At 45.8% G+C, this 263,665-nt stretch overlaps 72 protein-coding genes and 1 non-coding gene across 73 annotated transcripts; 36 read left to right on the forward strand and 37 right to left on the reverse strand.

Moving 5' to 3' along the window:
* Positions 1-296: 296 nt before the first annotated feature.
* On the forward strand, positions 297-857 carry F5147DRAFT_774944 (uncharacterized protein; the record flags this gene model as incomplete). Its single annotated transcript, XM_041441647.1, has 1 exon — positions 297-857. One exon carries the CDS (start codon positions 297-299, stop codon positions 855-857), a length of 561 nt encoding a protein of 186 aa, XP_041291443.1.
* An 8,570-nt stretch (positions 858-9,427) lies between these two features.
* On the reverse strand, positions 9,428-10,045 carry F5147DRAFT_579063 (uncharacterized protein; the record flags this gene model as incomplete). The annotated part of the gene is made up of 2 exons (XM_041431468.1): positions 9,428-9,643; positions 9,668-10,045. 2 exons carry the CDS (start codon positions 10,043-10,045, stop codon positions 9,428-9,430), a joined length of 594 nt encoding a protein of 197 aa, XP_041291444.1.
* A 6,401-nt stretch (positions 10,046-16,446) lies between these two features.
* Positions 16,447-16,644, forward strand: F5147DRAFT_578976 (uncharacterized protein; the record flags this gene model as incomplete). The annotated part of the gene is made up of 1 exon (XM_041431464.1): positions 16,447-16,644. A coding segment is annotated over one exon (198 nt), but the record flags the coding sequence as incomplete, so codon positions are not given.
* Positions 16,645-18,894: 2,250 nt separating this feature from the next.
* On the forward strand, positions 18,895-20,944 carry F5147DRAFT_804777 (transmembrane amino acid transporter protein-domain-containing protein; the record flags this gene model as incomplete). The annotated part of the gene is made up of 7 exons (XM_041443335.1): positions 18,895-19,057; positions 19,110-19,204; positions 19,257-19,528; positions 19,584-19,728; positions 19,779-20,064; positions 20,120-20,266; positions 20,322-20,944. 7 exons carry the CDS (start codon positions 18,895-18,897, stop codon positions 20,495-20,497), a joined length of 1,284 nt encoding a protein of 427 aa, XP_041291446.1. The 3' UTR covers positions 20,498-20,944.
* Positions 20,635-24,158, reverse strand: F5147DRAFT_761731 (atromentin synthetase). Its single transcript, XM_041440540.1, has 8 exons — positions 24,029-24,158; positions 23,304-23,963; positions 23,117-23,253; positions 22,825-23,063; positions 21,937-22,770; positions 21,128-21,882; positions 20,788-21,071; positions 20,635-20,730 (listed from the first exon to the last, which is right to left on the reverse strand). The coding sequence occupies exons 2-7, from the start codon at positions 23,770-23,772 to the stop codon at positions 20,866-20,868; spliced, it is 2,640 nt and encodes an 879-aa protein (XP_041291447.1). The 5' UTR covers positions 23,773-23,963; positions 24,029-24,158; the 3' UTR covers positions 20,635-20,730; positions 20,788-20,865.
* Positions 24,159-24,612: 454 nt separating this feature from the next.
* F5147DRAFT_232051 (uncharacterized protein) lies at positions 24,613-25,930 on the forward strand. The gene is made up of 2 exons (XM_041428737.1): positions 24,613-25,083; positions 25,237-25,930. The coding sequence occupies exons 1-2, from the start codon at positions 25,035-25,037 to the stop codon at positions 25,854-25,856; spliced, it is 669 nt and encodes a 222-aa protein (XP_041291448.1). The 5' UTR covers positions 24,613-25,034; the 3' UTR covers positions 25,857-25,930.
* Positions 25,931-26,626: 696 nt separating this feature from the next.
* F5147DRAFT_837884 (Alpha/Beta hydrolase protein) lies at positions 26,627-29,594 on the reverse strand (the record flags this gene model as incomplete). The annotated part of the gene is made up of 6 exons (XM_041444107.1): positions 26,627-26,759; positions 26,817-26,977; positions 27,025-27,809; positions 27,842-28,234; positions 29,331-29,505; positions 29,557-29,594. The coding sequence occupies 6 exons, from the start codon at positions 29,592-29,594 to the stop codon at positions 26,653-26,655; spliced, it is 1,659 nt and encodes a 552-aa protein (XP_041291449.1). The 3' UTR covers positions 26,627-26,652.
* A 900-nt stretch (positions 29,595-30,494) lies between these two features.
* F5147DRAFT_774951 (uncharacterized protein) lies at positions 30,495-31,009 on the reverse strand (the record flags this gene model as incomplete). Its single annotated transcript, XM_041441648.1, has 3 exons — positions 30,495-30,628; positions 30,678-30,793; positions 30,849-31,009. The coding sequence occupies 3 exons, from the start codon at positions 31,007-31,009 to the stop codon at positions 30,495-30,497; spliced, it is 411 nt and encodes a 136-aa protein (XP_041291450.1).
* Positions 31,010-31,227: 218 nt separating this feature from the next.
* On the reverse strand, positions 31,228-32,951 carry F5147DRAFT_653902 (uncharacterized protein; the record flags this gene model as incomplete). Its single annotated transcript, XM_041433819.1, has 5 exons — positions 31,228-31,566; positions 31,615-32,399; positions 32,451-32,641; positions 32,699-32,883; positions 32,928-32,951. 5 exons carry the CDS (start codon positions 32,949-32,951, stop codon positions 31,228-31,230), a joined length of 1,524 nt encoding a protein of 507 aa, XP_041291451.1.
* Positions 32,952-33,869: 918 nt separating this feature from the next.
* On the reverse strand, positions 33,870-37,713 carry F5147DRAFT_804785 (uncharacterized protein; the record flags this gene model as incomplete). The annotated part of the gene is made up of 13 exons (XM_041443336.1): positions 33,870-34,563; positions 34,611-34,659; positions 34,853-35,141; positions 35,198-35,417; positions 35,466-35,839; positions 35,893-36,230; positions 36,276-36,431; positions 36,478-36,683; positions 36,733-36,923; positions 36,975-37,258; positions 37,334-37,382; positions 37,432-37,565; positions 37,621-37,713. 13 exons carry the CDS (start codon positions 37,711-37,713, stop codon positions 33,932-33,934), a joined length of 3,015 nt encoding a protein of 1,004 aa, XP_041291452.1. The 3' UTR covers positions 33,870-33,931.
* A 403-nt stretch (positions 37,714-38,116) lies between these two features.
* Positions 38,117-38,477, forward strand: F5147DRAFT_774954 (uncharacterized protein; the record flags this gene model as incomplete). Its single annotated transcript, XM_041441649.1, has 2 exons — positions 38,117-38,315; positions 38,380-38,477. 2 exons carry the CDS (start codon positions 38,117-38,119, stop codon positions 38,475-38,477), a joined length of 297 nt encoding a protein of 98 aa, XP_041291453.1.
* A 2,262-nt stretch (positions 38,478-40,739) lies between these two features.
* On the forward strand, positions 40,740-41,878 carry F5147DRAFT_653904 (uncharacterized protein; the record flags this gene model as incomplete). Its single annotated transcript, XM_041433820.1, has 5 exons — positions 40,740-40,956; positions 41,015-41,223; positions 41,279-41,449; positions 41,500-41,667; positions 41,705-41,878. The coding sequence occupies 5 exons, from the start codon at positions 40,740-40,742 to the stop codon at positions 41,876-41,878; spliced, it is 939 nt and encodes a 312-aa protein (XP_041291454.1).
* Positions 41,879-47,445: 5,567 nt separating this feature from the next.
* F5147DRAFT_774957 (uncharacterized protein) lies at positions 47,446-50,009 on the reverse strand (the record flags this gene model as incomplete). Its single annotated transcript, XM_041441650.1, has 9 exons — positions 47,446-47,649; positions 47,708-47,715; positions 47,773-47,989; positions 48,044-48,507; positions 48,563-48,887; positions 48,946-49,272; positions 49,374-49,606; positions 49,658-49,741; positions 49,796-50,009. The coding sequence occupies 9 exons, from the start codon at positions 50,007-50,009 to the stop codon at positions 47,446-47,448; spliced, it is 2,076 nt and encodes a 691-aa protein (XP_041291455.1).
* A 576-nt stretch (positions 50,010-50,585) lies between these two features.
* Positions 50,586-52,589, forward strand: F5147DRAFT_804791 (uncharacterized protein; the record flags this gene model as incomplete). Its single annotated transcript, XM_041443337.1, has 9 exons — positions 50,586-50,610; positions 50,661-50,775; positions 50,827-51,003; positions 51,063-51,334; positions 51,389-51,641; positions 51,692-51,800; positions 51,849-51,917; positions 51,977-52,316; positions 52,365-52,589. The coding sequence occupies 9 exons, from the start codon at positions 50,586-50,588 to the stop codon at positions 52,523-52,525; spliced, it is 1,521 nt and encodes a 506-aa protein (XP_041291456.1). The 3' UTR covers positions 52,526-52,589.
* A 1,096-nt stretch (positions 52,590-53,685) lies between these two features.
* F5147DRAFT_804799 (major facilitator superfamily domain-containing protein) lies at positions 53,686-55,765 on the reverse strand. Its single transcript, XM_041443338.1, has 7 exons — positions 55,688-55,765; positions 55,549-55,631; positions 55,363-55,494; positions 55,205-55,303; positions 54,954-55,152; positions 54,370-54,904; positions 53,686-54,317 (listed from the first exon to the last, which is right to left on the reverse strand). Exons 1-7 carry the CDS (start codon positions 55,733-55,735, stop codon positions 54,061-54,063), a joined length of 1,353 nt encoding a protein of 450 aa, XP_041291457.1. The 5' UTR covers positions 55,736-55,765; the 3' UTR covers positions 53,686-54,060.
* Positions 55,766-56,336: 571 nt separating this feature from the next.
* Positions 56,337-56,997, reverse strand: F5147DRAFT_701169 (uncharacterized protein). The gene has a single exon (XM_041437715.1). The coding sequence runs from the start codon at positions 56,843-56,845 to the stop codon at positions 56,567-56,569; it is 279 nt and encodes a 92-aa protein (XP_041291458.1). The 5' UTR covers positions 56,846-56,997; the 3' UTR covers positions 56,337-56,566.
* A 9,595-nt stretch (positions 56,998-66,592) lies between these two features.
* On the reverse strand, positions 66,593-69,736 carry F5147DRAFT_774962 (atromentin synthetase; the record flags this gene model as incomplete). The annotated part of the gene is made up of 6 exons (XM_041441651.1): positions 66,593-66,798; positions 66,856-67,610; positions 67,665-68,794; positions 68,850-68,986; positions 69,039-69,545; positions 69,598-69,736. The coding sequence occupies 6 exons, from the start codon at positions 69,734-69,736 to the stop codon at positions 66,593-66,595; spliced, it is 2,874 nt and encodes a 957-aa protein (XP_041291459.1).
* Positions 69,737-72,947: 3,211 nt separating this feature from the next.
* F5147DRAFT_701197 (uncharacterized protein) lies at positions 72,948-73,458 on the forward strand. Its single transcript, XM_041437716.1, has one exon. The coding sequence runs from the start codon at positions 72,983-72,985 to the stop codon at positions 73,199-73,201; it is 219 nt and encodes a 72-aa protein (XP_041291460.1). The 5' UTR covers positions 72,948-72,982; the 3' UTR covers positions 73,202-73,458.
* A 1,146-nt stretch (positions 73,459-74,604) lies between these two features.
* Positions 74,605-78,294, reverse strand: F5147DRAFT_232249 (atromentin synthetase). The gene is made up of 7 exons (XM_041428738.1): positions 78,080-78,294; positions 77,250-78,025; positions 77,061-77,197; positions 76,769-77,007; positions 75,881-76,714; positions 75,070-75,824; positions 74,605-75,012 (listed from the first exon to the last, which is right to left on the reverse strand). The coding sequence occupies exons 2-7, from the start codon at positions 77,944-77,946 to the stop codon at positions 74,807-74,809; spliced, it is 2,868 nt and encodes a 955-aa protein (XP_041291461.1). The 5' UTR covers positions 77,947-78,025; positions 78,080-78,294; the 3' UTR covers positions 74,605-74,806.
* Positions 78,295-79,825: 1,531 nt separating this feature from the next.
* Positions 79,826-81,410, forward strand: F5147DRAFT_701210 (chaperonin 10-like protein). The gene is made up of 4 exons (XM_041437717.1): positions 79,826-80,285; positions 80,342-80,529; positions 80,583-80,734; positions 80,788-81,410. The coding sequence occupies exons 1-4, from the start codon at positions 80,163-80,165 to the stop codon at positions 81,330-81,332; spliced, it is 1,008 nt and encodes a 335-aa protein (XP_041291462.1). The 5' UTR covers positions 79,826-80,162; the 3' UTR covers positions 81,333-81,410.
* Positions 81,411-81,700: 290 nt separating this feature from the next.
* F5147DRAFT_837889 (pyridoxal phosphate-dependent transferase) lies at positions 81,701-84,134 on the reverse strand. Its single transcript, XM_041444108.1, has 6 exons — positions 84,087-84,134; positions 83,498-84,028; positions 82,948-83,449; positions 82,654-82,893; positions 82,095-82,596; positions 81,701-82,044 (listed from the first exon to the last, which is right to left on the reverse strand). Exons 2-6 carry the CDS (start codon positions 83,673-83,675, stop codon positions 81,946-81,948), a joined length of 1,521 nt encoding a protein of 506 aa, XP_041291463.1. The 5' UTR covers positions 83,676-84,028; positions 84,087-84,134; the 3' UTR covers positions 81,701-81,945.
* Positions 84,135-86,530: 2,396 nt separating this feature from the next.
* F5147DRAFT_232371 (uncharacterized protein) lies at positions 86,531-88,012 on the reverse strand. Its single transcript, XM_041428741.1, has 9 exons — positions 87,587-88,012; positions 87,531-87,539; positions 87,441-87,480; positions 87,357-87,385; positions 87,302-87,305; positions 87,128-87,249; positions 86,977-87,073; positions 86,663-86,925; positions 86,531-86,595 (listed from the first exon to the last, which is right to left on the reverse strand). The coding sequence occupies exons 1-8, from the start codon at positions 87,839-87,841 to the stop codon at positions 86,741-86,743; spliced, it is 741 nt and encodes a 246-aa protein (XP_041291464.1). The 5' UTR covers positions 87,842-88,012; the 3' UTR covers positions 86,531-86,595; positions 86,663-86,740.
* Positions 88,013-88,475: 463 nt separating this feature from the next.
* On the forward strand, positions 88,476-89,689 carry F5147DRAFT_232305 (uncharacterized protein). Its single transcript, XM_041428739.1, has 8 exons — positions 88,476-88,505; positions 88,550-88,632; positions 88,690-88,825; positions 88,882-88,929; positions 88,978-89,190; positions 89,241-89,345; positions 89,408-89,434; positions 89,486-89,689. The coding sequence occupies exons 3-6, from the start codon at positions 88,761-88,763 to the stop codon at positions 89,275-89,277; spliced, it is 363 nt and encodes a 120-aa protein (XP_041291465.1). The 5' UTR covers positions 88,476-88,505; positions 88,550-88,632; positions 88,690-88,760; the 3' UTR covers positions 89,278-89,345; positions 89,408-89,434; positions 89,486-89,689.
* Positions 89,280-89,557, forward strand: F5147DRAFT_774967 (uncharacterized protein; the record flags this gene model as incomplete). The annotated part of the gene is made up of 3 exons (XM_041441652.1): positions 89,280-89,345; positions 89,408-89,434; positions 89,486-89,557. 3 exons carry the CDS (start codon positions 89,280-89,282, stop codon positions 89,555-89,557), a joined length of 165 nt encoding a protein of 54 aa, XP_041291466.1.
* A 2,266-nt stretch (positions 89,690-91,955) lies between the features above and the next one.
* Positions 91,956-92,996, reverse strand: F5147DRAFT_701245 (uncharacterized protein). Its single transcript, XM_041437718.1, has 4 exons — positions 92,623-92,996; positions 92,496-92,573; positions 92,378-92,437; positions 91,956-92,325 (listed from the first exon to the last, which is right to left on the reverse strand). The coding sequence occupies exons 1-4, from the start codon at positions 92,963-92,965 to the stop codon at positions 92,267-92,269; spliced, it is 540 nt and encodes a 179-aa protein (XP_041291467.1). The 5' UTR covers positions 92,966-92,996; the 3' UTR covers positions 91,956-92,266.
* Positions 92,997-93,330: 334 nt separating this feature from the next.
* F5147DRAFT_837892 (NADP-dependent oxidoreductase domain-containing protein) lies at positions 93,331-96,325 on the reverse strand (the record flags this gene model as incomplete). The annotated part of the gene is made up of 10 exons (XM_041444109.1): positions 93,331-93,524; positions 93,585-93,637; positions 93,692-93,817; positions 93,868-93,962; positions 94,016-94,097; positions 94,150-94,262; positions 94,310-94,458; positions 95,904-95,943; positions 95,994-96,002; positions 96,050-96,325. The coding sequence occupies 10 exons, from the start codon at positions 96,323-96,325 to the stop codon at positions 93,331-93,333; spliced, it is 1,137 nt and encodes a 378-aa protein (XP_041291468.1).
* A 1,266-nt stretch (positions 96,326-97,591) lies between these two features.
* On the reverse strand, positions 97,592-99,273 carry F5147DRAFT_701251 (NADP-dependent oxidoreductase domain-containing protein). The gene is made up of 10 exons (XM_041437719.1): positions 99,231-99,273; positions 99,063-99,172; positions 98,903-99,007; positions 98,706-98,854; positions 98,539-98,651; positions 98,404-98,485; positions 98,245-98,339; positions 98,070-98,195; positions 97,962-98,014; positions 97,592-97,904 (listed from the first exon to the last, which is right to left on the reverse strand). Exons 2-10 carry the CDS (start codon positions 99,091-99,093, stop codon positions 97,714-97,716), a joined length of 945 nt encoding a protein of 314 aa, XP_041291469.1. The 5' UTR covers positions 99,094-99,172; positions 99,231-99,273; the 3' UTR covers positions 97,592-97,713.
* A 99-nt stretch (positions 99,274-99,372) lies between these two features.
* On the reverse strand, positions 99,373-100,721 carry F5147DRAFT_837894 (Aldo/keto reductase; the record flags this gene model as incomplete). Its single annotated transcript, XM_041444110.1, has 9 exons — positions 99,373-99,525; positions 99,578-99,630; positions 99,684-99,809; positions 99,865-99,959; positions 100,017-100,098; positions 100,150-100,262; positions 100,318-100,466; positions 100,532-100,636; positions 100,691-100,721. The coding sequence occupies 9 exons, from the start codon at positions 100,719-100,721 to the stop codon at positions 99,464-99,466; spliced, it is 816 nt and encodes a 271-aa protein (XP_041291470.1). The 3' UTR covers positions 99,373-99,463.
* Positions 100,722-100,870: 149 nt separating this feature from the next.
* On the reverse strand, positions 100,871-102,620 carry F5147DRAFT_753881 (NADP-dependent oxidoreductase domain-containing protein). Its single transcript, XM_041440263.1, has 9 exons — positions 102,387-102,620; positions 102,225-102,329; positions 102,020-102,168; positions 101,850-101,962; positions 101,717-101,798; positions 101,573-101,667; positions 101,393-101,518; positions 101,288-101,340; positions 100,871-101,235 (listed from the first exon to the last, which is right to left on the reverse strand). Exons 1-9 carry the CDS (start codon positions 102,415-102,417, stop codon positions 101,141-101,143), a joined length of 849 nt encoding a protein of 282 aa, XP_041291471.1. The 5' UTR covers positions 102,418-102,620; the 3' UTR covers positions 100,871-101,140.
* Positions 102,621-102,741: 121 nt separating this feature from the next.
* Positions 102,742-104,602, reverse strand: F5147DRAFT_701254 (uncharacterized protein). The gene has a single exon (XM_041437720.1). The coding sequence runs from the start codon at positions 104,533-104,535 to the stop codon at positions 102,874-102,876; it is 1,662 nt and encodes a 553-aa protein (XP_041291472.1). The 5' UTR covers positions 104,536-104,602; the 3' UTR covers positions 102,742-102,873.
* A 497-nt stretch (positions 104,603-105,099) lies between these two features.
* F5147DRAFT_551663 (uncharacterized protein) lies at positions 105,100-105,650 on the forward strand (the record flags this gene model as incomplete). The annotated part of the gene is made up of 4 exons (XM_041430417.1): positions 105,100-105,197; positions 105,242-105,364; positions 105,416-105,541; positions 105,596-105,650. Coding segments are annotated over 4 exons (402 nt in total), but the record flags the coding sequence as incomplete, so codon positions are not given.
* A 3,000-nt stretch (positions 105,651-108,650) lies between these two features.
* On the forward strand, positions 108,651-112,640 carry F5147DRAFT_701272 (uncharacterized protein). The gene is given in 27 exon segments (XM_041437721.1): positions 108,651-108,779; positions 108,832-108,849; positions 108,905-109,016; positions 109,065-109,140; positions 109,197-109,228; positions 109,288-109,384; positions 109,440-109,478; positions 109,536-109,602; positions 109,653-109,684; positions 109,736-109,885; positions 110,030-110,120; positions 110,194-110,297; positions 110,348-110,537; positions 110,590-110,635; positions 110,765-110,864; positions 110,939-110,972; positions 110,996-111,068; positions 111,126-111,184; positions 111,239-111,242; positions 111,262-111,427; positions 111,484-111,633; positions 111,863-111,910; positions 111,969-111,987; positions 112,038-112,106; positions 112,133-112,284; positions 112,340-112,447; positions 112,496-112,640. The coding sequence occupies 27 exon segments, from the start codon at positions 108,701-108,703 to the stop codon at positions 112,574-112,576; spliced, it is 2,196 nt and encodes a 731-aa protein (XP_041291474.1). The 5' UTR covers positions 108,651-108,700; the 3' UTR covers positions 112,577-112,640.
* A 953-nt stretch (positions 112,641-113,593) lies between these two features.
* F5147DRAFT_701285 (uncharacterized protein) lies at positions 113,594-118,446 on the forward strand. Its single transcript, XM_041437722.1, is given in 20 exon segments — positions 113,594-113,935; positions 113,988-114,052; positions 114,104-114,424; positions 114,515-114,776; positions 114,835-115,089; positions 115,138-115,413; positions 115,460-115,495; positions 115,548-115,583; positions 115,633-115,847; positions 115,896-116,159; positions 116,212-116,357; positions 116,412-116,797; positions 116,844-117,185; positions 117,240-117,318; positions 117,367-117,662; positions 117,715-117,829; positions 117,885-117,938; positions 117,992-118,107; positions 118,126-118,187; positions 118,199-118,446. The coding sequence occupies 18 exon segments, from the start codon at positions 113,636-113,638 to the stop codon at positions 118,105-118,107; spliced, it is 3,564 nt and encodes a 1,187-aa protein (XP_041291475.1). The 5' UTR covers positions 113,594-113,635; the 3' UTR covers positions 118,126-118,187; positions 118,199-118,446.
* Positions 118,447-118,510: 64 nt separating this feature from the next.
* Positions 118,511-119,772, forward strand: F5147DRAFT_701294 (uncharacterized protein). Its single transcript, XM_041437723.1, has one exon. The coding sequence runs from the start codon at positions 118,555-118,557 to the stop codon at positions 119,701-119,703; it is 1,149 nt and encodes a 382-aa protein (XP_041291476.1). The 5' UTR covers positions 118,511-118,554; the 3' UTR covers positions 119,704-119,772.
* A 243-nt stretch (positions 119,773-120,015) lies between these two features.
* On the reverse strand, positions 120,016-121,333 carry F5147DRAFT_701296 (uncharacterized protein). The gene is made up of 4 exons (XM_041437724.1): positions 120,904-121,333; positions 120,734-120,846; positions 120,527-120,682; positions 120,016-120,465 (listed from the first exon to the last, which is right to left on the reverse strand). The coding sequence occupies exons 1-4, from the start codon at positions 120,953-120,955 to the stop codon at positions 120,286-120,288; spliced, it is 501 nt and encodes a 166-aa protein (XP_041291477.1). The 5' UTR covers positions 120,956-121,333; the 3' UTR covers positions 120,016-120,285.
* Positions 121,334-121,997: 664 nt separating this feature from the next.
* On the forward strand, positions 121,998-123,832 carry F5147DRAFT_701302 (mitochondrial carrier). The gene is made up of 7 exons (XM_041437725.1): positions 121,998-122,430; positions 122,489-122,546; positions 122,601-122,629; positions 122,679-123,020; positions 123,068-123,145; positions 123,195-123,505; positions 123,565-123,832. The coding sequence occupies exons 1-7, from the start codon at positions 122,173-122,175 to the stop codon at positions 123,584-123,586; spliced, it is 1,098 nt and encodes a 365-aa protein (XP_041291478.1). The 5' UTR covers positions 121,998-122,172; the 3' UTR covers positions 123,587-123,832.
* Positions 123,833-133,383: 9,551 nt separating this feature from the next.
* On the reverse strand, positions 133,384-133,596 carry F5147DRAFT_543231 (uncharacterized protein; the record flags this gene model as incomplete). Its single annotated transcript, XM_041430283.1, has 1 exon — positions 133,384-133,596. A coding segment is annotated over one exon (213 nt), but the record flags the coding sequence as incomplete, so codon positions are not given.
* Positions 133,597-153,273: 19,677 nt separating this feature from the next.
* On the forward strand, positions 153,274-154,637 carry F5147DRAFT_653926 (uncharacterized protein; the record flags this gene model as incomplete). Its single annotated transcript, XM_041433821.1, has 5 exons — positions 153,274-153,341; positions 153,401-153,495; positions 153,575-153,943; positions 154,229-154,338; positions 154,392-154,637. 5 exons carry the CDS (start codon positions 153,274-153,276, stop codon positions 154,635-154,637), a joined length of 888 nt encoding a protein of 295 aa, XP_041291480.1.
* Positions 154,638-157,177: 2,540 nt separating this feature from the next.
* On the forward strand, positions 157,178-157,444 carry F5147DRAFT_531672 (heat shock protein 70 cognate; the record flags this gene model as incomplete). The annotated part of the gene is made up of 1 exon (XM_041430093.1): positions 157,178-157,444. A coding segment is annotated over one exon (267 nt), but the record flags the coding sequence as incomplete, so codon positions are not given.
* A 5,044-nt stretch (positions 157,445-162,488) lies between these two features.
* Positions 162,489-165,920, reverse strand: F5147DRAFT_746322 (uncharacterized protein; the record flags this gene model as incomplete). Its single annotated transcript, XM_041439835.1, has 12 exons — positions 162,489-162,844; positions 162,899-162,945; positions 163,195-163,366; positions 163,419-163,875; positions 163,923-163,966; positions 163,994-164,019; positions 164,144-164,244; positions 164,294-164,423; positions 164,483-164,703; positions 164,794-164,961; positions 165,013-165,527; positions 165,587-165,920. The coding sequence occupies 12 exons, from the start codon at positions 165,918-165,920 to the stop codon at positions 162,489-162,491; spliced, it is 2,571 nt and encodes an 856-aa protein (XP_041291482.1).
* A 214-nt stretch (positions 165,921-166,134) lies between these two features.
* On the forward strand, positions 166,135-169,657 carry F5147DRAFT_653929 (uncharacterized protein; the record flags this gene model as incomplete). Its single annotated transcript, XM_041433822.1, has 7 exons — positions 166,135-166,676; positions 166,755-167,073; positions 167,125-167,466; positions 167,512-167,877; positions 167,925-168,239; positions 168,285-168,609; positions 169,590-169,657. 7 exons carry the CDS (start codon positions 166,135-166,137, stop codon positions 169,655-169,657), a joined length of 2,277 nt encoding a protein of 758 aa, XP_041291483.1.
* Positions 169,658-170,175: 518 nt separating this feature from the next.
* F5147DRAFT_614444 (WD40-repeat-containing domain protein) lies at positions 170,176-171,935 on the reverse strand. The gene is made up of 6 exons (XM_041432502.1): positions 171,766-171,935; positions 171,234-171,714; positions 170,920-171,179; positions 170,634-170,866; positions 170,402-170,571; positions 170,176-170,349 (listed from the first exon to the last, which is right to left on the reverse strand). Exons 1-6 carry the CDS (start codon positions 171,879-171,881, stop codon positions 170,326-170,328), a joined length of 1,284 nt encoding a protein of 427 aa, XP_041291484.1. The 5' UTR covers positions 171,882-171,935; the 3' UTR covers positions 170,176-170,325.
* An 83-nt stretch (positions 171,936-172,018) lies between these two features.
* F5147DRAFT_701308 (transcription factor S-II, central domain-containing protein) lies at positions 172,019-173,688 on the forward strand. The gene is made up of 10 exons (XM_041437726.1): positions 172,019-172,188; positions 172,249-172,311; positions 172,370-172,535; positions 172,607-172,786; positions 172,844-173,040; positions 173,087-173,212; positions 173,261-173,314; positions 173,369-173,379; positions 173,439-173,459; positions 173,509-173,688. Exons 1-10 carry the CDS (start codon positions 172,123-172,125, stop codon positions 173,522-173,524), a joined length of 900 nt encoding a protein of 299 aa, XP_041291485.1. The 5' UTR covers positions 172,019-172,122; the 3' UTR covers positions 173,525-173,688.
* A 292-nt stretch (positions 173,689-173,980) lies between these two features.
* On the forward strand, positions 173,981-174,549 carry F5147DRAFT_774989 (ubiquitin-related domain-containing protein; the record flags this gene model as incomplete). The annotated part of the gene is made up of 6 exons (XM_041441653.1): positions 173,981-174,044; positions 174,104-174,162; positions 174,224-174,245; positions 174,306-174,364; positions 174,424-174,468; positions 174,523-174,549. 6 exons carry the CDS (start codon positions 173,981-173,983, stop codon positions 174,547-174,549), a joined length of 276 nt encoding a protein of 91 aa, XP_041291486.1.
* An 835-nt stretch (positions 174,550-175,384) lies between these two features.
* F5147DRAFT_701312 (autophagy-related protein 22-like protein) lies at positions 175,385-177,446 on the forward strand (the record flags this gene model as incomplete). Its single annotated transcript, XM_041437727.1, has 8 exons — positions 175,385-175,443; positions 175,495-175,686; positions 175,740-175,813; positions 175,863-176,600; positions 176,652-176,954; positions 177,010-177,088; positions 177,142-177,169; positions 177,222-177,446. 8 exons carry the CDS (start codon positions 175,388-175,390, stop codon positions 177,387-177,389), a joined length of 1,638 nt encoding a protein of 545 aa, XP_041291487.1. The 3' UTR covers positions 177,390-177,446.
* Positions 177,447-179,312, reverse strand: F5147DRAFT_701315 (peptidase family M48-domain-containing protein). The gene is made up of 8 exons (XM_041437728.1): positions 179,155-179,312; positions 178,857-179,097; positions 178,549-178,802; positions 178,289-178,496; positions 178,171-178,240; positions 177,933-178,120; positions 177,679-177,881; positions 177,447-177,624 (listed from the first exon to the last, which is right to left on the reverse strand). The coding sequence occupies exons 1-8, from the start codon at positions 179,283-179,285 to the stop codon at positions 177,522-177,524; spliced, it is 1,398 nt and encodes a 465-aa protein (XP_041291488.1). The 5' UTR covers positions 179,286-179,312; the 3' UTR covers positions 177,447-177,521.
* A 157-nt stretch (positions 179,313-179,469) lies between these two features.
* On the reverse strand, positions 179,470-181,647 carry F5147DRAFT_701317 (uncharacterized protein). The gene is made up of 3 exons (XM_041437729.1): positions 181,288-181,647; positions 181,178-181,231; positions 179,470-181,125 (listed from the first exon to the last, which is right to left on the reverse strand). The coding sequence occupies exons 2-3, from the start codon at positions 181,207-181,209 to the stop codon at positions 179,571-179,573; spliced, it is 1,587 nt and encodes a 528-aa protein (XP_041291489.1). The 5' UTR covers positions 181,210-181,231; positions 181,288-181,647; the 3' UTR covers positions 179,470-179,570.
* A 119-nt stretch (positions 181,648-181,766) lies between these two features.
* On the reverse strand, positions 181,767-183,199 carry F5147DRAFT_701321 (uncharacterized protein). Its single transcript, XM_041437730.1, has 3 exons — positions 182,806-183,199; positions 182,334-182,598; positions 181,767-182,268 (listed from the first exon to the last, which is right to left on the reverse strand). Exons 1-3 carry the CDS (start codon positions 183,117-183,119, stop codon positions 181,780-181,782), a joined length of 1,068 nt encoding a protein of 355 aa, XP_041291490.1. The 5' UTR covers positions 183,120-183,199; the 3' UTR covers positions 181,767-181,779.
* Positions 183,200-184,107: 908 nt separating this feature from the next.
* On the forward strand, positions 184,108-186,599 carry F5147DRAFT_804854 (glycoside hydrolase family 18 protein). Its single transcript, XM_041443339.1, has 12 exons — positions 184,108-184,351; positions 184,414-184,671; positions 184,722-184,833; positions 184,886-184,898; positions 184,946-185,030; positions 185,087-185,096; positions 185,144-185,356; positions 185,413-185,435; positions 185,487-185,672; positions 185,723-185,751; positions 185,801-185,850; positions 186,349-186,599. The coding sequence occupies exons 1-12, from the start codon at positions 184,148-184,150 to the stop codon at positions 186,453-186,455; spliced, it is 1,290 nt and encodes a 429-aa protein (XP_041291491.1). The 5' UTR covers positions 184,108-184,147; the 3' UTR covers positions 186,456-186,599.
* A 4,384-nt stretch (positions 186,600-190,983) lies between these two features.
* Positions 190,984-191,361, reverse strand: F5147DRAFT_527039 (uncharacterized protein; the record flags this gene model as incomplete). Its single annotated transcript, XM_041430011.1, has 1 exon — positions 190,984-191,361. A coding segment is annotated over one exon (378 nt), but the record flags the coding sequence as incomplete, so codon positions are not given.
* Positions 191,362-192,674: 1,313 nt separating this feature from the next.
* Positions 192,675-195,791, reverse strand: F5147DRAFT_746330 (uncharacterized protein; the record flags this gene model as incomplete). Its single annotated transcript, XM_041439836.1, has 8 exons — positions 192,675-192,798; positions 192,851-192,996; positions 193,048-193,176; positions 193,226-193,358; positions 193,413-193,603; positions 193,651-193,677; positions 194,278-194,281; positions 195,526-195,791. The coding sequence occupies 8 exons, from the start codon at positions 195,789-195,791 to the stop codon at positions 192,675-192,677; spliced, it is 1,020 nt and encodes a 339-aa protein (XP_041291493.1).
* A 306-nt stretch (positions 195,792-196,097) lies between these two features.
* Positions 196,098-196,702, forward strand: F5147DRAFT_774997 (uncharacterized protein; the record flags this gene model as incomplete). The annotated part of the gene is made up of 4 exons (XM_041441654.1): positions 196,098-196,159; positions 196,232-196,291; positions 196,340-196,614; positions 196,665-196,702. 4 exons carry the CDS (start codon positions 196,098-196,100, stop codon positions 196,700-196,702), a joined length of 435 nt encoding a protein of 144 aa, XP_041291494.1.
* Positions 196,703-197,053: 351 nt separating this feature from the next.
* Positions 197,054-199,938, reverse strand: F5147DRAFT_653941 (uncharacterized protein; the record flags this gene model as incomplete). The annotated part of the gene is made up of 9 exons (XM_041433823.1): positions 197,054-197,479; positions 197,531-197,700; positions 197,851-198,115; positions 198,605-198,654; positions 198,805-198,867; positions 199,401-199,460; positions 199,512-199,525; positions 199,567-199,625; positions 199,795-199,938. 9 exons carry the CDS (start codon positions 199,936-199,938, stop codon positions 197,054-197,056), a joined length of 1,251 nt encoding a protein of 416 aa, XP_041291495.1.
* A 508-nt stretch (positions 199,939-200,446) lies between these two features.
* On the forward strand, positions 200,447-204,435 carry F5147DRAFT_774999 (uncharacterized protein; the record flags this gene model as incomplete). The annotated part of the gene is made up of 13 exons (XM_041441655.1): positions 200,447-200,553; positions 200,614-201,042; positions 201,106-201,595; positions 201,647-201,876; positions 201,925-202,171; positions 202,221-202,307; positions 202,362-202,387; positions 202,450-202,555; positions 202,606-203,115; positions 203,176-203,181; positions 203,235-203,426; positions 204,026-204,045; positions 204,099-204,435. The coding sequence occupies 13 exons, from the start codon at positions 200,447-200,449 to the stop codon at positions 204,433-204,435; spliced, it is 2,787 nt and encodes a 928-aa protein (XP_041291496.1).
* A 450-nt stretch (positions 204,436-204,885) lies between these two features.
* F5147DRAFT_775000 (uncharacterized protein) lies at positions 204,886-206,462 on the forward strand (the record flags this gene model as incomplete). Its single annotated transcript, XM_041441656.1, has 10 exons — positions 204,886-204,898; positions 204,956-205,026; positions 205,079-205,087; positions 205,138-205,218; positions 205,264-205,374; positions 205,424-205,507; positions 205,604-205,759; positions 205,808-205,999; positions 206,051-206,208; positions 206,264-206,462. 10 exons carry the CDS (start codon positions 204,886-204,888, stop codon positions 206,460-206,462), a joined length of 1,074 nt encoding a protein of 357 aa, XP_041291497.1.
* Positions 206,463-207,045: 583 nt separating this feature from the next.
* F5147DRAFT_775001 (uncharacterized protein) lies at positions 207,046-207,333 on the reverse strand (the record flags this gene model as incomplete). The annotated part of the gene is made up of 2 exons (XM_041441657.1): positions 207,046-207,057; positions 207,103-207,333. The coding sequence occupies 2 exons, from the start codon at positions 207,331-207,333 to the stop codon at positions 207,046-207,048; spliced, it is 243 nt and encodes an 80-aa protein (XP_041291498.1).
* A 2,295-nt stretch (positions 207,334-209,628) lies between these two features.
* Positions 209,629-210,743, forward strand: F5147DRAFT_775002 (uncharacterized protein; the record flags this gene model as incomplete). Its single annotated transcript, XM_041441658.1, has 8 exons — positions 209,629-209,703; positions 209,757-209,810; positions 209,862-209,878; positions 209,928-209,989; positions 210,045-210,178; positions 210,230-210,400; positions 210,459-210,532; positions 210,584-210,743. The coding sequence occupies 8 exons, from the start codon at positions 209,629-209,631 to the stop codon at positions 210,741-210,743; spliced, it is 747 nt and encodes a 248-aa protein (XP_041291499.1).
* A 2,983-nt stretch (positions 210,744-213,726) lies between these two features.
* Positions 213,727-214,859, reverse strand: F5147DRAFT_761758 (uncharacterized protein; the record flags this gene model as incomplete). The annotated part of the gene is made up of 2 exons (XM_041440541.1): positions 214,064-214,859; positions 213,727-214,006 (listed from the first exon to the last, which is right to left on the reverse strand). Coding segments are annotated over exons 1-2 (915 nt in total), but the record flags the coding sequence as incomplete, so codon positions are not given.
* Positions 214,860-217,070: 2,211 nt separating this feature from the next.
* F5147DRAFT_232893 (glycoside hydrolase family 18 protein) lies at positions 217,071-219,185 on the forward strand. Its single transcript, XM_041428742.1, has 13 exons — positions 217,071-217,140; positions 217,190-217,477; positions 217,540-217,797; positions 217,848-217,959; positions 218,012-218,024; positions 218,072-218,156; positions 218,213-218,222; positions 218,270-218,482; positions 218,539-218,561; positions 218,613-218,834; positions 218,886-218,914; positions 218,964-219,013; positions 219,064-219,185. Exons 2-13 carry the CDS (start codon positions 217,274-217,276, stop codon positions 219,168-219,170), a joined length of 1,326 nt encoding a protein of 441 aa, XP_041291501.1. The 5' UTR covers positions 217,071-217,140; positions 217,190-217,273; the 3' UTR covers positions 219,171-219,185.
* A 1,251-nt stretch (positions 219,186-220,436) lies between these two features.
* Positions 220,437-220,510, reverse strand: F5147DRAFT_t89. Its single transcript has one exon. It is a non-coding gene; the product is annotated as a tRNA-Val (tRNA).
* A 1,221-nt stretch (positions 220,511-221,731) lies between these two features.
* On the reverse strand, positions 221,732-222,401 carry F5147DRAFT_548874 (uncharacterized protein; the record flags this gene model as incomplete). The annotated part of the gene is made up of 4 exons (XM_041430371.1): positions 221,732-221,827; positions 221,883-221,961; positions 222,028-222,115; positions 222,173-222,401. Coding segments are annotated over 4 exons (492 nt in total), but the record flags the coding sequence as incomplete, so codon positions are not given.
* A 128-nt stretch (positions 222,402-222,529) lies between these two features.
* F5147DRAFT_701346 (uncharacterized protein) lies at positions 222,530-224,298 on the forward strand. Its single transcript, XM_041437731.1, has 3 exons — positions 222,530-223,779; positions 223,832-223,927; positions 223,987-224,298. Exons 1-3 carry the CDS (start codon positions 222,544-222,546, stop codon positions 224,233-224,235), a joined length of 1,581 nt encoding a protein of 526 aa, XP_041291503.1. The 5' UTR covers positions 222,530-222,543; the 3' UTR covers positions 224,236-224,298.
* Positions 224,299-224,475: 177 nt separating this feature from the next.
* On the forward strand, positions 224,476-227,810 carry F5147DRAFT_701348 (Piwi domain-containing protein). The gene is made up of 9 exons (XM_041437732.1): positions 224,476-224,780; positions 224,830-225,224; positions 225,278-225,380; positions 225,416-225,746; positions 225,796-226,541; positions 226,567-226,842; positions 226,893-227,000; positions 227,056-227,267; positions 227,325-227,810. The coding sequence occupies exons 1-9, from the start codon at positions 224,610-224,612 to the stop codon at positions 227,719-227,721; spliced, it is 2,739 nt and encodes a 912-aa protein (XP_041291504.1). The 5' UTR covers positions 224,476-224,609; the 3' UTR covers positions 227,722-227,810.
* Positions 227,811-229,040: 1,230 nt separating this feature from the next.
* Positions 229,041-230,497, forward strand: F5147DRAFT_775008 (uncharacterized protein; the record flags this gene model as incomplete). The annotated part of the gene is made up of 13 exons (XM_041441659.1): positions 229,041-229,055; positions 229,109-229,141; positions 229,192-229,288; positions 229,345-229,373; positions 229,432-229,462; positions 229,526-229,558; positions 229,611-229,687; positions 229,736-229,790; positions 229,855-229,953; positions 230,007-230,117; positions 230,193-230,221; positions 230,279-230,304; positions 230,359-230,497. 13 exons carry the CDS (start codon positions 229,041-229,043, stop codon positions 230,495-230,497), a joined length of 774 nt encoding a protein of 257 aa, XP_041291505.1.
* A 442-nt stretch (positions 230,498-230,939) lies between these two features.
* Positions 230,940-231,727, reverse strand: F5147DRAFT_653950 (uncharacterized protein; the record flags this gene model as incomplete). Its single annotated transcript, XM_041433824.1, has 4 exons — positions 230,940-231,004; positions 231,140-231,341; positions 231,490-231,515; positions 231,583-231,727. 4 exons carry the CDS (start codon positions 231,725-231,727, stop codon positions 230,940-230,942), a joined length of 438 nt encoding a protein of 145 aa, XP_041291506.1.
* F5147DRAFT_233079 (uncharacterized protein) lies at positions 231,615-232,952 on the reverse strand. The gene is made up of 11 exons (XM_041428743.1): positions 232,782-232,952; positions 232,716-232,725; positions 232,649-232,668; positions 232,566-232,598; positions 232,410-232,506; positions 232,331-232,359; positions 232,242-232,272; positions 232,146-232,178; positions 232,019-232,095; positions 231,748-231,846; positions 231,615-231,693 (listed from the first exon to the last, which is right to left on the reverse strand). Exons 1-10 carry the CDS (start codon positions 232,833-232,835, stop codon positions 231,841-231,843), a joined length of 390 nt encoding a protein of 129 aa, XP_041291507.1. The 5' UTR covers positions 232,836-232,952; the 3' UTR covers positions 231,615-231,693; positions 231,748-231,840.
* Positions 232,953-240,862: 7,910 nt separating this feature from the next.
* Positions 240,863-244,133, forward strand: F5147DRAFT_701372 (Piwi-domain-containing protein). The gene is made up of 6 exons (XM_041437733.1): positions 240,863-241,496; positions 241,548-242,026; positions 242,084-243,105; positions 243,163-243,270; positions 243,329-243,558; positions 243,615-244,133. Exons 1-6 carry the CDS (start codon positions 240,883-240,885, stop codon positions 244,027-244,029), a joined length of 2,868 nt encoding a protein of 955 aa, XP_041291508.1. The 5' UTR covers positions 240,863-240,882; the 3' UTR covers positions 244,030-244,133.
* Positions 244,134-244,163: 30 nt separating this feature from the next.
* On the forward strand, positions 244,164-245,396 carry F5147DRAFT_701376 (uncharacterized protein). The gene is made up of 5 exons (XM_041437734.1): positions 244,164-244,560; positions 244,614-245,107; positions 245,162-245,168; positions 245,234-245,326; positions 245,378-245,396. The coding sequence occupies exons 1-2, from the start codon at positions 244,351-244,353 to the stop codon at positions 245,091-245,093; spliced, it is 690 nt and encodes a 229-aa protein (XP_041291509.1). The 5' UTR covers positions 244,164-244,350; the 3' UTR covers positions 245,094-245,107; positions 245,162-245,168; positions 245,234-245,326; positions 245,378-245,396.
* Positions 245,397-246,339: 943 nt separating this feature from the next.
* Positions 246,340-246,975, forward strand: F5147DRAFT_701382 (uncharacterized protein). The gene is made up of 4 exons (XM_041437735.1): positions 246,340-246,546; positions 246,593-246,636; positions 246,685-246,784; positions 246,821-246,975. The coding sequence occupies exons 1-4, from the start codon at positions 246,363-246,365 to the stop codon at positions 246,889-246,891; spliced, it is 399 nt and encodes a 132-aa protein (XP_041291510.1). The 5' UTR covers positions 246,340-246,362; the 3' UTR covers positions 246,892-246,975.
* A 1,243-nt stretch (positions 246,976-248,218) lies between these two features.
* F5147DRAFT_233197 (cytochrome P450) lies at positions 248,219-250,730 on the reverse strand. The gene is made up of 12 exons (XM_041428744.1): positions 250,490-250,730; positions 250,248-250,433; positions 250,094-250,190; positions 249,783-250,045; positions 249,480-249,729; positions 249,304-249,426; positions 249,154-249,256; positions 249,019-249,105; positions 248,936-248,970; positions 248,833-248,879; positions 248,656-248,781; positions 248,219-248,593 (listed from the first exon to the last, which is right to left on the reverse strand). The coding sequence occupies exons 2-12, from the start codon at positions 250,418-250,420 to the stop codon at positions 248,509-248,511; spliced, it is 1,389 nt and encodes a 462-aa protein (XP_041291511.1). The 5' UTR covers positions 250,421-250,433; positions 250,490-250,730; the 3' UTR covers positions 248,219-248,508.
* A 2,197-nt stretch (positions 250,731-252,927) lies between these two features.
* On the forward strand, positions 252,928-254,393 carry F5147DRAFT_775015 (uncharacterized protein; the record flags this gene model as incomplete). The annotated part of the gene is made up of 8 exons (XM_041441660.1): positions 252,928-252,983; positions 253,039-253,445; positions 253,502-253,554; positions 253,603-253,644; positions 253,701-253,741; positions 253,796-254,165; positions 254,215-254,304; positions 254,355-254,393. The coding sequence occupies 8 exons, from the start codon at positions 252,928-252,930 to the stop codon at positions 254,391-254,393; spliced, it is 1,098 nt and encodes a 365-aa protein (XP_041291512.1).
* A 1,053-nt stretch (positions 254,394-255,446) lies between these two features.
* Positions 255,447-258,122, reverse strand: F5147DRAFT_653956 (uncharacterized protein; the record flags this gene model as incomplete). Its single annotated transcript, XM_041433825.1, has 8 exons — positions 255,447-255,669; positions 255,721-255,763; positions 255,822-256,556; positions 256,608-256,950; positions 257,002-257,328; positions 257,381-257,550; positions 257,613-257,747; positions 257,798-258,122. The coding sequence occupies 8 exons, from the start codon at positions 258,120-258,122 to the stop codon at positions 255,447-255,449; spliced, it is 2,301 nt and encodes a 766-aa protein (XP_041291513.1).
* An 878-nt stretch (positions 258,123-259,000) lies between these two features.
* Positions 259,001-261,803, forward strand: F5147DRAFT_804884 (uncharacterized protein; the record flags this gene model as incomplete). The annotated part of the gene is made up of 8 exons (XM_041443340.1): positions 259,001-259,068; positions 259,921-260,097; positions 260,152-260,423; positions 260,476-260,728; positions 260,785-260,884; positions 260,945-261,013; positions 261,071-261,404; positions 261,454-261,803. Coding segments are annotated over 8 exons (1,428 nt in total), but the record flags the coding sequence as incomplete, so codon positions are not given.
* Positions 261,804-263,665: the final 1,862 nt, after the last annotated feature.

Here is a 263,665-nt window from a genome sequence, read left to right on the forward strand (position 1 = left end):
AAGTTTGGCTGTCGCGATGGGCTTGGATTCATGGTAGGAAAGGACAGGTATAAAATGCATCTGGCAGAGGCTGCTGACACAGTGGAAAAATCAAGCTGCAACAACCACCGGGCAGTAAATCAAGCTAATGCTGCTCAGCACAAGCTGGAGTCCACCGGTATTGGGGGAGTTGCCTGTGCCCAGCACGGTTGATTTGTCCCTCACTCTATGGTGGATTTTCAGAAAGGTGAAAGGCAAGCCACATCCACCATTCCACATTCACGAGTTAACCATGAGTCACTTGCAGACAAATGAACATGGACTACGCCCTTTGTGAGGCTTCCCGGCACAACATGGAAGGCATCACCAGGGCCGTCACCTTCTATGATATCAACTGTCAATACAACAAACACTTTCGGGTTTGGGTGGATCGAGGTCGATTTCTAGAAATGGCACCGCAACTAACCATCATTCCTGGAATTGGGTTGTGGCACGTTCATGGCCATCAGGACAGCTGCTATGTCCGATATGCATCTAACTTTATTGAAGGCATTGGTCGGATCGATGGAGAGATCATGGAGACGCTATGGGCACAGCTCAATCTGATTTCCCCTGCTGCTCAGGGAATGTCATCTCCGCACCAAAAGGAATGCCTTGATTATCAGATGAATGACTCCAATTTCTGCAAGATGATTCGCATGAAAAGGACTCTATGCTGGAAATACAAGCTGGCGAGGAATGGCATCTCGGAAAGTGGAAAGGCATTCGACAGACTCGATGAAGCAGCACCGGCACATTTGAAGACAGAATGGTTAGCCAGGGAGAGGATAGCTCAGTCAAGCAGATTGAATGATCCTTCAGCGGAGCCCCTTCAGTGACAAATTCCGTATTATACAGGCCAGCAGATTATGGGCCCATGTTGTGTATATTCTCGATGATGACAGATGGGCCGGGAAACATATTATTTCTGATGGAGACAGGTGGGCCCATGTATGCCAATGATATATATATCCTTGATGTTGACGGATGGGCCGGGGAATATGATCATTCATGGAGATGGGTGGGCCCATCTGGGTAATATGTAGAGTAGGATATTATAGACAGCTGGGCTGAAGAGATGTAAGGCAAATATTGTTATATAGACGGGCGGGCCGATGGGGGTGTATTACATATATGGGTGGGCCAAGGTAGGGGAATATTACATAGATGGGTGGGCTGATGTGGGTGTATTACATATACAGGTGGGCCGATGAAAGAGATATCAAATAGATGGGTGGGCCGAGGGTGCGATAAAATATTTATTACATAGACAGGTGGGCCAACATAGGATGTATTACATAGACGGGTGGGCCGATGTGGGGGATAATACATAGATGGGTGGGCTGACGTGGGGGAATTGTACATAGATGGGTACAATATGGGTGAGCCTAGATATGTTTCATCAAGACATACAGCTGATGTAGCCACCAGCAAATCAAACATGTACACTATGAGTGCATATACCTACCATCGACCACCAAATCTAAACCCCTAAGCACGAAAACATGAATCGACCATGTGTGGCATTGACCAATAATTGAGGACTGAAGTGGAAAACCCCAAACCGAGATTTACCAAGCCCCGAACCCTGAAATTGTGGACTGCCGGGTCTTGGGGGTCGGGGGTGGGCACTCGGGACTTGGGAAATTTGGGGAGATCAATAAAATTTGATTTACAACTGAGTTGATTGACAAACACATTGACTTACCCATTTTTGAAATATATTTTTTTGTCTCACATACCGAGTTCCGAGTTCCGGGACCCCCGAACCCTGAAACCCGGCAGTCCACAATTTCGGGGTTCGGGGCTTGGTAAATGTGTATGGATATATGAAGGGTTGATTTAAACATTTTTAAAAGATGTCTCATATCAAATGTCAAGTCCCAAGTTTCGATTTCCGGGTTTCGGGAGTGCCGAGTCCCAAAGCCTGGAGTCCTGAAACCTGGAGTCCCAAAACCTGGAAATCAAAACTCAGGACTTGACATTTGATATGAGACATCTTTCAAAAATGTTTAAATCAACCTTTCATATATCCATACACATTTTACCAACCCCCGAACCCTGAAATTGGGACTGCTGGGTTTCAGGGTTTGGGGGTCTCGGAACTCGGAACTCGGTATGTAAGACAACAAAAATCTTTCGGGGTTCAGGGGTTAGTGAAATGTTTATAGATATACATAGGTTAATTCAAACATGTCTGAAAAATTTCATTCATCTCAAATGTCAAATCCTGAGTTCCGGGTTTCGGGACTTGGCACCCGGCACCCGGCACTCAGGGTTCAGCACTGAAAATTTGACATTCGGGTGTTTGGTGTGTGTGAGGAATGATAGCTAGATGAGAGGGGTGAAAGGGGGAGAAAGGGTGAAGTGGGGTAAAACCAAATAGACCTCTGGACGCGAGTATAGATTCGGCCCAAGGGGATTGCTACTGAGAATGATTCCTCTAGTAAAAATATGGAGGGGAAACTTTTGAACTGGTAAGAGTAAGTGAGAATGGAAGAGTGCGTGACATTGCGCTTGAAGTGATGCGAGCGTGAGCGAGCCGCCGAAGGCGTGATACGATGTGCAACGGAACAGCCGAAAGTTGACGGGGCACGGAGATGCGAAGAAAAGCCGACGGTTTATATGAACGCATGACTAATGAATATGCAAAGGAGATGCAAAGCGACGATTGTGAGGGAAGAGAGTTCTGACTATGGATGCGATGAGCGATGTGTGGGCGATAGCGCGACCGTTAAACAGCGCACGATGTAGTCAGCCGAAGGTTTCTGACTTAGAGTCTGAGAGATGTGTGCAAACGGATGATAATTTTGATAGCGGGAAAAGAAGATACATGAAAAATCATAAGTCTAAGGTATATATGATAGCGTGCGTAGCGCTGTTCGGAGCCGAGAATAACGGTAATACGTATTAAGGGTCTATAATGCAAGTAACAAGATACGCGATATCACCTTCGGGATATAATCAGTCTAACGTGAATGAGATAAAATACGCACCAATGGACAAGCGGAGGACAGGATAGGACGGAGGAAGGACGCACGATGGAACCGACGAAAAGCGGATGTGAACCGAAGCGCGCGCATGAGCCACGGCCGTCGGCCAATGATAGGAAGGATGCGCGCCATGGTAGTGATAGCGCGTGCTGCAGTAGGACCTGAGGGATACTGCAAAAATAGCCTCTACGAGGCTACAAGGACTATAAGTCCTACATCAGGTTTCGGGTGATATCTAAATCACAACAGCTTTGAGTTCTGCCAAAGCGTGAAACTTGAAACCCAGTGTGCAACATGTTGATTTTTCATTTATATCACACAAATCATCGAGTTCCGAGTGCCCAGTGCCGAGACCGAAGCCCGAGACCCGAAAATATTACACAACATGTCCATTTTTCACTCACTGCACAAATCACCAGTTTCAGTGCCAAAGCGTGAAACTTGAAACCCAGTGTGCAACATGTTGATTTTTCATTTATATCACACAAATAACCAAGTGCCAAGTGCCAAGTGCCGAAGCCCGAAGCCTGAGACCCGAAAATATGTATATAACATTTCCATTTTTCACTTGTTGCACAAATCACTGAGTTTCAAGTGCCGAAACCCGAAACTCGAAACCTGGTGTGCAACATGTTCATTGTTCATTTACATTACACAGATCATCGAGTTCCGAGTGCCGAGGGCCAAAACCCGAAGCCCGAGACCCGAAAATATGTACACAACATGTCCATTTTTCACTTACTGCACAAATCACCGAGTTTCGAGTGCCAAAGCATGAAACTTGAAACCCAGTGTGCAACATGTCCATTTTTTATGTACATTACACAATTCATTGAGTTCCGAGGGCCGAGGGCCGAAAATATGTATGCAACATTTCCATTTTTCACTTGTTGCACAAATCACCGAGTTTCAAGTGCCGAAACTCGAAACCCGTGTGCAACATGTTCATTGTTCATTTACATTACACAGATCATTGAGTGCCAAGGGCCGAATACTGAAACCGAAGCCCGAAAACATGTATGCCACATGCCCATCTACTCATTGCACAAATCACCAAGTGTCGAGTGCCGAAACCCGAAACGTGGTACTTCAAATGGACATGAATTCTGTCTTTGTATGTATTATCCATTGGTGTAGGGTTGAAATAACTTGGGAATTGTATTTGTCAGTGCTCGGTAGTTGGTAGTTGGTAGTTGGTAGTGGTGGTTGGTAGTCAATATAGGCAAATGATAATGAAAAATGAAAGTTGTTATTACGCTTAACTTCCTTACCAAGGTTGTAGTCCGAGTCTAGGGGAGTGTATTGGTAGTCTTTTCTTGTCCATCAGTTATCATTTAACCGAGATATAAGCTAAAGAAATCTGAAACATCGGCGATAATGAAAATGAAAGTTATTATTATGTTTAAGTTCCTGAACAAAAGTTGTAGTCCGAGCCAAGGTGAGTGTATTGGTAGTTTTTTCTTGTCAATTGGTTATCTCGTTACTTGGTACTTGGTACAGGAATCAGTACTCGGACTTTAATGCTGGGTCAACTCATATTTTCACTATATCCCTTCTACCCACCCCCTACCCTCAGGGCAGTAGGCAGTATGGGTTCCTTGGGTAGTTTACGATCTATCCTACATATTTGTAATGATATTTTCGGCCTGAATCATATATAAATGTGACTTTGTATAAAAGATGTCTATTGTCACTCTCCACACATATGTCATTTTGCCTATCATTACATCAATCCTTCATGAATCTTTCTAGGCTTTTAAGCTATTATAATGGATGTATATGGGTGTTATTCCAGGTCTCTCATCACATCACAGGCTTGTTATGTTGGATATCTCGACATAATGTGCAAGTCTCGCTATTAATATTCATTCTTTTATCTTTACACTCACTTACTGCACACATGTATTTCATTTGTCATTATTGATGTTTCGGATTTCTTTAGCTTATATCTCGGTCACATGGTAACCAATGGATGAGAAAAGACTACAAATAAACTCACCTAGACTCGGACTACAACCTTCATTAAGCTGACTACTGATTCCCGGGTACCGAGTATCAAAACCAAATACTGAGTACCAATTACCATGTACCAAGTACTGCATAATGAGTAACAAGATAACCAATTGACAAGAAAAGACTACCACTACACTCACCTGGACTTGGACTACAACCTTCGGTAAGGAAGTTAAGCATAATAACAACTTTCATTTTTTCATTATTGCTGATGTTTTGCCGAATGACAAGGAAAGACTACCAAGACACTCACCTTGACGTGGACTACAACTGTCATTTTTCATTATCATTTGCCTATATTGACTACCGAGTCTCAAGTACCGACCACTGACCACCGATCACCGAGTACCAAGTACCAAGTACTGACAAATACAATTACCAAGTTATTTGAACCCTACACCAATGGATAATACATACAAATACAATTCATGTCCATGTGAAGTACTGGGTTTCAGGTTTCGACACTCGACACTTGGTGATTTGTGCAACAAGTGAAAAATGGACATGTTGTGTACATGATTTTGGGTTTCGGGCTTTGGGTCTCGGCCCTCGGCACTCGGAACTTGATGATCCATGTAATGTGAATGAAAAATGGACATGTTGCACACTGGGGATTGAGTTTCTGGTTTTGGCACTCGAAACTTGGTGATTTGTGCAGTGAGTGAAAAATGGACATGTTGTGCACATATTTTTGGGGTTCGGGTTTCGGCCCTCGGAACTCGGAACTTGATGACTTGTGTAATATAATTGAACAATGGACATGTTGCATACCTGGTTTTGAGTTTCAGGTTTCGGCACTTGAAACTCAGTGATTTGTGCAACAAGTGAAAAATGGAAATGTTGCATACATATTTTCGGGTCTTGGGCTTCGGGTCTCGGCCCCTGGCACTCGGAACTCGATGATTTGTGTAATATAAATGAAAAATGGACATGTTGCATGCCGGGTTTCAAGTTTCAGGTTTTGGCACTCAAAACTCAGTGATTTGTGCAATGGGTGAAAAATGGACATGTTGCGCACATATTTTCGGGGTTCGGGTCTCGGCCCTCAGCACTCGGAAGTCGATGATCTGTGTAATGTAAATGAAAAATGGACATGTTGCACGCCGGGTTTTGAGTTTCGGGTTTCAGCACTCAAAACTCGGTGATTTGTGCAATGGGTGAAAAATGGACATGTTGTGTACATATTTTCGGGTCTCAGGCTTTGGGTTTCGGCCCTCGGCACTCGGAACTCGATGATCTGTGTAATATAAATGAAAAATCAACATGTTGCATGCCGGGTTTCGAGTTTCAGGTTTTGGCACTCAAAACTCGGTGATTTGTGCAGTGAGTGAAAAATGGACATGTTGTGCACATATTTTCGGGGTTCGGGGTTCGGGTTTTGGCCCTCGGAACTCGGAACTCGATGACTTGTGTAATATAATTGAACAATGGACATGTTGCACACCCGGTTTTGAGTTTCAGGTTTCGGCACTTGAAACTCGGTGATTTGTGCAACAAGTGAAAAATGGAAATGTTGCATACATATTTTCGGGTCTCGGGCTTCGGGTTTCGGCACTTGGCACTTGGCACTTGGTTATTTGTGTGATATAAATGAAAAATCAACATGTTGCACACTGGGTTTCAAGTTTCATGCTTTGGCACTCGAAACTCGGTGATTTGTGCAGTGAGTGAAAAATGGACATGTTGCGCACATATTTTCGGGGTTCGGATTTTGGCTCTCAGAACTCGGAACTCGATGACTTGTGTAATATAATTGAACAATGGACATGATGCACACTGGGTTTCGAGTTTCAGGTTTCAGCACTCGAAACTCAGTGATATGTGCAATGAGTAAGAAATGGACATGTTCCATACATATTTTCGGGTTTTGGGCTTCGGGTTTCAGCACTCAGCACTCGGAACTCGATGATCTGTGTAATGTAAATGAACAATCGACGTGTTGCACACTGGGTTTCGAGTTTTGGGTTTCGGCACTTGAAACTCAGTGATTTGTGCAGTGAGTGAAAAATGGACATGTTGAACAATGGGTTTCAGGGTCTCGGGTTTGAAAAATAGCATAATAACAACTTTCATGTTTTCATTATCATTTGCCTATATTGACTACCGAGTCTGATAAGGGACCCCTTGGATGATCCATTGCTCAATAAAATACCACCTGATTGGAAGTGTGCTGGTTATCAGATATTCATTTGTCAACTCCCAGGTCCCGGAACTCAGAAGTCGGTATGGTTGACCCAAATTTGGGTGGTTGGAACTTGGCATCTCATAGGGCAACACAAGCTTCGCACCCCGGATTCCAAATTCTGCAAGACAACCTGTGCACCATCAAAGGCCATGTCAGGAGATCATCTGCTGCTCCGGGAACTCGGTAACTTTGATTTATTACCTCCTCTGAGTACGGTTGACCCAAAGGTTGATAATCGGAACTTGGCTTCTCATAGGGCAACACAAGCTTTGCACCCTGGATTCCAAATTTTGCAAGACAACCTGTGCACCATCAAAGGCCATGTCAGGAGATCACCTGCTGCTCCAGGAACTTGGTAATTTTGATTTATTACCTCCTCTGATTTGGTTGATGTACAACTACCTCAGCTCCATCATGTCTACAATTATGATACACATGGGCCCACCCATCTATATTTTATACCACCCTCGGCCCACCCGTCTAATACAACATCCCATACAACACCCTCAGCCCACCCGTCTAATTAATATGTGTCTGGGCCCACCCGTCTAATACAATATTTTATAATACCCTCGGCCCACCCGTCTTATTTAATATGTGTCTGGGCCCACCCGTTAATGTGATAACAAGTACCTACCCATCTATCTCATACACATCTACCTTAATACACCCATCTGCATAATATCCAACTACCTCGGCCCACCTGTCTACCTAATATTCATGTACATCGGCCCACTCATCTACTCTATATATTCCCTGCATGGGCCCACCTGCCTCCATCGGGAATAATTTGCCTCCTGGCCCATCCATCATAGTCGAGGATATTTTTATCATGGGCCCATGGTCTGCTGGCCCGTATCATACGGGATATTATGCACGTCCATTCCCTCGTATTATACGGAGATAGGTCACTGTAATATGTGCCTGCGCTGTCTGTGGGCTGCCAGCTCACAGCATATTATGCGAGCTCGCTGCCTTATTTACTGAAAATGTCACTCGATGCTCGAGTTAGACTGGATGTCTGCTTGACTTATATCAGTGTTACATTCGCCCATGCCTCTGCCATTCATTTTAAAGTGAGTATCACTTTGTATTATGTCAATTGGTTACTGAGCTCAGTGATTCTCAGGTGCATCCCTGATGTTATTGATGTACTTAGCGCAGAGAACTGGTCCCAGGTGTATATCTACGCTTTCCTGGCTTTCCTGTTCACGTTGTTAAAGGTATGCATCTAAGTCATTCACTTGGGAACTATTATTCATGTCGCATTAGGCAGAACCCGATATTCAACACCTGTGGTTCGGACGGCAAGTGGCGACAAGGATGTGATTGTCAATCTGATGGTTGTCAGTCATGTTTGTCCTCCCTTGTCTGATAATTGGTTTTATCACTGTTGATAGCTCCATTCGAGACCACCATCGCCACGACCTTCCTTTACAAGTAAGGATCATTTGTGTCAATTAATTCATGCATCTCACCCTCTATTTTCAGTCTTCTGGGTCTATCTGTATTTTCGGACTTTATCATTCTTCTCACCGGCTGGCCTCTGAACAGCGTTGTCACTGAACACAGTGTTCGCATTCAGAAGGGTGTCTGCCTCGCGAGACAAATGCGTGGCTGTGACTAATGCGCCATTTCACTAGCTCGGATCACCTCAGTGTTGTTTTCCCTGATCTGGACCTCCGCTTTTATTTTGATGACACTCACATTGTTCTTCACTTTCATGTACTGAGGCAACCAGTGTTAGTTGGTTAGCTCGGTGATCGTGGAAACCAGGTCAGATTGCTGATGCAGTTTTTCAGTCCATCGCGCTTTTCAGCATGATTCAGTAAGTGGTGAGCAGTTGGGTATTAAGTTGTATCTGATGGTGAACTTTCAGACTGGCGTTGCATTAAAACATATTGAGAAATACCTCGAGGAGGATGAAGTCAATACGTGGGAGCTTGCTTGTGCTGTGTGTGCTCGCAGAAAGTATGTCCTGTTGGATGATCCATCAAGTGCTGTCATGAGTGTTACTGCCCAATTCTGGTATGGAAGACTCTTCCGCGGACCGTTGATGGCAAACCATACGGTGGTGTGTCAATCTGTTTGCAGATCTTAGTCGCTCACCACGTAGAGCTTGTGCTCCTGGCACTTATGATGGAAGTATGAGTTTGTGTAGTAGACACCACTAACTTCAGAGTAAAGATGAACATATTGCGATGATGATTAAGTACAGTTACAATTCGTCATGAATATCTTTTCCATGAACACGCACTCTGTATAAGCAAGTCCCTGTTGCACCCCAATTCTCCCGTATCTCGACAACGATCAGTCCAAAATCAAAACCCGACTGAAGAATGTCCTGGTAGACAGGAAATGTTTGGACCGACGACTCGTGATCAAAGGGGCTGTATTCCACATGTACAAGCTTGATGAAAGAGCCACTGGGATTCTGCCTTCAGGATGCTTCAATGACCTCATGGGGAGGTCCGTTGTCCACACCTAGATTAACAGGTCTGTAACGCTGAAGATTCTCAGCGTGTTCAACGAAGCCCCAAATAACAATGTCCCAGGGTGCATCCAGCAGGGAACTGCTAGACTGAGTAAGATGTTCAATTAAAACATGAGTAATGATCACAGGGCTCTTAAACCCAATTCCTAGATGACTCCTCAATTGGGGTAGTCTCCAACAGCTTCCTGGAAGATCCGCAGTCAATGCTAGGTTGGGGGAATTGCTTTTGTGCTGGTCTGCTGCCTGACGCCGTACATGCCAGGATGATGGGGTAGTGTCAAACTTGGAAGTAAGAAGTGGTATATAGAAGGCTCCAGAGCTGACCAGTGCGAAGTCCTGCATCAAAACCCAATTGACAGATGATACACCACCAGGAATTTGATTGCATGCAGCCGTTTGAAGATATTCCAGTCAAGCAAGGATCACATCATGGTCTGCATCACTGCTCCTGGCGCCAAAGAGACTGCTGTTCCAGTTGAACGATACAACAAGCAGGCCCAGTGTTATGGCCTTGAGAAGCTGAGAGATAAAAAATTCCGCGATGTATTGCATAGCTGAAGTCATTGGAAAAGATGGACGCCTGTGACACAGGGTGATGATTTAGATTATACATTTGACATTAATAAGACTCAACTCACCCTTGCTCAGTTATCGAGCCAGATGCTCCTTTCTCTAATTGTTGCATTTCCTCGAAGCCTGTCAATTGATGTGGTGGTCACGGCTCATTCCCTTGCAGGTAATTGCCTTACTTACTGGCATTGAACCAGGGACTCCCTTCTTCCACGAATGATTGTTCTTCAAGACGGCTCTTGGCTTCTAAAGGCTTGAGTTTGCGTCCAAATTTCAGGTGCATGATAATAGTTATGGAATAACAGGCTGTCTGTAGGTTCGTAGCATTTATACCTAGGATTTTTTGTTTTCTTTGATAGTGACAAAGAACAATGCCTGCGATTATTGCAAAGGTAGTCGGCCAGTAATATCGACTCCGACCCACAGCAAAAAAGGTCAGTCGGCGTGCTAGCGGAGAGCTAATTCATAGTGTGATAAATACAAACACAATTCCGACAGTGAATGATACTACTAGGTACGCCGATGTAACAGCCTAATTCTCCACTAGAATTCATGGCATCTAAAGCAGGTACATTTCCCCTTCAAACTCCACCGCCCCCAAGTTGTACAGACTATGCGGTGGCATTGATGTCTGTCACAGCTTGCCTGTGGTGTGAACAGTGCGGGAGAGGCTGCCGAGCTCCATAATAACAGGTATTCATGACTTTATTGTCCGTGATGCGTTTCGTCCTGATAAATATAAGGGCTGATCTGATCAGCTTTACACAGTTCTCAAAGTCGCTGCAGAATTCGACAATCTGCTGGATGTTGTGGTAGACAGTGAGCTCCACTGAGATGCGACCTTGCATATCTGGAGCTCAAAATCCATCCTTGTCATGAATTTGAGGACCGTTGGGAGCGCCACTAAGGATGGCAGTATTACGAATGCGAGAGCTCGGACTATGTATATGCAAGGAGCGCCTGCTCCTGTGCCTGTCACTGAATTTGACCCACTTGCCAATCACCCAGCAGCATCCAAAGTAGCGAAAATCATTTCCCATCCTCAGGGTTGATCTGTCTCCTCTGTGCAGGTGATGGCCCAGCGATAACTGAGCCGGAAGCCAAGCTCGACCTTCCAGCCTCGCGAGCGGGAGATCATTGGTACCACATACACTTGGAGTAGTCTGAACAGTGAATTCAACCAAAGCAAGGCAAGCCTGGTGTGCGTCTTTTCTACTTGTTCTCTTTGACAATGGTCTGATCAACACTTCGGAATGCATTCGAAGGACCCATTCGAAGGACCCATTCGCAGATTCGGGCCCGCATGCTCTGGGCTACCATCTCTACCCCCTTCAAACAGCCTGCTGACCTTGCATCGCCCATTGTTCATGAGTATGTGCTGTATTTTCTGTACTAGCTTTAAAATAATGATCATGTTAGTGCTCTTGACCCCCGATCATCATGGGATGAATGCATGATAACTCCTGCTGATGTTTGAACCAGTGACGGTACCACTATCTGCCCTGCATGAAGCCATGCTTATCCAGTGAGTTGTGTGTCAATCTTTCTCAACGTATCTTAATCCTTGATCATCAGCTCCGTCCGGCAAGTCTCTTTAGGCTACACCTCGAGCGACAGGGCCAGGACTGGGTGCATCCAGGGCAGAGACATACCCATCGAAACGAAGTTTGTCCAGATCAGTATTGGCATGAAGTCCTACATCTAACTTAATAACTTAACCTTACAGCGAGCGTCTCCCCTTGATCACTCACCCAACTTGCCCTTCTACACCTCCCCATCGCCACCACATTTTCGCAGCCCAGCCCAGAAACACAATCTTATCATCCACATGCCTTTGGTGTCAGCCACCCCACTCCACAGCAAACCCAGCCTGCTCACCTCGATGGCAATGGATCCGCACATACTTATTCGTATGGGTCAGTGTCAAGACTGTATGCTGGAGGTAACAACAAGTGTCTGAAGGAGAGATTCCATGCTGAAAACGTGTCGTGAGATTTTTGACGTTCTGGGCAGAGAGTGTTGGTGTTTGGTGTGCTCTGGACTTCGAAGCATGAGACCCCACACTCACTTAGCACGAGTAGAGCTTTTCCTGGTGGATCAGCGCAGCCATAGATGGGAGCAAAGCCTGTGGGTCTTCATGTTCTTTCCTGCCATACTGACTCAGAGTCACTTGTCCCCTGACGCAGATTTGTTTCCTACTACTCACCATTCAGAAGTACTGTCATGCCTGAGGGACCGCGTACCGGTACTACTTGCTTAGGATACTCTCCCGACCATATATCTATTTCCCTGGTTTGTTGGGGTCGGACTACAACATTTATATCCAGCTAGACACAGACTTGGTCAAGCTTTACGGTCAGTAGAATAATTTGAAATCAAGTCTTTAAGCTTAAATCATCTTCGTTTGCTCTTCCAACAATAACATACTCCAAATCACCAAGATGGTACGTATGGTATGTCTTTTAGCGCTTTGTATTTACACTGCGTTTCTCCTACACTACCCATAGCAAGAGATGGATGTCATCAATTTCAATGACGAAGACGCGATGAATATGGATGAAGACAAACCCCAAATTAACATGGTGCGTTTCATATGATATGTCTTAAAGTCACGCTACACTCCTTCTAAACTAATATAGGGAGAGATGGATGTCGTTGACCTTAATGACGACGATGCAATGAATATTGACGAACGTGAAGACATAGATGATCGGATGGTGCCTATAATATTTCTTATGGTGCCTTGTATTAACACTATTTTCAACTAATGTAGGGAGCCATATACGTCATCAGTCTCGACAGCGCTGCAGCAATGGATGTTGATGAAGATGAAGACCAATAGATCATGATGGTGTGTATATTAGTATGTTTCACAATTTTTTTTTCTATTTACACTATGTTCCTCTCTCGGGTGCTTCGCTAATGTAGGGAGCCATATATGTCATCAGTCTCGACAGCACTGCGGCAATGGATGTTTATGAAGACGAAGACCAACAGATCATGATGGTGCGTATATTAGTATGTTTCATGATTTTTTCTATTTACACTATGTTTCATGATTTTTTCTATTTACACTATGTTCCTCTTTCGGATGCTTCGCTAACCATTAGGGAGACATGACTCGGATGATTGATATCAGTCTCGACAACAACGATCGTATGGATATCGATGAGGATGACTTGGACATTATATTTTGGAAGTGATCGGTCTCAATCTGCAGCTTTGTTTACTAGGGAATATGATCTATATTTTTGATTGTGGATAAATGTACTACTAGCGCTATATCATGCAGGACCCTTCTGGTTTTACTTCTACGCGGAAATTGATAACAGTTCGACCTTTCAGTTCTCCGCACGTCATCTCCGCTGGATGAGCATGTAGATGAGGGAGCAAACTATTAAAGTTGATCCGGTCCACAAGCCTCCCAATCATAGTGCTAGCCGGCATCAGTTGGCTAAAGACATAGTTTTACAGGTACAATTTTATTTTATGACCTCAAAACTGTAGTATTGATCATTTCTCCTGCAGCGTGAAGTCCATGAGCATGCCATGCATATGCTAGAGCATGAGACAAAGAACGATACTCTCAAGAGGTACTTCAGTAAGCTCCTTTTCCTTCAGTTTTGATTATCAAAGTGTACTGTAGGATTGAAGAAAGATATGCTCTAGTTATATCGTTCTGGGAATGCAATATTATGACAGAATGCATTCACTTCAGCTTCAACATCCTTCGAGAGTCAAAATTTGACTACTTGTTTAATGTCCTGTGCTAGGCCATGCAGCAGCCTCATCCCCTCCAGTTCGGACCTGCAGCCAGATAAGTGCCCAATCGTCCTTGAACTCAACTGGCACTGCACCAATTATCTGCTGTATCTCAGATGTTCTTTGTAAGTGTTGATATCTCTGTTGCTCAATCATTTCACCACTCAAAACTTTGATGTTACAAGTTACAACTTTGGCATCGATTCCTTACTTATCGGCATCGTATGTCATCCCTTCCGATATACCCATCACCATCACCATTTCTAATAACACCATCGAACTTAACCAGTGCTTCCCCGACTTATCTCGCATTCTATCATCAACCTTTGCCTATGCGCGACCAGAATCAATGTCAATATCTCCTTCCCGTATCATCCCTCTGGCTCTCTGACCCGACTGATAGTCCCCAGCGAGCTTCTAGCAATGGCCTAAGGAACTTGGGAGAAGCTGTCCCAGGTCGCTGTCCTGGGTGCTGATCACGATGTCTTCTTAGATAGATGATCTATAGATAAACACCTACAAAATCAAAAATCTCCACGGTCAGTGATTCAGACAAATACCAATGACTGATAATGTGGTTGTTCGTGGGTGGCTGTTTACACTTTACTAAGCTATGTTCAGACAAAAGTACTTCCTGTGAGGTCAGTAGCAATACCAGTTAATCCAACAGTATGGATGTAATAAAAAAATAAACAGAATGTAGTCAGCCCAACGGTATGGTGATGACAAAAAGAAAATGAATCACTCCAACGGTATGGCAGTGATTAGAGAACAAAGAAAAGTCAGCCCAACAGTACGGTACTGATAAAAAAAAGAAATAGATTGATGATAGAAACCCTTCCTTCAGTAACAATGCTTCTCGTAATAAATTTACTACAGAAAAATTGTGCAAAGTTATAACAATCACCCCCTCAGCACAAACAGGTAGAATCAAAGGTCAGGACTAATCAGTGATCAGTAGAACTCTTAGTTCACTATTGAACCTGCTGCCAAGGAACTCATGATGAGTATTTAAACAGAATCAGGAACGGACGTCCTTGGATTTCAGTACCAAGTCCCCTATTCAACAACTAAAGTCTAGCAGACAAAGAAAACCCTGGCTCAGTATCACTACTCAGACAAGTGAGGTCAAGCGTCACTATCAACTTCTGAAGTCTTCCCACTAAGCCGGTGCTTAGATGGATGTAAAGACAACACAAAGATCTTGAAACAAATTCAGACAATAACACTAAGACGTGAACGAACTGAACAAAAAAAGAGACAAATGAAAAGAAAAGAAAGAAACAAAGAAAGAAACAGAAAAAGAAAGAGAGAAAGAAGAATGAAAAGAAAAGAAAGAGACTAGAGGTTCACCAGTAGAAAATCAAAGAAAAAGTTTGCTCACTGTTGAGCACAGTGAGCTCAAGATATTTCACAGTTGTTGACGATGAGCTAAAGGTATTGCTGGATGTTGCTTACAATGACCTCTCAGTTAGTTGCTTAACAGCTCTTGTCACTGTTGTTGATACTGATCACACTTCACACTCAAATTTATTTTGTGGGGCTTAAAAGTTCCCTATATGCATACTTTTATTGGCAAAAAGTGGGGTCTTATATAGATAAATTAGGGTGGCTGTGCTACTATTTCCCACGTTCTAAGGGAAATAGGCTTAGTCAGATTGTACCAATACTATTGTACTGTTAGTCATGTGCTTTATAATTTGTGTCATCAAGCTTTAGTCATCTCAAAAGGTTGCTTTGTCATGATTTGGTTTAGGATCATAGGTCACCTGACTGTTAGAGTCATATGACTTAGTATCATGTGACAAATATTAAGTAACAGACTGATTATGTTATTTGTTGGTGTCTTGTTATGATGTTACTTTATTGACCGTAGAAATGACGCGAGCTGTGTATTTAGGGTTTTAAGAAAGTTCCCACAAGGCAACTTATGCAAGAACTATTTTTCACTGTTTACTTGACATGTGTGGGATTCAGTCTGAGTCATTGTTGCTGCTGACTAAGCAGAATTTTACCGCAAAATTAAATATACAAAAATACTCAGCCTATCTGAGTCTATCTGAGAAATGAAATGAAAATACTATCTGAACTGCAGTCTGAACCATAAAGTAAAGGAAGATTGTTCATAATGATTTCTAGGGTATCGGGCTCGTGGGAGAGCATTAGTCATCCATGCACCAAACCAGTTTGGTGCAGGTCAACGACTCCCCCGAATGCCACCCCCATCCAAAATGTTTGGAAGGGACTCAAGTGGACATTCTCAAATTCATCCACGAAAGTAAGAGAAGAGTCAAATCGTTTGGCTGCATGGCATGGCAGGTCTGCCTTGACATTCACCGTGGTCGAGAGGATGAAAGGTCTGAAAATGACAGAGGAGACAAAAATTGAAACAAGGCTTGCGGGAACATTCTTTTTCGCACAAGCACACAAAACGTAGCACGACCAGATGCTTCTTTGTGACCCTTGCCTACCAGCTCATGGGCAATTTTCCCAGCATCCAGAAGGATGTGAACAGAGCTATCTGCGAGGATCCTGTGGTTCTAGAGTCCAGTAAGTCTCTTCACGATCAAATGAAGGCCTTATTTCGCCAGCCTCTCTGGCACCTGTAATTCAAGCTGCGGGAGTGTCCGCCTCTGGTGTTCGTTGTCGATGCCCTCAATTAATGCCAGCCTGTAATGGTCACCGATCTGATCCACCTCCTTGGGGAAGCTCTTCATGATCCTGAACTTCCCGTGATTCACATTTTGCTTACGAGTCGCTTGAAGAAGCATATTCATCAAGCCATTCAGAAGAAGAGATGGGCACGCTGGTGTACGAGATAATGGTGAACACTTTTGGGGAGGGTGCTGCTGGCACTGTGAGGGGCTAGTGGGGCTGGATGCAGAGGGCGGGCGAGTGGTTGAACACCATGGGCTGGCGAGTATGGCTGGACACAGAGGGCGAATCTGGCTAGACACGTTGGGCAGCTAGATGCGCTTGAAAACCTTCCAACGTATTTCATTGATCCTTTAGATGTATCCCAGTACTGGAACACTGTAGACTGCTGGGGCCAGGGGGAGCACAGTCAGAAAATTGTTGGGATTGCCATCCGCATAGTTGGGATTGCCATCCACACAGGTGTGGATCGACATCCGAGATTAGTAAAATTTGTATCCACTGTGTTAGGATTGCCTTCCGCACAAATGTGGATCTGAATGATTGAATCTACTGATTCCCGCTATGGCAGTATACATAACTCGGAAAAGCAGGCTCTGCTGTGAGCGGCCTTGCGTGTTATTCATATCATTTTAAATCCTTCTCCTGACCACACTTAAAATACTAATAAGCTTTAACTGATGTTATGACACAAAATTCTCTCTTGAAAGCATTTTAAATCCAAACAAACTTTTGATTCACAGTAAGATTAATATATGTAACTGCAAGAAAGTTAATGGATTCTACTGCTTGGCATATAAAATAATAGTGTCATAAGAAGTCTACTTGAATCTTGAACAAAGGTAAACAAAAGTGAGGGACAAAATGATGATCTAAGCTTGATTACTACATTGAATATTGTCTGAAGTATAATAAAAACTTCATTCAAGATATCTAGGCAACAAAAACATTAGCAAAAGGGTAAAAAAAACATCAACTTTTACAGTTCAACAAATGTTGACAAAAGTTATTCAAAACTTCATTCGCTATCACACCACAAAGTCAAAGCTTTGTCTAGATTTGTACTGGAGCAAAATTGTTCAAATTGTTAAACTATGTGTTGAGACAATATTGTCGATGAACAGTGACTTAAGATTTAACTAAGATCAACTCTTTGCATCACGCAAAAGTAGATAGAAAGTTCAAATTTTGACCAGCATTTTGCAGGCAACACAATCATGAAATTTATTTAAACCTTTTTTAGGATTTTTTCAATATTTTTCATGCTGAAAAAGTCTTTCATGCTTCCAGTGTGGAAAGCTTGTGGATTTCGAAGCACAAATGCTAAAAAAAATGTCACTAAAGTGTGTTAGTGTCACATCACATGATCAATTTCACACATTATAATTTGCAACTGGCAGGAATTGAACCTAACATATTAGGTAATTATAAGTGCAGCATTATTACCACTAGGCCACAAGACCATTTGTATATCCTCACAATAATAAAAATATATACCAATGTCACATGACAAAATGCGAAAATTCCACTAAGTCAGTCCATTCAATTATCACACCACAACACCACCATTCTATTTACTGCTACATAAATTCTCGTACAGTGGCTTGATATAATTGTAATTGAATGATAAACTGCTTTATTTAATATATCTACATGTCCTATTTCACTCAGAGCCAATAGATTTTGTACAATAGATATTAATATGTATCTCATCCACTTTCCGAACACTTTGTTAGCTTTATATCACCAATTATGAAGAAAAATCAGGGCTTTAATATGAACCAACATTCATCAAATTTGGTCCACAGGATCAAGAGATATTGCAATTTTAGTATTTAAAAGAGGTTCAATCAAGTCAAATAGCACATATCACAACTATATTACAACAATATATAGTAGACTGAGGATAGTAGATAATAAGGTTAGAAAACTAGTAATTTCAGTAAGTCTTTGTACAGCTTGTACAGATTGTACAAGGTGTACAAGGTGTACAAGCTTAGTCAGATCATGATTAGCAAAAGATAGGGATACTTGTTAAAATTCACATATTTATGTTGGTTTGTACTATCTATAGACATTATTAGCATTGGTGATGTGATATTTTATTATATGTCTGTGAAGTTTGTGAGACCTGTGGTGCCTTGTGGCACCTTGTGGAACCTTGTGTGGTTTGTGACACCTGTGACGAAATCAATAGTTTGCTGATGACATTTGCTGATGTAGCTTGTTTCTTCGTCTTCGGCATTTTGGCTGCATATGGTGGCTTCATTCTATGGAGGCTCTTCTTGAAACTGGACTCGGAAAGGTATCCCGTCAAGTCTTTCGGAGAACTAGGGCAACGCATCTATGGCCGTTGGTTCGGGAATCGTACGCAAACACTCATCGATGTAGAAAATCGATTGATCACGTGCATCTACAGTCTGTAACATTTTGCAAAGTTTGCAGCTCGTGTTCAATGTTGGGATCATTATTCTTCAAAATGGCCAAGGTCTTTCGCAGATGGCAAAGTTTAGGGTGACCTTGTCATGTTTTGGCGCATATTGACATCTAACTTGCCCTTCTATAGCTATGCTTCAGCGGCTGCAACGTCGTCTGGACCCTAGCTGGAATGTTTCTTGGTCAAATTCGGACTCTTCAGAAGTTTGGCTCGATCGCCAATATCGCTATCTGGCTGAATATCACTGTCTTGATTATGACGATGGCCTTTGCGGCTAACTCACCACCTAACTATACTGCAGTCGCCTACTCTGGCCCTGTGATCACTCAGGCTATCAACGTACAGGCTTTCGAGAACCAGCTCAATGGTATCATGCAGATTGTGTTCTCATACGGTGGAGCGTAAGTCATCATGACTCATAAAAACAATCATGTGCAAATGAACAAATTCTTTTAGCATGATTTTTGTGGAGTTTATGGCTGAAATGCGGCGCCCAATGGATTTCTGGAAGGCTATGGCGTATTCCCAGATCTTCATCTTCATCGTATACATGTTCTTCGGTCTCTTCGTTTATTCATACCAAGGCCAATATGTTGTTAACGTCCGTCCTTTCTCTCTTAACTTGAAATCCTAATGACGATGCTCTTGCAGCCGGCTAATCAGGGAATTTCGACTTATGGCCTACAGACTGCGGGGAACGCCATTTCTTTGACCGCTGGTATCATTGCCGCCGCATTATATGGCAATATTGGTGTCAAAATCATCTATAACAACATCTTCGTGGCGATCTTTGATTTCCCAGTGTTGACTGCGACTCGGGGTAAATACTACTTTGCCATCTTTGTCATAGTGTATTGGGCCATTGCCTTCGTTATTGCATCCGCCATCCCGCAATTCAGCGCCCTCTCGTCGCTGATTGCTGCCGTTTGCATCTTCCGTGAGTATTCAATTTTTTTCTGGTTGCTCTCATAACGACTTAAATCACCCTTCAGAGTTTACATATACCTTCCCGCCATTTATGATCATGGGTTACTTCTTGCAAGTAGATGCCGCAAAAGACGACGGGGAATTTGACATCAATAACCCCTACGCCCACCGTATTGACTCATGGACAGATATCTCGCGTTGGAAACGTGCAGGTACGTACTATCTTCTACACAGAGTTCCCTTGCGCAAATCTAACCCTTGCGCCAGTCTTCTATAACATTTGGCACTTCCTCTTCGCCGCGTGGAACTTCCTTCTCACACTCGCATGCTTGGCTTGTGCTATTCTGAGCGCGTACTCGGCCGTCAACACGATCGTGACCGCGTTTCAAAGCTCGAGTTCTGCGGCGTTTAGCTGCCACTCGCCATTGGACGTCAGCAGTTGAGGCACCAAATGGTAATACATCTTTGAACGTGCGTTTTTGTTTAATTGAATGCCGTGGGATGTAATGAACTTTGGTATGATATAGTACTTCGACTCTCTTACGCTTAACCTTATGTTACCTAATGTACCACTGGGAAGAATACAACACCTGTTATCTCGCAGCGCGCAACAGGTGCACAAGGTTCCGTACCACCTCAGTGGGTGCTCGACGTTATCGTTCAGGATTCGCCAAACGTACGTGTCTGGTCTACGGCACGTCAAGACTCAAGATGTATAACAAATTAAGTACAGAACAAATGGACTCCCACTATATAGTTTAATCGGACATCGACGCAAAACAAGATATGATCGGAATACGCAACCCAACATCTACATCCCATGGGCCTCGAGACGACTCCGGAAAATCTTCTGGAACTGCGGGACATGCTCCAAGTCCATCAGCGTGTGATGTTCCCCAGGCACATCAGTATATGATGCCTCGCCACGGCTAAAGGCGGACCATGGCTTGAGCTGGTTGTTGAGCCAGTCAATCTTGGTTCCGGAAAGGGGAATGGCATAGAAAACTTCGAGTGCAGCTAAGGGGTTGGCATATGAGCAAGCGCTTCTAAAGTGACAAAGTAAACAGACATACCGACTGAGCCTGATGGGCTGTAATCTAATCCGCAATCAATGATAGACGCGAAGAGGTCCGCCCATTTATTAAGCTTCTCGAGCGTCAGCTGGAGCTCGACAATTCGTTCAGGAGGTGACATATTCCACACGAACTGGAGCTGCTCCTGCCTCGTGAGCGGTTTCAGTGGAGAAGCCAAATTATTAGCATCATCTTTCGACATGAGACCAAGGAGGGCCGACAATTGAAGCATGCCGGTCGTCCAATCAATCTCATTCATGCGAGGGGCAATATCAGGGGGGATGTTGACGAGACCGACGAACTTAACTTCGTCGCCCATCGCCTCGAGCCGCTTTGCGACTTCAAATGCGACAACACCGCCGTAACTGTAACCTGCGATGGCATATGGTCCCGTCGCCTGAGTCTTCTTAACTGCTGCGGTATAACAGGAAACCATCTCGTCCATGGAGGTGAAGTAAGGGTGGCCGGCATCGAAGCCACGAGCACGGAAAGCATAGAAGGGACGCTCATTATGGAAGTATTTGGCGAGATTGACAAAAACAAGCACCTCGCCGATACCGGGGTGAACGAAGAAAATGGGCAACTTGCTTCCACTGAGTTGGAGGGGAACGATGGGATCGTACTCCTCAGTCTGGGTGCCCTGGGAAAGTAAGGAGTTGATGTAGTTCGCCAGGCTCGAGAGAACAGGGTGCTTGAGGATTTTGATGGCAGAGATCTCAGGCAGGTTGAAATATTCCTCTCCTTCGCGCTTGAGCCTGGAGATTATGTGTCAGTAACGGTCGTTTGAAGGCGGAAACAGGTATATTCACCGGATAATATCAATGGAAGTACCACCGATCTCGAAGAAGTTGTCGCTGGCTGACACTTCGTCAACTGCCAGGTTAAATATGCCAGCGTATATCCTGGCAAGCGCCTTCTCCGTCTCCGTGGACGGCGCGACGAACGTAGCGTCACGTGCCTCGCTCAGAAGCTCCTCCGAGCGAGCGATGTGCTTCGCGAGCTGGCCTTGCTTGAACAGACTGATCAAGTACGCACGAGACAGTTTACCGAGAGTGGTCTTCTCCATTTGGTTCACAGGGATGGGAACGACGAACTGAGGCGGCAGCCCAATCATTTTCACGCAGATATCCCGAAGGGCCCGGTGAGTAGCACAAAGCTTTGCGGAAGCGTCTGCTCCATCGAGATCAAAGGTTGGCGAGTAGAAAATGATGAGCCCTTCAGTCTCCTGACCAGGAGCACGATACGGAGCTACACCTAGGAACGAGTGAGTCACTCCTTCTACGGTCTGGAGGTGGGTCTCGAGCTCAGGGATGCCGTGCGAGACACCATGGATGATGACGGTGTCCTTGATACGACCGCTGAGGCGCATGATCCCATTCTCGATGATGCCGACGTCGCCGGTGCGGTACCAGCCCCCATCGACGAAGCTGGAGGACGTAGCCTCTGCGTTGTTGTAGTAGCGTACAAATACCATCGGTCCGCGAACCTGGAGCTCGCCGCTCTTTCCGTCAGGGCGCAGGGTCGAGCCGTCTGCGGGGTCAACGATGCGCATCTCGCAACCATCGATGGGTCTCCCGAGATCAAGGAACTCACGAGCAGTCTCGGTTGCGAGCACATCCGTGAGATGGTAAATGCATCCGGCACTGCAGCATCCTCATCAATTTTTCTAGATACCCGTATGGTTTAATTAGTCTTACCATGTTTCTGTCATTCCAAACCCAGGAGAGAGGATGAACGATACAGTGGAGGGGTTCTTGCTAAGCTGCTTCATGGTAGCAACAAACGCTTGGGCGGTCTTGAGAACAACAGCTTCACCTCCACTGATGATCCGCTTGATGGAGGATAAGTCGAAGCATCCGAAGAGCTCGGTGCGCTTTTCCAGATCACGAGTGAGCTTGGAGAGCAGGAAATTCGGGGCAAAAGTGATTTCGATTGACTATAAATAGAATGATAAGAGACACATCAAGCTATGGTCGAATTTTGGCATGCCTTTTCGTCGATCAGACGGAGCAGCCGAAGGGGGTCAGCAAGGATAGCAGATACGTGCACATGGAGTTGCGAGGCGCCACATAGTAGAGGCGTGATGTGCATTTCCAATGATCCTCCGACGTGATCAAATCCGACCCCTGAAAGTCATGATCAATTTAAGAATAAAGTTAAGCAACGTGTGTCTTACAGTTCAAATATCGAGATTTGGATGTCAAGCCGAGGCTTTGGCCTTTCGCACGGCATGCAGCAATAATTGTGCGGTGCGTGTGCACGACCGCCTTCGAGAATCCAGTCGACCCTGAGGTCGAGAACAGGATCGCCTCGTCGTCTGCCTTGGCCTCGTATGCAACCCAGTCAGCTGAGACGTTGAATGTCTCCGCCGACGCCTTTAATTCGGAGAGCAGGTGCACCTCCAGACCAGAAATGGTGCTGATCTGCTCGGCCCCAAGTTCGTCGGTCAACCAAATAGCAGACCCAAACAAATTCTTGATGTGGGCGACATGGCCCTCCTTGTGGGCCTGGTGCGCGCTAAGTGCAGGCTGGAAGAAGGGCACATAGCCGGCCAACAAACACGCCCATACAACTGCCATATTGTCTTCGTGCTCCGTCAGGTACACGACGACGACTGAACGTGTGGGTTTGCCCCACTCTAGCATGGCACGTGCAAGATTGCGAACATAATGGTTGAACACTCTGAAGGTCTTCGTCTGAATGGAGGAGTCATGTGCTGAGGAAGTTATGAAACCAAGCTCGTGGGACGGATAACGGTCAACAGCTTGAGTGATGACGTCGTGGAGAGTATTAGGTTGTGGAGAGGTAACAAAGGACTTGAAGGTGGTGGGGGAGGCTGCGACGGGTGTCATTGCAAGGTAAATTCTAAAGCAGTGATACTCTAGGACGTTGAGCACTCACTAGCTTTCTTATATATGCACAGGTGCTAACATATGCTTTGCTTGTACGCAAATGCTCAATTGTGTATCGGAAGGGTCTGGAATTCGCGCGATACTCAGGAAAGCCCATATGCATAGTACAGTGTCGGTGTAAAGACGATCCTCAAGTTATGTAATCATTGATCGTTTTCGAATTGTTAATCAAGTATCCTCCATTACACCGTCGACTGCCAAAAACCTATTGGAGAGCCCAAAAATGGTCAAGGTGTCAATGAGCCCTATATAATTTTCTCCCCATCTGTGTGAGAGATTTGGTTTCGAGCTATTCGAGAGCTGGGAAGCAGCCTATACAAGATATATACCACGTTCTGAAAAAGTAAACAAAAATTTAAAATGAAATACGGCAGGTTCGAACCCATGCATTCGGCTTGGAGCGTTGTAAGTTCACAACAAAGCTATACCCATTAAGCTATCTATATCAGTCCTTATATAAATCTATTTATGTACCATATCTATATCCAACCTCGGGTGTTGTAAATAGTTTTCTCAGTATATCGCTACGGCCTAAAGCGGCAGCTCAGGTGGTGTAGGCCTACCACCAACCACACCGTACTTACCGTGGTACTAACACTCTGAGAGCGGGCACTGGTACCTGGCCACCGTAAACCATGCAGCCTTATTCCTATCAGTGTTGTGGGCAGAAATTCAAATGTCAGCTGGTTTGGCAGAACTAGTTCTGCCCGCAGCCGCATGGCAGAATTTTGTAGGCAGAATCTGGCAGAATCATTATCAAACTACTCCAGGGGTTCACCGTGACAGCGAAAGATGACCTTTTCACTGCAACCACCCTCTTATGAACTGTTGCTTACGCCGCTGACGTTGAATGCCTTTTTTTGGATGTGGGCAACATTCAGTCTGCAATCTCTTGGCATCGGACACGCTTGAACCAATCACTGGCAAAATTCGAGCAAATCTTCGTTGCCAATAGTAGGTCGTTGCCAAGGGAAAGCCAATTCGTCGACACCCGAATGTCTACATGCACGTCTTCCACCGAAATCTGTTGGCGAGATAATGGTAGTGCCAATCAGAGAATCTGTGAGAAGAAGATATCGTAATATATAGGAAAGGTTTTCGTCACATTGGAATATAATGCAATATATGACTATGTAAAAGCACCATAGTCAGCATAATCCCCACCAAGAACTCGCCGGTTTACTGATGGGCCACTAGTTGATAACACCTCACACGACGGACACAATTCTGCCGGTTGTGCCAGCACGATTCCTCATAAAAAATTCTGCCACCAGCCAGCACTACTATCCCGACAACGGAAGTCTGAAAGTGCAAACAAGGTTATATCTATGCTAGAAGACAGCACTACTTCTGCGTTTGAGGAAGGATGTGAGATGAATTCGTCCGAATTTCCTCGGTATCGCGACCATAGGGAGTCCGACTCGCAAACATGCGAGCGCATTCATGAATTGGATTCAACTCATCATAATACCTGTCTTGAGGTCGAGTTGAAGCTTTTGTCCACCCGCGTGCTAGTGCGCAGAGTCCATGATTCGTCGGCTACACCTGGTGAGTACATCCTGCATATGAAGAGCTATTGCTCTAACATTGCTAAATATGACTATCCACAATTATTCTGTTCATGGCACAGCCCTGACCCATTTGTTTGTGTTACCCGGTACCCCATAACTTGGACGTTGTTTACGGGCACTGTCCTGCAGAAAAATTTGTCGTCAGAGCTGCTAAACCATCTGGACTATCACGAGTTACATTATTTTCCACTCAAAAGGGACTGGGTTTTTTATGCAATCGCAAAGCACTTGTGTTATCAGCATTAACGTGAGCAAGCACGTCACCGTGCACTGGAGACGCACCAGAGGTATTTTTCGCGGTAAAAATGATTACCGCTCAGCGCAAAATAAAATCTAACTACCAGCGGCCCTGAAACAAATGTCTTACTAGTCAGTCGTATCTTCGCCAGCCTGTTGATCGTATGTACTCTGTAGGAGCCGGGGAGCGTCCGGGTCTATCATAGAAGTGCACAGTAAGCCTGAACAACCAAAATTCACAATAAGTCACCGTGTTGGTGGTAGATGGTCACGGTGTATCGTATTTGGCAACGCCTCCTGAAATAAATCAAGTACCTCGATGGCCGAAGTGCAACAAAAAACACAAATCAAGTGATATAGGACACGATCGCAAACTGTCTGGCAAAGTAGTGAGAAGAATTCAAGCAAACACTTGATGGCGTGACCAAGGCACATTAACCGCAATTGTCGTAGAATGTTAATCGTGTTTTCATGTGTTGCTCTAAAAACGGTGGGCTCAGAACACCAGATATCATGAGAAGATGCAAAGAATCATTTCTATTATGCTATGATCGATTTTTGTTATAAGACAACGATAGATGCATGACGACGTAATTAGTCAAGTGAATTACTAGGTATGAAACACATCCTGATATACTCCGAGTGTAAGTAGTTGAATAGATACTGGCGAAAGACAGATATAAACATGATACGCCAATCTAAATTTTTACAGGCCACAGGCCTCGAGACGACCCCGGAAGATCTTCTGGAACTGTGGTACGTGGTCAAAGTCCATCAACGTGTAGTGTTGCCCTGGCACGTCCGCTTATGATGGCTCGCCACGACTGAACCCAGACCATGACTTGAGCTGGTTGTTGAGCCAGTCTGACTTGCTGCCGCGCAGAGGAATGGCGTAGAAAACGTCCGTAGCAGCTGAAGAGACACGCCATATGAGCAAGCGACAATGAAGTCAGAGAAGAAAAGACATACAAACTGAGCCTGATGGGTTGTAGTCCTTCCCGCACTCGATCAGGGACCCGGCGATGTCCACCCAGTGGTCCAGCTTCTCAGGAGTCAGCTGGAGCTCGACGAGACGGTCAGGAGGAGACAGCTTCCACACAACCTCGAGCTGCTCCTTCCTCGTCATCGGCCTCAGAGCGGGCGCGAGATCATTAGCATCATGAGACCGAGGAAGTACGACAAGTTGAGCATGCCGCCCGTCCAGTCGATCTCGTGCATGCGGTCCGCGATATGAGGAGGGATGTTGATCAGACCAACAAATTTGACTTCCTCGTCCATCGCCTCGAGTCGCTTGGCAACCTCGAACGCGACGACACCGCCGTAACTGTAGCCCGCGATGGCGTATGGCCCAGTCGCCTGGGTCCTCTTGACTGCTGCGGCGTAGCACGACACCATCTCGTCCATAGAGGTGAAGAAGGGGTGGCCGGGCTCGAAGCCACGAGCACGGAGAGCGTAGAACGGACGCTCGTTCTGGAAGTATTTCGCGAGGTTGACGAAAATCAGGACCTCTCCGACACCGGGGTGAACGAAGAAGATCGGAGTTTTGTTTCCGGTCAGCTGAAGGGGAACGATAGGGTCGTACTCTTCAGTCTGACTGTCCTTGGAGAGCAGGGAGTCGACATAGTTGGCGAGGCTCGAGATCACGGGGTGCTTAAGGACCTGGATGGTGGGGATCTCAGGAAGGTCGAAATGTGCCTCTCCCTCGCGCTTAAGTCTGAAGATGATATGCATTAGTGAGAGCCGTTTTAGGGCGGGAAGTCTATACTGACCTGATGACATCAATGGAGGTACCGCCGAGTTCGAAGAAGTTGTCGCTACATCTCGCTTTCCGCGAGGTTGAAGATCCCAGCATATATCTTGGAAAGCGCCTTCTCCGTCTCCGTGGACGGCGCGACGAACGTAGCGCCACGTGCCTCGCTCAGAAGCTCCTCCGAGCGAGCGATGTGCTTCGAGCTGGCCTTGCTTGAACAGACTGATCAAACGCGCACAAGTACCGAGGTAGTCTTCTCCATCTGGTTCACAGGGATGGGAACGACGAACTGAGGCGGCAGCGTGATCATTTTCAAGCAGATGTCCCGAAGGGCCCGGTGAGTGGCGAACAGCTTTGACGAAGCGTCTACTCCATCGAGGTCGAAGGTTGGCGAGTAGAAAATGATGAACCCTTCAGTCTCCTGACCAGGAGCACGGTACAGAGCTGCACCGAGGAACGAGTGAGTCACTCCTTCTACGGTCTGGAGGTGAGTCTCGAGCTCAGGGATGCCGTACGAGACACCGTGGACGATGACGGTGTCCTTGATGCGACCGCTGAGGCGCATGATCCCATTCTCGATGATGCCGACGTCTCCGGTGCGGTACCAGCCGCAAATAAGTGACGCTTCTTGAGGCTCCTGTTCATTTCGATCTCCGCATTTTCCTTTCGCGGCTTCTGAAGCTTAAGCTTTAAGTTCTGCGCACCTGTGTGTCACCATAAACGTCCCTTATTAGTAAGAAACATGTGATGTGATGTCTGTTACTAACTAGGGGGGAAATCCTATGCTGCAGTACTTCAGCGATTTCCGCAGCACTCAGCACTGACTTTGGAGAAGTTTTGCTAAATAACATACAATATAATCAGTAGATATGATAAGAGCTTATGTCAGGTACCTGTAACATGACGGCGCTACTTTCCCGAGCTTCCTCCTTGTTTCCCACGACGACCAAACCTTTGTGCTCGTCATTGCACACGATGACCACGAAATATACCTCAAATTTCATTATTTTAGAGCGCTCTTTTTTGTTTCCTTGTATATACCATCCCTACATACTTATTAGACATATTTTTACCTACATACAATCCACAAACTTATACAAAATGATATGTTTAAGTACCAATCCATTCACAAAAACAAAAGATCTAAAACTACTGTGCACTACTAATCCGAATCACTAGAGCTCGAGCTTCCATCAGAGGACATAACCATGTCTGTGCCACCGTTCTCAAGGAGGCTGTATTCTTTCTCTTCCTCGCCACATAAACAGGTTCTCCTCTGGCCGCACATGCCCTATTATCCTTCATTCATGCATATAGTTCTGTGTCAGTTAACTTTACCCAGTGACAGCTTCCCTGATGAAGCACCCTCAACAAACTTTCTACCCCAGATTTTCCACCAACCTTGGAGGGATTTCGAACTGGCCCACCTAATGGCCAGCCAACAAGCGCAAAGCTGCGGCATTCGACTATGTTCTGCTTGTAGTTAGTATAATTCATCTTGATAGAACTCTTGATGTTGTTTTCGAGGGCAATTGAATCTAAGGAGTAGGAGATGAGTGTGTTTAATGAATTGAGCTGAAAAAACTGCACCTGAGTTCTTCCTGGATCATGGTGCGGCAATCACTGATCAGTTTGTTCAAAGGACTGTTGACTGAGGAGCAGCATGTTGATCTGCATGAGACATTAGCTTGAGGATTGACAAAACAAAATTAAGACTTATTAAGGCCACTCACAATGAAAGACTTGAGTTTCAAGCCTAGATGACGTGGCTCCACATTGAGGATATCCTTCGCGAACTTTTCAGCCTTCTGAGTAAAAAAGACCTTGGGTTCTGAAAGATCTTCAATACTATCTCGAACCGCTACATAGAAACCCTCTATGCCCAGTACGAGCACAAAGAGCCATCCACTATAAGGTAACAAAATCAGCTTTGTAGATAGTCAAAGTGTGAAAACTTACTTCGCAATCCATGGAAGCAAAGGATGCATTGACAGCATGACTAGTAGCCTTGGGATTCACACGTGCAATTTGGTTTGTCTGCTGACGGTGTAGAGACTCATGCCTCTCCTTGTGCAATATTGCAGTTTTCACCAAGGAGTATGCTGCACGAACTTGTAGTATCACTCTGTATGCTATCCACAGCTATTCCTATACGAGGCGCAGCTTTCCTGCACAACACGCAACTCGCGCACGTGCCTTTCCCGCGCTTCACTGATGTATATGCGCGCGCACTTTCCCGCACTTGAGCGCCCTATAGCGCCAGCCATCCAGAAGCATCCATCCACTGTCCACCAAGTTCCCTAGTGCGTATATTTCCATTTCTCACATTTGCTTATCGTTCCATCTTTATTTTTATCATGGACCCTTACTTACATATACCTTTACATACCTTACTCGGTAGCGCTTCGGCTCCACATGACAGCTGCTTAGGCGCCATACTTAAGCACCAGCAGTACATACTATTACTGAACTTACTCACCCACCAGAAACGAACCACAACGATACCCATTTACTACCTAGCGGAGTATAGTTGAAATCTATTCCTTGGCACCTCGCATATAACATCTCTCAGCTTGCATCTCTCACCTCTTGTCTAGTGTCTTATCATCACTTAAGCAAACTTGCTCATACCCTCTCTTGTTTCTGCATACATGCGCCCGCATTCCTGCGCTTCGCGCATTCCCGCGCCTCGCGCGCACCTGCGCTTTCCCACGCTTCGCATTCACCAACCAGTAGCGCCTTTGGCACCTACTACTAGATCCTTGCTGCACTCGCTTCCCCTTTAGGGTCGAACGCACTTGTTGTCTCAAGTATAGCAGACTAGGCAACGCGTGACCTTACAACATTTATAGATACAGTCAGGAGCATTGTTCATCCCTTGCTGTATCGTTGAACCTTCAACGGGCTTCAAGGACTTGCATATTGTAAACTCGTTTTTCTGCAAATGTAAGCTTTGAATGGGCATCAACGAGCTTGGTCTTGTTGTCTGCGATGAACTGAGTGAGCTGGATTCGTTCACCCTTTTCAAGGTCTAGATGTTGGTTAGTAATAGCTCAGTAGAAAATAAATAAAACTCGTACCTTCATTTGCTTCTTTGTGCTTGGCTCTAACAAAGGCGTTCCAAGAATTAACTCCACGTTGTTGACATAGCATACAGCTTCTCAGAAACAATTGATTGTGTGTCCATTTGAGAGACCTAAAAAAAGACTGTTAGCTTGAATAAACCAAAGAGAAAGAGAGAAAATATGCACCGTCCATGTGTCTCTGAAATGTGAGCGGCTTCCTGGGCATATGCTGACTTGGCAGTGTTGATAGTGTCAGTTAACGCTTCCTGCCGCTTGCATCGTTCTGCTTTTTGTGTAGCCGTGAGCTTTGCGCGTGAGCACTGAGGGCGACCTTGAACTTGGACCATGGTGGGGAACACTGACAAACTAATAAAATGTTATATAAATGGGAGAATCAGGGAAGTCACAAAATTAAGTTCAGTCAAAGTTGATGAGTGAAAGATGCACTGCAAATTTTAACAAAACTACAAACAAAATAGTAAAGTATAATTATTCAACTAAGAAAGATATCGTTAGCGGTGGCCACACTAGAAAAAAGCAACGTAAACATGTACTGAGTTGGCGGTCATTTGTTGCACGTGCCATCACATGAAGCAATGGCCTGACACAGCTCTGGAATATCTAACTTCATAAGGATGGCCTGCCAACACAAGGGACCATAGCCATCAACTTGGTGAATGCACCTCCATATCTCATTCATCGCAGTGTGATGAAGAGGAACATTCTGAAGGACCTGCATGATGTTGTCAGAAATTTGAACAGCTCCCACATCACGGGGAATTGGAAGGTGCATTTCAGCTGTCATCAAATAAATATTGTTAGTAATTGAGATGTTATTTTCCCCCCCTTTCAACAATGTCTGTATCTGCATGGGATTTGAGCATTGTTTTTTCATATTAAGTCCCTAAGTCCAATTAGTATAGCATCAGAAAAAAAATTAGGCATGACTCACACGGTGACTAGATGGTACATGGGGATCCAAAGAACTATTGACTCCATGTGGTATGCTAGGCGATAGTTGGAAATCAGGAGGCAGTGCTCTAGAGGGCACAGACACAGCCTTGAATTCTGGGATAGAGTGGCCTGAAGACATCTTTTTCTTCGAAGGAGACTGGCGTTGTGGAGAGCGTGATGTAAGTGATGGCAGAGGACACAAAGATACAGCATATTTCAATGGAGGTGAGTTGGGTGAGATTATGAATGGTGGAGGGCTAGGAAGCCTTGATGGATATTTCAATGGAGGCGAGCGAGGTGAGATTATGAAGGGCGGAGGGCTAGGAAGCCTTGGTGGAATAGTGGGTGAGGCAACCAATGGCGTAGGCTTTGGTGCTTTGCCTGACACTTTGTCTTTCGAGGGGTACTTGTGCTGAGTAGGGCCAGTGAGTGGTGAAGGGCTAGGGATGCGAACTGGCTTTAGAATGCGAATATTGTGTGTGCCACGTGCAACTGGCTCAGATAAAAGAGTGAGCTCGGCTGTGTTGTTATCGTTGTCATCATCATTGTCGTCAGAGAGCGAATGTAAAGAGGAACGAGTAGTGCTAGCAAATGTCATAGTAGAGAGATGTGTTGACAGGCCATCGGATGTGATGGAATCACGCCAGTCTTCATACTGGGTGGAGAGATGCATGGAGGAGTCATTAGAGTTGTGAGTAGAGTTTAAAGCATTGGGGAAGATATATGAGGAGTCGGTCAGATCTTTGGCTGAGGGCTTGTCAACGAGTTCGGTTTTATCTAAAGCTGCATTATGTACTGTCATTAGCATACAATGAAGAAAATTGATGGCCTTACATTCAAGCATGGACTTGGGAAGATGCATTCTCTCCCAGTTGAACTTGCGCTGACAAACCATGTGCACAAATGACTGCGAGAATATAGAATATATTGCTTTAATGACTTGTTTCTTGTCCTCATTCTTGATGGGCTCTGATACATCAAGTGCCGTTGTGAAAGTACAAGTTGGATTGAACATGCCAGGACACCTAACAAACTTGAATCCAGTGGTCATTTTGACATCCATAAAGTTGTTCTGGACTCACAAAGCATTAGCAATGTCCAACATGCATGCGGGCCATCTTACAGCTTGTGTGTGCAAGTCCAAGTAGTCAAGATGAGCAATGTTGTTGCGAATTTCTGACTGTGCCATTCCTAGATACAGGAACAAAGTGTATGGGAGCTCGATACCCAAGAGTAATGAGTTCAACACGTTATGTAAGGTGTAAAACTGATGAGAAAGTACTAGTAAGCGATTAGAATTTCATTACGCACAGCAATTATGAGATCCTGCTCCATCCTGCTGAATTGCTGAGTATAAGTGCAATGTTGTCAGTGAGTGCCAGACTCTCAGTAGGTTCTTAAGTGATTTTGAAAATGAAATTCGGTGAAAGACATCACAAGTAATATCATAAGCTGGATCTGCACTGACTTCTCAATGCAGTCAAATCACTTTCAATCAACTATACTATGCTTATTGTATGTATGAATGGTAGCTACTCATCAATTCACAGTAAAGTAGATTGAAAAATATCAGTACATAATAACGGCGCTGTCGAAAATACAGTGCAGTGTAGTAAATAATTTTGGATCAGTATCATAGGTTTTGAAGGCACAGTACATAATAATGGTGCCATCAAAAATACAGTGCGGTGTAAACAATTGGTTTTGAAGGCGCTTGAAGATCTCAATCCAATTGCCCACTAAACTATCCAAATATCATCAGTATGATCCTTTGATCCAACTTGAATGCTGATGATGTTTGGATAGTTTAGTGGGCAATTGGATTGAGATCTTCAAGCACCTTCAAAACCATACTGATCCAAAATTGTTATACCGCACTGTATTTCAATTTTGGATCAGTATGGTTTTGAAGGCACTTGAAGATCTCAATCTGATCGCCCACTAAACTATCCAAACATCATCAGCATTCAAGTTGGATCAAAGGTAATAACCTCATCCCATACATTTGATCCAACTTGAATGCTAATGATGTTTGGATAGTTTAGTGGGCGATCAGATTGAGATCTTCAAGCACCTTCAAAACCATACTGACCCCAAATTGTTTACACCACACTGTATTTTTGATGGCGCCAGTTATTATGTACTGGCATTTTTCAATCTACTTTACTGTAAATTGACAAGTAGCTACCATTCATACATCCAATAAGCATATAGTTGATTGAAATTAATTTGATGGCGCTGCATAATTGATTCATGTCACAGTGAGATCTTGATCCAATGTCCATTCTTCTGCGCAACAGATACATCAATGGTCCCTACACTATGATATGAGCCATAGCATCTGCGAGTCTTGTAGCCTCTTCATGCACCTCATCACTATATCCCTCTTCTTCCTCCTCCTCCTCCTCCTCCTCCTCCTCCTCCTCCGGCTCTGTCAATTCCTGCAATAAAAGTGTTGAATGCAGCGCACCAGTATAACCATCCAACAGACAAATTTTCTGTAAACGAGTACGGTGAATATTGTTAACACAGCGCCGTGCAGCATATTGCCTCTGCAACTCAGATGCTAGGAGGGGCGAGGCTTCATCGTTCAGTGCAACTATTGCAGAGGCCATGCTTTTCTCCTCAAACTCCATCCAAGCATGAAGTCTGCCCATCTCAACATTCAACTGTGTGATCTCTTCATGTGAGCGTAGCAGTTTAAAAAACTTAGCTGCCATCTCATGATTCTCCAGTATAGCCCATGGTTTCATAAGTAGATCATGATGTGAATGCTTCAGGAGCATGAATTCCCCTAAGGCCGCATACCCTACGACCTCAGCATACTCAAGGATTGGTTGAGGTGGGACTTGCAGAGGTGCCAGCTTGTTGTATCTGTTGAGTGCCGTACAAATTGCAGAAGATTGTTGCACAATTGCTTTTGATATGTACTTGTGCATCTTGTATCCTGACCACAGGTCATGAGTTTGAATCAAAATAGAAAAATTATTGTACCTGTGCCAGAAAGATTTGCCTTCGATAACTCAAACATCAACAAAAGAGCCTGAAACATGTATGTCAATATATGCTGCCCAAAGTATATATGTTGAATATCAGGGCTTGTATCAAAATTTAATGCCTTATATGCACCTTATATGTACCTTGTAAGCTGGTCAACAGACTTGTGTACTCATGTAAGCTTCACAAGGCCTTATATGCTTTCGGGCTCTTTTGTTGATGAACAAGCATTGAACAACTAATGCTTCTAGTTCCTCGACTACACGAATGAAGCACCATTGACCAGAGTATTCTAGTGCTTGCACATAATGAGGGTCTAACAGCATCCAGCGCTTGCTGATTCCATGACGACGCTCAAAGTCTTCGACGACATTCATTTGCAATTGAAGTCGTCGTAATGTTGAGGTCCGCTCAGCTTCTGTGGCCTTAGAATGTTCCCGTGTTGACACATTGAGGCCAGATGATGCTGTGAAGTTTGCTGGGGTGTACATAAGGAAAGGGACACTCGTAATGCTGCCATACCATGCCCTGGAATCAGGTAGCACATTAGCAAGAACACAAGTAAGTGAATTGAGAAAACAAACTCAATAGATTGGAGTTTTTTGAGTTCTTCCACATATGTAGCTGCAAACACGTCGGCTGGTGGCTCGTGGGCAAGGTTAGCGAGGAACTTTGATTCCTCATGCTTCCATTGAACGAAGTCTTCATCTGTTAATGATTGGTGTAATTTGAAGTCGTCCAGTAGTGGGGTGAAATCATTGATCATGCGAAGTGCTTGAATATAGTTATTATGCAGGAAATGACCTAGATTCTAAGTCAGAAGAAAGAGGCATTTAGACAAGAAAAACGCACTTAGCTCCAGGTACTTGTCCTCATCCCACTGGTCAAAGTGAAGGTCGAGGAATTGGACCCAATGGAAATACGATGCGTGGCAGATGAGCGAAGCAGCACTGTTGGAACTTGAGAAAATCTGTTCACAGGTCTCTAAGTCCTCAATTCCAAAGCCGTCCAGATACAATGGATGATTTTCGAGTTGACATGGGCGATTGTGAGCATACCCATGGAATGCATTGACTGCAATGATAAGGTTGTACTCATCTGCCTTAGCACCAATAGAACTAGCGGCAACTGTCTTGCGTGATGAACAGCCGATGTCATGGCCAAGAGCTTGGTTTTTCCCACAGACATCAAGCATCTGATTGATTGCAGCAAGGCCATACTTCGCACTGACGTGATGTTTTGTTAAATTAAAAAATGACCTGAATACACAATTACTTACAGCTCACCACTGCGCTTCATCTCAATGATACATTCCACAAAACCATGGCGACAGGACATGAGAAATATACTGGTTTGCTCGAACACAGAGATCTTGTCCTCTTCATGAGTCTTTGCAGCAGTCCAGTTTTCTGTGCAGCTGGGATTTGGGTTAGTGCCTTGTTCACCGGGGCGATTCTCAACATCATCCCTGAATTGCTCAACCACATCATTGGGAATGAAATAATTGCTCCGAAAAATTTGGAGATCTGTTGAGCCAGAGCCATCAATGCACTTCGCGGAGTGATTCCCATCCATGCTATGTAATCGCCGTGGGACAAGCTTGGGTTCATTTGGTTGCTGAGAATGATTAGCATGTGAAAGACTGTTGTAAGGGATACATACCTTGAATGCACAGCATGGACATACTCCATTCATGTGCCAGTCTGCTGGATTCCTATGAAGCCTGTTGTTGATGCATTGTTGAATAGAACACTGAATTTGAATATAGATGTCAAACATGATAGTAAACTGACTCCGAAATGTAGGGCTATATGTTACCTACAGGCAGTTGTAAATGACATAAAAAATCAGGTAATTAGCTTACATTGTGAAGTGTACACAAAACTCTGGTGATGGACTGGATGCTGAATGAGGACTGGCGCTGGTGAATTTGATGGTAGAGCTCTAAACACTCAAGGTGTATTGCAACTGTTGGTTGGATGGGTGAACAACCAAGGAGACTGTGGCGCAGGAGCGCAGCATTCCCCAGTTCATCAACCCATTGGTGAATCATTACATTATTTAAAAGGTCTACTCACAATTTGTCAGTAAGTAAAATTACAAAGAGACTGATTCATACCCATGATACCAACACTGCGGACACTGAATGAATGCTTAGAATGATGGTCGAGATCTTGTGAGTCTGGCCCATACTTCCAGTGTAGATAGGCATCAGTGAGGGCAGGCATCTGCTCCGTCCACGCAATGTGGGCGTGGAGATTGCGCTGTGTTCGTGTTCGTTTGTCATGTCGTTGGCGGTTGGTAGCCCCCCTGGTTACAAAGGCAATAAGAGAGTGCATAAAAACATTTGTTCAGACATACCTTTGTGCAGAGCAAGTGTGATAAAATTCAGAGAACAGCGGCCCACTCATAGTATCCTCTTCAGTTGCCTCAGCATCCATGCTGTTGTCCTCAGAACCAAAGGAAGCAAAGTCATACTGTGTGCTGTCATGGTGGTCTGGTCCAGCCTCAATCTGGGCCTCAGCTAAGAGAGCACGTGCTCGTTGTGTATTTTCTGGAGTGCTATGAGGATAAAAACGAAGGAAAGAAAATAAAATCGACTCATGTCTTATGGATTCTGCTCGCCGTCGCTCCTCATCCAGTCGCTCATGTCAGATTCGAGTCAAGGAAGCAGTAGTTGTGTGAATGGAATGTGAGTTTTTGATGACTGACATCCTCACTCTGGAGGACGTCGACATTCGTTTGTTAGAGCGTCGTCCCATACTACTTCTGCAAGGCGGTGAGTGTCAAACAAAGGACTCAGGGCATGTTTGCTTACGTGTTCAGCTCCCTCCACTCATCAATCAGCTCGCCAACAGTTGTTGTCCAGACAGATGCTTTCATCAGGCCAGGGTCGGCCCGTTCTACTCGCATCTGAATAAGTGGCACCTGTTGTGCAGGAGTGATGAAGGCCTAAGTGTTTGCATTAGTCATCCAAGTATGTATTTTAGCACGAAAAAAGACTTACTAGGTCGCTTTTGCTTGAGATGAAGGGAATAGAACGAGGAAACAAAAAAGAGTGCTCTAAAATAATGAAATTTGAGGTATATTTCGTGGTCATCATGTGCAACGACGAGCACAAAGGTTTGGTCGTCGTGGGAAACAAGGAGGAAGCTCGGGAAAGTAGCAGCCGTCATGTTACAGGTACCTGACATAAGCTCTTATCATATCTACTGATTATATTGTATGTTATTTAGCACAACTTCTCCAAAGTCAGTGCTGAGTGCTGCAGGAAATCGCTGAAGTACTGCAGCATAGGATTTCCCCCCTAGTTAGTAACAGACATCACATCACATGTTTCTTACTAATAAGGGACATTTATGGTGACACACAGGTGGTGTAACAGTAAGTAATGACACCACATACTGACATCGAGCACATGTAGTAGTACCCACAGCATAGGTAAATAAAGCCTACCACATCAAACCGCGAACTCTGAATCTCCATTCCTCACTCCCACCACAATGGCATTTACTATCGAAGCCAGCGTGGACCCTCAAGTTTATGTCTCAGAGAAGGAAGAGCAGAATGTGTATGTTCCTGAGAACTACCATATCCCTGATGGCACTACCCCCAATCTCGAGACATACATGTACTATGCCAAGATTCAACGTGATAAGGAGGCCCTATCTGCAAAGAATGATACTGAAGGTGGCCTTTGGAGTGGCCTGTTCTCAAGAAAATCACAACGATTGTCAGGAATCTAACAAGTGTTCGGTTGCATCAGCCAACTCTGATGGGAAGAACGTAACTCCTCCCTCAGATGAGGGGGGCAGCCGCTCTAGTCACCGCAGACGAGTACTGTGCTGCTTTGGGGGCTCTTAGAACAGCCACATGGGGAAGCAGTGTTCTATCTTATTACAACTGGTAAGCGAATTGTCAATTTTCATGGGTTCTATCTGAGTATCAGGTGCCCTGTTCCAACTCGGAGCCTTGATCGGTTCGAAAATGAGGTAACATTCAAGTCGGAACATCCGTAGCACCAACCCCCCGTACACCATCAGCTTAGTATACAAAACAAATGATTATAAAACTACCTGCTTATGACATAACATATTGATATCAGTAACATAGCTCAAAGACAAGGAATCTTCGAAGTTTGCATTGCCTGCAATTTATTGGCCAATGAGTCTCATACCCATTGCAATATGGAAGGCATCACCAATGACTACAAATGTGAATGAGCAAGCACACCGCAACATCAATTGTGAATCAACTTAACATTGCTTGCAGGAATCATGCACATGCGTGGATACCAATACAATGTCCATGCCACATCTAGCATTGACTTCCACATTATACATGGGATCAACACTTGCGATAACGAATCAACACATCTATACTGGGCGAAGCGCACTCATGAGTCAACAAAGTAGGCACAAACTGAACATTTTTAACAGTATATACTGACATTAATGATAGTTTGATCCCAGAAACAACAAATCAAATCTCATACTAATTATCAAAGCAATTACCTTCAACTGCCCTTCACTCCAGACCCACTCACCTGCAAGATCAACCAAGACCGCTTCGCACAGAGGTCAGATGCAGACAATAGAGATATGCTGCTGTCAACATACAGCACACTAACATATGCATTGACACCAGGTGCCGGTATCGTTGACTATCGTATCTCGAGACATCCGACATTGAGAAAAGAACCTGGAAGTCAGACATGAGCTTGTATTAGCATGTACAGCAGTCTAAGCAGGGTATTGGGGCATTCTTGAGTAGTGGAATAGATGGACCAATGTACGCAACTTACCAATTTGCATAACTCATCTATTTTTTCTTGGCGGAGAGCAAGAATCGAATGTGAGGATATATCAATTTGTGTAACTCGTCCATTTTTTCTTGATGGAGAGAACGAGGATTAGGTGCAAGAATATAATAATTTGCATACCTCGTCAATTTTTTCTTGGTGGAGAGAATGAGGATTGAGTGCAGGGACAACATAGATGATGAGGCAAATGGGAGGAACGATGCACGCGGGGGCTCACAGGCAAGGAGTATATAAACACAGTATTTTTAATAAAGGAGTACAAAGGAAATGGTGTAGACAGACCTGGTTCCGAACGTTGCTGGGGTCTCTCAGTGGTACTCTGCTAGTAACTGAGAGCTATTAAGCGAAAAAGCCCCTGAGTTGGAACAGGTAACACAACACCAGTTCTATCTATGACGTCCTTCACAAGATATTTTGGGTCCTTATTCTACCCTGTGGGCATTCCAACCACATATTACAGTGACCTATCTCCGTATAATATGAGGGAACGGACGTGCATAATATCCCGTATGATACGGGCCAGCAGACCATGGGCCCATGATAAAAATATCCTCGACTGTGACGGATGGGCCGGGAGGCAAATTATTCCCGATGGAGGTGGGTGGGCCCATGCAGGGAATATATAGAGTAGATGAGTGGGCCGATGTACATGAATATTAGGTAGACGGGTGGGCCGAGGTAGTTGGATATTATGCAGATGGGTGTATTAAGGTAGATGTGTATGAGATAGATGGGTAGGTACTTGTTATCACATTCATGGGTGGGCCCAGACACATATTAAATTAGACGGGTGGGCCGAGGGTGTTGTATGGGATGTTGTATTAGACGGGTGGGCCCAGACACATATTAATTAGACGGGTGGGCCGAGGATGGTATAAAATATAGATGGGTGGGCCCATGTGTATCATAATTGTAGACATGATGGAGCTGAGGTAGTTGTACATCAACCAAATCAGAGGAGGTAATAGATCAAAGTTACCAAGTTCCCAGAGCAGCAGGTGATCTCCTGACATGGCGGTGCGAAGCTTGTGTTGCCCTATGAGACGCCAAGTTCCGACCACCCAAATTTGGGTCAACCGTACCGACTTCCGAGTTCCGGGACACGGAAGTCGACAAATGAATATCTGATGACCAGCACACTTCCAATCAGGTAGTATTTCATTGAGCAATGGATAATAATACATCTTTGACAGCCAAAATTATCCCAGGCTCCCTTATCTGATCCTCTCTATCTCCACCCCCTTTAACACCAAAGTCTGGACATCCAGCATTCAGCGTCTGATTTCCCAAGATTAACATCCAGCATGAACGGTTCTTCCCCTTCCACTCCTGATAGCATAAACATCTGGCGCACTTGGGCCCTGACTGTGACTTATGAAGCAGGGGAATATACCAAACAGAAATTCAAGGCAGAGAAGACTGGAGGAGGCCCAGTCATACCTTCCCCCAACCTAGACACTGATCTGGTGATGGCATGCAATCACTTGGCTGATGTACTCATAAAGGCATATAAAAATCCCAGTGGGTCTTCTTGCAGATTTGGAAAATTTGTTTTATCATTCAAATTCCTGCATGACAGTTCAGATGCAGATGGATATTGCAAGATATAGCAAATTGATCTCCCCGAAGGACACCGGGCATAATGAACAAAGAGAGGTGAGGTTGCTTGAGAGGTGTCCTCCTGGCCATGAAGGCAAAAGGTTGGTCGACGAACCTGCCACAATTCTTGATGCATCCGGTGCCATCATCGCATGGTACCTCCCAGACGCCCTGACCGACACCACCCAGGTGTGTAATATACATTGTTACTCAATGGATATTGAATATCAAATGGAACCTACAGAAGGAAATCAGGGAGGCCACCGATTTGCTCGCTCCAAGCCTCGAAAAAAGTGTAAGGGCTGATGGCATTTGGCAAACTAATCAAAAGTGGTTCAAACAGGGCTCGGACGATGTTGGTGCAACTCCCGGATGTATCAATTTATCTCCGGCATGGTTTCAACAGGGACACGAGGTAGGATCCCATGAGATGGTGACCGGCAGTCATACTCACCAATCCCAAAGACTATGTCCGATCCGGAGGTATCTGCATCATTGAAGGGACCTTCCTGCGAGAATATCCTGAAAGCCATTGCAAGGCCAGCAGCCATCACGTCTGCGGCACTCAGGGTCATGCATCCTGAGCAGTACTGGGCAGAGTTGCGAACCTTGTCCAACCTCGGACATATAGCAGTAAGCAAGGATCTGCCACAGATGCCGGATGTTACAGGGATCTGTAACACCTGCTAGAGCCCCAGCTCTCCCTACGCCTGCCCCCGCTCTGCTAGACTCCCCGCGCAGCGGTGCGCCGCCTGCGCCTAGAAAGACAGCGGTCTGGACCGCTATGACTCTGCCTCATGGCGCTATGACCCCGCCTGATGCTATGACCCCGCCCCTGGCCTAGACAGCCTTGTGCCTGTTCCATGGAGGCTGTACGCCTCATGGACACCCTAGATCAGCGCATGTATACAGCATGTCGCTTCATGAAGATCCGGAGCGCCCTAGGCGCCTCATGTATGAAGACCCGGAGCGCTTGGCGCTTCCTGTACCTATGCGCAGCAGCCCTTGGCGCCGCATGTATGATCAGAGGCTAAGCCTCATGTACTTTATCTAACCTCATGTCTGGTTATCTTAGATGTACGATATACTATAGATTACAGACTGAGCTTGAACACCTACATACACTATGTATAAGTAGGCACATTGTTGTAGATTATACTTCACTTTAATCTACTAGGTTCTATCAAGAACTTGCTCATCTAAGCTTAACTGCTTCCTTGTGTGAGAACGCACTTCAGAGTCGCTCCCATACGCCTCTGCATGTATCCGCTAGCCCTGCATCTCGACGAGCGCCGTCTTACCGAGATCGCCGGAGGAATCCTTGACGTTCCGTCAAGGCCAGACCACGCTCAGCTTCAGTAGACTCACTCGAGTCGTCGCTGAGAAGACCTATCCTAGTTCGCACACGCCGACCTACAGTCAACGTAACACCGGAGGCCCTGCAGTACTGGGCATCCGTGTTTAACACCCTCTCTATCATTTCCAATCGGGAAACCCCCAATCATCGAGACCATTTGTCTATTGCTGAATGCTTCGACATTCTCACCACTGTGGGGAACTATTCTGATGCTCGGATGACAATGCCAAGCCTTCAGCTGGAGTTCAAGTACAATTCCGGCTGTATGATTGCGTTTTCCGGAAGGATTGTGAGACATGGAGTTTATGATGTGGAAGGGGATTGGATTGCTTGGGCATGGTATATGAGGGATTCTGTTCACATTTATGCTGGTGTTCCATCATGTGGATGGGCTAGTGTGGATGGTCCATACAGCGTGTGAAAGATCAAACAAAGAGCAAGCATTGTGACCTATATACATTCCAACAAATGAATACCATGTACCAATAGTTATCCGGACCTCAATACTCAATTTTGAGCATTTGTGAAGTGATATATGGGACTGAATAATTTGGATGCCAGCCTCGGTATTTGATAATTGGAACTCGGGACTTGACATATGGGAGTCCCGAGTGCCGGGGTACTGAGTCCCGAAACCTGGAACTCCTCACTTGATATTTGAGACTGGGAGAAGATGTATAAATATGCTCGAATTAACATTTGTAATTGCCGTACACATTTGACAGAACCCTGAACCACGACATTGTAGACTCGGGACTCGACACTGTTCTGAATACTGAGTCCCAGAAGCCCAGGTCCCGAGTCCCGAATTTTGGAGTTCGGGGTTCGGTGACCTGGAGCTCGGCAACTGTGTTGGGTGTCAGGGTATCGGGAGCATTGGAAATCACATTTGTAAGTATTTTGCGTTTCATGGTTCATGTTTGGTGATTATGGAATCGGGCGTCAGGGACTCGGTATTCAGAACAGTGTGGAGTCCCAGGTCACAAGCTCTGAGTCCCGAGTCCCGAAACCCAGGTCCCGAGTCCCGAATTTCGGAGTTCAGTACCTGGACTCTTCTATCGCCGCCCATTAGAAGTCATCAAAACGGCTCTTCGTGAAGCTTCAGCTGAACAGTTTCATCTCACGCCATTTGAAACCTCCTTCCAAGCATTGCCCAATGAACCTGTGGAGTGTGTATACTCAGAACTGTACATGTCCCCAGCCATGATCAACGAGCATTGCAAGATTGCATCTACACCTAAAGTTGATGGCTGTACCCTCGAGACGGTAGTCGCCTCGATTATGCTATGGTCGGATTCAACACACCTCGCTAGTTTTGGCACTGCATTGTTGTGGCCCATATATATGTATTTTGGGAATCAGTCAAAATATGTTCGGGGCAAGCCATCGTGCTTTGCTGTGCACCATCTTGCCTATATTCCTAAAGTGAGTTTATTGTGAGATGCCGTGCATTTCCCACTGATAACCTTTTAATAGCTTACAGATACGATTCAGGATTTTTATCAGCAAGCATTTGACAAACCTGCAACTGCTGAGGTACTGATGCACTGCCGACATGAGGTTATGCAAGCCATCTGGCTACTCCTCATGGACGATGACTTCATGCATGCATACGAGTTTGGAATTGTCATTGAATTTCTCGATGGTATCTGTTGGCGAGTCTTTCCCCGGTTTTTTACTTATTCTGCAGACTACCCCGAAAAGTGAGTCACAGAATCTTCACCAGCTCGAATTTCATATTGACTTCACACACTCTGCAGAACACTTCTGGCCTGTATCAAGTTTCTGGTGAAATGTCCTTGCCCTCGATGTTTAGTTCCAAAGGACAAGATCAGAGCTCTTGGCACTCACACTGATAGGCACCGTCGCAATCGAGATGCACGCCAAGATAGTCATGGCCTACGATCAACAATCAAGAGGGTTCGTAACTGGCTGTACGTGAAGGGTACCAACATTACTAGTATTTTTGTCAAGCGTCTACTTGGCCCAGAATCTCTTATTGCTACTGTGGTTTGTCATTCTCACACAATTGCATTATGATCACCAGTAACAGATTAATAGAGTGCATTTTCGACTCGACTTGCTCAATTTGGATTCAATTTTTATTCACTTTTCGTACCTGACCTACTCCATGAGTTCGAGCTCGGAGTCTGGAAGGCCATCTTCACTCATCTTCTTCGGATTTTGTACTCATATGGGAACGATACAATTCAGGATTTAAATGAACGGTTTGCTTATTTTCTATCTTACACCATCCTCATATTAAGACTGAATTTACAGGTATCGACAAGTACCAACGTTTGGATGGGGTACAATATGTCGATTCAGTAACAATGCCTCAGGTATGAAGTGTCTCACAGCGAGGGACTTTGAAGACTTGCTGCAGGTAACCATCGTGCAATGTGGAGTTACCGCTTGGAGCTAACATTGACAAAACAGTGTGCTATACCTGTTTTTGAGTTGCTGCTTCCATCTCGGTGGAATGAACCTTTGCTAGATCTGCTATTTGAACTTGCAACATGGCAAGGCCTTGCAAAACTGCGAATGCATACTGACACGACACTTGGCTTTCTCGACACATCCACGACACGTCTTGGAAGGTTTCTCAGGCACTTTGTCAAGGAGACTGAGGAAGAGTTCGAGACACAAGATCTACCAAGCGAGGAGGCTGCTCGTGGACGCCAAAAGGCTCGACAGGCAGCAAAACAAGGGCCTTCACAGTCTGCAGCACCGACTTCAAGGCGAGGTACAGATGGGCCGAAGATCCGACACTTCAACTTTGAGACATACAAGCTCCATGCCCTCAGTGACTATGTAGATGCTATTTGTCAGTTTGGAACAACAGACAACTTTACAACTCAACCAGTGTGCTCTAGAAGCGATTTTGGTTTATTTTGCCACTGAATCAATATATTCCAGGGCAAGCTTGAACATCGTCGTGTCAAACGATTCTATCCGCGAGTCAGCAAAGCAAAGTTCACATCTGGAATTGCGAAACAGGAACATCGTTAACGGATTCTGTTCAAAATGGCTCAGGCAGAGCACAACAATTCAAAATCGGAGAAAGGCAAGTCTACAACAGTCCATAGACCTGGTCATACAACGACGGCAGGTGAAGATGCACCCTTTCACATACCCTTTGAAGCATCGGAGCCTTTGGCTTACTCAGACCCAATGTCACACTACCACATCTCCAATGGCACGAGGTACCACTTGAATCTCCCCCGATGGCTCATCAAACATGCAAACGATCCTGCGTTAAATGTAAGCTGTCAGTTTCTTTGAGTTAGCAGTGCTCATGATTATAATTCCTAAAGGACTTCCTTCCTTGGCTGAAAGATCACCTCCTTTCTTGCATACTTGGTCATGAATACGATGGTGACGAGACAGAGTTCTCTTCAGCCGAGTGTGCCCAAGTCCTGTTCGTCAATGACCGCATATTCCAGCACAAGGTCATTCGTGTCAATTACACGACATATGATCTGCGTCTCTCTCAAGATTCTCTTAATCCCCACACGCATGCAGATGTATCAGACATGAAGATGATGACACACATCCATACTGGTATGCACGTATCCTGGGCGTGTTTCACGCAAACATCATCCATAGAGGTGGGGATGCACCCTCATTTGAACCCCGGCAGATGGATTTCTTGTGGGTTCGGTGGTTTGGTCGTGATCCTAATAATTATTGGTCTGGATGGAAGGCAAAGCGTCTTCATAGGCTTGGGTTCATTCCTGCTGATGTACCAGGAGCATTTGGCTTTCTTGATCCACAGCAGATTATTCGAGGCATTCACTTGATACCTGCATTTGCCCATGGTCGCACTAGTCTATTACTGCCACCCTCAATTGCTCGTCCGCTACACGACAAAGACAAAGACTGGAAATTTTTCTATGTTAATATGTATGCTATTTTTGTACTCCTGACATCTGTCAGTGACTGTCACTGACCTTCGTGATTCAGATTCGTCGACAGAGACATGATGATGAGGTTCCACGGTGGTGGGGTTGGCCACAAGTCTACTCGCGAGTCGACTCAGAAATCACTCGAGATGACAGCGAGGAAGACTTTGAAGACTTGGAAAGTGGCATCAATCAGGGGGCACAGCTCAGTGCCGGGTCTGCTAGTACTACTGCACAAAATCAAGCTACTGGCGATGAAGACGAAGATGATATCGAGTCCGAGATGGATGAGTATGGGTATGGGGGCCTTGACGAGGAAGAAGAGGTGACCGACGAAGAAGATGAAGAACAAGGGGATGGTCTTGAGGAGGCTAATGACGAGGTCGGACCGGAGGATGGTGAAGACGATGCTATGGATGAGTACGAAGGGTATGCAGAGCTCTAGCAACTGATTGTCATGTACAACACTGAAATTCAAGTGAGAGTCGACGAACATGATTTTAGACTTGGCCTTGCGGCAGTAATGAATGTAAACCCACGAAAGTCTTTTAATTATCATACAGGTAACCATCAGCCTGTTGCCGGCCATGCAAGTCACCACCAGTCTGCCCACATCCATGCAAGTCTCCATAACACTGGCTTGATATTACAAGAAATTCACCTGTCTGCTACACTCATACAATATCGCTGCAAGGCCATATAATATGGTAAACAGACGTGCGTGGTAATGTAAGCTTCACAAGACCATATATGATCATATACGCTATGTGTTGTTTTGTTGATGGCTACCTTGAAATCTACGGAAAGCCGGACGCGCGCGCTCCGTTACACGATGTGACATGCACCAAATGAGGTAGTCACACGATTGGGACACCGGACACCTCACACACAAGAAAATTATATATATCCCTGACACTGAGTAGTCACATGATACAAGCCACATGGCACTTTTTCCTTGAGTGCTGACATCACTCAAGGAAAAAGTGCCACATTTTCTTGGTCATGTGACAGCATAGGGCCTGCCAGTGATGTTTTTCAAGTGCCATTACAATATTATATCGAGTACATGTCGCACATCAATGTAATTATCTAACACTTTGAATGCAAGAAAATAGTATAGTACCATGTATCAGTCCAACGAGCATCAATCTAATTTTCTACAACTACTTCATCGTCATTCGCAGCTGCTTCATCGTCGTTCGCTTCCTTCACAAATATCTCCAGCCCAAACCATTCACAGTACTCGTTGCAGGCATGCTGGTCTTCGAATTTGCTGACAGATGCCTCGATATTTCCCTCACCAAAAATATCACATCCATTGCTGACCGACCTATCCCAACATCGGTATTGAGTCTGAACAAATGAAAAAGACATATGGATGAGTCAGGATCTGAGGATCTGTGAGTAGTACTGTACTACCTGAATACATTGGGTCATTCAGCGCTGAGGATTGAATGTATTGAAAATCAGACATACCCTGATAGTCGGACATGAAAGCTAGCTTGCCAGTCTTGACATACTGGACATGCTGCGTGAAAACAAAGAATTCGGCCATGTCATAGCCATAGTCCAATTCATCGAGCAATGGATTGGCATCCATATTGTGGATGAATTTGACAAACATATCATCACCACCCTCAATGAGCTCTTCAAGGAGAAAGACAGCCTGTGTTGACCCTGTCTTCGCTCCAGGCTTGCTACCACCTTGGTTGTGGCACAATGCAAGGCCAGCTTCTACAAATCAAACATGTGGGACAGCAAATGGCGGGGGTTCAGGTGAGGACGCAATGGAATGATCAATAAAGTCGTATGTGAGCTTTAATAAAGACTTGGACCAGTATAAGATGTTGGCCTCTCTGAATAGCTTCTGTAGCTCGTCGACAAGTGAATACCGGCTGACTTTATAAGCTCCAACCTTCATAGCAGTCAGAAATACTTTTTCGAATGGCCGTTTGACCACGACCTTATGACGAGCCACTGATCCAAGACCAGTCTTGGGAGGAGCTGTGAGTGTGAGCCATCCAGCGTTCACAGTCTTGAAGCCACCAATTCCAATGAAGCCATCTGTCGATGTATCAATAGTCAGCTGTCCAATGGAAGATTCAGCTGTGTCCACCGAAAATGAATGATGCTGTTTGTGTAGCAAGAGGTTGGTGATATCGCGGGTAGGGATTGGGTGGAATTGCACACTTTCGCTATGTAGTCCAAAGACTATAAAATACTAGTAAGCGCTGATGCAATTTGAGAAATTGATGAACGAGCATACCTTGCTTTACATTTAAGTTGGCACCTCCGCCGATCTTCAAGACTTCTTTGAGCAGATCACGATCAGGTGAATGAAAAGCTGCGGGAGGTGGATTCTTCTTTCGAGGTGGAGATGAAGTACCACTGAGACTGCTAGAGCTTTCAGCACGCTGGTGGGCTCTCTTGGTAGAGACCGTCACAGAATTGTTGGTGGTCATGGATGGTAAGAAAAGCTTGTTTTCAGCGAGTGAAGTTGTTGCTGATGAGGGCACATTGAAACCGACAGCTGTGTGAGCAGTAGCACGTTCGCTAGACTGAGTGCAGCTCGTTCGGATAGCTTCAGCTTCCTGGACCGCAAAACTAAGGTTAGGGCACTAGTAAATAGACAACATAAAAAATATGTACCATTTCTGCACGAAGTTCCAACCAATTCTTGTATTCATTCCACTGAGCCTCTGGGACAATGACCATCAGCGCAAATTGTTTAGATTTGAAGGTCGATTTGGTGCCTTTGCGAGATGGCTGCAGGCATTGATCATAGAAATAGGGAACCGATTGCGGGTCATTGGATAGGTCCACCCATGCAGCATCTCGGATTACGAACTCCTCAACACGCCAGACAAATTCTCCATTGAATTTGCGTAACTTTGGGATGACAGTCTCCAAAGCTAGCTTGATGAGCCCAGACGCGTCAATTCGAGCATCAACGTCCTTCTTACCCTCACATATGTTCTAGTAAGCTGAAGTGTAAGTAAGTCACAGCACGTTTTAAGATGTAAACATACTCCAATAACAACACCTCATTTTTTGCGTGCTCCGGCACCTTCGTGAACCACAGTAATTTCAAGCAAAATGGTCTCTGCTAGAGACGAAGCATATGCCATTTTCCCCCAGCAGTCACGCTCAGCAGCATAAAGTGTGTGTTGCGATGAATACCCAATGGCACCTTGTTGTGACGAATGCTGGATGGACGATGAACCTTGCCACGATGTAGGGATTCTAATATCTGGCCCTCTAGCACGAGAACCACCAGGTATGGCAACGACAGGAGGCGGATTAGGTGTCGCTGTGATAAATAAGATCATAAACCTCCACAGTAACACACATCTTGACTTACATCTTCGTTGTGCCGCATTCACCAATTGTTGTATTGTACGTGGATCAGGAGGGGCGCGGCCTTGTGATTGTAAGGTTCGACTACCTGAGTCAGTAGTCTGTAAGCCAGCAACTCGTCAATTAGATGGTGATCGCATACCTGTAGGTCTCACTGAAGTAGCTCGTTTATTCTCGTAATGCAAGTGGCAGGATTCACACACATAGCGCCCACGTTGACCTGGCTCGATGGTCGCAACATAAAAACATGGCTCTCCAGTCCTAATGTTGGCCATGCAAGACGGACGGTCGCAAATTCGATCTTCTTTGGCATAGGCATCCTCAGTGTACTGGGTGAGAAGTTCATAGTCTGACATGGCGCTCTGAAGGTAGCCTGCCAAGTGCATGCTAGACAGCTTAAATATCTCATGACCCAGAGATTTATGATGTGGTGCATTGGGTGGTGACGAGCACTTGAGGAAAGTCTGTATCATCATGAGGAACTGGCGCCTCCAGAGACACTAAGGAGAAGTTTGAAAGAGTTAGATAGAGAATCATGAATCATATGCAACCGGCACCTCAAAAGACACTATGGAACAATCTGAAAGAGTTGAATCTGAAATGCACAGCCCAAGAATGCTTTGGACCGCAGACAACATTTCTTAGTTCAATTAGTGGTAGTTGCAAGCCCTGACTCACTGAGAATCGGAACATTTGGAACATCCAGCCCAAGTAGTTACTGAACTTGACTTAGGAAGATGTGAGGCATGAGGAGGGCATTAGTGGGACGAGCGGGGCATGAGTGGCACAAGGCCAGGCATGAATTCCACGAATTCCCATGTTGCCACAGCACGAACTTCTTCGAGTCAGGGGCCACTGAACTAGGTAAGTCCAAAGGAAATCACCATTAATATAAAGTGTGACCCTGCAAGCCTCAGAGTGAGCACGTTGCAATGCCCAACCAGAACAAACCTACACGTATGTACCTTTCAAGTCACTCCCACTAGGCATCTGAACACTCTAAGCAGCCCCGCTGGATGAAATCACACCTCATATCCTTCGCCTCTGGAAGGCCCGCCAGACCAATCGGCAGATTGTCCAGGAATTGCAAAAATGCATCGACACGACTCGCTATGGTATCGGGTGAGTAGTGTTTAAATCTAGTTATTTAGGTGTTAAATAATTATCCACTAGGCTTACCACGCTTTTGAAGGTTCGAAAGACGATGGGTCTTCAATGTACCCGTCAACAGCGTCACACAGTCAAAACCATTCGTGATGCGATGCTCGATTTACGTGCTACATATCCAAATGCTGGTGCGCGTGAAATGGTGAGTTTACTATACCATGAACGGGAAATGAGTGTTGCTAGGTGAGTTATCTTTACATTGTGAGGACCGGTTTTACTGACCTATGAGTTTTGCATCCTAGGAGGGTTGTGACAGAGTACTTTGCTTTGTACGAACCAGAACTTGTTCATCAGCGCAAGGCTTGTCACCTTCGAAGGAGACACTTCTGGGCAGCTGGCATGAATGATCTATTTGCAGTCGATCAGCATGACAAGTGGCTCAGATTTGGTCTTGGGCTGCATACCGGCATTGAGCCTTTCTCTGGTTGTATAATGTGGATTCGGGTCTGGCATTCCAACCAAAATCCGCAGCTCATTCTGAGTTACTACCTTAACACAATTGAGGCTCTCGGTCGTAAGTGTTTCACATTTTAAAGCACAAACATACTAAGTTCGACTTAAATTTTAGATATGCCAATGGTCACTCAAAGTGACCCGGGGTCCGAAAACTATGGGATTGCAAACGCGCATACCATGCTGCGACAGTATCACGACAAAGCTTTACATGGTACGCTCCAGCATTGTTGGATGCGAACAAAGAAGAATGTTATGCCAGAGATCGCATGGTCTCAACTGCGCCGGTGGTTCACACCTGGATTTGAGAATCTTCTTGATCATGGTGTCAATTCTGGTTGGTATGATTCGAATAATACCCTTCAAGTGTGCATCATTTTTCTCCTGTTCGAGTGTTAGTTGTAATATTTGTTTGCAGGATGGTTTTCCATTGGGTTTTCATACCATGGCTTCAGCAGGAGCTCGATGCATATCAGGATCGTATTAACAATACTGCCAAGCGGCGTGACCACAACAAGTACGTGCCTGTGGTTTTACTCTCAATAAGTATGGTTTTACATTGATGCGCCATCCAGATTCTTCCTCATGGAGTACCCAATCTTATCTACCATTCAGCTGAAGATTTTGGAGCATTGGATTTCAAGGTACGTGCTACATCAACTTGGTTGTTGTCAATAGTACTCTAATATTGGTACTATCATAGATTCAAATCGAACCCAAGGCCCTAGACTTTGTCCGAAGTCTCTACATCAAGCCCTCTCATTGCGTGTTTGACCTGGTCCCAGAGGGTTTCGGCAAATGCATCCAGCATTGCTACAATGATCTCGGTCACCCAGTTATCACACGGCAATCAGTCTGGGACACGTATCGGCTTCTGCTAGATGCCCTCCAGCTCGCTGATGAGTTACCAGGCGAAATTCAGCTGCAGGATGATGAAGATGAAGATTTTGTTCCACTTTTAGATGACCATCAAGACTTACCTTCTCGTGAGGATCCCAATGGTGCCTATTATATGGGTGGTGTGGGTGGAGGACTTGGCCTTGGTTTGTCATCTCTGATCCTGACAGTCTAAATGCTGATGTATTTGCTAGACACTGAACACTGTCATCAACTAGATGTTCTTTCACACAGTGATGAGCTGGATATCACAACAGGGATTGATGAAAGCTTGGTCGGTCTTGATCATGCTGGTTTGGTGGTTTGGGAGTTCTCGGATTGCGAAAGTGACGATGAAATGGTAGATGGATGGTGATTTTTCTTCGTCGTGTATATATCTAGTTACCTACACCTCTTGTTCTTGGACAATTTAAACTTGGAGTACACAGGGTCCTACTGCCTGTTATGGATGTGTGACGCTTAATAATGAGCACGCGCGTCCGGCTTTCCATAGAAATCTTATATCATACTGTGTACGTTTGGAAGGCTAAGCAATCGGTGTTGTGCTAATCGACCATCTGTCATAATCAGCCTGAACATACTGATTATGTCTCCTCAGTACATGCACTGTCTTCGCTTCTGCTGACCAATGGCATACAGCGGGTGTTCCGACCATCTCGCTGACAGATACAGCGAGTCTTCTGTATAGATGCCTGCTATTCCTCTCCGATTCATCATGGTGCCCTGTAGGAATGCATGTAGTTCTTTGCTAACTTGTTGGTTCACTAATAACTGTCACGCTATAGCCTATAATGCCACAGATGTGGGTCTTTGGTGTGTGCTACCCAAGGCCGATCACTGACCGGATTCGTCAGGCTGGATCGTATGGAATTGGACCGGTGTTCTACTATTTGTGATTCTGTCGGGTGAGTAGGCTTGGCACTCGTGAGACCTCAGTGATATCGACTTGACTGACACATGCTGCAAGTCATCATCATCACCCGGTTGCATGCCATGTATCAGCGATCCAGCAAGATCCTGATATTTCTCATTGCCACCTTCCTGGCTATCAACACCTTCGATGGAGTATCTACCGTGATTGCAACGATGCATAGTATGCTTGATTGTGGATAAAAGCAAACGTGCATGAGGCCCACTGATGAATACCAGAGGAATTCCTTCTCTCTGACAGCTATCCGTGTTCAACTGACTCTGCAAAAGATAACCAACCTCTGGTTTCCACTGTGTCTCGCAATCTGAATTGCAGTAAAACACTTCCGTGAATTGTGACAACATTCGGCAGAAGGAATCATCGGGGACTGTTTCATGATGTTGATGAAAACTTACGTGGTTTACTCTGCGAGGTAAGTTCGTATTGTGCTTATGGTTCCTTTTTTTTCTACTGAAGGGTCGGACGTGGTAGCGTTCTTGCTATTTCTTGCTTCCAGCTCATTGTTAATTTCTCTCCAACACTCATAGCGGTACGTCAATCTTTCACTGACCTCTACATGCGACCATGATTCATCATTTCTATAGGACTTAAATTCTCTAGAAGTTCTGACTTTTTTTTGGCTTGGTTCGCATTTTGGAGGTCGTGCAGATGTGTGTGCCAGCCTTTGAGTGGCAAAGGAATCTGTTTGCGTTTCACTGTCCAACAGGAGCAGTAAGGATGAGAATAAAACGTGATTCGTGGAATACAGTGGTTCTTGAGCAGTTGAACTTTGGCGAATCGACGATGTAGAGCGGCGTACTCGTGGTAGTCCGAGTCGCCAGCTAGTGTTTATAATGTTATCGTTAAATTCGTCGCAAGATAGGTTTTGTGACAATATTTAGTCATAAATATTGGCATCTGCAATGCAATTCCATGCCTCCTACACTAGATCATAATGTACAGGGTCATTCGCGATAACATTATTGGGAACTTTCCCATACACTAGGATCACGGGGAAGCAATAGAGCAGTACCTACAGCGAGAAATGCAATTGCGATCATGAAGTAGTATATCGACCATGCATCATGCCCTTCCTGCAATGAATAAGAGAAGACTGAAGCTGCAGATGCCGGGCCGAGGATCCTTGCTACTGCGACAGCTACCATGACGATTCCATTGGTTGCTCCGAGCGAGGCGCGATTGGGAGCAGCTGCTCTGGTGAATAATACCATGCAGGCTACGAGTTCTTCTTAGTTCAACAGAACGCAGGAAGTGCTGGATTAACATACGGAAGCACATGATCAGGCTAGTCTTCAGCGTAAGCTGGACGACAACACGCAGCCACACCGCCATGCCTATTCCATAGGCTTGAGCCAGAGCATTCGTCACTGGGAATAAAATGATCATGGGTATGCCGGAGTTAACACCGGTGATATGCATAGCTCTTGCACCGAAGCGATCATGTAAATGAGCATAGAAAAGTAGCTGAAATATTCCATGTATGATACCTGATGCCGCAAGTAAAGCACCGATGCGAGGAGGGTCAAGGGAAAGACCACCAAGTTCAATCGGTGTCGCATAGAAAACAGATAAGACCAGATTGAACCCCATTTGAAACAGGCCTGTGGTGGCATAACAAGCTGTCACACTCAACACCTTCGAGGTTAGCAAGGCGCGCAGCGGAAGCGGCTTTGATTGGACTTCTCCAGGACTCCCATCCCCAGGATCAACTAACGATGGCTGGGGAGGCTTCGAGTATGATTGTCCGAAGAATCTTCCTTTAATTAGCTCCCAGAGCGGTGTTTTGCCAGTCGTAGAGACGCTCTTGTAACCACACTTAGTGTGATCCAAAGATGGGTTTTCAGGCGCTCACCTCTCTAAGACGGATATACGCGACTAGCCAAATTATCGATATAAAAAATGCTGAGATAGAGCATGGCAGGAGATATGGGTAGGTTTTCAGGAGTTCTGATCGTCCGAAGATATCACGGAATTTGTTTGCTGGTCGGGAGAGAAATCCCCCAATGAGTGGTCTAGTAGATGCCGTGAACCTCAGTGCGAGATAAAATGTACTGTATGCCTACCCAGTTGTGATTCCGATCATCAAAGGAATTGGTATATAACTGTATGCCTTGGGCGGGCATATTGGTTGCGTCAGTGATGTCCATCAGCATGCTCTTGACCATACTATCACTCGTATGAAATGCTCCATAGACAATACGACTGTGGTCAAGTAATTAACGATCACAACTACTATTTGATATTTAACTGAGCACACTGACCTTACCAGCAGACCAAGGAATGTCTTCGACAGCCCAAACGAAAACATCGAAATAACGATTGCTAAAAGAGCTGTCAGTACAACAGGCTTCCTCCCGATGTGGTCGGACAGTTGGCTCCAATGAAAAATTGAGCTGCATAGTACGATGATTGCTGGAGAGTATCATGAACGAAGGAAAGGGCAAAACGATGAAGACATGCTTACAAGGATGCCGGTGTAGTGTCCAACCTGGGATTCGTCTCCGTGAGTGACTCTGATGTCTCTGATGAGCTTGAAAAAGTTTCAGTTGGGATCAGATATAAGTTCAGCGAAGGGAATATATTCACTTGGGGAATAAATGGCGCAAGGGTCCCAGAAGAAAGAAAATTTGGCATCTCCAAGAGCAGTAGAATCCAAAATTGACCCAGGGAAGAGGTGTCTCCTCGTCATTCTGCGGCGCAATCATGGTGGTGCGAGGGAATGACTCGGATGAAAGATGGAGGGCATCTTAGCGCATCTAAGAATTTGAATTTCCGGGTCCGTCCGTCCGTCCGTTCGTCCGTCCGGGTCTGTCCGGATATGCAACATTGATACGAGCAGGTGACGCTTCTTCTCCATTTCGATCTCCGCATTTTCCTTTCGCAGCTTCTGAAGCTTAAGTTCTGCGATAGCGTCGTTTGCATTCCAAATGCTACACCTTATGTGCTCGAATCCAAAAAGAGATTCTGGAAGATGGATGGGTTTGTGCCGATTTCTGTGGAATCAGAAGACTCTGTCGGCGTCTCTGTCATCCGTTCACGCTCCCTCGTCTAAGTCTACTTAAAAAAAATAACTTCTACTTTTGTCCCGCTTTGCATCATCTCGCTATGATGCGAAAAGTTGGATATATATAAGTGAGTAAAAGTTAAACTCGAGATTTCCTGATGCTACTCAGCAATGGGAGAAGGCGATATGGACACAGATAGAACACACGCTACCGTGCATGGTGCGCGCGTTTCATATAAATCGTTACTGATGTGGCCAATGCGGCTTTTTTATATAGTCCAATTCTGCCATTCGCACTGTCTGCCACTGTCGCAATGCTTCAACGTGAAATAAGCACTACGTCACAGGGCATCCCGCTCTTTCAAAGCCCATTTGATGAAATTGCACGGTGGCTCGACAACCTGTTTACATCACATCCAGATTTATCTATGGTAAGTATCTCGTCCCGTCCCTTCCCAATTTTAGTTCGCGAAGCAAGCCCATAGAAAACCGGCTCTGTACGATCTGCATATTATCCAGCTACGCCACGCAAAAAAACAAGATCTACCACGTCGGTAAGTTGTGTAGATAGATCCAGGACGCAAACCACTCATACTCACACACTTCCATGGGGTATCCGAGTAGAAGTAATAGCACGGTGCGCATTGGCTAGTATGTGTGCAAAAAACAGGACAGTGCTCATTGGCAGATATTGATGCGGTCAAAGCAACAACAGTGGCGAGGACAAAGGCGAGACGCATTTTTTATGAGGACGTGGTATGGGATAAAATCGATCTGAAGGAGAGAGTAGGAAGACGCCTTGCTTTTATGCGCTGAGTATTGATCTTCATGACATAATCTTATCTACCTGAAATTTCATTTCGAACATGTGACGTCTGCAATGCCAGCAGATCGCCACCTATGATCTACCCTAGTAAGGAGCAAGGTCTGTTGGCAATCTTGCATAGAACGAGACACCACCTTGCAAAGCAAGTCCAATAATGCCAGCTCGCAAGGACTGATCAGTTTGTTTCTTGGATGACGAAGCTGATAAAGATGCAGGTTCAGAATTAGGGGACAAGTGCACGAAGGACTTGAAGGAGGATGAAGATGACGGTGATAGCCATAGCGAGGTTGATCATGAGACGGAGAAGGTGCTACAGAATTCTGACGGCTAGTACAGAGAGTATTAAAACACATCATGACAGTCCTATTTTCTTAGCACAATATCACCCCTCGTCGACGATATATGATATTGTACAGTAGCAATTCATGATCAGTATCAGCACAGACTCATCACCAGTCTTACTGTGAAGATGTTGATTAAGTACTTAGTAGCGTCTAACGAAGTCGCGTGGAAGGCGTTTGAAATCTGCCACATGTCAGTCGCGTTGCTTTGGATAATCGTACAGCGGTCTACAACACAACGTTCTTCGTTTACATCGTGCAAAGTCCTCATCGGAAATCACCCAGTTCCTTTTTGTTCCTTAGGTTACTTACATAAATGGGTACCGGCGACTACTACGCGCCAAAAATACCGAGTCCCTTTTAGGGACATTAATCAGGCGTTCATCGCGCGCCCAGTGAAAAGTCCTTCGAGCTGGAGCGACGGCTACGGCAGTAGTAGTGGGTTTTGTTGTATCATCGTCGAAAAAACCTCATCTTTCAATTTTTGGCAGGCTGTCTCGCCTGCGCGAATCGTTCTGATCTGTTAGTCTTTGGCACCCAATTTGCCACTCACCTCGCCCAACTCCATTAGACACCTTCTTCTTTTTAGGCGAGAACCGCTCTTTGATCACATCTGCACCAAGCAATAGTGAGGCACGCAAGACTACTGACCACTACCATTCTTACCTGCAGTGAATCTCACATCCGTGTCTACTAAAAGGCCATTAACAAACCGCTATGTATCACACGAGGCAGGAGCGACATACTCTCAGCGAGAACTCAGGCACGGTGTCAGTTATCACATGAAACAGGTGGCGGTCAAGGGATGCGATCAAGAAACGGGTTACGGTACTAGTGCCCTAGGGTATATATGCGTAGGCTAGGGACTCGGGGATGACATGATGAACTACTAGGAGGTTAAATCCACCGACGCTTCTTGAGGCTCCTGTTCATTTCGATCTCCGCATTTTCCTTTCGCACCTCAATGGCTTCTGCGTGCTCTTGTAATGTCGTCGCTGGCATTCAAAATGCTACACCTTATGTGCTCGAATCCAAAAAGAGATTCTGGATGGGTTTGTGCCGATTTCTGAGACTCTGTCGGCGTCTCTGTCGTCTGTTCACGCTCCCTCGTTTAAGTATATAGAGCGATCTACTTAAAAAAAAAGTTGGTAACTTCTACTTTTTTCCCGCTTTACATCATCTCGCTACCATTTGATGCGAAAAGTTGGATAAAAGTGAGTAAAAGTTAAACTCGAGATTTCCTGATGACTGCTCAGCAATGGGAGAAGGCGATACGGACACAGATAGAAACACACGCTACCGTGCATGGTGCGCGCGTTTCATATGAATTGTTACTGATGTAGCTAATGCGGCTTTTTTATATAGTCCAATTCTGCCATTCGCACTGTCTGCCACTGTGTCGCAATGCTTCAACGTGAAATAAGCACTACGTCACAGGGCATCCCGCTCATTCAAAGCCCATTTGATGAAATTGCACGGTGGCTCGACAACCTGTTTACATCACATCCAGATTTATGTATGGTAAGTATCTCGTCCCGTCCCTTCCCGATTTTAGTTCACGAAGCAAGCCCATAGAAAACCGGCTCCGTACGATCTGCATATCATCCAGCTACTTAGAGCTTCAAGCATACAAACATGACCTGCCATGTCGGTAAGTTGTGCAGATAGATCCAGGACGCAAACCACTCATACTCACACACTTGTATATGTCAGGGTAGACATTGCACGGTGTACATTGCCTAGTATGTTTGCAAAAGGCAGGACAGTCACTCCCACTGTCAGCGTTGACAGATATTGATGCGGTCAAAGCAACAACAGTGGCGAGGACAAAGGAGGGACGCATTTTTATGAGGACGTAGTATGGGATCAAATTGATCTGAGGGAGAGTAGGAAGACGCCTTACTTTTATACACTAAATATTAATCTTCATGGCATACTAGATAGTCCCACGAGTTCGCGCGTCCCTAAAGTTCGCGCATTGGCTCTAGCACACGCAATTCTGCACGGAATCCTTATGTATGTTGTATATAGGTTCCTCCCAACATAATACACATGACCATGTAATTTTTTTGGCAAGAAATGAAGTGGATCTCGTGCCATGGTCGAGTTATAGGTGTTCGAGGCTCATTTTGTGCATAGATGACTCCCTCTGAAGGTCAGATCACCACGGAAAAATCTGGGATGTGATATGATGGTTATACATGATTATAGAATGCTAAAATAAATTTCTCCGGGGCTACATGCTTGTCAGAATCATCTGCTGTGAATGAAATACAGCCCAGACGTGACAGTCTATCCAAAGCGTTACAATGAGACTACACACATCTAAACTCCGCTGTGCCGAAATGCGGCACAAAAACACCAATGTCACTTTCGAACGGTGCGGAATGTGAAACGGCACCGCGGCAGACGTGTGACATGGTGTGACGAAATGCGCGAACTCTAGGGAAAACCGCACTTTTTTGCGCGGCAAGTCTCCGCTGGACTCAACACGTCTATTTTAAAAGAAAAAACTAGCGGGCCTTGTACTTTCGATGTCAGGCTATCCATCCGTCAGAACATTATATTTTTATGTGGATGTGTTGTAGAGTTATAGATGTTTTCCCAAAAATGCGCGAACTCTAGTGGACATCTAGTAATCTTATCTACCTGAAATTTCATTTCGAACATGTGACGTCTGCAATGCCAGCAGATCGCCACCTATGATCTACCCTAGTAAGGAGCAAGGTCTGTTGGCAATCTTGCATAGAATGAGACACCACCTTGCAAAGCAAGTCCAATAATGCCAGCTTGCAAGGACTGATCAGTTTGTTTCTTGGATGATGAAGCTGATAAAGATGCAGGTTCAGAATTAGGGGACAAGTGCACGAAGCATTTGAAGGAGGATGAAGATGACGGCGATAGGGTTGGTCATGAGCTACTTCTGCGTTTGAGGAATGATGTGAGATGAATCCGTCCAAATTTCCTTGGTATCGCATCCATAGGGTGTTAAGACTTGTTCTCCTGTAAGCCAACAATGTATTTCTTTCATCTTTGGGAAATTCATCACTCTACCAAGCAGGCCAAGACCGTGACCGAAGCCCATCTGTCGTCAATCTGTGATGCTAGCGTTAACTTCACGATACAGCCTCCTGAAATAAATTAAGTACCTCGATAGCCGAAGTGCAAAAAAAACACAAAGCAAGTGACACAGGAAACGATCGCAAACTGAGAAGAATTCAAGCAAACGCCTTACAGCACGTGATAGCGTGACCCAAGGCACATTAAGACCATTCTTTGAGATTCATGTTAGAAGCTTAGTGTTTGGGTCGCAAAATTTTAATTTCTACTACGACGGACAAAGACCTAAGCTGTAAGAATACGATAGAGCTATCTGGGCGAAAGCGCGCAGCGCTTCCCGGTCCTGATCTGCATGCCTGTAAGAGACGAGTGAGCTGCGAGGGTGGGAAGGGCAAATCCTTGCAGGTCTCTGATGAGGCTTGGACGCAGTCTGGACCACTGGAGGAATGCGAGGGACAATGTCGTTGCTGAACGGCATTGTGAAGAGGGTGTGGAGGGCGGGGAAAACAAAGGAGGATGGAGAGAACGTCGACAACGACTACTAGGGAATGACAGTCGCGGTACGAGAAGAAGAGTTTGTGCCGCTTCTGTTGTTCTCACAAAGACTAAACTCTGTTCCTTCGCTCATGCCTCGTTACGTAACAGAGCTGCAATCTTTGAGATTCACGTTAGAAGCTTAGTGTTTGGGTCGCAAAATTTTAATTTATACTATGACGGACAAAGACCTAAGCTGTCAGAATACGATAGAGCTATCTGGGCGAAAGCGCGCAGCGCTTCCCGGTCCCGATCTGCATGCCTGTAAGAGACGAGTGAGCTGCGAATCCCACACTAGTAGGAGTCCAGCGACGCATAGAGCGAAACTCGTATTCCCAAGGTAGTAGGAGCGGATGAACTAGGTGCTTACTTTGACGAAAGCCTTAGCGGACACGTGGCATTGTGTATCACAGATACTCATCATGAAGTGCAGGGGTGGCTTGCAGGTATGGTGCGAGGATCTGTGCGTGTTTTCGAAGGTAGAGTTGAAAGGCGTCGCTAGCCCAGCATCCCATGGTTTTGACTACGTCAAATGGGATGTTGCGAAGAAGATATTCCAATGTAGTGCCTATTCTGATTCCATGACCCTGCAGAGGGACCAGGCCTGCATCTGTCGCGGCTTGTGCGAGGCACGCAATGAATTTTGACTTTGTGAGGACGCGATGGCCTTTCCCATGCTTGTAGGAAAAGAGGGCTATATTTCCGGGAGGGTCGTTAATGCGGTAATGATTCTCTAGAGCTGCTACGGGGTCGGAGACACCATGCTGGTGCGCGCATGAAACATCTTCACCTGTGGGGGAAGATTTTGTGCGCGGTAAGTGGAACACGGTCGTTTGCAAACCGTTTCGGTCTGTTTCGCGTTGGACGTCTGAGCGGGTGATGTGCAAGGATGGGTCAAACCCGTTAATGCTGGGCACTGTAAATTCACCTGCTCGAGCCATGGTGTAGAAGGTGACGGTGAGGCATGCGCGTACTGCAGCGGTGAGTGGATTGTCGGCGTCAAGTTTTCCCAGGAGCGCTTCGACGAAGCTGATTGTGTATGGTTGTCGTTTCTTCTTCTTGGAAGTGGCGGGGGTAAGGTTGTTCGCCGCTTTGAGCAGCGTGACAATTTGGTCATCGTCGATGGTCCAGGGTTGACTGTGCAAGATATGCCATGCGCGCACACCATGTACATAGTTGGATACTGTTTTTCCAGAATATAGACCCGCCATGGTGGCAATGAATGAGGCGATGAGGTCGGAAGATGCTGGGGACCGTTGTGCTTCTGCAATCGACTTCGTGTCGCAGAATACATGAAAGGCGAGGATTCCACTGCCATACAGTTCTTGAGTGCTGCGGGCCCAAGCGTGTATCATTACGTTTTGTATGCGCTGGACGTCGAGATTCGGGTGCGTCAGCAGTGAGTTAGAGCTCGTCGGGGACCAGAGACGTAGATGGTCTCTGGCTGCGCAATGTGGGCGTAATGGGGATGGGAGCAGAGCGGGGTTAGCAGGATAGGCTGTAGGGGAAGAAGCCTTCAATGGCTGTTTGATAGTTTTCGTGGGTGGCAAAGACTTACTATGTTTGTGACGCTTCGAAGAGAGCCTCCCCCTCGCGTCTGAGGATGTCGTTGAGGTTGTGGGGATGATGGTTGACGTCACGGCGAGGCTGAGCGGGTGTGGCAGTTCGGCGCCGCGTCGTTTCAGCGAGACGTTCAGCAGGGAGAGTGGGAGCGTCAAAGTCAACGAGGAACTCTTGGATTTCTGCAGGAATGTGCACTGGAGGGAGAAGGAGGTTGGCTGGTGGGTATTTCCCCCTTGAAGGCTCGTCTGCGGGGTTGTGCGCGCTGGGAATGTAACGAGTGAGGAAGGTGCAGTTGGTTGTGGCTGACAGCTTATGGATGCATTTGAATACTTCATTGGTGGCGCGGTTCCGGCTGCGGCCCTTCCACCATCCTTCGACGACGCCACGGTTATCCCCGTAAATCTTGAGGCATGAGTTTTCTGGGCAGTTAGCAGCGAGCGTGCGAGCAAGGAGTTCCATTCCGACTGCTTCGGCCCAGCCAATGTCTCGATTGTCTCTGTCCCACCCTGGAATAAGGCGCCAAGCTCGCCACCAGCCCTTGATCCAGATCGCAACGCCAACGCCTGAGCTAGCGTCTGAGTAAGCTTCAGGTTCGATGACGTCGACGGGTCCTGGGATGGTGCGGGAGACGTTGGGTTGTGCGAGAGTGCTTTTCCACCAGCGGAGGTTGTTTGGAGTGTCTTTTGGGGGGGTGCGAGGCATGTGAGGACGGTTACTACAGATGGATAGCATGGCTTCAAGGGAAACCAGGTATGCTCTCCCGGCAGGGAGAACGAAAGACGCGTGAAGGAGTTTTCCGTGGAGCTGTTGCGTTTCGTGCAGGGTGTGTGCGGGTTGCTTCTCCCACTCACGGATGGCCTCCAGGTATTTCTCCTTCTTCTGTTCTGGGATGGAGACCCTGCGGGTCTCCAGATCCCATAGGAACCCGATGAACGGGGCGCATGTGGAGAAGAGTATGTCCTTGGCGAGTTCCCACGGGATGCCCAGAAAGCGAGAGAGTCTGTTGATATCGTCGAAGCAGTAGGTGAAGCGTGCGTCTTCTGGGGAGCGGGGAGAAGCAGAAGAAAGGTCAATGATTGGAAAGGTGAAGTCTTCGTCGAACTCCTCAATTCGGTCATCGGGCGTTGAGGATCCTTGATACCAGCGACGACCTCCCTCCACAAGACGACTGCCGTTCTTGGCGACGATGAGTGCTCTTGCTGCCCGCAGCCGGTTGTATTCGTTGAGGTATTTGCGCAGGATGCGGATGAAGAAGTGGTCGTCGACCCATTTGGACACAGGGCCGATGCCTTGTGAGCGCATGACATCGGTGCCCGCATCCGCCATTTCTCCGTATGATCCTGCGGCTGATGAACAACCGAAGCAGAAGCTCGTGTCGATGGCGAAGCTGTTGGTGTCTGTGCGAACCACCAATCCCGGCCATTGGGAAGGGTGTAAAGGTACGGTTCGGTAAGCTTCGGCCACGTCTCGGACAGCTGCTTGGGATCCTGGTGGAAGGTGCCAGATGAGGGTGCAGATGGTAGCGGCGGTGCCCCACGTGCAAGGGTAGAGGTTGGAATCGATGGATGAGTTGATGGATGAGATTGGGGGGGAAGGTGATGAAGGAAAGGATAGGTTTTGGACAATGCGGAATCTCCCTGGTTTACCCGGCTTGGGTATGATGGACAAGGGAGCCGTTTGGAATGGACCAATGAGGGTTTCCGTCTCAGTTCTGGTGAGCGGGCCCATATATCTGCCGGTAGCATATTCACATTCAATAATTGCAGTAAAAGCGTCGCGATGTTCAAGAATGGATGGATTATTAGCTGGGGTGTAGGTAGAGGTGATGGGGCGTATACTACCGGTGAAACCCGTGCGCAGACTGTTAGGTATATGTTTGTATCTATGTATAAGTTTGGAACTCGTGAGAATGTGGTGCCAGGCTTCTGCGTGGTATGGGGTGAGGGCGTTAGAGTGTCTCGCTGAGAGAACATCCTTGAGCGCCGTGTTCCTTGCTTCCACACCCTGAGCACTCGTGTACGTGGGAACGGGAGGTGTTGATGCAGCCGTTGGGTCTTTGCCAGTCGTAGCATAGCTCGCGTCCTTCGGGGTTGACCAGGTGCCCCGCTGAATTGCGGGTGCAGCGGGTTTTGGTGCGTCCATCCCACAAGAGCTCGGTGACGCACTTGTGGATGTTGTGACGGAAACGGCCCAAGCAAAGGGCACAGGCGGAGGAGCCAGTTTTGCCTGCGCCCGCTGGAAAAAGCTGGTTGGCGTTGGGTTGTTTCCCTTGCTGGTTTCCCGAGGGACGGCGGTATGGGTGGAAGCGTTCTTCAGACTGAGTGACCCCCGCAGGTTCTTGTTTCCCGCGAGATGGGGCATTTTCCCGAGTTCATACTTTCGACTGTGAAGATGAGAGGGCGACAGAGTTTTGGAGCTGGGTTGGGAAGGTAGGGTAACGCGGCGAGCAGTTTGGTAGCATGGGTGCGGGAAGTGGTTGAGCGGAGTTCATCCAAGTGTTGGTAGCGGGTGAGGGAAGCGAATTGTGGGTGGAGTTGGAACGTTGTGCAGGAAGCAGGTGATGGGAGGTGGGAAGCGGGAAGCATGGGTGCAGCCGTGGTTGAGGCAGGTTTGGTAGCATGGGTTGGTAGCAGGTTGGAGGCGAAGAGGGGAGCGTGTAGCAGGAAGCGGGCAGCAAAGGGAGCATGAGCGAGTTGGGGAAAGCATATTCAAATGTTGTGTAAGTAGGTAGTGAGTTCGCGAGAGGGTGAAGTGAATCAAGTGTGTGTTAGGGTTGGTCAATGTTTGTATGGGGGAAGATGCGTACCATTTTCATCCCTTCATCTCATTCTTCTTCCCAGACGTCATCTGACAGGCTGTTATATAGCGCATTGTTGAATAATCCGATGTTGAAACCTTGATTTAGGGTAAGACGGTCGTGCCAATCTCTGCGAACCATGCTTGCGTAGTGGAGAAGAGTCTTTTCCCCCCACAGGCACATTCTGTGTTCGTGGTTTGTGATGAGCGTGAAGAAAAGTGCAAGCGCCATCTGGTGCTTGTCAGGCCAACCAGCCTTCTCAATATGGACAAGGAAGCTGGTTTTGGCCATGTCAAACTGCCTCCAGGAAAGATCATGATCCTGTAAGGCTTTGTTAGAGGCTTTGAAGGAAGAAAAGGATTTCAAGGCAACGATGCCATCAATCTTTTCGAGACCTAGAGTGTCGTCCACGGAGGACTTGTTCCAGTCTCGAGCCTCACGACAGCCGTCAGGGCTGAAGTATCAGAGTTCAACGAACTCCATGTTCTTGACCTTTTGGAGCGCGAATTGCGAGGGACGCGGGATGATGACATCTGATACCAGTAGGTCGACGTTAAAGTCGTTGATCTTCGGTTTCTTTTTCTCGGTTTCGCGACGTTCTTCTGCTTCTGCGGCTTCTCTTTCTTCGCGCTCGCGATCTGCGGCTTCTTGGATGGCGTGTGCGTCTTCGTCGAGCTGTTGCTGCCAGAGGACGATGCGTTCTTGGCGTTCTTGGGTCCAACCATTGACAAGCTGGGCGAGGGCGGCTTCTGCGGTGAGTCCTGAGCCTATGAGGGCGGCAGTACATGCTGCAAAAGCAGGTGATTCGAAGTTCGGCTGAACTTCGAGCGACGGATCAGAGTTTATGCGAGGTACGATTACTTCCACCATGGTAGAACGACGGTGCCGGGCGTGGGTTTCGATATTAAATGAGAAAGGATGAAAGAATTGTGGGTGTTGGTTTACTTGTAGGTACTTGTGTGAAAGAAAGAAAACAAAGGAGGATGGAGAGAACGTCGACAACGACTACTAGGGAATGACAGTCGCGGTACGAGAAGAAGAGTTCGTGCCGCTTCTGTTGTTCTCACAAAGACTAAACTCTGTTCCTTCGCTCGTGCCTCGTTACGTAACAGAGCCGCAAGTAATTGTGTTTTCATGTGTTGCTCCAAAAGCGGTGGGCTCAGAGCACCAGATATCATGAGAAAATGCAAAGAATCATTTCTATTATGATAGGCTTTTTGTTATAAGACAACGATAGATGCATGACGACATAATTAGTCAAGTGAATTACTAGGTATGAAACACATCCTGATGTACTCCGAGTGTAAGTAGTTGAATAGATACTGGCGAAAGACAGATATAGATATGATGCGCCAATCTAAAATTTTTACAGGCCACGGGCCTCGAGACGACCACGGAAGATCTTCTGGAATTGTGGGACATGGTCAAAGTCCATCAGCGTGTAGTGTTGCCCTGGCACATCCGTATATGACGGCTCGCCACGACTGAACCCAGACCATGGCTTGAGCTGGTTGTTGAGCCAGTCTGACTTGCTGCCGCGCAGAGGAATAGCATAGAAAACGTCTGTAGCAGCTGAAGAGATACGGCATATGAGCAAGCGATAATGAAGTCAGAAAAGAAAAGACATACAAACTGAGCCTGATGGGTTGTAGTCCTTCCCGCACTCGATCAGGGACCCCGCGATGTCAACCCAGTGGTCCAGCTTCTCAGGAGTAAGCTGGAGCTCAACGAGACGGTCAGGAGGAGACAGCTTCCACACAACCTCCAGCTGCTCCTTCCTCGTCATCGGCCTCAGAGCGGGTGCGAGATCATTGGCATCATGCTTCGACACGAGACCGAGGAAGTACGACAAGTTGAGCATGCCGCCCGTCCAGTCGATCTCGTGCATGCGGTCCGCGATATGAGGAGGGATGTTGATCAGACCAACAAATTTCACTTCCTCGCCCATTGCCTCGAGTCGCTTGGCAACTTCGAACGCGACGACACCGCCGTAACTGTAGCCCGCGATGGCGTATGGCCCAGTTGCCTGGGTCCTCTTGACTGCCGTAGCGTAGCATGACACCATCTCGTCCATAGAGGTGAAGAAGGGGTGGCCGGGCTCGAAGCCACGAGCACGGAGAGCGTAGAACGGACGCTCGTTCTGGAAGTATTTCGCGAGGTTGACGAAAATCAGGACCTCTCCGACACCGGGGTGAACGAAGAAGATCGGGGTTTTGTTTCCGGTCAGCTGAAGGGGAACGATGGGGTCGTACTCTTCAGTCTGGCTGTCCTTGGAGAGCAGGGAGTCGACATAGTTGGCGAGGCTCGAGATCACGGGGTGCTTAAGGATCTGGATGGTGGGGATTTCAGGAAGGTCGAAGTGTGCCTCTCCCTCGCGCTTAAGTCTGAAGATGATATGATTAGTGAGAGTCATTTTAGAGCGGGAAGTATGTACTGACCTGATGACATCAATGGAAGTACCGCCGAGTTCGAAGAAGTTGTCGCTGGCCGACATCTCGCTTTCTGCGAGGTTGAAGATCCCAGCATATATCTTGGAAAGCGCTTTCTCCGTCTCCGTTGACGGCGCGACGAACGTAGCCCCACGGGCCTCGCTCAGAAGCTCCTCCGAGCGAGCGATGTGCTTGGCGAGCTGGCCTTGCTTGAACAGACTGATCAAACGCGCACGAGATAGTTTACCGAGAGTGGTCTTCTCCATCTGGTTCACAGGGATAGGAACGATCAACTGAGGCGGCAGCGTGATCATTTTCACGCAGATGTCCCGAAGGGCACGGTGAGTGGCGAACAGCTTTGACGAAGCGTCTGCTCCATCGAGGTCGAAGGTTGGCGAGTAGAAGATGATGAACCCTTCCGTCTCCTGACCAGGAGCACGGTACGGAGCTGCGCCGAGGAACGAGTGAGTCACTCCTTCTACGGTCTGGAGGTGAGTCTCGAGCTCAGGGATGCCGTACGAGACACCGTGGACGATGACGGTGTCCTTGATGCGACCGCTGAGGCGCATGATCCCATTCTCGATGATGCCGACGTCGCCGGTGCGGTACCAGCCGCCCTCGACGAAGCTGGACGACGTAGCCTCTGCGTTGTTGTAGTAGCGTACGAAGACCATCGGTCCGCGAACCTGGAGCTCGCCGCTCTCCCCGTCGGGGCGCAGGGTCAAGCCATCTGCGGGGTCAACGATGCGCATCTCGCAACCATCGATGGGTCTCCCGAGATCAAGGAATTCATGAGCAGGCTCGCTTGTGAGCACATCTACGGGATGGTAAATGCATCCAGCGCTGCAGAATCCCCAGTCAGTTTCTTTATATACCCTATATGGTTTCATGAGTCTTACCAAGTTTCTGTCATTCCGAATCCAGGAGAGATGTCGAACGATACAGCAGGACGGGTTCTTGCTGAGCTGCTTCATGGTGGCAGAGAACGCTTTCGCCGTCTTGGAAACGACAGCTTCGCCTCCGCTGTTGATCCGCTTGATGGATGACAGGTCGAAAGTTCCGAAAAGGTCGGTGCGCTTCTCCAGATCGCGCGTGAGCTTGGATAGCAAGAAGTTCGGGGCGAAACTCAGTTCGATCGACTAATGATTGAATCATCAGAGATAGCTTTTGGCCTATGATTCAATACGGACATACCTTTTCGTCGATCAATCGGAGCAGCCGAAGAGGATCAGCAAGGATAGCAGATGCGTGCACGTGGAGTTGCGAGGCGCCATATAGTAGAGGCGTGATGTGCATTTCCAATGATCCTGCAACGTGATCAAATCCGACCCCTGAAAGTCATGATCAATTTAAGAATAAAGTTTAAGCAACTATCAAGCTTACAGTTCAAGACTCGAGAGTCAGAAGTCAGGCCGTAGCTTTTGCCCTTAGCACGGCATGCAGCAATAATAGTGCGGTGCGTGTGCACGACTGCCTTGGAGAATCCGGTCGACCCTGACGTCAAGAACAGGATCGCCTCGTCGTCTGCCTTGGCCTCGTATGCAACCCAATCAGCTGAGACGTTGAATGTCTCCGCCGACGCCTTTAATTCGGAGAGTAGGTGCACCTCCAGACCAGAAATGGTGCTGATCTGCTCGGCCCCAAGTTCGTTGGTCAGCCAGATAGCAGATCCAAACAAGTTCTTGATGTGGGCGACATGGCCCTCCTTGTGGGCCTGTTGCGCGCTAAGTGCAGGCTGCAAGCAAGGCACATAGCCAGCCAGCAGACATGCCCATACAGCTGCCATATTGTCTTCGTGCTCCGTCAGATACACGACGACGATTGAGCCGGTGGGCTTGCCCCACTCGAGCATGGCAGCGTGCGAGGTTGCGAACATATTGGTTGAAGGTGCTGAAGGTCTTCGTCTGAATGGAGGAGTCATGTGCTGAGGAGGTTATGAAACCAAGCTCGTGGGACGGATAACGGTCGACAGCTTGAGCGATGACGTCGTGGAGAGTATTAGGTTGTGGAGAGACTATGGATGTCTTGAGGTTGGTGAAGAATTCAGTGGTTGTGGTAGAAGCGACTGCGACGGATGCCATTGCGAGATATCTAAATTCTAAATTCTAAAACAGAAAGATGATCGTGAAAGGAGTCTAGGATGTTGTAGTTTTGAGTGCCAACTTCCTTGGACTTATATACCTCTATGTCAGAAAGCAGCGCTGCGGTGAGATTACGGCATCTTGCACTAGTTGATGGCGGTGATAGGGCGACACACCGCAAGTCATGTCTATTGCAAGTCAGGTCGGAGCAACCAATAGTGCGAAACGCATACCTGCATGCTAGCGCGGGGGCTATGCTGTAGCTTTTGCACTAGTAAGGTCATAACTTCCGTACTAGTCGATCCGGTCACTATTGTGACTATGAGCGCACTGGTCGGATATTAGTCCAAAATGTTTCATATCAGGCATTGCAATGCTGATTTGCGTGCGAGCATTGAATTACCGTTTCCCTATTCCGTGGATTCAGGATCCATGTGATATACGTGCAATGTCCCCCGGATTCCACCATGATCGGGACTGAAAGCCTTCAAGCTGTGCTTCAATCATGCACATCTCCGCTTGTCTACTAGGTTTGAGCGGAATTAACTTAGCGTCGTTGCGAAGTCACTGCTTGAGTACGGCTCTACTGGAAGTCCGTGTGGCCAATGTACCAGAAAATCATGCCCGGAAGGAGCTCCATGCAGTGCTCAGGCAACGGAGCTCGAATTCAAAATGGTAAAGGTTTGACTATCGTATTGCAAGAGTTCAGGGATCCTGATGCGTGAACTTATAACTGGGCGACTGATCGCATCAAACTGTAATCGATTTCCCGTGGAAAACGAGGCGCCTGCCGAAGATTGAGGATGTTGGTATGTCATGTTATAGGGCTCCGCTGATGTGGAGACTGGTGTACAGATAATTCGATGATAGGCTCGGGCGAGGCCAACGATAGACCGGAGGATAACACCATGCCGATGTCACGCTCGGGTTGTGGGATGGATGAAACCAAGAAGAAACCGAGTTTATATGGCATAAGAGTAAGGCTTGACCAATCGATTCTATATGACTCTGGGAGGGATCGTACACAGAGACTGACTTGTGTGTCGGTTTAAGAAATGAAAGCAAGAACACAAGTACGACGCACCTTGCAGCAACTCGGAGTAACTTAAACAAGAAGAACTCCAGTTCCAGTAAAACTGTAAAAGGATTCCTACTATTAGAGTTGTAGCAAGTACCAGGACGTCTGGCGATCAGCCGCAGCGAGTAAAACTTTGTCTATCATAATCATTGAACTATATTGGTTCATGGATGTCCAACTAGTGACTGTCCACTCTTCGAATAAAACACATCTGTCGTTGGTGCGTGGTGTGTGGCTTGGGCTTTTACGTTTTACATAACACAACCAGAGCGTTCTGTCGGAAAAAACCTAATATAAATTTAATAAGGCCCGTCATTAAATAATGCCCATCAGCGCCTTGAAAAAGATTATCATGATACCCCATCCAAATATTGCCCATTCAAATAACAAGTTGGCCCTTAAAATGTATCAAGCCCGGAAAATTTTTCGACAATTATTCACGAACATCAATTGGTAAACTTGGCAGTAATGGGAAGACCTGGCTTTTGTCGGATCCAAACGTTCAGGCACCTCGGACTATACGCCAATCGATGTGCAGTGGGAACTGTACAGTTAACGAATGTACGATAGCGATGGATCCATGTAGTCTTTGTCATCTCCACAGCGAAGAAGCTTTTGTAGTACGTCCTCTCTATTTCTCTCGGTATCCTTATATGCATGCACAACTCTTGTGTGCATTCCACGTCAGGACGACAATCAAGTCGCCGTGTCTATTGTCTTGGGTCCAGTGTCACTCGTTGCGGCGACGTTGCACCGTGTGTGTCTTGACTCTTGAGCCTCTTGCCTCAGGGTGGCTGAACCTGAAAGGTGTGTTAGATGCCCGTCTGCACGCTTAAGGGAGAGCTTGAGAAGAGAATTGACCTGCATTCGTTGTTTATGTGATCGCCGATCACCAAATTCAATGGACTCGGAGATGAGCCCTGAACTCGAAATAAGCGGGCAGGTGCTGATTGGCAGGAAGTGCATGAATGATTTGAGTTTGGGATGGCTCACATGAGCGTGAGCTGGTTTGAATCATCTATATATTCTGGTTGTATGCACATGGGGACGTCCCTAAACCCATTATAGTTCATCAATCCTGACCGTAGCGAGGTATGTGATACGAGTCAAGCTTGCAGTAGTACTGACTTGCAGTGTCCTTGACAGTATTAGCATGAGTGCTGTGCTGTGTTGTCGCGGTACTGATTTCAAATTATATCATTCTTGTATCTGTCAGTGTATCTGCTATACGATCACTTTGAGGGGATCTTTTATTGGACCTGTAGTACCAGGGTATCGATAAAAGAGGCGATAGGCAAGGTTTGGTGAGTATGCATCCATACCTTTCTACAATTGCTAGGGTGTGGTATTAATACGCTTACTAGGGTGACAAGATATCTACACTCAAACTCCATGGTCTGCATTTTATTATTTTAACCGTATGGAGATTATGATCGCAGTTCATGAAAGACCCTGTGCTCGGATGCCTCCGTGACTCTGTTCATCTCAGGAGATCACAAACACCATGGGGACGACTAAGAGCTTCATTTTCGAAATCTGACATTATGTCCGCGTGCGTACTCGGCGCTCAAAGGTCAACCTAGCAGAACCTGGCTTGGTTATCAGCGCAGCCTATTTGCTGATAGGGGCAGATACACATTTTGATATATACGATGCCGGGACACTGCATCATATCCGCCGCTAATGACGTGGTACATGTTGCTCAGCATGTTCCGTTAGCTTGATCCCCATTTACCCCTCGCCAACTCACATAGGATTCTGTACTTCATTGATCGCAATATACAACGTCGATCCTCCAACTCAGCGTAACCACAGGCACTCACGCACTTTCTTGTGTATTTAGTACAATCTCTTGCACCTATCTTTTCTGCGAGACAGAGGTATATATTAGTCGCGGCTGAGTATCTTTTCTAGTAAGATTCCTTATCTCCCGCGCAACAAACACGCCACTGAAGTCAAGATATGGCACGCGAACACAATCCTTGCGTTTTCAGCCAAGTTCTATACAGAGTGAATAGGCGACCGTGGAACATTGCGTTAACACTCAAACGATCCATAATTGGCGCCACCTGCATGACAAAGGAGGGATTATTATTCCTTTGATATGCAGAGACTATGCCATTCATAGAAAGTGCCCTCCACATCGGTAAGCTAAACGTCAACAAAGTATGAGTCTAGCCTATATTCTTGCATACAGCCTCGTCCCTCTCTCCCCATTAATGCATCTGTATAGCCCAGTGACCAATACCTCCAAATTCGTATTGGCTATGCCATTCTTTGAAGGACGTCTCGACTCCTATTGTTATCTATCAGTACCTATCAAGGCTTATCACGGACTCCGGGTACAACTCAGGTGGGGTTTGGTTGGCGGTGGAGCCAGTTACTGACATCCATACTGAGGACGATTAAGGGTACCTGAGATCCAGAGGGAGAACAGTCATCTATTGCTTAATAGATGCCTGCTCCACAGAGAATTTCAAGTATAACGGAGAGCCCGCTCGTAGGACCAATGTGGGATCATAGTATCGAGAATCTAGAGTCTGCAGCACCGCATAGACGGGGTCGTTAGTAATGTTTGGGATTTGTGACAAGGTGTCTCATGGTCGCAGCCCAACTAGCGAACAACTTCAAGATACCAACGTATGGAACGAAAAGGTTGCCATTACTTGAACCCCGCCGATTACGTTCAGATACGAATTACAAGTAGCAATTGAGGTATGGTTGTGGTAGACCTGGCTGGACATTCATGTGATGCCCATGCATGCATGCCACTGCTTCGGAAGTAAGATGACAGAGTCCACGGCGGCTGCATAATCAAACTTGGATCGAGTGGACCTCACGGAATCGATAGCAATACAGATTTCTCTGCAAAGCTAGAGGCTATATCAGTCACCGACGACTAACAAACAAATAAGACATCTCACTGAAACGGGTGATAACACGACGCCATACTGTTTGAAGATGCTATCGGATTTGCAGCACAGGGGTGCCAAAGTGCATAGCACATTGTAAGCTGTGTTATACATATAAATTACCCTCGAGCACCAATTCTGTCCACCTTACTATTGATCCCATCTGGAGATGCCGCTCTTGCACTAGAAACACAAGAAGTACCCTTGATATCTGAAAAGCAAAACGCTGAATTTTCACTGAAAAAGGCTCATCAGAACCACGCCAACAGAAAGACAATAGGAGAGGATTCTACTAAACAAATGTGGGAATGTGACATGAAAGTCGCAACTTCAACTTACACGAGTCTCGAAACGAATCTCTTCATGATCGGTACCTTCCTCCTCTGAACCTAGTACACATCTAGAACCTGTTTGAGAATGAACAGGCTTACTCAAGAAATGAGATGTATTAGCCGATCAGGGACGTCGGAACTTTGTTGTATCATCGCACTGCCAATTCTCGGCGGCAAGTTTGAATATGAGGACCTGACCATCATAAAGGCATTCCAGTCGCTATAATTATTCGGCCCTGAGGAAAGGATAATTTCTTGTTCAGCTAGTCTTAAAGTGAACATTGCTTGTGGTGGTAAAGGAGTAGTGGTGGATCCAGAATCGTGACGGGCACGGCATGTTTGGCAATGCCTTCTGAAACAAACAACGCCACGTGACACTGCACAGCTACAGACATGCTAACTTCAAGGCTGGGACACAGGTGTTCCCCTCTCCTATTCAGTAGTGGCCGGCATATGGGATATCACCCCACAGATAGAATGTTTACCGCAAAAGAAAGGCCACATGAACTTGAAGGATGCAGGTCAACTTCAACGTTCGTGGAGTCATTCAAACCAAACAAATGATGGACTTCAACTTTTAACATAACATAACAAAAGTTACAAAACAACAAGGTCACAAACAATGATATAAGTACTTGTATGCATATCGACGAAGTAATTTAAGGAATTAAGCACGTGCACTCCGAGTATAGTCGAATAGATACTGGCGAAAAGACAGATACATACATAATACAACTCTCGGAATCTTTTACAGGCCACGAGCCTCGAGACGACCACGGAAGATCTTTTGGAATTGTGGCACGTGGTCAAAGTCCATCAGCGTGTAGTGTTGTCCTGGCACGTCGGTATATGACGGCTCGCCACGGCTGAAACCAGACCATGGCTTGAGCTGGTTGTTGAGCCAGTCTGACTTGCTGCCGCGCAGAGGAATAGCGTAGAAAACGTCCGTAGCAGCTGAAGAGACACGCCATATGAGCAAGTGATAATGAAGTCAGAAAAGAAAAGACATACAAACTGAGCCTGATGGGTTGTAGTCCTTCCCGCACTCGATCAGGGACCCGGCGATGTCTACCCAGTGGTCCAGCTTCTCAGGAGTCAACTGGAGCTCAACGAGACGGTCGGGAGGAGACAGCTTCCACACAACCTCGAGCTGCTCCTTCCTCGTCATCGGCCTCAGAGCAGGTGCGAGATCATTGGCATCATGCTTCGACACGAGACCGAGGAAGTACGACAAGTTGAGCATGCCGCCCGTCCAGTCGATCTCGTGCATGCGGTCTGCGATATGAGGAGGAATGTTGATGAGACCAACAAATTTGACTTCCTCACCCATCGCCTCGAGTCGCTTGGCAACTTCGAACGCGACGACACCGCCGTAACTGTAGCCCGCGATGGCGTATGGCCCAGTCGCCTGGGTCCTCTTGACTGCCGTAGCATAGCACGACACCATCTCGTCCATAGAGGTGAAGAAGGGGTGGCCGGGCTCGAAGCCACGAGCACGGAGAGCGTAGAACGGACGCTCGTTCTGGAAGTATTTCGCGAGGTTGACGAAAATCAGGACCTCTCCGACACCGGGGTGAACGAAGAAGATCGGGGTTTTGTTTCCGGTCAGCTGGAGGGGAACGATAGGGTCGTACTCTTCAGTCTGACTGTCTTTGGAGAGCAGGGAGTCGACATAGTTGGCGAGGCTCGAGATCACGGGGTGCTTAAGGATCTGGATGGTGGGGATCTCAGGAAGGTCGAAGTGTGCCTCTCCCTCGCGCTTAAGTCTGAAGATGATATGCATTAGTGAAAGTCATTTTTAGGGCGGGAAGTCTATACTGACCTGATGACATCAATGGAGGTACCGCCGAGTTCGAAGAAGTTGTCGCTGGCCGACATCTCGCTTTCCGCGAGGTTGAAGATCCCAGCATATATCTTGGAAAGCGCTTTCTCCGTCTCTGTTGACGGCGCGACGAACGTAGCCCCACGTGCCTCGCTCAGAAGCTCCTCCGAGCGAGCGATGTGCTTCGCGAGCTGGCCTTGCTTGAACAGACTGATCAAACGCGCGCGGGACAGTTTACCGAGAGTGGTCTTCTCCATCTGGTTCACAGGGATAGGAACGATTAACTGAGGCGGCAGCGTGATCATTTTCACGCAGATGTCCCGAAGGGCACGGTGAGTGGCGAACAGCTTTGACGAAGCGTCTGCTCCATCGAGGTCGAAGGTTGGTGAGTAGAAGATGATGAACCCTTCCGTCTCCTGACCAGGAGCACGGTACGGAGCTGCACCGAGGAACGAGTGAGTCACTCCTTCTACGGTCTGGAGGTGAGTCTCGAGCTCAGGAATGCCGTACGAGACACCGTGGACGATGACGGTGTCCTTGATGCGACCGCTGAGGCGCATGATCCCATTCTCGACGATGCCGACGTCGCCGGTGCGGTACCAGCCGCCCTCGACGAAGCTGGACGACGTGGCCTCTGCGTTGTTGTAGTAGCGTACGAAGACCATCGGTCCGCGAACCTGGAGCTCGCCGCTCTCCCCGTCGGGGCGCAGGGTCAAGCCATCTGCGGGGTCAACGATGCGCATCTCGCAACCATCGATGGGTCTCCCGAGATCAAGGAATTCATGAGCAGGCTCGCTTGTGAGCACATCCACGGGATGGTAAATGCATCCGGCGCTGCAGAATCCCCGTCAGTTTCTTTATACACCCATATGGTTTCATGAGTCTTACCAAGTTTCTGTCATTCCGAATCCAGGAGAGATGTCGAACGATACAGCGGACGGGTTCTTGCTGAGCTGCTTCATGGTGGCAGAGAACGCTTTCGCCGTCTTGGAAACGACAGCTTCGCCTCCGCTGTTGATCCGCTTGATGGATGACAGGTCGAAAGTTCCGAAAAGGTCGGTGCGCTTCTCCAAATCGCGCGTGAGCTTGGATAGCAAGAAGTTCGGGGCGAAACTCAGTTCGATCGACTAATGATTAAATCATCAGAGATGCGTTTGGCTATGATTTCATACGGACATACCTTTTCGTCGATCAATCGGAGCAGCCGAAGAGGATCAGCAAGGATAGCAGATGCGTGCACGTGGAGTTGCGAGGCGCCATATAGTAGAGGCGTGATGTGCATCTCCAATGATCCCGCAACGTGATCAAATCCGACCCCTGAAAGTCATGATCAATTTAAGAATAAAGTTTAAGCAACTATCAAGCTTACAGTTCAAGACTCGAGAGTCGGAAGTCAGGCCGTAGCTTTTGCCCTTAGCACGGCATGCAGCAATAATAGTGCGGTGCGTGTGCACGACTGCCTTGGAGAATCCGGTCGACCCTGACGTCAAGAACAGGATCGCCTCGTCGTCTGCCTTGGCCTCGTATGCAACCCAGTCAGCTGGTACGTTGAATGTCTCCGCCGACGCCTTTAATTCGGAGAGTAGGTGCACCTCCAGACCAGAAATGGTGCTGATCTGCTCGGCCCCAAGTTCGTTGGTCAGCCAGATAGCAGATCCAAACAAGTTCTTGATGTGGGCGACATGGCCCTCCTTGTGGGCCTGTTGCGCGCTAAGTGCAGGCTGCAAGCAAGGCACATAGCCAGCAAGCAGACACGCCCATACAGCAGACATATTATCTTCGTGCTCCGTCAGGTACACGACGACGACTGAGCCGGTGGGCTTGCCCCACTCGAGCATGGCGCGTGCGAGGTTGCGAACATATTGGTTGAAGGTGCTGAAGGTCTTTGTCTGAATGGAGGAATCATGTGCTGAGGAAGTTATGAAACCAAGCTCGTGGGACGGATAACGGTCGACAGCTTGAGCGATGACGTCGTGGAGAGTATTAGGTTGTGCAGACACAATGGAAGTCTTGAGGTTGGTGAAGAAATCAGTGGTTGTGGTTGAAGCGACTGCGATGGGTGCCATTGCGAGATGAGTCTAAGTTTGTAAGAGGATAAGATAAAGTGTCTAGGATATTGAATGCGGATCTCCTTGGAGGTCCGGGCTTATATAGTACGAAGTCAGGACCCATAATTGAGCAGCACTGCGGTGAGCTTACGCGATAACGTAATACTGTAGTAGCTAGGCTCAGATATGTCGTCGCAGCATGCACCGGCTCAGATCACTGGATGGGAGTATTTTGAAGTGAATAATGGCTGGTGGAGTCCTACAATGTGTTAGCATATGTCAGCACAGGACTAGCTTGTAGCAACATGAAAAGTCACCGAGGAGCCTGGGAGAGCCGAGAAGTCGGATATCAATGTGCTCCATTCGCAAATATCCATGAGACAGACCGATCGGGAGTTACTAGTGAGCTTAGACTAGTACTGGAGTGTACATAACTGAATGGCCTTGGCTCATCGATCGATATGATGATCGGATCTGCACAGCGTGGTGCATATATCCAGCGTATCACCGCTACTGACATGGACACCACTAGTTTAGGAACAAGTTCAATTAGCTGCGTCGTAAAGTCACTGCACCAAGGCCACTCCACCTTTCAAAGGAAAGGCTCCCTAAAGCCAATCTGATCCCCGACGACGCTATATGCAGCTTTCATGAAAGCCGGTGAGGTGTTATCGCTACTCCGCGACCCCCCTCACAGGTGGTAACCACATGCTTCTTTTGCATGGATCTTTGTGGCGATAATCATATGGCACTACCGACGATATCTTACCCTTTGCCTCGACCAGTTCTTCGTAGATTTTGCCAGTACAGTTGCCTGATATTCTTGAAAGAAAGACTAGCCAACCTTTTCCGATTGGTCACGAATTCTCCGCGAATAGTCAATCACAGTAGGCGATGATCGATGATCCGTTGGAATTGGAGGCCGTCTGCGACCATATCAGGCCCTGTGTTTCACAACATCTGTGTCCGGTTAACCTAGCCTATCCTGTCAAACTTACTACTAGGACTTACTGGTATGTCTCGATTCACTCAGTCTTATCTATAGCGCGTAGCGGCCAAGTTATGATCGCGAATCAAGATTTTCATTTCAGGGCCTGTACATGTGGGTGGGATGAGACCATGAATCCGGAGATTTTTTTTAGCGATCAAAGTCGATTATTAATTGTTATGTAATACTATACTCATTCCCAGGGATATCTATGATGTCTTCTCGGTCACGCCTTGTCACGCCTCGGCGCGGCACTGACTTTCACCCTTAAAACTGTACATTGTTGCCGCACAAAATTTAGAATTGAATGATTTGAAATCTTAACTTAATCTCCGTAGGATTATACTACTTGTTGTCAACGTCAGACTCAGAGAGCAACCTTTTTCTGACATCCGTAAAAGGTATTTGTTAATTCTATATACTCCATACTTTAGCAGGATTTTTGTGATTTGTGGTTGCAAATTACCACTGTTTAAGCTGGAACATTATTTATATTCTAGTTGGGACTCTGCATATGCCTCAACGCACGTTGACCACGGTGTTATGAGCTTTTAGAAACGGTTGTCATATTCCAGGGAACGGTAGTAACATACTCGTGCACGGCCCTCGGTGCAAGCACCAGTCACCATGCTTCAAATTTCAACTTGTGACGGTGAGAGTCACTGACCGAAGGCCTGTACTATCCATTCCGGTGCAATGGGCGGCCCGCTCTGCGCAGAAGTCGACAGTCACGCAAATGTCACACATGCTGTGGCCGGTTTCAACATTTGGCGCAAGTACAGTAGATATCTACTTAACTACGAGGGTAGGGACTTGCCCAAGTCATGTATGGATAAGATCGTTTATGTAAGGGGAGATCGGTCATTCGAGGCCGGTCCGAACTAATTTCCGGATTATAGTTAGTATATAGTTGCGTCGAGAGCGTAACAGCATCAACTCTTGGCATTTGAAAGTGGTGAAGCGGTGTGTTGAAACGCAACGCTAGTCTAAACTGCTCCATATAGAGCTCCATAGACCCTGTATCACCGGAGGCAATGTTATTATCGTTGCGCTGATGACTTATCAACTCCAGCGGTTCACGAACCGCATCATATCTCGTCTTATCAATCCCTCCGTGTCTTCCGAGTCAAGGCGTATTGGTTATTGCCTCCAGTGAGTTGGTTGCGCTCGGCTTGCTTTTCAACTGCTGCTTTAATCATTTCTTGTTTAACGTTTACTTCTTTCCGGATCTAGTCGTAAATTCACAATGCAAGCTCTCAAGTTCGAGAAGACTGGCTCCTTGGATGGATTGTCTCTGGTTAACATTGATAAACCCATATTACGTCCCGGCGAGGCTCTCGTACGTGTCAGAGCTGCCGGTATCAACGGGGTAAGCCTACAACTTGGGTCGCATCATACTGCAACAGTATTCTGATCCATCATCAGTCCGATGCTGCAGGCATCCTAGGCATGCTTCCTTTTGTGACCACCCCCCGCATTCCTGGCAGAGATTTCTCGGGGGAAGTCGTTGAAGCGCTGGACGCGTCTGGGGCCTCCAGTCAAGAATGGATTGGAGCAGAGGTGTGGGGAACAGGAAGCGAGAGGGGCTTCACTTCAGATGGAACGTTTTCGCAGTATGTGTTCTACATGCATTTGTCTCTTGTTTTCCTGACATACTCTTCTTCAGATATGTTACTGTCCCTGTCGCTGCATTGAGCCGGAAGCCAACATCTCTCGACCACTCCAGGGCTGGCAGCATGACTCTACCGTGGTTATGTGCCTGGATTACAGTTGACACTCTTGCACACGTCAAGGAAGGAGACAATGTTATTATCATCGGTACATACATCACTTGATATACTCTATTCATCATCCCTAACCAAATCCTCTAGGTGCTCGAGGCGGCATTGGCTCCGCAGCAGCCCAGCTCTGCAACGAGCGCGGGGCACGCATATTCGGCACGTACACCTCGCTCGCCAAAGTGACTCCCCCATCATACATCACGCCCATCGAAATAGGCTCTAAAAACGCCATCCGCGAAGCCATCGCCAAAGCAGGACTGCAGAACAAAATCGACGTTTTACTAGACTGCGCCGGCTACGACCAGCCATTCAACGACGCGCTTTTCACGATGACTCCGAATGGCACCGGTCGTGTTGTGGTTATGGCTGTCCATGCAAAGGACGGATTGTTCCCGATCAGCATGCGGACGTTTTATACAAAGGCCCTTACGTTAAAGGGCATGCTGTCGAGTATTCTTGGCCCGTTGGAGGTTAAGGAGGTATTGGACGAACTTGCGAAGAAAATTGATAGTGGGCTGCTAGAGGGACCGAAGGAGGTCAACGAAGTTGATATGAAGGACATGGGCACTGTGAAGGGTGCTCTGCAGGAGATTTTAACTCGAGCTTCTCATGTTCGTTCAGTGATTATTCCCTGAACATAGTATTACCAGTAGCTGTGTGCTGCTACTTCGATGTTATGGATATTTAATCTATCAAGCGTATTCACGATTTCATCACTAAACCGAGATGTAAACCAGAAGACTTCAATAAGATGATCCAGGCGGCAATTGAGGGGAACGGCATCTAAAACGAGCAAGAACATTCCTCCAGTGTGCTATGACGTTTCAGAAGTCTACAACTACCCCACGAGCCTCAGCGAAGTCACGACGCGTGGCACACGAACTTGCGAAGTTTAATAGAAATGCCAATCCGCAGAACCTTGTTGGAAGTGACTCGTCTTATTGGTCATGGCACACGCGATACCTGGGCCTGAGATCCGTACCAGAAGCTTCAGAACATTTGCCAACAAAGTCGCGACGCTATTCACCATCAAGCTGCTATGCGAAATTCCACAGAAGTCACATAAATAATAGGCGCAAGTAGGGTGTACTAGTAGTACATATGTAGTAATTAATGCGATACACACAATGTACATATCAATGCATAACATGCAATAGATTAGGATAAATGACAATAGCGAGTAGAGTCAAGCACTTTATACATGCAACCTAAAACGGAACAAGTGGCTTGGCGTCGACGGTATAAGATCTAGAGGAAGAATTCCTCCAGTGTGCGGCCAAATGTCGTAAGACCATTACGAATCGTTTCATCTGTGCCAACAAACGTTGCTCTGAAGAAGTTCACTCGCTACATGGTTTCTTGAGTGTGCATTCGACGCGCATGATGCGAGAACTTACGTCATTAATGTGGCTTCCCATCATCCCCGTGCGATCAGCGATGGCAAATGTCGATGCTGGCATCATGACCAAGCCGTTGTTTAGTAGCTTCCGGAACAGCTCGTCCATGAGGTCCGCGGTGTTTGTCGTCGGACCGCCTGGGACCGTCGGGGTCTGAGATGCCGAGAACCGTGCGTGATGCTCAAGGTTGATTTTGATCCAAACAAACATCCCAGATTGTGGTACTTCCGCAGTGGCGAAGCCGGAAGTGGCAACCTTCTGCCGGAAGACATCCATGAAGAGATCCCTCCGACGTTGATATTCGTTGCATAGCGATAAGATCCACTTCATAAAGCCATCGACGCCCCAACCATTACTGCCAAGCAACTCGGCAACGAAAGCTTGGCCCATGCCATGTGGATGTTGCGAGGACGAGTCCGTCAGCATGTCAAGTTTATCTGCGAAGTAGCTGTTGCTCGTGACCCAGCCGAGCCGCATTCCGGGGGCAACGATTTTACTGAAACTGTACTCAGAGTCATATTAGAGTTGTGACTCTAGTGAAAAAAGGAAATGGTCTTACCTATCCAGGCGCATTACGCGTCCATCATAATCCATGGACAGGAATGACCGAGGGAGAACTTCCGCCATGGCACGTGTGTGTCCATACTGTTGTATCGTACTCTGGCTCACGCCAAGATCGTACTGGAGGAAAAAGTAGGGATCATCCTCAAGGATGATGATATCCCAATCGTGTGCAATTTGATATATCTGTTGCCTTCTTTCCAATGAAAGGGTGCTTCCTGTCGGGTTCTGCGAGCACCTGGATATGCATTGTGAGCTGTACGGAATAAATTGAGAGCTGGCGATGACGTACGGGATCGTGTAAAGCACATGGGGTCGTTTACCTTGTTTTCCTTCATCCCAGTTGGATAAAATTCGTTCCAAATCTGAAGGAACGAGTCCATTGTTATCCATCCGAATCGGGACCCATTCAATGCCTAGGGGCAGAGCAGCATTGGTCATAGCAGAAAAGGTGAATTCTTCGCAGAGGAAAGAGTCGCCTGGGTCACCGAGAAGACGGAAGCATTTTGTCAGCGCGTCTGCATTGCCAAGGCTAAGCGAGACGGTGTGATTGGGAGGAGAGTGGATCCTGTCGTTGAGGTCTGCAAGGGCATCGCGGACATCCTTGAGACCAGCACCAGCACCATACGCAAAGGCGGTACGAAGGCTCAGAGCGCAGGGCTCGTCCTTATATGAAGCAATGATATTTTGCTCTCCAGTGCCAGACCTCCATGATTGCACGGGGTCATGCTCGTCAATGGAAGGAACGACAAAATTCACCTCGGATATGGGATACAACGTATGATGCGGATCACCTGCACTAAATTAGCCAGTGTGTTCGTCCTCGATGACAACTCACAAACCGTTTCCCATATTGATGGTGCCAGGTTTGACCTGAGCAGCTTTCCAGATGGACTTAATTGGATTAGGGAGCCTGGAACGGGCTTCCGCTGATAGATAGCGAGAATAGTCGACATGGCTACGCTTGAGACTGACATCGACTGCTGAAGCAGCAGAGGCAGTTGAAGGTAAGAAGACCATTATGTGCACAAGGTAAGAGGCTGAAATTCGAAGGACAGATATGCTAAATTGCGGGGTTTTCCCGTCCTCTCCCGTCTGCTTTTGAAGGATACAGGCGTGACGCGCTGGCACTGCTAGGTATTACTTCTCGATCAGGACGAATCCAAGATTGCAATGCCAGTCGTCACGTCAAGACAATTGCAGCGCCCCTGACTTTGGCTAGTCCTCAGCCTCCTTGAGTCACTTGAACTCAATTCGCATTATTGGGAATCCAAATGAACGCAGAGCGGGTGGAAATCGCCCTTTGCGGCTCTTGTCGACGAGTATAGCATTTGGAGAAACTATGCGACCAGTCGGAAATGATACTTAGTTAGCTAAATAGTTTGTTTCATCAAATTTTGCAGTACATTTAGTCTGCAATTGGTCGCTCACCTGTCGGAGGTGGGTAACCGGTAACGCACTGCGCAACTATAGTATTAGTAGTGTGAACCGGGGTGAACTTGCATGAACCAGTCCATATTTTAATTTAAACTCCGCAAACATCGCGTCGAGTCCAATTGGAGTCTGGTGCGATCCACAGCGATCCACTGGCGCCGTGGCATCGATGATCGGGCTACCATGCTAACGCTATGCTTCATCGATCCTCACCACATGCTCTCGATTCCAACAAATGTACTAACGGCCTGGGTGCTACTATAGGTTGCTACAACTCCGTAGTCCTTCTGGCACCTGGCGACGGTCTATGTAGCAAGCAGCAAAACCTTCAGGAACTCAGTGCGCTCGTCCAAATGCTTCCGGTGGTTACGGATCTGCGACTAGCTTCGGGGCTTGTAACGACAGTCAGGGAGGCTAGGAAATATATCTCAAAGATAGGAAGCCTAAGGAGCAGGAGGTGCTCATACAGATAATCGTCAGTGCGATTACGGTGTTCATTAACGCTGACCAAGGTAGGAGGTTGATGATTCAAAGTAATATTATTCTGACAAATAATGAGTCAACAGTGACGGATCGAGGGCGACACAACCATTCCATTTTGACTTCTGTCCAAAAAAAAATTTCCCCTGTAAAGATTTGTATGCCACGTCTGCAAAATTGTAGGACTGATCAGATCGTTATCCGGAGCATCGCGTTCCCTTGATGCTGTCCGACATCGCACCTCACACGCACGTGTCGTAATCAACTTTTACCTCTAGTACACCATCCAAACCAACTAGACGTCAAAGCACAAGGGCGGCAACAGGGTGGGCTTATCAATCTGAATGTAGCTGACATTTCCTAGAAGGTCTGATGGGGCTAGGGACAATTGGTTTGTCCACCCCATCTCTGGAAACTCGCACGGAGTCGCAGGTACTACGGCACAGTGCGTACTGAGAATATGTGCATCATAATCAAAGTTCGAGAGATGGACCTAGTCGGCACTTAGCCACTAATGGCATGCAGCTTCCACTCTTACTCCTATAATTTAGGCTTCAGGTTCATGTGCTCAACCACTTCCACACTAAATTTATACCATGGCGGTCCCACCACAGGCTTAGACGTTGGCAGCTGCTTGGGATAGCATAGCTCCAATCCATATTCCCTGATGAGTGATAGTACCATTTATTATCATATTCCGCATTGTCTCATCATCTGCGCCACGTTCAGTCCTTGTCGCTGGGGTTTTCAGTCTCCCAAAGTCTTGGGCCATTCGCGGTGATCTCCGTCGACGCCGCACGTTCATCCATTCTGTGAGAACAAGCCTTACACCCCTGTGTAGACCCGGCTCTTTCACAATGTGCATTTGAATCGTCTTACTGGCTTAGTGTTAAAACTATCTCGTAATATCCATTTGGTCATCTTGTGCACATTCGCCAATTATCAATTGGAACAATAACGCCTGCCTTAGTAATGGCTTGCGGCGCACAAAGTCCCTCTGCGGCACAAGTCATTTGCTTATAGCAGCGTAGGATTTTTAACATTACAACTGGCCTGCAAGGTACGCATAGTTCACTTCGCAGTATACGTCAACTAGCTGATTCTGCATGTCTGATAACCATCTGGCACATTCAACGAATTGGCTTTGTAACTGTTTGGGGAGCAATACATGTACAACAATAGTATGTAAATGCCATACGGAGCTCAGAGCTGAATTGCATGATAGACTAGTAAGAATCTCTACCTCCTGTTGGCCTGTCTTCGTGTAGTTACATCTTTATGTCATTGGGTCAAGATCAATCGAGTACAGACACGCCGTGAGAAGGATATTTGGGCATTTTGAAACGTCACATTCGCAAGAGCCTGTCCTGATGGTAACAAAACGGTCTCGGGGAGCTCATGAAGTAATATTCCCATGTCGCATATCACGGAGACTACACCAAACGAATAAAGGGGTGATATCCTCGAAGCCCTAATGCATTTACTATAGCTACTAGCAGTGCCGGAAAACGTGTATGAGAACATCAGACAACGGAACGTGCACAACGTAATAGATAACTTTCAACGATGATGGTGTGGCGCTCTAAGAAATGGAATAGAGATCTTCGATCATACAGATGGGCCACAGGTACGTGGGTCCAATCGTAACCCCGGGCCAGTTTCTGCAATCAAAATGACCAGTCACTATTGATCTCTGGGGACGGTGCTAGTGGTTATATAAGGACGCCTCACACTGGTACTATCTCCGAATCATCCTCAGAGCCTCGGCTCACAGGGAGGCCATATGTAAATGAAGTGATGCGTATGTGCACGTGGTGATATAGTAACAAGGAACGCAGCTGCTAGCGCCTCAGATCTAGGAGAAACGACAAAGTACTAGTACAAGTTCAACAGAGCACCAAAATTACAAGCAACATAACAGAGAGACTCATTGACAGTAATAGTTTCCTTCCATATTATCAGGGTGATCCCCTACACGAGCTCCCCTCGCCGAGGCTTGATGCGGCTGCCCGAGTACTCTATTTCTCTATCATGACGATTCATCAGTACTTAACTTTGTGTTTTAATGAAGATAGGGTTAACGGGGCACATACCTGTGAAAGACCACGCTATCACCCCTTGGCTCAGAGCTGGGCCGATCATGACTATCTGCAGGATCTGGATCGTGCATGCTACTGAGATATAGCACCCAAATCATTTTTTGTCTGGTAAGCAACATGTAACAGCACGCACTCAACCCAAGGAGCGCTGAATACATATATAGCGAGCACAGCGAGAAAAACCAATGTTAAATATGTTATTGCAGTCAGAATTTTCACAAAGAGCTTGTCGGAAGTGAAACCAGCTATAAAGACAGCTGAAAGTATTTTTGATATTACAGACTTCAGATGAGTACGTGCGCACAAACCTGTCAGTAAAGCCAGTGTTGAGACTGCTAAAGCCAGGGAAGGATAGGCCATCAATATAAGGGAGCATACGAGGCGCAGGCGGGATCGCTTTAACGACTGGTGGTTGTTATTACTCGAGCATGAAGAGTGTATGAAAGGCAAATGACACACTTTCAATATCCGTTTCATATCTGCATTTCCATAACAAGTATCATAGATGATGAGGACAGAAGTTCCAGTCATCAAACTGATCAACGCAGCTACAAAAGATGAAACTTGAAGGATATACGACCCTGAGCATATGTCAACCCAACGAAGTTTGAAGAAGAGGATCCGGAAGTTCACCATGCTGAAAAAATTGTTAGCTTTCAAATCCCGGGGAAATAGAACAGGTGCATACGCTTGCGTAGGGCATAAGAGGTTGAAATGCTAAGAATAGTAGATTAGAATTTTGTAGACTTCGTACAAGACAAAGAGTACTTACGAGGTTGAGTAGATATAAAAACAGCACTTGTGGTCAAAACCTATTCAATGAAGTCAACCACGTTCCTTAAGCCTTTCATGATATCAGTACCAGACCCGCCTGCAAATAAGTTTCAATGACTGACGGAACATACTACTGATACTTACCGTGACGTTCATGTTTCCTAATCGATCTGTCACCATTTTCTTATGTTCTACCCATTCCTCCTTTTTCTGACCATTTATGAGGTCATCCCAGTGGTCGACCGATGGCTTCGATATAGCGATCATACACAACGCCTTAAAGCACAGACACCAAAAGGGATGTCGTGGTGGATCATACCATAACGGCTGAGTCTTATCCGACTCAGGACTTCGAGATGGAACAGGTGCCGCACTTGGGGATACAGTGGCGTCTGTCATAGAATGAGTGGAATCGTGGAGAATAGTATCTACGTTACACGTATGAGTACTTCAAGAGCATGGGGGACACGCGGAAGCCAGCAAACAGTAAGCAGAACAGGGAGTGCCGGTAACTTTCTTTGCCGGCTTCGATTACGGGAGGTTCACATACTAGTAGGTGACTTCCCGTAATATCTGTGAAAGTTTTGGTCGGATAAGTATTTGGACAAAATCTGTAAACCACCGGGTCCATAAAACACTTGTAATTACGTACCCACCCTGATGCCCAGTGAAAATCGGTCGGACGCCCTCGCACGGAGATCGACGGATTTGTAAGTTTGGAGTAGTCGGTAGACCTAGATCGATGGAAATCCAACTTGTGCACACAAACGTTGAACAACATGTGTACGATTTGAGCAGTACATGCTCAATGCTGCAAGAAATCCCTCGTACAGTTCAGCATGTTCAACTCAAAGTGCACATCTTGTCGAGCAGTGTTCCGCAGCAAATGGTCCGTGCGCGAAATCCAACTTCAATGTTTCAACTCGCTCGTATATACTCATGTCTTGTGACTTGGAGTTTCAACGAAACTCTTCTCCTCTCCCATCACTGCTAGTATCATCTCACTCGCGGTAACACAGCACGCCCGCTCTTCTGGCATTTTTCTGCCAATGTCTCCAGCCTGGTGGGTGTCAGTGTCTTACTTTTCGAATTCACTACAATCGACAGCCATCTCAACACAATCTCGCTTTTTCTACTACACCACAGCCGCAGATCTCCTGGACAAACAGAGATTTTTCTTGTCAAATGATGTGAGTTCGTTGCCTTGGTTGTGTTGTACTCCGCAAAGATAAATACATTCAAAACAGAGCGCATATAATCATTCATTCAACCCAATCCTCTAGTAACAAGCTCGAAATGAACAGCTAATGGTCTTGACATGTCTCGTGCCATACTAGTGCATTTTTTCACCCTAACGACACCGCATACTAGTACCACGGCCAGGCAAGTGAATTCATTGTATTCTAGTCACTCCTACTCACTCATTTATATGTCGAAAGGTCTGTCATCATTCCCGCAGCACATTCTATAACTTTCGAAGATCCATTGCAAGTCTACTAGTTACGAACTTTTTGCCTTCGCTAACCAGTTTGCAGCAAAGGCGCCATGAAACTTTTGAAGCAGAAACGTGAAGACTCCATGAAACGGCCCCAAACATCGAATCGTAGATCTACCACCACGATGGCAATGCTATCACCTCCGATTCATGACACCACTTCGACTTCTTCAGCGCCTGCCATTCGTGCTGTCGTCGCCGCACCTATAAATACCAAGAGATTCCGTCCGGCTGCCACCAAGAACGGCCTGAGGTGAGTGTAGCACCTTGTTCTGTTTTCCGATAACGCAACATTTTCCTTAGAAATCTTTGCGCTCATCGCTGGCTGAAGCAGCTATAGTAATGCCGAACGGATCCTCGCAAGACTTCAAGGTATATTGGGACTCGCTCGAGAAGACCCGTCAAGCGGTATCTTTTTTCATTCTTCTTATCGTGTTCTAGTCTACTAATTGTAATACCTACTACTGCAGAGCTACGACATCGAGGCTTCGAATCTGGTAAGTACCGATCCTATTTCTGCTGTGCACTTATTCGTGTCTTTTGTTTAGGTTGCCGACAGTGTGTGGACTGCGAACACAGTCGACGTTCTCGCGAAATTATCTGGTGGCACGTTGCATTAGCTAGGCGCTGGGTATCGTGAGCAGGGGTGGGTAGTAGGACGGAGGAGCTGGTGCGAATGGGCGGGCGGGTAGCCTATTTTTATAGTGTTTTCTCGTTGTTTTGTTGCAGTCTAAATGCATTGTTTTCCGTCATTTTGCGTCGATACAATCTGAGAAGCAACATCCATTCAAATCTACGGAAATATAACTACTCGATGTTTTGTATACTGGCGTCAATCAGCGTCGCTACCGGTCGTCTGAGTATCGACGGAACACGCCATTTGTCGATGCTCATATACGGACATCCAGCTGTTCAGGTTCCGTCGATTTCCGTTGTTCTCCGTGCGAGGGCGTCCGATCGATTTTCACTGGGCCTGATGATCCAGGTTGAACGTTGAACGTTGATCATCGCGCATTGAAATATTGATGGCCCGTGTGTTTATCATTCCACGTAATTTTCAGCAAGCTCCTCAACCACATCACAGGAGGAACTCATTGTAATTTAGCAGCGTTGTCGCTGTTATCAAGACGGCACCTGCGAGAGCGGGTAGGGCTGAATAAATCTCGTACCGTGGATTTTTCTCGAGGTTAGGGTCATGATCATTGTCAAAAGGCTGCAGAATCTATTATGATATAGGTTGGCTTGAAACCTGCAAGAAAAGGCCACAAAACGGCCATGATCACGCTTTCAAGATTAATTTGTTTACCAAAATATTCTCCTGCGCTATCCATAACCTTCGACCAGAGTTTTATACAACTTCAAATGCACACTGGCAGGGTCTATATCAGCTTTGAAGTTCTCGCCGGGTGGTGCTGTATTTCCGGGCGTTCAATAGGATAGCTTCATTAGTACATTGCGTCATCCTCACCAGTAAATAGAGTGATAAGCATGATGCTGTGGTGATATAACTGATATTATGGCAACAGTAAATGTAGCCTACTATGACCGCCGTGTGCTCAGGCTATGTCAAGACTGACGTCATAGTAGGCCGGCATTAATGTAGATTCACTTCACTAGACTCTGGGTGACTATCGTAGCGAACAGAAACTATCAACCCATTATGATAAGAGTGATAGAAATGGTGGTTCGCGATCAACAAAATACTGTGTCGCAGCTACTGGATACAACTGTCCCCGCGCACTGCAAAGTGTATGAATTTCTCGAGTAGTAGACAATGCGAGGCGCTGGTAAAATCAACAACATAACAAATGAGCCATCAACAGCAACGTGACCATCTATACTGCTAGCTAATGAGGTGATCCTTCTTCTAGACTGGCAGCTTGCCAGTGCCTCAGGCTTGCTCCTAGGCTGGCATGGCATCGGCATTGCTATGGGCAGCACTAATAGGGCCCAAATTAATTTCTGGTTGTTAGGTGATATCTGAGAGCACATACTTTTTCATGTGAGCTATGAATACGTATATTGCGAGGATTATAAGGAGAAGGACCGTTCCACAGATTGCTGCAATCAGGGATTTCACGAAGACTTTGTCAGATGCGAAGCCTGCAATAAATATGGCTGAACAGGTTTTGAGAAAGGCGACTTGAAACCAAACGCGGACACACAAACCTATCATTAAAGTCGCTGTCGAGAGTACCAGAGCCAGTGAAGGAAACGCCATCACTACAAGGCAGCATATAAGGCGCGTGCGGGATTTCTTGAACGACTGATAGTTGCTATTACTCAAGCCTGAAGCTGTATGAAGGAAGGCAAATGACGCACTCCCAATATGTCTTCGTGTGCATAGCAAGGGTCGTAGATGATGACGACAAAAGTACCAACGATCAAACTGATCAACGCAGCTACAAAAGAGAAAATCTCGAGGGTATATGACCCTGGGCACACGTTAGCACAACGAAGTGGTCAGGGGAGGAACTCTACCATGCTGAAAAACTTGTCAGTTTCGACATACGGGCATGATAAGAAAGGAGATATGCTTACATTTTCGTAGGGAAGAGATTGGATTGCTGAAAAATATAGGTAGGTTAGATTTTCGTAGTCTTCCTACAAGACAAGAATGACTTGCGAGGAGGGGTGGATATAAAAACAGCACTTGACGTTAAGACCTATGCAACGAAGTCAGCCACAATCCTCCAGCACCTTATTCACAGTTTTTTTTACCAGACCAGCCTGTATACAAGTTTGGGTAACGGAAGGGACATACGACGGACGCTTACTGTGATGTTCATGTTTTCAAACCGCTTCAACACCATTTTTTTATGCTTCTCCCATTTCTCGTCTGTAGGATTTTTTCTGAGCTCTTCCCAGTGTTCGACTGACGACTTCGATATAGCGACTATACACAACGCCTTAAAGCAGAGACGACCAACAGCATTTCTTGGCAAAGCACACCATTTGGAGTCATGGAGAAGGTTAGTGGTGGAGGCTGTCGTCGAATACGTAGACATGGGCAGATACTGAGAATATTGCAGCATAGTGTTGCATGCATATGTATATAGCACTGACATATAGGCAGTTCTATAGGGACTGATAGACGCGGCAGGAAGTAGGCTGCGAGTAGAGCAGCAGAGTACACGAAGCAATCTTCATTAGCGGCTTCAGTTACTAGAATGTCACATACATTGTTCCTTAAACGGAAGCTCGCCAATGATGAGATACGAGAAGTATGGAAGTATACACAGAACATTAATTTGTCCATTATGAGCCCGCAGGATCACAACCACAAAGTCCAGGGTTCAAATCGCTGGACAGGTTAGCGTGGCGTCTAATCATAGCGCTTCATCGATACCAGCTGCGCAGAGGCCACAGCCAATACACTCCAAACATGCTGGTAACACAAGTCAGGGTTGTTGCAATGGAAGTGGAATAGTTCTGCTTACCGAGCCCACCACAACATGCACACAAGTAGCACGGGCAACATAGGGGATTCTCAAAGGCGCCTACGTAATAAACATGAGGCAATAAGCGCTTTGAAGAGTGTTCAAACTTCAAGCCAACCTTTGCAGCACCAGAAACTGAGCATTACGGCGGCTAGCAGGACGAGGACAAGGCCGACGAAAATAATAATTAGGTACACTGAAGTGAGTGTCAGAAAGAACAATGAGCGAAGACATTGTTGCCCTACATTTTTTGCTCGTGAAGCTACTAGTGGTTTGGCGCTTGTCCAAAACGCCACTGACATGTCCGTGATTAAGTCCAAGGGCTTCTAACAGATCACCAATCTCCGAGCAATGGGAAATGATCAGAAAGGCGCCTATGGAGAGAAGGGAAAGCGCTATAGGAAGGATAATACGTCGCAGCCTCGATTTGTGGCAGGCACGATGTGATGCTGAAGGGCATTCACACGGATAATTTAGATTGTGGTCGTTGTGTTGACATGTAAGACTTCTCTTCTCGTGAGTTGTAGGAGGACCATACATGTCCATAGTGCTTGTATTGGGCTGGCTGGAGATCAACTTGAAAGACATAATGGTTGCTGGCAAGGTGCGCTACTGCGGCAATTTGATGCTACACAACATAGCCACTCTGGATCAACAACTATGCCGAATTCGGACATTCAATATCAATATTCACTGGCAATGTTCATTGAAGTTGCATGCAAACTTTACGGTGCCGACTCCATGACCACATGCGCACGCATCATGCAAGTAAGTGTGTCGCACATCACAGAGTGTGGCTGTGGCAGTCCATGTCAATCTGGAAAATTCCGGAAAGCGTCTATGTATCTTTTGATGAAATGTACGTTCAGATCATCGCGCTCACAATGCATCTGCTAGCCTTTCAGTGCTCAACTCATTAGCAGGACTAGTCTGTGTGGAAAAGATAAAATGTCCTAGCGAGCGAGCGATCGAACATAATAGTATATCAATTTATCAATCCTGATTCTAAAATAACTGCAAAGGCCCAACACCGCAACCGCAACTAGAACCGCAACACCAAACTTCCGCAGCCCTATTCTAACGGTGATTCGCTTTTCGCCCAACGCTCCAGCAGCATCAATTGCAGCAATATCCTCTTTTGAAAGCTCTGCCATGTAAACATGTAAGGTCACTGACTTACCAAATCACTCCTCAAAATGGCACTCACCAATATCGCCTGCATCTTGATAGCCTTCTAAACGTGTCTTCTTGGAGCTGGTTCTAGAAGAGCATTAAGATTTGATGATCGACATTGGAAAACGAAGTGGAACCTACGTGACGATAACGGCGCCTTTAGCCTTTGTCCAAGCGAGAAGCACCTGATCTGTAGTTGCCCCAAGTCGAGTGGCGATCTCGTTCAGTGGAGCGTCTAACGGGCCACTGGGTTCCTTGGTGAGTGGTCTGCATCCTCACATCAGTCGCGTGTGCGTGATGCAATACAAATTTCCCACCGGAGGGCGCTGTACGCCTCAATGACAATGTCATGTTCAGCAGCATACTCCACTATAGGCGCCTGTTGCAAGTAAACATAGGGATGGAGAAGGATCTTTCTCGAAGGTCAGAACCCTGCGATCAAATTGCATCGTGTTGTTCTCTTACCTGGTTCACAGCAGGTTTGATTTTCGCAGACTCCAACAGAATTTCCAAATCTTGTACACCAAAGTTACTTACACCAATACTCCTATGTTCATTAGCGGTGAGCCAAAATAGCAAATAAGGTTGTTGCAACATACTTTGCCAGTCCATCCTCCACCACCTTCTCCATTTCCGCCCACGCTGTTGGGATGGCCGGTACCGCGAGGCGTGGGTTATGAATCAGGTATAGGTCTACGTAAGGTGTTCCGATCTGGTACCATTAGCATCTAGACTAACCGGTCGTGCTGAGTCACTCACGTTGTTGACGCTGTTTCTGATCGCAGTAGGAATATCCAGCCCGTCGAAGCCAGAGTATTTAGTCGTTATGAATACATCTCCGCGCGACAGACCACTTTCATGAAGAGCGATGCCCACCTCACCCTCATTTCTGTACCCCTGAGCGGTGTCTACAAGATTCTCAGACTTTCATACAACTGCAATGCTCAGTGATGCTTGCCAATGTGGTAGTATTGCGCGTCGAAAGCTTGCGCGATCTGGTCGATGGGACCCTGCCCGTTCCCAAGGGTCCATGTACCATAAGCAATGCTCGGCATAACGTAACCTGATGCCATTGAGTGAACAGGAATTATTCCACCTCATTTGAACTTACCGGAATTCAGCGTGACAAGATCCCAAGTCATAGTTGCAATACCGCTAATCAGGCTTGGGTAGGATGGTTGCCAACTAAGAGGCTGTATGTGAGACGACTGTATCGCAAAGGCCCAGCCTCCACCCATTTGGGTGAGAAGAGGAGGATATGAATAGATACACTTGAGGCTAATCTTAGTATCTCATTCGTATCATATATGATGCATTGATGGTCAATGCTTTCTTTCCAGCACTACTGTACACAATTCCGGGCTGGTCAGATATAACACTTGCCGAGTACATAAAACAATGCAAAGCACTAGTTCAAAGCAACACAAACATCTTAACAAATAAGACATCGACGGCAACATATCCGTTCATACCACCAGCTAATGGCACAACCCTCCCCCTAGACCTGACGGCTGCCCGAATGCTCTGGTTTTCTGTGATCATTAACACTCAAATTAGTTTTCGAATCAAGCAAGATGAATGGGAGGCACGTGCTCGTGAGAAATTCCGCTATCACGGATATCTGTGGTATGATTATTTTCTTCTTCGTGTGAAGCAATCCTGATAGCACAACACCCAGATTAATTTCTAGCCAGTGAGTGACATGTAAAATCACGTACTCCTTTATACGGTCGCTGAATACATATACCGCGAGTGCGCCGAGGAAAATCAGTGACAAATAGGTTGTTGCAGTCATAATTTTTACGAAGAGTTTGTCGGATGTGAAACCAGCTATAAAGAAGGCTAAAAGGGTGTTGGTATTAACAACTCAAAACTGGGACGTGCATACAAATTTACCTGTCATCAAAGTCAAGGTCGAAACTGCCAGAGCCAGGGACGGATACGCCATCAGTATAAGGCAACATATGCGACGCGAGCGAGAATCCATTAACGACTGGCAATTACTGTTACTCAATTCTGAAAGGCATATGAAGGTAAAAGACGCACTTTCAATACCCGCTCATTTGCATAGCAAGTGTCATAGATGATGAGGACAGAAGTACCAATCATCAAACTGATCAACGAAGCTACAAACGAGCACAGTTGAAGGATATACGATCCTATGCACACTTCAACATAACGAAGTCTCACGAAGAGAAAATGTACCGTGCTTGAAGAACTTATGAGTTTCCAAGTGCCGACGGAAGGCAAACAAAAGGTACTCACACTTGCATAGGGCATAAGAGGGTCAAATGCTAAGAATAACCGGCAGATTAGGATTTTGTAGGCTTCCAACAAGATAAAAATGACTTACGAGGTGTAGTAGATACAAAAACAGCAGTTGTAGTCAATACCTATTCAATGAGGTCAGCCACGTTCCTCGAGCAGCTTTTCAAAAATTTACCAGACCCGCCTGTAAACAAGTTTCAATGACTGAAGGAGCATACCGCCTATACTTACCGTGATGTTCATGTTTTCAAACCGATTTACCACCATTTCCTTGTGTGCGATCCATTCTTTCTTTATCGGACGCTCTATGAGGTAATGCCAGTGATCAACCGTCGACTTTGATACAGCGATCAAGCACAACGCCTTATAGCAGAGGCGCAGAATAGTATTTTCTGGTAGAACATCGTGCCATGGTTCGCCATTGTTCATGCTTGGGCGCGCAAGGGACGTGGGACGAGATTCAGGGGGTGAGGTACTAGATGATCTAGTGGGGGTTGTCGTAGCCATGGGTAGAATGACCAAGAATAGTATACCAGCGTTGGATGTATATATACTTCGGCAGCATGTGAGATGGTCCTACCAGGATCTGATACAATCGCGGAAGCGAGAGCAGAACAGCCGCGAGGAGAACGCAAAGATTGCGGGTAATCTTCGTTGACAGCCTCGGACGCTGGAATGATATATACATACGCAGTGTTCTATAAAATAAAAGCTCACATTGTGAATACTAGATGTATGAAAGTCTTATCCATTTCAAGACAGTTAAGTTCACAGAACCATAACCACAGTGCTCAAATCGCTTGAGGCTAGGTTGCAGATAAAGGCTGATCCCCATTACGCAGAGGCCGCAGCTAGGGCACTCTAAACATGCTGGCAACATAAGTTAGGGTCGCGTAAGATAGAAGTGGTATAATTTTGCTCACCGAGGCCACCATAACACGCACGCAAGTGCAAGGGCAACACGACATGTAGAGATTCTCAAAGGCGCCTGTGTAGAAACATGAGGCAAAAAGTGCTTTCAAGAGTGCTGGATCAAAGGCCTTTCCAGCACCAGACTCGATCGATCATTGTAGCATAATGACTCGCGACCGTGACCAAGTACAAGTGCTCTCAATAAATCACCGACTTGTGAGTAGTGGAAAATAACCAGGAAGGCGCCTATGGAGAGAAGGAAAAATACTAGTCACCAGGAAAGATTATCGGCGCCGCACTTTGTTGCAGGCAGTGTCTGTCGCTGAAGGAAAATCACATGGGCAGTGATTCAAATTGTGATCACCGTACGTGTTTACATTAAGGTTGCATTGAGGATTTCTCTTCTTGTTGCGAAAGGACTATGCATGTACGGCTGCGCTGGATCATATGTGACCGTCTCAGTCAGGGCCCTGAGAGCCATTTCCGAATCTGAATCCGAATTAACCAAAATTTTAACATTTTCGCTAAGGTTAACTTCAAATTGAACGCTACTGACATCAAACTGACATGCACTGGCAGTCTGGCAAGTACTTATTATGTGCAGCACATTGCACTAGCCTGAAGCTAAAACAGCAAATGAGGTTTGTCGTAATATGCTTAAAGTTAACAGTCACTCCTTCACCACTTTCACCAATTCTGCCCACGGGCGTCAGGATGTCCGGTACCGAGGGGCTGTTTCTGATCGGATTCGCAGTAGGGATGTGGAGAACAGAGTAATTTGTTGCTTCTGTGAAGAGCAACATTCACCTCGATCATTTCCGTACCCTTGAACGGTGTCTACAAAACACTTGAACCTTGAGGGTTCATACAATGGCCGTCATCGCGATCGCGATGCTTATTGCAGCGGAGGGGATCCGAAGGCGACCTTCATCGGGTAGGAGAAAAGACATAAATATATACTGATCTTACATATATCATGATGGTCAATTTCTCTCCAGCACCTCTACAACGTTGCTCCGCTTGCCTCGACCTTTGAAATAGCTGCAGGCAACCAAGATCAGAATCCCAAACAAAACGCCCACCCCGAGTTTACGCAGCCCATGTCTGACCGTGATTCCTTTCTCACCGATAGCGCCCGCAATATCAATTCTCTTGACGTCCTCTGCAGATAGTTCTGTCGTAATGCATCAGACCTGCAACATGGTCTGTCATTTGCAATAAAGTAACTCGCCAAGATTTCCAGCGGAGAGGTAACTTAGAAGACGCGCTTTTTTAGAGCTGGTACTGCCGGGTTTCGACGTCAACAACGTCACTCCTCAACCGATTCATAAAGACACACGTCACCACGACTGCACCTTTTGCCTTGATCCATGCAAGGAGCACCTGGTCAGTAGTAGCTCTAAGCCTCGTAGCGATCTCGTTTAAAGGGGCGTCCACTGGACCTCCTGGCTCGCTTGTGACAGGCCTTCAAATATCATGAATAGGCTTTCAAATAATCTTGGAAATCATCGCACGTTAAAGCACCGTATGCCTCGATCACGATATCGTATGTAGCGGCGTACTCCAAAGTGGGAGATTGTTGCTGGTAATTGTAGGGATGCAGGTAAATCTACATAATGGAGCGGCCGCGCCTTGAATTTTGGTAACTGCTCGTAATCGGTCCATTTACTTACTTGATTAGCAGCTGGCTTGATCTTTGCGGACGACAGCAGAATCTCTAGCTGCTTCTCATTGAAGTTGCTCACGCCAATGCTCCTGCGGTCGGTGTCAGCTTCCGAATTCGATGAATTGCAAGCACAGATAACTACCTGGCGAGACCTGCTTCTTGGACTTTTTCCATTTGAGACCAAACAGTTGGTATGTCTGGCACAGCTATATCCGGGTTATGAATGAGGTACAGATCGACGTAAGAAGTGTTCAACTGTGATTGTTAATCGACGTCTTCCCACACATACAATACATGACTGCTACGCACGTATTCCAGACTATTTCGAATTGAAGTCGGGATATCGAGTCCATTGGAGCCAGAGAACTTTGTTGTGATGAATACGTCGGAGCGCTCTAGCCCAAGTTGGCCGATGGTGATGCCAACCTCGGCCTCATTTCCGTAAAGCTGAGCGGTATCTGCTTGCTATTGGCAGGGATGCGACGGTCAGTTTCTGTTGTGCTCACCAATATGATAGAATCCTGTATCGAAGGCCTGTGTGAGCTGATCTATTGGCCACTGGCCACTTCCTAGCGTTCCAGTCCCATATGCGAGGCTCGGAATGCTATATCCTGCTCAATGATATTGAGTGACTTTATGTGAGCGTCACTGTATCGTTGAACACACCGGAGTTCAAGGGGATCAAGTCCCAAGGCATTATTAACGTGTTCTCGTATTGACTAACCTTGCAGGATATTACTCTGAGTCGCTTGTCCGTTGTCACCTGTGAGAAGGCACTGGGACCGTGACAGGGCTTGTGCCCATTGACGAAAACATAATGCAGACATTACTCACATGACCTATTCTCACTTAGCTCCACGCGAAGGATCTGAGAAATGGTTCTATTTGAGTCGCTGATCCGCAGCCTGAGACATTTTTGCTGAATTAGAAGCACAACTTGAAGGTGAGCCAGGACTTGCGACATGTGACCACTTGCCGAACGCCAAACGATAACTGTGTATCATGCAGGTACCGAAGAATTTACATATATCATAGGAAACCCTTCTTGATTAACATGGTCTCTACATTTACTTTTCCTCGCCCAAGGCACCCGCAGCGTCGATGGTAGCAATATCCTCCGAAGACAAAGCTACAGCATGTCGTTTAGAATTACTTCAAGTAGTTGATCCAATGAAACTCACTTATATCACCTGCCGCGATGTAACCTTGCAGGCGCGTCTTCTTTGAACTTGAGCTGAACGGAACACCGTCAATGGGAAACTTGCAAGATACTACATGTAAACTCACGTGACGACGACGGCCCCCTTGGCTTTGGTCCACGCCATGAGGATCTGTTCGGTCGTTGCACCAAACTTTGCGGCTATTTCGTTCAATGGTTTGTCCAAAGGACCACCAGGTGACTTTGTGATGGGGCTAGGGATGATAATCAGCACGAACGTATGTGTTAGGGAGTCTGAAATTAACTAACATCAGCGCGCTGTAAGCCTCGATGATAATTCCATTCTTCGCGGCATACTCAAGGATAGGTTTTTGTCGCTCATAGACATATGGATGAAGGAGAATCTATGCCAAATTTTCACTAAAGTTCAATTCAGCTTTGGACCATTCGATGTTGCATACCTGATTGACCGTAGGTTTAATTCGCGCAGATGCTACCAAAGTCTCCATGTCTTTGACGCCAAAGTTACTGATACCAATGCTCCTGCGATAACAAGTCAGATTGTCATACAGCTCCACTTCGCAAGTCATTCACTTAGCAAGACCGTCATCCTGGACCTTTTCCATTTGCGCCCAACATGTGGGGATATCAGGTACTGCCAGGCGTGGGGCGTGGACCAGATAGAGGTCAACGTCCGATAGCCCAAGCTATGTGACCGTAAATGTCATAAAAGCACTGGTTCCAAGCTAAAACAAAACATACGTTGCTCAAACTGTTCTTGATGGAAGTCGGGATATCAAGACCGTTTGTACCGGAGTACTTGGTTGTCACAAAGACATCTGAACGAGAAAGTCCGGTCTCCTTCAAAGCAACACCGGTTTCTTCTTCATTCTTGTAGGCCTGCGCTGTGTCTGCACGATAGGATTGGTGTCGTCAGAAGCTGTCGCTCGGAGACACCTAGGGATCGAGGGCTCACCAATGTGGTTGTATCCACTTCCCAGAGCTTGTTTAACCTGGTCGACAGGTCCTTGGCCATTACCTGTCTTCCAAGTACCGAATGCGATACTTGGCATGTAATGTCCTGACATATTCCCCTAGTCAGTACTGGTTCGGAGGTGATGAAAGAAACACCGACCAGAATTCAGCTTGATCGGCTCCCAAGGCATCGCGACAAATGATAGAGGATTACTTTGAAGGACTTGGAAAAGAGGATGGGTTTATGTGCGTGAACGAACAGTTGATTAATATTCAATTTGGCATCCAATGGGCACATGCTTATCATGCACATGAGTCCTAGCGATATGAATAGACCCAGCATGCTCTGACATAGATTGGTGGATCATGGGGTTTGTCTATCTGGAATAAATGATTGTGAACAAGTGTGGTTCAGACATAACGATGGGAAACTTCTGAAAATGGTTTTATTTGACTAGTCATGCAGCATGCGGTATTTTTGCTGGACTGGCTGAATGATGAACAAGTACTAGAGACATTTGAGCAGTTATCAAAGGCTAACAATCACTTTACATCATGCTAATGCCGAAGAAGTTGCATGCACCAAAGACTGCGGTGCAAGCAATCGCTCCTACGACAACCCTTTTAATACAGTCTTCATGTTTACTTTTTTCTCGCCCAAAGCGCCTGCAGCGTCAATGGCAGCGATATCCTCCGCAGACAAAGCTAACGCAGATTGTTGAGAAGCAGTTACAACAGTTGAACCAATTGAACCCACCTATATCACCTGCCGCGAGGTAGCCTTGCAGACGCGTCTTCTTTGAACTTGTGCTAGATAGGCTTCTGTCAATGGGAAACTCTAAGATACCACATATAGACTCACGTGACGACAACGGCCCCCTTGGCTTTGGTCCACGCCAGAAGGACTTGTTCAGTCGTTGCACCGAACTTCGCTGCGATTTCGTTCAACGGTTTGTCCAAAGGACCGCCGGGTAACTTTGTAATGGGGCTAGGGATGGTAATCAACACAAACAGTATATCAGAGAGCCTGAAGATAACTAACATCAACGCGCTGTAGGCCTCGATGATGATCCCATTCTCCGCAGCATATTCAAGGATGGGTTTCTGTCGTTGATAGACATATGGATGAAGGAGAATCTATGTCCAGTTATGAGGAAAAGTCTTGGACAATTTTGATGCTACACACCTGATTGACCGCAGGCTTGATTTTCGCAGATCCTAACAAAATCTCCATGTCTTGGACGCCAAAGTTGCTGATACCAATGCTCCTGTGGTCGCAAGTCAGACTACCATACGGCACTATCTCGTAAATCATTTACTTAGCAAGTCCGTCCTCCTTGACCTTTTCCATTTGTGCCCAACATGTTGGGATGTCAGGTACTGCCAGGCGCGGGGAATGGACCAGATAAAGATCAACATACGATACCCCAAGCTATTTAGCAGTAACTTAGTCATGAGAGCACTGACTCCAAGCTAGGACAGAACATACGCTGCTGACGCTGTTCTTGATAGAAGTTGGGATGTCAAGACCGTTTGTACCGGAGTACTTGGTTGTCACAAAGACGTCTGAACGAGCAAGTCCGCTTTCTTTCAAAGCAACGCCAGTCTCTCCTTCATTCCTGTAGGATTGCGCAGTGTCTACGGGATAAGATTGACGTTAACATAAGCTGCAGCTGTGAGGTGCCTGGACTCGCCGATATGGTTGTACCCATTTTCCAGAGCTTGTTCAACTTGGTCGACAGGTCCTTGGCCATTACCTAGCGTCCAAGTACCGAATCCGATACTTGGGATGTAATATCCTAACATATGAGCCACCTTGTCAACGCCGGTTCTGAGGCAATGAAACAAACACCCACCAGAATTCAGCTTGATCGACTCCCAAGGCATTGCGACGAATGATAGAGGGTCACTTGGGACAGCTGGAAAAACAGTGGGTTTATGTGGTGAATGGACGGCTGGCTATTCAAATTGGTGTCCCATGGACACACGTCTACCGTACACGCGAGGCCTAGCCTATGATATGAATAGACCCAACCTGCTGACACAGGAATTGATAGCATCATGTGGTTCGGATATTGAGTTCAGGAAGGAAGGATGGGAAACTTTGGAGGACGGTCCGACTGGAGTCCGGGATACATTGCTTCCGATTACCTCACTGGTGGACATGGTTCACTCCAGTGGAAGTTCTCATATTGACGTGCTTATTGCAATGAAGATAATTCCAAGTTTACTCATTCTCTAGGATAATTTGTCGGGAGTGGTAATAGATATGTTTATAGCGTTATTTGTATCCCACTGGTGTGAACACCGAAGCACATGTGACCCTATACCGTGAGGCACGATCTACGTTTCTTCAAATTCAAGAATCTCTCGCGACCAATACACACCCTCTCTCCACCAACGGCATCCTCCCATCTCGACCTCGCGCAGTGTTGGATACCTACTATGCAAGCAACGAACAAGTTTCCGTTGCTTGACGCCTTCAGCACACTGTATGTCCTCGTTTCCCGTCAAACTATGTGATAGCCGAAGTGTCACCAGCTTGGGCGGAAGTGGGGCACGACCCTCCGCCAGCCAACTCAGAAGACCCTGAAAGGATTTTCGTTGGAGCATGGCCTTATCTGCGATTCGACGTACCTGCATGGTGTCCACAGTATCAAGTGGTTCACTAGTATAGTCGAGGCCGAACTCAGAACTTGACTCGGAAAGGGTGATGATTTCTTCCTGTGGAGATAGCGACGCATGAACGAAATTACACAGTATGAAGGCAAATATCACACTGACGGGTGTGAGCGGTGGGGGCCCTGAGATAAGACCTAAGTCCAGGCGATGAAGATCCGGAAGATGCTTCGCGATGGCGGCGAGGTTATCTAAAGTGGGCAGAAAGTACTCGATTGCTAGTTTCCTGACTGGAACTGTGGAACGTGAGATGTCGCGCACGGTCGAGACCAGCTCGGTATGGATAGCATAATCTGGTTGATCGTCATCCGTAGTGACCATCATGAGCACGAGGCAAACACAATCGACCGGTCGTCCAGGCACGATGTATGAAAGTAGGTTTGGATAACCATCGTAAGACCGAAGGGAAGACAGGGGTGGCAACGGGTGCGGGGGCGTAATGTTTGCAGACCAGGGGAAAATCCTCAATGTCGCTAGGGCAGGTGTTGCTGCAAGGAATCTGAAGAAATGGTCGCGGCTCGGGGATGTAACAAATATGCTTAGATATGTGAGGTGGGGAAAGGGCGCCATGGACGAAAGGACCGCTAGTACAGTATGGGTGACAAGAAAATCGATAAGAGTAAGTTTTTGTAGATAGGTTGGGTTACAGAGCACAGAAACCAAGCGTTCTTCGATTGAACGAGGACCGAAGTTGTCTCCAGCGATTGCAAGTTCCTTTAGCTTCAGCGGGCGCTCCAAATGAGATGAAGGCGGGAAGAGGCATGAGATGAGTCTGAGGGTGTCCAGAGCAGGCAGGCATTCGATGATAATCCATTGTTGCCTTCCAAGATTCACGCGGACAAGTTCAAGAGAACGAAGATTACGACTGCACGTCAGAAACGGAAAGATGGCATCGACCGATCTCGAGGCCAAATTCTTCTCCTGCGAGCGCGCAAAGAAGAACATGCTGTTCCTGATCGCGGGTGCAGTCGAGACCGTCCAGTCCTGAACCATGTCCCAGAGTTCACCAGCACTTGGATCTGAATAGAAACTTGTAATTCGGGTAGCAGCACGCTCGAGCATCTTAGGAGCTTTGTTCGTTGAACGGCGGACCAGGTTCTGGTTCAAGGGGAGGACCGCCAGAGATGGCAGGGTGACATTGAGCGACTGAAATATCCTAGATCTCGAGGTATACCAGAATACGCGGGACACGCCGGACACTTGGAAAAGATCCCGTCGTCTGAGATAACTCCAGCAATGATCAAGAATTTCGGAAGGCAGCCTCAGAATCGGTGGGTTCTCCAAGTTGGAGTTAAGTTTGGAGTGCTCCGTATCGAAGTTGAACATCGACCAGCGATGATAAAATACAGGTATACCACGAAAGAGAGGGGCGGACTAGTTTGATGTAGGGAGTGGTTGCGAGCAAAGTTACCTTCGCAAGACCGGGAATTTCCCCGGGAATATTCGTTTGCGTTTGTGTATGTTTGCTTATAATTAACATTCGGTCGGCATCCGGGTAACAAGAACGCTAGCAGGACACCAGGAACTCCGAGACGAATTCGAACGTTGCATGTCAAGAGTCGACAATCACCGGTGAAGACATTGTATGCAAGAGGGAGACGGCCGTAGCCTGGTTCGCCTATGACCGGGTCACAATCGGAAAGTACTTAATCGTCCTTAGGTTTTTTCCGACAATTTGGGCTCAAGGTTCTGGGAGCATTGGTCGCCCTCGTTCTGGCAGGCGATGTTCTCTACACTAAAATACATCAAGGTTACGCTTGCCTCTTCCTCCAGGACCTCCCGGATATTGTCTATTCGGAAATCCTTTACCAGGAATCGAGTGAGAACAGGAATAGAGCACTCTTTGGGTCTGTGTGGACCCTAACAGGAAACGTATCACAGCAATCTCAGCAGTTTGCTGAATATATCAACTCCTACGGGCCCATCATCTTGCTTCGGGTCGGGCATAGCAAAGTCAAGGTCATCACTGGCAGACATCAGGTAAGACAGTTCTAATACTGGTTACCACGTGCTTTCATACTCACTTGCGCAGGAATCGAAGAGGTGGTCTGCCAGCGAACCGCCCTCGCATGGTTGCAGCAGGAGAAATCTTGTCTTGTGGGCTGCGCATAACCCTTGCACTCACAGGAGAGCATTTCTGGAGACTTGGCAAGTTGTGTTGATATTTTCGCTTGGCGAATTGTTTTGCTGAAGTCGTCTCATCCAGGGCAGTGCACACTCATTTTTGGGGGAAGGTTGTAGACTCATATGCGCCGATCCAGACGGACACCACCCGTGATGTCATCCTTGACATCCTTGAAAATCATCAAGGACATCAAGCAGCTGCAAATCGGTGTGTGACACTTCGTGACTTCTTCTATAACCACTTTAACGCATTCGACACAAGATATGCCGCCTCTGTCATCCTGCGGGTCACATATAGAAAGTCCACCCCCACCACCCGAGATCATCGTCATCCACAAAATGTTCAAGCACTTCCAGATGCTCATACGGCCTAGGGCGTGGACTCCCAGTTGTTTGTAGACGAGCGGCAAAGCCGGTCCTTCGTTTACTGGGTACCTTCTTGAGAACGTTTTCGCACGAAGAAATGGCCTATGGATTACTCCAGCTCAGACACGACTGCTGTGGCGATCATGTATGTCATCATGGCTTCCGCATGTTATCCTGAGGCGCAGGAGAAAGTGTAACAGCTACTGGATATCGTCGTTGGTCGTGAAAAAGGTATGCTGAAGCTCATATTAGTGAACAAATTTCAACTCTTGGATTGCTCACTGTGCTTCGGCCGATATCATTTATAATAATATACGTTTCCACTGCTCTGGCACGATCTTCTGATTCTTATGACTGCTCGAGCAAAAAAGCATCATATTGTTTCGTGATTCGCCAGTCTCATCCAAGCATCAGTTCGCTGACTTCCTTCTTGCTTCCATCCCCCAGTACTTCTCGACGCGTGCAACACCCGACCTTCCGAGCGCAGTGGCAAAAACGGAACTGACTTCACCTGAATCGATCGGGTCAACTCTTACGTTGTCAGGTTACCTACACAGACCCCTCGACACCCAATTTATCCACATCTGCATGGGCTAAAATTCGAAGTTCGAAACCTCATCGCGGAGCAGCCTCGTTGTAAACGAGACATGATGTTAAACGAGATCTCCTACATAGAAGGCAAGTACGTGCATGAGCTGTGGTAGTACATAACGCCAAGAAGTTGTGACATATTGTCTTTCGGGTATGCATATCCGGTCCTCATGCCGCTCCTTGCGTTGCAGATGCCATCAATGATTGATGAGAGGGCCGCAACATGATGCAGGACGCCACTGATCTTCTCCCGGCCGTTACAGTTTCCGAACCGGTCAAGGCACGGTGGTCCGATTTAGATCTAGCCATTGGTCGTAAGTTCGCACAACCACCAGGGCTTGTGGACAACAGGCCGATTCAGTATATGTTGGTGATCACCATCACCAATCTCTACTGAATGGCCTGCTGAGAGTGTCTCTTTGTCGGTGCGTTTATGTAATTAGGATGCTCAAACCTTGAGCTTGAGGTATGAGGCAGGAGTGGATTGAAGCATTTCTGACGTTCGACCAGCTCAACTACCTTTATATCCGCGGAAACGTCTGAATCCTTGTACTCGTCGTGGGCCGAACGAAGTATTACAGACTGGACAATAAACCTCACCACCCTCCTCGATTCCTACGCAGGCATCTCCTAAGAAGAATCTACATGCGCGGAACCGTCTGCAGGATGGAATGCCGTAAGTGAACTCAACTTGCTGCTGGATCTTTTCTCAAGGGGACTGCAAATTTGGTGCGCACAAAACGTTCATCTCCGCACATTGCCTTCTCGTATACTCTGTTTTAATACTTAATAGTAACAAAGCAAACCTGCATGAAGCTGCCGCAACTGCAAATCCAGGTGCTACAATACTTGGGCAGAAATTTCCAAAAAAAAAAATATCGTTATGCGGGCTCCAGTGAAAGAGTTGGATCCTGACGTCGTGAACAGAGGTAATGGTCGATTAATGATGAGCAGTCAATGACACAGCGAGTCCAATTGTGACCTACGGAAGCATTCATCACGATAAGTTGTAGATTGGATGAAGCGGTCGAAAAGCACATTAATCATGGAAGACTACTGGTATCCACGATTTGCTATTGTTTCGGGGCTATTGGGTAAGTCAAGCCTCGGGTACCTGTCTTATCAAATGAGAAATATGGCATTGATCTGGGGATGTCAAAGGATGGCAGGGAAGCTCCCAAGTTAAAAGCTATGAAAATTGACATGTGCACGAGCTGACAGGCTTGAATTGGCCCTTGATCAACCCTGGATGTCTCGATCTAACCGTTTGTATGCATTGCAGGCTACTCCTCGAAAATCGAGCTCTGCGGCAACTGTCATTTCGTGGCGTTTGCTAGGTAAAACAATGCCATAATGATATCTTCGGGCACCAGGAAGGTCTTACTCACAAACAACTTATGGACTTCAGCATGACTGGAAGATGGTGGGGGACATGGATAGGCGGAGAGAGGAGGAGGAGGAAAGATATTGTAATCAATACATCTATGTTAATCGCAGGCCGCCAATCGGCTATAGTTCGTGCTATACTTACATCCCCCCATACCACTACAATATTAATATCTCCCGAGGGCATCGCGTCTTAACTTGTAGCGGTATGCAAATACAGAAATTCTCTTTCGGTCTTAGACTTGAAAGTTTGAAGTTTGAAGATGCCATATGATAGCTATACCCCAGATCTAGGCAGTCTGACTATCTAGGAAAGTCTTGGGCGTGTCGTGGAGTGACAGAACGTATGTAGATGGCCTAGGGCTTCAGTCAAGGCCGGGCCGGGGCACCCTTTTCGTGAGCTAACGCGTATTCGGCAGACTACATCTCCGAGCTTACTAGTAGTAGTACGGCCCAGCTTATTCTTCAATGTAGTACCGGCAGTTCTTGGACAGAAATTGAAAATGAAGAGCTTTTCAGCATTATCTCTCGAGTTAGATGACTTGGTCGATGCGACCGGAGGCCTGCGGAATGCTTTACCAATTATTGATTAATGCTGTGCCAACAGGTGACGAAAGCTGGCTTGGAAAGGGATAGATCAAATTCTCTATAGTGCGGCATATGTAACGTTCCCTGCCTTCATGGACACTAGCGCGCTGCACTGCGCTTGCTCCTGCCAGTGAGAGCGGGAAAATGTAGTAATGGCGTTTCAGCATCTGCTCGAACATAGACAAACCCGTGTCTTTCGGGTTCAATAATATGCCGAGAAGGAAGGATCAAATATGCGCGTTTTTTTTCCTGTCAGTGGAAGTCACTCACCAGTGCACCATGTCTTGTGTCAATCCATGGCTGTCCTGTCCAGCGCTGCGCGCAGTAAATATTCGCACGGTGGTCGTATATAAGGTTGCCTTTATACTTATCCGATAGTGAAAGGTGTTTAGGTGGTTACAACAATTCACTAACTTGAGCTTGAACGGTTTTTATCATGTCTTTCCTTGACAAAGTCTTAGACTACGCAGAGCGACTCCCAGAGGGCATTGAAAGGACAAGAGATCAGATCATTGGTACGTTGAAATTACTCCTGAGGCCCAACCCTCATGATCATTATTACCCCAGGAATCATCAATCCTGATAGTGAGCACGACACGCGCATCATTTGGTTTTCACCGTATCTTATTTGGCTGGTCAGGACGTCACGATAAACCAGAGGAGAAACTAGACGATGAGATTCGAGCCCAGATCAATGCCAGTCATCGTTTTGATAGCTTCGCGGATCAGAGGTTGGACAATTCTATCAAATGGTATGTTTTCATCCATATGGCCAATTCGGATGTTCAGATACTTTTCAGGCATATTGATGGTCATGACTATATGTATGCATTGTCTGAGATACTCGACAGTGCAAAAGAATGTATCTTTATATTGGTATGTATCTTCAAGACTATTGCCATTGCTAGCTCGAGACCAATGCGCTGTCACAGGACTGGTGGCTCACACCCGAGTTATACCTTCGGTCAGTATTTGATTGACGGTTGTGGCGCGTGAATACCAGCTGAAGGTGTTTATGCCCAGACGACCACCCGCAGATCATCCGGAATGGAGACTCGACCGATTGCTTCAACGCAAGGCTCGACAAGGAGTAAGAATATATGTTGTTGTCTATAAAGAGGTACCGTTTTATCGAGGGTCATTCAATCCTTATTAAGCGCTTGCGCACAATTCAGGTCACTCAAACCATGTCCATGAACTCGAAGCACACAAAGGTCTGCATTTTTTCTTTTCGCGTTTACTCTTGAGGATATTTATTCTAAGTCATGCAGGCCGCGTTAGAGGCCTTACACCCCAACATCGCTTGTATGCGACACCCTGACCACATTGGAAGTAAAGGTAAGAACAAGTTGTGATCGACAACACATATACATAACCTTGAGTCGCAGATACCGTAGAATTCTGGTCTCACCACGAGAAGGTATGCACATTACCTTCTGTTTACTGTGAACCTCATACTTATTTCCAACAGCTTGTGGTTGTCGACAACCACCGTGGATGTGTTGGAGGACTTGACATTTGCTTTGGTCGCTGGGATACACACAATCACCCTCTTGCAGATGTACACCCGACAGATTGGTCACGCACTCTCTTTCCTGGACAGGATTATAACAACGCCCGTGTCCCTTGACTTTCAGAATGTTGACAATTATGTTAGCAATGCTGTTTCGATCATGGAAACACCCAGAATGCCATGGCATGATGTAAGTTTCAAGTCATTTTCAGCCCCTATACCACATTGTGTGACCCTTATTTGATATATCAGGTTCATATGACGATATGTGGTTCTGTTTGTTTAGATCTTTCTCAGCATTTCATTGAGAGATGGAACGAGGTGAAACGTAGGAAGGTACGTGGTCAAATGGTCTGATAGACGCTTAAAGTCTGATGTCAATACCACGTTCTCAAAGTACCGTAATGACGAGTAAGTCCAACATTTCAAACGAAATATACAATCTTACCACTCACTCCACAGCCGATTTGACTGGCTTGCACTTCCTCATAACGTGGCGCTTTCTCCAAACGAAGCTGTCGTCCGTACGTGGATGGTTGCTAGTAACCCTATTTGATACTAATCATTCAGGCCATCCCCATCGTGAGAAAATGGCATCAGATGGGTCGTCGTTTCAGAACACGCTTCCACCTCGAACAAGATGACGAAGTTGAGCCGCCTTATACTCCTCCCCCGCACGGAGCTTGCCGCGTGCAGGCCGTGCGGAGTGTTTGCGACTGGAGTCAGGGTGTGCTTACCGAACACAGCATTCAAAATGCTTGTACGTCCTCCCCATGCACAAGCTGCATGCTTTCTCTGAAACTTTGGTACAGACATTCAATTGATCAACGAGGCTAATCATTTCATCTATATTGGTAAGTTCTGATGCCTACTGGTTTATCCCGATGAAATATTTACGTTTGTGATTGATCTAAAGAAAAACCAATTCTTGTGAGTACGGAAGCAATGTACACGACCCTGTGATCTGATCCCCTTTGCTATATTTAGCATCTCCAACACACGCGAAGAAGGCCCTGTGAAGAACCAAATAGCAAAGGCACTTGTCGAGCGGATCATTAAAGCAGCCAAGGATGATCGAAAGTTCAAGGTCTGTGATGTCCTTTTCTGCTATTCGCTTGACCGTTGAGGGATAAAACTAGGTGATCGTTGGTTATACCCGAGCTCCCTGGCTTCGCCGGAGATGTCAAGAATGATAGTGCTCTGAAGATCATCATGCAGCACAGTACCGTACGATGAATCGTGGCGGTCATAGTATTAACGAAGAGATCCGAAAGCTGGTTTTGAGCCGTAAGTTATGGTCGTTGCGACGGTTATTTTTTTTGTTAACAATCGTTTTATCGGATATTAGGATGGACTACATTCGTTTCTACCACTTACGTTCCTATGACAGGATCAATGCTCCGCAGAGTAAGATATCTCTTTGATGATACTGCAGGTTATTCTCAACCGTGGCCATAACAGAAACGTTGATATCCCAAATGGAGGCAAACTCGGGGGTCTCATTCTACGAAGCCCAGGTCGCTCTTGCGCGGTCAATGGGAAGGTCCCCGCACCACTACGGGCGACGCTCCCAAGGAAATGTTATTCAAAGTACCTCAGCCTGCGCAGGAAGGAATGGTTTTGAGCGAGACCAAGATGAAGCCGGTGAAGGTATCTCTACCGGCCTCGTACGATGAAGCGTAGTGAACATTGTCAGGACATTCGAGAAAGGTTCAGATGACATCAGAGGCGACGAAGGATGTATCCGATACCGTATCGCAGCACAGACTGCTGGACCGAACACGCTGAGTGATGAGATTTGGTATGGTTCTGAGGCAGAGGAACGGGATGCGTATGTCTATTGTTGCATCTCACTGGTGCATACAGCTAATTTCATCGAAAAGATACGTATCGGAGCTTCTCTATATTCACACAAAGGTTATGATCGTGGACGATAGACGCGTCATCGTAAGTACTTCCAGAATTGGCCTGTATTTTTGGTGATTGACGATCCGGGCTAGTTGGGTTCTGCGAATTTGAATGACAGAAGTCAAAAGGTAAGTCGACTACTACTGAGCAGGTAATCTGACAACCCTCGACTTCTAGGGAGATGGCGATTCTGAAATCGCGCTTGTTGTCGAAGACGGTGACATGGTACGCTCGACGATGGACGGACATCCATACATGGCCGCACGCTTTGCTACTACTCTAGCGTCGCAAGCTCTTCCGAGGTGAGGATCACGCAAGACTTACTCGAATGTTGGTTCACTTATACACACAGAGCACCTTGGCCTTATCGAGCCTCAGAACGTCTTGCATTCCACTGAGAAGGTCACCTCGTTCATGCGATGTGCACCAGAGCCTAACGACAACGAGATCGGGATGCGGAAGACACTGCCGTAGCGGATCCGCTTGCAGACAGTACCCTGGAACTATGGAATCATACAGCAAGAGTAAATCGCGAGATTTTCACGGAGGTCTTCCGCCCTGTGCCCACCAACCTTGTTCGTTCCTGGTCTGCGTACGAGGCAAGCAATGATGCCTATGAGTTTCATCGGAACATGTCTGACGGTTACTATGCAGAGCTATTTGCCAAAGGTTAAGACTGGTCACGTTGTACCAGGAATACCGCTGCAACGTATCAAGGAACGCCTTTCTCAGGTCAGGGGTTCATTGGTCGAGTGCCCTCTGGTGGGTCCAGATGTTCTATGGGAGATTAGCGCTGACATGTCACCCCAGGATTTCTTGATCGATGACAAGGAGTTCGTTGAGGGTGTGGACTGGCTAGGATTGAATCCGACTCTTCCGATTTACATATGATCAAAGTGTCATCATAGGACTTGTATACTGTTATCTATGATTATGTATGGTTGTGAAGTTCTGAGTTCTGGACTATTCAAGTATACCATTTCAAACATCAAAACCGCGGCGAAGTGCATGGATGAACGCATGCGCTGGTCAGGAGGACACGGGAGAACATGAGGCTTTAATTTCAATGAATCGTGGGCAAGATTAATGCCCGAATCGCTTGAAGAGTTCAAGCTCCACTTGTGAAGAAGACTAAAGCAGCATATTCAAAATAAGGGTTGCTGTGGCAGAATTCGCCGCAGAACGGGGATAATAATAAGATCACAACAACTGGAATAGTCTCAGAAGCGCTTCCGACTCCATTGTGTTTCCCTTCCCAATTGACCCTTACTTTTCGCCGTCACTGCTCGTCGTACTCAACGATGAGTACAATGTCTGACTCTCAGCGGCAGAGTCTTTCACATCCATTTATTTCTCATCTCATCGCTCTCCTGTCAACTTATGAACTATGTCCTATGTCAACACCATCTCCACAATATAACGGGCCTGCAGATTGGCAAACAGACACCATCCTTCGCTCTCTAGGGGCGGTTTGCACGTAGAATGTACACTGCGGAAGAGACCCTGGCTTCAATCAAAGCTTCTGAGTGTTGGCAAACAAATGGGCCAGAGACAAAGAAAAGACGCAGTGTAGGCGACACTCCCATGTCCTCATCTTCATCTTCTCAGAAAGAGACCAACCCATCTTCTTCCCTCATGCAGTCCAGCACCAATGCCAATGCTTTTGCTATGTCTTCCAGTTCACCAGGATCAACTTCTTGTTTTCAGAACAACTCCTCAAACCTCACGCCTACTATAGAATCAGTTGATGTCGACATGCAGGACGCCGATAGCACGAATGCTGTAGCCAATAGCGATCGCACACCAGTCGCCAAACCACACTCCGCTCGTGCAGGTTCGATGTCCTTATCACTCGACGGACTTCCAAGTCATATTGATGCCGCGACACTCCTTCGGTCATTCTCAAACGGAAGCTCAAGCTCGGCACCTCCCACATCGCACATCGAACACATGGCCTGCCCAACGTGCGGGAAGGCTATCACCGACACTTTGATGATGAGCCGAATTAATAGCAGCAGCTTTGATGGCTCCCCCAACGGATCTCCTCTCGTCGTCCCCCCTGGTCCTCTTGCTGCTGCGGCATTCGAAAGCGGCATGAGCGCCGTCGAAGAACTAAGATTACTCAAGGCTCAGGTTCAAGATGTCGCTCGTGTTTGCAATGCTGTGGCCAGAGGTGACTTGTCCCAGAAAATTACGGTTCCTGTGCAGGGTGTGGTCATGGTTCAATTGAAGGACGTCATAAACACTATGGTACTCATCCAGAATCTTATCTCAGGATCTTACTCATGCATATCATCGTCAGGTCGACAAATTGGGACAATTTGCCAAAGAAGTCACTCGTGTCAGTCAAGAAGTCGGTACAGAAGGGTAAAGTGACCGCTAACCCAGATCTTAAACGATTTGCTCAGTCTTCCGTAGTAAACTCGGTGGACAAGCTCTCGTGTTGGATGTCGAAGGTACTTGGCGGGAATTGACTGGCGTCGTCAATAAACTAGCTGCCAATTTGACCAGTCAAGTCCGAAGCATCGCCAAGGTCACTAAAGCTGTCGCGCAGGGGGATTTGTCGAAACAGATTGATGTCGATGCTCGTGGCGAAATCCTCGATTTGAAAAATACCGTAAACGGAATGGTTATCCAGCTCCGTGCATTAGCCGCCGAAGTCACCCGAGTCACGTTAGAAGTCGGCTCTCAAGGCAAGTTGGGCGGTCAAGCGCACGTACCAGATGTTCAAGGTGTTTGGTTCGAGTTGGTTCGCAATGTATGCCCCTTATTGTGTCTTATCGGCAGTGGCCTAATCTGCGTCTTAAGGTTAATCGGATGTGTTCAAAGCTTGACGGACCAAGTGCGGTCTATTGCCAATGTCACAACAGCTGTTGCTAGGGGGGACTTGACACAGAAGATTGAGATCCAGGTCGAAGGCGAGATGTCAACATTGAAGGGCACTGTCAACTCCATGGTGGACCAGCTAAGCGCCTTCGCATCCGAAGTCACTCGTGTCGCGCTGGAAGTCGGTACGCAAGGTATATTGGGTGGTCAGGCTCGCGTAGAAGGTGTGCAGGGTACCTGGGCTGACTTGACACGCAATGTGAACGTGAGTTATATGAACAGTGTTCTGGTCTCGTCAGTGTTACTGATATGCCGTGGCACAGAAAATGGCTAGCAATCTGACTGACCAAGTACGATCGATCTCGGAGGTCACAAAAGCTGTCGCCTTGGGCGATCTAAGCAAAGTCGTCAACGTCGATGTGCAGGGAGAAATGCTAGATTTGAAGATGACTGTCAATTCTATGGTTGCCCAATTGTCTACGCTTGCCAATGAAGTTACTCGTGTGTCTTTGGAAGTCGGTACGGAAGGTATCTTGGGTGGGCAAGCGTATGTTCCCGACGTGCAGGGCATGTGGAAGGTAGGATGTGACGATGCGAAATGACATCATTTCTGACGTTCGCTACAGGTTCTTACAGATAACGTCAACCTCATGGCCATGAATTTGACCAACCAGGTGCGGTCGATCGCAGAAGTGACAAAGGCTGTTGCTGGTGGTGACTTGACGAAGAAGATCGAGGTCGACGTGCGCGGCGAGATCAAGGAGTTGAAGGAGACTGTCAACGGCATGACCGAGAGCTTGAGTCTCTTCGCCGATGAAGTCACCCGTGTCGCAAGAGAAGTCGGCACGGAGGGACGATTGGGAGGTCAGGCTCGTGTAACTAACGTCGGCGGTACATGGAAGGTGAGTACGTTGCACAGACCTGTGAATCAATACTTATCTCAAGTAGGACTTGACGGACAACGTGAACGTCATGGCTGCTAACGTAGGTCCATTCCATCTTTTACGCCCCTAACGCTGATTGTTCGGCATTCTAGTTGACCTTACAAGTCCGAACCATTGCTGTCGCGACCGTGAGTGTTGTTCACCGCGACCCAGTCCTTATGTTGAGTTTGTCATCAGACTGCTGTCGCTCGCGGAGACTTAACTCAACAAATCACTGGTGTCTCTGTATCCGGAGAGATGCTAAGCTTAGTCAACACTATCAACGACATGATTGCTCAATTGGCAATCTTCGCCAAGGAAGTCAAGAAGGTCGCATTCGAAGTCGGTACAGAGGGTAAATTGGGTGTCCAGGCTGAGGTGGGCAACGTCCAGGGTATCTGGCAAGAAATCACGTAAGTAAGGAACATGATCCGCGGAAATGGGTGTTGACATCGTTGTAGGATGTCCGTCAACACTATGGCCGGTAACCTGACCACGCAAGTGCGTGGTTTTGCCCAGATCTCGGCAGCTGCTATGGACGGAGATTTCACTCGTTTCATCACTGTTGAGGCCAGCGGAGAGATGGACTCTTTGAAAACACAGATCAATCAGATGGTATTCAATCTACGTGACAGCATCCAGAAAAATACCGCTGCGAGGGAGGCAGCTGAGCTGGCGAACAGGAGTAAATCTGAATTCTTAGCGAACATGTCGCACGAAATCAGGTAACGCTGTTCTTACTTCTCATCTCGACATTCTGTGCTCAATGTCTCATAGGACGCCCATGAACGGAATTATTGGCATGACGGAGCTTACTCTTGACTCTGATTTGAACCGATCGCAACGAGAGAGTTTACTCTTAGTGCACTCATTGGCTCGCTCGCTGCTCCTCATTATCGATGATATATTGGATATTTCGAAGAGTGAGAGTTTTTTTTCCCGATATCAATGCGTTAATCTGATTACATATTCTACAGTCGAGGCTGGTCGAATGACTATGGAAGCTGTCTCGTACTCCCTTCGTCAAACAGTTTTCGGCATACTCAAGACCCTTGTCGTCCGCGCCTCTCAAAACAACCTCGATCTTACATATGATGTCGACCCTGACATTCCTGATCAACTTATCGGCGACTCGCTACGACTTCGTCAAGTTATTACGAACTTGGTGGGTAACGCTATCAAGTTTACACCGTCCAAGGTCTCCCGCAAAGGCCACGTTGCACTTAGCACAAGGCTTCTGGCGCTGGACGACTCGAGTGTGACACTAGAGTTCTGCGTCACCGATACGGGGATCGGCATTGCCAAAGACAAATTGAATCTCATTTTCGACACGTTCTGTCAGGCAGATGGTTCGACAACGAGAGTGGGTCTATATCTCCATTTGTCGCAAGTAGCTGATCATCCCATAGGAGTATGGGGGAACCGGTCTAGGCCTCTCCATCTCCAAGCGCCTCGTTAACCTCATGCAAGGCAACATGTGGGTCGAGAGCGAGGTCTCGAAGGGAAGCAAGTTCTTCTTCACGATCACATCGCAGATTTCCCAAAGCACGCTGGAGACCACACTACAAAAGATGCAACCATTCCACAGGCGTGCTATTTTGTTTGTTGACACCCTCAACGACACCACTGGGGTTGTCCAAAGGATCCAGGAGCTCGGGCTGAGGCCATATGTTATTCACGATGTCAGTGAGGTGGCTGATAAGGAACGCTGTCCGCATATTGACACTATCGTCGTGGACTCGTTGAGCATGGTACGTTATTTAGGTGCCATATAAGTTCATGCTTACCTCATGTCTTCATCATAGACCGAGAGTATCAGGGAATATGAGCATCTTCGCTATATTCCCATTGTATTATTGGCGCCTTCGATGCCACGTCTGAATCGTGAGTATGCGAGGATGTGCTCTGGTGATATGGGGTTGACAGTAGTAGTTAAATGGTGCTTGGACAACAGCATCAGCTCGCAGGTTACGACTCCAGTCACAGCTCAAGATCTTGCTTCCGCCCTTATTTCCGCTCTGGAGTCGAATACTGTTTCACCTGTCTCGGCACCAAATGATGTTGTCTTTGACATCCTGCTTGCCGAGGATAACATGGTTAACCAGAAACTAGCAGTCAAGATCCTGGAGAAGTATGGCCACACAGTCGAGATCGCAGAGAATGGAAGTCTAGCTGTCGAAGCTTTCAAAGCACGGGTACAAGTGAGCAAGCCATTTGACATTATCTTGGTGAGTCATTTTTTACTCGATAACTCACCCACAATAATAATATCTCCCCAAGATGGATGTATCCATGCCTTTCATGGGAGGAATGGAAGCTACTGAGCTCATCCGAGCGTATGAGATGCACAAAGGACTCCTTCGGATTCCTATCATCGCCCTCACTGCTCACGCTAGTACGTTACAATCTCGAGGGTTAGGGATGGGGTACTTGCTGATCTTCTTTTTCAGTGATCGGTGATCGCGAGCGATGCCTGCAGGCAGGTATGGACGACCACATCACCAGTATGTGCCTCATTTACCCATGCCTCCGAGTCTCACGGATACTTGTTTCGCAGAGCCTCTTCGTCGCGGAGATCTCTTGAATTCGATCAACAAGCTTGCAGGGGAGCGCGCACAATTAGCCACGCAGCATCACCTCCTCCACAGACCACCTGCCCTCATGGCACCATGACTGATGTTTTTTTGTGTCATTTCATTGTTTCAGGTTTTGTATACCCTTGTATGATGTGGATTCCAGTCGATGCTTCTACTGACGTTTACGGCTTTCCAACGCTACCCCTGTCAGATTAATCTGTACGATAGCATGTTCGTGGCACTCAGAATCATTGTGTAATCTCATATTCGAACACCATGTATTTGGATTGGTTCATTATATATGCAATTGTCTTTCTCTCAATGATTCTGTCTGTTTAGTGCAGTCTAGGTTTGATTCTTATTATTTGTGCCTTGTCGACCGAAACGTTGTAACTTACATAAAGGTACCGATACCCACTTTAGCCAAGAATGACGCAACAAACAAATATATCCAAACTTTGACCAGTCTCCTAAAGACTAAAGTGACACTAGATCTACTTTCAACGTTCAACGTTTAACGACGAAAGCATTCGGCAAGACTAGCATGAAGTTGCTTCATCTGATACATACATTAATCCCCTTCTCTCACCATCGTTCCACTGTTGCGGACAACTTGACGCCAACAGAACCTGCAGCATACATCTATCGGCTGCCAGTGGAACTTCTACAACGAGTCTTCCTATTCATCGTTAACGACACGTCAGCCTGTCCCATTATCAACACATCAGAATATTGCACCATTTCGCTCGATGTTGCCAGCCCTCCCCTAGTACTTGCCAGAGTGTGCCATTTTTGGCGAGTCGTTGCATATTCAACGCCAGGAGTCTGGTCGCGCATCCAGGTCGTGCTCCCTGAAAAAGCTAAACAGAAACCATTTCTTCCATATTTCATTCAGTGTTGGCTTGATCGCTCCGGTGGGCTTCCCCTCACCCTTATAATCATCGACAAACACTGGTTCGATGGCCGCCGCAAATACCGTCGGATACCAGCGGCGGCAGGCTCTCAACTTCTCGATATCCTCTTTTCTGAAAGCCAGCGTTGGCAAACGGTGGTTCTATCATCCGTTGAAGACTGGCATCCTGATTTCAACACACCTCAGTTGAGAACCTTGGAGTGCCATCATTCAAATATCAGGAGATTCAATGCACCAAAGCTTTCCCGCTTATACATTGATGGCACCTTTTCTTGGACCGTTCCAATCGGACAGCCCACCCTTACCGGTCGCCGCGCCCCCCTTACTTGCAAAGATCTACGTCACATCCATATTCCGGCCGCTTCTGCGGTTGCTATCTGCCACACTATAGCCAGTTTCCCTAATCTGGAGACCATTGTGGTTGATGAACTTAAATCCTGCGGTTATGTTCCTGCCCCTATAAATAATTTGGTGATGCTCAAATCGATGACCATCCCCCTCTGCTCCGTCTTGCCAGATAACTACCGGCAAGAGCTTATCAAAATATTCGCTGTACTTCATCTTCCCATGTTGCGGAAATTGACTCTGTTGGGGTCGCCGGAGAAACCACAAGTTGATTGGCTTTTGGCGATGCTAGGAGTTGCATCTTTCCAGGTGCCGGTGGTAGAATTTCACATACCGCAGAACATGGTTCCGTCTGCAACACCGCTGAACAACACTTATGTGGAAAATATTGTACCGTTGCTTTCATTTGTGGGAGAGGTTATTTTTTGTGGGTAAGTGTTCTGCCATCTCGCCTCACGCACTTCATCATGTGAACTATACAGTATCGGAATTAGCTACGACAAGGAAAACCAAAGGCGCATTTATCGACGTAATATACGTACATGAAGTAATAAAATCTGTCGTGTCGGATGCGAACATGTGGACCTGAGATTACTCGCCTACGTCTCGAGAGGCGCCCACGGGACAACTCATTTTTGTCGACTTATAGGACTGTCTATTTTAAAAACTTTCAAGTTCGAGGCAGTGTACAAGGGGTGTTTGAGCTACATATCACGCATCTGCCAGACTATGACATTTGATATAGAGATGACGGAAACCAGAGAACAAACAGGTACGCATTGCAAACCTTGTATTCAATTTGTCTTACTTCGGACGACCCTCTTCGAGGCTAATTCTTCCTGTTTCAGCGATACCAACGAGCAACCGTGCCCGGGCCATAGCGGCGAATAATTTTACTAGTTAAATTGTTCGATAACAGTAGGTGTACTTATGCAGTGTTAAGAAAGGAGGGTGTGGTTATGCTGATCATCTGTCAAAGAAAGGTCCGCCCTAAAAGACTAAGGTTGGCACTCATGTTCAGAGTATGATAATACCGCAAGCAATGGAAACGATCAGGCCAAGTGCCCCAATAGCTGTCTTTATGCTCACAGCATCACCTGTCTTGGTGGTGAAAGGGCTACTGCCACTACTACTACTACCAGTAGCAGTAGAGCTCTTCGCAGCAGATGTCGAAGTAGAAGTCTGTCCACTGGGAAGCTGTAAATGTGAAACACTGTCAGGGCACCATAAAATCGAACCCGTGAAACCATCAACGAACAGTAAGAGATCCACCACAAGCTTCGTTCCAGCTGTCGATGGCGGAATCAGCGTCTGTCGAGGCAGATGGTTCGGCCGTAACAAGGCAATCCATGCATGTTTGAAGCTGGGTTCCGATGGTCGACACGCAAATGCAAGATAGACTGTTGTCGCAGTCCTGGGGTACGTCTAAGCAATGTCAAAAGCTCGAGTTATTTGGCGTGCTCACACTTATCGTATTGATGACTTGGCACGTGCTTTGGCATTGAGAAGGGAGGTCGCTCGTATTTACCTGACGGACGGCGAGGGCGTTGGGATGGACATTGCGCGCGACAGGAGGGGCTGGACGCGAAAGAGACGTGTTAGTTGACCAATAGATATCAGTGGGTCGAGATTTACCTTGCGCGACAGTGACAAGAGCCTGCCAGAGGAGGGGGGTAATCTGGACCATTGGTATCAAGCCGTGATACTGACAGCTTCGTACAGAAGAAAAAAGGATGGTCCAGGAACAACGAACGTGAGGTGTCTTTTAGCAAATTTCGGGAGCTGAGATGAACCAATGTCAACGTTCCCGTCTGTGATCAGACAGCGGTATCCAGGACAAGTGCGAGAGCCTAGAGGCTAGAGGTCGAGTACGAAGTCGCCCTTTCAGGAAGAGGGTCACGACCGATGACTCCCTGCACTGCCAACTTAACAAAATTTATCAGCTGGTGATTGATTGACCCTGGTGTAAATTTGCGTTGTTGTGTGCCTTAGAGCTCTTGTTCAACTCGAAGCTTCAAAGGCTTCATGTGTAGCTATAGCGGGAGCCTAGTTGCGGCAGTGTAAGACTCAAAGGGTGAATTTGGCATCTTTTTCGGTCATTGACTCGGTACTCATCGGATTGTGGTTGGCCATGTCCAGTCGATGCAAGTCGGATAGTATAAATCATACGAAGCGGTCACCGGCAATGATTGACAGGAGACTCAGGACCAGGTACTACCAGTAATTGCCATTATTTGTACGGTAGTACTGTCGGCTAACGCCGTGTGAGGCGGATGATATTTATGTAGCGCTCGGCGGGCGCTAGTTCCCGTTGATCGCCCCGTTCTTCGTAACGTTTGTCTTGACAATATCATGGTATACCGTGACTATACCCAGCAGGGTGATTTCGATATTTTATGGCGAACCGTGGTTTGATCAGAGTGTAAGTATGCTCATGAGTTATATCATTCATTTGATCGGCAGGTGATCATCGGCAACCGGAAAGCGTTTTCCATGCATTAAATGACAGACGGCATGTCTATTTTCCACAGAACCCTCTCCCACTACTTAATAGTACTTGTTGGGGACAGTTACACGCTCCCATAATGCGAACGCCTGGCATCAACTTTTAGCAAGCAAACATTGTGCAACCAAATTTTTGATAGCATGAAACTGATCGGCGCCAGTGACCGGTTATCACGTTAGGAACTGGACTGACCTGGACCACGCGGAGCCGGAGCATCGTGAGTATAAACCTCCAGGTTGCGAAGGCTTGCGCACTCGACCAAAGAGCTAATTCTTATCCAAAGCACACGCGGTGGCCTGGCTAATACTATAATAGGTCTTCCAATAATATTCCGCATTCGTCAGCAATCTCGTTATCATGGCCGCTGTGCGACCTCTGTCCGATGCTCCCAATCACCCATGTCTGCCGGGATTAACGTTACCGAGGAGCAGCCTTTGCTGTCCAACTCCAAGCAGTCAAGTTATCATGATAACCCCCCAGACAGCTCAAGTCGCACTCAGGACGAAGAGGCACTTCCCTTGACAGACGAAACGAGTGACTCATTGAAAGAGCCGTGGACCGGGAAGCGAATAACTGTCTATGGTGTTCTGACATTGTTAGGAGTGTTTATATTGGCCACATTCATCAAAGGCTTCATTGACGCTGATGATGTGAATGTAAGTCGTGGTCTGCTTGTATAATATCTATTTTCTTCCTCATGTTCGTCGTTGCTAGTTTGACTTTGGAAAAGCGTTCAAGAGTGCGCTAGGAGGAGGGTTAAGTGGTGCTGCAGGTAAGCAAATCCATTCATTGGAACATCTATGTCACAATTTTGATGTCATGGCAGCCATGGTGTTGCAGGTTTTGGCGCTCATGGTATGATGCTCATACCGAATATCTCCGATTTCCGCTGAAAATCATGTAGCCTCTGCGCACCATCATGAATTACCAATACAGATACGGCACAACAACGACGCAGGCTACCAAGATTTTATACGCTGATGGCGGTTGGACACGGTATTACCAAGGCCTCACTGCAGCTCTGGTTCAAGGGCCAGTATCCCGTTTTGGCGACACCGCTGCCAATGTAGGCATTCTCGCCCTCCTTCAAAGTAATTCATACATGAAGACCCTGCCGACGTTTGTAAAAACATTGTTCGCAAGTGTTGCTGCGGCTTGTTTCCGCATGACATTGACCCCAGTTGACACGATCAAGACGACTATGCAGACGCAGGGTAAGGAAGGCATCGCATTACTGAGGGCCAGGGTATATCTTCACATATATAGTATCTGCTTGTCCTGATGTTCTCTTAGGTTAAGAAGTATGGTATTGGCAGCTTGTGGTATGGTGCTCTCGCGACTGCCGCTGCTACATTTGTCGGTCACTACCCAGTAAGCGCTTAAATCTGGGACATACATTCTTTACTGATTCTTTACCCAGTGGTTCGGGACGTACAACTATCTCAACGCGGTCCTCCCACTTCCAACGACTATACTGCAGAAACTCCTTCGTTCTGCTATAATCGGCTTTGCAGCTTCCATCACCTCTGATACCGTCTCTAACTCTCTTCGCGTGCTGAAGACCTACCGACAAGTCAATGCTACACCAATTGGATATGCCGATGCTGCCCGCGCCGTCATCGCAGCAGACGGCCTCAAGGGTCTGTTCGGACGGGGACTCAAAACCCGTATCTTGGCCAACGGCCTCCAAGGAATCATGTTTTCAGTGCTGTGGAAGTTATTTTTGGATATGTGAGTTATTCGTGCGCATGTCTTTATGATCTGGTCCTGAGTATTCCCATCATGTCCAGGTGGAATGACAAGACGAATTAGATACGTTCGGGTGTAATGCATATAAGGAAGGGCTTGTACATCACTGTTACCCTGAATACCAGGTCACTCCGTTACCTTCTCATTGTTCTTGATCCTGCCAAGAGTTTGGTCTTGTGATATCGTGATACATAGAACATATCTCACTCTTGGATTCCAAAGGAATGTATGTATGATATTGACATTTGTCTTGTACATCACAAGAGACAGCTTGACTCGTTCGGAACTGATCGATGATCATGAACCATCGTTGTGTTGTGTTTGTTTGAACAGATCCACGGCGCGACGAGTAAACTTTTATCAGAATGCTCTCACTCGTGGTATACCATCTGAGTTTTGGACGCCTGTCACAGAAGCACATGATGATGCAGAGCCTTACTGGCTCTCACATCCTTTTAATTCCTCGGGATTGGTGAACCATATATTACTACAGATGTGCACTCAGTCGAATGTGCAATGCAAGTCTGTCCAGCTTATATTTGAGCAAACAGGAAAGTATTCCAAGTGGGACCCACCCTGGGAGATTCTAGTATGTCTGATCAATGGCTCACATCATCTTTAGTTGTATGTTGACATTGAGCAGATTAGGTCATCTAGACACCTTATATCAGTATCCCTCAGTCTGATATGATGGACTGAGATTGCTCTGTATCTAGACACCTTATATCAGTATCGTAAGCATGTATGTGAGTGATCTTGTTACGACCAGGGTTATCTGAATGGCATGAGCACGAATGTGCTGCCACATGTCGAGGATGTCTTACAAGTCAGCAAATGCCGACAGGTCTCTCCGTCTACCTCAGTAAGGTTTAAGGGCCTCATTGAGATGAAGGGCTAGCAAGAATATGACTAAGGCACGGGGAGCGACTTAGAAGTGCAGATCAAGGGTTGAGGATCAAGGAAAGCGAGTTGATTAGACAAGCTAGATCTAGGGAAGACCTGGTAGAATAAAGTAAAGAACTAATACAATGTCCTGTCTACTTATATACGCTGTACATAAGTGTTCAAGCTCAGTTCGTATCTGGGGGATCTATGCTAGTCATGGCGAGTCAGAGATAAGTGTACATGAGTCGAGCCATGAGGATCAGATAAGATGCATGAGGCTTAACCTCTAATCAAGCATGAGGCACCATGCTGCGCTTGAGTCATATATAGGCGCCATACGATGCTCTAGTCATAGATACGGTGCCATGTGTCTAACATGCGCCGGTCTAGGTGTCCATGAGGCGAACAGCCCCTGGAGATCAGGTACAAGGCCATCTAGGCCTACCATGACTCACAGTGAGTCATAGCAGTTCCAGACCACTGTCGTTCTAGGTTCTAGCAGTGTTCTGCTGTGTCGGTCATTCCAGCAGAGAGGGGCTCTGCCAATGTTACAGTTGACTGTAACAGATCTAGGTATGGCGTGATGAACACAAGAGACTTACCCTCAGTCTGATATGATGGACTGAGGGAAGAGAGAGACAATGGAAATAGAACATATATACTAAGTACACCCATTCCAAAACTCATACTCCGACAGTGGTCACATTGTTCACGTGCTCATAGCACCAATACATATGGAAGAATCAACAAAGCCACAGGCAATTTTTTACCCAAAGACTCTATCAACTCCAATGAGTTCCAGCCACTTTTCTGTCTTGCAGGTATTGAACCTGAGTCTGATGAACATCTAAAGACTGTCTGGAAGAGTCTGAATTTACTACATGGTCAAACAATTTAAATTGAATACTGAATCTCATGCATGAGTCAACAATAGTGATGTGCAAGGCCCGGCTCGGCTCAAAAGCTGGGGCTATGGCTTGGCTTGATAGGGCTCAGGCTCCTTCAGATTGCAGGCCAGGCCCTCCCCAACAGCTCAGGCTTGGTCAGGCTTGGCTTAGGGCTCAGGCCTTGGCTTCATATTACAATAGTGCTACAACATGTCTAATGATTGAACAAATACATCTTCATCATCGGAATCTCGCTGCACTTCTTCATCATCCAATTCTTCACCCAATACATCCAGTAAGTCACCCATCTGAGGCTCAGGCTGGTCCAAGTCTCTGTCACCCTCAGTGATGATGGAAGGATCCTCACAAAACAATAACCCTCATTTGATCATACATTTGAGGCACTGAAGTGCCTCAACAATATCAGGTTTCAGACAGTTACATTGCTTACTGATCGTGATTCCTGCTGATGAGAAAGCTCGCTCACTCGATACAGAGGTTGCCATTACAGAAAGGAAGTCGCAGGCAAGTGAAGCCCACATGGGGTAGTGTGGGGAGTTGATACCCCACCATTGAACAATGGACATCCCTCCGAGATGGTCCTTCGAGTTCAAGTATGCGTGAAAGTTGTGCAACCACAGCTTCAATGGATCTACCGAGTCAAAAAGACAAGCTGAAGATGTGCGAGACAGAGTTGGTGGATCCTGGTATGGTGTGTCAAGTGCATCTTCATCACCATCAGAAAGCTCATTCAGCAAAACATCCAATCTGTGGTTGCCGGTGCTGGTGCAAAGCTCCGTAGATGCTGAGGACTTCCCTGCATCATCACCATGCATCTCAAGATAGGACTCCTTATACTGCAAGAAGAACATCAACAACAGTTTATAAGTGAGATATAGACAAACGAACCATTGCTTTAGCATTCTCAAGCACCTCGTGCAGTAAATCATTCCCCCAATGACGACGGATATGAGCAGCCTTTTGTGTTGGGTCCAGAACTAAGATACTCAAATAAGTTGGTGTAGAAGTAAATCGGATGCGAGCACACTCACGCATAGCCATGATGTGGGCATCTGAACTGGCAGACTTCATGTAATAATCTGAAATTTTATCAACGGCGGCATCCAACGCTTGATGAAAATCGATATATTTGATCCATGCTGAATGAGATGACCAGGCACTGTGTAATGCTTTGAGTGCTGGCAGTGCCAGGTGCAGTGTTGGACCCTCCTCAGAGGAGAACGAATGCTGTGCTAACTCTGCGAACTATCATGCACGATTAGTACACCAATGGCCCACAAATAACATGAAAAATACACCAAGAATCAAGAGAAGTTTTTGGACTTGAGACCATTCATCTTCAGACAGCTCTAAGCTGGCAATCTTTTTGCATCTCAAAGCATCTCTGTCTTGCAATGTGAGTCGGCCAACAAAGTAATTAACATCCTAGCAAAATGAAATGTAAGCAAGGAGACAACAATGAAGTCTCATTACATACCTCACACATTTTGTATGCACGTCGGAGCATGACAAAGGTCGAGGACCATCGTACTTTCATATCTAGAAGAAGCTGGTGTGGATTAGCTGTAGGAACATGACCATCCTTGTCACGAAGTTGAATATTGCAGAAAAGTTCTTTCTGGGAGGCAGAAGAATGTTCCTATATGAAGATGAGCCACATGGATCCAAAAGTCATCAAAGACAAACCTTAACAGCAATAGAGCATACAAGCCCAACCTCATCATGCTGCCCATGGCATAACACAACAAGATCATTGTCGGGCTTCATTGCATTGACATGCTTAGATTTGCTGTGTGTTGAGAGCAGGGCTTGTGTTGTGAGATTAATAATATGCGCGAGGCACCTCAGCCGCCGTTTTTTAGGGTCAAACTTTTTCTTTGTCTTGTCTTCAATATGTTTGCTGAAATGTTCCATCATGGTGTCATTATTGGCCGTGTTGTTGCACATAACATAACTAATCTAACAAATGGCAATGTTAGTTGCATGAATCGCACAACAGCAAAATTGAACCAACCTTGTGAGCAATACCAGCACGTTTCACGACCTTGAAAAGTGCTTGACCAAGCTGTTTACCATTGTGTGCATGGTTCAATCAAGTGAAGCTGAGAAGTGCACTTTTGACCTTCCAAACACCAAGACTTTGTTCTTCGATCCAATGGCCTGTCACTGCGAAGTAGCCATCGGTGTTGGAGGCCAGCCATCCATCACAGGTGACATTGACACAGCCTTTGACAGCCTCACTCTAAAACATACAGTGAGACCCAGAGAACTTGAGTAAAAGTAAACATACCAGTAGTCTCTTGTGAAGGTTTGTGAGATTTTGTTTAAACAAGTCAATTATTGCACACCGTGTCTGTCTGTGGTCGGGTAGGATGACAAGAGAACAGTGCGTCGATATCACAACTGTGTTGCTCTCGTCGAGGCTTGGACGGTTCATCGATACTCATGACTTTGATATTGGTAAGAAAGCCTTCCGCATCGACTGAATCAGCATTAGGTAGGGGTACTACAATCATTTGTTAGTGAGTTAGCATGATAAGAGGATAACATAAACGTACCTTTCTTTTGCCGTTTTTTCAGTGGTTTCATTGACATGAGGGGGTCTTTGTCTTTGTCTTTGTCCTTGTCCTTGTCAGAAGCAGGAGGCTGTGCAAGGTCGATGTCCTTGGCATCAGGACTTTGTGCATCCTGTTTTCATCCTGTAGGAATTGGGTTGCAGTTAGTAAAGCACATAAAACTAAAGAAAACTTACCTTTGATGAGCTGTTTTTTGGTATGGGGGCTCACCAGCTGGATTGTGTTATTGTTGGCTCCATCTAAGTCAGTAGGGTCCAAGACAACAGCGGTGTGGTTTGCAATATGAGCTATTCGGTGGGAAAGAAGCTCTTGATCAGCGGCATTGTCTGTACTAATCACCTTTGCTGATGGCACAGCAACCCATTTAGGATGTGGCACAGGTGCTTCCTCAGTATCTGAGTTGATACGCAGCACCATTGGGAAATAAGGTTAGTTAGGTGATTAGCAAAAAGGAAGGGTGATCCAGTAGTATGGACCAAAGAAACTATGCAGTTTTTGGATATCACCGCAGGTCGTAGATACTAGATTAGGTTGGCGGCTCAAAGGCCCAGCTCAGGCTTGAACAAACCTGAGGCCAGGCCTTGAGCCTACATAGGCTGCACCCCAAGGCCTGGCTAGGCTTGGCCTAAGTCGGCTGGGCTGGGCCTGGCCCACGGCCTGAAGCCGGGCCTTGCACATCACTAGTCAACAATTCATCTGTCCTGATTAGAAATCAACAGGAGTATGGGTAACCCCTAGAGGTCAGGGGTAAGGGTACTTGAGGGTAGGAGTATGGGTTTGGATCTGGAGATCCCTGTGTTACGACTGGGGTCATTCTTCTCTACAATGGCCAGATAGCCAAGTCAAAGTGTAGAGCAGGATCTTCCTATGAATATAGGCATCAGAGTTCAGGCTAAGGACAGTGTCGCTGACTGCCTTAGAATAATGGTTCAAGACAGTAAGGTTGGAGACCTTACTGAAGAACTAGTTTCCAGGTAAAACCCAGTAGATTAAAGTGAGAAATACCAGCAGTAATTACTGTGCTTAAATAGTCCATATGGTGCGCACAGACCAGGCTAAGAATAGCAGGCATAGCGATATATATCAGGAAGGAAGCAAAGGAAAGAGATAAGAGCCCGTCTATCAAGATAAGGGCTGTGCATGATGTTGGTTGCTAGCATGATAAGACATTCTCGTGATAATGTGAGTGATATACTGGAAGGTGATACATGCCTCGGAGGTAGTGTTAATGATGGCCCATTGTCTAGTGAGGGGAAAATAAGTAGGAATGTACCTTAACTATAACACCCTGTACCCCTGGGCCTAGGCATGATATATACCCAAATTGACCATAGGAGTGATGGATAAGTATAAAATTTTGAAGTTTTCAACAGTAGTACAATGGTTATTGGGCTTATTGTGATTTTATATTGTGAGTTGGTTATTATTTGAGTAAGATATAAGTAAAATACAATCAAATGACCTTCATTTGCAGAAGTTATAGGTACATATTAAAGTCAGCCTACTATGTCTCTTCTAGCCTAGATGGTGATAATACTCCTGTACCCTTGCACCCTTGTAGTATACTTGGTTGGGTAGAGGTGTGGGTTGGGCTCAGGATACCCAATGGTTTACCCCTGTTGATTCCTAGTCCTGATATTATGTTCTGACCAGCTTTAAATCCTGAGATTGCCACAGCTGATATTAAAGGAATATGTAAGGTCAAAAAAGAAACCACTGGCACTATCTTGCTCATGTATAAACCTCACATGGGAAAATCTCTTGAGCATTCTCAAAGCACCTTAAGTCCAGGCATCTTATTGCTAAGCCCTTTATTGCCCTGTCTTCTCCTTGTACCTCTCCAATAAAAGTTAGTGTACCATACTATCTGAAACTAATATAGTCATTTAGGTGCAAGTGAAGAAAAAATCTGCATTACTCTTCTAGCTTCTGCCCCTGTTGCTGGTGCGATGACTGAGATGAAAATTTATGAAATAATGGGGTATAGAGTTACAGAAGTTAAGTCCAGAACCCTAAGGTTCAAATCTGAATCTCTGAACTGGACCTACAGGTTCAGGTTTAGTTTTGATTTAGGTTCAGCCCTTGGATGTGAGGTTCGGTTCCAGTTCAGGGTAGAGGTAGCCTCTCTGAACTTGGTTCAAACTGGTCCAAACCTGTTTGAACCAGCTAGACTCTTGTTTGCCAATATTTAGTGGCTTTTACAGCAGTACTATACAGTAATTACCATATTTTATCAGGCATATAACTCAATTTTTTTTTGGCTAACAACTCTTAAACATTTATCTACACAATGTTCAATGCTGATGAAAGTCAGTGTGCATCCAATCCAGATGGAACTTTAAAGGATGTATCTGAAATCACATTCTATGAGTTTGAATCTGATGAGACACCTATCAACAAAAATTCTGTAACATTGAAAATACCAGCTAAACCAGGTAATTATATGTTAATTGTACTATTCTTATCACATTAACTCCATCTACATTAGCTCTGAGTCAGTTTGATATTCATTCAGCCCTCACAAAGTCTGGCACTTTACCTGCAGCCATAGTAGCTGGTAGCCGTATTTGAAAACCAGCATGGAAGCTTACTACTCATGAAAATGCTGCATTATCGTCATCATCATCTGTGGCAAATCACAAACACAAATGTCAGTTGTTAGATCCAAATGATTCCAAACTAGCACTGATCAAGCACAAGACTTCTCATATGTGCATCAACTCAGAAGATGAGTCCCAAGACCCCTCCACATCTGTTCTCAAGCAAGATGCAGATGGTCACAACAACATACAACTGGAGGATGAAGAGGACAACACTTTGAAGTTTTATGCAGAGATTCAGGATGAATGTTGCACTGAAACACAGGTATGGTCTCATTATTTTTTGTTTTAAGGTCAAGTAATCTAATATTCATTTGCATGTGTTTGCACTCACATCTGCATCCTGCAGGTTCATTTTTTATTCTCTTTACATCCATAATACTGATTTCAATCCTTTATCTCATTTGTTTGCATTCACACTTGCATCCTGTCCTCATTCTCATTTGTGTGTGAAATGTTTGCGCTTATCGCCCACACTTCTTTGTTTGCATACATTTGCACTCTAATTGTCTGCGCTCATTTGTTCACATTTGTTTTGCACTCAGGTATGTTTTTTTGTTCAAAATCTATGTATGTTGTACTACTTACAAGCATTTGCATTTGTTTTGCACCATCTACCCCTTCTGAGTGCTCAATCTTAGAGGGTGGCTTGACTGTCACCATCAGTGCAACAACTTGCATGCTGAGACAGTTGAGGTACTGCAGGTTTTGAAGGATAGTTATGATTGTGGTGATTTGTCTGCAGCTGTGGAGGCAAAGAAGTGAGAGAAAAAGCCCTGGACCTCCAAATAGACATAGATAACAATTGCAGAATTTTGATATTTTATATATCCAGGTTCATAGGTTTGAACCAGTTCATGTGAAGTTCAGTTTAGGTTCAGGTTCAGGTTCAAAAAAAGTAGTTCTTGAACTGAACTGAACTGAACTTTGGCACTCTAGTGGGGTGACATACATATCAGATATACAACAGATGTGAGACCTAGGAGCATTGCTTCACTCTTTTGTATGAACTTTTGCATGACAATCACACCTGCGATAAACAGGCATTACTGTTGGAGTAGGGGACCCCAGGGGCAGCAGCAGAGCAGCAGCCGAGGAGCACCATAGATTAGTCAGCCACTCAGTGTCCTTTGGGCTTTGTCGTAGTGTAGGGTTCTCACCACTTCTTGCTTTGCTTGTTTCATGCAGGCACATAGTTGTGGATATACTGCTCCAACTGGTGAACAGAGTGAGATTTGAATTCATTCCCCCTCAGAACCCAGAGTATAGCGTTTAGAGCAGGGCCCCAAGTTTTCCCTTTCCCATGGGTGATATGTAGCTGAGTGGGTTCCATGGTGGTTAGGACCTTTCGCGAGTGAGTATGCAAAGCTTTGAGTCATGCAGAGCGACGAGGATGTGGTGGTTGAAGGGCAGGCATGAATTTCGGACTCTGCCATCATGCCGAGGCGTGCTGCATGTCCTGCGTGCATTGGGTGGGTGGCTTGGTCCAGCTTTATCCAAGTTTGGTGCCTTTAGCAATCTTTAGTGAGTTTCCCAAAGCTACTATGAGTCCCACTAGTGTTCTAGCCACTGCTTTGGACAGTCTGTGAAATGTGCAATGATTTTTATTTTTAATATTGTTCTTTTTATTCCAACTATTTGTATTTATACCATATCTTAATATTATACTTGTTAAGTACCCTCCTCACACACTCATCACTACCTATTATAAGACTATAGCTTAGGTGTACAGATCCAAGTAACTGCTAGTATAGGTATGAGTCACTATTGGGTGCAGATAAGGGTCTGATCTTTAATTTACCTATGCCAATTCCTATCTTGGCATGAGGTTAAAATTAAGACCATGATCATTTTTTTACTTAGCTAGCTATACTATTAGGTTGCAAAGTGTTTTACTAATTATCTGCCTGGTCTCATACTATTTCTTTTTTGTATCCTACTATCAATTTACATAATGTGATTGTTTTTTTGATGAATTATCCATATATCAGTGAGCTTTGCAATATATATTCATTTGATAGGCATTTATTATTTAATAGTTTGTTATTGTGATTAAATTTGTAGATTTTCCACCCTTCAGAGTAGTACTAACCTGCTTGCATACCACCTCAAGCTAACACTTAGTCCAGCTCAAACTACTAGATCATGTTAGTAATTTTTGAGTGAGATGGATATCAGATGTATAGTTACTGGTACCAGTACTGTAATGAATACTAAGAAATATTTGTCATATCATATAGCTTAACTAATATTCAAACCATTGCTAACTCCATATAATTAATTCTAAGACCTTTATTATATCATATACAGTTGATATGCTCATAATGCATACCGTTGGGGTGGCAAAAACTTGATGCATTATAAGACATATGCACGATGACATATGTCACACAGGTGTGACGTTTGTGACGTCTGCCAAATTTGTGACACGAAAAGTACAGTATCCACAATGCCTATGTGTATTATGCTTTGAAATAACAATCTATAGAAGTCTGCTTGGCATTCAGTAGCTCCTCTCGCTGTAACTGAGCACAAAAAACACGGAGTTGTGATGACAAATTAAGGGAAACCTGTGGATCACAATGTTGCATGCATCCAGTTTCGAGCTGCTGACACAATTTGAAAACTTCTGCGCACGTGAATGATGGCCCATCATCTTCTGACTCATCATCTGAATTGATCTCGATAACTTCACCATTTGTGACTGCAATCTTGCGACGGACTTCATCAGCAATAGCCTGCTCACTGGCACCTTCAAATTTCGGGAGATCTCCATTATCCCTCTCCTTGGCAGGGTCCACAATTTCGTCAATGGTTAGTAAAGTACCAAGAGTGTGTTTCCATTCCTTGAGATCATTAATTGATCCCATAAGTTCCTGTTCTGCAGCAGCGAGTTGAGCTAGTTTTTGTTGACATGCAGGAATTTGAAGTTTGAGACCAGTACGTCCAAATGCAGCCTTCTCGAGTGAATTGACTGCCCTCAAAGCAAGATCCATATCTCCCTCAGCATCCATGACAGCTTTGAGTGCTGGTCTCCAGTTGGCATCTGCAAAACAGTCACCAAGATGGGCTTGTAGTTCACTTTCTGCATCAGGAAGTGACATCTCGGTCCCTGCAAACTTGCGGACAATGATCCAAGCAGCAAGATCAACATGAGGTTGTGGGTCTGTGAATAAATCACTGTATGATACATGATGTTGTAAATTAGCATTGATGAAATCAGAATAACGAAAAATTTAACTAACGGTTGAATTTGGGCATGATCCCAGCAGTGTTCAATTGTTTCTGATGACACCACATTCCAGGCTTGTTTTGCCAGTGTCATGCCTTCTAGAAGGTCAAGCTTATAAATGTTCTGCTCACCAGCCTCATCGAGATTAATGGCGCGGGCACAAAAACTGCGACAATACAAAGCCTTGAAGCACCGGATTATCCCAGCATCACATGGCTGTACATATGATGTCATATTGGGCTTGAAAAATTCAACATCGATGTTTGAAGGCTGATATGAGACATAATGGGCCGAAAAATTGTCAACAAACAAGCAAATGTGGCAATGTTGCTGCTTCATTTGAAGATCAAGCTTCTTGAGCCACCTAAATTATGATTGATTAGACTTGGACATGAACATTGAACCATCGAACTTACTCTTCGAAAATGTCTGATGTCATCCAAGCTTTTTTGTTGTTGCAGTAATAAAACCCATGCTGTTCGGGTGTTTGCTTTTTAAAGCATCGTGGTTTTGTCACTCTTCCAATGAAGAGAGGTTCAAGCCGTTCACTGCCATCAGCGTTACATGCTAGCCCAATAGAAATGCGAAATTTTTCTTTCTTCTTGCCGCTCATCTGCTGTGATGCAAGACCATGGTCAGGGGGCGCACTACAAATAATTAAGTTAGCCATCATTATTCAGGAACTAATCTACACACTAAGGAAAGAATGATGTCTCGTCAAAGTTCCACCGATCTTGTGGGGCAAACTTTGCCAAAATTCTGTGACAACGCTCCCTCTCGTGTTCAACAGCCTTGCGATCAACAGAACCAGCCTCACCATGTCAGCGGCATTCACGGAGCTTATAGGCTTTACAGAATGACTGTACCCATGCCTCGCCAAGCAATCTCTCCTTTTCTGGCACATCAAATTCATTTTTGAACCTCTTCTGCTTCTCGTATAACATATGTGATGTTACAGTTTCACCTTTATGTTCCATGTGCTGGATCCATAGCACTAAGGCACGCTCAACGTCTGGTCGAGTGACAACTCTCGGCCATTTTGATGACAGTGCATTTGGGTTCTCATTGATGTGAGCTTCCATATTTGGGTGGGTTCGTAATTTGCGAGAAAGTGTTGACTGATTGAAATTGAGTGCACCGGTTGGGAGTGATTTGAAGTGTCGGACAATGTCAGCCTGGCTGGCATGAGGATGAGCATCAACAAAGGCATAGACTGACAGCCAGTCAGCAAGAGTAAGATTTTGACGTGAATTTGAGCATTTAGGAGGTTGAGCAGATGTACGAGGAGTGTCACTTGTAATCTTCTGCTTCTTTGCAGGTCGAGTGTATGCGGCAGGCTTATCGTGTGGCTTCTGTTTCAAGTTCAAGGACATTTTTACGAGTCAGGACATCAATTCATTCCACACTTACATAGCTGGGTAGGACAATGCTTGTAGAACAATGGTTTGAGCGCTACTTACTATGTCTCGTTGCCCTAGTTACAACCCTCTGATAATGCATATCACCCATATAATAGCAATGCATTATTCCTTATGCAATATGTTTGCATTTTAGTCTGCCTATGCTGGGATCCTCAAAACTCCGTGCATTATGACATATATGCATAATGACGATATGCAGTATGAGCATATCAACTGTACTAATCATTATGCCTATCCCACAACTAAGTACCTCTGCTTCATAAAATGTTAATCCAATATACATGGCAATCAACCAACAGCAACATACCTATGATCTTTCCAATTTGTTCTAAAGGATATAGGCTAAAGTATATTTCTAAGAATGCAAGGACACAGAAGACTGTGGAGACATAGTGATATGCATGGTATATGATTCATATTATACTAGTTATATAGAGAGTAATAAGGAGACTGTCTACCTCTTTGTCATTGGGTTATCTCTGTATTTTTTCTTGGTTCATTGTTTTGTTTTGTATTTAGCTTCTTTCAGCCACCAGATTTGTTTGTCAGCACATCATATGACTGGGAAATGATCTAATTTGTAACAATCATGACTCATTATGTTTGTCATGACTTGCAATGCTTTGTAATATACTTAGTAAGAAGCTAGTTTATTACATTATATGTGCCTAGTTTGTAAGCTATATTCTTACTAATCCATCTGATAAATGATGCTTATTAAGGGATTTTCCAAAAGATATAAAAAAACCTCATTTTCACTATGTCATAATAATCCTCCCACTTGACTTTTATCTTGAACTGTATAAGTGTCACAAGTATCCAATACAAATCACTATTCTTTTCTGAACTCTAAGTCCTTTAAGCACCTAGTCACAGTGTCTACTTTGAAGAACATATTTACTGTGAAAGATATTTGATATTTCCATGATTACATCTATTATAGCATTACCAAAATCACCTATGCCTTAGTCATATAACTTATTGGAAGAATCTGAACTTGATGATATTATGACATGTGATACTCTTGGAATTTTCCAGAACCTTGCTGTGGCTGTAGCACATGTTATAACATCATAGATATATATGGAATTGTACAATACCTTTAATTATTCTGATTGGTAGTTAGTTGATACTCAGTTTTGATCTCCACTTTAACATATGTATATAGGAAGCTCATTTGTAGTTACTAGTTCCTTAGTTTAAATCTCTTATCTGTACATTACTTATCCTAGCCCAAACATACCTGCTCAATACAATCTTCTTTGTTGTGACTATCTTATGTTTGAGCCCTAGTCTCTGCCCAGTGCTAATTTGTTATTGGGTTGTAACAATGAGATCAATAAGATTTAAAGTACAGGTTAATACAGTGCCTTAAGGTAGCATTGATATTATTATCTACTCTAAGTTATATCCTATCTTCCAGGGGTTGACTATATAATTATCAAACAGCTCACTAACTAAGTTTTACATATATACTAATGACTCTCTCTTTTAATAAAAGAGAAAATATGAATTAGAAGAATATGACTAAGTTGAAATAGACTTTCATAGGTTGAAATATACCTAATGTACATCCAGAACACAGAATGTCCTTGTTTGAGACTATAGAAAGAGAACAACAAATGAAATCCTTCCAAGAACTCATTATATTACCTTCTATAAAAACTAAAAAAGTCGGAGATTGTAAATTTAAGGACTGATAAGAAGTCTGACTGTATACAATTATATTTTTATATTATATAAAACTCTTAAGTAACAAGATAGTGGTATGAGATCTTATTGATCTACTTAGCACTTTTATATGTACCATCCAGTACAACAATAAATATAACTACTACTATCACTACATAGATGCATGCCACAACTTACAATGTTATGAACTGTATGATTATTGACAAATATAATTGTTATTGCTGGTTGGCTATGGAATGTGTGACCTCTCTTAAATAATATAAGGACATACTGAATGCTAACCACATGAGGAACTACAAGCATTCTGGATTCATAATAAGTATCTATTCTGTTACTATTATGCTACAATAAAACTTACTTTTAGCTAGCCATCCTAATAGCTCTATCTTCGTTTTATTTTTATTTTTATTTTTATTTTTATTTTTATTTTTATTTTTATTTTTATTTTTATTTTTATTTTTATTTTTATTTTATTTTTATTTTATTTTTATTTTTATTTTTATTTTTATTTTTATTTTATTTTTATTTTATTTTATTTTTATTTTTATTTTATTTTATTTTTATTTTTATTTTTATTTTTATTTTTATTTTTATTTTTATTTTTATTTTTATTTTTATTTTTATTTTTATTTTTATTTTTATTTTTATTTTATTTTTATTTTATTTTTATTTTTATTTTATTTTTATTTTTATTTTATTTTTATTTTTATTTTTATTTTTATTTTTATTTTTATTTTTATTTTTATTTTATTTTTATTTTATTTTTATTTTTATTTTTATTTTTATTTTTATTTTTATTTTTATTTTTATTTTTATTTTTATTTTTATTTTATTTTATTTTATTTTTATTTTTATTTTTATTTTATTTTTATTTTTATTTTTATTTTTCTCCTCTTCTATTGTCTTTTCTTCTGCCTATAGGTTTCTTCTTACTAATCATACATCTAGATGTACAATGCCTTGGTGATATATTGCTTAGGCTACTTGAAAATCTGCCAATAGCTCCTGCTTGATTTTTTCATTTGCATTTTGAATAATATTGATTGGCTGCTTTGCAGCAGATGATAGTACTTAGGCATTTGGATTTGCCATGTGATGATACTGCTCAGTTTATTATAGTGAGTAAACCAGTAACTAAGTACTAAATATGAGACATTGATATATAAATATATAGTGATTTGAATTCCAACCTCTGATGTGCCAGTCACTTGGCTAGTGTCTCTCTGTCCCACTTGTCCCTCATATATTAAGGGAAGCTTCAACTACTGTGAAATGGATTGGATGTATGGAGCCAATGCAGACCCATGCCTAGATTATTCAAATACACTATTATTTACTATCATGATTCATTATAAAATGCACATCATACAACAGCATCTGTAGCTACTTGAATTTGTGTAATTAAACTAAGTTAGTAAAAATATAAGACCAGAAGGTGTACATGGGGGTACCTAGGGTTAAATCGTTTTTGGTACCTAAATCTTATATTTTCATGATGTAGATCTAGGTAATAATCCCTAAACCAGAATAGTGCAATAGTATAGTATGGTGGGATATTTCCATGAATCTAGATTTTCAAAGTGGGGACACCCAAGTGGTTATAGGTGCTGCCCCTATTCAATACATCAGATTCTGGAGGGTGATTCCAGGGCTGCCCTGCTGCATCAGTGGAGAGCATAGAGCCAACATGGTGTCCTATGCAGAGCACAACAAGTCTAGCCATCACAACATGATTCAGATGGGTGATTATCTCTATTGAGCGACTTTGCCCTATGTTAGTGTCTTGAAGTAAGACTAAGTCATGTTATTATTCTATTCTAAAGTACATACTACCTTGTAAGAATTAACTATATAACTTTCATTATTATTATTCTACTCTAGGTTATATACCATCCTACAGAGGTTGACCATATAACCTTTTACCATCTATTGGTTACTACTGTCAATTGCTTTGAGGTGGTCCATAATTCTACCTTCATTGTGGTGGGAGTATTTACTATAAGGGCACATATACTTCAAGTCCATATAGTGATATATAATATATACAAACTTACTTATTTGAAGTTTATGGGAGCATGATTGTAGAACTAAGGGTATGTTACTGGAGATGACTGGAGTTGGCTTCCTGTTGCTTTTGGTTATGAAAATGCACTTTCAAGGATTTGTTGATATTGTCAATAAGAATGTTGCATCTAGGACAGAGCACTTTTTCACACTCTACCTGAACAGCTCTCATACTAAGCTTTATGTGTATACATAAGACTCTCTTTCAATGGAAAGTGAGACACAAATCTAAGAATGACAAATTTGAAACAGACTTTCATAGATTGAAACATGGCCTATTAGACTGAAAGAAATTTAAAGAAATATCCAAAACACAGAACATTATATGACACTTTATGTAAGACTACATAAGAAAAGAACAACAAACTAAATCCTCTCATGAACTCACTACTACAAAAACTAGAAAAGTCGGAGACCATAGACTTAAGGACTGGCAAAAAGTCTTACTATGTATAATAGTGTTGTTGTTATACATAACTTTCATAAATTGCCTATCAGATATTATGAATGTTATGTCTTAAAGCCATGACATATCATGCAATAGATATGGAAGAATCTGGAGGTTTTTGTTGAGTAGTGAATGATAGAAAATAGATACTTGACACACACCTAATTATTCTAGTTTCTGTCTTTGTTTTCATTTTGACCCACTCTGATATTAGCATTGGTATAGTGATCTATACTAAAATGATAGATATAGGTTATTATCATAAGTAAATCAGTAAATCAATGTACTGACCTTTGTTGCAGTAAGTGAGATATTTCTAAGTACTGTTTAGGGCAGTGATCTATTTATAGTGTCTTTATCATTTCCTAAATAGCAGCAACTGACTTAATATTTTTGATTACTACCTTGCATTTACTAGATCATTTATTTCATTAGCCTCACTTTGCTGTCCTAAGCTGCTCTAACTATTACTAGTAAGACATCTGATATTTATAAATTTTATCTAGCTGCAGGTATCATAATTGTACATCAAAAAAAATTAATTTTTATAGATAGTTAATCTTATTGATGTATTGAGGTGGAATCTTTCGGATGGGCTGAGAGGTGATGATCTTAAATCTGATGTTGAGGCCCAGTGTCCTGGGGTAGGAATTTGATGTTGAGGCCCAGGTTGATGGTCTCACATTTCACGGCCAGGCCTGAGGGTCTGATGGTTGAAATCCACTACCAAAAATGATGAACCAAACTAGATGTGGATGAAATAGTTCGTATGTCATCAAACAATCATCCTTGGTCTGGTACAATGACTACCGGAAAAAGTTTCCTTTAAATATGTGCTGATATTCATCTACTGCCCCATTGTATGACCAAAACATCAAACCTTGTACTGAGAGTGATGATCCAAACCAGAAGTGTGCTAAATAGTTTGGATAACATCAATGAATCATTCTGGGTGTGGTAGAATGACCACCATAAGATGTTTCCTTTCAATATGTGCCAATATTTATCTATGGCCTGATTATATGACCAAAATATAAAACCTTGTACCGAGAGTGGTGATCTGAACCACAAGTGTGTTGAATCTATAGCTTATATGATAAGAAAAAATGTAAGGAGACACCAGCACAGCAACAACAACAAAGAGAGTTGAACAGGTAGTATTGGACATTATCACAACATGGCTAATTAATGATAGTATTGTGGAGAAATGAATGGTAGAGCAGTCTCCTGGCCAAAATCCCACACTGTATCACAACAGGGATCAAGTTAGCACTAGACTATCCAGCTGATATTGAGGAAAGAGGTACTAAGTATATGTCACCTAAATAGTGTAAGAATTGCAAACAACAACCTTATGGCACAATTAGACTGCTAAGCCAAGACAATAGTTCACTAAGACTGCAACTTTGATCACAAACAGCTTGATTCACATATCTAGCATCACACATCAAATGCACATAGTTAAGGATTGTTGTAGGATGGTAGATGAATTTTGGCACATACTGAAAGGTAGCTTTTGGCAAAAGTCATTCTACTGGATCTGGTATGATAATTTGATGTTATTCAATGTGATTATTCAACACACTTCCAGCTCAGGTCATCACACTCAGTACAAGGGTCCACATTTGGGTAATATCATGGGGCACTATATATTCATTTCCATATGGAAATAACCTTGTGCTTAGGTATATCTTCTGTCATGATCTGGTTAGTCTTGTCAACTAGTGATATTTGTGCAGAAGAGTGGTCATAGTTTATAATGCAATACTACCGCACTGCCTCTTTTAGTAATACATCAGTTGAATACAAAGTCAGGTACCTCTAGTAACATTCTGTTTATGTACAACCTATAGTAATTTATATGTATCAAACTAGAGGTTTGTGGGTTTCATAAGGCAGTCATTAGAGGTATAGTGCAATATATAGTGCTTATGATAGTAATACTACAAGAGAATCCATCAAGCTGCTGTGGGTAGGTGTGAAGATGGAAGATTTAGGGTGTCTTGGTGGTTAGTCTGTAATTAACACTATTTAATATTTGAGTAATTTCATTGGTGAGAGGCTGTAATATTGTACTGCTGGAATCCAAAGAATCAAAGATACTAATATATCTGATACTAATGTCTTCATCAACAGTCACACAGTGCTTAGTGTGACAGATTGAAAAGAGGATGTGCGGAGTGTCCCTGTCTAGCACTAGTAGTATCTCCTATACCTTCCTTTGACCTAATTCTTCACAAATTATGCTAGTTTGAATATGTATACCAGAGATAGGCAGTTTTCAAATTTGAATAACTTCTAAGATAAAGTTAAGTACTTTATTTCCTATGCATTTGTCTGAGAGAAAACTTGTCAAGTGTTAGATGTTAAGTTTTTAATAACCTTTACCTGCAACATATATAGACTGTAATGAACCTTGTAGTACTTAGCATTTACAACCCTTTGATCACAAATTATTGTATAAAGTGATAGAATTAATATCTATGTAGTTTCTTTTGAAAAAAATCAGCACTTTTACTCAATGATCACCCATGGAAGTACTGCCTATCTTCCTACATTTATTAGCATCTGTACTTGGACCTGTAAGGTACTTGCTTAGTTGTGCATGGAGTAGTACAAGAGCACATCACTGGTGATTCTTATGACTCTAGCTCTAATGAAAAGTAAGTGGAATCACAATCACATTTTACACCCATAAACTAGCTCTTATAATGCTGGTATGTCATGGTATCTACTGTACTCAAAATTCCTGAGGTACTGAGGTTCCAGTGAATGGGTAGTATGATATTAGCACTTTCAAATATAGAGTAATCTGCATTCTTGGCAATCTTCCATGTGAATCTAATTATGGACTTCTTCATCCTATATAACTCCTACTCCAGCATCATCATAATGGAGCCCATGTTGATGTTAGGTACCAATGTCTATAGAATTGAGTGACATGAGTTTAAGAGCAGGATACAGGCTTTTTACACTATATGTTATTTGCTGAGTGTCATAATTTCCTTTAGTTCAAACATAGTATTCCACTGACTCTACCTAGTACCAGTCATAATTAGTGACCTTCATAGGTTTGTTGAATTGAAGTAGGGTAGAATATTGTCTAATGAAGGATCTGAGAGAAAGGAGCTCAAAATTGGTAATATCCTTAGATATAAGAGTCTTGGATGCAGTGGAGTTAGGGCTAGTGCTCTTATAGAACATAGCTTCATTTATTAAAATGATGACTACAAAGTCAGCCTCTAGATGTACCATAACTTCAGCTTATATCTTTGAAAATGTATAATCTCTGTCTTCCATCAAAACATACTCTCCATGGATCCCTCTATAGCTGAGATAGTTATAGTCATATCAGGGATCATAGATTTGTGTTTGATTTACAGTTTGTAATGCATGTAAATTTAAGGACAGACGATCATATAATCATAAGGAATACTGGTGATGGCTAAGATGAGGCAGTCCTGATAATTGAATAACTTTTCAAATACTTCAAGACCTTACTCACACTTTTTGATCCAATCAGAATACAATAAATTATGTCTTACCTTTTTTTAGAACTAGCCAATATGTTAACCTGATTGCCACTTAAATATAGGATGCTGACTATAAATCCAAACCAAGAGATGATTTTAATAATAAAAAAGCTGGTAGTAGTAAGCTAAACAGAATATTTCCATATTTTATGTATTCATTTGGTTTTGTATTGGGATTGAGAAAGTCAAACTCAAGTTACTTGGTTGATATAGAAGAATAAGAACAGAGCTAGACATATGTTTATCTTTTTTATCTGTTTGTCTAATCATCTGAGATAGTTCTAGGCATTAATAGGATACCGTACACATTTTGATAAACCTACTCATCTTGATCTGAAGATTTTTTTTTACAGTGTTTATTGTCCATTGGGGTGGCACCCTATGGTAGACAAAACATATAGGTTCATACTATTTAGTTTACATTTAGCTCAGAATTATTATTTGGTGTGCGTTCATTGGTCTAGGTGTGAAATGAGGACAGGTAAAGCCAGCTAAAGGTGATAGGGTTTAGAGTTTGTGTGTGTTTATTTTTCCTCTTCCTTATCCACAGGGGGTGACATCTCTGAAGATCTGTTCCATGATCTAAAGATATGAGATAGTATATTCATATTTTTAACATCCTATGTATTCTCTAACTAGCTATAGCATGAAAATAAATAGTAAAGTTTTTGAACTACACATGAAGTACTTTGTAAATGAGCAAGCTAACAATAGGTAAAATAGCTTATGAGTTGTAATATGTGAAACTATATCCCCACCATAAGCTAGCATATTTCAGGGCTGCAGGCTGGCCATAAGAGTGAATTAATTAACACTGGGAGAAATTTGTTCATTTGGAATTCAAAAACTCATATGCTTCTTGGCATGCAGCAGCTGATGATATTGATGAGGTATGTACTAATACTTTTAATTTTATGTTACTACTAATCTACTTTAACACTCAGGATGATGAATCAAGCATCTTTGACTGACTCACTGCACTCGCACATATTAACACCGCCTCTAGTGGTAAGGAACTCAAAACCTACCTTAACACCGACATTGAAGATATCACAGATCTAATTGCCTAATGGTACAGACACTGCAAGACCTACCCTCACCTTTCTTGAATGGTGCTAGACGATTTAACAATTCCGGTGTCTTCTTAGATAGATGATCTATAGATAAACACCTACAAAATCAAATATCTCCATGGTCAGCGATTCAGACAAATACTAATGACTGATAATGTGGTTGTTTGTGGGTGGCTGTTTACACTTCCCCAAGCTATGTTCAGACAAAAGTACTTCCTGTGAGGTTAGTAGCAATACCTGTCAATCCAACAGTATGGATGAAAAAAAAAATAGAAAATAAACAGAATATAGTCACTCCAACAGTATGGTAGTGAAAAAAAAACAAAGAAAAAAAAGTCAGCCCAACAGTATGGTAATGAAAAAAAAGAAATAGAATAATAAGAAAAACCCTTCCTTCAGTAACAATGCTTCTCGTAATAAACTTACTACAGAAAGTCATGCGAAGTTATAACAATTTTTATCTTAGTAGTATAAGTCAGCCTCTAGATAGGCTAACTTTTTGTCATTAGCTTATTGTAATCTATTAGCTGTTCTACTATATCATATTATATGTGCTTGCACCCTAATATATTCCAACTATATTCTTAATATAATAAGTAGACTTGTAGGCTAACATAAAACACAGATGATATATGAATATTATTGTCTTACTGTTACGAACTAGGATAGTTCTAACAACGACAACTCGACAGAGTTTTCGGTCGTTGAGATTCTCAGTCTCTCAGACAAGAGAGAGTTCTGTGGACTTAGTCAAAGGAGTGCTTTGACTAAGAATCGGGTTTCAAGGCGACTTAAGATTGGAGGTCTTAAGCGAAGGATGTTCCAGGTAAAACCTAGTAAGATTCAAGTGAAGAATACAAGCGTAATACATGTGCTTAAATAGATCCATATGTGCGCACAGACCAAGTCATCGTGAGATAGTAAGTACAAGTTCAAAAAAGGAAGGCATATCGTAAGAATGCAAAGAGTATGAAATAGCGGTTGTAACATTACCCCCTTACTAAGCATGAAGTCACCGACTTTACTCATAGTCTTGATATTCACAATGGTTAGAGTCGTCCTGGTTTGCCCAATAGATAGGGTCGTCGGAATAGTCAAGCTGATCGTCTCCTCCAGTAAGGTACTCCGCCTGTCGGAGGGCTTCTTCTTCCTGGCACTGGCTGACGTAAGCTTCATCTAAACTTTTCTCCCAATGAGAGAGTTCTTGGTAGAATCCTTCGTCCTTCCAAGTAAGCGTAGTGGGGGAGCTTCCAGTGAATTGGTGGCAATACAAGGATAGATGTCCAGGGGAGAGTTCCCTGCATATCCTGCAATAATAATCGGGACAGTTGGTTTGGCGATGGCCAAGGGTTTTACAGTATCTGCAGACACGGTTTTCGTCTGGGTTCGAGGATGAGGGGCGTATAATGGGAGGAGCGGGACGGCGACTGAATGCTTCATCATCGCTAGAGGCTCTTTTCTTTCCCTTGCCTCGGTACCCATGTTTAGGGGACCTTCTTCTTCTTCGAGAAGATTCTTTAATCTGGGCTACGTCTTCTTTAGCGAGTACGTAGATGGAGGACAATGGCATGGGGATTCGTTCTGCTTCCGCGATTAGCTCAGCATACTCTGCAGGGGCGGTAGGTCCAAGGGCTTGTACTGGGACAAGGCAGTCTACGAATGTCGGTGGAGTAAGCGTGGATGGGATAGTCATTGGTGGATGGATGTGTAGCGCTTTGAGTGCTTCAGCAAGCGCGATGGTTTCGTCGGGAGGAGAAGTCGACTGTTCCATGGTTATCTCTTCGTGCATAGAAGAGAAGGCAGTGTAAAGGTTTTCCTGGGTGCTCTACAGTTTCTTCTGGAGCAACGACCGTATCAGATGTGGTCGCGGATGCTGTGGAGGCTAGTTGTAATGCAAGTTGGGTTTCTTCTTGTAGGTTAACGATCATGGCATTGGTAATCTCCGTGAGGCTGTTAACAGCAGCCAATAGCTTGTCAGACACACGAGGAGGAGGAACGGGAATTCCACCGTCATAGGAAGGTGGTGGAGTCGCAGTTGTTCGTTCAACTGGTTGTGGAGATGGTGGGCGAGCTGACTCCGGTGACTCGTTCAGCAATGATGTGAATAACTTCCTGGATATCTGCCCTAACCTCCTGAGGGATAAGACGCAGAGTGTAAGCACGAATGCGTTTCTGTAAATGCATGATGCCATGTTGAACACGTGGTTCTTCCACATGTCGTACGAGTCTTTCAATGAGTTCGGCGGATCTGATGACGTTAACGAGGAGATTGATGGAGAAGGCGTTTCGGTTGATAAGGATCTTGTTGATTTCAATGGCATGTTGGGGACAAAGGATAGCGGCTTCGATGAGAGTAAGGTCTTCGATTTCTGAGATGAAGGATTCAAATCTTCCTTCATCGGAGGATAGGTCAATTGGGGCGAACGTGGATTCATAGGGGAGAGTGTAAGAAACTGGGAAGGACATAATGTTTATGTTGATGGGAAGATATCACAGTGAGTGTTTTCTTTTATAGATCGAAAGGGTTTCTCCGGCGTTTTCCAGGTTTTCTTCCGGGATCCACTCGTTGCTAGCGGAAGAATATCCTTTCCATGATACAAGATAACGGCAACGTTTGCTGGTGCCCTTGTGAGCCAGTATAGCTTCTATTTCGTATTCTTCTTCTTCTTCTAGAATGTCGGGTGGTGGTTCCAAGAAGTTCGGACCGTGAACGTCATTTTCACTGTAGGACGATAACAGGGAAGCATGGAACGTGGGATGTATTTTCCATTGCGGAGGTAGTTGGAGTGTGAACGTGATCGGAGATAGCATGGCAGAAATGGGGAAGGGGCCATATCTTTTCGGGGCGAGTTTCCGAGATGGGAGTTTTAGACAGAGATTGGTTGCAGATAACCACACCTTATCGCCTACTTTCCATGGTTGATACTTCTGGCCGAAGGATCTTTCCGCCATCCGTTGCATAGCGATGTTGTGACAGGCTATCGCTTCTTCTCTGATCTTTTGAAGAAGTCGAACTCGTTCCTCCACGGCTGGTACTGTTGAGTCTGCCAAGACATGGGGGATTCCTTTAGGCTCATAACCCATCATAATGTAGAAAGGTGAAGCATTTCGGGCGTCATGCTTTCTATGATTGTGAACAAACTCTGCCATGGGAAGGTGTTCTACCCAATTAGTTGGGTCGTTGCTGCAATAGATCTGTAGGTATGTTTCTAGTTCTTGATTGAGTCGTTCAGTCTGTCCATCAGTCTGCGGATGATAGGCGGTGGAAGGGGCGATAGAATAATCAAGGAGTCGAGCTAATTCCACGGAGAATTTTGAGAGAAATTGGGGTCCTCGGTCTGAGATTACTTTGTCGTGTAATCCGAAGCGTTTGAATACGTGTTTCAGGAATAGTTTGGCTACCCCTTCAGAGGTAATATTTTTATGGCAAGGAGTAATTATCACCCCCTTACTAAGCCCATGGTCTACCACGACCATGACAGAATCAAAACCAGAGGAAATGGGAAGATCCGTGATAAGATCGACAGAGATCTGTGAAAAGGGGCGGGTGGCAGGGGAAGAAATGGGGACGAGAGGTGGCGTAACGGGATGTGTATCGGCCTTCATTTGCTGGCAGGTGGCACATCCTTCAACGTATTTCCGGATGAAGGCTCCCATACCTGGCCACCACGCTTCTCGTTTGACCAATTCCTCGGTTTTAAAACGTCCGGGATGACCAGCGGTTGGATGGTCATGGTATCGAGCCAACATAGTTTTGCGATGATCAGGAGCAATATACGCTCGGTTCTTGTAAGACAATATCCCTGAATCTACTTTCCAATCACTTAAAGCGGATTTCATGGGGGGAAGACAGACACCGTTGAGGGCGTCTATGGCAGTAGCGAATAGTGGGTCGTTAAGTGCATCTGAGCTGGCAAGGGTAGCGCAAAGGTCATCATCAATGAGTCGGACAAACATGGAATCGGGAAGTAGGATGGTGTTATCATTATCGGAGGATCCGGTATCATGGTCTGATCGCCGAGAGAGGGCGTCAGGTACAGCTAATTTAGAACCAGGAACGTGATGTAGTTCCAGATCAAAGTCAGTCAGAAGCATCTGCCATCGTGCTTGTCGACGAGATAAGTGTTCAGCTTTCTTAAAGTAGAGCAAGTTCATGTGATCTGTGAAAACTATAATCGGGGAGGGGTGTCCTTCAAGATAATGTCGCCATTCGGTTAGCGCACAAATTATGGCAAGGAGTTCTCGGTCAAAAATTGGATAATTTTGTTCGGCTGGATTGAATGATTGCGATAGATAGGCGCAGGGGTGATAGACACCGTTTTCGTCAGTTTGTAATAGAACTCCTCTGGTTGCCACTAAAGAAGTGTCTGTGGCAATAGCGAATTGTTTTAACGGGTCTGGGTTGCGGAGTACAGGATGGGTGGTAAAACAGGTTTTCAACTGGTCGAACGTTTTCTGATGTTGAGCGTTCCAAGAGAAAATGGTATCCTTCTTGGTCAGATCGATAAGGGGGCGAGCGATGTCCTAAGTAGTGAGCGACAAATGATCGGTAGAAATTGCAGAATCCTAAAAATGACCGAACTTCTTTAACAGAAGTAGGAACGGGCCATTCTTTGATGCCATTGGTTTTTGCTTTGTCCATTTCTACGGATCCTGGTTTAATGATCATGCCAAGAAATTCGACTTCTTGAGAGTCGAACGTGCACTTTTCTGGTTTCAGAAATAGCTTTTCTGCTCTAATCTTTGTCAAGATCCGCCTTGTTCGTTCGTGATGTTCTTCAAGTGTCTTTGAAAAGATAAGGATGTCGTCCATGTATATTACCAGCCATCCTTCGTTGATTTCCTGACGGAATTCATTATCCATAAATGCTTGAAAGGTGGCAGGTGAGTTGCATAGCCCGAAGAACATTACACTTGGTTCAAATAATCCGTGCTCCGTGGTAAACGCTGCTTTCCATCGATCATCCGGGTGGATACGGATGTTGTTATATCCTGATCTAATATCCATTTTCGTGAAGAAGTTTGCCCCGTGTAGTCGTTCGATAAGAGTTGCCGGAAGTGGAAGGGGATAGGAGTTCTTTATCGTTTGATCATTAATGCCTCGATAATCTTGACAGGGACGAAGCTCTCCACTTTTCTTTCCTACAAAAAAGAACCCACTAGCTTGTGGGGATTTCGACGGAGTGATAAAACCTTTTTCCAAGTTTTCGTCAATAAATTTCTTTACCGCAAGCCTTTCTCTTGGTGAGAGGGGGTATACTTTAGACGTCCTTGGAAGGAACCCAGGTTTTGTTTCTATGCGGTGGTCTATTCCTGGTCGTTCCGGGGGAAGTTGTTTTAGTCCATCTTTGGCAAATACATCCGCATACTCATGGAGATAAGCGGGCACGAGTTCTTCGAAGGGTTTCTTCTGTTTTTCCTTTTCTTCCGTTGCAAACTCTTGCGCCTTGTTGCTAACTTTAAGAGGGGTGATGATCGGAATTTGTTCCGAAAAGGATGTTCCATCCTTTGTGAGAGGAGTGTCGAGCGAAATTTCTTGTATAATTCGAATGAATTCTCCATCAGCACCGTATTCAACCAAGAATTCCCCGTCATCTAGTTTATAGGTAGAGACGTCTTGTACCGGTGGAGCGCACCAAACGTCTTCCTGAGTGTCAAAAAGATCGTCATCCTCCGTTGGTAGCAACAACGGTACATCTTCGGGGATTTCCTCGATGGAAGCAGAGAACTTGGATGGTTGTTTCTTTAGTTTGGAATTTGTCCACTTTCTTTGTTCAGGAGGGGTGCTAAGTTTTCGAATTCTTTCCGAGATTTCGATAGACTTTGGGGTACACGGAAGTGAGAGAGTTCGTTCTGCCCAGTTGATAGAGGGATTCATCTTTTGGAGCCACGGAATTCCCAAGAGAATTTGGTCTCGTGTTCCTAAATTGGTAATGTTGAATTTTCCTATCATGGTTCGTTCATCAATTTTGATGATAAGGGTGCAGTACCGATTTACTGGTCCACTGCTGAAATAGCTTCCATCTGCGGTTCGGATATTGAATGGTTTTTTCAGTTTTCAGGTTCTTATCCCAAGCTTTTTCACAAAGCTTTCGGAGATATAGGTTCCAGAAGCGCCAGAATCGATTACCGCGCTTGTTTCGACATTTTCCTGTTTTCGAGATATGAGAGTAATGGGAATGCGAAGTTCTTTTTTATCATTGACAGCTCGTATCAAACGTACAGGTTCTATCGGAGATTCCACCGTCGATATGTTTCTCCGTTTCAAAAATCCTCTTGAATGCACCTAGTTTCTTCTTCCTCTTCTTCTACTTTGCGGACAACGGGAGGTCCCTTTTTCTTCTGCGGACATTCCCGAGCACGGTGTCCGATCTGGTGGCAAGTGAAGCACTTTCCAACACGCATGTGTTCTTGGCGACTTTCATCCGTGAGTCGATCAATCACCATAGCATCGCGATCCCTTGTGGGTACAAATCTTTGATCCCCAAATCTTTTCTTCTTCTGTTGTATAGGGAAGCGGGATCTAATGGATTGTAACTGTGTGTGGCAGTTATCGATGTCGACTACTGCGGCGATGTAGTCATCGAAGTTCTTTGGGACGTTTCCAGCATTGAACATCTTGATAAGGATTCCTATATCGAGTCCTTGCTGGAAGTGAAAGATTTTGGCGGTTTCTTCTTTGACTTTTGCCTGAGCGATTAGCCTCTGATAATCGGCGATATAAGTCTGGAGGTCTCCGGTTTGTTTGAGAGCTCCTAGCTTGGTCATTGCTGTTCCGGAAGGATCGATTGCAGAGAATGCTTTATTGAAAGCTTCTAAGAAATCTTTCATGGTACCATATCCTTTCTTTTGTCCAGAGGAGTCAAGGAATTGAGCGTCTTCCAGAAATTCTTCTTTCCATAATCTGGCATTTCCTTTGTTCATCAACGACATGATGAAAATGATGCGATGTTTGTCGTCTTTGTAGAGTTTATTGTTGATATCCATGTAAGCGTTACAGGATAGGAGGAATGATCTAGACAGATCCCTATCTCCATTGAATATGGGAGGGTGGTTTATCTTGTATTCGAATTCTTTGCCGCTGCTAGTGTTTGATGTCGACATATTGAGCGGGGGTACTGAAGTACCAAGGTTCAAGGCCTGTAGTCTTGGGGTGAGTGATGTCAGGTCTGCTGTCTGTGCTGGCTGTTTTGCTCAGCAGTTCTTCTTTGTTTTCGGTTTGTCTTCTTTGTTCTGTTGGTATCGGACACACACAGATGTGTGATGTCTTTCGACTTGAATCTTTTGTTACGAACTAGGATAGTTCTAACAATGACAACTCGACAGAGTTTTCGGTCGTTGAGATTCTCAGTCTCTCAGACAAGAGAGAGTTCTGTGGACTTAGTCAAAGGAGTGCTTTGACTAAGAATCGGGTTTTAAGGCGACTTAAGATTGGAGGTCTTAAGCGAAGGATGTTCCAGGTAAAACCTAGTAAGATTCAAGTGAAGAATACAAGCGTAATACATGTGCTTAAATAGATCCATATGTGCGCACAGACCAAGTCATCGTGAGATAGTAAGTACAAGTTCAAAAAAGGAAGGCATATCGTAAGAATGCAAAGAGTATGAAATAGCGGTTGTAACACTTACCCACTACAACAACCAAAACATTATGAGTTTAATCATATTCTTAAATTATGTACTGTTGAATTTGAATTAGATATAACCTTAAAATCATGGCCAGTAGTCAAGATCCCTGAATTCCAATTTAAGACTAAAGATAGTAACAAGACAACAGCCACTTTACTAAAGAATATCAAAGTCATCTATGACTTTTAATGCTATATTTAAACAATGGTCCTTTTAATAAAACCATTGCTTCCTACACACAATGGCATGTGATGGTGAATTACACTATAAAAGCTCTTAATAATTTTTGTAAGAATTTTCAAACTTTCATAGATGGAGCTAGGATATAATCTCTAAAATAATAGTATTCAAAGTAAAATTATTAAGGTTCTAACATGCTATCAAATTCTTTCAGAACTCTATTGAATATCAGCAGACTACTGGCAGAGTCTGAAATTGAACTTTGGTCCATGTGTACACCATGCCTTCTGTACATCCTTGAGTATGACATTCAGAGTGACTCAAAATGCTACTTCAAAAACTCACTAGTCCACTGATAGCTATCCAAATGCAACCTTCCCATGGTACTAGGGGAAGGGGTGCGATTACTCGTAGTACAAAAGGATGTGGGGCAGCTGCTACCTCAGCCAGTGCTGCCACATCTCATGGTGATACTCCTACTGGTGGTATCAGCAAGATCCAGTGGGAGACACCAAACTGCAATCAAATGTCTGTGCTTGTGACATACCTCAGCACCCATCCTGCCAACTGTCAAATATTATTTTATGAAGGAAAGAAATCTCACCCTACTGATGATAATGTAGAGATACAACAATTGCTGGTTACAACACCTGGTAAGCAACCAGCGATATAAAAATGTTGTGGTCTTGCACAGCCTAGTCTGCTATACTTGCGAGACAAGTATGTTCAAGCTAAGGGGTTTGCTGTTTGGTATTAGATTAATTAGTTATATGAAAGGGAAGATAGTCCGAGCACAGGAAATAAAGTCTGAAGGTATAATTACGAGTCTGATGTCAAAGCGTCAGGTCCGATGTTTTTGGGTTTTTGGGTTAGTGTTGGGAATGTAGCAAATGTTGGGGATAGCAAATGTCAGATTACTATTGGATGTTTCAGAGTGTTTCAGATAAAGAAAGGATGATATTTGCAGAATTCAGCTAAGAACTACTAATATCAGATGATCTCCTTCTACTTAGAGGTAGAAAGGTAAGTAAGTAATAGGTAGGAGGTATGCGAAATATATAGTGTCTATGTAGAATTTCAGAGTGCTATAGGCCAAGGTAGTAGTGATAATTTTTGGGTCCAATGTCCTATGTAATAAGACATGTGGTACTGTGGACATGTAATAACACGGTCTACAATGTTAGTGATATGAAAATGAATAACTGTGCACCTAGTGGGGCTAGCAAGATGGGACAGGACATGGATAGGATGAGTGCACAGGATTTCGGGTCAGCCAATGCAGCCAAAACATTGGATCCACTAGCCAAAGTGCCGGGTTATGTTTGATTGAGCGGGTTAGCATCGGGTTACATCAGGAAGTGATTTGTGTGTGATAGGCATTGGATGTGTATTAGGGAATAACAGAATATGAGCTCAGCGCAAGGCTGAGTGCTACAATGGCCCTCCTTCTGGGAGTGACAAGGGCAAAATACACACAGTAATTGCCAAACATATATTTGAGAAGGATGAGATGTATCAGTTAATGTATGCTGAGGATCAGACAAAGTTCACACAGGCTGTGGGTAACCATCTCACTTAGTATGTTTTTTATATACTTCCTCCCCTCTTTTTATGTACACACTAAACACTATATTTAGTCTCAAGGGTAAATATAAGACTCATCATGCACACTTCAAGCAGATGGGCACTGGAGTCAATCCAGAGAAACCTGTCACTGCAGTGAATCTGCTATGTATGTTTTCTTGAATAATAATCAAGCAAATTTAAATTAGTTGTAGCATAAGTTTTAAGCAACTTTCTATGATATGAAGATCTTGATGAAATCTGGACAGATAACCCTGTGTATGCTGCCAAAGCCTTTTCATCCACCTCTGGTACAGATCATGTAGGGGACCTTAAATCCCTGACACAACCACAAAGCAAAGAAAAAGGAAAAGGAAAAGCCTTCCTTCCTCTCAATTCTGATGATTTGATGATCATCAATGACAATGCTCCCAACACTCGTGATGTTGAAGACAAGCACATTGACAGCACTGAAGACCATCCTCCAACTAACCCTCTTAAAGATCATTCTCCCACCAACCCTCTTGAAGACCATCCTCCTGTCAACCCTCCTCCCAATATCAAAGATCACCCACCCTATGATACTATGGACACTGTCATTGTCGACTTCACCATGGGTGAGGAGCTTGATTATGACAGAAACGAGCAAGACACCACCATATAGGAGGATCAGGGGGAAGTAGAGCATGAAGAAGGACTTACAATCCAGCAGTCCCTCTCTAACAAATGCCCGCTCTCCTCCCCCTCCCCACCCTCTACACATACCCGCAATTGCTCATCTCACAGAATATTCAAAACTCATGCCAATCATGTGATGGGCTGTAGACCCATGTGCTCACCAAAACTGCCATCATCTATTGCATCATCATCCATGAAGATAATGACACACTCTATATCCTTAGAACTTTTGTCACCATCTTCCTCCTCACACCAACAGACCACCATGCTCAAAGATAGTGGTGCAAAAAATCTCACCTTGGAAAGAATATTAGGTTGGAGGTCAAGAGTGTCTGTGAGAAAGTCGAGAAGCTAACTAACAACATATTGTATATCTATACTGCGAAGGCGGCAGCCTCTGAGTATAAGATCACCAAGGTCAACACTCTCCGTCAGAAATGTGACCTCGACTTCCAATGTGAGAAAGCTCAGCTTAAACACAACAAGGCCAGCATTGTACATCAGTGCTGTCAAGAGTCCAAGACTCTTGACCTTCAAGTTCTCAAAGCTCAAACCAAGGTTCATGCTGAGCAAAAAGCTGCCCTTCAGCTTGAAATCAAGCTTCTCAAATTGAAGAGAGGTGTGGCTGATTAGGGTAGGCTTTATTATTGTTATTGTCTGCTTCTGTTGTACTAGTGGTTTGTCATTCTCTCACATCTCATGTCTTACATACCATTCTTGTTGTATGTTCTCTGACTCATCATACATATGTTTACATATTTCTGAGCCCATATATGTTGTTACATGCTTGCTTCTATGTTTTATATATATTGCCAATACATTTATCTTGTTAGTTCAACAAATATTCCATTAACTTTTCACATACTTGGTGGCCAGAAGTATCTTGATATGAGGTATCTCCAGGACCCACCTCATCTACATCATGTTCTGTGTCCACTGCAGGCATATAGGCCTGGAGGGCTGATTCTTCAGTTGTACTTTTGATCTCATGGTACTCTTCAAACCAAATCACCATGTTATGAAGAATAAGGCAGCACTGGACCTAGTAAAAAATATATGTAAGGTGTTTGTCATGCTGCAATGGGTGTTGAAGTTCTTGAAGAGACTGAAAGCGATTTTTAAGAGCAGCAAATGTATGCTCTACCCAGACATGAACCTAAATCACCAAAAATAAATGAACACAAGGAAAAATAAAATAACACACATACTCTGGAAAGGGCAGTGTTAAATGCTTCTGGTCACTAGTTAAGGCCCCATTAACAGGCTTCTTGAAAGGAGGAATGCACCATGGTTCTAATAGGTAGGCACTATCTGCCCAGATCCAATGGTTATCTCCAAGAAGTGTTGCATAATGATGGTAAATATGAGTAGATCAGAATGCATATGCATCATGTGCACTACCAGTGTGACCAATAGCATAATCTGCTATAGCAAGATTATGGATCATAACAACTGCCTAAAATAATTTAAATTAGAGAAAAGACTGTAAAATAAAATAAAATACCTGGCAGTTGAGGGAGTACTGAGACTTCCTATTATAAAAAGTCTCACCATAGAGACCTTGCTTGTCACAAAGGGTTATCAATGATCCATCAGCAGCTAGGATACCATTACACCGCTCTAGGAAAGTATTGTCCTGAACATACTTCCAGGAATGACCAGCATCAGAGTCAAGAATGAGGAAGAATATGAATTTGTCATGCTTGGCAAGCAGGAAAATCATGACATGATTGGTGCAGTTTGTGACTGATCTAATGCTAATACCTGCCTACTGGCAGACATCCTCATTTGAGATTACATTGCCATAGTGGCCAGCTGTTAAGAACATGCTCAAGGGTCGGATCCGAAGGGCTTGGCTTCAGCTCATGCACTGCGCCCCTTACCCAAGTACATGCCCCTAACTTCCAAAGGCTGTTGGACGAAGTCCGAAGGTTGTCGGACAAGTCCGGAGTCCAATGTCCGATGCACAAAAATTCCGGCGGATGTTCAGGAACAAGGGATAAGACTAATCCTGACGATGTCCGAACTAGAAAGGAAACAGCAGAGGACTACCAGAGGTAGAGGCGGAGGTGAGAAGTCTATAAGAGTTGATCCTAAGACTAACAGAGGACAACGAGAGGAGAAACTCAAGTTGGATGGAGGAGGGAATGAGCAGAGTCTAAGATAATATTTGAATTAAGGAAGTACAAAGATTCTACAGGGTTTATATACTACTGAGGACTTAACGGAGAATCAGTCAGCACAGTCTGAAGCTATGCGAGGCTGTGGATGGAGTGTATAGAAAAGTCAAACACTAGTCTATCGGAAAATAGTAAATGAAGATGAAAATAAGAACATAGGAAAATAAAGGCGGAAATGAAATGAGGTATGGAAAATGAGTATAGACTAACTGGAGAAGGAACATACAAAGGGAAAAGGCACAGAAGATAGATGCAGGTTGGATCCAGATGTCTGGAGATGTTCGGAGATGAGGGCATGATTGGTCCGGGTCCGGAACACGGGATATGCCACCAGCACAGTTAAGAAATATTGCAAGCTGGATGACAACAGGAAGTTGGGAATTGTTGGATTGATTATGGAAAATAGAATCGTCACTGATTTCATCAAGGATATCATTGAATATTTCTAGAGAAACATGTAACTTCTTTTGGAATAGGAGGGGGCAATGAATAGTGAAGTGATCAAGTAGCTGGATCTGTGGAGCTTGCATAGGGGACTCATCAGGTGAGTAAAGGACATGGGTCATCTCTACCTCATCTAGAAGAGCAGTAAGTGAGCTAAGAAGTTGAGCAAATTGCTCATGGATTGCAATTAAGTTGACACTTGAGTTGCCAGAATATTCTGAAGCATTGAACATAGGAGATATGGGGAACATGGGGGATGGGGTCCTAATATCAGACATAGCTGAGTCTGAACTATCATCATCTTGTATGGCATGTTCAACCCATATTATAGCCACATCTAAGCTAGCAGAATCTATCTGTTCAAGGAGTGCTTGACATTGTGACTGGCAAGGCATTGGAGTTGATATCTTATCATCATCTCCAATCAATCACTCAAACTGATCTATGCAAGATTTAAGCAGAGTTTAAATTTAATGTGGCATGTGCTTCTGTCGTCCTCACTATGCCAAATGACCACCTCAATGTCTCAAGGTAGCCGCCCTCATCAAGCACACCACTGTCTCCACCAAGAAGTCTGAGACATTCTCGACATTCTCGACATTCTTGACATTCTCGGACAATCAACCTGGTGTCTTGATTCAGGTGTATGAGGGTGAGCATGCATACATGAAGGACAACAACTTGCTCAGCAAGTTTGAGCTATCTGGCATTCCCCCAGCACCTCATGGTGTTCCTCAGATTGAGGTCACCTTCGACATTGATGCCAATAGTATTCTGAATGTCTCTGCATCTGACAAAACTACCAGTGTAAGTCAAATCACATCACAATCATCAATGATAAGGGCTGCTTGTCTGCAAAGGAGATTAAGCAGATGGTCTTTTTTCATTTTAACTCTCTTCAAAGGACAGGTAGGCACATCCACACTCTTCTTAACTGTCTCCTGAACATCTCCACATCTAACAAAACTACCAGCAAGTCAAATTATATCACAATCACCAATGACAAGGCCACTTGTCTGCAGAGGAGATCAAGTGGATGAATGAGAGAAAGGTTCAACCAGGGCACAATTATCATGAACCTTCTCTCTGATGCTACACAATCACAGACATGGCCCACTATTGCACCTCTGATCACCAAGGGCAAGACCCTCTACTTCTTGCATGGTGTCTCTGTTGTATACAAGGAAGACACAAAGGTTATACCCCCTAAGGACATTGATGTTATATTAGTTGCACCCAAAGGATCTGGTCATACTCTACTCATCCTCTTCAAGGAGGGTCATGGAATCAACTCTAGTGTCATCTTCCAGGATGTCACTGGTAAGGCCATGGAGAAGACCATTGCTATTGGTGTCGCTGTCAGGTCAGGGTACATGCATTCCTCTACCAGTACTTTGTTCTTTATCATTGTTTACTAGCTATGAAATACATGCTTTTTTTTTGTATGTGCATGTGTCTAACCCTAACCCTACATGGGGTCTTGTGAGATTTGAAGTGATTGAAGCGCTGTGACACTTGGACCCGCACTGGGCAGGAAAGGGCCTATTTTCATATTGATGTCAAGGAGTATAGAACACTATTGTTTCCCTATCCTTATCCGACCCTCATACATCAAGTAACCCCTGTACAAAGCTGAACCCGCACTTTCCCATGCATTGGCCACATCAGATGTGCATTCCCACGCTTTGGATGCCTTGGAAACGCATTAGGAAGGTCCCTCATCTATCCATAGTCCATCCAAACCCCATTATTATGTAAATTTCCTTACCTCGAGGCTTGTAAAATGTGTTGCAGCCTTATTACACGTCCTTACATATTTTCTATATTTCCTATCCCTTCCTTCTCTGAGTGAGAGTCTAGGTAGTATAAGTTGACTACTTCTTAGTATTACTTACGACACTTCCCTCGTACTGGATACCTCTCCCTATAGGTTTACCTTCGAAGTAGTCCCTTGTAGTGTGCACTTTTTAGCCCCTATTAGGTTCCTTATACCTCTCTATACCTAGACTTTCCTTACCTCACAATATACCTTTGCCCTCACTCTCTCTGAACCTTGTTCCTTAACCTCCCTATACCTTGTCCGCACTTTCCCATGCTTTCCGCACCTTCGGCCGCACATTCCCGTGCTTTGGATACCTTCAGATACATTCCCATACCTCACACATACCTTGTCCACTATTTTCCCATGCTTAATGCGCCCTCGGGTCGCACATATCCACAGTCATTCTAGTAGCAATTCCCATTAGGGTCAAACACATCTGTATAGACATAGCAGCTAGGCATTAGCTTGACCCAACCTTTTCTTGCCACCCAGCAAGATTGTTGTTTCCACAGTGCTAAGTGTTTTGAGCACAGTTTAAAATAAGCTTTTCAAGCAATTTTCAGAACATCATTCAGAATGTTTCAGAGTGTTTCAGAGTGTTTCAGAATTGTTTCAGAGCCTTAATATTTTTACTTTAAATACCATTAATACTTAAGTTCAGCATAGAGAGGTAAGATAAGAATTGTACCAGCTGCCAGTAGCATTTATCTTTACTGCAATCACAGATTAGCAAAACTGGAAGTAAGAATAAATCCAATTATTCAAATACCAATACCCATGGTTATAATAAATGTATAATATTTCTGACTCTCATATAACACTTGTCATAGAGTATTGTAATATAAGTCAGGAAGTAGTTGAGTGTGACAAAGGTAGAGTCATCTAGGGTTTCAGTTTTCAATATGATTAAGTTGAGTGAGCTCAATTCCAACAACCAGTCTAGCTACTAATACTTGTATGTTATAAAAATTCAAAAATAATTGGACATATAATAAAGAAAGCCAAACCAATATCTGTAGTGAGTCTAAGCTATACCAATGTTACTTTACTTGCAAGGCAAGAGCATTCAACCATATAGAAGTTGCTATCTGATGAAGTATAATATTTGGTTATATATAAGGGAAGATAATCTAAAAATAGAAATGTCTAATCCAAAACTTTTAGGTGTTAGACGTTGGAGAAAGAATATATTATACTAGTGGATGACTTCCCGTGGGATTTAGAATTCCAGATATGTGATTCAAACCCTATGTGCTGAGGAGCCACTGTGAAACATAAGCAACTTCCAACTCCACACATCAAATGCACCCTGTTCCAGACCCTAATCTGGAAGGGGGGGTACCCCCCCTTCCAGATTCAGACTGTTGTTCTAAACAATATTTCAATGTCCACAACAGCAATGTCAACTTTTCTGGGTGATTATAGCACATTTCCATGTGATGTGGCGAGGATTATATAACGACTTAGCTACCCTTACAATGTTTTTTGTATGTTCAGCCAAGTCTCTTTTATGTTAATCATTGTTTGTTTCAGGTGTAGTACGCTGCATTCTGCACCATGTGCAAATGTCATTTGACCTGCTAACTCACACAAATAACTACGAATGAGATATGTTCTTCTTGATTGTTGGCGTTGAACCAGAGTGTTCATAGTGTGATTGTTCAGCTCTGACAAATATCAGGCCTTCAGGATTGATGCCAATAGTTACTAGTTATGATACACATTGCCTCCTCTGTAATTCATCATCTTCGTCAGTGTTAATGATGCTGTATGCCATGTTTAAAGTTTAGTAAGTAGAATTAGATCAGAAAGTTCATTTGAGAGCTTGTGTCTACTGTGATGGTTTGGAACGAGTTTCTAGATACAAATTCCACCTTGCTGAACCTTCGAATTTTAAGGTTTAGAATGAAATCTAGAATGCTAAATCCTGCAGGAAGTCATCCAGTGTTAGATTGGTAAGGAATGTCAGGGAAAATGAATATCAGGTTACTAATGATATAAAAATCAATAAGATCAGTTTTTTTTTCAAGGTGTTTCAGATAATGATTAAATGATATTTTAGAATTCAGTAAAAAACTCCTGGTATTGGGTGACCTCTATCCTATAGGAAGGTAGATGTAGAGTAAATAGGATGTATGTGAAATATATACTGTTAATGTAAAAATTTGAAGTGCATTAGATAAAAATAGTAGTGATAAATCAGGTCCAAAAATGTACGCAAAGGCATATAAGAGACTGCACCTTGTAGATAATGCTTTAGTAATGCAGAATTAAGTAACTATACACCAGTGGAGGTAGATATGACTGGATAGGACATAAAGAGGACAGTTCCAAAGGTTTCTGAAAGTTTATCCAATAGTCCGATTGTCAGGTCTAACAAATGCCTGATCAGAAAGCTAGAAATAAAATAGCTAGATACAGGCCCAGTGCTCACCTGAGCAATACAGTTCTGCTAGTGTCCTTAATTATTCTTTATAAATCTGTACTTGAACATAACTTTGTAACATTGTGTGTGGACAATTTTCATAGACTTGTGCTAGACTATAGTTCCTAGAGTCAATTTTGACAGCTTTCAAAATTTTATCTAAGTGGCTCTAAGTTTGCATGAGAAGGTTTTCCTGATGCAAGTGAGTACGATCATACTCATGTCATGACTACTTATTGAAGTCTTTTTAGCTTAATTCTTCAATGGTACAAGCTATCAATGATGCTGATATTACCAACCATGGTATCCAAGTGCAGCCCCAAGGAGATGGCATGGTGGGCAGGATGAGAGCCAGTGAGTACCCTACTATATTCCAATATCAATTAGGCATATGCATGGGTTTTGAAAACCCGTGCGGGTACCCCTCGGGTATGGGTGGGGGTTTGCATTTTGGGTACCCAGACCCTCACCCACACCCACGCTTGGGTTTGACCAGTACATTACCTAATCGAGAAGTATAGCGGTACTTACACTTGTACTCAACTGCATTGCTAATACTTGCCTACTATAGTGTGCTATACCCCTCCATCTTCTTCAACACAATGCCTACCTTCAATTTCCACAGACAAAATGAGTGTAAGGGTCCTTTTTCAAGCGCGAGCCACACTGATCTTTGCTCACCATTTGCAGTTGGTGAGTGTGTCAATCCTCGTTCGAACAATGGCCATGCTCATCCAAGCCGTTGCCCACCATCCATAGTTGGTGAGTGTGTCGATTCTCGTTCGAGCAATGGCCATGCTCATCCAAGCCATTGCCCACCATCTGCAGTTGGTTCATTCTCGCTCGCACATGGCGCATGTAGACTCAACTCTGGATGGGCACGACACTCCTCACCTCACTTTGCCCTGCCCTCGACTCTCATTCATACTTGTTCACACTTGTTCACACTTGTTCACACTTGTTTACACTCACTTATGCTCATTTGCGCTTGATCTCACTTGTTTGCACTTGTAACTAGTAATGTAAGTCTGTTTTTTTATTGTTTCAGTGTCTAATTTTATTATTTGCATATGGTACATCAGGAAAACCACTGGCTGGTTTTTCCCACTTATGTCACTTTTTGCCCCTTGATGTTTGGTAAATGCAAGTCAAAACACTGCTTTTCCAACTTAATAGACTTTCGCAAAAGCAAATTCAGGGCGTGCCCAGGCAGATCACCAAAAAGCCAGAAAAGTTGTATTAAGTATAATAAGTCATAAATGATAATACTACTACTAGTACCACAAAAATGTGTTGGCCAGCATGTTTCGGAGGGGAAGAATAGTAAATAGAGGGATGAACCTGGACATCATAACGAGACCGCACCCATGCGCATCATATTCTTCCGAGATGGTGAATGGGTGCCATTGTGTGAGGGATGGACCTGGAAATCGTAACAAGACTGCACCCATGTGCATCATATTCTTCCTAGATGGTGAATGAGTGCCGTTGTGCGAAGAAGTGGAGGGACAAACCTGGAAATTGTAACGAGACCGCGCCCATGCGCATCATATTCTTCTAGGATAGTGAATGAGTACCACTGCACACCAATTTCCAAAGCAGAACAGACTTACCTAAGATGCAATCTCAAATGCATGATGGTCTGCAAATTTGTTTACATAAAATGCGCAGAAGGCATCATATGAGTCGTAGTGCTTGAGGTCCTTTGGGATGGTGTGCGTGCCATAGATTGGAATGAGGTGTGCAGCCCAGTAAATGGAATTGATATGGATGATTCCAACTAGCAGAGAATGATCAGTATCATACGAAGGCTTTACAATCCACATGCCGGTGTCTTCGTCAGGTCCATCATTGGCCTTCTCAAACCAGCGCACTACGGCACATGGGTATGAAACTTCCTCAAATGTAAAAGAGAAAAAGCACATGACATGGCCTATGTCCATCCCCCCCATCCCTTCAACAGCTGCATCTGTGTTTACAAACACACAATCATATCACAGTGCCTCCTTTCTCCAAAGAGGACAAGCACGTATGTGCTCTCGGCGCATGCCACCGATACCACTGCAGTCGCTAGGCGCATAGAACATCGAAGCAGCAGAGTTGAACACTTGAATTTGCCCATCAAATCGAAGGCAGTGTGCAAGCGGGACATCAGACAGTTCGTTGTCCGGATGTAATTGTTCGAATAGGAATCAGCGGAGGAGGTTGTGGAGATGGGGGATAGAAAGTTCTGTACTTAAATCAGGTACAGTTCGTGCACATTTGTGTTCTGTGCAATATTGAAAATTATGAGATATTCATTGGCAAATATAAACTGACTTATGGTGCGTCTTTGCTAACTGAACGTGGGCCTGGACCAATGACGTTGGTCCATCAACGATTTCGCCTTCTTCATTGTCACCCTGGATAGTTATGTTGCGGTCAGGCAGTGGCGTGATGGTATCGTCATTGAGCTCATTGGCTTCAGGCTCATGATTTAACCGCAAATGCACTAGTATAGATGTTGAGCAAGCAATGCAAACAATGATACCATACAAACTCACTTAGCGCTTGAAGAGTTTCGGATAGACAGGTGCTGTTCAGCATCCCATGGCTTTTGAAATTGATGCATGATGCTGCCAGTTTGTCAAGGCACTGATTTGTTACCAGCATTTGACCGAGGGCATGGTAGCGACTTGAACGCCTCCATGGTTCCTTGACAGCTTTGATGTGTTTTGTCTTGGTAATCGAGGAACATAGGCCATCGGGTGCACCAAATAGTCGGATAAGGAGGGCGTAATGAGAGCAAGAATGTTGTCGAGGGAGAGAGAATGTGAATACAACACCTGTCAACTCAAAAACATTCCTGTAATGATGGAATCGGTCGAGAGCGTCCTGGATGTAAACGAGTGTGGATTCCGTGATGATGTTACGCCGCACGAGATAGCAGAATTTGAGGAACGCACGAAATGTGCGCACCACGTCTGTTGGGACATAACCTTTGATGGCGGGAAGATAAACCTGAACTACTGTTAGTCTGAAGGTCACAATGTCAATGTTAAACTTACCTTCATAAGCGCTTTTGAATCGTCGCTGGTCCATTGTTTGAACCCTCAGCCTTGAGGGAAATGTCGAAGACCTGAGAACGAGGCAACGACAGCAATTCTTTCATGACATCAGCTTTGAAACGTTGAATTAAGACAAAAGGACATACCTTCAATCAATATCATCTAGAATCTTCTCTGCTCTTTTCTTGCCATGCACATGGTGCAGATATTGTCCCACCCACTCGACTAAATGGTCCTTGAAAGTACCTTTAATCAATTGATGTAGAATGTCCGGTGCAATAAGTTCGTGAATATCGCCTCGGGGGAAATCGTTTGTAAAGGGCTAGAAAAACTTAAGTCTCGACTGTGTTTCTACAAGACAGGCGACTTACAACAAGGTCAGCGATGATCCCATACTCATCCCACAAATCACTAGATGTTACTTCATCGATAAGAGCTTCTGTATGGTCACGATTGCGACACAACGACTTGGAGTCCAAGTTTTTGCAGTGTGACATGCACCTGTATGTTAAAAATGTCAAATCAGAGTGTATATTGAAAAAATACATTGAGGAATATACCTTGGACACCAAGAGCGTACTATACATGCCAATAAGACCTGCTCCTCGTAATCTGCGATATACGGTCCAAGCCCATAGATAACACGCCGATAGTGCCCATCACCGAAACGCACAACTTCTGGTTTCATCATGCCTGGCTTGAGGTTCTCGAGAATCTTCGATATTGATGAATGAAACAATTGCCGGCGATACTTCCGATATTTCGGGCAGGCCGCATGCTCCTTGGTAGCTACTCAACTATAGTTAGCACAGAACGACAATAGTATGGTAAATATTACTTTTTGGCATAGCTAGGGACCAATGATGGCAACAGCATCGCGATGTGTGCATCGGACATTATTACGAACGTTTCCGATTGATGTGTACAGCGGATAGTAGTCGTTGGCACCAGTTGCGACTGAAACTGTCGTTTTGTCGCTTCTGAGAATGACTGGCATGAAGGTTGAGCCAGCTGTATCTGAGTCTTGAGAAATGATATCCTACCAAACACTGTCAGTGCATTAGCGACACAATAAGGTAAGATAACATACAGCTTGATTCCAAGCCCAGTCACTGGACATGAAATCTTGCCATTGACGTTCATTGTTGTCAGTCAAGAACTCACGGTAGGGCTGGTAGTCCATTTCCGTTGCATAATCTGGGTTTGCTAACATGTTACGAATGACCTCGTGGGGGTCTCGATACCAGACGTCATGCGATTCGGTCATCCAGGGTGGTACATCGTGTGCCGGCTTCTCCCCCATATACTGGATCTTGAAAGATTGCCATTTGACATCGCCTACCGGCGTACTGTCAATGGTCTTATATAAATCGCGGCAGTCTGCAAATGGCGGTTTGTCGTTGTGTTTCAAAAGGGTTGCGACCCAAAGATCCAGTAAGATATTGATATTCCCTGCTGACATCTGATTGCGCGTGTACAGAAATTCCACAGTCTCAAACTCGATGCGATTTCGGTAGGGAGTCCAGTCATCACGCGATTTGCTTGGTGGTGGTGCAGGGGTTGCTCCGTCAGCAAGGAATTGACCTGTTGCATCACATGGGTGACCTTCATAAGTAGTATATGTATTAGTTGCAATTTACTAGAAGATTTTCAAAAAAATGTACCGTTTAGTTTGGGGTGATAGTTGCAATATAATCTATCGCCTGGTCCCCAAAATTCCATGTCCATATTATCAGGCTCGTTGAGAGTCTGACCTGCGTCAAACGAGCCTGCAGGGAAGTCATCATGCCCTATGAAGAAGGTGTCGTGCGGTTCCTCCGGCTCATCTTCAACAGTAGCCGAGTACGAGACACTAGCGGTAGGAGCTGACGTGAATGTTGGATGGGAAGTGTTCCAGTTCTTTGTGCGCCCTGCCTGAGTCTTGAAGTGGCATTCACAGTGCAAGTAACCGCAGGGAATTTGATGGGCACTGTGGTCCCTGCGAGCAGAATGAGACATGAAGGGCAGACTCAAACCGTAGTGAGCAGACTCAAACCGTATGAGAGCCTCGAGAGCCGTGCCAAATACTGTTCATAACTCTAAGTTCAATATATAGCACGCCACAGTCGATACTTGTTTGGGGACTTACAAAATTTTCAAACTTCCAACCTTCACGATCCTGCCATCTCACTCCAGCAAAAGCCTTCGCCTCAGTGTCCCCATCTCCTCAGTCATGTCTACAACAGATATCCCTCGTCGTACCCGTCCATCAAACGCAACTGCCCGGCCTGGTCAGATTGTGCTTAATGCACAAGTCAAGAGACATACCAAGGCACAAAAGAATGCGGATGACCTTGCCGCCAAGGAAGCAAAAGAATTGAAGGAGGCACAGGTCGAAGAAGGACTGAAGCGCCTGGCTGGTATGCAAAATGAGATGGAGAAAGCACAGGAGGAATTACTTACGATGAAAGCAATTCCCATTCGGCCTAAGCCCAGGGCTCATAAGGCAATGAAGCCTGCAGTAAGGACTAGTGACAATCATACTGACAGCATGATGGAGGCTGAAGCTGATGACCTCCAGGAGACTGTTGAGCAGATGGACGATGGAAACGCAAGAGTGACGAAGAAGACGGTAACGAAGAAAGGTGGAAAGACACTGGTAAAGGATGCCATCAGCAACTTGATGCAAAAGAAGATCAACGAACCGTCATCAAAAGGGGAAGGTGATATCACTGATGGCATGGCACGTGTATCTGATGGGAAAGACTCAGTGTCGTAAGGCTTCTTCTCTTACCCATCACTGATGTTACTTCTCACTGAATCAACATTATATTTCCTCAATCTTACCTCTAGTCTCAATGCAGCCAGTCAGAAATTTGCGTTGGGTGGCCGGGTCACCAACTGGGTGTCCGATATCAAGCCGCAGGGAAAACCAGAACATCCAAAACTGGCACCCACATCAAGTGTTACTCGAGCGCCTCTAACTCCAATTTTCACACAAGGCACTGCTTCTACGGTAGCAACTTCTGATGCGCAAGTCCCAACTCAGAAGCCTGCAGTTCCTGCTGAAATTCTAGGCGCAGATGATGCCCTCATAGGCAGCTTTGCAGATGCCATCAATGATGCCCTGGAGCGTGAGGCCGCTATTGTGCAAGGCAAGGGAAAATTGAAGGTAAGTGAATGCGATTTGATTGTTAGTATCCACTCATTGTTTGTTCTGCAGGTAGCCTCAATATTTGAAGATATCTCAGACTTTGAGGCAAAGGCAACTTCCACGCAAGTACTATCAAGAGCACATGACTCAGATGACAATTCAGTGGCCTCATCTGCCGAGCAGGAACAGTACTCGCTGGAGACCAAACCTCCATTCACACAGGTTGACCCTTCCCAGACCCTCAAGCGGAAAACTGTGCTTGATGACACTTTAGATGATGACGAGGTGTCTGACTGGTCCATGGACGTTGACGGCCCCGCTTTTGAGGACCTGGTTATGATTTCTGATGAAGATTCGCAGCCCAAACCTGTGGTGCTAAAGAAGAACAAGGTTCAGTGCACAACGTCATTGGTAAGTGTGAAATGTTAAATCGTGCTCACTCTGACACTCTCATAGACGTCTGTATCTGTTGCTTCCGCTGCTGACAGCAAGCCACCTGCTCTCAAGAAGGCCAAGATCGAATCATCTCTTATACGTGCCCGCAACACTCCTGCTATTGAACGCCCGCTGAATGTAGACACTGCGCCAGATCGCATGAAGCCTCATAGCGCCTATTGTAACGTCGACTTACCTGCTATGATGCAGGTGGACCAGCGCTGGACAAAGAAGTATCTACCTACCGTCATGTTGTGGGCTGGGAGTTATGAGGATATCTGGACCATCCCAGATGATGTCCTTCTCCTTCACGCCCAGCTCATTTTGAATGCAGTATACAAGGAACTTAACATCACTATCGTTCATGGTGGTGTGATACACTCCCTCGTAAGTCTTTTTTTTCGTTGAGCTTGACTGACTGTATTTGTAATTAGACAGCGCAGCGTATATCTGAATGGCGCAGCAATTTCGGCTCTACGGGCATAGTCATCATCCTGGACTTTTTGACGCGAAATTCTGACTGTGATCCTGTTGAACTTGCCGAGTCTTTGGTTACCAGCTACACATTCCTGTTTGAAAATCCTGACGACCCAAATCCCCTCACAGTGTACCGCTCTCCCTTTGTTTTGCAGCTGTTGGGTACTGCGCATCTCAATGCCATCAATGGCTATGTGGAGGTTCCCAAACTCGACATGCATGCACTCGCAATGCGTGGGATGTCAGGTGTTATTTCCCTTTCTGCTGCAGCAGTAAGTTTGATCTTCTGGCAGTCTTATTCATGCTTATTGTTTCAGATTGAGCGCGCCCTCAATATGTTCGCAAAGAAGCATTTGAAAGTCAAGGAGGTCTTAGCGGCTGGCTCAGGTAAACTCACTATCAAGCTACCAAAAGTCCTCAACAAAGCTACTGGGAAGATGACCAACACCCCATTCCTATTTTCGGAGGCTCGCTGGACTAAAGCGACCAAGTCGTTCACCAAGTCCCTCTCAAAAAAGCCTGCGGGATACATAGAGATGACGATACAGATGGCGCGTGCCTGTACTGCATTGAATGATGCGACGGATACACCCCAGGGCTCATTTGATGAGGAGGAGTCTGATGATGAGCGCGCTATGCTTTGTAAGTCGTTATCATTCAGGTTTCATCTGTTACAGGCATCCGTAACACCTACAGGAGCCCCAGCTCTGCCTACGCCTGCCCCCGCTCTGCTAGACTCCCCATGCGGCGGTGCGCCGCCCGCACCTAGAAAGACAGCGGTCTGGACCACTATGACCCCGCCCCTGGCACTATGACCCCACCCCTGGCCTAGATGGCCTTGTGCCTGATCCATGGAGGCTGTACACCTCATGGTCACCCTAGATCAGCGCATGCATACCGCATGTCGCTTCATGAAGATCTGGAGCGCTCTTGGTGCTTCCTGTACCTACGCGCAGTCGCACTTGGCGCTGCATGCTTGATCAGAGGTTAAGCCTCATGTACCTTATCTGACCTCATGTCTTGTTATTATAGATCATAGATATACTATAGATTACAGACTGAGCTAGAATACCTATGTGTAGCACATATAAGTAGACAGATTATAGTACTTAGACTTTACTTTAATCTACTAGGTTCATCCCCAGAACTTGCTCATCTAAGCCTAACCAGCTTCCTTGTGTGAGACCGCACTTCTAAGCCGCTCCCTTACGACTTAGCACGTATCCGCTAGCCCTGTATCTCGACGAGCGCCGTCTTACCGAGATCACCGGAGGAACCCTTGATGTTCCGTCAAGCCAAGAACCACCCTCAGCTTCAGTAGGCTCACTCGAGCCGTCGCTGAGAAGACCTATCCTAGTTCGCACACGCCGACCGACGGTCAGCGTAACATCATCTCACTGACATCCGCGACCTCAGGATTTGTCTATTTGTTGTGTCTGCACCATTTCCACTATCCTACGTTCGACAAACTCTGGCTGTCACTATAGGCTATCATCTTCAAGTTGTTTTGCCGTCATTTTTAATCTGCTGCCATTCCATTTGCTCCTGCATGTCCCCTGTTTTTCCTACTACTATGCTGTCGTCTTACTTTTCATTTCCTTAATTTTCTGCTTATCGTGTAGTAATACTGCCCCATTTTATGAAAGACTTGTGCCGCTTTACCTGCTTTCTTAAGCAAAATAAGTGTTGAAAAACTGAAAATTCAGAGATGGAGTGGGCTTAACTAAGTGGCTCGCGCTTTTTTGCTCAAATGACTTAATGCTTCTTTTCGTGTAATTAAGTGACAAATTAAGTTAGAAAAGTAAACTGTGGTTTTCCTGATGTACCCACAGGTAAACCCCACACGGTGCGGGTATGGGTCTGAACTTGTCATACCCGGCAAAAACCCGTACCCACGCTGATGGGTACGGGTTTTTGCCAGGTACAGGTGTGGGTATGGGCTCTGGTACCTGGGGGTTTACCTGTGCGGATCCCTAATATCAATGATTCACAGTGGCACCCATTAATAACACATTCAATACTATTATATCCGTGTCAGTACTGTTTTCTGGGTCAAATGGAATAATTTCCAAGTGCATATATTCAACAAAAACCTATTGATACACCAACAATTTTCTTAACCTCTATCTTTTGCATCTCAAAAAGTGCCATTTTTTTCAAAGTACCTCGAAACTCAGCAAGAAAATCATGTGCCTCTGATCCATTTGTCCCATGTCTTCACGTATTGGCTTGATTCTTGTCAATTTTAACTGGACTTCGGACCTCATCTGCGTGTAATGCCATGTTTTCCACTGCCCACACGTAATAATAAGTACAATACAATACTACAACAAGACTCTGTAGCGAAATGTGCAGCAATCATTGCGACTGCTCGGCATAAACCTGCGAAAGATTAATGAGTAAAATTATTTACGTGTTTAGTTACCCAACCAACCTTGATAGTCTTGTCAGCTCCACCAGTGATGAGCCGTGTTCCGGTCATATCGAAGGTCGAACAAAAGACGCCGGCTTCCGCCTCGAGGGAGCCGGGTTGAGGTACGTCATCAAGATTTTGGAATGGAGTCCCCGTATTGTAATCCCAGAACGTGAGTGTGCCATTGTCACCTAAGCATTACAACAGCGATTAATTCAAATTTGAGGAAAGCCGATGGGAAATGGTAACCTACCACCAGAGAAAAATACGCCTTCTGCGTTGACAGAAAGCGTATTTATGATAGCGTTATGACCGGGGAAATTGTGTACAAATGCACCCTCTGGACATTTCCATTTTTTTATGTTATTACCGCCTGCAGAACCTGATGCAAAGGAATATTCTGTTGGGTGAATTGCCAGGGCCCTTACAGATTTTTTGTGATGAGTGAGGGTGACCATCGTCTTTCCAGCTGCTAGGTCCCACAGTCTTAACCAGGTAGTATCAGTCAGTGTGTTAAATCGCGAAAAAATTCGACGTACCTAACCGTCGAGTCCATACTTCCAGTGATGACTTGTGGATCAGATTCTTGGCATTTGACGTCAGCTACTGTTGCGGAATGCCCAGCGAGAACATGAATCTGGGCCTTTGTGCGCATATCCCAGACACGAGCTGAGGCATCGCGACCGGATGTGACCAAAACATCCAACGTCGGGTGTAAACTCAACGAGTAAACGCCTGAAAGATGACCATGATAATGCCGGATGACTTTATTGGCTTCGAGATCCCAACACTTGACCATCTAAAGGGAGCAATGATCAACGAGACGCAGTTGACGGGTAATAGAATGACTCACCTTGTCCTCACCACACGAAAACAAGTACGGGTGTCTCGGTGAAACGGCCAGCCCTCGGACAGTGGAAATATGACCGGTCAGGGAAAGCTTCAACTCCCCTGAAGCCAAGTCCCAAATTTTGATAACTCTATCTCCAGCACCAGTAGCAAACCATTTATTCCCTGGCTCGACCGCCACACTACGAACCCAACCCAGATGACCGGATATGACGCGAGACAGCTTCCATGGAGCATGGTATGTTGGCTTGATGGTACGAGTTGTTTTGTGTAGGGTCAAAGCCTCGGAGAGCTTATCAGATGTAGAGAACGTGGACGGTTGCACTTTAGGTGTGTTGTCTATTGCGGCAATGAGTGCCATAGACTTTGTCTGCTCCTTTGGCCGAGCAGGTCCAATAGGGCCTTGTTGGGCAAGTAATGCAGGAGGGAGCTCTTTGAAATCACGGTATTCATCGTTAATTTTCACCGACAGACGTATTCGCGCACTAAAAATTTCTTCAGCAAATGTGCTCGGTGTCCCAGAACTTGTTACACACCTCTTCTCATCTTCCTTCATCCCGTCATTTGGACATGATGCAAATATGTCTCTTGTGCGCTTTGCACTCCTCCTCAGTAAAGGATCCAGCGGCGGAAGAGCATGTGTTGTACTCATTGATAATACTGGATTGTCAGCAGTCCGACGGTCAATGTCAATGGCAGTGGCAGGGTGACTGGTTTGATTATCATTGTTTGTTTATTTACGAGAAAGGCAATCAAAGGCGCGGTTGCTTATCTGAAGCAAAGAGCTTTCATGCTTCAAGACCATTCCGTGGTCATAGTTTAGGTGGTTTAAAGAGGATTGAATAGCGCTTGAAGTAACATAGTGGTAGACATTAGACGCCATTTCGTCAGTCATGTCTGAAACAGCAGCAGCCGAGCTTAAGAAGCTCGTGAAACAGCTCCAAAATACTTCCACAGAGGTGTGTACAAATTTTCTAGGTCAATCCTTTTAGTTTGGTTTGCTGACGACCCTCGTGTAGGAAAAGGTATCGATTCTGCAAATCTTGAAGAAAGACTTCCAAGTAAATGAAGCGATCTTAAGGGTAGGTATCCGTGCTCGGATTTTGCCTTGTATTTTGACTCACTGGTGTGAATTCATAGGAAAGCAAAGCAGGGCTTGCTGTCGGAAAATTGCGGACCCATGAGGCAAAAGAGGTCTCCGAACTCGCCAGAGAGATCGTAAAGAAGTGGAAAAACGAGGTTGAGCGCGCTAAAGGAGGTTCAGGCTCAAAGGCGGGGACACCTGCGAACGGCAAGGCAGCACCAAGTGAGTCTGATCCACATATGCTGCTAGATCCTTATAATGACTATGGCTATCAACTCTATCCTCTCACAAAGCTCGCAAGGGATCTGCTTCGGTCACACCCTCTAACGCCGCTACTCCCGCCCCAGTGAACGGGAAGTTAGAACCTCGTACTGCGAAAGGAGATGGTGCAAAGGCATCCGGCACGGGGGACAGCACGCGGGATAAGTGCATGGAACTCATTTATGATGGCCTTGCTTGTGACTCTGGCGCTCGTGAGTTGATCCCAGACTTCAACTTCGATATCTGACACTCATTAACCCTGAAAACAGCCAGTGATCTAATCATGAGTCGAGCAAAAGCTGTGGAGGCCGCTATTTTTGCACAGTTTGGTAGTGCTAGCGCTGCATACAAGGGCAAAATCCGTTCTTCGTACGTCAACCTCAAGGACAAGGGCAATCCAAGTCTACGAGAGAACATTGTCAGCGGTGATCTTTCGGCGGAGAGGTTCAGCAAAATGACAAGCGAGGTACGTCAGGAATCATGAGATCTATTTTTAATGCTGATTTGTTCAGGAAATGTCTTCGGAGGAACGACGGGCGGCAGACCAAAAAATAAAGGAGGAGAACTTTTTCAAGTCCTTGGGAGCTGGCGAACAAGAAGCCGAAACGGAAGGCTTCCAGTGCGGAAGATGCAAGCAAGTAAGATGCTTTCATTGAATTTGGTGGCTTGGTGCTCATCGTTCGTAGCGCAAGTGTCGCTACCGCCAGGCGCAGACCAGAAGCGCCGACGAGCCAATGACAGTGAGTAAATATCTAATGGAAATCAGACTAAAGTTTACGTCTGTGTCTTTCTAGACTTTCGTGACGTACGTGACCTTTACCTGTTGTACAAGACAGACATACTCACCTTTCGTCTCATCTTCAGATGCGTCAACTGTGGCAACAAGTAAGTAAACTATTGTCAAGGAAACTCGTATCTCATTTATCACTTGTAGATGGAAGTTCTCGTAAATATTTGCATCGTCTAGGAGTGCTTTATAGTCGGCAAGATCATTTTTCTACTGTAGTTTTTTTATTGTCCAATTGTCGGGACATCGTTCTGTTCGCCGTAGACGGCCCTGTCGTAATGATGTATACCTGCAATCTATCTTGAAAAAATACCCCTTTGTTTCTCACAACTCGTATTTCGCACATATCGAGATAAAGGGACATCACAACGGGTTGATGCCATTGTGTTAGTCCAAGGACGGCGCATACATCTCCGGGTCAAAAGTTTGACGTGATTTAAAATTGGAAACTTAGAATGATGAGCGATTGCCGTCCCACGTGAGGGTGGGAAAACGAGTGGCTTCTGAAATGCACGCGTTTGTACGCGTTAACTGCCGAGGCCACCAAGCTAGTTTCGTTTTATACCAGAACACCATTAATTCCTTGTACCACTGCTTTCAGCCGACTGTGTGTACAGATATGTCCGAAGATACTGAGGACGTCAAACCGAAATTGAGCTTGGTCATTAACTATGAGGGTACCCGTCAGTCTTCTTTACTGCTATTCCGACGCGTTCAACAAGTATTGACAACCCGTGGCCAGAAATCACTGTGAAGGTGAAGCACAACATGACATTTAAGAAGATATTCGATGCAGCAGAGGTGAGAACATAGTCGTTGCATCAAATCTTGCATTCTCATCAATCGGCATGACGTGCACCAGAAACGGTTTGGAAAAGAACCAGGTGAGTGGCAACTGCTTTCAGAAAGGCGAAGAAGTTCTGTACTCATGTTCAACCCTTCAGGGACGTTTAAATTCATTTACGATGGCAGAAGATTGCGAGCTGAAAACACGCCTATGGATGTGAGTGCTCTACTGATGCTCAGAGAACGACCGACGCTCGTATGCTGACGCCTCATCAGATGGAAATGGAAGATGGTGATCTCATTGACGCTCACTTAGAGCAGGTATGTCGTATGATTCTGTTGTTATCTCGATCCTAATACCGCAGTGCTCTCTAGCTGGGTGGTGGCACAATTATATGTTAGCTGTTGTACATCCACAGGCTTCCGTAGGTCATGCAATCGGATGTATTCTCTCTACTGTATCACGTCTCACCACTCAATCCGTTCCAATTTACTTGTCACCAAAATGATGGGGCCTCGACTCGAAAGCTACCGCTCCTTACTTGAGGAGATCTCTGTTCCACCATATGCAGGGGTGAACATCCTCTCTACTCGGGTGCCTCACTTCTACATTCTTTAATTCTTGTCAGGCTCTTCAACGACAAGCTCAAGGGATCATATGCCAGCCATTGAGGGCGGCATCTTGTCAAGGTTAGGGGTACGCTGGCAAGTCGCCAGCATCTCACTGGTAGGCCACCTTAACTCACTCAGATGGTAACAATTCCTAGTGTAGTTATCCCAATCTAAACTCGATCCAATGAGTCACCCACAAAGTATGGAGATCACCGTCTTTCGCAGCGCTACTCAGCGTTGTGAATGCGTTGATTACGGACAACGACGCCACGGAAAGACACTCAGCTCTACGATCCAGCGCTTCCAGGTAGCAAGTTGGGACCACAGAATGATCAAGCACCTTCAGTTAACGTGAGATCTACTTGGAGCGATTATGTTCATACCGGTTTATATCGTATAATTATTTGTCACAAGTACCGTAGCTTTTCCCAAGGCTAGGAACCTCTGTGTAATATTCCGACTATAACTGACAACCCGAATGAATACACGAGAGACGGTACATGAGGATTAAGATATTGAATTCTGAAATTCTATGTGCCCATGTATTTGATCAGGGGCATCGACGCAAATGGCAATCACGTGTGGTAGTGGTCTGCACCTTGACTGACGCAACATGACTGTTACGGTAATGTCGGCCACGTACAAACAAAGGCTGAGAGGATGGCTCAGTTATGCATTTGCTAGGTGTGTAGTACTCGTACTCTTCTCCCCAACAAGCTCTCAAGTCATAGCAAGTGAGGCTTTTGTGGTGGTTTCCCTCACACTCTTCCTACCAATATGTTTAGAGCAATTTGCCCGTGACAATGGGTTCTTGCAACCAGAGAAGACTGAATCATGTTCTTCACTTTCGGGTTCTGTGCCTGCAAACGTGGACGGCAGATGCGCAGTAAAAATTGGTTGGTTGTGGATAGATACCGCTAGTTTCAGGTGCGTCCAATCTATTCTGGCTAGCGCTGGTGCGGACGTCGTAACATACTCAGTCTCTATGTCTATTCGATGTCTGTCGCTTTGCAAGCACTCACGGTGATCTCAATGGGGAGCATAGCCGACCGTTGTATGTTCCATGGTTTCGTTCTGGAACTAGTCTTCATTACTGGTGGCAGCGTCATACAGAAAGCCCCTTCTCCTCACTTTCGCTGCAATAGGTGCCTTCTCCGCGAGCCTTTTTCTCCTTCTATCGTCGACATCTCCATTGTGGATGGTCTCTGCGCTGCTTACAATTTCGGCTAATGTTGGCTTTGGTGCCTCCGTAGTCGCTATGAACGCGTATCTGCCGTCATTGGCGAAAGATTCCCCAGAAGTAGTTCAAGCTTACTCCGAAGTGACAAGGTCATTCGAAAACCGGGATGAGAATTCCGCTCTTACTGCAAGTGTTGATCTTGAATTAGAGCGCTCCTTTGAAGAAGCGTCAGATCCTCTTCTTGGTCATCCAATCCATCCGGACACTTCTCAATTAACTTACACTGCCGCATTGTCGAGAGCCACCTCGCGAATATCATCCTTAGGAATTGCTTCAGGTTATGGTGCAGGAATCATTCTTCTCTTGGTTGCACTCATACCTGTCACTCGCCTGCAAGGTTCCACTTTCTCACTACGTCTCGCCATCGGTCTCAGCGGCATATGGTGGGCATTGTTCTCTATACCTGCTGCTGTCTGGCTCCCAAACGCAAGCAATATCGATGAACCAGAATCCGGTTCTATCAAGGCAGATGACGATTGGACCTTCAGTTCGGAGATTGCGGTTGCATGGAAACGATTGGGAGTTATGCTTCGCTGGCGGGAAATAAAGCGTCTTCGAAATACCTTCAGATACCTCGCTGCTTGGTTCCTTCTCTCCGATGGTCTGTCTGTTATTCCACCAATCAATTACTCTTAATTTGACTTCTCAACAGGTTTCACTACTATAACATCGACCGCGATCCTGTTTGGAAAAACGACTCTGCACATGCAAGCTTCGTCTCTCGTCCTCATTGGCGCTATCACACCACTCTCAGGAATCATTGGCTCTCTAGTATCCCCCATCCTCCAACGTAAATTCATGTGGTCAAATCTTCACGTCCTAGTCCTTCTCGTGATGATGGTCTCGCTGATTCCGGCATACGGGTGCTTGGGATTCCTGCCCGTCTTCAAGGGAACTGCACATTTTGGTGGACTGACAACACAGGGAGAAATGTTTGGTCTCGCAGTGTACTTTGGTTTGTGCCCTTCTCCTCGATCGCGAGCATTGACTGACTAGTATCGTTATCACAGGTTTTGCGTACGGTGCGTTTCAGAGCTATGCTAGAGCTTTGTATGCGGAGTTATTACCTCCTGGGGAAGAAGCTCGATGGTATGTGTCTTTCGCATAGGTGTGGCACGTAGAATATTGACGCACTGCTCCAGGTATGGTCTTTTCTCGATAACAGACAAGGTAGGCAGATAGCCTCAAATCTGTTTTGCACTGACTACATTTTTGTCTACAGTCAAGTTCTTTCGTTGGCCCGCTCATCGTTGGCCTGATAGCGGATAGCACCGGGAACATTCGCTACGCATTCTTTTTCCTCGTATTCATGGTGTGGGCAGCAGTGCCTGTACTCCTCAGCGTTGATGTTGACAAGGGAAGGCAGGATGCAAAGGATTATGTTTCGTGACGAATCGTAGTTGGAGAATGATACTATCCGTATTCAATAATATTCCCTCGGTGTGCATGGTGCGTAGGATGAAATATACAATTTTATGAGATGCATGTACTATACGTGCTGAATCGAATGGAAGCAAATCATTTACAGCTCCTTCTTCGCTGCACGATCCCTCTTAGACTGGAATGCCTGAAGGGCCTTCAGTCGCTCTGTCAGTGTGGGGTGTGAGTGGTGATAAGCCGAGTATCTGTATTAACGACACATCAGCACTTCGATTCCAAAATATCATAACTCAACTCACAGCCAATCAACCCATACGGTACTCAGATTCTTGATATGGAGCGTGATCAACGCCCGTGAAAGCCTCTCACCCATATCCTTCATCTCTGGGGCCGACAATCGATCCTGGATTTCACACGCAAAACGGTCCGCTTCCCACTCAAACTGGCGCGAAAGGGAATTCAGCGCAATGCCAATAACCGCTTCCAGGGGGCTAAGAATCATCTATGTTCAGCGTCAGCGTCATATGCAAGAGAAGACTACATAATGACGCACCTGGAATAGCAAGAATGCAACAATGGTTGGTGGGCGGGCAGAGATAGCTGCGGAAAAGTCGAATGCCCGCAAGAATTGAGGTGCGTGTAGGAAGGCAGGAAACATGGCGAGGATGGTGAAGATATGGACTTGAGATACACAGAGCAACTTCGTTGGGTGCATGTGATACCAGTGACCGAGTTCATGCGCTGATTCAAGAAGTTCAATCGACAGGCCAGAAAAGAAAACGCGTGCATACCTAAAACTGCCTCGACTTCCTCAGGCTTACTTTCTTTGATCAGGGTGTCGAAGATGACGATGTGTTTGCTCTGAATGATGATGAGCAGGGATGGTCACAGCAGGTGATGTATACTAACCCAGGGCAATCCGAAGAAGTAAGCATTGCTATGGGAGCTACGCTTGGAACCGTCAATCTCATACAGATGCTTCAAGGGGAACTTGAGCTTCGTCGCGAGCGATTCGGTCCTTGTGCGTAGCTCGCCCTCCTGGAGGGGCGAAAGCTTGTTGAAGAGTGGTTGAATCACAGTTGGATATATGATAACCATTATGATCTGGAAAGCCAGACTGGAGAAGGCATATCAGCACAGCCCTACTTGCATAAAGGAAAGAACCGAACAGAAAAGCCATAAGCCATGGGACGAAGCGGTCTCCAGCCCACCCAAAAACGTAAAGGAAAGCGGCGAGAAACGGCATGCCAATGACAAAGCCAATCGCCCAGCTTTTCAAGAGGTCCGTGACGAATAATGCGGGTGTAGTCTTGTTAAAGCCGTGCTTCTCTTCCAAAACAAATGTTTGGTAAGCAGAGAGAGGTATTGAAGGTATGGATGAGATAACAAAAAGCACGATAGCAAACGCAAGGGATTGCGTTATCTATCATATTCAGTCAGTTTTGAGGTTTATATTGATTGTAGGGAGCCACTGAACCTCATACTCGCTGCTATATCCGAAGTAACCTATCAGCCCCCCAGCCATGTCCCATGCAAACGCATATAATCCATAATGAAGCATGGCAGAATCAAGAGCTTGTTTGAATAGTCCAGTGATCAGGGAGAATTTTGCCTTGTCCTTGCCGTAATTCTGGGACTTTGTAAAAGCCTCAGCATCGAAGTGGTCTACTAAAACCTCTGGAGGAGAAGTTTTCGAGTACAGAGGATACTGGCGAAGCCTGTGAGCGGAAAAAAAGTTAGTTAGGAAAGAGAATCCAACAGAGCAGTACACTGACAGAAGGTAAGACTCGAACAACGTAACACTCCATGAGAAAACTTGAACATAAAACTTCCAGTCAATTGGGTCGGTTGCAACAAAAGACAACTTTTGCTGGAGTGCTGCAAGCTGAGAGTGCAGCAGGTCCATGATGTGACTAGTCCTGGGGCGTTGGCAAGGGGTTACGAAGAATCGTCTACTAGTAGAATATTCGGTTTTATCTTGTCACATGACACGTCTTCATTCATGACCACGTGGCGGCAGACGTGTACTTGGTGAGTAGCCGAGTACTAGTCCCGAGGGCTGGCGCAGAACGTTCCTTCAGGGGAATACATTCTTGTTTGATGGGTCGCACAAGTAATTAAGTCGAATGAGACTAATACTATCCAGATAATATTACATGCGCGTGGATATGATCATCTTAATGGTTGTGGTTTACAGCGAGTTCAGTAAGACAGACTTCTCGAAGTCCTCGCGGTTGTTCTTGATATTTTCCAGCCCACCCTTGATCACCTCCATGCGGTGAGCCTCAGGATCATAATGATCGCTGGGTTCCATTCCAGTTTGTGGAATCCACCCTGTAGGAACGCGCTTGAAGGCAAAGTCGCTAATGACCTCTTCTGCAGTCGATCTGGCAGAATCGATGGCTCCGGTAATCCACGTATGATGACGGCTCAAATGCTCTCCGGCGAAGTAAATGTTACCTTCCTTACGACGAGCAATGTCAAAATACTCTGACAATTGCCCGGGAAGGAACATAGCATCGCCGGTAGGGTTGTGCTCGGACCATGCTAAATCCTCTGCCGCGATGAATTGGTTGTAGATGTCAACGCTCGGGAAAACCTTTGAAAGGTGACATAGAGAGTTCTTTAGACGTTCGCTGAAAGGAATGGAGGACCACACAGACGCGTCCGTGTTCCAGGAATACAGAAGCAGGACGCCAGGTCCCTTAGAACCGATGCCATTGGATGGATATACAATCCACCGAATCGGCAGATCAGTCGTTGATTGTCCTCCTAGAGAAGGGGGTTGCACATGCTCCCAGAATCGAGTCTTGAAGCGCAGACCGATCTTATACAACGCCTCGTAGAACATAGCGCGGATAGCTTGCTCCTTTCTGTAATCCCAGCGAGGACGCTCTGGAATCATCCTCAACGCACTAGGCGGAATGGCAAGAATCACCTTGTCAAAGGTTTTTTCTACCCGGCCCCTAGGCGTATCTGCGCAGATAGTGACACCATCACCGGTCTGCTCGATCTTCTGCACTCGCGCACCAAATGTGATATTGTCCATGCCAACCACCTCGGCAAGTGCCTGAGGAAGTCTGTCCATCCCCTCTTCCAGTGTGAACCACTGTTTAGTGTCGAAGTCGAGGTTCTGCATGATGAGCTCAGAGAAGCTCAGCGCGAACTGGTTGGTCTGAGAGCACATAGTCTCGGTGAAATCAATGACTGATTGCGGCCATCCAAGAGATTCCAGGTAGGAACGGAATGGGACTTTGTCAAAACGCATGAGGAGCTTCCAGCCCTCGTCGAAGTCTCTCTCCAAGAAATTAATGAAATCCTGTATAGCGCTCAGTAGCAAGGCATCTGCAGTCTTGCTATCATATGGTGCTGTGAGGTCGAATCCTAGCGCCTTCGCAGTGTTATCATCACCTCCGTTCTTCAAAATACCGTTTATGAAGATGCGATTGCCGGGGGTGGTGAGATGATAAGGTATAAGATTGAGGTCGGCGTGATGGGTGTCTTTGAGAAGTTTAATTAAGTCGAAGGTTGGTTGATGCATCTGGGTACTTGGAATACGCATGGCACCAGCCTCAAAGTATTGGTCCTTCTCGGATGTAAAGCGGTAGGTTTTAACACGACCACCCACTCTCCCATCCAGTTCGTACAGAGAGACTACGATGCCGGGATTGTTCGACAATTTCAACCGATATGCAGCATACAAGCCAGCCATGCCAGCTCCCACAATGCCAACATGCTTTAATTTCCTTCGGGGTAACCACGATAAGTTCGCATCCCGGTAAAAAAAGACATGCATACCTCGGTCGTGCTAGAGAAGGGGACTGGGACATGATTGATATTGATGTAATGACACTATGGAGCCGTCATCAGAAAACAGGCACTACTTAGTAAAGATTGGGAAAACTTACAATAAGGTCGGTCGGTGGGGACTTGGTTTAGAACAAATGAGCAGGACATGCAAGCATTTTATACCCAGGCGGAAGGAGCTTACTGCGGTTTCCCTGCCCAGGGCAATCTGGGCTGACAGTTGCGCCCTAGTCAAACTTCCGAAGTCGAGCGGCGACTAGATATGATTCTAAGAATGCCGAGATGTCCTAGGAAATGTTGATTTTGGTATCTGCATCGTAACCAAAAGTCCAGTGGAATGTTTGACTAGTGCAGGAAACCTGTAGAAGTCCACTGGGTGCAGGTGAATGGTTGGATTCGAAGGGGCCCATCATAAATGAGAGTACTGAAAGTGGGCTCAGGTTATTGATTTCTGTTAGAGCATTTCAAGAGCGCCTCGCCCATTGTCAAGAAACGGCATTTTCCTTTGCACTATTTCAAAAATAGCACGATTTGCATTTCAGATTCAGGGAACATTGTATCCGAGAAACAACACAAGAGTCACCGTACAGTCATCAGGAATCTGAGGAATTTGCCTCATTTTCGTTAGTACTCAAAGTTTGTCCTTGTCGTGCACGGCGTTGTGCAGCCCACTCCCTAGCCCTAGCGCGCCGAGCTTCCTGATCAACTTCCTCCAACCGTACATTAAGGGTCTGAGGCGAATCCAGGGTCGCGGCAGAACTCTCACTAAGCTTTAATGGGGATGTTCCCTCACTCTCAGACTCTTCTTCACTACCTTCATCATCACTATCTCCATACGCAGCGAGTCCTCCCAGACCTACGTTCCCTGAAGCTCGCAGCGATTGAGCTGATCGGTCGACTTTTTCTTGTCTGAGCCTCTCCTTGGTCGTGCGCCATGCTCGTGACCACCGTCCCCTTAAAAATGCAAATCTCTTATCCGCACCGTGGTTTGCAAGAATGCGCATCTCCAGTTGTGCAGGATTAGGAGACGATAGAAGGTGTAGCGCTGTTCTTTTCATAAGCGCTGACTGGACATCATCAGGCTAGCACAGAAATTGTCGTCGTCTAATGTCACCCTTACGACAAGTACTAGTGAACGACCTCTTACCTCCTCATCACTACCTCCCCAAAGATCCAACTGTTCGTTTTCATCGGTCTCGGCAAGAGCTTTCAGACGGTCCTCTCTGTTTTGGTCAATGAGACGCCTACGTTTCTCGCGCCGGTAATCTTCAATCTCATATGGTGTGAAGAAAAAGGTATCTTCAGTGTCAGATGGCAAGTCTGACCATCCGGTTGGAGACAGAGACCTTGGCTGAGAGGTACTCAGACTTGTATGCTCTGGGAAGGCATCAAGCAAAAGACGAGCATCATATCTAAGCGGTTTTTGTATCAGACTGAGTGGAACAGAGGATAACGATGGAACCATATCTTCCAATCCGAAGCGGATAGAGCTTAGATCCGACGGATCCACTGAGCACTCAGATAGACATTGCATGCGCAGAGTATATGATTGCCACTTGTATTTTTTTGGGGGCGACTCGCCATAACTTAGCAATAATCGTACTACTAGGGAGACCCACCTGTCCACCCAAGTAACCTTGTCGTCCGACGCTTCGGGGAAAGAAGAATCTGAGTTGAGAAGTTGAAAATTTCTTGTGCTAGCACCCCATTGTATGAGAGCATTACCGATTTGAGGATCACTTGCATGAACACCCAAAGTTGGAAGATGCGGCGCCTCAAGAGAAAGTGCTGTTGAAAGAGACTGTGGGCCGCGGATGATAGTAGCCTCGTATGCTTGAATAGACAAAATGAAAGGATCTGGTGTAACTGTCGTCGCCGGAGCTACGAGGTTGGCCGGCGGTGCAACCTTGCGGTACTTGCGTTTATGGGACATCCCAAGCACCTCCAGTATGTTGAGCTGGAGGATTGAATTGAGCTCTCAAGGGTAAAGTGGGAGCCACAAATCAAGTAGTACGCGGCGTGAGAACCAGAAAATGAAAACAGCGCTATTTCCAATACTACTACATTCATCTGACGGTCGTGTCAAATTTCAAAGGGGCCATACAAATCGATGGATGAAAACTTAGTGACACAGTCTCCTGCTAGCAGATGTGATTCCTCCTTTCAAATATTTTTTTTCATTTTATCTTTTGACGGTCGGAGTATGCGTTCAGTAGACCACACTTTCCGCAGGTGGCTGACCCGCTGTTCCCGGCTTCCCATGCATAAGGGACACCATCCAGTCGCGACGAACTGATCTCTTTACTGCCGGTTTAGGGACTCAGACTCCTAAATATGGTGAGTCGCATGCGCTACATCCTCATTTTTAACTTCTCCCCCTCCTTCAGATACCTTTTCAGTGATACATCCACCGTTCGGACGTCTAGGCATACTAATTAGGGCATTGGTGTAGAACCTGCCCAGAAGCGCGAGTTCTACTTGTTGACCTGATGTATTCGGATGCTAAGAAGTTAGAGCGAGTCCCGCATGGGAGGATCTCGGTGCCTCGATCGAGGCCAGCCGCCCGTCATGAGCATACTCACCTTTTTCACTTCCAGGAGATGTCTACCTGTTCAGTATCATGTAAGTAATCGTTCATTCTGCGTCATGCCCTTGCGGTACCTCATGTCCCTTCAGGTGGCTCTGGCAAGCTCTCAGGGTTCTATTCTGACTATTTGGCTCTCTGACCTTACAGGAACCACATATGTTATCCTCATCGTCAGAGGCTGCTGACCCACTATTTCCGTCACACTCATGAGATAACTAATCACGCGCACTAGGGGTATCTCGAGGTTTTGATTCTGGTTGGGACTTTTACATCTATATCTGCAAGTATAAATTGCGGCGGATTTTGTTGGACAGGTAGCCGCTTCGTTACACAAGTAAAAATACTCGTTCACCTTTCATATCTCGGACCTCATAATGCATCTCTCCCTTACCCTGACGACTGCGATGGCAGCATTCGCATGCTTCGGAGAGGTCGCCTCCGTGCCCCTGGAGGAGACGCTGAGAAGCCTGACTCCGAAAGCAAGGAATGTTTTGAAGCGTGCTACCCCAGTAGCCCCCTATTTCGTTTTATACAGTGATGCGTACGTTTCCACTGAACCAACGGTGTCAGAAATTTCGGTAAGCTTTCCCTTCCTCTACTGGCGATCGATACACTAATCGTGAACTGGTACAAACATCAGGGCTTCAATGTGTTTGCATTGTCTTTCCTCTTGGCAGATGGTGCAGCAGATCAAGCTCAGGAATGGGAAGAGCTCACAGCAGCTCAACGTTCTTCGATTCTCTCTGAGTACGATGCCGCAGGTATCTCACTCATCGTGTCCTTTTTTGGGTCCACTGAGACCCCCACTTCATCGGGATACGACCCCATCAATACTGCAAATACCATGGCAGCTTGGGTTATCGAATATGGCCTCCAGGGTGTAGACATCGACTATGAAGTATGTTGCATGATGTCTGATAATGTTTGACGACAACTGATTTTCTCTAGGATTTCGCTGCATTCAACGCTGGTACTGGCGCTGCTGAGCAGTGGCTCGGCAACTTCACCACCCAGCTCCGCACCCAACTTCCGCAGGGCCAATATATATTGACTCATGCTCGTGAGTGAGATATTCAGAAAATATCATTATCAAACTAAACTTATTCGCATAGCTGTTGCACCTTGGTGAATATATAGTGGCGAATTTGATCCCTACTGACTGAAACCAAAAGGTTTACTCCTGATAGATGGGGTGGAGGAGGATACCTCTGGGTAAACTCTGTGGTCGGCGATATGATTGATTGGTACAATGTGCAGGTGCGGACGACGTCCTATCATTTTTGATTTCTTGTTCTAATTTTCTGTCATCGCAGTTTTACAACCGTGAGTCTCTTTGAAGCTTTCTCTTTGTCTCTAGTAACAACAAACAGAGGGCACGACGGAGTACACAACTTGCGATGGCCTCCTGTACAACTCCTCAACTGCTTGGCCACAATCTGCACTCTTCCAAATCGCTGATAGTGGTGTTCCTCTGGACAAGCTTGTGATCGGCAAGCCTGCTACTGCAGCACAAGCCACCAACGGGTACATCGACCCATCTCTCTTAGCATCTTGTGTTTCCTCAGCCTATGCCGATGGATGGGGTAAGTCTGTCCCATTTAGCTAGTTTTCTCTCTCTGATCATCATGGGGAATTCTAGATGGCGGTGTCATGGTTTGGGAGGTACGTGAGAATCCAAGCGATTCGCAAAGTTTCTGACCATGCAGATATTAGTATCCTTACGCTGAATCTTCATGGATCGCGACTGTGCGCGGGGACACCTGGCCAATGCCATCCACCACTGCGACACCAACAAGTACTGGTACCACACCGACGAGTACTGGTACCACAACGGCGACACCGATACCGACAGGCACCGGTAATTGCGCAGGTGTTGCTGCATGGACTGCTGCTGTGGCCGTGAGTAGATCTCTATTTTTTTCCATCCATTCAGTACTGAACCTTTACAGTATACCGGAGGTTCTGAAGTAACCTACGGGTGCGTATATTTTAAATTGCTCTCCTCCATCTACTAACCCAAAATCTAGTGGGTACCTGTGGACTGCAAGCTGGTGGACGGAGGATGACACCCCTGGAGGTAATCTGAACTTAACCCTTCCAGAAAAAAACTTGACAGCCCCACAACAGGTACCGCGGATGTCTGGGTCAACGACGGAGCTTGCACCTCTACAAGCAGTAGTACACTGACGAGCGCCAGTACTACACCGACGAGTACTAGCACCACACTGACGAGCACCAGTACCACACCAACGAGCACTAGTACCACAACGACAAGCACTAGCACGACGACGACATCGACAGGCACTGGTACTTGTGCAGGTGTTGCTGCATGGACCACTGGTGTGGCCGTTAGTATATTTCTTTTTTTCTTCCGCTCAAGACTGAACATCTATACAGTACACTGGAGGTTCTGAAGTGACCTACGGGTGCGTACTTTCTGATTTGCTCTTGTCCATCTACTAACGCATAACTTAGTGGGTACCTGTGGACCGCGAGCTACTGGTCGGAGAGTGACACCCCTGGAGGTGATTTGAACTCATTTTTTCTAGAAAAAAAATTAACAGGCCCACAACAGGTACCTCGGGTGTCTGGATTAATGACGGAGCTTGCACCTCCACAGCCACCGCCGCAGCTAAGCGTAGGGCTCTCCCACCCCCCATCGTCACAGCGCCTGCTTTATAAGGGCATCGATGGATGCCACCCCACCCTGCTCGCCTGATGCAGCAGGGGTCCCGCGATATGTGATTTAATAGATAGATATGACGACAGCGATGTATTATCTTGTACTGTTTTTACTTGCAAATTATGACGTAGTTTCTTGCGATACTCGCTATACGTAGGGCTGCACACCGTCGCCGTAATAGACGGTTTGTACGGCGACCGTCGACGGATACGGTTGCCGTACCGGCGGCTCTGCAAAGGGAGGCAGACAGGTACGGTGTACGGCCAAGCCGTACACCGTACAAACCGTCTTCCATACGGCCGTCGACAGTACCTTTACGGCTTATACGGTCGGAACAGGGTGCCGGTTTCCCCGGTAGCTTCTTGCCCTGAACCGCCATGCCCTGCACCACCAACGACAACGACAGCGACGAGTCTGATGGCTTTCTGCATGTGCTTTACACTAATGGAAGCATCACTGTCAGTATGTTTGTTACAATATTTACTGAAACTTTCCTAGTTACTACTTGTTTTTTGTATCCTGAGCTGGCCTTTCTGCCCACAATGTCCTTGCCTGCCAACGAGCCACAATTCCAGACTGTCCTCGGTCGTGGGCACCGTGTCAAAAATACTGCACACCTGACTGAGAGTATCACGGCGGAATTGGAAGGTAGTCAAGATGTTCCTGCTGCGAAGTCTAAGCCACAGAGAAGCAAGGAGTCAAAAACCACCCAGAATCGCTTTGATGGTCTTACCGTTGAGGGTGACTTGGATGATGAAGGGAGTGACTATACTAGTCCTTCAAGCTCGCAGTCAGATACTAGTACGTCAGACTGATCAAGAAAGTCATGTCATCGAAATCACAAATGAAGAGGTAAGTTTAATATGGCTCTAGAACATTATGTGTGCTCAACCTTATGCAAAACAAGATCGCTCACTTGTTACCTTCAAAAACGGTTCCGGAACACCCAAACAGGCGCAACAAGCGCAAGCGCTTGGCCAAAAGGTCGACTCGGACCACTCAGGCACCCACCAACAGTGGGTTTCAGCCGCTATCACTACAGCAGCTATACAAGATAGTCTCATTGAAGAAGATGTCGTACCTGCTGTCCTCACTGCCAAGGTATAGTCATTTGCTGTCCCATAGAGTTCATTACTTACGATATCATCAGGCTGCCAAGCAGAACCTGATATATTATTTCTATGAGGTTGTACAGCTGAATGCTGTGGGTCAGGCTGGTGACACAGGAGACAAACACTATAAGTGTTATTTGGGTAATCGAAAGGTCCTCACCATCACGCGGGCGATGAAAAGCAGTCTGAATGGTAAGTAGTATCATCACTAGCATATGTTTTGGCTAATACAATATAACTATTAGGTTTGATTGGGCATCTTAAGACACATTTTCCACCTATGTATCGGTTATACCTAGTCATGAAGTCTCGTGGGACACCTCCAACTGAAGACGAGCTCAAATTAGCACGAGGTGACAAAGTTCTCGATCCGGATGCAGCAGCAGCATACTTGATGCAACTTGAGCAAGCGTCTGCGAATATTGTTGATGCCTTCAATAAGCAAGTCAACAAAGCGTTCGGAGACTGGAGCCAAGAAAAATTCGAAGACCTGCTTGCAAAATGGCTCGTTGCATGTGATCAACCATTTGAAGAGGTTGAAAAACCAGAGTTCAAAGCATTCGTAGAGTACACTCACTGAGGTTCACTCCATATTCCTGGACGAATGGCAATCAAGCGATGTATCATGAAGATGGGTGATGAGACTATTGAAGGAATCAAAAACATGATTCGGGTAGGTTGAATCATTCAAAAAAGCATTTGCGTTTCTCATATATTAACAGGAACTCGAGGCAAAAGTAAGCCTTTCTCTCGATGCGTGGACCTCAAGCAACCAATTTGCGTTCCTTGCAATTGTCATGCATTATGTGACTCATGACTGGCAGTTGGGTATGTTCGTCCTATTATTTTGTGTACCTAGCGTCTCAATTTCAACCAGAGGAGCTTTTGATCGATTTTCGTGAAATTATTGGTGAACACAGCGGTGTAAATCTTGCTGAAGCTGTTTGGAATACACTTGAACTTTATGGGCTCAAAGATTGGGTACGAAGCAGCATGTTACACAATTTATTCACTCATTCTGATATTGTAGATCATGGGTGTTGTATGTGATAATGCTACAAACAGTGATACCCTGCTTGAATCTCTTGAAAACCGATGTGCTGCCGAAGGAATCGATTTCTCACACAAGAAAGCACGCATCCGTTGCTTACCCCATATTGTACACCTATCAGTGATGCAACTTCTTGAGGGTATCGGTGCTATCAAGCCAGATTCGAGGCGTGGAGAGTCTGCATACCAGGACTCGGTTACTGCTCCCATAGACCGCGAGTATGATGACAACACTGCTCTTCTTGACGAAGCAGAAGAGGACGATGAGCAGTTCAATGCACTGCAGGGGGTTTTGTCAGCTGTTGACAAGGTAAACAATGAGACATTTAAAATCAATGAACACATCGCTAACAAATGAATCCTTTCATCCAACAGCTTCGAAAGATCGTTCGTTCTGTTCAGTCAAGCCCACAGCGACGCAAGGCATGGCTTGCAGAGGTGACAATGTCACTCAAGAAAACAGAGAACACTCTCAATCAAGTGGCACTCATGCTTATTCTGGATGTCAAGACTCGCTGGTCTTCAACGCATCAGATGCTTCGTAAGTACAGTCTTATAATTTGTGATTGAGTGTCAATCAAATTTGCAGGCTGTGCATTGGATTTTCGAAAAGCTATCAATGACTTTGTGGCGAAGATGCATGAACTACGCCAATATGAACTTTCTGATGACGATTGGCAGTCGATCGAACTAGTAACAGGGTGGCTGAAGGCATTCCGGTCAGCTACTACTCAAATGTCGATGACCAAGCGCCCAATGCTCTCTTCGGCCCATGCTATATTTCGAGGTCTCGAGGAATCACTTCGGGATGATCTCGCAAACCTTCTGGATTCAGCGCCAGTGAAAATACGACTGGCATTGATCAATGCACATCGGAAGCTCAGCGACTACTTTTTCAAGATCGATGATTCACCATACTATGTCTGGGCATCAAGTAAGTTTTGTACTACAATTTGTATTTCTAGTTTGATAGCTAATCTAGTTCAAGTACTCGATCCCTGCATCACTTATGAAGGTCTCCGTGACGACTGCACTGCTGATGATGAAAGTACACGGTTGCAAATTGACTCGCTGAAGAACGACCTACATGCCCTATATAAAGCTGACTATATCACTACATCCGTTGCACGGGACTGCACACCATCTACCAGCATAGGCCGCCATGCAGATGTGTCAGATGGCAGAATGTCCCCATCAAAGGTGAATTTTACAGCAAGGTATAAGAAGCGGTCGAATCTGTCAGTGGACAAATTCGAGGAGTATCTGAAGCTTCCGCAAGAGGACTTTGACCTTTGCGACCCCATTCAATGGTGGGCAGGTCACCGAGCACAATTTCCGAACCTCTCTCGACTTGCGCGTGATATCCTTTCAATACCTGGTGAGTACTTACTCCATGTCCCAGGTGTCTGTACTTAGTTCTCTTCTTTGTAGGATCTGCTGTTGCTGTTGAACGAGTTTTCTCTGGTGGTCGTGACACGGTTTCACTGCGGCGCGCTAGTCTCAAGCCTGAGACTATCAGGACATTGATGCTCGTGAAGGCGAGGCTTCGTTTGGGTCGTTCGTAGTTGATTTGCATTCCGTATGTACCGTACACCGCTGTATACGTCCGTATAATTCACTGTACCGTACTGTCCACTTCGTCCACCACCAATGTCATGTACAGTGTACGGGTTAGCCGTATACCATATTTATACCATATGTATACGGCTGTCTACTGTATACGGTACGGTGTACAGCCCTAGCTATATGTATGATGATTATTTTGTTGGGCCTGTAAGGCTGGGTTCGAGACTAGAATTGATAAGTTTGAAGTTGGTGACAAAGAAGGAAGCGAAGCAGGGTCCTGGGTTGCCCGGAGGGCCGTGGTATTCTAATTTTAAATCTGGCTCAAGCTGACTTAGAGACTGCGAACATGGCTCATACATGTCATGGACCAAACCAGGCCATGAATTACATAAGCTATAAGTATGTACAATGGCTCGGCTAACTATGGCTGCGCCCATGGCTAAAGCCGGAATAAACCGGAACTGCGGCAACACTAACAACAAGTGTGGCGTTGAAGGGCCTCACCACATTGCTTGACTTGCATAAGGAAGACTGAATTCCACTCTGCAATTTCATTGGATGCGAAAATATGTAGAGGATTTGGGGTCGGAGGGCATGGTGGTCTCTCCACATGAGGATCAAATTTGGGGTCAGTTTTTACCTCAACATCTGGTAGATGATGGAAGATGATGTCTTCGAAAAACACAAAAAATTGTTTCTGATAAGCTTCGTCATGTAGCTTTGCATGGATCTCAGAAGAATTGGCTGCACCATCTAACCATAAAAGGTAGTGCCCATGCAGAGAACCACGCTCAGTATATTCAGATGATCCATAGAAAGCACATATATGACCAAAGAGACCACCTGCTGCACTAGACTTCCCAGCTTTGAAATCCCATCCCAAAAGGTATTCAAAACAACATCTCCAAGAAAACTCGAAAAAATCTGCAGCAGCAACAGGGTCATGTGCTAGGCGAAGTGCATGCTTGCGGCCAGCAATCAACCGAGGGAAATGACTGGTAAGGTCCACAGAACTGTCACCATACATTACCTGAAAAATGGGACTGTGAGCGGCACTGGGATTGAAAGTAAAAAAAAGATGTGGCAGACCAAAGTAACTGAAGTAACTCCGTATTTCATTGCGGACAAAATTTTTGGAGGCTTCAGAGCCAGGAATTCTAACTGCAATAGTATTAACATTTTTTCAGTAAACTGAATGCTATCTTCTCATCTGGACTCAACTGAGACAACATCAGGTAACTGACCTGCAGATGATAAACTCTTAGACAGCTATATCTGATTTAAAATTTGCGTAATATGTATCAAAATTATACCTCGCATGAAAAAGCTTTGCATACCTGGACTTAGTTGGATGAAACCCACCAACGGCTCAAAGGTGGCAGCCCATTTGCAATCACGTGCCAGCTTGCGACGGTATTGCAATACCTATCAACGGTGGCAAGGGATGATTGATATGTTCAGAGTGACCACTATTGCCTAGTTGAGGATCAGCGGCATTATACTACAATTCTGCTCTGCACTGGAAATAGTATGCAACCTTTGACTGTTTTTATTCCATCTGCAATCTCTGAACAGATGCCAGCATTCAATAAAATTTTATATGGCTGGACTGTGCTGGACCAACACCACCTATTGTGCAAGGGCGCCGAGTGTCTACAACACAGTACCAATCCATATCAGTGTGATGATCATTTGTAAACCAAGTTTATCATTGAATTTCCCACCAGAACTCCATTGGCGCTGACTTTAGGCAAGAGGTTGCAATGCTAGTCTGGCATCGTTCAGATCTGTCGAGCACACAATGCAGGCGACGAGCGGTAGTGTAGTACCATGTCATCCAACTTCTATGAGATATTACTACCATATGCAAAGCTAGGGAGTTATTTTGTTGTCCGTAAACTCTCCCCAAATGCCGGAGGCAGTTAAAGCTTTTCAACTTTGGATTAGAGCTACCTGTAGTTCAATATTTCGGAACAATGATAGTGCGGTGTCCCCCGTCACCTAGATGCTGAAGTATGGCCATCACATCTAAGGTGGGTGAGGCCGCATCTGTTCTCAGCAAACTCTATCTGACTCCGTCATACCTGAATGAGTGCACCAATACTAGATTGCAATGCAGACAGCTGCGAAAGGTGCCCAGGTGCTGGTCATTGGTAACGTGGTTCCTTCTACCGTCATAAAGTCAATGTCTGATCATCTCATTCAATCTCAGCCTGTAATTTTCGCTCATCCAAACACACGCAGAAATTTAGCAGCAGTTTTTGACTTGCAGATCTTGCTCGCATGGATCAATACTGTACACGAGAACACGATGCTTACAACACGACAACGACCTATAATTTAACAGCGGTATCAACTGAATTGAGCCAATGGTGTTGGGGCGTGGCTTGAGATCATTTGATTCAGCAGGTACGTTTGTTGCGAGAGCCAAAAACAGGCTGGTATTAGATTGCAATTTTATCTACTACATAGAACACGCTCAAATGAAGGCTATGAAGTGGCTACGTTCGAAATTGAGGATTGTTTCAAAGCAAGGTGTCTTTGTCGAATCTTCGACAACGCACTGTTGGCACTAATAGGGCGCTTGGCAGCCGAAGAAGTGGGAAATATTTGGCTGAGTATGTCAATATGAGCCTATCTGCAACACAATGAAGGTGATAACATACCGATTCCACCATGTCAATAGCTCGTGAACTTCCTTGGACTCTTCAGGATCTTTAAGGAGGTCAAGAAGACTGTGGTAAAAGGTCTCTGAATCTGTAGTCATATCGGTCCTTGAGAACACCGAGGAGGAGCTCAGAGCAAACCGGACCTTCAGTCATGTCAAAATTGTCTACATACAGGAGAATCGCACTCAACAAACTTGTGTTGCGATATAAGCAATGGAGGCGATAGTGACAGAGGTCATGCCATGGAGGCAGGCGTTTCCGGATCGCGTAGCTTTCGGCTCCTTCTCGACCGAACTTGGAGACGTGAACACGTGTTTGTAAGCCTGGTGGAGTACCATACAGCAGAGAAACTTTGAAAAAGATGACACCCACATAGACAAGTAAACGGCTTCTAAGAAGGCCGCTCCACGGATCTTCAGTGTTGTAAGTATAGTGGGCGTATAAAAAAATGGGCCATTGATCGCCACAGACCCATAGTTCGCCACTTCGTAGGTTCATTTTGGTCCTATCCGCAAAGTGCGAAAATAATTAGTAGACCGAGTATGCATTTAATCAGAACGTACTGTAAGTCGTTCCAATCCAATCCCAAAGTAGAAACCCTGTAAGTTCGTGATTAAATCCACGATCGACCTTCGAGTTCCTATGTAGAGGAGGCTGGATAGCTTCTCCTTTCGGAGTGATCCAATCAAGGACCGCAGACTTCAATGTTTTCGTGTCATCACCTCTGGCACCAGCAGCTCCCTTGCCGATCTATAAATCATAAGTAAGAACTCTGACCATGAAAAAAAGCGACGTACCAGTTCTCCAACGTGAAGAATCTCCTCCTCAGACCCGTTTTTTTAATCGTTCCAGAAGACCTGGATAAGATTCCAAAAGCTGCTCAAAGACATGATGTTCCCGCCGCTCTCTAACAATATGTTGACCTGCACCAAACCGGTTCGGTGCATGGATGACTAATGCTCTCCCACGAGCCCGATACCCTAGAAATCATTATGAACAATCTTCCTTTACTTTATGGTTCAGACTGCAGTTCAGATAGTATTTTCATTTCTCAGACAGACTCAGATAGGCTGAATATTCTTGTATATTTAATTTTGTGGTAAATTCTGCTTAGTCAGCAATAACAATGACTCAGACTGAATCCCACACATGTCAAGTAACAGTGTAAAATAGTTCTTGCATAAGTTGCCTTGTGGGAACTTTCTTAACACTCTAAATACACGGCTCGCGTCATTTCTACGGTCAATAAAGTAACATCATAACAAGACACCAACAAATAACATAATCAGTCTGTTACTTAATATTTGTCACATGATACTAAGTTATATGACTCTAACAGTCAGGTGACCTATGATCCTAAACCAAATCAGGACAAAGCAACCTTTTGAGATGACTAAAGCTTGATGACACAAATTATAAAGCACATGACTACAGTAAATAGTATTGGTACAATCTGACTAAGCCTATTCCCCTTAGAATGTGGGAAATAGTAACACAGCCACCATAATTTATCTATATAAGACCCCACTTTTTGCCAATAAAAATATGCATACATAGGGAACTTTTAAAGCCCCACAAAATAAATTTGAGTGTGAAGTGTGATCAGTATCAACAACAGTGACAAGAGCTGTTAAGCAATCAACTGAGAGGTCATTGTAAGCAACATCCAGCAATACCTTTAGCTCATCGTCAACAACCGTGAAATATCTTGAGCTCACTGTGCTCAACAGTGAGCAAACTTTTTCTTTGATTTTCTACTGGTGAACCTCTAGTCTCTTTCTTTTCTTTTCTTTCTTCTTTCTCTCTTTCTTTTTCTGTTTCTTTGTTTGTTTGTTTCTTTTCATTTGTCTCTTTTTCTGTTCAGTTCATTCATGTCTCAGTGTTATTGTCTGAATTTGTTTCAAGATCTTTGTGTTGTCTTTACGTCCATCTAAGCACCGGCTTAGTGAGAAGACTTCAGAAGTTGATAGTGATGCTTGACCTCACTCATCTGAGTAGTGATACTGAGCCAGGGTTTTCTTTGTCTGCTAGACTTTAGTTGTTGAATAGGGGACTTGGTACTGAAATCCAAGGACGTCCGTTCCTGATTCTGTTTAATACTCATCGTGAGTTCCTTGGCAGCAGGTTCAATAGTGAACTAAGAGTTCTACTGATCACTGATTAGTCCTGACCTTTGATTCTACCTGTTTGTGCTGAGGGGGTGATTGCTATAATTTCGCACAACTTTCTGTAGTAAATTTATTACAAGAAGCATTGTTACTGAAGGAAGGGTTTCCCTTATCAATCTATTTCTTTTTTTATCAGTACCATACTGTTGGGCTGACTTTTCTCTGTTCTCTAAACACTGCCATACCATTGGAGTGAATCAATTTCTTTTTGTCATCACCATACTGTTGGGCTGACTACATTCTGTTTATTTTATTTTCTATTGCATCCATACTGTTGGATTGACTGGTATTGCTACTGACCTCACAAGAAGTACTTTTTGTCTGAACATAGCTTGGGGAAGTGTAAACAGCCACCCACGAACAACCACGTTATCAGTCATTGGTATTTGTCTGAATCGCTGACCGTGGAGATTTTTGATTTTGTAGGTGTTTATCTATAGATCATCTATCTAAGAAGACAACGTCACAGTCAACGAGGGGATAGAAATATAAGTATTCTTTTACTCAGCAGGGAAGTTTTCCAGCGGTGTATCTTCCATTTGTTCCAATCTCAGAATACCATTGGTGAGGAGGGATGGGTAATTGCACAGCGCAAACACTGTCCGACCAAAGTGCTGTCTGTGTGAGACAAGCGGATCAGTCGTTGAGCTAATTGACAGAATGAGTGAAGCGAAACCAGTGGTGAATGTTGGAGACAGCTTACACTTTTTTTCTGGGCGCCATTTGGAGGGCTGACGAGCCGTGTCTCCTTGAAACGCTAGAAGTGGCATCATCTGCAGTCATGAGTGCTAGAGAGCAATAAAAGGTAGTCCATGTATCGCCAATCTGAAACTAGCTTTTTATTCACAGCCTACCGTAAGTGATATATATATGGAACCTACCAGAGGCAGGCGCCAGTGATGGACTGGCAGGCTGCGCCAGTGGGTGACGGATATGCACAACTGATGCCGAAAGATCGGCCTGGTCACATTTTTTTTTGGAGGAGGTTTTGAGGAGAACCGAGAGAGCGCGGTATATTATCATAAGAGATAAAAGCTTGACATGGTCCTTCTTGCTCTAGCCTCTAGCTCACCAAAATGCAACAATCCTTGGGTCCAAATTTCAAGCTGCAAGGTCATGACACTAACTTGAACTTACCGTAAGTGTCAAGTTGATGTGACTCACCGTTTGCGAACGGGATCGCTGACTTGAATGCCCTACCCTTTGTTAGGAATGAGATAGCGGGTAACACTGATGGAAGAGAGGAGGAAGTCGCCAGTCATGGTGTAAGGTTCGTCAATGCGATCATTAATCGTCTCAAAGGCTCATTATTGGCCAGTGATGTAGTTTACGACAACTGCCACCTGAATCAGACTCCCTTCCTGCTGGTAAGAGAGCATGAGACAAGCGAGGAGGAGTCGATGGCTAGCCTCAAAGAGCGACTGCAATGTGCGGAATTAGGTTGTTTGATGTTGGGAGAACTATGTCAAAAGTACAGAGTTCGTTGGTTAGAGCAAAATTACCGGGCAATGGTATTGGAAGAGTATGCACCACCTGGGATTGATACTTGTTCTCCACGTCAGATGACGTGGGATACACCTTCTCCTATCCAAAGTAAATCCGATTTGCTCTCACCTCCAATAACTTCTGATCATCCTATTCAGGCGATGTCGAAGATGAATGGGATGCAGAAACATCGTAGCAATGTGTTCCCATGGAAATCCATGGTAGCGTGGCACTGGCAGGTGAAGTGAACTTGTGAGCCCTGAGGCCTGGACAATTAGCTGCATGATAATAGATGTTGAAAAGACACAGACCTAGATTTGAATGAGACTACTAGTAATAAGTAAGGGCGACATCAAGGCAATGTAATCGTAATCAGTAGTAGAACAAATGATCCAAATTTTGGCCTCAGACCCTCCAATTAAGAGTTTAGGTATACTGTTTTACACGGTTGGTACTACTGCTAGCATTAACCAACTAGTCCATATATCAGTCATAAATATGTGTAAAGATTGAAGCCACCACTACGACCAGGTAAATGATGCCATTGCTAAACCTCGAAGGCCTCAGAGTCCTCCCGATCATTGTCTATGTCATGGTCATAGGAACACATTTCGTCTGTGAGAGGTGGTGGAATACATCGTTTGGAAGACGGCGATGCGCCTGCGTAGATATCAGTTGGTGAGTAACTCATGATCGAATCACGCCAACGAGTATCATCACGCAAGTCTGAGTCTGATTCACGGGCCTTTCCAATAGCTACTGAATAAAGGTATGTCTCAGCTTGAGCACAGCACATCTTTGCCTTCAAGGTACCCAATTCCAACCCAATGTTGCGGGGGCAAGTAGGACCAGGAAGTGGCCATGACAGTAACTCTGTCTGACAGGCTTGTTCTGCACGCAATGCACTGTAGAACACCTCTTGGACATCGTCGGTGACCCATGTGCTCAACATGGGTAATAAGGATCCGACACACTTCGAGGTAACAGTGAGAACAGACGACATGAAATTAACTGCAATACTAACATTGGAAATGGTGGATGTGTGCCCATCTCTGTGTGAAGTAGTGAATTCGAAAGCTGGATTCAGGGTAAAGCAATCCAGAAAAGAGCAAATGTTCATCGAAGGTTCCACATCTGCAAGAGGGTAGGCATCTCGTCTCTTCAACCAAGCTTCACATTTTTCACGCATAGCTGCTGAACAAGTTAAAGGTAGGCGGGAATAAGCGTGTCTCAAGGTTGAAGTAGAGCTGGTGCCATGACAAAGTGAACATGGCTTATGATGAACTGCTTGTAGCGATATGGTTCAGACTACTGAAATCATGCATCAAAGCTGGAGGAGCTCACAAATCCAGTTCTGTTGCAAATGTTCGATGGCCCGGCTATACAAAGACACTTCCATTTGACTTCGTTTCTTTCTCTCCTCCATGAGATGATGCTCCAGCACCACATGCCTTTTCCCCCTCGGCTCATCCGCACAGATACTCTGGTGCTGTCGTAGTATTTCCTCTTGCTTCGCTTCTATGGTGCGTTCCCTGATGATTTCCCAAATATCACCAGTGTAGACCCGATCTTTCAGTAAAAATGAAAGAACCCTTAAATCAGCCTGGAGCTTTACAAAACGGTCAGGAAGTGAAGTTGAATGCGAAATTATCGCTTAACTCGCCTTGTCATTTGCTATGAGTCCTATGTAAGCGTCCAGGAGTCCAATGCCTAGTAAGTTTGAAAATTTTAAAATGTCTATACAAGCAGTCGAGTCGTTGAACAGCTGCAAAGTTGAATTTGTAAGACAGGTTGACATTGTGGGGAAAAATGTAGGTAGATAATCAGGTCAGTATCCAAGCTATTTGTAGCGGAGACCAAATCCCAATGAGGTACTGGATCTTATCTTCGTTCTACATAAAGTAAATGCAAAGCTGGCGAACAACGCCAGCCAATATGATCTGGTATGAAGGAGGAATGATTACCATCAGGCCCGAGGTGATAAGTATCTGTACCAGTTGCAGAGGCCCGAAAAAATAAACTGTCTGCATACTGGGCGTCAATAGTAGCAAAAGTCAGAGAAGGAAATCCACCTGCATTGGAGGTAATTTCCACTCACATCGATTACAAGAATGGGACTGGATGACCTGAATAAGACCGCAGATTGAGCTGATCAGCTTCAAGATGTAACTGATTGTTACTACTTGCATTGTCTCTTCCGGCAAATAGTCCAACGGTCACACGCACACTCAATAGCTTTCTAACAATTCTCCTGTTTTATGATGATCAAATGCGGAGTGTACTTAATATATAACTCACCCTCTTCAAGTTCGTCCATGGGCTGTGTGTTAACGCCCAGGTATACGACCTCGACAAGGAAAACTTGAGTGTTGATTATGGTCCTTGATCACTTTCATATTACACTTCACACAGCAGAGGGAAGAGAGACGTTAGTGGCATGCTGCCGTTGATCTGCGTTGATCTGGAGTCTGGACATTATTTTGATACTTTAGGCGGTGCAGAGACCAAAGTACAGATGTTTGAACTCCGCGCTATATTTTTTCACTCCACCTAAATTTTGAAAGTCACAACATATTCGAATTCCCTGCTAGTACTGAGACTGATGATTGATTATGTAGTAATCTGAGTGGTTGAACTTGAATGTCTTCGTCCCTTCTGCACTCCTGAACAGACATGGTGGTTCATCGCCGGCCTCAGTCCTATGCATTTGCACTTTTTGCAACTTTTGAACAGGGTACGAAACTCTCCTGCACTAATTCCATCGTCAGTAGACGAGGTAAGTTTGTTTAACAAGTCCGTTTGCTCCTGTAAGGTTGTTTCATTTGGAATGCTAACAATTTCATTTACTTTGCAATCCATTAGTGAGACTGATGAAGCAGTGAAGCAAATCGTACCTCTTCGCGGGTACTGGAAGGCGGCCAAAGGCTCTTGCTGGAAGTGCGCGTTCATCTTCACTGGGTGCTAAAGGTTAGTGTGATATCTTGTTGTGCAAGAAGGCCACTGACCTTGGTATCCGCATCTATATGATGCACACTTTACTGTCCAATAAGCTGTTCTCACGCTTCTACTCCACCAAGTGCACATTGCCGCTTCAATGTATGCTTCTTTTTCTCCTCCATCTGCGCACAAGCAGCATAGATATTTAAAATTGTATTCTTGTCAGTGCTTCTCTAATCTGGATGGTGGAATCTTCTTCCCCTTGCCATCAGCTGGCCTGCGTCATTTTGCGCAAGTTATTGTTCTAAATTCGCACATTAATCAATGGACATCTCACCAGCACCATTTGACCATCAATTTTGAGGCACTGTCATAGTGCAACAGCGCGAAGCGGCAGCTCATGGCTTCTGCAATCATTTTTGCTAACTGTCGAGCATTTTCATGACAGTCAGGTGGGGCAGTGATAGTGGAGGAAGGTGAAGACAGCGGTTCCATTGGGTCACTTGGTGCAGCAAGGATGAGATCTCCCCCTACTTATACGAGGCTTCAAGTTCGGTTTTTGGGCCATGTACATAAAACATCATCACGAGCCTTTGGTGCTAGGCTATACTGGCGCCGTTGAATGTGGGAACTTGGGACTATGGATCTGATGGCGAGTCGGGCCAGATCTCGCTGGCTCAAAGCTTGTTCTGTATGGAAACGCCAGTGAGTCCCTTTATTCTGATTCTTTAACATTGAGTTCAACTATAGAATTCCTTCAGGCCTCCCCATAATGGACCAGGTAGGATTATCGTCCAGTCGAAATCCTTTCAGATGCACCTGCGCCCATGAGTTTATGCAGGAGAACATGTATACCAAACATCAATGTTCGTGCACAAAGGGCAAGAAACGTTTGTTATCTGCTTTATCTAAGGCCAAAAACCTCCTAGGCTCCGCAAAACGGGCTCGAGTTGATGAAAATGGTGGCAGACAGCCTTCTAATAATCCTTCAATGCCGTCCGCAATGTCTCCCCCCCCTGCAGCATCGTGTGCAGATTCTTCCTTGCACAACGCACCCAACTCAGTATCTGATGTCATTATCAGCCCAGCACCCATGGAGACAGACGAGGGGTCATCCCTAGCGCAATGAAGGAGTCGACATGTTGGCGTACCCATGCCACGATGCTATAGACAGCACGATGATGTACTTCCACAACCTCCTCCGACTGTTCCCTGCAATCAGACTACCCAACAACAGGAATGTAATCCACCTGCAAGTTCCACCAATGTGTCTACTGTTCGTACATGTATACGGGATCCTCCTTTCTGTACAGTGAGAAATGTGTTCGGGCTAGTACGCCAATTTTTCTCAGCAACTCCCCCATCTCATGACCCCAAAGAAGTCACAAATCTCCGAGATATCTGCTCTATTCCATCTGCTCATCCAACAGAACAGGAAGTCCCTGCTGAACCTCGCGACATCTCATTTGATCCCTACCCCAATCGGTCTTCTTTTGACCTTGGACATTGGTATTGGAATGGTAGTGCCCAGAAGTCGCATCAGAGCTTCAAGGAACTGATAGACATCATCGGAAGTCCAGATTTTGACCCTCATGATGTGTGAGCTATGCCATGGGATAAGATTAACTCGCAATTAGGTGTGAGCATTGATGAAGACGAAAGTGGCGAATGGGAGGATGCGGATGCGGGTTGGCGTAAAACACAAGTCACGATTGAAGTCCCTTTTTCTCATACCACAGCTCAGCCAAACGCTCAACCGTATGTCGCTACAGACCTTTACCATCGGTCTCTTGTTTCTGTTATTCGGGAAAAACTCGCAAATCCGCAGGACAACGAACTTTTTCATTATGAGCCTTACCAACTTCGGTGGAGCGCCAACCATCTTCCACGTGAAGTAAATATTCGGGGCAAGTTATACACTTCTCCGGCATTTATGGATGTGCACAGAAAACTTCAGGGGTCACCTGCAGAGCCAGGATGCGATTTACCCCGGGTGGTTGTCGCACTCATGTTCTGGTCCGATGCTACACACCTGACAACTTTCGGCAGCACGAAACTGTGGCCAATATATATGTATTTTGGGAATGAATCGAAGTATTGCCGGTGTAAACCATCGTGCAATCTAGGTAATCATGTGGCATACTTTCAAAAGGTAAGGTCCCAAATTACTTTCTTATCCTGTAATGAAACTGATGTCTGGCAGCTTCTGGAATCGTTCAAGGATTTCGTAGGTACTTACACCCGTGGCAAAGGAGTTGGCCGGGAATGTACAACACATTGCCACCGGGAATTATTCCAAGCTCAATGGAAGGTTTTACTCAATCCCGAGTTTTTACATGCATACGAACACGGCATTGTGATCCTCTGTTGTGACAGCATCAAACATAGGTTTTACCCGCGAATATCCACCTATTCTGCGGATTACCCTGAGAAGTGAGTCATTGACATCATTTGTTCGATTTTGCAACTTATGAAAACCAGGGTACTTGTCGCAACTATCCGGCAGCTGGGAGGTTGTCCTTGCCCACAATGTGTCATACCAACGGGACGACTTAACAATTTAGGAATGCTTTGCGATAGGCAGCAGCGTACGACTCTTGCACATTCTGATCACTCGAGGAGCCAGCTGGTTAAAACAGCACGCGGCTTCATCTACAAAAAGAATTACAGTGTTGACAGCACAGCTGTCGAGTCGCTTTTGAAGCCTGAATCATGGGTACCAACCTCTGTGAGCATGACCATCAACTTTTTGCTCGCTTTTACTAACACTTCATTAGAACACTTTTTCGGATTGCCTCGGTTCTTTTGGATTCAATGTGTTTGTCGCGCTCGTGGTGGATCTGCTGCACGAGTCTGAACTTGGAGTATGGCATATACTTTTGATACACTTGCTAAGAATTCTTTGTGCCTTCAACAAGGACCTGATCCATGAGCTTGATAAGAGGTGCACCAAATTTTTATCTTTCAGTATCACTTAATAAGCTAACAATCAATTGGTGTTGATAGGTACAGGCAGGTCCCCCCATTTGGCTCAGCGACCATCAGGAGATTCTCTGCAAACACTTCCAATATGTCCAACTTGGCTGCTCGTAACTTCGAAGACCTTTTACAAGTATGTATTCGGAAAACTCCCATGTCTTCGCCAACTAATTTTGTTTCAAGTGTTCAATCCCTGTTTTCGATGGTCTGCTTCCAGATCATCACAACAAAATTCTTATGAATCTTCTTTTTGTCATGGCCCACTGGCATGGATTGCCGAAACTTCGCATGCACTCAGACCTCACCCTAGAAATTCTCAACCAACAGACAATGGATCTTGGCGAACAATTTCGTGAGTTTAAAGCAAAAGTTTGCTCTGCATATCATACCCAAGAACTCGATCGTGAAGTTGATGCACGATCTCGTCGACAGGCAAAGGATGTGGCCAAACGGGTAGAGACAGGCAAGGTGAATAATGTCAGGCAAGTGACTGCAGCTCCACAATCTGAGCCAGGTGCCATCGGTAAAGGAAAAGGAAAAGTGAGTCCAGAGCAGTCCCAGGACATACCTGTGCCAAAGCAGCTGCAAAGGAAAAAGTCGTTTAATTTTCGAACTTACAAGTTTCACGCACTCGGAGATTACATGGCCTCCATCCGTCATTTTGGAACAACAGATTTGTACAGCACCGAACCAGTATGTCGTGGCTCGCTGCTCTTCCTTACCCTAAATTAATTTCTTATTAAGGAGAACTAGAGCATCGTACGTCAAAAGGCAGATATTGTCGTACTGATCGAAAGGCCTTCATTCGCCAGCTAACTCAGATCGAGCGTCGCCAGACGCGTTTGCACCGCATCAAGCAACAGCAACAACGAAAAGACTTTCGTACAGAGGTGAATGAAATGACGAACGACCCCGAAGTACATCATTATATCGGCCAAAGCGAGAAGAATTATGATGATATTGGTCACTACCTCCGCAGCCACGTGCATGACCCTGCTATGAAGGTAAGTGACTTCTCACTTGATAGACATTATTCTAAGCCGCGCCCCAGGACTTCTTTTCCCGATTAAAAGTCCATATTATTGATCGCCTCAATCCGGGGGACAAGTCAGCTTGTCTCAACCAAGAACACGACACCATTCTATTCAAACGTAACAGAATCTATCATCACAACATTGCCAAATTCAATTTTACTACTTACGATGTTAGGAGGGCGCAAGACATTGTCAATCCAAGGACGCCTCATTGCAACATTATGATGCTCAAACATTGTGAGGATCAAACTGATGATAATGACAATTATTGTTATGCCAAAGTCCTCGGCATCCATCATGTCAATATTGTTCGTGTGGGGAATGTATATGAATCCCACTGATTGGAATTCCTTTTTGTTCGATGGTACGAATCCGTACGCATTCACTCATGGGAGACACATACCTTGGGCCATGTTCGTTTCGTGCCCCTGGCAGATGAGAATGCATTTGGCTTTGTAGACCCGGGTGTTGTTCTTCAGGCATGCCACATAATACCGGCCTTCTCTTGTGGACAACGCGATCCCATGGAACACGGAATTTCTCCTCTTGCGAGAGATAAATACAATTAGCACGAGTTTTACGTCAACAGGTAAGTATTCCTATTCGTTTTGGGTCATATTTACTGATAATTCAACTGTCTAGCTTTGTCGATCGAGACACGCTAATGCGCTTCCACTTTGGACTTGGAGTTGGGCATGTGTACTCCCACGACACAGAAAAATACCTTCATTCGACTCAAGGGGCACCTCACCTTCCAACAACGCAAACGGGACATGGATATCCAGAAAGAGAAGAAGGCCTCTGGGACACCACCAATGGGGAAGCTCCTGACGATGGTGAGGAGGGTGAAGAGGGTGAGCATATTGCTGTCGAGGAGTTGAACCATTTTCAACAGGAGCAAAATGGAAGCACAGAGTCACTAATCGATGCTCTCGACGAAATGTTTAGTACTGACCATGCCTTTGATTATGAAAACTAGCCTAGCATACATTCGGTAATGTCATGATGGACACAAATCTGATTCTTCCTTCACAAGTCACACTCATTGCTGGCGCCTTCAGCCAGCCTCGTTAATTTATCTATTATGGTCAGTATGCTATCATCAAATCCTGGCGCATTCAGCTGGCCATCAGTAATTTCTGGTGCGTTATCAGTCATTCTGGCACTGTCAGCCACCGAATTTAATTTTGTTAAGCGCGTAATTCAATCATTTCCGATTCCTGGTGCAGCCTTGATACCGATCTGGCCCATAGTGCGACCTTCACTTCAGTCATTTTGATCTCTAGCACAACCTTACTCCATTCTGCCTAGCTATCGTGATTTACCCATCTCAAGCGTCAAGCAGTTGGCTACAATCTCTACCATGCATCTGCCTATTTAAAACCGAGGAATTTCCTCGTCAGTCCCTCAAAGTACACCACCTTTTTCCATGGATATACATCGTGAGTTGACTCAATCTCACTGATGCCCTTTTTGCTGATGTGACTTGAGGGTAATAGTACAGCCCACTGCTCCAGTTTATCTGTACACGCCTCAGTTGGGTCGTGTACTACAGGTTATACCACCACCTGTATGCCGACTTCTTATAATGCGTGTGATATCCGCTGATGCCTTTTTTCCAGAATGCCCAAGTTCGCCTCATCTATCCACCCTGTTGTTTATATCTAACTTATCATTTCAGCACCCTTTCGTTGATTTCAATGGCCCAGAACGTTTTATCCTCGGTGCTTATCTGGCCTACTGTCAGGTCTCTCCGATATATGTGAGCCATCTTCAAAATCAGTTACTTCATTTTATCGTTCTGTAGTGTCCAGATTATGTGTTGGTCAACAGTTTAGATGGTGTTCTACCCGTAGTCGGCACACTCGCTATTCCTCACCATGATGAAACACTGTTTCATACAGTATACAAAAAGCAGGTGAGAGCTACATCAAATTGGAAATAACACCCTGACAGGATGAACATAGTTTGGTGACAGTGATTTCCTTCGGGCTATTGACGCCCAGTTTTGCCGGCCAAACGGGGCAGGCATGATCATTCCAGTGTGGCAAGTGAGTTTTACCTTCATGCTAGTGTGCAGTGTTCTGTAGGCTGATTTTCATTTCCATAGCTCAGCAAGTTGATTCACTGACAAACATTCTGGGCAGTTTTCCAGTACCATCGAGAATAGACTGTCAGATATGCATAAGGTAGTCCGGGGATGCATCAGACTCGACGACTTCTCTGGTGGTGGTACGGTTCAAGAACAGGAGGCGAGGATCAAAGCATTATTTGATTCTTTTAACCCAAGTGACCAACAGGATGTAAGTGGCAAGGCCGATGTGATATCATCATGACTTATGGTGACCTAGATCGAACAAGCTATTGCTGAACTTGTGGAACTGCATATGTTCAGGGAACTCATGTGGATGGCAACGTTCCAAACTGTGATCAGCTTGGCTGAGGGTACCCGCGATGGCAGGGTCGCTGACCTTTTTCCTCAAGAAGTTCGAGGGGAGAACTTGGCATTAGCAAAATGTTTTGCTGCGACTTTGCTAACCATAGTAAGTGTTTCTTAGTTGTTGCTTGTAGTGGTGAAGTCATCGCTGTATCAGATTTACCATACGTTTCATCTTGGGCAACCCCTGAAGACCCGTGGCCGCAAACCGGGTGCTGTGTATTGTATCATCCTAACTGCCATTACGCATATGTATGCGAACCTGAAGCAGTATCCCACATTTATGAAGACAATGGTTGGGTTGACATTCCTAAGGTCAGTGTTCTTTTCATGATCTCTGCATTGGTTTTTGATGCATATCGACATTCAGGGCTCCGAATGTGTTGCCCATGGACCCCAAGATCCAAGCCCCTAAAGTGTCCGCGTATGAGAAACGAGCAAGAACTGTAGCAGATTGTAGTCCCATCAAGCAGGTGGAGGTCAATTTACCTGATCTTCCCTATGCAGAGTTCACATCCATCCGTTATGCGAGGACGACGGAGATAGTCGACAATAGATGCTTCCTCTGACTTTGGGAATGTTGATCGGTTCGCATAGGTGTATGATACTCCCGTTCATTTGTCGCACGAGATGTAGGATATGTACTAATTACTCGCACGCTAAGCAATGTATGATCGTCATCGATGTATTCGACAACGTGCTATTCAGTGCACCGCTGAGATGAGCTGTGACGATCACACTTGATCATAGGGGGCTTGATGGACTCGAGCACCACTTTGTTTGATAGCATCTATCAGTGCACTGCCATGTCATGTTATTGGATATAGTGGTACACCAGATATTATCTACATTCAAGGTATGAATCCCAGTGAGGATCGACAAAAAAGAAATAGATATATGTAAATAGAGAACAAAAAATTAGCCGCATGAAATCTGTTTGGTCTGTTTTGACGTCTTTAGCGAAATGAGAATTTGAGACAAGAGGTCGAGAGGAAATTAATGCTATCAGTGCAAGAGAGTGCGTAATTTGGTAACAGGAAGAGGGTGCAGTGGGCCGAGGAAAGCTGCGGCACACCACATGCACAGGTGTACAGGGCGGTCGCGGCATGTGGGAGAGGCACAAGAGACAGAAGTGCTGAGCCTCACAGGTATCTACTTCGAATACTGTTATGCATCAGTAAGAAGTTGCTAGTAGTGGACGATACGAACCTTTTCGAAACTTGACTTGCCCAAACAAATGTGACCAAGAATGGCAGCACGAGACGTAAGAGTGACTATGAGAATGACATCGTAGAGCTGCTGGGCAGGTTGCTTGAAGAAGGCCTCGAGTTTACTAGGGTAAGGGCATGAGATGATGTAGAATATGGAGGACTCAAGTACTTGCAGTCGGACATGAAGCATCAAAAGACAGCGGAAGGTTGGATATGGGATAGTTGGCATGAGCGATAGCAAAATAAAGTGGGCACTGGAGGGTGCAGTTAGGTGAAAGGAGAGTTCTGTGGAGGCTGTAAGCTAGGGCACTGGCAGGTTCTTGAGGGCGTAGTCAGGCGAAGAGGAGAGATTCAGAGCCCAGAAATAAGGGGAAAATGGAGTAATGCACCAAGTAAGACAGAAGTATCCCAAAACACCACCTTCTCCTGGATGAAGTTGCTCAGGATGTCCCAACATACCGGGCTAAGGATGATTGCACCAAGTAGAATGATGACTAGCAATTTTGAGATGACGGTCGACGTCGTCCAACTAATTTCTCACACAGCCTAATTAGGCAAATATCGAATTGTTTATCTTTATTTGCCACAGCGTTATAAGATCTGATTACGACAACTCAACAAACTCAACTACTTTGGGCGATCTTAAGGTACCACGCCCCTGAATCAATTCTGCCGATCCCCCGCACATCATACAAACATATAAATGGCTCGCGTACCACATACAGGTGCTCATGGACCGTTGCTAGTGAAAGACGGAAAAGTAGTGGTAAGTAACGTAAAATTGTATGACCGCCTCCAAGTAAGTGACAGATACGCATCAGACAGAAGTAGATAAGTGGTTGAATTCGGTAAGACCGCGTAGCATAATGCTTCCGGCGGCTTACTCAAATTATGCAGCAGTTTACCCAATCGGTCATTACGCAGCCATCCCGCCGTCATCTGCATCAGGCTGCAGTAGTTGAAAAGCTCCGTGCAGCGGCAAATACAGTGAAGTCAACACTTCGGGTAAGCGCATGTCTTCATTTGAAATGTTGAGCATCCAGCAACTTTTTTTTAGCTATAGCCGATTGGATCTTCAAAGCTTCGCCAGACGGACTCACTGACTCGGCCCATCTGTACTACCATCTTCGCCAGTCATTACTGATGGACTGACTGACTCGGCCAATCTGTACCATCTTCGCCAATCATCACATGTACCATATCATTTACGAGCTACAACTAGAACTACCATTTGCTTTGCTTTGCAGCTTTATACCCAGTACTACTTCTGTGCTAAATATAGAACACATCATCCGATATCCAGTAACTAGTAGTACAATGCTCATCTAATTTTCCTTCTGGTGACGCATCTGCACTTGTTCTACAGTGTTATCTTGTATTAGTGTTATATACTGTTATCATGACTAAATTAGTCAAATCAGCATTGCAGCGTGTTTGCTAATTATATACATGGTTCACATTCAGGGTTGTTCCTAGCGGGGCTATTATAATAAAATGGTGTGAATATAAAATAAAAAATCACATCGTGTGAACCACGTTGACAAGTCAAATCATGGCCACGACGGTACGTTCAGCTTTGAAGCTTGAAGACTTGTACCTCATGCAAGCCCCCACAATCAACCAGCAGATAGAGTTGCAGGAGCACAGCGTCCCTGTCTGGCCCACACAGCTCTGGCGATACACCCAGATAACAATGCCATGAGTGTATATCATTACTAGGATGAATTTATCGGGTACTGACTTGGGCTTTATTCGGTAGGGACGTCATTCCACATCACAACTATAATGTCGAGGCCATGCAGACTGATTGGGCTCAGTTCGTGACTTCCATTTAGCACAATATCAACTTAACCGTGGTTTTGACAGGTCTCAAACACGCGGTGATTGGGAAGAGTTGGACCATCTATCAGGAGCTATATACCACTATAATGCGAAAACGGTGAGTGCAGCTGGTATTCCGAGTTATATATTTTGATGGGAATACAGGAAACATACGCGGAAATCAACATGAGGGAATTTTCAGATGCACAGCTCCAGAGACTTGAGTCGTGGATCAAGGCATCAAGATCCAAACTAAACGGCAGGAAATGGTTGCTAGTAGTCGAGCCGCTCCGAATGAGAGGAATAGACATCTATACATACTACTATGTGGTCCCGGAGAGAAGGATCATTGCCTGGCTAGAACCGGTGGATGGCTATATTCTTTTCCAGGAATGTACGACGGCGCGGCACTGGAAACATATAAGTATGTCAATTTTTTCGTTGTTTTTGTTATTGAACTTGTTTTGGACAGGACTCGAACTGGAAGCTCAATACTGGTGAGCTAAAGGCCACCATTCTGATGGAAGCAAATGTTTCTAATTGCACCAGGAAACACATTGAGTACTTCCCCCACAGGACCGACATACCTCTCCAGGATGTCAGGACTTTGCGCATTAAGTTGAATTGGTATCGCGTGGGTGAGTCCTTCGGTATTATAGTGTCTGACCAAGACAAACCTAAGGAATAAACAGAAGCATCCACCATGGAACACTCAATGGCGGCTTCGATATTTTGGAAACCCGACGAAATGAAGGAAATGACCGCTGAGCTGGCCGCTGTAGGCACGCACGCTAATCTCAAGCTACATCTTCAAGTTGACGACCCAAACAGAGGACTTTGCAAGACATGATGGAGCTATGGATGGAACATGTACCGTCATCTATGGTACGTGAGCCTTGGAAGGACTGGAAATATAAATTTATCTTGAACAGGCAGATTAGCGTATATTCTCCGTACGATGCTATTTCTCATACCAGACATTTCCTGATCGAATATTCAAAGGCCATCACGAATACCTAAATCACCATGGCCAACCCGAAGCGCACTTGATGTGAATGCACTCGGTGACCGGGAAACGTGGGCCCCTCAAAAAGTCTCCCTTCCTGACTGGCGCTGCAGTCGCTATGTTTTGGATTCCATTCATAATGCTAGACCGTCTTAAACATGTTTATGTCGATGGCCTCGTAAATGGGGTGGACATCAGGAGATTTACTGATGATTTCAGCACCCAGGCCAAAGCTCAAACTACCGTGGTGAGTGCTACATCGTGACCTAATTGAGAACACTTACTATTCATCTGACAGGCAAGTGTCATTATGGCGGTCAACGCCAGCATCCTTGCAGTTCCAGGTTTAGGCACACAACTGGCTACGAAGGTGTTGTGTTCCATCTCTTTCGTTCTCTGTGTCTATTGCATCGTTGGGTGCACGATTGCACAACAATTGGTTCAGAGATTGAGATACCTTGACTTTTCAGTGCGATCAGCTTCATTTTTTTTGTTTGCAGCCTGGTCTGACAATACTGATTGGATAGGCATATTACTTACAAGAGGAGATGGGCACTTTTGCGATCCTTGCAAGTATACCGATGTTCACATTTCTGATGAGGTGAAATAAGGTATTCATCGTGATGAGTCATTACTTACAGACACACTACAGTTTGGCATTTGCCATCATTGGAGTTCTAGCAGGGATCTTCACCGTTGAATTTGGCCTTCCCTTGTCCGCAAGGATCGGATGTGGGCTGATCCTCATTGTTGGGGGAGGGCTCGTGATTCCATTGACGATGGCCAGCTTTGGGCCTGGACTGATTCGATGATGGGGTTCAATACCCTTGTGCACCACATAATAAACACTACTATGTTGCTACTATGTAGTCTGATATTGGTCCAATATACATGAGTGCCTCAGCTTCCACGTGACACTGTTTGAGCTTGTGTGTGAACTTGAAGTTGTCGCCATGGAACGTGAGTGCACACTGGATATGACTGCTCAACTGTCTGCCAAAGCTCTGGTTCCTCACTGATGTGACCAGTGAATCTCATCAAGATTCGGTTGAACATACACGATACAGGACGATTGATTTACTATCCACAGTAGCATGGCAGGTAAGTCGCCCTTAGCGGATTCATATTGAATTTACGTGTCGACCTGTCCACCAGAACCAAATTTCACATCAAACCTCATTCTCATGCGCGGATAGTACCAAATGTCAAGCTCTCCCTAGATCCGTATCAGGGTCTACTACTTGCGGTACCGGGTTTGAAGTGGACTCGTCCTGGAGGATAGAAGGCAGCCCGTGTGCTATGTTATGAATGCGTGTGCAGACGCTAGTTCTCTTCCGTGAGTTTAGTCATGGATCTTTAACATTCTACAAGGATTCAATGCCCTATGATAGTCAAAGTATGAAGCAATGATTTCAGTCCTTTCTTGTATCCTGATTATTTGAACAGAAACACCAGTTCTCCATACCAGGGAACACTACCATCCTTATGGCCACGTTTTACCTGACATCTGTCCTCATTCATGCATTGTGTGCTTTTACATGTTGATGGCTGGTCAGCCGGTGGTCAGCCGATATTATGACTCTAGAGAGCGAAAAAGGATTTGCATAGAGGTACGTATACAGCAATCCTTGCCCTCTGATTGGTCTCGTAACTATACTTATCCATGGCGGTAGCCTCGCAAAGAATTCATACGTGCATCCGGGATCCACGTACTCATCAGTTTGAAGGAAGCAGTGAAGACACTCAGACAACGTCACTTCCATATATCTTCATCCCACTTCGCCTCCCCTTTCATCCCTAGATGTCACGGTTGGTAGCTTCTTAGAGTATCATCATTTGTTTCGCTGATTTAAGTTGAGCAGGACCCTCCAGCTCGCACTGTCCTTGGAATGCTGCTTGTGGAGAGATCCAACATTTGAGCCGCTGGTAGGCTCGCTATAACTATGTCACCCTGCGTCACTATTTCGTTGTTCCCATATGGGAACCCAATACATGTGAGTGACCTCGTTTCCATTGCGAGCGATCACTGATCAGACTGCAGTTGCCGTCAAATATGCATTGCTGATTGTCAAGTGCCTCTGGTATGACAGACTGCTACAGTCCACGGCCCTATTTGTTCCGAGCGATCTCTCATCCAGTTTAGACTGGGCAGTCATGGTCGCAAATGAGGTGCCAGCGGCGACTTGTTTGACCTTCATCTCACTTACGAGTTGTGATGCCAGTTACTGTGTAGAGAACCTCACACAATCCACTCGTGTACGTTCCTCTTCGCTGGCCCTTAGTTCTAAAGAAGCATTGATGTTGGCAGACTCGCTATGGGACGTGAATACTTCTACGTACTTCTCGCTCCTATGTAGCTTCGACAGCTGGAGGAGAAACATGAAATGTTGAACCTCATTGAGTCATCCGTTTTTCCTGACCTCAGAAGCCAATCCTTCCATTCCGGTAAACAGCTCACACTAGTCACGCATCATCACGAAGGAGATCATGTGATCAAGGCTCCCGATGGCACCACACTAGAGCATTTCCTATCCTAGGTACAACGTCGTGGACCACCTGTATTGCTAAGCCCTCTTCTGACTGCAGAGCGTGTTACTGCTGTAGTACAAGGTACGCAGTATACATCAATGATGTCACCTATCTGATTGTTTTGTTTTGAAGGTAATAAACTACTCACCAACTTGGTAAATTGTGCAAGATGCAGACTCTTGGTAGATGAGTGCTATTGGATGCGCAACCTTCAGTGAGTTTTTTTGACAGACTTGCTGCTTGCACGTCCCGGCTCGCTCATTAGACATTAAATAGATGGGCAGATTACCTGGCACGTAATAACCCATGATACATCCCACGTGTCTTCGCAGACTGAAACCCTTACTGTTTGCGCACTGCTCAAGCTTGTTCTTTGTCCATGATGGGGAGCTCTCGTAGAACCATGTCACCATACTTATTCTTTCCCACACTTTCTTTATTCATATATATTCATTTAACGGCTCGATTATATGAAAGTTGTACAATTTATTAATGACCACATGCTGTAAATATTTTGAGGGTGTTATAACTTTTGTTGAGTACTTCCTGCATGGGTCATGACGATTGGCAATGACCTTTACTATATAAATATGAGGAAATGTTGTAAACCATGACTTGTGACTCCTTAGCACTGCAAGTGTTCATCATGCAGGCAAGCTCAGACAAAGGTGACCGCTATATTGGAGAGATGCCATACTTCCTTCAATAGTTTATCTATGAGGTATCACAGTTGTGAGACATATATATTTTCATCAGAATTATGATTTTCTTGCAACTTCCTGTAAACCATGATTTGTAATTCCTTGGCATTGCAGCTATTCATCATGCAGGCAAGCTCAGACAAAAGGTGACCACTATATTGGAGAGATGCCATACTTCCTTCAATAGTTTATCTATGAGGTATCACAGTTGTGAGACATATATTTTTTCATCAGAATTATGGTTTTTTTGCAATTTTCTGTCAATTGATACTGTCATGCTAACGCGCATGCATGACTTTGCCTTTCTATATAATTTGTGTATATTTGATTTGATCTTATCAGAAATCTCTATAAAAATCATGTCCAGCCCAAATTCCTGATGAATTTATGTTCTCGTTCCAAACGCCAAGCAAGACTGTCGAGGACACCAGGCGATATCTGCGTGAGTTTCCTTGCTACAGAATCGAAGTGAGTCTTGCGAACAGTGAAAAATGTATGTAGATGGGCGGCACGCCGTTGAATCATGTTCAAAGCAACAAACAGAAAGGAATGATGATAACGAAAGGATCGATCTGCCAAATTCAAATAATACTGTGCCTGCTGCTGGAAGGACAGTGCGGTGAACCTCAGTTCATCCTCGAAGCCTCCAATACCACAAGGAAAAAGGGTGGGGTACATTCCTAGGAGAAGACTGGGATTATTGTATTCATTGATTGCTTGAGACCCGCGATGAATGATGAGGTCAGGCTGCGAGCCAGAGTGCGAGTACAAGTTCCTGAGGGCCGCGGCAGTAAAAGTGCGCCCGCTAATCTTATCACTCTCAGGATCTGAGACACCCATTCTTTCTAGCATGACCACGGGCGTATCATCAGTGTGGTCATCCATGACTGACAGCTTCTCACCGTCACTGTGATACAAAAGATTCGCAGGATGGACTGAAAACCCAGCTGTTTCCTGCTGAAATACGGTGTTCGGGTCGAGTTTGTGATCCTCAACCACACGGTCAGACAAGCCAGGAAGAACATCATCTTCAGGATACAAAGATAAGGCATCTAAGTCGAGTGTTACGATGGAATACAACCTGTTGTGATGCTTGAGCCACAAAAGGAATTGCCAAATCATGTGCTTGCGAACGCGGAACACCGTGCCCGCTTTAGCAGGGTCAAATTTGCCAGGTCCTACAAATATGACACTTAACAGACCATTAACATCCGCAGGCGTACGAGGAAGGACCAACGCAGTGGAAACAACATTCATATCATGGGCGCATGTATTGCCATGAAACACTCTGGGTTGAGATGGATCCGAAGACTGGAACAATCGTGCGACGTGTGCGGTGACACAATAGATAGCACAAATCTTCTCCTCCACCCAGGTTAATCCATGAAAACGGGATGGCAGTTCACCACGGTAGAGATTATTAGCCAGTGCGAAACGTGGGATGCAGCTAAGTTTCGACAGGGAGACATGGCACGCTGAACAGATACTGATACGAGGTACAGCAGAGTCATCCACAAAAACACCTGCTTTTTCAAGCATGAGGCCATCAACGAGCGGTGAGCCGAAACAAAATGACGCAGACAGCGGCTGAATGACGCACTTAGTAATGATGAAGGGGTCACGAATACGAAGGCTTTCCAGATTCAATGCAGAAGCTTCTTCAGCCGAAATGACGACGAGCCGACAGTCATGCTGATACTGTGCACAAACAGCACACACCGGAGGTTGCGTCCAAACGGATCCTTCACGATATTGACGGAGACACGACATAACAGTTTCCTTAGGAACACAAACAGGCCACTGTTGTTGGTGTTCCAAGGACATCTGGGCCTGTTCGCGAACATGCAACTGTTTAAGTTCACGACGCTTCGACCTGAGCCGCTCAGGAATAGAAAGTATCTCTTGGGATAGCCTATGAATGACCGAAAGACCATACTCAAACTCAAGGATGCTGAGAAGATAGTGAGAGTCTGTTGAGATTGATAACTGCATGAACGGAAAATAAGCAAGTCATACATCACTCAAAAGACGAGGGCCCATCGCCTGCAGAGACAAAGCACGTGCACAGATGTGGACGACCAAGCCATTAGACATTTTAGTGCGGGAGCGACTATTCAATGCAGGACGGCCAATGGATGGCAGCCTGCGAATTGAATCTGACAAGGTGTCAACTGCAACCATCGCACAAGTTCTTCAGTTGAAAGTGACAGCCATGGAATCTGAGAAGGAGGGGAACACTGAACTGCATAAATCACAGGAAGAGGGTGGCGTAAACCATCAGCCACGCACCAAATATATTCACGAAATGTGCAAGGACAAAATTTCGCAGGCACGCGTTTGCAGAAGATTCGACGTTTGTTGCAATCAAGAACCCTCTTGGAAGTCGGGGATAAACTGGTCAGCGCTTCAGCAATAAGATCCCCATAGAGATTTAAAGAGTAAACGGCATCTCCCTTTGTAGGAAGGGCCTTGCGTTATGGTGCTACTGATACTACGCCCCAATGGGAAGCCGTCGGGGGAAGAATGCTGGGCAGACGTCATAGTAGGAAATAGGGATACAATGGTTTAGAAGCGCACCAGACCCGCGTATAAAGCACAGTAATGGAGCGCAGAGGTTGACAGGCGGCGTGATAACAAAGATAGGTCAAACCACAAGTCTTCATGAATCATGGCATGGACCACAGATCAGAAATAGAAGTGCCGCATGTTTGTCAGCAAGGTGGGGAACGATTCAACGAGCGCTATAGCTATGCTGCTAATCTGCGCGAGACCACTATGAGCAAGCAGTGAGAAATACGGAAGCAGACGACAGAGTGGAAAAGACATGTAAATAAGACAGTGACGAGTGAAGAAAAGAGCCAGGAAATGCAGGAGAAAGACGAGTATATGAATACCATCGCAGACGGCTTCGCCGGATCCCTTCGTCTAGTCCTGCGCTCTGCAACCGTCCCATGTCGGCCTTGTACTCGTCCCGTTGCGCAGATGTGAGTGAATTGTCGTCGCCGGAGCTACGAGGTTGGCCGATGGTGCAACCTTGCGGTACTTGCGTTTATGGGACATCCCAAGCACCTCCAGTATGTTGAGCTGGAGGATTGAATAGAGCTCTCAAGGGTAAAGTGGGAGCCAGTGCCACGGATCAAGTTGTACGCGGCGTGGGAACTAACAACGGTTACCACTTTTTTTACTACTAATACTATTTCAGTACTAACACCAGCTCAATACTACTACGTTCATCGTTGACGGTCGTGTCAGATTTAAAACAGATCGATGAATGAAAACTTACTGACACAGTCTACTGCTAGCAAATGTTATCCTTCCTTTCAAATAGTTGAAATGTTTGAAGGGAGGACTCAGAAACATTTCATTTCATCTTTTGACGGCCGGAGTACGCGTTCAGTAGACTACACTTTCCACAGGTTGCTGACCCGCTGTTCCCGGCTTCCCATGCATAAGAGACACCATCCAGTCGCGACGAACTGATCTCTTTACTGCCGGTTTAGGAACTCAGACTCCTAAATATGGTGAGTCGCATGCGCTACATCTTCATTTTTAACTTCTCCCCCTCCTTCAGATATCTTTTCAATGATACGTCCACCGTTCGGGTGTCTAGGCATACTAATTAGGGCATTGGGGTAGAATTTTCCCAGCAGCGCGAGTTCTACTCGTGCTCACTTGGCGAGTCCCGCATGGGAGGATCTCGGTGCCTCGATCGAGGCCAGCCGCCAGTCATGACCACACTCACCTTTGTCACTTCCAGGAGATGCCTACCTATTCGGTATCATGTAAGTAATCGTTCATTCTGCGTCATGTCCTTGCGGTACCTCATGTCTCTTCAGGGAGCTCTAACAAGCTCTCAGGGTTCTATTCTAACTATTTGGCTCTCTGATCTTACAGAAACCACATATGTTATCCTCATCGTCAGAAGCTGCTGACCCACTATTTCCGTCACACTCATGAGATAGCTCATCACGCGCACTAGGTATCTCGATGTTTGATTCTGGTTGGGACTTTTACATCTTTATCTGCAGGTATAAATCGCGGCGGATTATGCTGTAGATGCTTCACTGCACAAGTTCAAACCCTCGTTCACCTTTCATATCTCGGACCTCATAATGCATCTCTCCCTTACCCTGACGACTGCGATGGCAGCATTTGCATGCTTCGGAGAGGTCGCCTCCGTGCCCCTTGAGGAGACGCTGAGAAGCCTGACTCCGAAAGCAAGGAACGTTTTGAAGCGTGCGACCCCAGTAGCCCCCTATTTCGTTTTATACAGTGATGCGTACGTTTCCACTGAACCAACGGTGTCAGAAATTTCGGTAAGCTTTCCCTTCATCTACTTGCGGTCGATACACTAATCGTGAACTGGTACAAACATCAGGGCTTCAATGTGTTTGCATTGTCTTTCCTCGTGGAATATGGTGCAGCAGATCAAGCTCAGGAATGGGAAGAGCTCACAGCAGCTCAACGTTCTTCGATTCTCTCTGAGTACGATGCCGCAGGTATCTCACTCATCGTGTCCCTTTTTGGGTCCACTGAGACCCCTACTTCATCGGGATACGACCCCATCGATACTGCAAATACCATGGCAGCTTGGGTTATTGAATATGGCCTCCAGGGTGTAGACATCGACTATGAAGTATGTTGCATGATGTCTGATAATGTTTGACGAAAACTTATTTTCCTTAGGATTTCGCTGCATTCAACGCTGGTACTGGCGCTGCTGAGCAGTGGCTCGGCAACTTCACTACCCAGCTCCGCACCCAGCTTCCGCAGGGCCAATATATATTGACTCATGCTCGTGAGTGAGATATTCAGAAAATAACATCATCACGCTAAACTTATTCGCACAGCTGTTGCACCTTGGTGAATATATAGTGGCTAATTTGATCCCTACTGACTGAAATCAAAAGGTTTACTCCTGATAGATGGGGTGGAGGAGGATACCTCTGGGTAAACTCTGTGGTCGGCGATATGATTGATTGGTACAATGTGCAGGTGCGGACGACGTCCTATCATTTTTAATTTCTTGTTCTGATTTTCTGTCATCGCAGTTTTACAACCGTGAGTCTCTTTGAAGCGTTCCCTTCGTCTCTAGTAACAACAAACAGAGGGCACGACGGAGTACACGACTTGCGATGGCCTCCTGTACAACTCCTCGACTGCTTGGCCACAATCTGCACTCTTCCAAATCGCTGATAGTGGTGTTCCTCTTGACAAGCTTGTGATCGGCAAGCCTGCTACTGCAGCACAAGCCACCAACGGGTACATCGACCCATCTCTCTTAGCATCTTGTGTTTCCTCAGCCTATGCCGATGGATGGAGTAAGTCTGTCCCATTTAGCTAGTTTTCTCTCTCTGATCATCATGGGGAATTCTAGATGGCGGTGTCATGGTTTGGGAGGTACGTGAGAATCCAAGCGATTCGCAAAGTTTCTGAGCATGCCGATATTAGTATCCTTACGCTAATGCTTCATGGATCGCGACTGTGCGCGGGGACACCTGGCCAATGCCATCCACCACTGCGACACCGACAAGTACTGGTACTACACCGACGAGCACCAGTACCACACCGACTAGCACTAGTACCACAACGACAAGCACTAGCCCGACGACGACGACATCGACAGGCACCGGTACTTGTGCAGGTGTTGCTGCATGGACCACTGGTGTGGCCGTTAGTAGATTTCTTTTTTTTTCTTCCGCTCAAGACTGAACCTCTATACAGTATACCGGAGGTTCTGAAGTGACCTACGAGTGCGTATTTTCTGATTTGCTCTTATCCATCTACTAACGCATAACTTAGTGGGTACCTGTGGACCGCGAGCTACTGGTCGGAAAATGACACCCCTGGAGGTGATTTGAACTCATTTTTTCTAGACAAAGTTTTAACAGTCCCACAATAGGTACCTCGGGTGTCTGGGTTAATGACGGAGCTTGCACCTCCACAGCCACCGCCGCAGCTAAGCGTAGGGCTCTCCCACCCCCCATCGTCACAGCGCCTGCTTTGTAAGGGCATTGATGGGTCCCACCCCGCCCTACTCACCTGATGCAGCGTGGGTCCTGCAACATGTGATGTAATGATATAATGAGATATGACGATAGCCACGTATTATTATTGTTTTCTTGTACTGTTTTTACTTGCAAATTATGACGTAGTTTCTTGCGATACTCGCTATACTTATGATGATTATTTGTGTTCGTGATTTGATCGGCTAGGCACTCAACGAGGCAACCACACCAAACACAAAGCTGCATGTCTTTGGGACCTAGGGATCAAGTGGCAACAGCATATATACGAGTGCCTATTGTTCAGTCTTAATGTAATGAATCGAGCCCACCATTAGAGCGTCCTGAATTCTAATATTATCAATATAAGATCGCCATGCATTGTTCCTTTCCCCAACGGCGTAACCTTCAGCCTGCGCCAGTGGTTTGCTGATCTCAAAAGTTTCACGTCTGAATTAAGCGCACCGCCGACATAGCCTATTGTGTACACATGCTCGGTGTTTACACATATCGTTGTGACAACGTCAAATAAACTGGTCAGCAATAAGATCCCTATAGAAATTTAAAGAGTAAACGGCATCTCCCTTTGTGGGAAGGTCTTTGCGTGATGGTGCTACTGATACGCCCCGATGAGAAGCTGTCGGGGGCAGAATGCTGCACAGACGTCATAGCAGGAAATAGGGATACAATGGTTTAGAAGCGCACCATGCCCATGTATGGAGCACACTAATGGAGCGCAAAGGTTAACAGGCGGTGAGGTGATAGCAAAGATAGGTCAGACCACAAGTCTTCATGGTATGGACCACAGATCAGAAATAGAAGCGCCGCATGCATGTCAGCAAGGTATGATAATTGGGGAACGATCCAGCAAGCGCTCAGGCTATAGCTAATCTGCGTGAGAACACTATGAGTATATTGTCGATAACAGAGTGGAATCACAGGATAATAGAACTTGAAGGAACGACGATGTTCAGTCGTCTAAGTGCCTATAAAGACTAGTAGGGAAATCGGTCGCATTAGGGTTGGTGTCATCAACGGAACAAAGCATGACATACCTCGATAATTCCGAGTCCTTCGAGCGTTCACCTTTGTCTCAATATTAATGGGAATTTGGCAGTCACGGTGAGAAAGGACGTGTGCAGGAACTTGAAATTTCTGCACAGCTTGGCAAAGGACCTTTGGAAGACATTCAAACGGCTGTCTTCCTTCCTCTATAAGTCTGGATAAAGGTCGACATCGAACATTAGCAGATAAAAAAAAGATAAAATTATGATCTGACCCTGGCTCGAACAGGAGACCTTCTGTGTGTTAGACAGATGCGATAACCAACTACGCCATCAGACCGCGATGATGTTGATTCCCACACCACCATTTTGGTCTCAGCGACGGATTGTGACTCCGACTCAATCGGACAACCATTGAACTACTACAGTCTTTTCCCTGCAGACTCCAGAGGGTGTAGCGTGGAGCTGGTATGTTAATGGAGGGGCTTTGCCCTTCTCACTACTTAGAACATGACTGCGTGTCCCTGTGTCACGGTGCACTACAGGACTCTTTCATGCTATTTGATGAGTTTTTCCTTCGACACGATTGATCATGTTGAAATCAAAACTCACCAAAACATCACCGTGACCCTCCACAGGCTGTAACGTCATCCCAATCTTTTGACAGCTAGTATCCCTTTCGAGATCCACCGCGACCCACTCAGCAAGTCAGTCTGCGTCACCATGCAACAACACCAGCACTTCTACTTTGCACATTGGCACAAATTCTAGGCACGCACTGATTATCAATGACTCGTAGGTTCTGGTATAATCGTGCAACCTAACGGATTTAGTTATGCAACAGACAGCATGACGCGAACCTTATCTGCATCGCGATGTTGAAGACATAAATTTCAGCGCAAGGCCAACACCTACTTTCATATGGATGAGTCGCAGACCAGGTAAATGAGCACAGTTCCCCCAGCTTGCACGCTTGGGCGCTTGAGCCTTGGGCTGATATAGTACCTCCAGATAACAAGCTTATTTTAGGTCGTGCCCCTTGCTCCTGCGTTATTCCGTTTAGCACACGTCTGGCCTACCACTGGCTCAATGGTGCCTGCTAATGTCTGTTTCGGGTTATTAATCAGTTGATTCTACAGGTAGTATGAAAGGTGCCAACAACGGTCTTGGGGATTTATGTAGGTCTTAAAATTAAGAACACGCCAGGGGCCGGCGCTGACATTTGAAACTAGAAGTTCTACTGTATACGGGAGACAAGGTATAATGCGACATCTCAACATAGTACAAAAGCGGCAACGATGATTGGTAATAAAAGTACAAGTGTCCTTGCCTGAAGTACAGCTGCGAATCTGTAGAGGCCAACGCTGGAGTGCACATGCTGTACCAGCGTTCAATTTTTCGCGTTATCCCTGTCTGGTCCGTATTGCGCAGTCTTCAACACCCCATATACTGTCTCCTGTTCGTCAGGTTGCACCAACCTCGTTAAGCCCGATTTCACCCGGCCTCTCTGAATATCGCTACCTATGCCGAAGAGCTTCACACAGATAATCAGGCTGAGGACCCACGCCCTCGAGAAGACGTTACCGATAAATGTGAAAAAGACAAGTGCAAGCCGGACCAGCGGGGTAAGAGGCGGCAGAACTGAATTCATCAAGTCCTGATATTAACATTCAGGGCGAAATCCAAAAGCATATAATCAACAATGGACGAACCGTGGGGTGCATGAATTCTTCTTGGTCATAGATATAAAATAACTTATCTCGCTCCTGGAGCTGAATACGCATGATGTAGCTGACGGATGCGCGATGCGTTCATGTCAACATCACGACGGGACAATAATAGCGCGCATACACTCACCGAGACGGGGCTGCCTTGAAAGGGCTAATTCGAACATGGAAGTGCTGAGTTACCTCGGCGACAAGAACATGGCGTTTCCTATCATAACCTAGACGCGCATATAGTCAGCTTTGAACGACAAAAAAGGATTATTGGTCAAACTAACACACTGAATCCACATTACTAGTAGTGTCTGGGCTAATGATGCGGTACCACTCGTACATAGCCAATATTTTCTGCCTTGAGTTTGTTTCATGCTCTACGACCCTGAAAGGGTGGTGCAAAGAAGCGTCGTGCATGTAGAATTTGTTCACAGCTGCACGCAAATCAGCAGGGCTACTGGAGGTTGTGAGAGCTGTCAGCACGTCTGGAAGATCGCGTTGTGGGTTGTCCATTGTATAGAAGAAGGTTTGTACTATTGAACCAAGTTGACGTTGAGCGCAGAGGTGAGTAGACCCTATTTGGCATCGCCTTGTATGACATCTCTAGATCGCGCTTTTACGTAAGCTCTCTTCGCCGTCCTTAGCTACTGGACTAATGGGTCAGCTCTTCGGATCTTTGCAAAAATCAAAGTATACGGCATTGCTTCCCCCCGAACTTTGGCACCATTGCTGGAGTTTTCTGGTAGTCCAAGATCTCCTTGCTGTCTCATCCACTTGTTGGTCATTTCGTTTTATCTGCAAAGACTTAGTGTTCAAACACATCACCACTACTATCCCGTATAAGCGCACCGTCCGGCACATATTCCAGCCTCGACATGAAGATACTGCACGCATCAGACGAGCACGCCGACTTCTTCTTCGTCTGCACGCACTTCAAAGTGACAGTGATGCTTGTCAGGTACTCCGGCTAGTGGAGACATGGAGCATCAAGACCTTTGGTTTGCCTGCTCCATTATACGAAAGCGAGATCATGCAATACGGCAAAGCCACCTTCCCCTTCGTACAACCATCCATTTCAATTTTCCTCATTTTACCATCGTGCAGAAACCTTCGTGTGCTGAGCATTTCGGATATTCACATGGAGGAAGAGCGCTGGTCTGCGCTCGTGAAAATCTCTCGGCTGGAATGCCTCAACATGGAGCGATGCAATCTATCATCCACTGACAAGTCCATGAAGCTCAAAGTCGTATCAATCACCTATGAAGCACATCTCGATCCACCACCCGTTCCACCTCCAACTACACAGCTTATTTCCTCGCTCTTCAACATTCAACATCTAGAGAGGCTCACACTACTCGACCTCACCTTCTCGAGTTCATTTCTCCTTGGACTCGTTCAGTTGGGGCAATTTGAGAACCTGAAACACCTTTCTGTAGCAGTCCCGGAAACCCACATGGACACGCTGTTCGCCTTCTTGAGTGCGACACCTTCACTCACATCGCTCACTATTTCGAACTTCTCGACCATGGCCAAACCTAGCAAGCCCTTTTTACAATCTGTCATTCCTAACCTCGTGGCCTACGATGGTTTTCCGACTCTTATCCCAATTTTACTTACTGGGCGGCCCGTCAATACTGTTTGTTTGAGGATGAATCACAGGACCGATCCTCAAGCCAGTCTTGGCAATCCGTTTGGCGTCTATGATAACAATGTTATCTGCAAAGCATTGGATGACTGTTCTGCGTCCGCTCGCGTGGTACATGATCTTATGCTCTCCCCCTTTCATCCTACCCCCGACAGCATGCAGGACATCGTGCGCATCCACCCTAATCTTCGCCACCTGCGGCTTGATATCCTGCGCACACCAAATATCAATATGAGCGTTGACGTGGTGAGTTTACGCCCTCTGCCTGAAATCTTTTCCGGCTGCTTATGACGAATAGGATGAACCCATGTCACTTATCATGGACATGCTTGCTGATACCATGGCAGTGCGAGATAGTGATAACTTCTCACGCCATCCTTTGTTCTTGATATCTGTGAGAGGTGTTGAACATCGACGAACTAAGCACAATTCTGATGAAAGTTTTCGAATCAGGGTTTCTTAAATTGGATCGCCAACGGTCATCTCCCACTCCCAGCAAAGCTCGAGACACTGCATCTTCATTATTACCAAAGATCAGTGACAGTTTGCGGCGATGTCACAAGGCAACGACTCCTCGTGCCAAAGATCTCCGCCGCTTACCCTGCACTGCGTGAAATTGAGATGGGCACGACGCGCTGGTGGAGAGAGGGCGATTGTTGGACCCACGAGGTACTCAGGTATAGGGTTATAGGCCATATTTAGTTGAGAACTACGAGATAGAAGCACGATAAAGAAGCACGGATAAATATATTTACTCTTCTCCGGGTGAATGAAGTTTAATCAAAAAATGATTCGACTTCCGAGTCATTCGGAAGTGATCATCACGCATCATCGGGCGCAAAAACGTTCTTTTGTCGATAAAATTAGAGTTCGGGGAACAATGCAAAACCCGATAATTATCTCCTTTCACGTGCTTCACAGCCTCGCGGAGTAGTACAGCCACACACGATGACTTGTACTTGGCTCACACAGCAACTTCAGAAGCGCAGCGGCGCTACCCACCATCTGCTTATAACTAACCGCTTTTTGATGCTTTAGCTCTCTTCCCACACAACCACTAACACATATTTTGAACCATGAGCAACCCTCCACGAGGCAGAGGCGGTAATCGCGGTGGTCCTCCCGGTGGCTCTCGAGGGGGTGGTGGCGGGTTTGGTGGAGGAAGAGGCTCTGGTACGAGGGGCGGGTATGGCGGTGGTCCCAGAGGAGGAGGCCCAGGAGAATTGATCTTCCGGGGCCCTACGTCTGTAGACCAACGTCTGGCAACCCTTGGATCAATTGGTCTCTTCCTTTAAGAAACTTGCCTTCAACCCCAAACGCCCCCACCGGCCTGGCTACGGCACTCTCGGCCGCCAAATCACATTACGAGCCAATTTCTTTCCCATTAAGCTTCCAACAGGACCTATTTACGACTACCACGTCGAGATTACGCCGTCCACAGACATTAAGCGTATTCGTGCGCGTCTTTTTCAGCTCCTAGAACAAAGCAATCAACAAGGCTGGAGAGAGTTTGTGCCGTTTACCGCTCATGACAGCAGCGAGAGACTTGTTTCTTTCAAGAAGCTGCCTCAGCCCCTTGACGTGCATGTCCAGTATTACGAGGAAGGAGAAGCTGGTCCCAACGCCAAGTCAAAGATGTATACTTTCGGAATTACCCTCACAGGCAACATGGATGTTGCACAGCTCACAAAGTAAGTTACGGAAAGCTACCTCATTCGTTCGCATATTAATTCATTTTCGCCAGGTATCTCAGCGGCGACATTGCGTCACGGGACTACGACGCCCAACCGCTAATAGCTGCTATAAATCTCGTGCTTCAAACGCACGCATCACGTACCGGCGTTCGTGTGGGCAAGAATCGCTATTTCTTCCCTCGCAAGAGCGCTTTGAGCTAGCGCTTGGCGTGGAGGCCTGGAAAGGCTTCTTCACGTCCGCCAGACCCGTGTATAAGGAACTCATGGTGAACGTCGGTGTCTGTATGACCGCTTTCTACAAGCCAGGCAACCTTGCCGACGCCATCATTGAGTTCAACCGGTCATCCAATGGCGCTATGCTTCAACGGTTTACGCAGAAGCTCAAGGTGACCACGAGTCATCTAGGGTACAAACAAAAGAAACCGATTAAGAAGATCATGCCTACGACTGCTAGGCAGACAACTTTTAACTGCGAAGAGTACAATGGCAAGATATCTGTCGAAGATTATTTCAAGAGAAGTTCGTTTCCTTGATCCTGTGCTTCATTCAATCGCTAATTGTTCAGCAGAATACCCCCGCATCAAGCTGAAGCACGCACACGATGTTCCAGTCGTTGACATCTCAGGCCCAAATTCGAAATTCTCGATATACGTACCAGCCGAACTATGTGAAATAGAGCCTGGGCAACCGTTCAGAGGTCGTCTCAACGAGAAAGAAACTTCAAACATGATTCGGTTCGCCTGCAACCCGCCCAAAGTCAACGCAGATGCCATCATTGACCGTGGCCTTCCTACTCTTGGGTTTACGCCTCAGACGCTGGGTAGCCCTATGAGCAACTTCGGCATGGCAGTGGACAACAACATGGCGGTCGTCCCTGCACGTGAACTTCCCCCGCCTCGCCTCAGCTACAAAGCAGGGAAGCCTCCCAACGTCAGCAACGGCAGTTGGAATATTCTTGACGTTAAATTCCACCTTGGCGGAACAATCAAGAGCTGGTGGGTGCTTGTCATCAAAGATGGACAAACCGTGTTCAACGGGCCCACCGATCCAGCTTTGGAAGGGATCTGGAAGGGCTTTGGTGAGAAATGCCGCAATAGCGGCATGTCACTGGGGTCATCGCCCTCTTTGTTGAATCAAGAACTCATCCCTCCCTCCCGTGACCCATCAAGGCAGCAGGCGCTGGATTTAATTCGTCAGAACATCAAACGACAAATTTCCCAGAAAGGAAAACCGACCTTCATCCTCGTCATCCTATCTCGCCGGGACAACTACATTTACCCAGGAATAAAGCGGATTTGTGACGTCGAGTTAGGCGTCCACACCCTCCATATGCTTACAGGATAAGGTTCTGCGGGACCGCAATAAACAAGATCAATACTTCTCGAATGTCGCTCTCAAATTGAACACAAAACTCGGGGGTATCAATCATATGCTGGATTCGGAGAGTATGAAATGGTGGACAAAGGCCAAGACGATGGTTGTGGGCATGGACGTCACGCACCCTGGCCCTGGTAGTATTGAGGGCACGCCATCAATTGCTGCTGTTGTCGCGAGCGCAGATAATTCTTTCGTCCAATTCCCAGCAAGTCTCAGATGCCAGGAGACTAAAAAAGAGGTCAGTGATATCACAATGTTATCGCGCTATCACTCACCTTTTGTTTGTAGATGATTACAGACCTGACTGCGATGATGATAGAGCGCCTTGTGTTCTACGAAAAGAAGAATCGAAGCCTGCCGGACCGAGTATTTGTTTATAGGGATGGTGTGTCTGAAGTGAGATTGGGCGTTTTCTCGATCTTGACGTCGCTTGCTAATTTTGAATGAACAGGGCCAATTCAATACTGTGCTGGACGAAGAGCTTCCGAAGATGTTGGAGGCATTTAAGAGAGTCCCCCAAACGAAGGTGTATCGCCCAGCGTTGACGATCATCATTTGTGGAAAACGCCACCATGCCAAGTTCTGGCCGACCGAGTCCCAGTTCGCCGATCGGAACGGTAACACTCGTCCAGGAACTGTCGTCGATCGAGGCGTTACTGCAGTGTACGGCCCTTCTATTTGATCATAAATCGGATTTTTCTAACATTTTGATCACTGTAGATTTGATTTTGACTTTTATCTTCAAGCTCATGCTGGCTTGCAAGGCCACGTGAAGGCCACTCACTATACAGTGGTGTATGACGAAAACCACCTTGGCGCAGATGAGGTGCAGCAGGGTACACACACTGCGAGTTACCTATACGCTCGTGCCACCAAGGCCGTGAGCCTCGTCCCAGCCGCATACTACGCCGACTTGGCTTGTGAAAGAGGGAGATGTTACTTAAACGACTTCTTGAGTGCCGATGACAAGGTATCGAGTTCTGTCGCAACAGGCAAAGGGAAGGGGAAAGGAAAGGCGGACAAGGAGGAAGAGAAGATGCGTGTGTTTATGGCGGCGAAGACAGCATGGGGAGAAGGTGTGCATCCTGACTTGCGGGGGAGCATGTTTTATATCTGATGTGGGCTACTGAGAGTCGTACCAGTACTGTAGGTAATCGTGTAGTGCGGATATGATATGTGAGGTGGATGTAATCACCGATACATGTTGATTACTGTTCGGATTCAAAGTGGACATCCCTGCTTCGATCGCTCTGGACTTGCTCTGGACCAAGGTAAATTTCAAAGGCCCTTTCTGTTGCCACAGGATATATCCGTTCGTCCAAAGAGGGTGAACCTTCTTACAGGGCAGTACTAACAAGTTGTAGAAATAACCTCCAAACGGGAGAGTTTGTTCCGTGCTTAATTTATGGGATGAGTCTGTCGCGGGGCATCCAGGTCTATTTAACACCTGTATTTTCCACTGTAAGCGGCGGCGGAGGGACCCAGAATTTGAATTTGCTAGAGCCAAAATCAAGGATGATCTAAATTTTGCTCCTGCTATACATGATCATATTCTTGATCGCACACAGCCGTAGATGAAGATAGTGTCGCCATAGCATCACAGCGAGCAGGGAACAAGAGCGCACTCACATCAACGTGGTTGAGCCTTCTCACTTAAGTTAGTACGTTCATTCATGCAAGCACTGCAGCTGATTATTCAAGACATTCCAAGGAACAATCACCTTATAGGTAGAAGCTAAGACACGAGAGTGACTAGTGAGTACTTGAGTGACTAGCTATGAGTCTCAACGGACGTGAAAAGTAACTCTGTTACCTGTACGAGGAAAAACATCCGAGTCGGAAAGAAATAACAAATTGAAAATGAAAACGTTCCTGGGCACGGAGCTAACTCCGAGGTACCAAGCCACCACGACTATGTAAGACCCCGGAACTCTCCAACGCCCCCCAACAGCGGCGACCAGACGACCAATGCAAGGCCGTCGATTCTGTAAGTACAAGTGTATACAGCATACAAGACAATAACATACCTCAGCGAGAGTGCGAGGGAAAGCATGTACAATTGCAAGTGAAGCTACTACACCATACGGGGTTCCGAATTCGAGTTGTTATGGAAGCCAAGGTGAATCATTGTACGAGGAAGCAAGAAGTCACAAGATAGGTATGATAATGACTAAGGTGCCGAATGCAAATACAAAGCTCATTCATAAAAGTCGGCGCGTGATGCTGTGCGTAAAAAAACCGTTTTTTGACTTCTACTAGTGCATGGAGTATTCGGCTGACGATATCGCAGCAGCAGGGAGCTTGCAGTTCACTACCGTGCGTCTCCTTTGTCGATATCGAGGACGAATCATAATTGACAAGTCGTACAGTATATATATAGTGCGTGCTGTCTGAACTTCGTGTTCTATGTCCTATCGTTGATAGAGCTCAGCGTCGATGGCTGCATTATGGGTAGGCTTGTTAGTCTGATCTATTTACGTCTGCTGTCAAACTCGGTTCTCTAGACCTATGATTATCTGTGTTCCATTCATGAAGAGGTAATACCCTCGTTTCATGATACACCTCCATTTTGACATGCTGTACAAAGTGGACATATTTGCTTCAATCGCACTGGGGCAGGATGAAAGGCATGTATATCGTTACACGATACCTCCCCTTTATCCTTCTCGCCACGGATCTGTATCGTGCGTTCCGCTCCAGCACACATCGCGCTGATCATCAACTAACACTCATTTTTCAGTGAGCTTTACCCCGGATGAAAACCCAGGTGTATGTGATGGGGTGGAGAGTTAATAAGAACGAACGGCTTACTGCATGACTTCGCCAGAAATGCCGGACGTTGGACAGTATTAGCTCAGGTACGTGCATGATACATCCATCTATGCACAGTTTCGTTGAGGGCAACCTACTTTATCTTACAGGGTTAGGCATGCTATTAGTCATTTGCTCCGAGTGTATTTTTCCTTCCTCCCTGAGATATGTATATTCCTGATATGATCCATCCAGGGTTTTTCATCCTTAGAACGTATGTGCTCTGGGACAACAATAGATTATTGCTCGTAGCCATGCTGTCCACCTTTTTTGTGAGTTCCCAACATTATACCCAAGCTATTCGTAGATGAATCAGTCAGTGTTTTATCGTAGCAGCCCTCAGCATTGCCTTCATTACTACCGTCCCTGCAGCACGTAAGCGCTCTCGCCTTCCCTCTAACGTTCCACCACCACTGAAACATTCTGTTCACCTTCACAGATACGACTAGCCCGATCCCAGGAATTACAGGGTGCTACCGAAGTTCGACCAATTACCAGCTTTTTATATCATTTCTTTTCCTTTTTGTATTTGAACTGGGTGAGTCACCGGCATATATATGTACAGACACACGCTGATAGTGTTCTCCCCAGGACTCATGATCCTCACGTTCATACGTGCCATACAGAACTGGCGAACAAACCCAAACCGTCTGTACGCTATCCTGGTGCACCATAATCTAGCCTATTATGCATGCGGTCTTCGTGAGCCAACACTTATATGCGCCGTTTTCACGTACTCATCTATGATCATTCTCTTTTCTAAAGTGTTCTCGGTAGCGAACATATTCACGTCGCTGCTCTTTCATGTGCGTCTATTTCCTAAATGCCTTTTATGATTGAGCCGTTGACGTTCCACCCCCCAGGACGCCTACCAGACCATTTTGGATGGGTATGTACCTCTACCAACCGCTGTGTATTCCAATTAATGATACACCACATACAGTTTCCAGTTCATGATCCTTGCAATCCTCGCCACGCGCATGCACCTCTATCTCTGGCAGGTGAACCGACAAACACACGGCTCTGGAGACTTTACGCATATTCCAATGTCCGACCTGTCATTTGTGACTTCTACGGCGTAATATCCTACTATCCTATGACTCATTCTGTGTTGTTCGTGGAGCGAGGCTTGATCTAGTTCGTTACGTGTTTACTTTATAGGATGTCTGTCTTGGCGTGGGAGGAGTATTTTGCCTATTTAACACCCGTAGTTTCCACTATGAGAGGCAGCGGGTTCAGGATCTATGATTTGAGTGTGTTAGAGCCAAACGCACAGTCTGACGGCAACAAACATCATGGTACAGGCTTGCCCTAGTCGCAGAAGTCAACTCGCAAGACACAGCCACATGGCATACGCCGGCAAAGGCGGTCAGGCCCGTCCACTCAGTACTCTCGCATACCTTTCTGCGAATTCATACACCACCGTCTATTTTATCAGTAGCCCATCGTGCGTTTTCCATCATTCTCATTTGTTCACCGGTTCACTGATGAGCATTAGGTTGTATGTCTAGAAGCACGTGGAACTTAGGGATGCTTGCAGTTGTAGAATATTGTCATGAGCGGTAGGGCGGGTCGGATGCCCTGACTCCCTATCCTAAGCCACAAGGTGTGAATAACTGATCTAATTAAGTGAGATAAAATTGTTGGTAGTGTAGATGTCGTCCTAATAACAAAGACCAAGAAAATTGGGAACTCGTAGTCCACTACTCCCGTGGACATCCCACCTGTTGAGTCCCTCCACCACCATATCTGCTCCATGAACGGCACCGAATAAGACACAGGATACGACATCACGCCGTGGGATTTGCAAATGAGATGTTGGACATCGAAACGACGGCGCCACTGGTGTCCTGTGGATGTTGATTCACCCGCCAGAGATGGTGGTGCATGCGCGTGGCGAGGATTGCAAGAATCAAGACCTGAAAACTATACGTGGGTGTACGTGTCGAGTATTGTTAGTAGGAACACGTAGCAGGATGTGTATGCACATACTCATACAACACGTTGTGGTAAGAGTACTGGGGCGCAGAACATCAATGGGCGGTCAAAAAGGGTATTTGATATATTCACGCACCTGGAAGATCGCTGTGAAGATATTTACTACCGACAACACTTCACGAAAGACAATGATCGTGGATGAGTACGGCGTGTACGAGTATTAACTCACAAAAATCACATGCATAATAGGATATGTTGTGGTTCACCAGGACAACGTGCATGCGGCTCGTGTTTGTCCGCCAGTCCTGTATGGCGCGTATGAGAGTGAGTATCAAGAGTCCTGGGGAGAACAGTGTCAGCGCGTGCTTGTACATATCTGCTCCTGGTTACCCACCCGATTGGAACACGGCAAGGATAAATGTTAGTATGAAATACAGGACACTGGTTGAACTCCGGTAGCACCCTGCGATGCCCGGGATCGGGCTGGTCACATCTGTGAAAGCAAAAAAAATGTTTTAGTGGTCGTGGAACGCCAGAGGGAAGGTAAAAGCAAGTACATTCTACAGGGATGCCGATGGCAAAGACAATGATGAAGGATGCTACGAGAAAAGACTGGCTGATGCATCTGCCACCAGCTCGGTATGGTGAGTAGATCAGGAGCTCACCAATAAGCTCGACAACATGGCTACAAGCAAGATTCTATTCTTGTCCCAGAGCACATATGTTCTGAGGATAAAAAAACCTGGATGAATCACATCAGAGATACACATCATACGGGTGAACGAGATATACATTCGGAGAACGTTGCTACTACAATGCCAAGACCTGTCCGAGGAAAGCAGTAGCCTTAAGCAAGGATGTCTGTACATGAATGTACCATGCACGGACCTGAATTAATATTTTGTAACATCCGGCATGTCTGGCGAAATCGTGCAGTAAGTCGTTCGTTCTTATGAATTCTCCACTGCAGTACATACACTTGAATTCTCATTCGGGGTGAGGCTCACTGAAAAACGAATGTTAATTGATCATCGGGGCGATTGCAATGGAACGCACTGCATAGATCCACGGCGAGAATGATAAATGGCAGGTATCGCGTAAAAACATACAAGCCTTTCATCTTGCTCCAGTGCGATTGAAGCAAAAATGTCCACTTTGCACAGCATATTGTGAGTATGAAAACCGAAGTATATCATGGAACGAGTGTATTACCTCCTCATGAAATGAACATGCATAATCATAGGTCTGGATAAGGGAGTTCGACAGCGGACATGGATAGATCAGAACGATCCTACCCATATTGTAGCTATTGACACTGAACTGTTGTCAGGACAAAGAAAATGGGTTTAAGACAGCACGCACTGAACATGTACTGATGGTACATGGCTTGTAAGTTATAATTCGCCTTCAATCAACAAGGAGACACACCGTAGCGAACTGCAAGCTCCGCGCTGCTGCGATATCGTTAGTGGAATATTCCATGTAGAGGTCAAGAATGTGTTTCACACACACACGATGCGCCTTCTTAGCTCTTATGATGAATGAGCTGTGAACCCATCAGGGTGGCCGTGTAAACACTGGAGACCAATGTCCATAGTATGATCTAAGTTTAAACTTGACATGCTGTGATCGTGATGGAGCGTTTTAGTCGTCATGCATCCATAATTAAGTAGATGTACCGGCCGGGAGCGACTTGATAAAAGATACAGCTGCACCTTCAATTCATATAATACACGCAGGACGAACCTAATTATATAACTTTATCAACTGAAACACAAAGATTGATTTAAAAACTCGCCGGATGCGCTCATTGTGCTGGCCTCCTTAAGCTCAAAGTTTGATGCATTATCGCCGCTTGAAAGGCGAAGACTATCATTAAAGAAACTTGCAATTAACTGCCCTCCAGTACCAATACTTACCTTGGTGGTCGTTCTTTCGAGGTTCCGTTTTGAAGTATACGTAATTAACCTATTCTGGATGAACGAATATATATCGCATGTGGCTATGAAAACTTCGGCCTTTACCTTACTTTGACCTTACTAGTCCAGATCTCGGCGGGAATGCCCACTTTCAACAACTGGGAATTTAGTACCTTGACCACCCACCGACCAACTTTAGTCTCCCGCAGCACAGATAGTACTTTGAGACTTCGTAGCGCTGCTTTATTCAGTGTTCATCTTTCACTCCCGCTATTAATCGCATTAGCCACCTGACACTGGTTCGGAAAGCCGGTGAAGTTGATTGTCGTTCATTTGAAGTTCTGAACATGACTTCAACTTTGATGTCGAACGTTCAAAACTCTCTGCTTACTGAGACGAAAAAAACTTTGGTTTGAACCTTTGGACACCATCAACGCCCTGCAGGGCTACCGGTGTTGATTACAACAATATTGCGCAGCTAACATCAAGGGACTTCTATATATATACGTTCCCGTCTGTCATGCAATCACTTGTCCCTACTGCCAGTATTGATCTAATTGGGAGTACTGCTACGTACGATGCAGCGTCCAAATTTGATATGTATGTACTCACTCAAACAAACATCATATCGTTCGACTCGCTGACGAGACGTATATAACAGACCAATGTACATGGAACTGCCTCGAAATTTGAACCGGACCAAGGTAAGTACTACTTGATGTGATGGTAACACGGCCATTGACATGCGGTGTCAGCAAAGCGCCTGCAAGCGCAGCATGCAAAACTGACCCAAATAGCAGGTCTCTTCATCACCTTCAACCCGTATCTCTCCCTCCCCTCGATTGCTGACTTTGCGCTGTCCAGTCTATCTGTACAACGTGACATCCTTGTCATGCCACACGAAGAAGCCGAGTCAAGTATGTCAACGAGACGAGGAGAAGCGCCATTGCACTCATCGATATATCGGACGAGTGCGAAAGACCCACCGCCATATGGTGCACAGCACCGCCAGGACGCACTTTGGGAAGGTGAGCAGCTACCTTGTGATACCCACCAGCTTACTCAATCAGAGGCAGGCGGGAATGAAGCGCTTCCTCCTATGTGGCAACAGTTTATGCCGTCGTCGGATGGTGCAATACAATATCATGATGATACACTCACGATGGTCTCGCGGAACCGACCTTTACCAGGAGTGCGACTAGGTGAGGGATGAAATTGCAACAAGGAGCGACGAACTCACCATTGAACATAGATAATCCCGGAGATCTTGCTGTTCCTGGATGGGAATGGCACATCTCACCACTCGGTCGGTCTTACTTCGTCGACCACAACGCTCGGACCACGTCATGGAAGAAACCAAAGCCAGACCGTCCGGCAGGAAGCTTGATGCCTGAGTGCGTCATCGAGGGTCACTCTGAATGCATATGGAGCCTTGCCTACTTGGGCACCAGTGGCAATATAATGAGTACATCTGATGATAGTTCTATTCGTCAGTGGAAAGGAGATGGAGAGCCAGTGGGTAAACCTTTGAATAGCGACGGGGGTGGGATAGTTTCGATGGTAGTATCCTCGGACGAAACAATGGCCATTTGTGGAAGTGCAGACGGCAGACTGCGGCTCTGGAATATAAAGGATGGCAGCATGGTTGGTGACCCTTGGGAGGGGCATGATGCACCAGTGAGGTGCCTTGATTGGTCTCGCAATTCCCTGGAGATAGCAAGTGGATCTGAAGACGGCACCATACGACGCTGGAACCCGGACACTGGTCGACAAATAGCACCACCCATAGAGACCAGCCACGGATGGGTTATGTCCGTCAAATACTCTCCACAAGGCAACGAATTCATGAGCGGCGGTGTGGACGGTCCGATCTGCATATGGTCAAAGGACGGCAAGCTGCTTGTCCAGATCAAGGGACATGAAAACTGGGTGTCGTCAGTTGTGTTGGTCCAAGGACGGCGCACACATCTTCTCCGGGTCGGGTGATCATACCATCCGAAAATGGCGAGCGATTGATGGACAAGAACTCGTCGTTCTTCGGGGTCATACTCACCCTGTTCAATCCCTCTGTCTTACTCCCAACGAAAGCTATATTGTTAGCGGATCAATTGACTGCTCCATTCGCATCTGGGATCTGAAGACCAATCAGGCAGTCGGAGATCCACTCTTGCAATTGCATGATGACAGAGTCGTCGCTGTTGCCATATCCTGTGATGGAAAATACATTGCCAGCGCTGGAGTAGACAAGCAAATTTATATATGGAACCTGGAGGCGGCGCTCAAAAACGTCATGGTACGTATGTGCTTTGTTGTCCAATTCCCCTTCCTAACGGTTTTGGCTATCTAGGGCGCACATGATGGGAATGTAAAGCTCAAGGCAAGTCTTCTCTGCTTCCCTTTTACACTATATCTCACTTTTTACTAGGGACGTCCAGTCCAACTGAGAGGTGTGCGCGCATCCAATCGTGAGCAACCCCACCTTTTCTCATAGTCTCGTCAGACCTTTGACCCCCATCTCGCAGTCTAATCAGCAGGACCAAAAAAACAGGACTGGCAAGATATGTCAGTGTACTTTCTTGTTCTTGAAGTTTCTCGCCTGACTCCAAGATACAGGCCAATGATTTCTTTGGCAACGAATCAGACCACGCATCTCGTTGTGTGGCTCCTGCCTGCAAGCCCATTGTACCCTTGTTCGTTGGCGTCGTTTGCTCACTCCCATACATTTCGGCACACGACCTGCAAATGGATCCAAACCAATCGAACGACAGTCCCGACAGCTGGAATTTCAACTTCAAGTTGTTTTCCGGAGGACATTCCATGCGCACCGTCGATATACCTCTTGCTCAAGATGAAGATGTGAGTGACTCGTCGTCCCTCCAATTTCGTTTCATTCAAGTACACTGCATAGATATGGCATCGTTCCTGAAACTGATGCGGAAGCGGCTGCAGCTATGCAACGTACGAACAGCAACCAGGCCAACGGTGCAACGCAATCAGGTCAACCAGCTGGGGCACAACCATCTCAAGCACAACCAACAGAAACATGCCAGTCAACCGGTGGGAGGAGAGAAGTTCCCCGTGCTTTTCAAGTTGGTCGTCATTCCATTTCGTGTCAAATTGTGTAGAAACTCTTTACTCGAACGTTTATATTCCCTTTCATACGCATCAAGCATTTTAGATATAACTCGTTCTGTCCCATGTACATGCGCAACGACGTTGATATATTTCTCTGAATTGGGCCTCGCCCCAACGGACAAAAAAACAAAGATTCCAAAATATTTCTCTGAATAAGGAGCGCGTGATTGAAGCAAGCATGAGGTTCTGCCAGTATCTGTAACCCCCGCGTAGAATATTCGAAAGGCACAGGATATCGAATACAAACAGGGTCAGAGTGTGCAAAAGGATACTAATACCATAGATTGCACCGGCGCTATTGAGCTTCGCTGGTGTATTGGGATATAATGGCGAAGAGCTGCAATTTTAAGAGAAAAGGCAACAGCAGCGAGCTCGGGCCTGTACGCATGGTTGGAGGCTGGCCGGGAACTAGCAGCATATGCTAGTGGACGGGCACGAACTGACAATGTTTGAGTCCGGCATTCGAAAGGCACACCTGCAGGTTGGTTTTACGGTCTCAACAATGCACATCGAACAGCTTCAAACTTTGCGTTTGCTGTCGTGGAGCGGTCTTAGTAGCGGTAACGAGAATGAAAGGAAATGTTTGCTTTATTGAAGCAGATAGTTTTCGGGTGGAAGCCCCGAAGGGGCAACCCGGCCTCGATGGCGGCCCCAACCTGTGCGAGAGAGAGCCGAGGAAATTCAGCAGGTCTAGGTACCAGCCACCCGGGCCCCAGGAAGAGGGATGTAGTACTAGTATGTAGTTAAAGTTGACTAACTTTAGGTACCAGTAGCAATGTAGGCTGCGAGGATAAGGGAGTGGTGGGTGGGTAAAAGAAAAGCAGAAGGCAGCAGGCCGGTTTGAGCCTGCTGGAGCGTGGTGCGAGCACTGCGTGGTGCGGAGACAAGAGAGGCTACGTGCTGCACTGTCGCTGCCGCAAAGTCCTAATTCTAACCCTACGCTCGTTCCTCGCTTCGGGATAGAATATCAAAATTTGAACCGGACCGAGGTAAGTACTTGATCCGATGGTGACACAGCCATTGACATGTGGTGTCCTGCAACCACAGCATGCAAAACTGACCCAAACAGCAGGTCTCTTCATTACCTTGAACCCGTATCTCTCCCTCCCCTCGATTACCAGTGTGCCTCTGTAGCCCGTTTGTACAGCCTAGTACCCTAGATCGATCAAGGTCATGCCACACGAAGAGCCCGAGTCGAGCACCGTGACATCAACGAGGGGGGGAGAAGCGCCATTGCACTCATCGATATATCGGACGAGCGCAAAATATTTACCACCATATGGTGCACAGCACCGCCGGGACGCACTTTGGGAAGGTGAGCAGCTGCCTTGTGATACCTACCAGCTTACTCAATTAGAATCAGGCGGGAATGAAGCGCTTCCTCCTATGTGGCAACAGTTTATGCCGTCGTCGGATGGTGCAATACAATATCAAGATAACACGCTCGCGATTACCTCGTGGAACCGACCTCTACCAGGAGTGCGACTAAGTGAGGCATGAACTTGCGACAAGTAGTGACAAACTCACCATTGAACATAGATGATCCCGGAGATCTTGCTGTTCCTGGATGGGAATGGCACATCTCACCACACGGTCGGTCCTACTTCGTCGACCACAACACTCGGACCACATCATGGAAGAAACCAAAGCCAGAACGTCCGGCAGGAAGCTTGATGCCGGAGTGCGTCATAGAGGGCCACTCTGAATGCATATGGAGCCTCGCCTACTTGGGTATTAGTGACAATATAATGAGCACGTCTAGTGATAGTTCGATTCGTCAGTGGAAAGGAGACGGAGAGCCAGTGGGAAAACCTTTGAATAGCGATGGGGGAGGAATAGCTTCGATGATAGTATCCTCGGACGAAACAATGGTCATGTGTGGAAGTGCAGACGGCAGACTGCGGCTGTGGAACCTAAAGGAGGGCAGGATGGTTGGTGAACCGTGGGAGGGGCACAACGCTGCAGTGAGGTGCCTTGATTGGTCTCGCAATTCCCTGGAGATAGCAAGTGGATCTGAAGACGGCACGATACGACGCTGGAACCCGGACACTGGTCGAGAAATAGCACCACCCATAGAGACCAGCCACGGATGGGTTCAAGCCGTCAAATACTCTCCAAAAGGCGACAAATTCATGAGCGGCGGTATGGACGGTCCGATCTGCATATGGTCAAGGGATGGCAAGCTGCTTAGGGAGATCAAGGGACATGAAAGCTGGGTGTCGTCATTGTGTTGGTCCAAGGACGGCGCACACATATTCTCTGGGTCGGGCGATAAGACCATCCGAAAATGGCGGGCGATGGATGGACAGGAACTCGTTGTTTTTCGGGGTCACACGAACTCTGTCATATCGCTCTGTCTTACTCCCGATGAAAGCTATATTGTTAGCGGATCGTATGACTGCTCCATTCGCATCTGGAATCTCCAGACCAATCAGGAAGTCGGAGATCCACTCTTGCATGATGACCAACTCAGGGCTGTTGTCATGTCCCGCGATGGAAAATACATTGCCAGTGCTGGAGTAGACAAAAAAATCTATGTATGGAACCTGGAGGCGGCGCTCAAAAACGTTCTGGTACGTATGCGTTTTGTTGTCCAATTTCCCTTCCTGACGGTTTTGGCTATCTAGGCTGCAGATCCAAAGCTCAAGGCAACTCTTTCTCTGCTTCTCTTTCGCACTACATCTCACTTTTTATCAGGGAAGTCCAGCCCAACCGAGAATCGTGCGCCCCCTGATTGTGAGCAACCCCACCGTTTTTCATGTCTCATCAACCCTTTGATACCCATCTTGCGTCTAATTAGCAGCCCAAAAGAACAGGACTGGCAAGATATGTCAGTGCACTTTCTTGTTCTTGACCTTTCTCGCCTGACGCCAAGATACAGGGCAATGATTTCTTTGGCAACGAATCAGACCACACGTCTCGTCGTGCAGCTCCTCCCGCAAGCCCATCGTCCCTTGTTCGTTGGCGCCATTTGCTCACTTCCATACATTTCGGCACACGACCTGCAAATGCATCCCAACCACTTGAACGACAGTCCCGACACTGGAATTTCAACTTCAAGTTGTTTTCCGGACGACGTTCCACGCGCACCGTCGATGTCCCTCTTGCTCAAGATGAAGTTGTGAGTGACTCATCGTCCCTCCAATTTCGTTCAATTAAAATACACTGCAGAGACATGCCTTTGTCATTGTCCCTCAGACTAGTGCGGAAGCGGCTACAGCTAGGAAAGGAATACATACTACGAACACCAACCAGGCCAACAGTGCAACGCAATCAAGTCAACCTGCAGCAGGTGCACAAGGGTCTCAATCACGACAAACAGAAACACATCAGCCAACTGGTGTGACGCGAGAAGTTCCCTACGAAGTTACCTGTTGCTCTTACTTTCGTCGTCCTTCCACTTTGCGTCAGTCATGAAGTATGGAAGACGTGTGGCGCGCTCACACTCAGTTCAACTCTCGTTCCCCCGCCCCGCACTTGTGTTTAACTCCTCTCATAATCAATATTCGCCGCCGTGACTATCACCCACGCACTCGGATCCATCTCTCCTTGTGCACCTCCTTTCCCTTGCGCTACTTTCCCTGGATCCACGCCACGTGTTGACAACTCCACCGGAAAAGTTGGCACCCATTCTCTGGAATGCAGCTCTTGGTGTAATGGTCTTTTGCGCGGAGAACTTGATGTTTTCTGGAAAGGGGACCCGTTGAAAAGTTGAAGTTGGATTTCGCGCAGCATTGAGTACGTATTGCTCAAATCGTACACAGATTGTTCGACATGTGTTTGTACAACTTGGATCTCCATCGATATGAGTTTACTAACTACTTGAGATTTACAAATCCGTCGATTTCCGTGCGAAGGCGCCTGTCTGATTTTCACTAGGGTCGAACGTTAGGACTTGTCTCAACAGCTCTTGGCATTTGCTTACGGTGAATGGTGCCGGTGAATCCACATCAAGGGCATGGAGCATCCGCTTCAGTGCGAAGCAGAGCTTGCTGCTGCTGAGCAAGTCATAAAATATAAGTCTAACTGGGAGGTTCCCCTGATATTCCCGTTTACGCCAAGGTGTGCTATGCGCTCGTTTCTTTACATGGACTTTGACTAATGTTTTCGAGTGAAATGAAACTTGTTGAGTAAAGGAAAAGGGATGTTCGGGTTTTGGGCTACTCTGTGAGTTCTCTCTGGCACGCTTCGTGAAGCTCATGTGTGTGTAACGTCCCCACCGGTCGCGTCATATTTTGGATCAAAGTGACGCCAACAAGAGAAGATTTGACACGTGAAGATATCTAACACGCTCTCTTCTACCCATACTCAATATTCAATCATCACGAATCACAGCTCTACGACAAGCAGCAAGCGAGGTATGTTGATCTAAAGCTTGGTCTGTGCGTGTGAACAACAAAGTTCTTTGCTGAGTAATAAGCAGTTCATTATTCCCTCAAGTTCGACTCTTCCTAATTCTCATTACCTCCTTTACTATGAATACCAACACCAATTTCAATCTTACAAACCGAGCTCAGAACAGAGACACCCGTCGTCGTGGAGGAGCCCAGCGGGGTCCTGTTGGGCAACGGGATCCTGCTGTAGGTCCTGCACGAAGCACCTCTGGACTGCCGGCTAGTCCGCAGCAGACCTCTCAAGGAGGTAAAGCCGACGAGTTACTCCACTCTCATGAGCAAGCACTAGAGAAAATGCGAGGTGAGGTTGGCATTCGGTATGACTGTCCTATCCGTCCAGGGTTCGGTACCCTCGGAGAGCCGGTCACGCTGGTTGCCAACTTCTTCACAGTGAAGATCACCAAGTCACTTATTTATACGTATCGTGTCAAAGTCGAACCAACCAGGAACGCCAAAGACGTTCAGCGTCGTCTCCTGCTGTTACTTGAGCAGAGTAATAACCAGGCTTGGCAAAGTGTCAAGTCCTCCGTGGCGTTTGATGGGAGAGAGACGTTGGTATCTGCCAAGGAACTGCCCCAGCCCACGCAGATTTCTGTAAGGTTCTTCGAGGAAGGACAGACGCCTGGTCCAAACTTGCCAGAATATATTGTCTCTTTTGAATTACTCCGCAAATGGGATATCAGCAAACTCAAGCAGTAAGTACCGAGCCAAGAGATGCGACCCACTGCCTTAATCTTGTTGTCCAGATATTTGCACTGCGACGTCGATATCAATGATAACTACGACATTTCCCCGCTCATATCTGCATACAACATTGTTCTTCAGCAACATGCATCGTCGACTGCAATTCGAGTCGGAAACAGTCGCTACTTCGGGTTCCCGGGCTTCAAGGCAAATGAGCTCTCGCCTGGGCTTACTGGCTTGGAGGCATTCAGAGGCTTTTTCTTGTCCGCAAGGCCCGTTTTCGGAGAGCTGATGATCAATGTTGATGTATGTATGACGCCGTTCTACAAGCACGCACGATTGGATTTAGCATATGAAGAATCTTTGCGTCTTTCCAAGGGCGCAACTCTGCAGCGGTTTGCTCAGAATGTCAAAGTGACCACCACGTATCTCGGTTACACCAAGCGCCGCACGTTGTTACGAATCACGCCGCTGTCTGCAGAGAAAACAACATTTGTGAAGGACGGACGCCAAGTCTCAGTTGCCAAGCATTTTCAGAATGGTATTGTCGTCATTTAGTTGCCAGCCTCTGTTCATCGAGCTGATTGTGAAGCATTAGTGCACGATATATTACTGAAACGTCCGGATCTCCCGGTTGCTGACCTCGGGACAGCAACAAGGTCGAACTATGTCCCACTGGAGCTGTGTGTGATTGAATCACAGCCATTCAGAGGTCTTCTCAACGATAGAGAGACCACGAACATGTTGAATCACGCATGCAAGTCACCAGCTGCCAACTTTGACGAGATAATCAACCAAGGATTACCCTCGCTTGCTTTGACGGAACCCAAGGCGAGCATTCTAGATGAGTTCGGCATATCGATCAGCAAGACGATGACCGACGTTCCTGGACGAGAGCTCCCTCCGCCCAAACGTCTACAATACCATTCCGGTTCCCCTTCCGTGCAGCCAGCAAAAGGGAGTTGGAACCTCACGAATGTGAAATTCCACACTGGAGCTTCCGTTACCAAATGGGCAGTTGTGGTCTTGTCTGATGGGTATCCCGGTCCCAGTGATGAAGACGTGTCCAAAGTGTGGACAGGGTTCAGAGAAGGTTGTAAGAGGTCAGGGATGACGTTTGCAAACCAAGACCCGACTGTTGCCAGAACGGCCCAATTGCCCCGACAATTTCAGGACAAGGATCGGTCGAAGGGTATAATGGAAACCAAGCGCACGATCCAAAACCTCGTCAGGGACAACCCAATGTTTTTACTGGTCCTCCTACCTTTCCGTGATACGAAGTTATACCCTGGTGTCAAACGCATCTGTGATGTCGAGCTCGGGATACATTCTGTCACGATTGTCCTGAACAAAGTCCTGAAAAACAAGGGATCACAGCAGTACTATGCTAACGTTGCCCTGAAGCTCAACCAGAAACTCGGGGGCATCAATCATACTCTCGACGTCGAAAGCACGCGCTGGCTCACTACGAAGAGCACGATGCTCGTAGGCATGGATGTGACCCACCCTGGACCTGGCAGCAAGCCAGGCACTCCATCCATCGCTGCAGTCATTGCCACTATTGATGACTCTTTCACGCAATGCCCTGCAAGTTTGAGGTGCCAGAAGTCAAAGAAAGAGGTATATTGCTCTAACAAATCATTTTCTTACCGACGTATGGCTGATTGACGCCCACAGATGATAGACGACTTGACGGATATGATGCTAGAGCGACTGAGAGCGTACAAGAAGAAGAGTGGTTTCCTCCCAGAGAGGATAATCGTCTACAGAGATGGCGTCTCAGAGGTAAGTCAATAATCCCTCCACCTTATACTTTTGAGTGGGATTCTCAGCCACAACCTAGGGTCAATTCGACACAGTGCTCGAGCGAGGCTCTGAGAAGGACAAGATTCTGGATGCCTTCAAGGCCATCCACAAAGAAACCAAGGATCTTGTTGAGTACCGGCCCCACCTGAGTATTATCATTTGTGGGAAACGGCACCACGCCCGCTTCAGGCCAAAAGACCAGAAGAACCAGAGCCGAAACGGAAACACGCGCCCTGGAACAGTTGTCGATAGACGCATCACTGCCGTGTAAGTCTTTATAGACCTAGGAAATGGAAGTCAGCTCATATTCTTGTCTCTACCAGTTATGATTTCGACTTTTATCTCCAAGCTCATGATGGGATCAAGGGCCACGCGCGACCTACTCACTACACAGTTATCTACGACGAGAGTGGTTTTAGTGCTGATGTTATACAGCAGGGCACACACACCGCGAGTTACTTATATGCCCGCGCCACCAAGGCGGTGAGCCTTGTACCCCTCGCATATTATGCTGACCTGGCATGCGAGCGGGCGCGGTGTTACCTTGATGGATTCCTAAACTCAGAGCAGCTTTCTGTGCCTGGCTCCTCGAGTCGGAAAGGAGAGAGTAAGGGTAAAAGAAAGGCCATGGCGGCAGACGAAAGGGAGGCGGCCAAGCAACGTGTTTATGACGCTGCTCTTCAAGCATGGGGTCAAGGAGTCCATCCAAATTTGAAGGAGACGATGTTTTATATCTGAAGAGATAGTACAGACAATTTGTAGCGTTGTAGAATGTGCTTTCTTTGTAACATGTTTGATCTTCAGGATCGTGAGATTATTTCGAAATGAAACAAAGCGTCGCCTGATATGGGCAACATTACTAAATTTCGTTGTTCAAATGTTTACCTTGATCAAGGCTCACACTAGGATGTATTCGATGACTACCGAAAGAATCGATGACCTCTTTCGTCCATACTGTTACATCCTACGTATATATGAAGGTCTTGGCACACTGTTCGAGACCTTTGAAACTCAGCCACCTCGCTTTTACTCTAGGGCTCACCATCGCATAACGTAGGCATGTCCCACCTCACTCCTCCTCCAAGCTCTGTCACGTCAGATGATATGCATGCATCTGGTTCCCTTCCCCCCATAGTCCATTATCTGTCACACTATGTGGACCGTGCAAGAAGAAAATTCAAGCCCTACGACAGGGATGGTCCCACTATGTGGGCCCTCCGTTTCGCTGAAAGTTACATTACCCCAGGGAACACCGATACGATTCAGAGTGTATGTTATCACATATGTATCCCAACGTTGCTTATTGAGGGCAAGCATGTCAGGGCAAGGATCAATTACGTTCTGGCTTGAAACACCTGTCCAATGAGGCCATGGCTCAAGCCGTTCTCACGAAGGAAGCTGATCGCGAGTGGAGACGCCTGAGTGCCATGGCAACGGCTTGGCGAATCGAGGCGTCTGAGCGACACACAAAGTTCCTTTACATGGTTCTTGAGTGTGAGGCTGATACATATGTTAGTGCCACTTCAGAACCTCTCGACACATCAGTTCAAGCTCTTGTTGACTGCAGTAAGGAGGAGCTTCAAGACCGTGTAGACTTTGATGTCGTCGCATATCAACGTGACGAGATGTCATTCGCTGTTGCGGACGAACAGTTCACCGACATGGAGAGTTATGCTCTCGAACATTACCGGTCCAAAGATGCTTGTGCAGAGGGTAGCAAGCAAGTGCTTGCCGCCGGTAGTTCAGATGAAGTGACTCAAGGCAGTCCGGAGTCTGTGCATGAATCCACAGAGAACTCCTGAGTCCGACAACTGATGTGATTACCGAATTGATCTTCTCCCATTATGCTCGTACTGACCTTGTTTAATAGACGCTACGTGAGCAGAAAAGTTGTACTTCTAAGTCCGAATCAGTATTTGTTGATAGGACCTTTTCTTTGTAGAAACACTGCCATTACGAAGATAATTGTATTTTCTTGGTCCCCATTTTGACTGACTTAATAATATCCGCTGCCAGTCAAAGATAATTATAGAAGGTGTGTGCTACATTTCTCGGTAGCAAATTTAGTAAGTGCATGCCGAAGAAGCGCTAGTATCACCAGTAGCTGAAAAGCAATCTCAATGCATGATATGGTCAGCATACTCATATGAAACAATGAGAGTCATGAGACGTTACAAAAAACAACTAATGTGCGGATGGCGAACGAGCGACACATAAGAGAAATTTATGTAAGAGGGCTGGTATTCGGTGGGCAAGGCCGACCCCTAGTAGCAATATGTGCTCAATGTTTCTCCCGGATAGTATCTGCCAACCAAACTTTTCCTATTGTGTCTCAGGTGTAAGTTAAAACCCTGTGTGATGAGGTTGTGACTGGGCACGTGTATGTACCTGCAGGGAGCCGGTAGCAGATTACTAATCCTGGTTGTTCTCGACTAGTAGGGACCCAACTTGTTGAATGTCCAATCTTTCTAGTGAATTGCCTAGCGGCGAAGGAGAGTGGCGAACCAGCATCCTCAATTGTTCAAAATCTCACAGAAGTTTATTTGTACCTTCTGTACTAGATATTGCGCGATGTCAAACGGACATCTCTTCATCCAGACCATGTAGCTGTCACTTGACACTCAAAATACTAGTGCTACCTACTAAATAATGCATGCCTGCACCTTCGCGCGCACATATTTATCGTTCGGTCTCGACCTCCGATCTCATTTTTTATTTCAGTTATCTACGACCTCGAAGGTCGCATCTCTGGTACGATAATAACTTTACTCCTCTGCACTTTCTCAATTTGTCTTCAAGTTTTCCCTTCCAGCTAGGTCTCGACCAATGGAGCAATCGATAACGGCGTGTTTGGTGCGTGATGACGTTCAAACGAGTCAGAACATAATAGAACTGCCATCTGGGACTTCGCTTTCAGCAGATACTTAAGGTTCACATGAGGTATGATATTCATTCTCTTTATGCATCCTTGGTGCAAAATTTAACTTCATGATCTCTGTGTAATAGCTCCAGGATCGGTCTCAAGAAGGCACTTGAACATAACTCAAGACGTGAGACCCAGGGCCTGTAAAATGGAACCAATATCAACGACTATCTGTCGACGTAAAATATTCGACATCTTGCCGTTAGTACTATCACCAGTGGCCGGAAAAGCAATCTCGAATGCCGCAGCTGTGGCAGGGGATATTGTCAAAACCCTACCTCCATATCCTGATGCCGAAGTTTTCATCCCCGAAGGTCATGTTTGGGTGGAGGGTGAGACGCATTGTTTTCACTCGAACAAGTCTTGACGTTGCATTAGGTGACGAACCCTTCCGGACTCTTGATAACAATAAATTTGGCCCAGTGAGTCGCCATGCTTCTTAATTCACCTGCGTTAATGCTTCGCCACAGGTCCCCCTTGCTCTTTTAGACTCCAAGTTGATGTATATCATCTGGCCATTGGATCGTGTAGGGCCTCTGCATCCACCAATCTCCCCAATCTCCAAGAGAGGTACTTCCTGAGATTTTCGATTGTATAGCGACATAGCAGCCTTCGAACGAGAGCAACATAGGCAGTCGAGGGTAATTGCACGCTCGACAATGACGACTCACTCGTAACCTAGCTGGCTTTTGCTAAGGTATACTACCATTCAAGCAATGGGTCTGCCATGACAGACCTCCTCGTTCTCTATAATATATGGGTGTTCATCATAGCGTGCCTCTTGGAGTGATGACTTTCCGGTCTATTGTCTTGATTCTATCGACCTCTGTAGGGAATATCCTTCCGCAAAGAAACCTTAACCAGCAAGTGTCCTCGTAGGAAGCACAAATATAGTATCAGAAGAATTCCTTGGTTGGGTTTTACTCTGCCAGAAATGGTGTTGACACTCACCACAATTCAAGAGTTTTATCGCCTTGCTCTGCAAGGTCGTGTTCAAATGTTAAAACTTCGTATCAGTCATGCCATGCTGGCCTAGCCTTGAAGTTGTACACCCTCTGACATTCAATGTAGTTTACTCATGGTGCTCACTGCATCAAATGAGTTTATATGGTGTTTACTCGCCTCACAAACAAGCTGCTGAAAAAAACCGCATGTCATGGAGCAAGGTGAAAGTCGGCAGGGCCGAACTCTAATAGAATAGTAGATGACAAACAGTGTTACGCACTCAAATAGATCTGTTAGGCGGAGCCCTAAGAGGGGCGTCGTCCGCTAATGTTCGTGATGTAACCGGAAGGATCCGGTATAGCAAGTGATACTGGCGACGGCGAGTCGGCAGTGATCACAGTACGCGCGTGTCACATGACTTCAGAGACGGATGTCTTAGAAGTCGCTCAAGGTAAGGACTATCTTGTCCAAACGATGAGGTCGATCGAGGTAGACTTAGTCGCGATGAGCAACTAAGAAAAGATACTAGAGACTGAAGCCAAAGGGGCGTTCAGAGGGAAGTATGTTCCAGGGAAGATTGAGTAGATTCAAGTTAGGGAATCCAGTACAGGGTGACCGACTACTTATACTAAGTGGAGAGGGTTAAGGGCAAGGCTACTGCACAGTAGGTAAGGGTAAAGGGGAAACGAGAATGGTATAGGTGCGTTGGCAACATAGCCAGATTAGTGATGGGTGGTCGAATGTGGAATGAGACCGAGAAACGTTGGAACGAACCAACGGTAAGAATACAACGTGCGGGAATCTGCAGTCAGAAGAAACAGAAAGAGGAAAGCCACATTGGTGGCACGAGTCAGACCAAGTCATAGGTGCGGGACCACATTGGTGGTCGAATCAGGGGAGGAACGTGCGTGCACGTGCATAGAGGCGGGCGATGCAAGGGACGGGAACGGTCCCAAGGATCCGATCAATGGAAAGTCGGTAAAGGAGGACGAGCCGGTAGATGGTGAGGGCGAGGATGAAGGGAAAATGATAGGGGGGCCACGTGACCGATGTTACTTGTAACAAACAGTACTACTGCAAATAATATACCTATCCGTTATCATTGTCCTCGACCCGACGTGTCATTAAAGGTATGTGTGTTGATCGATACGTCAGGTCATTGAACAATGTTTTGTCGAGGGTGAGGAGCTCAATATCATGCTTAGCAAAACACTCTAATCCGCACATCATTCTGCCATGGCCGCTTTCAGCTTCGCGACCTCTACCCAGGGAATGACGTTGATTTCAAACGGCTCTGCATGGGGAGTGACGCGGTCACTGAAAGCGTACGTGTTTATCGGTGCATCAGGTCATTGAGCAATGCGGAAAGACCACATGAGAAGTGCGGTGATAATGTACAACACGTGGTTTGTGACGTGCAGGCCAGGACATACACTTTTAATGTCAAATAAAAATTAGTTGAGCGGTGTCAGAAAATCGAAGTCAGCACGACTTACCATCTACCAAAGCCATACGTGATGAACCTCGCATTATTGTCCATAAGGCGGCCTTCCAAATCAAACCAACGCTGTGGATTGAATATTTCAGGATCTGGGAAGGTGATAGGATCGCGAGAAAGAGCCCTGAAAACATGCGCTTAATGAAACAATGTACATCATGAAGCAACACCATACCAATGGCAGCCGTAGACTGTTGCACCTTTAGGAATACAGTATCCTTGCTGATTGCACATAGACTAGAATGAGAACGTGGGTTAGAACAAAGTAAGACACTGACCCACAAAATGTCCTTGGTTGCACGGTGGGCAAATCCTGGAGCACATCAGCATCACGCAGGAGCGTGCCGAAATTCGAATTTACCTATCTGAATGACAGGTCTCCATCTCAAAGCTTCCAATATGAACGCGTGCAATTGAGGGAGCAAGCTTGAGTCATTAAATGTTGGCGCTACAATGAGAAATTAACTAAAAAATCAAGATCTTGGTTTGGCATTACCTCTGTCTAACCCAATGACCATATCGAGCTCTTTGTGTACCTTTGCCTGGGCGAGTGGGTGGCACACCATAGCCATAACAATAGTGGTAATTGCAATAGCAATCTGAACCAGGAGTTAGTCTGTGGAGAACAATAAGTTGCATCGCTTGCCGTATCAAATCCCGCCCCAAATAGTGTTCCAGCGAGATACGCCATCTCATCCATAGAGAGTTGGTGTTCTTCGGTGTTCTCCAATAATGCCTTCATCAAAGAGGGGCCAGCTTTGTTTTGATCCTGCGTATGAGATATAAGTGATACACATTTATCAAAACAAGAGAGCCCCTCACCATTTCACTCTTGATGCACCTTAGATGATACCTAAATAGCTCAAGCTCCTCATTATGCCACTTGTAAATTTGTTTTCCGTAACCAGGCAAGTAGTGCAAAAGGGGAATCCAATCGACAAGATAAGCTCCTGGGCGAATTACAGACTGGTAATTGTCAATGACTCTGCAGAGACAGACAAATTCGGGATCGGCGATGGCAGTGGGCGCAGACTTCCCATAAGTCACTCGAAGAATGATTGATGATGCAAACCTTGAGGTGCCATATCGATGAAAGGTTCACAAAAGGGCTTGGTAATGATGTACCGCTGTGTGTGCTTTTCATGGTTTGTTGGGTCATTCAGCACATCCAATATAAAATCCATTGCATTCTCGTGCAGCATATCTTGGTATGCTTCTGCCGCCTTTGGCTGTAAATGAGGATGTACTGCTTTTCGGAGGCACCTGAAGCATTCCCTGGCACCAGCCATGGTGAGGCTCATTCCATTCGAGAGCATTTCACCTGCGGCAATGGACCGAGGTCGATCTACCAGTGATGCACCTTCTTTCTCCATGATGTCTTCGGCTGCCTAGTAAATGAGTTATTTTAGAGGGAGCTCAAGATATAGGCAGATTACCTCCATGCTGCCGATGACGATTATCACTTTGCTACCTTGTCGGAACGACACAACCGGCCCATACTCTCGAACCAAGTCGGTCAGCGTACAGGCAATGCTGAGTGGACGATCTACATCAAGCCGTGATATCTTGTATGACACTGCCAAAACTCACTTCACAGTAGGCAAAGTGTTTCTCCAGAACCAACGGGCGGGAGGTCCAGGTGGAAGCTGGATGCCCTTCCTGTGCACTAGCGAGAATTTCTTGTATGATACAACAAGCACCGCTACGACTATGGCAACACAAGCAGCATAGTTGGTAATCCCGGTGAGAGCTTCCGGCATCATGATGTAGTGTGGGCTGGAATAAGACATAAGTGAATGTGCATCTGATAAACCGCACATGCCCAACCCCACCTTATAGTACCTCGCTCTCAGCCTATTATCCGATACACAATTGAGATGCATCACTGCAATAACATGGCGTGATAATTAAAGGTACGGCGGGGTGTACACGCAAATTGAACAGTAATCAAATATTGCTCGTACCAATCAATTCCTAAGGGAACTGAAATTTTTCGAACAAGCAGCAGGAAACAGTAGACTTTGCCACGTGATGGTATCATTGCATTCTGGCGAACAAGGTAAATGAGTCAGGGTTATGTGTGAGGAAAAGGAGTTCGCTTGATGACTCGGAGTCCTTGCATGAATGCTTTCCGCTAAGCGCGGAGTAATCTTCAGCCATGGAAGTCATTTCCGCCAACAACCACCTGAAGCCAAAAAGACCCCAAAAAGAGTCTGAGCCTTTTACATAATAGCCCCACTCAATTCCATTTTATTTTTTAGTGAGTGTAGATTGCCGTGGGGAACATGGGTATATGTTCTCAGTGGGGTCCACTCGAATCCATCATCCATGACTGTTGGCGTTGGACTTCGAGACTTCAAGCTTCAGGTTGCATTGCTCAATGTGTCGCCTCGGCACATTCTAATTCTAATCTCAGCGTGCACCGTGACTGGCCACTGTACTTCAGAAATAAAATAAAATGATCGACCTCAATTAGAACTCATTTTATTTCTCACTGTCTGTCACTTGTATATATCACTTGCAAAACGAAATAATTGAGTGGGGCTAAATAATTGTGCTTCAATTCCTGGACCTACCAGGTCAAGTTTAGCCTGAGGTAATTTTCGTCTGTAGCCGCCGCCATCGGTGTTTGCTCTCCTGACACGTTTGTTACATGCCTTCGTCATTCTCAGCGTATCAATTGTTGAAGACGAACTTGATCTAGTACCGCACATTATCCAAGTGCGTTACGCCCAGCGTAGCAGCCGATTGCTATTTCCAATTGTCGGGACGGCGCCGGCCCGCCTCAGGAATGGTAGGCAGATTACTAATCCTGGTTGTTCTCGACTAGAGACGCAACGACCACTCTTTCTACGATAGTAAATTGCCACCTAGCGGCGAACCAGCATCCTCAATTGTTCAAAGTCTTACAGAAGTTTATTTGTACCTTCTGTGCTAGATATCGTGCGATGTCAAACGGACCTCGATCTCTTCATCCAGACCATGCAGCTGTCACTTGACACTCAAAATACTAATGCCACCTACTAATAATGCATGCCTGCACCCTCGCGCGCACATATTTATCGTTCGGTCTCGACCTCCGATCTCGTTTTTCATTTCAGTTATCTGCGACCTTAAAGATCGCATCTCTGGTACGATAATAACTTTACTCCTCTGCACTTTCTCAATTCGTCTTCAGGTTTTCCCTTCCAGCTAGGTCTCAACACTTGTTACCAATGGAGCAATCGATAAGTTACGGCGTGTTTGGCGCGTGAAGACTTCGCTTTCGGCAGATACTTAGCGGTTCACATGATGTATGATATTCGTTCTCTTTATGCGTCCTTGGTCCAAACTTTAACTTAGTGGTCCCTGCGTAATAGCTCCAGGATCGATCTCAAGAAGGCACTTCAACATGACTCAAGACGTGAGGCCCAGGACCTGTAAAATGGAACCGATATTAACGACTATCTGTCGACGTAAAATACTCGACCGTGGGGGGATTTTGATGAATACGAACTTTCCGAACGCATCATCCATTATCATTATCTTCTCGATCTCTGGGATGTATTGGAATACAGTTAATCGCGATTACGAGCAAGCCGCTATGGAGGTGCTTCGTGAGAGTTGATCGTCGTTGAATCGATCTTCATGTGCTATTTCCTGGAATCAATCCAGAGGTAGCTTGTCCTTACCCGGATGATCATCCAACTTCTCAAAGAGAAATATCTGATAGAAAGATAGAATGTTCTTGTCTACCGACTTCATCTGGAGGTGCGCATCATCAACCAGATACTCCAACAATCAAATTCTCCTAAGGCGACGTTGCCAGTCTTGTCGTCGAGTCCGGCTAGTATCGCGGAGAGATCATCATCTAGCCCAGAGAAGCTGATTCAAGAATGTCTCACTTTACACGCCAACTCCAAGTCGACTCGCTTCATCTTTAATGACCTCCAGCGGCTCCACCCACAATAGCCTCGTGTTTAATCCATTAGGCTCCAAGTGACCGCTCATTCTCCATAACCCCAATTTCTCAATGGAAATCCCACGCCGCAGGGAAGCACACCTGCCCAACACAGTGTCCAAGAAGGCCGTGACTAGTTTTATTTTCACTATTCAGAGTGTCGATGGTATCTAAAGGTTTTTTTGGCATTAGATCGAGTTCTTTGGGGTCAGTGGTTGGACATGTTTTGTCATATGTATATTTCCTGCGTATTTAAAGGTTCTTGAGACTCACTGAACAGTCCAGCTTGTTCACATTTCTTGCTTGAATCCATCTACTGCACTTTATATAATGGCCTACCAGTCCAATCCTACTTCCGATGAGGTGCATGGCACCAGAGCGCCACTGTGAGAATTGCTTTGTTGGGTGAAAGCTGCATGGCGCTGATCGCAGTCGACTCAGGGATATCATGTTCCTCCAAGATGCTACAGAGACTCAACAGCCGTATATCGACGCTGCGCGTAACGGGATCACACAGATTTGCAACACTCTTTTATCTGGGGGGAAACTCGCTCAGCAAGACCTCAGATTTGGTCTTATTGCCTTCCGCGACCATCCTCCTCAAGAGCAAAGCTTCATCCTCCAGGAATACCCTTTCACGTCCGACGTAGAAAGTGTTACATCTAATTTAGCTAGCGTAACAGCCGAAGGCGGTGGAGATGATCCTGATTGTCAAAGCGATGCTTTGGACGCAGCCAACAGGGCTGACTGGAGGGACGGAGCGGTAAAGGTTGTGGTGATGATTACTGATTCACCTCCACATGGAATCGGAGAGGACGGCGACGGCTTCCCTGAAGGGTCTCCACTTCGTAAATCATATTTTTGTTCTTCAGTCGTAATGGATCAATGACTAATGCCAAATTAGAAATTGACCCGCTCCGTGTCGCGGCGAGCATGGGAAGAGCTGGCATCACTTTGGTATGTCGAGCATTTCACATCTTGCGCTAGAGTTTAATGTCAACACAGTATGTGATTGCGTGCGAGCCTACTCTGAGCCAAAACTACAAGGTGAGATCATTTTCTTTATGCTGCCGCGTCAGATGCGTTATTGATCATTTACGCAGAGGGCGCGTGATTTCTACCAAGGATTGGCTAAGAAAACAGGGTAAGACAATCACAGCTTTCGATCATACACCAATAGATTAACTATTTGTAATAGAGGGAGAGTGCTCAACCTCAACGAGCTCAGCGTGCTGCCCACTCTCATTGCTGGCTCTGCTTTAGAAGCAGTCGACAGCGAGATTTACGTTGCCAAGCATCAAGCTGAAGTTCGCAGCATGGCGAACAAAGAAAACATCAGCGCCAGCGAGATCTCTCTGAGGCTGCACAAGAACCTCGTGACTGCAGGCATCCAACACAGCACTCTCGTTGTCGATAACGTGTACCACGAGAACTTCGTGGCTGCAGGCATCCAACACAGCACCCACGTTGTCGATGATGTGCATGGACAATGTGCCCAAGGAGATCAGAATGTCGACATATGGTTTAAGGCTGAGAATCTCGCCGAAGCGAGGAACAAGATCCAGCAGGTAAAATCTCGATGAATCTCGTGTTCTTAATTCTCATAACTTCATCCAGGTCGGAGGCATTCTCGAAAGGTGCCAGGCCCCCGGGGCACTGGCAGAACAATCAGCTGCTGTAGAGACGCAGCCTATCAGCTTGTACCAGGTAATTTTTACCTCATTCATATCAAAGTTTGTAGTGACCCCTTTTACAAGGTCGAGAATTTCGTCCAGAAGTGTCTTGTGAGAGTCTGAAGATTATGAATTCGAAGATCATGTTTTCGCGCACTGATATGTACTTGTATTACCCGGCTGGAATTACGTACCGTCATGGAGAATATCATTGAATTGAAGGCTCTCGGCGGAGCTATGATGTACATTGTTCACTTTGTGCAGACGCCAAATCGACCTCAAAATTTTCATTGGCTATCAATTAGACCCGAAAATCTTCGGGTCTTCGAGTCTCGTTCACGCGTGTACAGGTTATGTACGTATGTACATGTGAGCTGAACTCGAGACGGAGGGCAACAGCCAGAAAAATGAATCTTCCTTTGCGATCTCCATCTGATCAGTGATGCGAACCAATAGAAAAACTTGTATCGCCTCTGAATCCGATTCAACTTCGCCGTGATGGTCCCAGAGTTAAGTACACGACGAGACTGCAAAAGTTTCATCAAACATGTACAACCCAGACCAGCATTAGTAGAATGTAGCACAGAGCCTCCCAGTCTGACGATCAAAATACAATTCTGATATTGCTGTAATATCATCATATCATATACCATACTCGATACTTGATCATGTCAAACTACCAGTTTAGTATGGAAAGCCTAACGTCCGTGCTCTGTTACTTGATGTGACATGCTCCAAATAAGGCAGTCACATAATTGGGACACCGTGCACCCGCCATCTTTTTTTTGTTTATTCAGCAATCACATATAAACGGATCCGTTTTCTATTTGTACTTGTTGAAGTTTTGTACCAGTACGACGTTTTGATCGGACTATCACATCGCAATGCTTTTCAATGGCTTGACGTCGATGTGTGCATATCGATGTACACAACTCCAGTTTACTATACTTGGTCTTACTTTTGTTATCGGGCAAATGTCGAAACCTCGATTTTGGTGGTGTGATCTTCCATGGCACAGCCACCTTCGCGCCATGTAACCACCAAAACCAATCAATCGTTTCACGCTATAACTACCATATCACAGTACTGAGTATTGATATCAAGCGAGACATATATGACGGCTACGTGTTTGTTTCCAAGAAGAAAGTATCAAGTCCCAGTTCCAAGAAGAAATTTCTAATTTTCACGTTCTTCTTCACCATCTGCATAAGCCTCTGGCCCATCTTCTCCATCTGCGCAAGCCTCTAGCTCATCTTCTTCTTCCCCACTCGTATAAACCTCTAGCCCAAATGCCGGCCATTTGCAGTACTTGTTGCAAATATGCTCCTTCTCAAACTGACTCACAGTCATCTCGATGTTTCCATCCCCGAAAATATCAAGGTGGCCATCACTGACGGATCTATCTGATGTGTCAGATCAACATAAGAAGCCCAACACTCAAGCAACTCACGGATGTGTCAGGATTTGAGGGTCCGTCAGCAGTGTTGTACTCCCTAATTTTAAAGGTATTGTGTCAGTCTCAGAGCGCACACTGGTACATTGTTCACGCACCTTGATAATCAGATATAAATGCCAATTTACCGGTCTTGGCATATTGTATGTGCTGCGTGAATGAAAAGAACACCGCCAAGTCATAGCCGTACTCGTCATAATCAATCAAAGGGTTGGCGTCCATATTGTGAATGAATTTGACGAAGTCTTCTCCATCGCTGTCGATGAACTCTTCGAGAAGAAAGACGGCACGTGTGGACCCAGTCTTGCCTCCAGGTTTTCTATCACCCTGAAAATAAGCCAGTGCGAGCCCACCTTCTACAAAACGAACTCGTGGAATTGGGAATGGGGGTGGTTCAGATGAAGATGCAACACAACAATCAATGAAGTCGTAGGTTAGCTTTAACAAGGACTTCGCCCAGTACAAAACGTTGGCCTCCTTGAAGAGCCTGGATAGTTCATCAACGAGTGAATAACGGGCAATCTTGTATGGTCCCGTCGTGGTGGTGGGTGTCGCGAATACCTTATGGTAGGGTCGTTTAACAACAATCTTATCGTGCGCAACAGAACCGGGGCCTATCTTTGGTGGGGCCATCAGCGTGAGCCATCCTGTGTGAGCAGTTTTGAAGCCTCTGACTCCAATCAGGCCTTGAGGTGATGTATCGACAATCAGCTCACCCATGGACCACTCAGCAGTGTCCACGGAAAAGGAATGGTACTTGTCCAGTAAGAGGTCTGTTATGGGGCGAGAAGGGACTAGGTAGAAGTGGATCCTCTCACTCTGTCGCCCAAAGACTAAAAGTCAAATAAGTCCTGCTGCTAGCGCCATAAGTATAATGAACATACCTTGCTTCATGTCTAAGTTAGTGCCTCCGCCAATCCTCAAAACTTCCTTCAGTCGGTCACGATCAGGAGAACAGAGAGCTGCAGGTGCGACATCTCTCTTTCGAGGAGGAGACGGAATATCAAAGCTGCTAGAGCTGTGAGTGTGTTGATGGGATCGCTTGGTGGAGGTAGTGACAGTGGTCGTAGGCAAAATATTGCTTCGGACGTTGTCAGAGGTGGTGGCACCATCATTGGTTTGCGCTGTACCAAGCTCACTCTCCAAGTCCACTGAGGATTGTACTGAAGAGGGGACTTGGGGGGTGATAACTTTGCAAGCAGGACGTTGACCAATACGAGCAGCATTCTAAATAGTGAAATAATGTTAGTTTGGCAAACAGGTGAGGTAAACACATACCATTTCAGCATCTTCCCGCCAGTTCTCGTATTCAATCCACTGAGTCTCAGGAACAATGACCATTAGTGCGAACTGTCTTGATTTGAATGTTGTTGTCTTTGAGCCTTTGCGGGACAGCTGCTGACATTGATCGTAGAAGTAAGCAACCGACCGTCGGTGATTGGAAAGATCCACCCATGCAGAATCTCGCACTATAAACTCATTCACCCGCCAGAGAAATCCACCACCAAAAATCTGCAACTTGGGCACAATAGTGTCCAATGCGAGCTCAATCAGCCCTGGCGCATCAATCTGTGCATCAATGCCCTTCTTTCCCTCACATATATTCTAAGCAAAGATGTCAGTCACCACCAAGTTCAATAATATAGCGCATACATACCCCAATGGGAACCCCGCGTTTTTTGCGACCTCCACCTTCATGAACTGCACTAATTTCGATTAAGATGGTCTCTGCCGGAGGTGTGGCATAAGATATCTTGGCCCAGCATTCACGCTCAGTAGCATATAGTGCGTGTTGAGATGAGTATCCAATTGGACCGTTTGATGAACCTGACAGAATCAGAGATGAGTGGAAGGGTCACAACGCACTAAACAAGAGAGAATCATCTAACCTTGCCCAGGCCATGGTGGACCAGTTGACTGTGATGAGCCTTGCCATGACGAGCCTTGCCATGATGTAGGTATCATGATGTCTGGCCCTGCAGTGCGACGAGGCATTGCCACCACAGGTGGAGGGTTGATCATTACTGTTGTTGTGTGAATTAGCAGAGGGACTCCGAACGTATAATATACTCACATTTCCGTTGTGCTGCATTCACCGACTGTTGAATTGCACGCATATCAGGAGCGACCCGGTCGTTATTTGAACCCTGTGCACTGGCAAATGGACGCAGCTGCTCGGTTCGGCGGGTGGGTCTCACTGAGGTCGCTGGGTTCTTCTTGTAATGCGAGTAGCAGGGGGCACACACATTACGCCCAGGTTGTCCTGGCTCGATGGTAGCCACATAGAAACATGGGTCACCTTTCCTGATCTTGGCCCTGCAAACAGGACGGTCACAGATGCGATCCTCTTTGGCATAGGCGTCCTCGGTGAATTGAGAAATGATCTCGTACTCTGCCATCGTGGTCTGTAATAATCTGCTGCCAATTCATCACCTTCAATATATATGTCATCAGGAGGTTTACAAGGTCATACATGAGCGCCGGAACAAGGTCATACATGACCGTAACACATGTGGAGAACACATCGGGAGGTTTGCGGATGACATGAGTCGCCAGAATGTAACTGTGAATTTTGCTTAACACTCTTATTGAGGAGCTAGAAGTGGCTGCACATCAGCCCACGAGCCTTGGAAAGAAATGATGGCAAGCTAGGTGTACTTACTTGATAGGGCTACTTGGAACAAGCCTGAATTTCCCAGTCCCCGGTCCGAGTATGCGACTCTCTACAGATGGGCAAGACAAAGGGGGATGATATGCGAGTCGGAGTGTTTGCCAGTCCAGCAAATGACTTACCCACTTAACAGTTTGAGCATGAGGATTGGCAGCTGCGTGGTGAACTCAAACTGAGCAAGACCTATCAGAGGATGAGTATCACTGTTTGTGTACCTCTTACAAACCAATTTGAGTCATTATCACTGGCTGCCAGTTGCATAGCCCATCAACACGTAAAGGTACGCAAGGATATCAACATGTAAAAGTACGCAAGGCCATCAGCTACCAGCTGCATAGCCCATCAACACGTAAAGGTACGTAAGGATGATGATGTGCTATCACCGATCGGTGTTCCTGGCAAGCAGAACACCACTCATTCAATATGAGTCCTGCAGCTCAGTCAGATTATAAATATCAACACCTACACAGCCATTGTGATTATTCCATGCTGAACCAATGGAAACCCACTCGTGAGCTTTCACTATAACTTTCCTCCCAGTGTTCTGATCTTCATGCAGCTCCGCTGGAGCTAATTGCACCACATATTCTGCGCATGTGGAAAGCACGCCAGACAGACCGTCAGATTGTCCTTGAGCTGCAGAAGCACATCGACACAAGTCACTATGGCATCGGGTAAGTCACAGGGTTATTATTCCTCACCTGTTACAAGTAACATCGGTCACGTGGCCCCCCTATCATTTTCCCTTCATCCTCGCCCTCACCACCTACCGGCTCGTCCTCCTTTACCGACTTTCCGTTGACCGGATCCTCGGGACCGTTCCCGTCCCTCGCATCATCCACCACTATGCACGTGCACTGCACGTTCCTCTTCTGATTCGACCACCAATGTGGTCCCGCACCTCTGACTCGGTCTGACTCGTGCCACCAATGTGGCTTTCCTCTTTCTGTTTCCCCTGACTGCGGATTCCCGCACGTTGTATTCTTACCGTTGGTCCGTTCCAACGTTTCTCGGTCTCATTCCATATTCGACCATCCATCACTAATCCGGCTGTGTTGCCAACGCACCTATACCATTCCCGTATCCCCCTTACCCTTACCTACTGTGCGGTAGCCTTGCCCTTAACCCTCTCCACTTAGTATAAGTAGTCGGTCACCTTGTACTAGATTCTCTAACTTGAATCTACTCAATCTTCCCTGGAACATACTTCCCTCAGAAGCCCCCTCAGCTTCTGTCTCTAGTATCTTTTCTTAGTCGCTCCTCGCGGCTAAGTCTATCCTCGATCGACCTCATCGTTCGGACAAGACTGTCCTTACCTTGAGTGACTTCTGAGACATCCGTCTCCTAAGTCACGTGACACGCGCATACTGTGATATCTGCCGACACGACCGTCGCCAGTATCACTTGCTATACCGGATCCTTCCGGTTACGTCACGAACGTTAGCAGTCGTCGCCCCTCTTAGGGCTCTGCCTAACAGATCTATTTGAGTGCGTAACATCACCCATAATGTAATGTTGAACACTAGACGTACCAAATTTCTCGAAATCCGCCAAGCAATGGGCCTTCACCGGACCCGCCAGCAAGCTCATACTGTTGAGTCGATTCGCAATGCAATGATCGAGTTACATGCAATCTATCCAAATGCAGGTGCACGTGAAATGGCAAGTTTGCTGTTTCATGAGAAGGATATGAGCGTGGCTAGGTGATATCTGTGCTGACTGTACTGCATCAGTTCGCTGACTCTTTTTCATCTTAGGAGTGTCCTAGTATCATATTTTGCTAGGTTTGAACCTGGCCTTGTCCGCGAGCGTAAGGCACGTCGCCTTCGAAGAAGGCGATTCTGGGCCGCGGGTGTAAATGATTTGTTTGCAGTCGACCAGCACAATAAATGGCTCAAGTTTGGTCTGGGGCTGCACACGGGTATTGAACCATTCTCTGGCCGCATTATGTGGATCAGAGTCTGGCATTCTAACAGAAATCCACAGTTGATTCTTAGCTATTATCTTGACACAATTGAAGAACTTGGCCGTAAGTTAATACATATTATTCATGACACCCATGAGCCTGACTCATTTCATAGATATGCCTATGGTCACACAAAGTGACCCAGGTTCTGAAAACTTTGGCATTGCCAATGCTCACACGATGTTACGACAATGGCATGACCCGGATTTGCACGGCACGCTCCAACATCGCTGGATGCGCAACAAGAAGAATGTCATGCCGGAGATCACCTGGTCTCAACTGCGGCGTCGTTTCACCCCAGGCTTCGAAAGTCTACTGGATCACGGCGTCAACACAGGCTGGTATAATACTAACAACACTGTTCAAGTGTAAGTCATGTTTTCGGGCTTTGTCTCATCATTAGCAGCTCAAATATTCATTTCAGACTAGTTTTCCGTTGGGTCTTTATTCCGTGGCTCCAGCAGGAGCTAAATGCTTATCGAGATCGCATCAACAACTCTGCAAAACGGCGTGACCGCAATAAGGTACGTTTTCTGTAATACCATTGTATTATTGAATCTCACGTCATTTATGTTTTCATCCAGATTCTCCCACATGGCGTCCCCAATCTCATCTACGAGGCAGCTGAAGACTTTGGGGCCTTAGATTTCAAGGTTCGTACTAATGCATCACTACTGTCAACAGTATTCTAATAGCAATCCCATGTACAGATCAAACTCGAACGAGAGGCCCTAGGCCATGTACGAAGTGCCTACATCAAGCCTTCACATCAAGTATTTGATCTGGTCCCTCAGGCATTTGGGGAATACATTGCGCAACTCTATGATCAACTGGGTCGCCCAGCAGTTACACGACAATCAGCTTGGGATATTTATCTCCAGCTGTTGGACCTATTGCAGCACGCTGATGAGCTGCCACCACAGATTGAGCTCCTAGACAGCAGCGAAGATGAAGAAGTTGTCCCGCTTTTGGACAATTACAAGGACTTACCTCCATCCAACGACGCATATTATATGGGGGGTGTGAATGGAGGACTCGGCATGGGTAAGTTGCCGTTTATCATGCTCCATGTTGGAAACATGACATTTTTCAGATACCGAACACCATCGTCAATTGGACAGTTTTGAACGTGATGATGAACCGGAATTGACAGGAGTGGAGGAAGTCTTTGAACTGGATGATGCTGGCTTAGTTGTCTCGGAGTTCTCAGATTGTGAAGATGATGATGGTTCCGCAGACGAATGGTAATTGTCTCATTCATCTCAGTATACTAGTTAGATTTCTTGTACAATTCAGACGCACACTTGTTTGCATTCCGAACCACATCAGCGTGGGGCGATAAAACGTATCTCCAGCGGTGTACAGGGTCCTATGCCCTTAAATGGATGCGTGACACTGATTTGAGAGCACGGACGTTAGGCTTTCCATAGTTTAGTAGCAACGAGCGGATCGAGTTGGCTTGTAAAGTGAGAGATCAGCTTCTCTGTATTAGGTGATGATCTCTCTGCCATACTAACCGGATCTCGAGAATAAGACCGGCGATGTCCCCTTGAGAGAATTTTGATCGTTGGAGTAGTATTGAGTCGATACGATGCGCGCCTCGTACCTTCAAGTTGTTGGAAGGCAAGAACATTCTATCTGTCTATCGGGGATTTTCTTTGAAAGTTGGACGAGAATCGTCAGCCGGGTAAGGAGAAGCTAGCTCTGGATTTGGATTGATTCTGGGCAATCGCATATGATGATCTATTTAACGATGATCAACTATCACGAAGCAGATGGGAAGAGACCTCGACCGAGCGACCCTTCCATGGCGGGTTCCTCGTGATCGTGACGAACTGTATTCCAATATATCCCCAAATGCATGACGCGTTCGGAAAGTTCGTATTCGCAAAATCCCTCTACTGTCGAGTATTTTACGTCGACAGTTAGTCGTTAATATCGGTTCCATTTTACAGGCCCTGAGCCTCACGTCTCGAGTAATGTTCAAGTGCCTTCTTGCGACCGATCCCGGAGCTATTGCGCAGAAATCACGAAGTTAAAGTTTGGACCAAGAAGCATATAGAGAACGAATACCATGCCTCATGTGAACCCTAAGTACCTGCCGAAGGCGAAGTCCCAGATCACAGTTCTATTATGTTCTAACTCGGAATTTGAACGTCTGCATGCGCCAAATACGCCGTGCCTTGTCGATTTCTCCATCGGTAACAAGTGTTGAGAGCTAGCTAGAAGGGAAAAGACGAATTGAGAAAGTGCAAGTAAAGTTATTGTCGTACCAGAGATGCGATCTTCCAGATAACTGAAATGAAGAATGTGATCGGAGGTCGAGACCGAAAGATGAATATGTACGAGGGCGCAGGCATGCATTATTAGGTGGTAAGTATCAAGTGACACTGGCAGCTGCATTATCTAGATGAAAGTTTGAATGAAGACATCGCCGAGGTCCGTCCGTAGCGTAGTACATCAAGGAAAACCTCCTTTGGAAGTAGTTTTGTTAGTAAGACTGGTTGTGCCTGGTCCAGAGGGGGACAGAAGCAGAGCTCCAGAATCGCGTCTCGGATGACATCCCTAAAGCAAGAATATGGGGGAAATTGGTTTCACGAAAAAAAGTCGGTACTGGTACGTAACTTTTAACTTATGTAACCGAACCGCCGCAGTGATGAGTTTTGTTTCATATCAATGTTCTTCAAGTTAGCGAGGAGCTCTCCAAAAGGAGGAAGTTCAGCCTCACTGGCATGGACAACCAAGTCAGATCCCGATGTTAGGCATATAGTATCCTTCCAAAGGGATATATCCTTTCCCCAAAGATACAATCCAAAGAACTAGGATAACTGACTCTTCCTCCACGCAAGCAAAGAAGAACGGTATCGTTTAAGGCGGGGCCTCAGATGAAAACTTCGTATCAGATGACATCGTGCTGCTTTGGTTACAGGAATGGGCGGGCGTGGTTATCGGCTTTGACTCGGAGGTATGTAAAAAAATTCCGCATCAATAGATATTCTGAACCCAGTGAGTACCTCATGGGTACCACGTAATTGATAATGGTACTCACGAATCTAAATCAAGCTCTGGTTCCTCGACAACGTGATAGAGGCTGGCCTGTGAAATCATGTAGTCTCTCCCTCATGCTGACTTAGCACGCCTCTTTTGATACCAACTTGAAGGGGTCGCAGTTAAACCAGTGCTGGGCGTTACTACAGCTGCCATCAACCCTGTAATAACCTAATTCTCATCGACCTAGCGGAGATCCAACTATCGCGAACATCCTTTCATTGTACAGGTAGTCCTCTCCTAATCCGATCCTTAGG

Source organism: Suillus discolor, assembly GCF_016758755.1.
Source record: "Suillus discolor strain FC423 chromosome Unknown F5147scaffold_36, whole genome shotgun sequence".
In the NCBI taxonomy this organism is placed as follows: domain Eukaryota; kingdom Fungi; phylum Basidiomycota; class Agaricomycetes; order Boletales; family Suillaceae; genus Suillus; species Suillus discolor.

Excerpts from the sequence above, each read along its gene's own strand:
- F5147DRAFT_701254 (XM_041437720.1), bottom strand. The coding sequence starts at position 104,535 with ATGTTCAACTTCGATACGGAGCACTCCAAACTTAACTCCAACTTGGAG.
- F5147DRAFT_701382 (XM_041437735.1), top strand. The coding sequence starts at position 246,363 with ATGGAACCAATATCAACGACTATCTGTCGACGTAAAATATTCGACATC. Across the intron at positions 246,547-246,592 it reads AGGTCATGTTTGGGTGGAGG|GTGACGAACCCTTCCGGACT; the intron begins GTGAGACGCATT and ends ACGTTGCATTAG. Across the intron at positions 246,785-246,820 it reads CTCCCCAATCTCCAAGAGAG|CAGCCTTCGAACGAGAGCAA; the intron begins GTACTTCCTGAG and ends ATAGCGACATAG.
- F5147DRAFT_701210 (XM_041437717.1), top strand. The coding sequence starts at position 80,163 with ATGCAAGCTCTCAAGTTCGAGAAGACTGGCTCCTTGGATGGATTGTCT. Across the intron at positions 80,286-80,341 it reads GAGCTGCCGGTATCAACGGG|TCCGATGCTGCAGGCATCCT; the intron begins GTAAGCCTACAA and ends ATCCATCATCAG. Across the intron at positions 80,530-80,582 it reads TCAGATGGAACGTTTTCGCA|ATATGTTACTGTCCCTGTCG; the intron begins GTATGTGTTCTA and ends ACTCTTCTTCAG.
- F5147DRAFT_232051 (XM_041428737.1), top strand. The coding sequence starts at position 25,035 with ATGTCTACATGCACGTCTTCCACCGAAATCTGTTGGCGAGATAATGGT. Across the intron at positions 25,084-25,236 it reads CTGTTGGCGAGATAATGGTA|TTGATAACACCTCACACGAC; the intron begins GTGCCAATCAGA and ends ATGGGCCACTAG.
- F5147DRAFT_701348 (XM_041437732.1), top strand. The coding sequence starts at position 224,610 with ATGAGCAACCCTCCACGAGGCAGAGGCGGTAATCGCGGTGGTCCTCCC. Across the intron at positions 226,542-226,566 it reads TTTGTGACGTCGAGTTAGGC|GATAAGGTTCTGCGGGACCG; the intron begins GTCCACACCCTC and ends ATATGCTTACAG. Across the intron at positions 226,843-226,892 it reads GCCAGGAGACTAAAAAAGAG|ATGATTACAGACCTGACTGC; the intron begins GTCAGTGATATC and ends TTTTGTTTGTAG.
- F5147DRAFT_701294 (XM_041437723.1), top strand. The coding sequence starts at position 118,555 with ATGAAGTTGCTTCATCTGATACATACATTAATCCCCTTCTCTCACCAT.
- F5147DRAFT_804799 (XM_041443338.1), bottom strand. The coding sequence starts at position 55,735 with ATGCCAAATTTTCTTTCTTCTGGGACCCTTGCGCCATTTATTCCCCAA. Across the intron at positions 55,632-55,687 it reads TTGCGCCATTTATTCCCCAA|CTCATCAGAGACATCAGAGT; the intron begins GTGAATATATTC and ends AACTTTTTCAAG. Across the intron at positions 55,304-55,362 it reads TTCCTTGGTCTGCTGGTAAG|TCGTATTGTCTATGGAGCAT; the intron begins GTCAGTGTGCTC and ends ACTTGACCACAG.
- F5147DRAFT_233197 (XM_041428744.1), bottom strand. The coding sequence starts at position 250,420 with ATGATGCCGGAAGCTCTCACCGGGATTACCAACTATGCTGCTTGTGTT. Across the intron at positions 250,046-250,093 it reads TCGTCATCGGCAGCATGGAG|GCAGCCGAAGACATCATGGA; the intron begins GTAATCTGCCTA and ends CTCATTTACTAG. Across the intron at positions 248,782-248,832 it reads ACAGTCTACGGCTGCCATTG|GGCTCTTTCTCGCGATCCTA; the intron begins GTATGGTGTTGC and ends GCATGTTTTCAG.
- F5147DRAFT_701317 (XM_041437729.1), bottom strand. The coding sequence starts at position 181,209 with ATGTCCCAGTCCCCTTCTCTAGCACGACCGAG. Across the intron at positions 181,126-181,177 it reads CCTTCTCTAGCACGACCGAG|GAAATTAAAGCATGTTGGCA; the intron begins GTATGCATGTCT and ends GTTACCCCGAAG.
- F5147DRAFT_753881 (XM_041440263.1), bottom strand. The coding sequence starts at position 102,417 with ATGCCTTGGGAGTCGATCAAGCTGAATTCTG. Across the intron at positions 102,169-102,224 it reads AAATGGGTACAACCATATCG|ACACTGCGCAATCCTACAGG; the intron begins GCGAGTCCAGGC and ends CTTATCCCGTAG. Across the intron at positions 101,963-102,019 it reads TCAAGAACAGCGTCAGCAGC|CTTGGGGTATCGTATGTTGA; the intron begins GTATGTTCTGTC and ends ACTGCTAAATAG.
- F5147DRAFT_761731 (XM_041440540.1), bottom strand. The coding sequence starts at position 23,772 with ATGCTAGAGTGGGGCAAACCCACACGTTCAGTCGTCGTCGTGTACCTG. Across the intron at positions 23,064-23,116 it reads TCCGTCTGATCGACGAAAAG|TCAATCGAAATCACTTTTGC; the intron begins GCATGCCAAAAT and ends TTCTATTTATAG. Across the intron at positions 21,883-21,936 it reads ACTTCCATTGATATTATCCG|GCTCAAGCGCGAAGGAGAGG; the intron begins GTGAATATACCT and ends CATAATCTCCAG.
- F5147DRAFT_701296 (XM_041437724.1), bottom strand. The coding sequence starts at position 120,955 with ATGGTCCAGATTACCCCCCTCCTCTGGCAGGCTCTTGTCACTGTCGCG. Across the intron at positions 120,683-120,733 it reads AAGTCATCAATACGATAAGT|GACTGCGACAACAGTCTATC; the intron begins GTGAGCACGCCA and ends GACGTACCCCAG. Across the intron at positions 120,466-120,526 it reads CTTGTGGTGGATCTCTTACT|CTTCCCAGTGGACAGACTTC; the intron begins GTTCGTTGATGG and ends TCACATTTACAG.
- F5147DRAFT_232893 (XM_041428742.1), top strand. The coding sequence starts at position 217,274 with ATGCATCTCTCCCTTACCCTGACGACTGCGATGGCAGCATTTGCATGC. Across the intron at positions 217,798-217,847 it reads GTGTAGACATCGACTATGAA|GATTTCGCTGCATTCAACGC; the intron begins GTATGTTGCATG and ends TATTTTCCTTAG. Across the intron at positions 218,483-218,538 it reads AGCCTATGCCGATGGATGGA|ATGGCGGTGTCATGGTTTGG; the intron begins GTAAGTCTGTCC and ends GGGGAATTCTAG.
- F5147DRAFT_701302 (XM_041437725.1), top strand. The coding sequence starts at position 122,173 with ATGTCTGCCGGGATTAACGTTACCGAGGAGCAGCCTTTGCTGTCCAAC. Across the intron at positions 122,547-122,600 it reads AGGGTTAAGTGGTGCTGCAG|CCATGGTGTTGCAGGTTTTG; the intron begins GTAAGCAAATCC and ends ATGTCATGGCAG. Across the intron at positions 123,146-123,194 it reads CATTTGTCGGTCACTACCCA|TGGTTCGGGACGTACAACTA; the intron begins GTAAGCGCTTAA and ends TTCTTTACCCAG.
- F5147DRAFT_232305 (XM_041428739.1), top strand. The coding sequence starts at position 88,761 with ATGTCTCGTGCCATACTAGTGCATTTTTTCACCCTAACGACACCGCAT. Across the intron at positions 88,930-88,977 it reads ATAACTTTCGAAGATCCATT|CAAAGGCGCCATGAAACTTT; the intron begins GCAAGTCTACTA and ends ACCAGTTTGCAG. Across the intron at positions 89,191-89,240 it reads GCCACCAAGAACGGCCTGAG|AAATCTTTGCGCTCATCGCT; the intron begins GTGAGTGTAGCA and ends CATTTTCCTTAG.
- F5147DRAFT_233079 (XM_041428743.1), bottom strand. The coding sequence starts at position 232,835 with ATGGAATATTCCACTAACGATATCGCAGCAGCGCGGAGCTTGCAGTTC. Across the intron at positions 232,507-232,565 it reads CATGTTCATTTCATGAGGAG|TGGACATTTTTGCTTCAATC; the intron begins GTAATACACTCG and ends TGCTGTGCAAAG. Across the intron at positions 232,360-232,409 it reads TCTCGCCGTGGATCTATGCA|TGAGCCTCACCCCGAATGAG; the intron begins GTGCGTTCCATT and ends TTCGTTTTTCAG.
- F5147DRAFT_701285 (XM_041437722.1), top strand. The coding sequence starts at position 113,636 with ATGGCCTGCCCAACGTGCGGGAAGGCTATCACCGACACTTTGATGATG. Across the intron at positions 114,053-114,103 it reads CAAGAAGTCGGTACAGAAGG|TAAACTCGGTGGACAAGCTC; the intron begins GTAAAGTGACCG and ends AGTCTTCCGTAG. Across the intron at positions 114,777-114,834 it reads ACTTGACACGCAATGTGAAC|AAAATGGCTAGCAATCTGAC; the intron begins GTGAGTTATATG and ends GCCGTGGCACAG.
- F5147DRAFT_701272 (XM_041437721.1), top strand. The coding sequence starts at position 108,701 with ATGTCTTTCCTTGACAAAGTCTTAGACTACGCAGAGCGACTCCCAGAG. Across the intron at positions 110,538-110,589 it reads ACACAGCATTCAAAATGCTT|ACATTCAATTGATCAACGAG; the intron begins GTACGTCCTCCC and ends ACTTTGGTACAG. Across the intron at positions 111,428-111,483 it reads CCAAGATGAAGCCGGTGAAG|AAAGGTTCAGATGACATCAG; the intron begins GTATCTCTACCG and ends AGGACATTCGAG.
- F5147DRAFT_232249 (XM_041428738.1), bottom strand. The coding sequence starts at position 77,946 with ATGGCACCCATCGCAGTCGCTTCAACCACAACCACTGATTTCTTCACC. Across the intron at positions 76,715-76,768 it reads TTCGGAATGACAGAAACTTG|CGCCGGATGCATTTACCATC; the intron begins GTAAGACTCATG and ends GGGATTCTGCAG. Across the intron at positions 75,825-75,880 it reads ACCTCCATTGATGTCATCAG|ACTTAAGCGCGAGGGAGAGG; the intron begins GTCAGTATAGAC and ends TATCATCTTCAG.
- F5147DRAFT_701321 (XM_041437730.1), bottom strand. The coding sequence starts at position 183,119 with ATGTCCCATAAACGCAAGTACCGCAAGGTTGCACCGCCGGCCAACCTC. Across the intron at positions 182,599-182,805 it reads AAGGTTACTTGGGTGGACAG|ATATGATGCTCGTCTTTTGC; the intron begins GTGGGTCTCCCT and ends AAAACCGCTTAG. Across the intron at positions 182,269-182,333 it reads GGGGAGGTAGTGATGAGGAG|CCTGATGATGTCCAGTCAGC; the intron begins GTAAGAGGTCGT and ends TTTCTGTGCTAG.
- F5147DRAFT_837889 (XM_041444108.1), bottom strand. The coding sequence starts at position 83,675 with ATGGTCTTCTTACCTTCAACTGCCTCTGCTGCTTCAGCAGTCGATGTC. Across the intron at positions 83,450-83,497 it reads CACCATCAATATGGGAAACG|GTGATCCGCATCATACGTTG; the intron begins GTTTGTGAGTTG and ends AATTTAGTGCAG. Across the intron at positions 82,045-82,094 it reads TGGGAAGCCACATTAATGAC|CGAGTGAACTTCTTCAGAGC; the intron begins GTAAGTTCTCGC and ends GAAACCATGTAG.
- F5147DRAFT_701308 (XM_041437726.1), top strand. The coding sequence starts at position 172,123 with ATGTCTGAAACAGCAGCAGCCGAGCTTAAGAAGCTCGTGAAACAGCTC. Across the intron at positions 172,536-172,606 it reads GAACGGCAAGGCAGCACCAA|CTCGCAAGGGATCTGCTTCG; the intron begins GTGAGTCTGATC and ends CCTCTCACAAAG. Across the intron at positions 173,213-173,260 it reads AGTGCGGAAGATGCAAGCAA|CGCAAGTGTCGCTACCGCCA; the intron begins GTAAGATGCTTT and ends CATCGTTCGTAG.
- F5147DRAFT_701197 (XM_041437716.1), top strand. The coding sequence starts at position 72,983 with ATGAGTCTAGCCTATATTCTTGCATACAGCCTCGTCCCTCTCTCCCCA.
- F5147DRAFT_701245 (XM_041437718.1), bottom strand. The coding sequence starts at position 92,965 with ATGTCTTTCAAGTTGATCTCCAGCCAGCCCAATACAAGCACTATGGAC. Across the intron at positions 92,574-92,622 it reads TAGCTTCACGAGCAAAAAAT|TGTACCTAATTATTATTTTC; the intron begins GTAGGGCAACAA and ends CACTCACTTCAG. Across the intron at positions 92,326-92,377 it reads TGCATGTTGTGGTGGGCTCG|CATGTTTGGAGTGTATTGGC; the intron begins GTAAGCAGAACT and ends TTGTGTTACCAG.
- F5147DRAFT_701169 (XM_041437715.1), bottom strand. The coding sequence starts at position 56,845 with ATGCGTCTCGCCTTTGTCCTCGCCACTGTTGTTGCTTTGACCGCATCA.
- F5147DRAFT_701376 (XM_041437734.1), top strand. The coding sequence starts at position 244,351 with ATGTCCCACCTCACTCCTCCTCCAAGCTCTGTCACGTCAGATGATATG. Across the intron at positions 244,561-244,613 it reads ACACCGATACGATTCAGAGT|GGCAAGGATCAATTACGTTC; the intron begins GTATGTTATCAC and ends CAAGCATGTCAG.
- F5147DRAFT_614444 (XM_041432502.1), bottom strand. The coding sequence starts at position 171,881 with ATGAGTACAACACATGCTCTTCCGCCGCTGGATCCTTTACTGAGGAGG. Across the intron at positions 170,867-170,919 it reads AGTATGGACTCGACGGTTAG|ACTGTGGGACCTAGCAGCTG; the intron begins GTACGTCGAATT and ends TACCTGGTTAAG. Across the intron at positions 170,572-170,633 it reads AGGCGTATTTTTCTCTGGTG|GTGACAATGGCACACTCACG; the intron begins GTAGGTTACCAT and ends TGTAATGCTTAG.
- F5147DRAFT_804854 (XM_041443339.1), top strand. The coding sequence starts at position 184,148 with ATGCATCTCTCCCTTACCCTGACGACTGCGATGGCAGCATTCGCATGC. Across the intron at positions 184,672-184,721 it reads GTGTAGACATCGACTATGAA|GATTTCGCTGCATTCAACGC; the intron begins GTATGTTGCATG and ends GATTTTCTCTAG. Across the intron at positions 185,357-185,412 it reads AGCCTATGCCGATGGATGGG|ATGGCGGTGTCATGGTTTGG; the intron begins GTAAGTCTGTCC and ends GGGGAATTCTAG.
- F5147DRAFT_701346 (XM_041437731.1), top strand. The coding sequence starts at position 222,544 with ATGGGTCAGCTCTTCGGATCTTTGCAAAAATCAAAGTATACGGCATTG. Across the intron at positions 223,780-223,831 it reads TCAATATGAGCGTTGACGTG|GATGAACCCATGTCACTTAT; the intron begins GTGAGTTTACGC and ends TATGACGAATAG. Across the intron at positions 223,928-223,986 it reads ATCCTTTGTTCTTGATATCT|GGTTTCTTAAATTGGATCGC; the intron begins GTGAGAGGTGTT and ends TTTTCGAATCAG.
- F5147DRAFT_232371 (XM_041428741.1), bottom strand. The coding sequence starts at position 87,841 with ATGACAGACGCCACTGTATCCCCAAGTGCGGCACCTGTTCCATCTCGA. Across the intron at positions 87,386-87,440 it reads TTTTATATCTACTCAACCTC|CATTTCAACCTCTTATGCCC; the intron begins GTAAGTACTCTT and ends TACTATTCTTAG. Across the intron at positions 86,926-86,976 it reads AACACTGGCTTTACTGACAG|CTGTCTTTATAGCTGGTTTC; the intron begins GTTTGTGCGCAC and ends AAATACTTTCAG.
- F5147DRAFT_701251 (XM_041437719.1), bottom strand. The coding sequence starts at position 99,093 with ATGCCTTGGGACTTGATCCCCTTGAACTCCG. Across the intron at positions 98,486-98,538 it reads CAAGAAGCAGGTCTCGCCAG|GAGCATTGGCGTGAGCAACT; the intron begins GTAGTTATCTGT and ends CACCGACCGCAG. Across the intron at positions 98,340-98,403 it reads TCAAGCCAGCTGCTAATCAA|ATTTACCTGCATCCCTACAA; the intron begins GTAAGTAAATGG and ends TCCATTATGTAG.
- F5147DRAFT_701372 (XM_041437733.1), top strand. The coding sequence starts at position 240,883 with ATGAATACCAACACCAATTTCAATCTTACAAACCGAGCTCAGAACAGA. Across the intron at positions 242,027-242,083 it reads TGCCAAGCATTTTCAGAATG|TGCACGATATATTACTGAAA; the intron begins GTATTGTCGTCA and ends GTGAAGCATTAG. Across the intron at positions 243,559-243,614 it reads GATAGACGCATCACTGCCGT|TTATGATTTCGACTTTTATC; the intron begins GTAAGTCTTTAT and ends TGTCTCTACCAG.
- F5147DRAFT_701315 (XM_041437728.1), bottom strand. The coding sequence starts at position 179,285 with ATGGACCTGCTGCACTCTCAGCTTGCAGCACTCCAGCAAAAGTTGTCT. Across the intron at positions 178,241-178,288 it reads ACTTCTTCGGATTGCCCTGG|AGCAAACACATCGTCATCTT; the intron begins GTTAGTATACAT and ends ATCATCATTCAG. Across the intron at positions 177,882-177,932 it reads TTGCATTCTTGCTATTCCAG|ATGATTCTTAGCCCCCTGGA; the intron begins GTGCGTCATTAT and ends CGCTGAACATAG.